Raw genomic sequence first — 264,160 nt, 5'->3', positions numbered from 1 at the left:
GAAAGCAGATGACTGTCTATCAGTCCATTCTTGTCATTTAAACTCAAGTTAAGGGCATTTAGATAGAGGGAGGGTGATGGGTATAACAGCAAAGATGCAAGGAGCAGAAATAGTGAAAGTTTTGATTAATTGAATCTTTATTTTGAACATGTTGAAAAAGTATAAAAAAAAATAGAATTAAAAGAGACAAATGAACAAAGCAAACAAAAGGAAAACGAGCAACCACAACTCCAAATAACGTAAAGTAGATACATTTAAATACCTGAGGTCAACCATCCGAAGCAATGGGGACCAGATGGATGAGGATGGGAGTGCAGGCAGCGTGGAGTGGGTGGAAATGAGTTTTAGAGATGAAAGAGGAAACTTTCAAGAGTGAAAGAGGTTTAAAAGATGGTCGTGAGACCTGCTATGGTTTGGTTTAAGCAGAATGGAAAAGATTAATAATTATTTCAGAGGGACGACTCAGTTTGACTTTGGAGACATTGTTAGAGAGGCTGTTTCCCAGAGAAACCTACCTGAGGGATTAATTAAGATCGATCTATCTATCTATCTATCTATCTATCTATCTATCTATCTATCTATCTATCTATCTATCTATCTATCTATCTATCTATCTATCTATCTATCTATCTATCTATCTATCTATCTATCTATCTATCTATCTATCTATCTATCTATCTATCTATCTATCTATCTATCTATCTATCTATCAATCAATCAATCAATCAATCAGGAGAGAGTGGATATACTGGCCAAAGGATGTTGAATATGGAGCCTCCAGGCAGGAAAAAAATAGGAAGACCTCAGAAGATTCAGTGCAGTGAAAAGGGACATGGAGAAGGCTGTTACAGAGGAGGATGCTAAGGATAGAGTAAGATGAACACAGAGGTTAGCTAAAGCAAGGAGCTGTAAGAAATAGTCTCAGCTCCTTATTTAGAAATGTCTTTCTGTTAGCAAATGCAGAGATTTGTTTTCAATAGGAGGCCTTCTTTAAACTATTTAATGAACTGTGTGCTGTTTAACTGTTTTTTATATATTATAATACACATTACACCATGTGGGGTAAAATATTTTGTCTGTTAGTAACACAGGATGAATTTCAGAGTTGCTGTTTACCGTAAATGTTCTTTTTTTTTTTATTTGATTATGTCACAGCCTGATCTGTACTAATACTGTGTGCTGCTGACTTTGACAAGTAGAGAGGGAAAGCTGAATGATCAGATTTTAGTACTGTCTATATTCATAAATGACTTTGTGCAGTGGTATAATATTTAATAGAACAGAAGTAATATTGTGCTGTTCCTGTACATTCACATGAAAATGGCCACAAGAAACTATGTGTTGAGATTCCTTCTGCTTTGCTTGTTGTTTTGAGAATATCACGTAAATTTAGAGGAGCCGATGTTTAAGTGTAGGTTGTAAGAATCATGTTGTATTTATAAGTTGTTTACTTAAAATAAATAAAAATCAGGTCATGTGCAGGTTGCTGAGAAAAGAGGTGAAAGCAAAGTTTTAAAAAAATTGTTGCTTTAATGTAATAATTATGTTATTTATGTAATACTGTACACGGCATGATTAAAACATCTTATTAAAAACCAATAAAATGTTACATTGCTTAATCATTACAGTAGTCACTACACTAAAACCACAAACTGAAACAGTAAATGTAGTTCCATTTCTTTGGGATTAACTTTACTCCTTTAATTACACAGGAGCAGTTCTATTGGTGCTCTGCTCCTGCAAAAAAAAAACCTCCTTCATTGTTAAAAGGTGTTTATAACTGGCACAACTGAATGGTTTAAACAGGAGGATCCCAAACACCTGCAATAGATGCATTTTGTTTCAGAGACAGCTAAGTTGGCTTTTACAGCCAGCCAGTGGATTTGCAATGTTGTTGGTTTTAACCTACAAAAAATCAGTGTACAATAAGAAATTCTCTGTGTTTCTTCTTTCAGCACTTCCCACACATTTTATTTGACTTCTTTCTCGTATCACACCGCTCACATGCAAAATTGAAATGTCTCTCGAAATGCTGCTGATAATAGAGCTGTGTCAGTGTGATAGATTGTCTGTGGGTTACGGTATCTAATAGTGACTTTAATAAGTACCTGATCATACGTCATCTGCCATCGGCCAGGACCACACAGGCCCAGCAGTTTGTAGCAGAAGAGTTCACCCAGATGGTTCGCAGATAAGTTGCTCACACATCAGGTCTGCTGGCTTTTGGTTGCTAATTTGCGCTGCAGTCAGCAAAATAATGGTTATTATTTAAATTAGTGCATGGATCACCCGCAGAACGCCCGTACGCACTTCTGGGTGATTGTGCCTAAGTTGCCCCATTTAATATGGCTCAAAGTTTGTTATTGTCCCCACTTTTAAACATAATTTATAGCGCACTGCTCATGCTCCAGAACATGTGAAAATCCCAAAGCTGTTATCAGACAGAAGATCAGCCAAACTAACTGAAATAAGATTCTGGGATTCAGACTAACTCAGACTAACTAGCACTGTTGACCTGTCCCATGTTGAACATCATACTTATCTGGCTCAATACATACATACATGTACTCGTTGGATCATAGCAAAAGCAGGAATATATAAACAGATTTTTCTCATTTCACTCACAAACATGCGAGTCATTACTGAGTCTGTTTCCAGTGTCTTCTTTGTGACTTCAGGAGCATTTTGTGTTGCACGGGTCTCCGGATGAAAAGTAGTCATACACACTGACCAGAGGAAACATGGTCACAGCTCCCAGCAGAGAGCCCAGCTGCACTACAGCTCCACACCACACGAGGGCGCTGTGGCCTTCATCACGGAGGATCACCCCAATAATCACCTTCACATAGGACAGGGTGAGAATAAAGAGGACCCAGGCCAACACCTGTGGAACAGAAGTAGGTGAGTGCTGCTGTGTTTCTGCTTATCACAAGGTAAAGAAGTGCAACTTGTCTCCCAACAGGAAACACTGTGAATTGTTTGAGTAACAGACGTCTACCAGTGCACTCACAATGATAACACCACCTGAGGTATCATTAACCAGCACTGGGCATGGACTCAGCACTGCCATGATCATAATATAAACTCCAACTCCAGTGCCAATCACTGTGAGGGCTCCCATGAACAGCAGGGATCTGTGAAATGAAACAAATGACATCCCGACTGCAGTTACAGATGCTCTAAGGTTGATATAATGTGGCACAAACATGTGAAGCTGTGGGGGAGGGGCCAGATGAACTATAAAGGAATTTGACATTAGTTGTGCTTAAACAGAGAAAAAGCTAAATAGCATTAGAAAAATATAAAAGTGTCTCCTGTAAGAGGGTTTAAGCAAGTTTTATTCAAACATTTCCATTATTTTTGCATTAAAAACTATGGAGAATATGAAAGAGTCCTGAAGATTTATTATTGTTTTAGCATTTACCTTGTTAAAATTGCCAATGGCACACTTACCTGATTGGTAAGAACATGGCGATGAAGCATGCCAGAGGGTTGGACAACGCAGCTAAACTGGCCGACAGGTGGTAGGCGTTGTTCCCGTACGGCATGCACGAGTAGGACTGCACCGAGGGAAGAACCGTGTTGCTCAGAGCGTTCACCCAGGCCAGAATCCCAAAGATATAAAACACCTCCATCCAGCTGTAAGAGCCGGTGCCAAAGCTGCTTCTGGGCTTCTGGTTTTCTGGTCTGTAAGGATCCATCATTGGCTTCTGCTCGACCAACTCCATGTTTTTTGTTTTTTGTTTCACTCCGTTGGTGTATATGCTGTTTGGCTGCTCCCTGGCCACAGATGGATGGTAGTTCAGGAGCAGGAAAGCCCCCAGGCACACCAGCATCATGGCACTGAGGAAGAAGAAAAACACCTCAGTCGAGAAGTTTGCAGGCTGATACTGGGCCTGGAGGTTAGAGGTCACAGAACCGTTGGGAATGTTGAGGGTGTAGTTCACAGACTGTGTGCTGTTTATGCAGTGGACGACCCCTGCACCTTGGATCAAAGCCACAAGAGACGGCAGCAGGCCACTCACACCCTCCCCGATGTAGTAGGTGGTCAGATACTGAGACTTGAGACGCATCATGAAGGGCAGGAAGGTGACGGAGGAAGTGCAGTCAACAGCAGCGAGGAAGAAAGTTAAAACAAGGAGAGGCACGCTGCGAGCCACACCTGCTACAACCACAGTCTCCTTCCAGAAGAATCCCAGCAGGAAAGTTGCTACAGTGCCCAGGCCGATGATCACATATATGACAGCTCTCTCGTTCAGGGTGCCTGGTCGGAAACGATGCATCAGAGTGACGAAGAGAGGCCCGATGTTGGCCATCTGGATGATGACTGAGAGGTAGGAGGGCAGGTACCAAGCCTCTGGGATCTGGGGGACAATCAGAGGCAGCTCCACCCACAGACCGTTGATGGAGACCCAGGAGCCCATACCGAACAAACATGCCAACAGGTGAGTGAGAAGGGACATGTTGCTAGGTGGGTTTCTAGAATGAGACAAACAAGATGTTTAAAGTAGACCTTACTTATTTTATTTATAATGAAATCTCATATTTAACAATAAAATTTGATGACTCAGAACATTAGCTGTTGTGTTTCATTCTAGCTTTTTTAACAAATAGACCTCAAATTGCTCTTAAATGTTTTCTGGGTTCAGCATCTAAAATTCTGAAATGTTGTAAGAATATCTGTGATCACTCATATTATAAATGATATAGATACCATATAATGTATATATTGATGATTTACTCTACACAAAGAACATTATTAATGAAAGAAACCCAATAAAATGAGGAAGGAACCTCTCAAAAACTGCAGTTACCGTAGTAAACACCTCAGCCTAGCTCAAAATTGTCCCCATATCCTCTAATGTTAAACTATAGCTCTTATACAGTGTCATGCAGTATTGTGCAAAGGTTTTGCTTGAAAGGATGCACTGATCATCTAATTGCTCTTTGGTACCATAATGCTATTTTGTCTCTGTTGTGTTGTTGATATTTCATAGATTCAAGTAAAGAAATGAGAACAAATGATGTGTTTGCAACAGGCTGCTAGTAACAAAGTGCCTAAAGATACAAGCTAAAATGGTTCTTTGCTAACTTGGCTGTTTTGCAAAGCCAAGTCACTGGTTCATCCTTTGATGTGTGTTTTTTCTTTAATGCATGAATGCATCAAAGGTCTAGGACTGTACTGAAAAACCAGCCAATGTCCAGAGAAACAAACTTTGAAAGACACAGTGATTTTGGCCTCTGTGCCTAATTTTCCTCATCACAACAACTATAACAGTGGCGATTTTTGAATAACCTATTTATTTGGATATTGATGAAGTCTGAAACTGGGACCTTTGCTTTCTTGAACTGGTGTATTGCACTTATTGAGCTGGACCTGTTGAATGTGTTTGTGTCTTTTAGAACATTTTTCATTAAGTTAATATAATATGGAGACAGGTCAGGCCAGGTAGCGAGGAAAAAAAACATTGAAATGTGCAACACAAAAGGATAATACAGGAATGCACAGGTATCAACACACCATAACACAATAAACACAGACAAGCAACATGGGAAAGAGTTCCAGTGTGTACATCTGATCTGGGACCGCTACAATCTTTCGACTGCGGGGTAGGATCCGGGGTAGAGAGGGTGATGCGTCAATGAGTGCTTATCAGTATCAGTATATGTATGTGTGTGCGTGTCCATAGTTCAGCTGAGACAATGTCCTTCGCCCTGCCAGGCTAAGTAAACGGTCTTCCAGCCAACCCAGGTGGCCTTGTAGGGAATGGGAAGGAACAGACTCAACACAGTCGTTATCAGGGAGTTGTTGTTCGGCTCCAGCCTTGAGCTGGCGCCGAAGGGGTAGCCGGGTTATGATGGTAATTGAGAATTTCAAGCTGTTTTTTAACACTCCGACACTGGTCTCTCAGTCTCCCGTTAATAGCTGCGAGCTTCTCCGTGATGTTATCAGCCGTCGATTCTGTGGTCTTGTCACTCTTTTTGCTCACATAGCAGATTCTGAGACCTCACGACCGCAGCCAACTGATCCGAGGTGTAATCCAGCTCCGCCCAGAGATGTTGTTCTGAGTTGATTCTTTCCTGATGTAATCCAACATACATACGCTCAAAGGTGTTATTCTGAGCATTCACTGCAGTCATAAGCGCCTCCAAGCTCTTAACCATGCTGCCTTCAGTGAGCCCTTTCTGAGAAGTCATACCTGTCGTTCCAATCCCAGCGGGCAGCCTTGGGGGGGTTTGAACAGCCAGTTCCGCTTTCTTAATTCTCCGATAAGCCAGGGCCAAGCCAGCTCCGATCAGCAAGAACCCTGTTATCATGGTTCCGAATAGGTAGATATCTTCAGCGTCCTGGCCGATCCTCTGCCACCCGTCCATCGTGTATCCGGCAGGGAAAGTCCCTCCAGGGCACTCGGGCTCTCCCGAGCCCAGAGTTCTCGTTAAAGGGTGTCAATAGCATTCAGAGACCAGTTGATCAAATCCATAATTCTCTTTTAGGTTTTAGACACAGACTGTGAGAGAGTGTTCCAGGGAAAGTAATACAAAAAAGACACGAGACTAGACAAGGACATAAGAACTAGCAGGAAAGATAAGGGAGAGGAGAAAAGTGCGTCCGCCTCCTCCGAGAGCCAAAGGCTGAAAAATGGTGTATGGTGGGGACAAAAAGTTTAACCATAAAGTATTAAGACTTTATGGTTTGAGGTTCTGATTAGGATCAAACTTGGCAAGCAGTGCTTCCAGTTAAAGTAATGCGTGACCTTTTATGTTTATTTGACTGTTCCGATAGCTCTCATGGAGAAAATACTTTATTGGCTTAGCTGTGTCATTCCATCTGCAAAGAACTGGAAATAATTAAACTGAATAAAACCTTAAGATCCCAGATCTGATAATGTGTCACCATCATGAAGCATCCCAGTAAAGGTCCAGCACTTAACTACTGGGCTAATGTTTACTCCTATTTTAAGGAGCTTATCTTTTCATTGTTTTATTCAGACAGTCACTTCTGTGAGATGGAACAAGTTACATGCAAAGTGCAGCGTATAAGAAGATGTTTAAATAGTCTGGCTTCAATCTGCGTCAGATATGAAACATACAGCAAACAAAACACGACCACCTACCGCACTGTGATCTATTACATAACCTGAGAAAACATCTGATCAGTGCATTGTTTATTTAAATAGAAACTTCATGCAGTGGAGACACTGATCAAAGAAACTGTAAAATAATAGTTTGAAACCAGTGCTACAAAAGACAGTTCTCCAAGTCCCTGAATTTGTTCCTTTACCTTATGAACACATTATTATTATTATAAAAAAAAGTCAAATAGTCTCAAAATAAACTATTCTGAATAAATGGCTATGAGCATAATGAAAAAAACAAACTTTTTTTTACAATTTTTAAATACTTTCATCGTTAAACTCAGAATATGCATCGCTGCAGATACTCACATTCAGTTTGGTGGAGTTGTTTGAAAAAATCTGCAGACACAAAGGAAAGGAGAAGCCAAAGTCCTGCTCAATAAACTGTGTGTGTGCGTGTGTGTGTGCCAAAGGATTAAATCCTGCTTGGGGCGAGTGGGTGTGCGAGCATGTAACCAACCATGACACACGTTGGGTTAACTGATCATTGTCCTAACTTTACATATCTTCACTCTCAGGGCTTTTGCATCATCACATGTTAGGATTTCAAGTCACAGCAACTGTTTCTTTTGCCTTGAAGGAATCGTTGAGTCGGCACTCAAGAATCTACAGAATCCATTAATTCTGCTTAAGGGGATCATGGGAGCAGAGGGGGAAATGGGTGTTTACGTGGCTGAGTTACAAAAACTGCATGAAAAACAAGTGCTGTAACTTGCTAATTTTATTCATCAGCTGATTTTCTTACATTAATGTAAAGCCAGGGTTCTCAAAGTGGGGCGCACGAGAAAAAGTTGGCCCATGGCAACACTTTATGTGGTCTTTGGCAAAAGCAAGGGAAGAATGCACTCTACTGTACACTCATTTCATTTATCTACAAGTCATGCATTATAAAGCACTGGAGGATGAGAAGGGAACCTTTAAACCCTGCTTTAAAGGAACGGCTTTACATTTGCACACACCAACCTCTCATCCTTCAGCTGTAAAAACCACAATCTGGCTTTTTTTAGTAGCTTCAGGTTTATTTCACATTTTGAAATGAAATCATTTCAGTGGTTAGTATTGTTACCGTTCTAATTTTTCCCAAGCAGCTGGTGGTGGCGTCAACAGGAGTAGAATTAGATAAATTATTAAAGATGGTCAGACGATAGTTAGAAGCTGCGTGTGAATTAAGTGCGTGACAGGTTCGTGAATTGGATGGATGTTGTATGTCCAGACCTGGTGGGGAAAAGGGATAATCCCTCCACACCACTGCAGCAGTTTACTGACCAAAGGAGCAAAATGCAACATTGTATAACTGGACACCTGATTTACTGAATTTGACCAACGTACTTTCTTTATTTGGCAAAGTGAATGTGGATAAAAGCTCAAAGCCATCAGCTGTGTGCCTATAAAATATGGAAATAAATTTCAAGTCACTTTAGTATTCTTACATTGTTAAAATAAATCTTTCATTGCAGTTTTCCAGTGTTCTACTTTACAGTCTGTACTGTCTGTTTTCACTACTGTTCTGCAAGTATCTGCGGACAGGATGGCGGCTTCCACAGGCGAGCGCTGCAAATCTGTAGCAGCCAAAGAGGTTACACACCTTTTTCACACACATTTTTCCCTTGGCAACTGGTGATTGTCTCAAATCCTGTGTGACTGAAGCCTAATGTTAGCTACTGTCTCTACAACTATGCCAGATGTGCAAATTATTTTAGAAATGATGTTTATATATGGCACAAAGACATTTAACATTTTAAAAGTTGACTCATTCATGACATATGAGTGTAGATGACTTATGTTTAAAAAAAAAAACTCTTTCCAGAACAAACTGCAAGCTCAAAAATACAAAACGCAAAAACCAAACTATCCTCAATACTGATATTTTAAAACAACAAAGAGCAGTTTTACCCATGAACAGTTTTATTCATAACATTGTTATACAAGACAACGTAAAAAGAAGAAAAAAACAAAATAAAACAAAATCCATGAATTACATAAATGCAAAATTCAATCCATTTGAAATTACCAAATAACATTTCATTGGTAATAAAACAAAAAGCCCAGTATTACATCGAAATCCTCAAGGCAGCTTAACAGATGTTCTTCCTGTGTAAACAGAAGAGTTTAATAAAGCTGATGCTGGGTAGCAGCATGGTTAGTAAAATTACATTAACTGCATATCAAAGACGCAAAATCATTACTTTAAGGACTTAGAAATAAAATTCCTTGTTCACTGATTAGTGACTGTCAGGCATGTATCGTTCCCTTAAGATAACATCCCAAATGTCAAGTAAACTTAAATCTAAAGAAAACTTTCCATCCATCCATTTCTTCCGCTTATCCAGGGCCAGGTTGCAGAGGCAGCAGCCTAAGCAGAGAAGCCCAGACCTCCCTCTCCCCAGCTGCCGCCTCCATCTTGCCCAGGAGAACACCAAGGTGTTCCCAGTTCAGCCGAGAGATCAAGAACTGAATGGATCTGACTGCAAAAAGTTACTTCGTTATAAATTCTACCATTTTCATGAGGAGCTTAACAGAAAATCATAAGCTGTTTTAAAAAAATCTATTCCTGGCATAAAAAGGAGGTAGCAACACATCTGAATATAAAATAAAACATTAATGCTGCCTTTCTACATTGAAAGAATGTAGTTAGTGAATCATTCGGTTCAGCATCAGTACATGAGGACGAACAAGTTAGCTGTTGTGTCTGAGTGCAAATAACCTTTCACGTGATAGCTGAGATGGGAAAAGTCCATCAGCAGCTCCTCTGCTGCGATAAACAACCTGACCTACAAAGGTTCATTATAAAAAGCACAAAGCACTTTAAAGGTTTTACAGCATCATATGCATTTTACATCCCCCATGGCCAATCCTGCAACACAATGCTCCCATTATTTGGGAATGTTTTTACTTCCACAGACTTGAGACCTCTGAATCAGGAGAGGCTGCCTCATGTGAGACATGATCCTCAAGAAGAAGTAGCTGCAAGAAATACACAATACATCTCTCAGGAACCACAAAAACAGAATTCATTTGGCCATTTCCCATGGGGCAGGAACGAGAGGCGTGTGTGCTTACAGAAAAACTGCACTCATCTCACTCCTGCTAACTGCATTCTTGGACACATTCTTGGCCTCTGGTAAACACGTTGTAGATGTTGACCAGAGGAAACATGACGAGAGCTCCGATAAGAGAGCCGGCTTGGATGGAGATGCCGCACCACAGCAGGGCGGCGTGACCCGCCTCGTGAAGCAACGTACCAATCACCACCTTCAGATAGGAAAAGGCACCAGTGAAAAAAATCCAGGAGATGACCTGTAGGGGGCACAAATGGGCAGGTGAAATCAGTGAAGGATATTATTTAAAAACAGAAGAAAATGTGATGAGACTGAAGGAGTGTGGGCCTCTAAAGATCTGTTGTAACTCATGTGGACTCCTGTCTACAATTCTCACTGCTTATGAAGGCATTTGGATTCATTTTCAGAGGTAAAGTTATACCAATGTACTGTTTTGCTTCATAAAGTACACTGACTGAGGAACTGGGTGCGCGTGAGTGTAATTTACACTCCTATAATCACCGATCGGCATATCGCAACCTGCTCCAGGTATCGTTACTGAGCAAGCAACAAGATTTCACTGATTGTGAGGTTTTATGACACTAACACAGCTAGCAGGCTATATTTAAAGCTCACTATAAAGATGGGCTATTATTCTCAGGAAGCTGTCATTAGTAGACTTCTTAATCATGATTATTAAAGGTCAGAAAAGTATTCAGTACAAGTTCAGGGGTAAAATTTAAAACAATTTTTATACAAGATGCATCACAGCAAAAAATGTGATGACTATATATAGGAAAAATGTTTAAATAAATAAAAACATGCAGAAATGTTAAATATGAAGTGAAAAAAAATCTCTTGGGATTTTTGATTCTTAAACACAAAGACAACTGATCATCCAGTACTAAATAATGCAGGTCTGCAACCAAAAAACTGCATAGGATATGTTGACTGTTTCTTATAGATTTTCACTGAAACCGTGAAAAATCTCTTTAAAATTCCATCACGTCAGTTTTTTAGTTTAATTACCGGTACGTGTACAATTTCCCTTTTCAAACTGAAATCTGGTGTCTTATACTTGAGTCAGAAAAACATATCCAATAATGATTTCTTACAGTAATTTAATATTTCTAAGCGTGAGACTCGAGAGAAATACAAATAGAAAATGTGAGGAATTGAGGGGGAGGGTAGGGTGGGTTTGGCGGTGTGAGGAGCTCAGATGATCACATCCCAACAGGTTTATTTTGTTCATAGTGAAAGGTAAGAAATCTCAGAAAAAGTATGCATGGTTCATTTTAATAAAATATTGATTTTTTTTTCATCGCTGTTGTGCTTTTTTTTAATGTAAACTCCTCATGTTTTGCAAAACTGTACATGATAGAGGGAAGTGGAAATCATTTTTGGATTCAGCAGCATAACAAACATAAAATTTAACAAAAATATCCCATGAAGCTGAATTTTTTTTTTTGCAGACCTGCATAATCAAAGGCTCTATGAAGGCACTCTTTAACCTTAAAATTTCTAGTTCCTAGTTTGCTCTGATTTGGCGCATTGTACATTCACCTAAAAGCGAAAAGATCCTCAGGGAGGAGACACAAATCCCTTTGAGGGTCGAACCAGGAAGGGCTTAATGAGATTCCCTAAAATTACTAGTTTAAATTTGGGAATTCGTTTTCTTTCTTTATATAAAATCAGCTTTATTTTTATTTATCATGCCCATTTAGAAATGTATCCATTGTTGTTATACTATAGATGTTAACTAATTTTATTTAAACATTAAGCTTAAAAATAGTAATTTTGATTCATTTATTTGTTTAAATAAATAAATCAAATTGCTCATGTTTACAGCTCCTAACTGAGAACCACAGGCTACGTAAGGAGCTAAGATGGCCACCACTTCCAGAGGATCATTCCCTTCCCCATCACCCATCCAACATTTGTTGCCTCTATAAACAGCTTTGTTTGCTTGTTATTTCTGGCCTTGGCTTACAGACCAGATTATTTCTGCTGAAATAATAAACACAACATCTACTCTTTGTTCAAAGTTGTTTTTGTGGCTGCGTACGACATTTTCAGGATGTGTCTCAGCCTCCTTGACGGGATGTAACACCCCAGCCCAGAAATATATGAACCCACTCACCACTAAAGCCACACCAGCATGGCTTCCTAGGAGCGGCGGGCAGGGGCTGAGGGCCGCTAACGCCATGAGATAAGCAGCAAATACACCACCCACCAAAGCCAAAAATCCCAGAGGTGTAGAGGATCTGGAAAAGACAAGTTTTCATGAGAAGAAGTCCAAATATAACAATGAAATCTCACAAATAAGTCTTTATTTCTATGTTCTCACCTGAGGACAACGAACATGGCCAGAAAACACGCTACGGGATTCGCTATGTTTCCAAGGACCACAGAGAGGTGGAAGGTCATGGTGCCATAGGGCAGGCAGGAGAAGCTCTGCACAGATGGGAGGACTCCATTGGTGAGGGCGTTGGAGATGGCGAGCAGCACAAGCAGGAAGATGTTTCGTGGTGTCCAAAATGTCTGAGCCGGTGGCTGCTCCTCCACCCGCACCTGCACCTGCTCCTCAGACACTGGCGTCCCTCCGTTGTACAGCCGGTGCGTCTCTTCTTCATCCTTTGCTGCTGCACCACTGTCAGACTCCTGCGGTGGCGGTGGCTGTGAACCCTGCGTTGACTCTGACGGTCTTCGCGTCAAAGCCAGGAAACTCAGAGCAGAGATTGAGAGCATCACAAACAAGAACCAGAAGAAATTCTGGGCGGGAAAGTTCTCTTTCAAATACTCTGGTTGCACTGTGCCGTTCACAGTTTTACACTCCAGCTTGCCAACACCTTGTCCCAACGCCACAATACAAGGGAACAAGGCGCTGAAACCCTGACCAATGAAGAAAGTACGGATATACTGAGGTGGGTACCGGAACATGAAAGGCAGAAAGGTCACGTTGGACGTACAGCAAACAATCGATAACACGAAAGTCAAGACCAGGAACGGTACGGATCTCTGCTCTCCTGCCACCATGACAGTGTGGCACCAGAAGACGGCCAGAAAAGCGGACGCCACCACTGCCAGTATCTGGATGCAGTGGATGGCGAGGCGTTCGTTTAAGCGCCCAGGCGCACAGTGGTGTGTGATGGTCACTGCTATTGGTCCCAGGTTCCCAAATGCTATAAGCACTGAGAGGTAAGCAGGCAGGTTCCAGCCTAAAAGAGAAGCAAAACAAACAAGTTAAAGTAATAAGATCTCAATAAGAACACATTTTTACAATTTTGTTTAATAAATGTGTTTTGATTCTTTCGAATTCATATTTGTGTTCTTTTTAAAAAAAATAAGGATACCACATTATTCTGCTGATCTTAAGGTGCTTTTCCAAAACAATTTTGTGCATGTATGTTTCTATTAAACGATGCTAATCTGTTTTTATTGCATCAAGAGTTATTTTGTTATAGAGTGATGCTGCGACCTACTCCCTGAGTTCACAGTAAGTTCAATATTGTGAGTTTGCTGCCCTCATCAGGCAGTAAACTCTTATCCTTTGGATAACCACAAAGACATTAAATGGATATAAGCAAGAAACCTCTGACCAGTGAAAGTGTAAGTAAGCTGGATATGAGCCAGTCTGACAGAATATTAGCCATTTTCAAACATAAACTGCAACACAGGAAATTTTTAGTTTGTGTTTTTTTGTGTGTTTTCTCAGATTGGCCCTAATATGTGTCAAACAGAGGAATGCATTTAGTGAAAATTTTAGTTGTAGATTTGAGTTTTAGATCAAGATGACACTTAGCCTGTAATAAAGTTTAGTTATATCTAACATGCAGCTGTGTAACATTTATTGAAAACCACGGTTATGTTCATACCTCAGTTTTGACTTTGAGTGGATGAATAATTTAAAAAAATAGCTTAAAAACTAAAACAAACATACACCTGGTCTCTTGATCATGACTGGGTCATAACACCCCTACAAATATGTGATGAACCCACTGAAGTTTTCTCATAAATATCATCCCATGATGAAGCACTTAATTCTGACAGTATATCGTTGGGCTATTATACTGATATTATACATTCACCAATCACTTCAATTGGTACACCATGCAAGTACTGGGTTGGATCCCTTACCGCCCTTAGAATTCATGCATGCTGGAAACATTTCTCAGAGTTTTGGTCCATATTGACATGATAGGATCACACAGATAATGCAGATTTGTCAGCTGCACATCCACGATGAGAATCTCCACCACATCCCAGATGAACTCTATTGCACTGGGATCTGGTGACTGGAGGCCATTAGTGTACAGTGAACTCACTGTCATGTTCAAGTAACCAGTTTGAGATTATTTGAGCACTGTGACATGACACATGACTCATCAGAAGATGGGTAGACTGTGGTCCTAAAGTGATGGACACGGTGAGCAGCAGTACTCAGACTGTGGCATTTAAATGATTCTCAGTTGGTACTAAGAGACCCAAACTTTGCCAAGTAAATATCCCTAACCTTATTACACCAGCAGCCTCATTGATGCAAGGCAGAATGGATCCATGCTTTCATGTTTTTACGCCTAATTGAGACCCTGTCATCTAAATTTTGCAGCAGAAATTGAGACTCATCAGATGAAGAAACATTTTCCAATCTTCTGCTGTCCAGTTTTGGGGTTTTTTTTTAGCCTGTGTGAACTGTAGACTAAGTTTCCTGTTCTTAGACAACAGGACTGTGATCCAATGTTGTTTTGGCTGCTAAGGTTTCAAGTTTGTGCAGCTGCTGAGCTACACAGTGGACAGCTTTTCACTTTTAAATAATTTTCTGGAAACTCCAGAGATGTTCATGGGGAAACTTCCAGTAGATAAGCAGTTTCAATTCAGTGACACCAACAAAGGCACTTAAATCATCTTTTTTCCTTCCATTGTGATTCTCAGTTTGAACTTCAACATCATTTTTGCCATGTTTACATACCTGAATCCAATGAGTTGTTGCTACGTGACTGACAGCTGAACAGGTGTACCTAACAAAGTAACCACTGAGTGTACATAGGTAAATGAGTAAATCTATAGGAAGCATTTGGTTTGCACCAGGCAATGTGGAAAAATAGTAAAGTATGCAAAATTGAAGTAATAAGTAAACAAACATCTAAATATGTACAGCGTGGCTATAGAAAAACAATGGAATAATAAAGGTTACCTTTCAGTCTATCATTATTTTATCATTTACGACAAAGGTATAAAGAAGCAATTTGCTTAAAACATAGTTAAAATGTAAACTGGTATCATCTGTTATAGTTAATTTTCAATTTTGGTGGTGAAAAGTTCCAAAACAAATGAAATTATAGAGACCATGGAGTAAATGTTGGGCTTCAGAAATAATATTGTAAATATATAACACTGAAGCATTTCAGTGTTAATGCAGGAGTTATAACTACATAACATCGGATATAACAGCCTATAAACTATACTGCAGATAATGATGACAGGTTTAGCAGTTTAGTATGTAAAGTCTAAACCTGCACATTAACAACAGCTCAGGAACTAAGTAAGAGCGCCATCTCTTAAAAAACTCGAAAACACAACTACATTTGAACGCTACACCTAACCAATTTTGAATGCATAGACTGATAATGTAACAATAAGGTGGAGCTAGCTGTTATTGTCCACCACCGCCTCCAGAGCCTATATAATAAAACCAATGAACTCAAATAATGTGGAAACACTGTGATACACGCTATGGATTAGTAGGGGAAAGGTCAAAGCGGGGAAGCGTGGGGTTGTTGGAGCTTCCTACAACCTACCTTCGGGCAGCACGCCGACAATCACCGGGAGCTCGACCCACAGACTGTTGACAGAAATCCAGGAACCCATGGCGAACAGAGCCATGAGCCCGTGGCTCACCGCGGCACTGCTCCACCACCCACCGGACATGGTCGCGCTTAGTCCGGCTAATTCAACAGAGAAACGCTAATAAAACGCTTGCCTCAGCTTGTGTCCAGCGTGTTCCTCCATACCTCCCTATCAGGGACTCGAAACAGAGGACGCTTACGCTTACGCTTCGGCTGCCTTCGAAACTGTTCGGAACTTTAATAATCGGTTTCAATTTTTTTATTTCGGCTTTTATGTGCTTCAATTTTGCATTTTTTCTACTTAAGCAAAGCACACATTCCACACTAGGTTCGCTGCAAAGTTGTATCGTGAATTGTAAAGGTGGTTTATGACCTCCAAGTCATTTTTAATTACCGCTCTCTGGTATGCTGCCATTTCCTACAGCACCGCGGGTTTTCCCTATTCTTACAGTGGTTCTCTGACACATACAAGCTCCAAATTTTTTAAAGCAGCGTATAATATAACACGTTTGGACATTAACTCTGTTGGAGCGTTTTCATACTCGATAAGGAATTCTAGACATTCCGACAACCGTGAAGGCACCATCTGCCTTGGAGTTCTCTCGTTTGCGATCCAGCGGGCAACTCACAGACGGCTCATTGTAAACAACTGTTACCTTTAAAATAATTAAAGGGGGGGGGGGGGGGGGGTTGCTTGTTTTTTTGTTTTTGTGGGAAGTTAACACTGATTGTTGCTTAAATTGCGACACTATCGCCCTCTACTTTAACAGCTAATTAGATTCATTTCAGCCAAACAATGGGCTTTGCTGCTCTTCTCTAGCATTTTAATAATTAAAAAAAAAAAGAGAGAAGATCCCAATACTATGACTTTCGATACAGCAATCCCACTGCCACCCTATTTTTGTTTTTTACCTTTGTGTGGTGTTTATTTAGCTTTAAATAATTTAGATTTATTTAACCCTTTATGTTGTTTTGTGTTCTGAGTTTAAGGTTAAAACAATAAACACAATGATTTTCTTTATAGTGAATTCAGAAAATGGATCCAGCAGACCCAAACAATACACAAGGGTTAAAGGACAAGGCGGCGCAAGAGTTTATGATCATGAACTCGTTGACATGATTAACTCAGCTCAACTTGACACGACTAACTGTCGCTGATTAACTCACTCACACTGAGGCTTGTGATACAAACACAAATGCCCTTCAGATCTGACAAACACGAGGTCACCAACAACAACATCCAGACATTTTGTCGTTTGGTTGATAAATTAAGTAAAATAATTTGACAGTGGTCAATTTCACATCTTTTATGTAAGGATTAGTTACAAACTCATCGACATTATCGCAAAAAAAAAAAAAAAACTTATAAAAATATCCAGTCTTTCCAACTAATGGCATGTACAAAATAATACATTATGTGATAAGTGTGTTTTTGCTTAGTCCGAAGCCATGCAGTCACATGAGGAAGTCACATGATAAGATTTCATCCTCTTGACCTCTTCTCTAGATATCATACAGTTAAAGCACTCATGTGCCGCTGCTGCTTTGACTCGGACCGGTCGCAGCTTCCGTCGTGTCCTGGAGCACCGGCTTCTTTTTGGTCCTTCTAGGCGCCAAAACGATAGAGTAGCCAGGCTTTACGCGCGGAAGTGCAAGCTTCAGCTTCAGTGCCATTTGTGTGCTGTTGTGGAAAACCATATCCAGGTGAGAGTTTGTGTTGTTCAGAATCATTTTCTGATACACGATCTCGCAGCGCAGCCCCTCCCGTTTCTCAGCTCGGGATTTTCCATCGAAACGCAGCATCATTTTATCGACATCCTGCTGAGTTTTGCATGGCCCTCCGTTTCTATTCACTTGAGCTATTATGTAATCCCTGTCCATGTTCTCCTCTATCTCCTCGTACACCTTTATTGCCTTTTCTATTTTGCTGGCATAACCTTTTCTCATCTGTGGACTGCGGGTTTCTTTTGAGGTCCTCCTTCTAACTTCCAAAATGGAAAAGTCAGAGTCGTCAGAGCTCTCATCAGATGAAGCAGATTGGTATTTGTCTTCTTGGGAGCTGCCTGATGACAAGTTCTCATCTACAGAGTACTTTGTTGACTTCTCAGGCCTTTTCCTCTTGTAGGGGTATGTGTGGCCAAAGGGGTACTCCGCCATCAAAACAGAGAATGTGCAACTGACCAACTGCAAGCTCAAATTGGTGGAAGGAATTTGGGAAAATTTTCCTCCTGGCAGAAAATCCTTGAGGTGTTCTTCAGTGACTGAAGCAATCACCTTTATCGTCCTCTTCAAGCAAGCTCTGATCAGATCTCGATTCGTGTGCCACTGCCCACAGTAGTGAAACACTCCGTCAAAGGTTTTCTCTTGCAGTGGGTACTGCAGAAAGACATCCGTAGCCTCCTCTGGTTCCAGCAGAGTTGAAGGATCTTTGGACCAATCGAGAAATTTTTGGTAGAGATAGAGTAAGTACTGGCTGTAGAGAGCGTACTCTCCTCCACTCTTCAGAAGCTGCCAGTAAGGACCGAGGATTTTGCAGTACACAATTGCCAGAACACATACGAGGCTCTGAATCACAGTGTCGTTCGCATCTGCGGCAACACTCTCCAGAATAATGTTCGGGCATTTATCATTGTTCAGCGACAGCAAATCTGAGAAGAAGAGAGCGATCTCTTTGTGGTGGTGGATAAGACCCGCAGCAGCTTCAAAGTAGGTGTTGAATCTGTTTGAGTGATTTACCGCCAGTCTGGAGGGATTATTCTTTTCCTCACAGAAAGCCACCCAGTACTTCCTGTAGTTTTTCTTCTCGGGGGTGCGAGGGCTCAGGATATCACAAGCCATGTGAATATACCGTGAGGTGGCGCTTTCTGGAAAATTGACAAAGTTCTTGAATTTAGGGAGCTTATCACGGCCTAGTTTCTCTCCCGCTGACTCAATGATCTCCTTTTCAAAGTCAAATATGTGCTGTTCCACTACATCGTGAACATCAACGAGGAAATTGGCATTGTAGTTTAGAAACATGACAGGAGAGACAAGGGAAATGTGTTCATGCATTGCCTCGAGCTTCTTCTCAAACACTGCCATAGCTGGATTGTCTTTGAATGTCAGAGCGTACTGATTTTTAAGGAGATCCAGGGAAACCTGCTTGCACACTTCTGTTTTCCCACTGTACACACTGGACAGTTTATGGACAGTCAGCATTGCGATGTCAAGAACAGTCATAGACTCTGCTGTGTTACCCGAGGTTTCGTCTCCACTGTTGGAAACATCCATATCCTCATAATTTCTATGTACAGCAGCATGATCGTTTTGTCCTCGTATTTCATCTCTGTCCATCTCAGGCTCCTCACTTTCCATGATTTCAAAAATCTCGTCTTCCTCTTTGATTATAACTTTTTCATAATATATGCTCTCATCTCTTCTCATGCGTTTCTTTACAATAAGCTTTGGCTCTTTTATCTGAACCAGTTCAAACGGACTTTGAAGCATATTTTCAACCAATGCATTCCTCCTGTTACTTCTTGTTTCTGAATTGCAGCAAAACGCCTTTAACTTTTTTATTTTGGCTTTGAGGACTTGATATGCCCTTTGAACATTGCCATTCTTACAGTACTGTGAGTTGAAGTTTCTAAGCCAACTTACTAGAACAATTGGGGAAATTTTCTCCCTGCTCACAAAGTTGCTTAGTTCAAGAATCAAGCCGTTTGTGACTTCGATCGACTTTGCCCGATCTGAAAAATCTCTCATTTCCAAAAGATCTTGCCGCTCGACTCCAATGCTATCACATATTGGTCCAACAAAATTAAAATTGACATCTGATTCCAGGAAGACCAGCCTTGCATCATATCCAAGACTCAGTGTTGTGGCAATGCCTCTTCCAATCAAACGGCGAAAATCTGCTGACTGATGTGCGGGGAAGATCCTCTTGAGCCAATCCACAATGGCGATCCACGGAAAATTATTGTCCTCTCTCAAAAGTCCTACTTGGATCATAAATCTGTTCTTGCAGGGGCCCTTTTCAAGCTCTAATTCTTCTCCTGATTGAGGACCAATGAAGTCCGCAACGAGCTTCCAGTAGTATTCATCTCCTGAAAAATAGAAATCAAAGTAATCAGAAATGTAAACCTTTACGAAGAGGTAAGGCTTTTTAAATGAACTGGTATTAGGTAGGGCTGCACGATTTTGCATAAAATGAGAATCACGATTTTTTGGCTTAGAATTGAGATCACGATTCTCTCACGATTTTCTTTTCCAGTATAAATATTTATTGCACTTATTAACTGCACATCAACTTCGTAACAGTTGAGACTGAACATAAAAACAATAAATAAACATAAAAACAACAAATGTCTCACGTTTTGTTGTTGCTGCAAAATGTTGTACTGCTTGAAATTCCGTCTCCACCGTTGCTCGACGCTGCGTGTATAGAGCAGGTAGTGCAACAATAGAAAAATAGTTGCGGGACAGCACTGTGTAGCGTTTGTCTAGGGTGTTGATCATTTTCCTAAATCCCTCGTTTTGCACAGTGTTGATGGGAGCCATATCTTTGGTCAGGTGATAAGTGATAGCCTCTGTAATTTCTTTGTGCCTGCGGGAGTTCGACGGGTATAGGGAAGCGCTGTATAAGGTTCCCGTTATTGATGTTTGGGTGGTTGACCGGGACGGATTTTCTCCTGTCACTTTCTCGTCATCCCTGACGTGCTCGCCGTTGTTTTTTTCCCTGCTAATTTTAGCATCACACGGCACAGCTTCTGTATCACGTGGTATAAGGCTCCGCCCTTGTCATTTGTTGAGCAGGAAGAGTGAGCGCTTGTTTTCATACAGATTACGTCCCGGATCAAAATGAGGTACAATCGTCGTCGTCATCTTTTTTTTTTTTTTTTAATCGTTGTCATTTGGAAATGAGATCGCACATAAGTATGAATCGAGATCGCGATTTTCTAACGATTAATCGTGCAGCCCTAGTATTAGGCACAGTCACTATGTGAAGGTTTATCAGCAAAAGTGACTTAAATACAAGCTTTACTAAGTAGCTGTTTACTTGCAATGCATTCAGACTTACTTAGATTGGCTTCAGTCACAGCTGCTTTCCCACAAAGAGAAAAATCTTGACCATCCTCCATTGTATGCTGTTTTAAAAGAGACAGAGATGAAATTCTTCAGTCCTCAGTCTACAGAAGACGATGCTTTCAAGACAAAAACTGGATGGATAATGCATGACAAATCAGCATGATTAAGATCTGACAGACCAAACAAAATAACAGTGGACGAGAACGTTTCCCTGCTTTTACAATGACAAATTTGTCCTAAATTTGTATGAAGATGAATGACTGAAACTAAACAGTTAAAACTGTAGCTGATATTTCAAAATGTTATGATCTTAATAATAATTATTTACGTTTTTCTTGCACATTTTTTATCTTCCCCTACTAAAACCCATAAAGAGTAATAGTTCTAATACATCACAGTGAGAAAAAGTGCATCATGGCACAAACAACAAGTAACAACCATTTCCTTATCGCATCATGTCGTTTTATTTTATGTTTTGTATTTTCATAAAATGTCTTGGATCCAGGCCATGTCAAATTTCTCTGAAAAAAATCACATTAGTGTTAAAAATTTCAGGTCCCTACTGTCATTAGTTTTCATCTTTTCAGAGGGAATTTGAAATTTCACTATCTGGAAAACTACTTGAGCACGGCCCTTCGAATATTTAGGGTACTATGGCTCAACACCACTACCATCATCCATTAAAATGCTTTTTTCAGAAAACTATTATTTCAGAATGGACCTGAAATTTGACATAACTCTAATAAAGATGAAAATATTTGGCCTGAGTTTTTTCAGACAAATGTGAGACTTTGCTTTAAGCATCTGCAAAGAAACAACACTGACACTCTGTATTCCCTAAAAAAGAAAACAAGTTGTTTATATCTTATTCTCATTATAATAAAATTTTATGTTACTAAATTGAATCTTTTCAGTTAATCAATCAGACTTATTACTAACAATCTGACTTTCAAACAAAACACATTAAATTCTTTGTTTTTACAAAATTACATTTTCACACAGAGAAACAGTTTACTTTTCACTTGTAAGAATTGCATATATCAGCAACTACATTTCTAATATGTCTGTATTTTATCAAGCATATGCCCAGTTCATTTGTTCATCTGTGATTCAACCCCCCCCCCCAATCTCTTTGTGTGTTGTCTCAACCAGACTTTCCTGTAATTTTTAAAGTGGTTTTCAACACTACCAGGCTTTCTGAAGCTCTTTCAAAGTGTTTCTTTGGACACTGGGAGCATTTTCATCCATTTCTGTACCACCTTCAGAGTATTTTTGTTTTCAAGCCATTTAGCTTAATTATTGAATTATTTGAGTATAAAAACAAACCTAAGTGAAGCGATGACAGCATGTTTATGCATATCAGACTACTTATTAGCAGCCTGTCACAAAACCTTATGTGTTGTCATTTAGTTTTAGTTTGTTTGAGCTTATGAAAAATGACAATGATAGCACAGTCTGACAGACATATAATAGTATTTTTGGATGAACAAGGTGATTCCAAAAGAGCTGTTGTCCAAACATATATGCTGAGATATAGTACATCTCAGCATGGTGTGCGTTGTGTCTTTAATAAATCTGAGGAAGCTGGATCTTGTCAAAACTGATAGAATGCACACAGATTTTTACCACAATGCGATACAATTTGGAAAGCATCTGATTGGCTACAACTTCATTTTTCAGCATGACAATGATCCCTGTCAATGTAGTAAAAGCACACCTGGATAGAAAAGCACACAACTGAACACTATCAGTCACAGGCTGACCTCAACATTACTGAAGCAGTGTGGGATGATATTGGCAGAGAACGGAACAAAGAGCAAGCAACTTCCAAAGAAAACCTTTGAATGCCCTTCAAGAAGCCTGGAGAAGATTTCTTAAAGAAATGACAATAAAGCATGTCTAAAACAATCAAGGCTGCATTGAAGAATATAGATGGTCCTATCAAACATTGACTTTCAAACTTGTTAGAATTGTAGAAACTCAGTTTTTACCTTGTATATTACATTTCCACATATGTTTACATATGTTACAGTGATTTGTTGTACCCATTACCCATTTTTCTAAATATAGCTGGTACTAGTAAAAAATGTAATGTTACAAAACTGTGTGACATATATTCTAACTAGTTAAAATTCCAAAACGACATATTCATAGTTTAATTTTTACTTCTCAAATAACATTTAATGATCTACAGTAAACACTGTTTTCAGGAGCAACTTAAGTGATCATCATAATTATTTTTAACTGATTAAAACTGAATTAAAGAGAACTACAACTAGTCTAAAGTAGGTAACAAACATGTAAATTATAAAATAAAAATATAAAATATAAATGCCTGCAATGGTGTTTGAATACATGTCAGTTATAAGTTTTTGACTAGCTATTAAAGTTATGCAAAGACAAAGTTATTAATAACATGTTGAAAAATAAAAAAGATCTCTGGGTATCTAATTATAGATGTTACTTATCAAAGTGAATTTCTAAAAAGTTGGTCTGTAATTATAACTAGTCAAAATATAGATGAATAAATAAAATTACCATATCTATGGCTGTTAAATACTACAGGGGTGCATGTCATAGCAGATCAAAAGTACAAAACAACAACTAAACATTCTGCAGAAATAATATATTTAAGTGCACTTGTATGACGAACATGTATATCACATACTAATTTATCTTGTGAGAGGGGCTAAGCTATGTAAAGAATCCTTATTGGATACTATGTGTGTTTTATTATCAGTAAACATGCATAATTAATCCCTAACATGTATAAATACATCGAAATATGTGACTATTCCTGTGATTTAATGGCGTTATAAGCAGGTTTTTCGGAAAAAAAGGATTGTAGCTACATCTCTAAGTGAATGCTAATGCTGGACTAAATCTACATGCTAATGCTAGCCTTCTGAGCAACATGCTACTATTAGCACCTACTTTACTAGCACAAAACTAAGCATGCAAAAGTGCAATAATCCGTGATTAATACCTGAGCAGAAAGATGTGCTGGGTTCTGTAGCGTTCCCAAATAATTTGAACTGTATGCGCTGTAAATCTATGATTTAGTAGTACAAGTTCTTACCCAGAAACAAAAATACCAGGCGCCTGGGACACGCTCCCTCTCAGAATACACCATGAAGGGGTGGAGACCGTGCGCTGCAACGATTGGCTGGTTTTACAGAAGGCGGGCATTTGTCGAGGTCTCAACGAATCATTGCTGCGAAACGGCCGTGAAGCCCCACAGAAGAAGAAACTGGGAACGACAGATTTTCAACTTTAACTGTGTTGTTGGTTAACGTGTTATCCTATAGGATGTTAGTTTTCATTGAAAAGACTGCACTTTTATATATTTATTGTTAAATTGCGTGTTTCTATGCAAATAATGATTTTAAATTTTTATTTATTTTTTCATAATGAGTAGGTGGATTTTTTTAAATGCTCTCAGTTTTGTGGGAAATGCAACTCTAAAAGTAAATAAATGATTTAAAGTTTTTTTTTTAAATATATATTTATATTTAGTCTGCGTGGAATTGCAGCTGAATGTGTTATAACGACGGTAATATTTTGTTACTTGAAGACATTTAATAAAGTTTTTTGTTTAAAAAAAAATACCAACAATGCGAAGTGCATTATGGGTCCACTTATTGCAGTTGTCTTCGTGATCTAGCGGCAGGTAATGTAAAACAGCAATTTATGAATGTATTGTTTAAAAAGCATTTCTGTTAATAACATTTGTTTAATTATCGACAGGCTCTGATAATGCTTACTGCCGCCGTCGCAATGATTTCCATGCCGTATTTTGTCATATTGTGCTCCAGGGCGATTTGTGGGAACTAGCTCAGTTAACTGGTGTCAGGTAGCGTTAGCTAACTCTCTAAACGATGGCTAGGTAGGTAAGAGCTTAGTAATAATAAAATGTTAATATATTGTGTTTGATCGGCATTTCTCGTGCTTCACATAAAGTCGTCGGTAGAGCCGTTTTCTGTTTGCAAACAATGAACATGCGCGCGCAGTTTTGAAGTGGAAAACGGCTTGTTAGCAAACGTGAGCAACAAATTTCTGTTAATATGGCTCATATCGTTACATAAAACAACAACAAAACTACAAATGCATTCAGTGAAATCCACCTTAGCCTCTTTCAGGATGCAGTTACTGTACCCCACATTGAAACTCCAAACAATAGAAAACAGGGACAAATTAAATAAATTACAGTTCTGCAGCGCAATATTGGATCCTTGGCTTCATGTGGCTGTAACAACTCGGCATTGTTATAGATGTGGTCATCATTGTGATATTTGCAGAGGACAATGTGAGATGTAGTGAAGGTAGGTAGAAGGTGTAAGTGAGTTTGGAGAGGTGGAGCTATGCTCTTAAGAGAAATGAAAGTCAGCAGAAGCTAGACATATCCACGTTTGTGAATGAGATGGAGACTGGTGTGATAGAGAAGTTGCAAGGTATAGAGTTAGTGAAGTTAGTGTTAGTTTAAATACCTGGGGTCAATCATCCTAAGGACAGTGCACAAGAGAGATGAAGAAGATGGAGTGGGTGGAGATGGGGTGATTTGTGACAGAAGCATAGCAGCAAGACTTAAATGGAAGGTTTACAAGATGGTAGTGAGACCTGCTAGGATTTATGGTTTGAAGATGTTGGAGCTGAAGGTGTTAGAGTTGGAAGATTTTCTTTGGAAGGGACTAGGATGGATATCAGAGGGACAGTCATTTGGAGAACACGTTTGATAGGCAAAGCTAAAAATGGTTTGGGCATGTGCAGCGGAGGGATAGTGAATATATTTTACAAGGGATGCTGAATATGGAAATGCCAGACAGGAGGAAGACTGCAGAGGAGATCCATGGATGCATTGAAGGAGGACATACAGAAGGGTGGGTGTGACAGATGATGGTAGGGAGAGGGTGAGATGGAGGCAGATGGAAGCAGGTAAAGAAGGTGACTAACATAAATAGCAACTTTCTAGATGTTTGGTCATACCACAGTAGATTTTTGTATTTATATGTTATCCCAGCTTTAACTATCATATATTGGCTTTGAATATTTCAGCTTGTGTAGAATTAATTAAAAAATCAGAAAAAAAGCCTCTTAATGTTCACTGTTCACAATACCACGTTTTGACTTACGGGCCTGTATAACAAACTTTCACTGGCCTCTACAATATTTTTAATGACCCAAAGAAGCCAATTTAATTGTTTTCAATACTGGAAGCTCTATCTTTAATAATGTAGTATAAAATAATAGTAGACTTATATTTTATAAAGTTACATCTCCCAAGTAAATGGTAGCTAAAGCTGTAAAATAATTGTCATGTATAACATTATCTACCCCTCTTTCCCTGCAGGAATCACAGCTGTTAGCCTTCGGCTATAAAATCTGCCTTTTTTTAACGATCATTTCAAACTGAATAAACAGACTGCATACAGACAGCTCTGCTTTATTTAGTCGCACTTTTCAAATACTACCTGCATGAAAAAAATACTAATTTGTCGGTTCATTTTTGGCCAGTGAATTGATACATGGAAACTGGCCCCAGTGGGCCACTAGTTATTTTGAACCCTGCAGCTGTAATTTGCTTACCCTTTGTTATCAAAATACATCAGATGTCTTAGTTTAAAAACAGATGTCTGTAGTCTAAGTAAAGTTTACAGATGGAGCAGTATGTCACAAAAATGTATCCTCTGCAGAGGAAAACAACACATTTTCACACCAAATCTCTTCCCCCATCTATTGACACACCCAAGCTCGTCAAGAAAGACTTTTATCAACAAACCTGTTCAACTCTGAGCATGCCAACTGTGTAGTTATTCGAACTTTTACTTTAGTGAGATTACCTATTGTGAATAGTTACAAGTGTTCTGTGTATAAAAACTCCTCATTACGTATTTGCAGAAACAGACCTGGTGCAGGGTGTTTTGCATCTGTACAGCTGAGTGGGAATTTTGTGTCTAAATATTGGGAGTTCTGAACAATCAATTCTTAAGCAATCTGATATTTTATGTGCAGTCTACAATATGCAAATAGGGAGGTCAATTTAAAGTCATGTTGATACATCCTCGTTCACTTTATCTAACCATAATTTAGACGTGACTTTTACAGTTTTGTTTTTGTTGCCACTTTTCTCACTTCACTATGTGTGTTTTGTTTTACCCCCAGTGGAGATCAGATTACTCTCACAGACTTATCTTGATCTGCTTCTCATTCCAGACATTACCACCTATGAGACTATCATGCTGATAACTGGTTTTCCTGGATTTAATCTCACTGTAAACTCAAGATAGCAGCAACTATGGATGCATCTGAAGCAGAAGCCTCAACACAGAATCAGGGAAAAGAGGAAGGTGCATCATCAGCTCAAGGAGATGCTGGAGCAAGACCAAAAAAGGCATCTTTGAAAAGAGCTGCAGATGCCAAAGCAAAAAAGAAGCACAAAAAGGCTCGAGTGTCCAGACCTGCCCGGCCTGGTTATACTGTCCATCAAGGGGAAGATATGCTTCTCGTTATATCGAGTTCCACCTCCCAGTATGACGGGTCAGTGTGGACTCTTAAGAAAAAGAAGGGGAGCAAAAAGAAGAAGTTGGCAAAAGGAAAAGGGAAAGCCAGTCAGGTCAAGAAAAAGAAGCCAGTCAATGCCAAGCCCAAACTGGAAAGTAAACCAGTTATAGAAAAAGAAGAAAAAGTCGCAAATTTCTTTATAACTCAGGAAGAAGACGACCACAGATGGGGCCACAGCCTGCCTGAGGAGATGCTAATTAATATTTTTCAGATTGTGGTCATTCAAGAGGGAGCAGTGCCCTTTTTATGCAGGTATTGTGTCGTACATGTGATTTATTTGTAATTAAACCTATGAGATTAAGACTGAAATGTTGCATACACTATTTTAATCAAAATCATTTCATGCAAGTTAATTATCTTTCACTTACTTCAATACCTTGGATATCAATCTCATAACTTAAAGTCTGAATCTCTCTACATAACCTTTATTATTATTATTACTATTATTATTATTAAGACTGTAAGTTATTTAACTTTATGGATAAACATTAAGAAAACTGATAAAACGCCCTTCAAGGAAATTTCTTTACATGTTTGTTTTGTGCGATTGAACAGTTTAACGCATTCACATTACTATGATAGAACAAGGAGATACTCACATTTAAAAAGCTGTGTTGGATATGCATTTTTCAGCTCTACTTTGGGAAGTAAAAGTCAATGAATCCATCTTCTTCCATTTAATTCAATTCACAAATGATGACTTGTGATGAGGCTGGAGGCTATCCCAGCTGTCATTCATAGGGTCAGAGGCAGGGCACACTCTGGAAGTGTCGATAGTGTGTCACTGGGCTAACATATAGAGACACTCAGTGTGAGGAAGCCAGCATACCGACCCAGAGAACCTTCTTGAGGTCAAGTGACAGTCCTAAGCACCGCACCGTTTAATTCTTCCTGGTGTTTTCGGTGCAGGGTGGGGAGAGTTTGTCGTCTGTGGAACGCCGCTGCCTCCAGTCCGATCCTGTGGCACAGAGTGACTGTCGGTCACTGCTGGATTGCACCAGGGAGGAGCCAACTACCAAAAACTCAGAAGAAGATTAAGGACACTTTGGACTGGCTGGCACACAGCAGGTTTGTACTTTATTTAGCTTTTTGCTTAAGTCTTAATCATGTAAATGAATTCTAAACTGTGTTGTTTTCTAGATTCTCTCAGCTGCGAGACTTTTCTCTGTGTCACTGGACAAAGAACGTTGATTATGCATTAGAGGTAAGTCATCGAGAATTAAACATTATTTGAAAGATCTTCTCATCTGAAATGATTAGTACATTCATACACATACAAATCCACAAACAAGCTCTCCTCACACAAGTTCAAAGAAAAGAACATAAAAATCATTTCTTAATGTATTTTTAAAAATACAGTAATAGTCAAGACTTACGTTTTCTTGGCAACTGTTTTGATAATCATTGATTATTTTTCTTTCTTGGTAATAAGTTGGTTTCAGCTTCTCAAGCTTAGAGAGTGTAAAGTTAAAGAATATTTCTGGTGTTTGTTGGAGGCAATTTGAAGTAACTCCCTTTTATATTTTACAGTGAACATATTGATGACAACCTGTAGTGAAAAATGAACTAAGATGTCCATCATTAAATATAATCTGATCCCATAAGCCCCATATCCCAATAGGATATTGTTTTTGTCCAGAGAGTATTTTTGATTTTCCAGCATATTGATTACATTACATTAAAAAAACCACACTGGTTGCAAATATTTTCTTCCTAGCCTGACAAGACCAGGCAAAATTTAACAAGCCTGAATACAAAATAAGTCTTAAACTGAGAAACTCCCCTTCACACACTGGTGTTTGTTCATTTTGGATCCTGTTCATACATAAATTACAGTTCACTTAAAAACAATATATAAAGGAATAAATGTTTTATTAAAATTTTGGTTTATCTGTATTATTTAATACTTAGTATGTGGCTTTTTTTGAAATCATCATCAGGTTGTGTCGCAGTACTGCCCTGATCTTTGCTCCCTCAAGCTTTCTTACTGCACAGGAGTGACAGCGGCGGCCTTCCGCAGCCTCGGTCTGCACAGCCGCTTCCTGCACAGCTTAAATCTCCAGTATTCAGAGGTACGTGGACCTGTGTAGAGATTTTCTAATAGAAGCCATGCAAAGATCTTTCACTGTGTAATGAAGTTACACAGTGCAATGAATGTGCAGTGTTTTACAGTACAGGGAAAGTTTCTCTATGCTTGCTCTAAATTTAAAGTGTAACTTTAAGGGTTTGTCAAGAATTTAATGTTAAGCACTTTAAACAAGATAAGCAGATATTTATGATGAAAAATATCTCAACTGTTTTTACTTGTCTTATATTAACTATATGAGCTTTAAGGGTATTTTCCCAATGCAGATTATCATTTTTTTTATTCATAAGAAACTTCATCCACTTAATATAGGTGATATATCATAAGGAGAGCTTTTTTCATCCAGGCATGATTGCATGTAGAGAATTTGCAGGATAACTTGCTTTTGCTGTAGTTCCAGGTTGAAGGACTCCTTGAGTATCTTGAAAACCATGGGAGCCAGATCAGGCAAATATTGTTCAGTCATGGACTAAAGAATGACAGACTTCTGGCTGCAATCACTGTAAGACTTTTCTCTCTTTGTTTGTGAAACACGTGCTACACAAAGTCAGTGCTACTGGACAAATGAGCTTAATAAATGCATAGCATTGCTTTTTGTTTTTCCAGCGGGGATGCTGTCCCGATTTGGAGATGCTGGAGGTCAACACCAAGCTTGACAGTAAAGACTGCCAACTTCCTGTTTGCATCCAGGCACTACAGATGGCATGCCCTAAGCTCAAGGTAAAACAAAGGTCTTCTCTGTTTTAGTGTGACTACATTAGCTTTTTTACATTAAAGTTTAAACTCTTAATTAAGAAGATGAAGAAAAGCAGGCGTTTTATTAATTGTTGATTGATTGTTTATTGTTAATATTTAAATTCCAGCTTTTCAAAGACTTTTTGGATCTCTTGGTTCTTGACTGCTGGTTGAAAAAACAAGGTGCATTTGAAATTATCGTTATGAACCCTGGTTTTATATAATTTGATTTTTTTTAATTTTTTTTTGAAATGCTACAGAACAGTTATTTAAGTGAGCATGTTCTTCACAATTCCTGCTCCACCTTTTATTCTTGGACTCTAGTAGAATGACTTTATTTCATTGACAGTCTAAAGTAGTTCTTATTCCTCTTATACTTGGCTACTGTGCAGCATGTATGTGACAGAAAATAAGGAAACGCCCAAGTAGCACTAAAGCCAGTAGCTGTAATTTCTTATCTACTGGCAGAGTTTGCACTTTGCTAAAGGTTACTTGTTCTCCCGTGACGCTTACGTACTGCTTCCCATCAGACCTTCCGAATGATGAACGTCCAACCTCTTCATAAGGGAATGCGTTTTGGTATCGACCCAACATCAGGCTTCCCATTACTGGAGGAGCTTTGTATCGCAACCACATCGTTTTCCTATTTGACCGACAGAGATTTGAGGGACATTCTCTTCGATTCCCCCAAACTGCGAGTGCTGGACCTGCGAGGCTGTTCTCGAATCACAGCGTCTGGTCTTGCAGATTTACCCTGTCTAGGTATGTTTGTCAGGAAATTAATGCTTTTTGCTTTATGTCACCAATACCGAGCAGCTCAGTTTGGCTTTTTCAGAATGAATCTATGATGACCTGGAAGTCGGAGTCAGGACAGTTTAGTACAGTTTGTACACAAAATGTGTCTGAATTATTTGAAGGCTTCACATTTTAAAACCATTTCAAACATTTATCTGCTTTATTTTACTGTCTTGTATTTGGCAGAGCTTGAATGTTTGTTCTGGGGACAATATTTCAGCAGCCATGTTGGGCTGTCATCGCTTAAGAAAGGACTTCACACGTTGACCCAAAAATGGAGTCGAACTTTGCAACAGCTGGACATTGCACATCAGCTCTTCACTGAGGAAGACTTGGAGTTAGCAATGAGTTACCTTTGTCAAGCTGAGGCAGACACACTGCGCTCACTGAACTTGAGTGGGACCAGAATTACACCACGTGCACTCAGGTAGTTGTTTTGTACTTACCTCAGTAGCGCCGCAAATCCAAAATAACCTCTTTATTAGACAAAGTGCATCCAAAAAGAACTGAGAATTAATCAGTCGTTCCCATTCACGTCTGTGCTTTGTTTTGCAGGCCAGTCATTGGACAAATGACTGCTCTAGACTACCTCAACCTTTCATCCTGCCGCTATCTCCCAAGAGGTGTAAAGAGGATTTATCGTGGCCAAGAAGACATCCGGCAGCTGCTGGACAAATTGGAATAGCTCTCACATTCATGTGGTTCCAGAAATGAGAAACCAAGTTTACAAGGCAGACTTGAATATCTTAATGCAGGCCTCGCTGTGGGTTATATTGTCTAATCGATGTGAATATTTTGCCCTCAGGACTTTTTTGATAGACATTTTTTCTGTCTGTTGTTGGTACGGAATTGACATTTCTGTGTTTGAATGCAAGAAGCAGTAGTTTGCAAACCTGTTACTACCGCATTAATGTCAGGTGGGGGGTTTTGTTTTTTGTTTTGACAATAACCAACACACAATGCGTGACACCTAGTACTGTATATAGATCATTTTATTTGTAAAACTAAATATTCATTTGCGTGTATCTTTTTTTTTTAAATGTGATTTCTGATTTATTTTTTTTTTTGATCAAAAATAAATGTTTAACATGTCACAAGAGAATCAGGGTTGTATTGGTCTTTATTTCCACTAGAGAGTGCTGTCCTGTCAGTATAAATGTACATTTGTCATCTTAAGGGACTGGTCATACTGGATTCATACCTTGCTTGTAGCAACATGTTTAAGAATAGCAAATACATGTAAACACATGAATGGATCTAAGTGCCTATATGATTTTTCCAATAATGTAAACATGGTCAAAGGAGAGTGTTTGATAATAAAAGACACAATATAGTATTCACTTGTTTATTGGGCCAAATAACAGACTAAACAAAAACAAGGGCAAAAAAAGTATTTTAAATGTACCCACATTCAATTTTTGCCCAAATTTGAAACAGCACTACCCATTTAGGTTAATTAAACTTGGGTCTGTCTTGACTCAACTACTTCCATGAGTGTAAAAGAAACAGAGTCATATGTCCCACAACAACATGAAAAATGGTAAACCATAAAAACAGCATTAAAAATTCAACATTTTAAAAAGCAAAGACATAAAGAGACTTAAGACCTCTTTACTATGTATATTGATTTATATAAAGCCGGGATTTTCAGCTTTACTAGGTGCAAATTAAATGTAAATGCTGAATTTTGGTTACAATAGTGGTTGTAAGCACAGTCTTTGGTTTATGTCTCTCAATTAAAAATGTATTAATTCCATTGTGTATGTCAGTTCTGTGACCACTTTCTACAATAAAAACAATTGTTCCATTTTCTTTGGTAATTATAAATGGGTTTTTTTCTTTAAAAAAAAAACATATATGCATTTATTACACTTCCAAAATTGTACAATAAAAGCAAATAGGCAAAGGTCTTTTGTAATCAATCTCCTGGTTCATATTTTAGTAATGATAATATTGCAGTATATTGTCATCACATGTTAAGTACAACTTCTAAAGTATCTTTTTTTTAGTTCAGAAAGAAGCTTTTTTCTATGCTATATTCAGTTATTAAAGAAGCGAATTGCTGTTCACTTCTGTAGTGGGAATAAACTGAGGCCTGTAATGGGATCTGTAATACACTTCTCAACCAGATGGAGGTATGTGAGGTTCTCCTTAGTGTTGGGGTCAAAGAAGCCCTTGGTGTCATCATCAGGATCCGATAAAATCTGGTTCATTTCTTCATCAAAGTAACCTCTTTCATATGCCACTTGTACAGGCACTCTGTGACTGTGCACTGGGTCAATTATTCCTCCAGTTGCAATTTGAGCTTCAAGGAGACGAATTCCATGATCTTTCACAATGAGATCTTTTTTCAAGGCCTGGAACAAAGAAATTGTTTTTCCAGTGTACGGATCTTTGTATCCTGTCACTGCCTTTTCTGCTGAGATCAGTTTGTTTTTCCACTCTTTCCCAACCACTCTTTGAGCCACAGCTTCCTCTACAGAAAGCTTTTTGTTGTTGACTGGGTCAATGATAAAGCCTGTGGCAGCTTGGGCTTCCAGCAGAACCAGAGATGTACCAGGAGTCAGCAGACCTTTGCTTTTAGCTTCATAGATACTCATTGTCTTTTTGGTGGACTGAACATAAACTCCTGCAATGCTGTTGGTCCCCTCAAGGTATTTGCGCACTGAATCCATTTCACTTACTTCTGTTACTGTAACTTTTCCAGCGCTAAGATCTTTGTAGAGTTTCTCATCAATGATTTTGGATTTGAGCAGCTCAGTAGCAGAGACATCTTTTCTGATTCCATGGAACTTTTCAACTTCACTAGTTTCTGTAATTGTAGTGGTGATGGTAGTTTTTGTTGTGCTACTGTCTACTTTAGTTTCTGGTGGCTGGGACATGACAATTGAAGAAGATGATGAGGTTGTGTCTTGTGTATGCTGCTCAATGATTGTCAGGATGATTTCTAAAAAGCGCTCTATTGTGATTGATCCAGCCTTGTACTGTTGCACAAGGTCTCTCCGCTTCTCTTCAATTATATATTTGGAGTAGAGTAGATCCCAGAGAGTCACAGTTTTTCCTCTGTATTTTCCTCCAGCTCGGGTTGTTGTTGTAGACTTCAGAATACGTTTAGTTGCCTCGTCCACAAAGAAGTAAAACTCTCCTTTCTTGACAATGACAAGTAAACTGAGGCCTGTAATGGGATCTGTAATACACCTCTCAACCAGCTGGAGGTATGTGAGGTTCTCCTGAGTGTTGGGGTCAAAGAAGCCCTTGGTGTCATCATCAGGATCCGATAAAATCTGGTTCATTTCTTCATCAAAGTAACCTCTTTCATATGCCACTTGTACAGGCACTCTGTGACTGTGCACTGGGTCAATTATTCCTCCAGTTGCAATTTGAGCTTCAAGGAGACGAATTCCATGATCTTTCACAATGAGATCTTTTTTCAAGGCCTGGAACAAAGAAATTGTTTTTCCAGTGTACGGATCTTTGTATCCTGTCACTGCCTTTTCTGCTGAGATCAGTTTTTTTTCCCAGTCTTTCCCAACCACTCCTTGAGCCACAGCTTCCTCTACAGAAAGCTTTTTGTTGTTGACTGGGTCAATGATAAAGCCTGTGGCAGCTTGGGCTTCCAGCAGAACCAGAGATGTACCTGGAGTCAGCAGACCTTTGCTTTTAGCTTCATAGATACTGAGGGTTTCGTGGGTGGACTGAAGATAAACTCCTGCAATGCTGTTGGTCCCCTCAAGGTATTTGCGCACTGAATCCATTTCACTTACTTCTGTTACTGTAACTTTTCCAGCGCTAAGATCTTTGTAGAGCTTCTCATCGATGATTTTGGATTTGAGCAGCTCAGTAGCAGAGACATCTTTTCTGATTCCATGGAACTTTTCAACTTCACTAGTTTCTGTAATTGTAGTGGTGATGGTAGTTTTTGTTGTGCTACTGTCTACTTTAGTTTCTGGTGGCTGGGACATGACAATTGAAGAAGATGATGAGGTTGTGTCTTGTGTATGCTGCTCAATGATTGTCAGGATGATTTCTAAAAAGCGCTCTATTGTGATTGATCCAGCCTTGTACTGTTGCACAAGGTCTCTCCGCTTCTCCTCAGTGATGTATTTGGAGTAGAGTAGATCCCAGAGAGTCACAGTTTTTCCTCTGTATTTTCCTCCAGCTCGGGTTGTTGTTGTAGACTTCAGAATACGTTTAGTTGCCTCATCCACAAAGAAGTAAAACTCTCCTTTCTTGACAATGACAAGTAAACTGAGGCCTGTAATGGGATCTGTAATACACCTCTCAACCAGCTGGAGGTATGTGAGGTTCTCCTTAGTGTTGGGGTCAAAGAAGCCCTTGGTGTCATCATCAGGATCCGATAAAATCTGGTTCATTTCTTCATCAAAGTAACCTCTTTCATATGCCACTTGTACAGGCACTCTGTGACTGTGCACTGGGTCAATTATTCCTCCAGTTGCAATTTGAGCTTCAAGGAGACGAATTCCATGATCTTTCACAATGAGATCTTTTTTCAAGGCCTGGAACAAAGAAATTGTTTTTCCAGTGTACGGATCTTTGTATCCTGTCACTGCCCTTTCTGCTGAGATCAGTTTTTTTTCCCAGTCTTTCCCAACCACTCCTTGAGCCACAGCTTCCTCTACAGAAAGCTTTTTGTTGTTGACTGGGTCAATGATAAAGCCTGTGGCAGCTTGGGCTTCCAGCAGAACCAGAGATGTACCTGGAGTCAGCAGACCTTTGCTTTTAGCTTCATAGATACTCATTGTCTTTTTGGTGGACTGAACATAAACTCCTGCAATGCTGTTGGTCCCCTCAAGGTATTTGCGCACTGAATCCATTTCACTTACTTCTGTTACTGTAACTTTTCCAGCGCTAAGATCTTTGTAGAGTTTCTCATCAATGATTTTGGATTTGAGCAGCTCAGTAGCAGAGACATCTTTTCTGATTCCATGGAACTTTTCAACTTCACTAGTTTCTGTAATTGTAGTGGTGATGGTAGTTTTTGTTGTGCTACTGTCTACTTTAGTTTCTGGTGGTTGGGACATGACAATTGAAGAAGATGATGAGGTTGTGTCTTGTGTATGCTGCTCAATGATTGTCAGGATGATTTCTAAAAAGCGCTCTATTGTGATTGATCCAGCCTTGTACTGTTGCACAAGGTCTCTCCGCTTCTCCTCAGTGATGTATTTGGAGTATAGTAGATCCCAGAGAGACACTGTTTGACCTCTGTATTTTCCTCCAGCTCGGGTTGTTGTTGTAGACTTCAGAATACGTTTAGTTGCCTCATCCACAAAGAAGTAAAACTCTCCTTTCTTGACAATGACAAGTAAACTGAGGCCTGTAATGGGATCTGTAATACACCTCTCAACTAGATGGAGGTATGTGAGGTTCTCCTTAGTGTTGGGGTCAAAGAAGCCCTTGGTGTCATCATCAGGATCCGATAAAATCTGGTTCATTTCTTCATCAAAGTAACCTCTTTCATATGCCACTTGTACAGGCACTCTGTGACTGTGCACTGGGTCAATTATTCCTCCAGTTGCAATTTGAGCTTCAAGGAGACGAATTCCATGATCTTTCACAATGAGATCTTTTTTCAAGGCCTGGAACAAAGAAATTGTTTTTCCAGTGTACGGATCTTTGTATCCTGTCACTGCCCTTTCTGCTGAGATCAGTTTGTTTTTCCACTCCTTCCCAACCACTCCTTGAGCCACAGCTTCCTCTACAGAAAGCTTTTTGTTGTTGACTGGGTCAATGATAAAGCCTGTGGCAGCTTGGGCTTCCAGCAGAACCAGAGATGTACCTGGAGTCAGCAGACCTTTGCTTTTAGCTTCATAGATACTCATTATCTTTTTGGTGGACTGAAGATAAACTCCTGCAATGCTGTTGGTCCCCTCAAGGTATTTGCGCACTGAATCCATTTCACTTACTTCTGTTACTGTAACTTTTCCAGCGCTAAGATCTTTGTAGAGTTTCTCATCAATGATTTTGGATTTGAGCAGCTCAGTAGCAGAGACATCCTTTCTGATTCCATGGAACTTTTCAACTTCACTAGTTTCTGTAATTGTAGTGGTGATGGTAGTTTTTGTTGTGCTACTGTCTACTTTAGTTTCTGGTGGTTGGGACATGACAATTGAAGAAGATGATGAGGTTGTGTCTTGTGTATGCTGCTCAATGATTGTCAGGATGATTTCTAAAAAGCGCTCTATTGTGATTGATCCACCCTTGTACTGTTGCACAAGGTCTCTCCGCTTCTCTTCAATTATATATTTGGAGTAGAGTAGATCCCAGAGAGACACTGTTTTTCCTCTGTATTTTCCTCCAGCTCGGGTTGTTGTTGTAGACTTCAGAATACGTTTAGTTGCCTCGTCCACAAAGAAGTAAAACTCTCCTTTCTTGACAATGACAAGTAAACTGAGGCCTGTAATGGGATCTGTAATACACCTCTCAACCAGCTGGAGGTATGTGAGGTTCTCCTGAGTGTTGGGGTCAAAGAAGCCCTTGGTGTCATCATCAGGATCCGATAAAATCTGGTTCATTTCTTCATCAAAGTAACCTCTTTCATATGCCACTTGTACAGGCACTCTGTGACTGTGCACTGGGTCAATTATTCCTCCAGTTGCAATTTGAGCTTCAAGGAGACGAATTCCATGATCTTTCACAATGAGATCTTTTTTCAAGGCCTGGAACAAAGAAATTGTTTTTCCAGTGTACGGATCTTTGTATCCTGTCACTGCCTTTTCTGCTGAGATCAGTTTTTTTTCCCAGTCTTTCCCAACCACTCCTTGAGCCACAGCTTCCTCTACAGAAAGCTTTTTGTTGTTGACTGGGTCAATGATAAAGCCTGTGGCAGCTTGGGCTTCCAGCAGAACCAGAGATGTACCTGGAGTCAGCAGACCTTTGCTTTTAGCTTCATAGATACTGAGGGTTTCGTGGGTGGACTGAAGATAAACTCCTGCAATGCTGTTGGTCCCCTCAAGGTATTTGCGCACTGAATCCATTTCACTTACTTCTGTTACTGTAACTTTTCCAGCGCTAATGTCTTTGTAGAGTTTCTCATCAATGATTTTGGATTTGAGCAGCTCAGTAGCAGAGACATCTTTTCTGATTCCATGGAACTTTTCAACTTCACTAGTTTCTGTAATTGTTGTGGTTACAGTAGTTTTTGTTGTGCTACCATCTACTTTAGTTTCTGGTGGTTGGGACATGACAATTGAAGAAGATGATGAGGTTGTGTCTTGTGTATGCTGCTCAATGATTGTCAGGATGATTTCTAAAAAGCGCTCTATTGTGATTGATCCAGCCTTGTACTGTTGCACAAGGTCTCTCCGCTTCTCCTCAGTGATGTATTTGGAGTATAGTAGATCCCAGAGAGACACTGTTTGACCTCTGTATTTTCCTCCAGCTCGGGTTGTTGTTGTAGACTTCAGAATACGTTTAGTTGCCTCATCCACAAAGAAGTAAAACTCTCCTTTCTTGACAATGACAAGTAAACTGAGGCCTGTAATGGGATCTGTAATACACCTCTCAACTAGATGGAGGTATGTGAGGTTCTCCTTAGTGTTGGGGTCAAAGAAGCCCTTGGTGTCATCATCAGGATCTGATAAAATCTGGTTCATTTCTTCATCAAAGTAACCTCTTTCATATGCCACTTGTACAGGCACTCTGTGACTGTGCACTGGGTCAATTATTCCTCCAGTTGCAATTTGAGCTTCAAGGAGACGAATTCCATGATCTTTCACAATGAGATCTTTTTTCAAGGCCTGGAACAAAGAAATTGTTTTTCCAGTGTACGGATCTTTGTATCCTGTCACTGCCCTTTCTGCTGAGATCAGTTTGTTTTTCCACTCTTTCCCAACCACTCCTTGAGCCACAGCTTCCTCTACAGAAAGCTTTTTGTTGTTGACTGGGTCAATGATAAAGCCTGTGGCAGCTTGGGCTTCCAGCAGAACCAGAGATGTACCTGGAGTCAGCAGACCTTTGCTTTTAGCTTCATAGATACTCATTATCTTTTTGGTGGACTGAAGATAAACTCCTGCAATGCTGTTGGTCCCCTCAAGGTATTTGCGCACTGAATCCATTTCACTTACTTCTGTTACTGTAACTTTTCCAGCGCTAAGATCTTTGTAGAGTTTCTCATCAATGATTTTGGATTTGAGCAGCTCAGTAGCAGAGACATCCTTTCTGATTCCATGGAACTTTTCAACTTCACTAGTTTCTGTAATTGTAGTGGTGATGGTAGTTTTTGTTGTGCTACTGTCTACTTTAGTTTCTGGTGGTTGGGACATGACAATTGAAGAAGATGATGAGGTTGTGTCTTGTGTATGCTGCTCAATGATTGTCAGGATGATTTCTAAAAAGCGCTCTATTGTGATTGATCCAGCCTTGTACTGTTGCACAAGGTCTCTCCGCTTCTCTTCAATTATATATTTGGAGTAGAGTAGATCCCAGAGAGACACTGTTTTTCCTCTGTATTTTCCTCCAGCTCGGGTTGTTGTTGTAGACTTCAGAATACGTTTAGTTGCCTCATCCACAAAGAAGTAAAACTCTCCTTTCTTGACAATGACAAGTAAACTGAGGCCTGTAATGGGATCTGTAATACACCTCTCAACCAGCTGGAGGTATGTGAGGTTCTCCTTAGTGTTGGGGTCAAAGAAGCCCTTGGTGTCATCATCAGGATCCGATAAAATCTGGTTCATTTCTTCATCAAAGTAACCTCTTTCATATGCCACTTGTACAGGCACTCTGTGACTGTGCACTGGGTCAATTATTCCTCCAGTTGCAATTTGAGCTTCAAGGAGACGAATTCCATGATCTTTCACAATGAGATCTTTTTTCAAGGCCTGGAACAAAGAAATTGTTTTTCCAGTGTACGGATCTTTGTATCCTGTCACTGCCTTTTCTGCTGAGATCAGTTTTTTTTCCCAGTCTTTCCCAACCACTCCTTGAGCCACAGCTTCCTCTACAGAAAGCTTTTTGTTGTTGACTGGGTCAATGATAAAGCCTGTGGCAGCTTGGGCTTCCAGCAGAACCAGAGATGTACCTGGAGTCAGCAGACCTTTGCTTTTAGCTTCATAGATACTGAGGGTTTCGTGGGTGGACTGAAGATAAACTCCTGCAATGCTGTTGGTCCCCTCAAGGTATTTGCGCACTGAATCCATTTCACTTACTTCTGTTACTGTAACTTTTCCAGCGCTAATGTCTTTGTAGAGTTTCTCATCAATGATTTTGGATTTGAGCAGCTCAGTAGCAGAGACATCTTTTCTGATTCCATGGAACTTTTCAACTTCACTAGTTTCTGTAATTGTTGTGGTTACAGTAGTTTTTGTTGTGCTACCATCTACTTTAGTTTCTGGTGGTTGGGACATGACAATTGAAGAAGATGATGAGGTTGTGTCTTGTGTATGCTGCTCAATGATTGTCAGGATGATTTCTAAAAAGCGCTCTATTGTGATTGATCCAGCCTTGTACTGTTGCACAAGGTCTCTCCGCTTCTCCTCAGTGATGTATTTGGAGTATAGTAGATCCCAGAGAGACACTGTTTGACCTCTGTATTTTCCTCCAGCTCGGGTTGTTGTTGTAGACTTCAGAATACGTTTAGTTGCCTCATCCACAAAGAAGTAAAACTCTCCTTTCTTGACAATGACAAGTAAACTGAGGCCTGTAATGGGATCTGTAATACACCTCTCAACTAGATGGAGGTATGTGAGGTTCTCCTTAGTGTTGGGGTCAAAGAAGCCCTTGGTGTCATCATCAGGATCCGATAAAATCTGGTTCATTTCTTCATCAAAGTAACCTCTTTCATATGCCACTTGTACAGGCACTCTGTGACTGTGCACTGGGTCAATTATTCCTCCAGTTGCAATTTGAGCTTCAAGGAGACGAATTCCATGATCTTTCACAATGAGATCTTTTTTCAAGGCCTGGAACAAAGAAATTGTTTTTCCAGTGTACGGATCTTTGTATCCTGTCACTGCCCTTTCTGCTGAGATCAGTTTGTTTTTCCACTCTTTCCCAACCACTCCTTGAGCCACAGCTTCCTCTACAGAAAGCTTTTTGTTGTTGACTGGGTCAATGATAAAGCCTGTGGCAGCTTGGGCTTCCAGCAGAACCAGAGATGTACCTGGAGTCAGCAGACCTTTGCTTTTAGCTTCATAGATACTCATTATCTTTTTGGTGGACTGAAGATAAACTCCTGCAATGCTGTTGGTCCCCTCAAGGTATTTGCGCACTGAATCCATTTCACTTACTTCTGTTACTGTAACTTTTCCAGCGCTAAGATCTTTGTAGAGTTTCTCATCAATGATTTTGGATTTGAGCAGCTCAGTAGCAGAGACATCCTTTCTGATTCCATGGAACTTTTCAACTTCACTAGTTTCTGTAATTGTAGTGGTGATGGTAGTTTTTGTTGTGCTACTGTCTACTTTAGTTTCTGGTGGTTGGGACATGACAATTGAAGAAGATGATGAGGTTGTGTCTTGTGTATGCTGCTCAATGATTGTCAGGATGATTTCTAAAAAGCGCTCTATTGTGATTGATCCAGCCTTGTACTGTTGCACAAGGTCTCTCCGCTTCTCTTCAATTATATATTTGGAGTAGAGTAGATCCCAGAGAGACACTGTTTTTCCTCTGTATTTTCCTCCAGCTCGGGTTGTTGTTGTAGACTTCAGAATACGTTTAGTTGCCTCATCCACAAAGAAGTAAAACTCTCCTTTCTTGACAATGACAAGTAAACTGAGGCCTGTAATGGGATCTGTAATACACCTCTCAACCAGCTGGAGGTATGTGAGGTTCTCCTTAGTGTTGGGGTCAAAGAAGCCCTTGGTGTCATCATCAGGATCCGATAAAATCTGGTTCATTTCTTCATCAAAGTAACCTCTTTCATATGCCACTTGTACAGGCACTCTGTGACTGTGCACTGGGTCAATTATTCCTCCAGTTGCAATTTGAGCTTCAAGGAGACGAATTCCATGATCTTTCACAATGAGATCTTTTTTCAAGGCCTGGAACAAAGAAATTGTTTTTCCAGTGTACGGATCTTTGTATCCTGTCACTGCCTTTTCTGCTGAGATCAGTTTTTTTTCCCAGTCTTTCCCAACCACTCCTTGAGCCACAGCTTCCTCTACAGAAAGCTTTTTGTTGTTGACTGGGTCAATGATAAAGCCTGTGGCAGCTTGGGCTTCCAGCAGAACCAGAGATGTACCTGGAGTCAGCAGACCTTTGCTTTTAGCTTCATAGATACTGAGGGTTTCGTGGGTGGACTGAAGATAAACTCCTGCAATGCTGTTGGTCCCCTCAAGGTATTTGCGCACTGAATCCATTTCACTTACTTCTGTTACTGTAACTTTTCCAGCGCTAATGTCTTTGTAGAGTTTCTCATCAATGATTTTGGATTTGAGCAGCTCAGTAGCAGAGACATCTTTTCTGATTCCATGGAACTTTTCAACTTCACTAGTTTCTGTAATTGTTGTGGTTACAGTAGTTTTTGTTGTGCTACCATCTACTTTAGTTTCTGGTGGTTGGGACATGACAATTGAAGAAGATGATGAGGTTGTGTCTTGTGTATGCTGCTCAATGATTGTCAGGATGATTTCTAAAAAGCGCTCTATTGTGATTGATCCAGCCTTGTACTGTTGCACAAGGTCTCTCCGCTTCTCCTCAGTGATGTATTTGGAATAGAGCAGATCCCAGAGAGACACTGTTTGACCTCTGTATTTTCCTTCAGCTCGGGTTGTTGTTGTAGACTTCAGAATACATTTAGTTGCCTCATCCACAAAGAAGTAAAACTCTCCTTTCTTCACAATAGACAGTAAGTTAAGCTCTGTATTTGGGTCGCTGACGCACCTCTCAATCAGCTGGAGATATGTGAGGTTCTCCTGAGTGTTGGGGTCAAAGAAGCCCTTGGTGTCATCATCAGCATCAGATAAAATCTGGTTCATTTCTTCATCAAAGTAACCTCTCTGATATGCCACCTGTATGGGGACTCGATGGCTATGGACTGGATCGATTATGCCTCCAGTTGCAATTTGAGCTTCAAGGAGACGAATTCCATGATCTTTCACAATGAGATCCTTTTTCAAGGCCTGGAACAAAGAAATTGTTTGTCCAGTGTACGGATCTTTGTATCCTGTCACTGCCCTTTCTGCTGAGATCAGTTTTTTTTCCCACTCCTTCCCAACCACTCCTTGAGCCACAGCTTCTTCTACAGAAAGTTTCTTGTTGTTGATTGGGTCAATGATGAAGCCTGTGGCAGCTTGGGCTTCCAGCAGAACCAGAGAGGTACCTGGAGTCAGCAGACCTTTGCTTTTAGCTTCATAGATGCTCATCATCTTTTTTGTTGATTCAACTCTCACACCTGCTATACAGTTTGTTGCTCCAAGATACTTCTGAATATTTTCCATTTTGACAACAGTTTCTTCTGTTACTTCACCTTTTATAATTTGGGTGAAAAGGTCCTTTGAGATGATCTTTGACTCAAATAATTCACTGGCTGAGACTTGTTTTCGTAGTCCTTTGAACTTTCTTTCCTTGGATGATACCTCTGTGACTATAACTGTGAGTATTTCAATCATCTCCTCAATTTTGGTCACTCCTGTCCGGTATTGCTGTATAAGCTGCTCCCTTTTTTGTTCTGATATGTATTCAGATAGCAGCACTTCCCACAGTGTGACCTCCTTGTTTTTAAATTTTCCCACATTCAAGGTCATCATTTTGTTTTTCAAAGCATGCTCGATTTGCTCATCTGTGTGAAATACACGGGCTTTTTCTTCATGCAGCGGTAGGAGAAGTAGCCCAGTTTTATCATCTTTCTCACATCTATTCATGAGCGGACTGTATGACAGTTTTTCTTTGGTATTTGGGTCAAAGAATCCTTTTTCATCATCTGTGGGGTTCAACATAATTTTTTGAGTTTCTTCATCCAGACATCCTTTTTTGATAGCAATATGAATTGGCAGTCTGTGACTTTGATTTGGGTCAATAATTCCTCCTGTTGCTATCTGCACATCAAGTATCCGAAGGCCATAGCTTCTTTCTCTCAGCTTTTTTTGCATGGCTTCAAACAGTGATATTGTCACATCTGTATATGGATCTTTATACCCAGTGACAGCTCGTTCAGCTGAGAGAAGTTGCTCACGTACATCTGGCCCAATCAGTCTTCCTTTTACAGCCTCTTCCACAGCATGGAACTCATTTTTGAGGGGATCAATGATCCATCCTGTTGCAGCTTGAGCTTCAAGTAGTAGAAGTGCAATGCCAGGTGTCAACAGGTCTTCATTTCTTGCTTCATATATGCTCATCACTTTCTGGGATGGATAAACCTTCACTCCAGCAATGCTTCCAGATCCTTTTAGGTATCCTCTCACAGGTTCACTCTGCGCTATTGTTTCTAAATTGAGTTTTCCTTCTTTCACCTGTTTAAATGTTTCTGCATCAATGATTTCAGAATCCAGTAGTTGTTTTGCAGTGACATGCTTTCTCAGACCCATTATCATTTTGGGAGTTTCAGTCTTCTCCAGTTTTTCTATTGTGGTAATCACTAATGTGATTATGGTCTGGGTACTAATCTGCCTTGTTCTGTACTTTTCAATCAGTTCAAGTCGCTGATCCTCAGTAAAGTAGCCAGAATGAATCAAGTCCCATAGAGTAACCGATTTTCCAGAATAGTGTCCTACAGATATGCTGACACTTGTCTTTTCAAACTCTTCCTTAATCTCTGTGTCAGAATATATCTTTTTCTTTGTAGCTGTAGCTTTTGGTGTGTCATTCAGTGGCAGGAGAAACAGTCCAGTTTCCTTGTCTTTCACACATCTCCCCAACATCTCCATGTATGTCAGATTTTCTTTTGTGTTTGGGTCAAAAAAGCCCTTTGTGTCATCAGTTGGGTCTGTTAGGATTTGATTAAGTTCTTCATCAAAATATCCCTTCTTGTATGCAACTTCAAGGGGTAAGTGGAGACACTTTAAGGGATCGATGATACCACCTGTAGCAATCTGGGCCTCAAGTAAACGAATGCCATGCTGGTTGACAATAAGATCTTTTTTCAACGCTTGGAAGAGCGAGATCTTCTGACCTGTGTATGGATCTTTGTAACCAGTGACTGCTCTTTCCGCAGACAAAAGTTTTTCATACATCTGTGGACTAATCAACTTTTCTTTGAGAGCTTGTTCAACTGTAAGTTTTTTGTTATTCAGAGGATCAACAACAAATCCTGTAGCTGCTTGTGCTTCAAGGAGGCAAAGGGCAGTCCCAGGTGCAAGAATGCCAATTCTCTGTGCCTCGTGAATGCTTAGTTTTTTATTTGAAGGTTGCAGTATCAACCCAGCTACACAGCTTTTTCCTTGTAGGTAGGCTCTCACACTGTCCATTTTCATCACATCACTGCTTGTCATGTTTCCAGTGATCAAACTGTTGTAGGTGTTTTTATCCACAATTTTAAGATCCAAAAGATCCACAGCAGAGACTTCTCCTCTGAGACCTTCAAACTTCAGTCCTTCTTGCTGTCGTATCTCCTTACTCTCAATGATCTCTACAATGGTCTCAGTTAGTTGCTGAATTGTGATTTTCTTTGACCTGAAGAGCTTGAAAAACTCCTGTCGTTTGTCTTCAGACAGATATTCTGAGTTGATAAGATCCCACAATGTTGTGCGTTTGCCCTTGAACCTACCGTACTTTACAGTAACTATTGTTGTTTTAAACAATTCCCTAATGTTGTCATCTATCTTTATTTTGTTGCTCTTGCCTTTGAGAGGTAAGAGGCACAGGCCTGTACTAGGATCTGTTACACATCTGGCCATGAGCTGCAAGTATGTCAGGTTCTCGTGGGTGTTGGGGTCAAAGAATCCCTTGGTGTCATCACTTGGATCATCCAGGATCTGATTCATTTCTTCATTAAAGTACCCCTTCTTATAGGCCACATGGACAGGTATGCGATGGCTGTTCACTGGGTCGATGATCCCACCAGTGGCAATTTGGGCCTCCAGGAGCCTAATGCCATGGTCTTTTAGGATCAGGTCTTTTTGCATTGCTTGGAACAAAGAAATTATTTCTCCAGTGTATGGATCTTTGTATCCAGTAACCGCTTTCTCTGCCGATTGCAGCTTTTGACACACATCAGGCCCCACAATCTTTGCTTTGACAGCATCATCAACTGAAAACTTTCTATTTCCAATAGGGTCAATAATGAACCCTGTTGCTGCCTGTGCCTCCAGTAGAATCAGAGCAGTTCCTGGCATCAGCTTTCCTTTCTGTTTGGCCTGGTAGATGGTCATGATTTGAGAATCAGGAAGCATAATACCTGCGATGCTGTCTTTACCTTTTAAGTACACATTTACATTTTCATCTTCAATGACTTCCTTCACTGACTTCTTTCCCTTCTTCAGGTCCTCTAGGACCTCCTGACTAATGATATCTGCTTCCACAAGCTGCTTGGCTGTAACAGTGTCTCTGATACCTTCAAAGACGACTTGAGTTGTTTTCACTGACTTTTCTATCACTTCCAGAACTGTTGAAATGATCATCTTGATAGTTATCTTCCCCTCTCTGTATTTTCGAAAGATGTCTTGCCTCTGGTTTTCATCAAAATATTCTGACATCAGAAGTTCCCACAGAGATACTGTCATTCCTGTATATTTGCCATATGTCACTTTCACTTTCTCCATCTTGAAGGCTGTTTTAGTTTGGTAGTCAATGAAATCAAAATTTAGCCCATCTGATTTATCACGCAAAGGAAGGAGGCAGAGTCCAGTAGCAGGATCAGTGACACACCTTTCCATCAACTGAAGATAGGTTAGATTTTCTTCTGTGTTTGGATCAAAAAAGCCTTTTGTGTCATCCCCTGAATCCTCCAATATGGCATTCATTTGTTCATCAAAATAACCTCTCTTAAAGGCCACTTCTGTAGGAAGTCTGTGACTGTTGATTGGATCAATTATTCCACCTGTAGCAATTTGTGCTTCAAGTAGGCGGATTCCATGTTGTTTGACGATGAGGTCTTTTGAGAGTGCTTGAAACAGGGATATAGTTTCACTGGTGTATGGGTCTTTGTATCCGGTCACTGCCCGCTCAGCAGAGAGCAGCTTTGCATGATATTCTGGGCCAATAAGTTTGCTTTTGACAGCTTCATCCACAGTGTACTTTTTATTTTCTACAGGATCAATCATGTATCCAGTAGCAGCTTGTGCCTCCAAGAGAACAAGTGATGTCCCAGGCATCAGTATGCCTTGCTTCATGGCTTTATAAATGCTCATTCTCTGATTGGTTGAGAGTATAGCAATGCCTGCAATGCTGCCTTTGCCTTCCAGGTATTCTTTCACTGTTTCAATCAACATCACGTCCTGTGTTGTGGTCTTCCCCTTTTGCAGGTTATCATATGTTTCTTTGTCGATGATCTTTGATTCAAGGAGCTCGGTGGAGGAAATGCCTTTGCGCAGACCTTTGAAGGTGATGCAGACAGGAAGAAGCAACAGGCCTGTATCGGGCTCCACGATGCATTGCTTTTGGAGGCCTCTGTAGTTAAGATTTTGTTGCAAAGTTGGATGATAAAACACTCTGAGCTCTGACATTTGGTCCTTCAGCAAATCTTTTTCATAGTAGCCCTTCTGAATTGCAGAGTCAACTGAAATATTTGTCTTATCGACAGGATCAAACAGGCCTTTTGTGGCTATCTGTGCTTCCAGCAGCCTCAATCCATAATCTTTTGGAACTAAATCTTTTTGCATAGCTTGGAATACAGATATCATTTGGTTGGTGTAGGGGTCTACATACCCAGTGATGGCTTTTTCTGCTTTAAGGAGTTTGTCTTTCATCTCTGATCCAACTATTCCCTTTTTAACAGCATCCTCTACAGGAAGCTTTTGGTTGCTTACTGGATCTACAATACCTACTGTGGCAGCTTGTGCTTCAAGCAGAGCCAGTGCTGTTCCTGGCTTAAGCATACGCTTCTTCATGGCTTCATATATGGTTATCTTTGTCTTTGTCTTTTCCAGAAATATACCAGCCACAGGTTCATGGACTTTTGTGCAGGCATTTTGCTTCACACCGCCGTCCTTAAGGTTGGTGTCCATCTTGACCTAAAGGGCTGTGTTAACACATAAACAGTTACAGAGCTTGTTTTGTATATGGTATTTTATGCATTGTAAGTAATTGTAAAGCACAGCTCTAAGATACATTTGGGCACACTGCAGTTAAACTGCTTATAAAATACACATGTATTGATTTGTATGTTAAAAAAAAAAAACTTGTCAGGTTTTTATACAGTTATTTTTTTATACACAAATTATTCAGACGTTCACCAAATTAGATGCAGTAAGACATTTTGTCGAAAAATTTCTTTTACTACTGCTGTTTTGCGCCATAATGCAATTTCTAACGTTACATGTTTGACAGTGACATTGTTATGTACTAACTGTAAAGCTATTTTCAGCTTTTCCCTTGCCACAAGGGGTCGCCACAGCAGCGAGCACCACAAGATTAATTGGGCAGAGTTTTATGCTGGATGCAACAGTGACCTTTCACTAGTAATAGAGACTAATGTGATAGAGAATATACTCCAGCAAGGTAGAGAAGGTTGTAGAATAGTTTGCAATGACAAATAGTACTGAAGTCTGGTAAAATTAACACATTAGTATCCAGCATAACTCTGAATCGCTTAAATAACTTAATAACTAGTCTGGAGCAATTGAAATTGAAATAGATGGTAATTAGTTTTATTTCTATTAATTGTAGTGTAAGTTTTGGAATATATTATCTTCCAACTGTAATATCAAACCTTTCAATTTCCTTAGGAGTACGTGGACAGCCTTGGATGCTCTCTGTTGTTCCAAAATACAAGATCCAACGCCAGTGGCTTCCTGGTTTTTACGATCTCAGGGCTTTGAAACTCCGTCCCTGGAAAGATAAGGCGGTTGTAATAAGTTTGATCTTAAACTTTGTGTTAATGATTTGATATTGAAATTAGTTTATGACATTTCTCATGAACTTTCTAAATCACATATGGGTAAAATACTCACCATTTCATCACTGACCTATGCAGACTGCATATGAGACAATCCACAGGATGTAGGTAAAATGTTTTTTTTTCCTACTATGTTAGTAATACTTTAATTATAAGTTGTTACCATGACAATTATTCAAGTCTGTATGGCTTGCTTGCAAACAACTACTGTCCATGACTGACCCACCCACCCCATAAAAATAAAGCCTAACTGTACAGTCTGTGTGTATGTGTCTTATAAACCCATGTGGGCAGGTTTCTAATGCATCAATACTCTCTTTTGTTTTTTGTTTTCTAATAGTTTTTCTTATCATTTCATCATGTCCCTGCACAGATTCAACAACAAAAGAAGCTATTAATTACATAATGTGTGAGAACGTCCCCCATTTGCGTTTGGCAATAATAATGGTGTGTCAAAACTGGAACAGCCAGATGCCCTGTTTTGCAACAACATGCAAAGGAAAACCAATAACTGCAAGTACAAGAGTTCATATCTCTTGCAATCCTGTGCACCAAAGTCTAAATCTGCAGAACTTTGTTTTGGGTTCCAGTAGAGATTAAAAGTTTTATAAACTTGTGGCTGAGTTTTGTTTGCTTGTTAGACCCTCATTTTTTATGTCAGCCAGAAAAGTCACAAAAGAGCTAAAGTCACCATGGCATAAAAATATCAGCTTCAAGGTAAAATAATATATAAATGTTTTAAAAAACTGAATCGATTTGCATTCCGGTCCAGTATTATTTAGATTAGAGATTAGATTAGATAAAACTTTATTAATCCCTTTTAAATTTAAAGAATCCCCATTTAAAGAACTTATAAAGAGCTTGTTTACAAATTCTACAACATAACCCAAATTTATACACATCCACTTGTACTTAGGGTACTAAACTGAAAAACAGGGAATAATAAAAGCAAATGTATAACCTTTAAGCATATTCTTATGTGGTACATGAGATGTTACTGTACTGAAAAAGCTTTACAAAGAGATTTTCAAAAAAATCTCAGTTAATTATTCTCATAGCTAGTAATTACTATTGCATACAAAAATGTAGTGATTTCTATGTATGTGTGGATGTGCAGATGTATGTACAGGTGCATGTTAGCTTCCCATGACCTCATACTGTTTCTGTTTTTTCTTTTTCTTTTTTTATTTTATCTTGTTGCATAAAAATGTTCCTAAACAAATAAAAAGTGTCAAAAAAAAAATGTAGTGATTTCACAATTTTCTGAGAACCAGTCTTTCAGCCTTGTGGGGGTTGGTAACTGTCACAAATGATGTCATAACACCTGTGGGAGTCAACACAATAAGGCTCAGAAAAAAAGGGTGTGAACTGAAACTCAGCCAATCTACTCAGAAACATGTTAACTGTTAAGTCACAGATAAAGCTCCACTGTGTATGTGATTATTTTCACTTGTTTACTGTGGTAAAATGTTTGGTTTAGGCTGTGTGAGCTGCTCTACCTGAGAAGTGTATTTAACAGCTGTTATTGATAAAGTGGCAAAAAGATGCTCCAAGTAACCAAGATAAGCAGAGTAACACAAACAGCTGTGGATCTGAGGTCTGCTGAACTCTTTATTTGTACAAGAGCAGCAGGTCTGTGGCAGTTCGGTATCTCTACCTGCAAGTGCTCAATTTACATCTTGAGTTCGTCACCCACTTTGTAAATATTTGAATGTTTTTGAAGCTGTCAAGCATTTACTGTACATTTATGGCACCATCTGAATTTGCTTGTCATATCATAAAGGCAAATACATTTCCTGCACAAAGTTAACAAGTTACCTAACTCTGCAAACACAGCTTCACTGTTTACTGGTCTCTCCACTAAATGCCTTTTCCTCAGTGAAGGAAGGCACTGTCCGTTCAATGCAAGAGCAGATATAAAATAAATGACTTTTTAAAAGATTTCGCTTTCTTTTTTGTCTTTATAAGACCTCTAAGCACAACTGAGTGTATTTTCAGAGGCCTCTTTATTAGGTATGATCTGCCACGTGTGTATTTCATCATAAAGTTCCATTTTTAGTGACACTGTTGCAAATGTGGAAATAGAATTATCTAGTACTCTTAGTTACAGTTGATCTTAGTCAGACTTGGTTTGCAGAGGTGTTTCTGGGCTTTATTGTTGGCACCAGCATACATGACACACCCCTGAACATACCAGAGTCCAGCAAACAACTCTGGAACCTCAGCGCTAAAAAACATAATTGACTTCACAGCTGTGTGATGGTGTTAAGGAGAACTAATTAGAGGCCTCACTAATGTAGAACTAAAGTTAAAAGAGCATTTAGTTACATTAGACTATACAGTAGTACCATAACAAAGAATCACTTTTGTGAGCTCTGACTTCTGTATTTTCTTGTAAAGTTAAATTATTTACTTTGATTTTAGATGAGGAAAGTCTTAAGAACCACAAGTAACAACTGATATAAAATAGTACCAGTTCAGTAAGAAAGTGGACTATATACTTCCTAAGGAATATATAATCATGTGACATGAACAAGTTATGATAATTCTAACTGTAAATCTTTAGGTTGAGCCAAGGATCTGTCTGGATGACAAGATGTTGGCATTGATAAACAGCTAACCTAGCATGCTTTTGTGGAGAATCAATAGAGCAGTTTTAAGATTGACACTGAACTACAAATTGCTCACAACTTTCTCTCACTTGTAGCAACAAGCCTAATTACATCCTATGTGCACTTCAGCCATTGTGGTGCATTTTTAATGCCACCCCAGCAATAAAATACAACTTACTGGCTAGGAATGAATGAGGCAATATAGTACCACTGATTCAGGCGTTGCACAACAGTTTTTGTAGCTGTAACTGCGGAAAGTCTTGGAGTCATTGTGTAAATAGATCCCAGGGTGATGTCAGCACAGTGTTTAGACTTGTTGAAAGCCTCATTAGTGACATACGGGTACATTTATTTTACCAGCGGCAGTCAAAGGTGATCAGTGAGGAATGTGCGCATTCCCTTTTATCTGAGGGTGTTGGCTAACAGGACAGGATAGACATACGTTCTGCTTCCTCTCGTTTTACTTTGCCAATGCAGTCTCCACTTTCTCACTCTGAAGAAAATAATTTTCTAAATGTGGTTCCAGTTTTATGTAAACGCAACTCAAGGAAAAAGTTTGTTTTCTTTAGAAAAACCAAAACAAAGACACTGCTGATTTTTACACAACCAAACTAAAAAAAGATTTTAAATAAACTTGCTCTTACCCAAACGTGCTTGGATGATATCCCAGCTCTGCACCGGCGAGCGTTCAGCTTCAGCTGGTATGAAAGATACCACAACCCTGAAGTGCTCCCAGCATCTCAGAGGTATTCACTCCTCAGTGGTCAGATATAAGGCAGGGCCAGCTAAGCCCCTCCCCTGTTGAGGTTCAGCCTCCTCGCCTGGGGGTGTGAGAGTGAGACAGCCGGAGATCCTTTGCACTGAGCTCAGGATGCCAGGAATTCCTGCAGACTTCCACGGAGCATGTCTATTGTGCTCTAAAACAATAAGGGTGAGCAAATTGATTCTTTCTAAGTGTACAAAAGGTAAGGAGATTTATTAAAGTTATGCATAAGATAAAGTAAGCTTTGTTGACTGTACAGATTCTTAAGAGTCGTGAAGGTTCTTCACAAGGGTTTCATTCACTTTCCTAGTCAATATTTTTTACTTTTTGCAATGTGTAAACTGGACTTGGTGCGAAGCTTCCTTATCAAGCTGGCCAGGTTGTGACATGCAGAGCCGGATGCCCTCTGATTACACTGAGCTTTGTCCTTGTATTACAGCTTCCCTCAGGTTTGGCAGGTTTTCAAGTGTGGAAAGAAGAAACCCGACAGGCGTGATTGGCTTTTCTATCTTACTAACAAGAAAAAGTGTGTCACAAAACAGACTGTACGGAAAACACCTGTTGTTTGTTGTAAACCAGATGCAAAGACATTAGTCACATAAAAATGATAACGTCAATGTCTTATGACTGACATGTTTGTGGAAACTGTCTGAAAACCTTGTGATAAATCAAATTCCACAGATGTATGTGAGAACATGTTATGGGTAAGTAATTAATGGGTTTGTTTGACAATTTTTACATGCACGCTCCAAAGTTATTTGACAAATTGGCTTGTTTATATTTTAACTATATCTATAATCTAAAATAAAACCCAAATACAAACAGCTTAGCTTCTACAAGAGAACATATTGCATATCCTTTAAACGGACGGAACATTGTGTGCAAAGTTTCGCATGTAATTACCAAGTAATGTCAAATGAGTATATAAGGAAACTGCCATTTGTTTCCATCACCTACGTGTGGATTTTCACACCAAGAACAAACAGACAATGAAGATTAAAGTTAAGTTTTGAGTATTCTTACATTTTTCACTGTTGTTGTCGAGTGGCAAAAGTCAGGTGTGGTGGTCTCAAGTTTCTTAAGAACACAATGTGTCAAAAACATGCAAGTGGCCTTCAAAGATTACAGATGAGAGCACTCCCTCTGCGTGACTTGAAATCTCAGAGATTGACATTATAATTGAGCAAACTAGAATTTCTGCTGTAGGCTAAGAGAGAAATCACTGCATAATAATAGCTTTGCTTTGCTAACATTTGAATTGGCAAAGAATCACAGATATATCAACACAAATATGCAGGAAACTAAGTTGGTGAGCCAAGGACACCCAATTATTAAAAATGTCACTCATAATTAATCAGAACAAGTAACTGAAATTACAAAACAGATTAATTTTACTTTGTTCATGCAACATAATATACGTAAAGGATTCAAAGCAAGTACAAAGTAGTGAATAAAATATCTGAAAAAGCGCAGTGAATTTAACCAAAACTCTACAAATGTTTCTTATGATGTGCCTTTTCAATAGTTTCTGTCACAGACCAAAATATATACTCAATGGCCATTTCATTAGTAACACCTTGCAGTAGCATATGATGTGAATGTGATGTGACTGGTACATGTGTGGTACTTATATGGCTCATCCACCACAGCCCAAAGGTGCTCTACTGGATTGAGATCTGGTGACTGTGGAAACCATTTGAACTCACCATCATGTTCAAGAAACCAGTCTAAGAGCTGAATACTGAATATATTTGTGAGGTTTGCACAATGCTCAGTAGGTACTAAGAGGCTGAAACGGTGCCAAAATATAAGAAAATTTAAAAAATATATGTGAAAGTTTTAGTCAGCTGTTGGTCACTCTTAATCTTTTTATTTTGTTAATTTTATTCATTGTATATCTTATTGTCTAAGTTACTCATGTTTTAATATTTAATATATATACTGATTTATTTTTATCTTCTTTTTCACTTATGTATTTATTTTATTGTTATTTAAATTTATTTCTTTGTCTGCTTAATGTATGGTTTTAACTGCTATCTCTGTTTTATTATTGGAAAGCACTTTGGTCAACTTTGTTGTTTTTAAAGTGTTATATAAAAAAGTTGGATTGGTTTGGAAAAAGAAAGCAAAACCTGAAAACTACAAAATGAGAACATAAAAAATGCACAGACAGAGAATTCCAGATAAACAAGGATTTAAAGACCCAAACCAAAAAAGTCCGGATCCGACACGTGCGAAGGACAATGAGAGGTAAATAAAGTTAAATAATGTGGGAGAGACAGATCTAGTTTAGTTCCAGTGTTGATTTGTGTCAGGTGAATGTGTGAGTAGGCAACTATTTGAAAAAACATGAAAAATATGTCTGTGTTATTTTTAACAGCTTATTAATAAATGCATAATAAATGGACTGACATTTATATAGCACTTTTCTACTCTGAGCACTCGATGTACTGCTCCAACACTCTTTAACCCCTTTTTTTTTCTCAAATCTCTTTATTTGGTTTTCCAGTGTTCTTTATCATAAAGGCAACTAAGATTCAAATATAAATGATTACATATATACAATAGAAATTAAACAAAGTAAAAAAAAAGAAAAAAAAAAAAAAAAAAGGGCAACAACAAACAACGTTGGACAGAGGATGCTATTTATCGAACTACCAATGAGGCTCAGTGACCATTTATATCTGTACAGTATTGAAGAAATCTATAAAAGGTTGCCAGGTTGAATGGAATTCCTCCAACCTCCCCTTTAGTAGGAGTTTAATTCTTTCCAGCTGCAAGTGTCTCAATACATCTTGTATTAACGCTGATGTGGTAGGAGGCACCTTTTGTTTCCAATTTAGTAGAATCAAATGGCGTGCCAGCAGCGTCACAAAACGTATCACATTATTTTGGGTGGCTGATAGGTCTACAACAACCGGCTTCACTCCAAATAAAGCACAGATTAGGTCTGGCTTAAGTGTTTTTTTTAGAATTTTAGACAAGATATGAAAGACATTATTCCAATATGTTGTTATACTGGGACAATTCCAAAACATATGCGCCAGTGAAGCAGGTTGCTGTTTACATCTTTCGCAGGATGAGTTTACATTGGGGAACATTTTTGACAGTTTCAACTTTGATAAATGGAGTCTATGTAGCACTTTAAACTGTAAGAGTCCATGACGAATGCAAACAGAGGAAGAGTGTACATTTTCCTGGGCTTTTGCCCATTGATTGTCTGTAATTCTCGTACCAAGGTCACACTGCCAGGCCTCTTTCAGATAGTCAAGTGTGACAGTTCCATCCAGTTGTGACAAAGCGTTGTGAATTTTTGTTATTAGTTCTTTCTTGAGTGGATCAAACTGAAATAAGTTATCTAAGTCAGAGTCTGGGGGCCGACCTGGAAAAGATGGAAAAAGCTTCCTTACAAAGCTTCTGATCTCTAAGTATTTGAAAAAGTCATTACTGTGCAAGTCAAATTTTTCTTGCAGTTGCCAGAATGTGGGAAAAACCTTGTTGATGAATAAATCCTTTATTGAGTGCAGCCCCTTGTGGTTCCATTGGAGAAATGAAATGTTTGAAAGTGATGGTGTGAATGATGCGTTATTCATGAGTGGAGTTAGTATGGAAGCTTCTTTCCACCCGAAATGTTTCCTTATCTGTGTCCAGATTTTAATTGTATGAGAGACTACAGGATTTTTAAAGTCATGTTTAGGGATAGGGAGAGCTGAATAGATCATAGCTTCTAATGAGGAGGGGTAGCAGCTTTCATTCTCCATCGCTGTCCAGTCGGCCCCCTTAGTCCGCAACCAAAACGACATGGAACGAACATTACATGACCAATAATACAGACGGAAGCATGGTAACCCCATCCCTCCCTGACATGTCGGTCTCTGCAGGTAGCTTTTCTTGATTCTTGGATTCTTTCTGTTCCATATGAAATAGGATATTAAGGAGTCTAATTTATTAAAAAAGGCTTTATTAATCACAATAGGGATACACTGAAATAAAAATAAGAATTTGGGAAGAATATTCATTCTAACAATGTTTATCCTCCCTGCTAGTGAAATTGGTAGATTAATCCATTTGTCTATGTTATTTTTGGTTTCATCATATAGTTTAGAGAGATTGTTCTTTAACCCTTTTTAACCCATTTGTACTAGCTTGCTTCTCACAGTATACCTGAGCATCTTGTCTAATGGTCACACTCACACTCCGATGGAAACATTGAGGGGTTCAGTATCTTAACCAAAAATATATTGATATGAAGACTGGAGGAGTTGGGAAGCAAACTGCCAAACTTCCAATTGGCCCATTTATTCTAACTTCCAAACCACAGCGGCCCTAGGCCCCTGGGTTTTCATAAAGATTTTTTTTTCACAGCTCTGCAGACGTGATGAATTTCGCTTTTATTGTTTACCTGCCAAAATCCTGCAAGCTTCCACTTAAATCCAAAGCATGGGTCTAAGCATGTTGCCAAAAAAGCAGCCAGGTCTTTCTAAGGAAAATTCTTGAGTGTACTTAGTGTACGGTTGTGCATTTAATCTGTTACAGTTATTTGTGTAATATTATTTAAAGTGTTAATGGGAAATTTCTTATCCATAAGCTCTGAGTTAAGAATAAATAAATGTTCCTATTCCATTATCACAAAAAGGAAAAAAGGGCTTCAGCACTGTATTTACTGTGTTTATGAATACTTAATCTACAAGTGCAATACTATCTACAGGTGTAAACATATTGACATATGTTTCCAACACTAACTGCTCTAAAGATGTGCATAATTTTCAGCATTTCAGGAGTGAGGAAAAATCCAACATGCAGAGTGGAGGAGCAAAATTTCTGATTGGCAAATGATCCACTCCACCTCATCAACCAAATCCAACCATAGGCAAAAAGTTTTCATGAGCATAGATTTTTTGTTTTAATTGGATGACAGAGAAATTTCACGTTTATTGATTCCCTGGTAAAATCCTGCAACCTTCCACTTAACAGAGTTTTGGTAGAAATGCCGACAGATCAAAAGTACCTTCCATCTCCAACCAAATCAGCTGCGAGGGGGCAACTTCAGAATATTTAATGAAGATGCAACTCTCGCTCTCTTTTTTTAGGACAATTTTTTCAATCACAAATTTCAAGCAACAATATAATGATCTACTTACAATATCGAAACTTCAACAGTTTAGTGCAGGAGTGTCAAACGTGTGGCTCACGGGCCGGATATTATTGTATAAGAGATCATTTCATGTATGTCAGTTAATAATGGCTTGTTGGTATGTGGGAGCTTAATCTTCAGCCCTGTTGAAAATCCATGCAGGCAGGGGTGGGACTTTATTTTGATGGGCACACCATCAAAAGGAAAGAAGGGGGCAGATGTTCCAAAGACAGCAGGTGTGCAGGCCAGGTGCACAGAGATAAATGCAAGTGTGTCAGGAAAAAGTGAAAAACGCGCAAAAGCATAAAACGAGTAGCATCTGGCTGCATTTCAATGATATTGGAGACTGGAAAGCTGAGTGAAGAAATTATAAAATTGGGACCTGGCTATAGTGATACCTTTTTATTTTCAGCAATCTAAAAAGGTTTTCATTTTGTCCAGGCCTTAAACCTCATGTGTGTTCTCCCTAGTAATAGCAATTGCATAAATATGAGGCTGAATCTAAGCACTTGACGTAACTTAACTCTGACCATGAAACCACAGCCACTGTGCACCACTCACACACTGTTCTTTACTTTCAATCCATCACAGTACAGCGAACTAACCTGTTTATCCTGGGGATTTATATGGGAACGTCACACACATGTTTTTAATTTTTAATACAAGACTTTTTTTCTACCTGGTGCATTTCCAGTTACAGGGTTTAGTAACGATTAATTAAGTGTAATCAAGATTATGCAATCAAGGAATATATGACGCAGACCCAAGGATGATATATTGTGCTGAAGTATGTGTAAGTAAATGACTCTTCATCATTAAATATAATTACGACATGCTTTGTTCCATTTTAGTTCGTTTAAAACACCAGTCTGAGCTAAAAAATTGGAGCTATCATTTAAGACTCTATTTTGCCAAAGCTAGAGTTCCTTCTCGGGACCCTCTCCATGTTTTACATCGAAGCTAATCACATAATCCAAAGACCAGCCCGGCCCATGATTTTGTGGCAGCTAAAGCGACTTGCTCTCCTGTGCCAAATTTGCATTTTTTTACACTTATCAACCATCATCATCATGTTCAGTGTTGCGTGGCAAAACCTGGGTGTGGTGATCACACACCTCTGAAGAAAGGATGTGTGAAAATCATCATGGAGAAGGAACTTTGGTTTAAATACGGGAACACAGCTTTGTATGAATATAAATTAGGCTGATTCATTCTTAAGAGGTCACACTGACAGGCTTTGACTGTGGACTTGAACAGGAGTTAGCATTTCATCTGACACACTGGGACACATGTGGGCAAGCTGAGACTAAGCTGGCATAACGAGTCAATGAAGGAACAGTTGAGATAGAAATGACAACTATGTTTTGTTTGAATTAGTCACTAAAGTTATAAAATAGCCTCACCTAACTTTAACTGCAACCTTATGCAAGATGTGCATGAAATGCATAGTTAGGTTTGGTATCTTAAAAAGTAAAAAGAAGAGGGCAACATTTATTTTTATTTTTTTGTCAATATGTAAAATGAGTAGAGTGATAGTGGATCAGAGGAGGCAGGTGGCTGAAGGAGAGAATTTGGACAAACTGCGTGGTGAGGGTGGGCAGGAGCAGAGTTGCAGACAAATGGCCAGAAAAGGGAGAATGATGGAACAGACTGAATTTAGAAAACACAAACAAACACAAATAAGAGATTTTGGATGAAAATGGTAACGGTAGGAGTGCTGAAGATAAAGCAGTAGCAACACCAAGAGCAACGAAAAAAAACAAAAAACATAAGAGAACAAATTCCTTGTTAAACTCGTGCAAAAATGTCATTAAAAACTTCCAGAAAAGCTTTTAAAAAAAAAATACTGAATACTAAGAATTATAGTTTGATGTACATTTTCCTGGATACAGGCTAACAGAAAATGAAAATGGTTCTCTTTAAGTATTGCAGTGTTTCAATACTTTGACTTTCAATGAATTAAAACCACATACACACAATGTAATGCTATAACACACATACCACTATACCGACCATAGTGGGCCACCTAGACCAAAAATGCCTGTGGCGCAAATCTCTACATGTCAGGTTTTCTCAAATAATTAGATTTTGACACATTAAATTTATTAGATGAAAAAAATAATCTTACACATTTTCATAACTCCATAAAAGTTGTATGTTTCACATGTGCTGTATAATGAGTAACTGTTTTATAGAAACCAGTAAAGAATAAAGCTTTCAAGTTTGCCATGTGACATATCATTTCATGTTAATCGCTTTTTGTTACACCGGTACAGCTTTGTTTCTTAATTGCAAATGTCAGTACCTTGCGAAACACCAAGACACACTTCTACTGAATTGTAAAACACAGATCTGGGCATGTTGGATGGTCCTGAGCCAAAATGAATACACCTGAAGTCCTGTCATGAACATACTACTGTATAGACACTAACAAAGCAAATCTTTTACAGACGTAGACCAATGTCGCTGTTGTTCAACTAAAAGTCATTCTCTCTATTGTGAACAGAGTTCTACATATACGTCACTACTAAATATATTTGTTACTTTGTTCTGTCTGTGTGGAAAAATCCCAGTACATCAGCAGTGTCTGGAATAATCACACCAGCCCCTCTGACATCAACAAACCTGTCGCATTCAGTCATCTTTCTTCCTGATTCTGATCCGTTTGAACACCCTCCCCCCCTCCCCCATGATGGTGCTGCCATGTAAAGGAGCAGATGTTGGGTCTGACCATTACCTGCTCCTCGCAAAGTACCATCTTCGTTTGAAGCGTAGTCAAATACAGCAACAGCGACCACGTCCATTTGTGGTGGAAAGGTGGTGAGCAGTTTAAGATCGAACTCCGTAATCGTCTTGAGGCGCTGGTGGAGGTAGAAGATGCTGAGGAGAAGTGGAACGGACCTGGGTTCTAACTGATGAACGGAAGCATGCCCAACAATGAAAACACTGAAATGGCTTACATGGAATTAGATCGCAGAGTGAAGCGGAGCTGTAGACAGGACAAGCGAGACTGGATAGACCAGAAGTGACATGAAGCGCAAGAAGCAGTTAAGAAAAATGACACGAAGACCCTCTATTGCATCGTCTGTGCACTGGTGTGAAGAGTGGGCAGGCAGTACCTGTCAAAGACAAAAATGGCAAGCCGCTGCTGGCCAAATTGGAACGAGACGCCAGTTGAGTGGACACTTCAAAGAGACCTTGAATCAGTACCCCTCGATAATTCATTTGTCTTCAACACGCCCAACCAAGCCAACGACTTAGACGTGAGGACAGGCGCCATAATCACTGAGGAAACAGCAGCTGCTATCAAATTCCTCAAAAATGGCAAAGTGCCAGGTTTGGACATGGTTTCTGCAGAAATGCTTAAGCACGGCAGACAATGCCTCGTCAATGAAATAACGGACCTTTTCAATTCATGCTAGTCATCGATGCGAGTGCCAGACTGCAGCAACTGGCAAGGAATCACACTCCTTTCTGTTCTGGGCAAAGTGTTGAGCTTTGTCCTCCTCCAAAGACTCCATAAGGCGGTGGATCAGAAACTCCGGGAAGAACAAGCTGGATTTCGCAGTGGCTGGTCATGCATAGAACAGATCTTCATCTTGTGCATCATCATCATCGAACAGAGTTTGGAATACCAACAGTGTCTCTCGATTACTTTCGTCGATTTCACAAAGGGATTTGATGGTGTCCATCGAGATTCCCTCTGGAGCATTGCCCCGTCATATGGCATCCCTGAAAAGTTAGTCAAAATATTTCAAACTCTCTACCTTCAATCCAGTTGCTGCGTCCTTACAGAGGATGGCTACACAGATTTCTTCAACACTAAGACTGGTGTGAGGCAAGGGTGTATCCTCTCTCCCTTCCTCTTCCTTCTTGCCATCGACTTTGTTATGTGGAGTGCCATGGACCAAGACGGCTTTGGGATACCTTGCCATCCACCAAAATACCTGAAGGACCTCAACTTCGCCAAACAACATCGCTTTGTTGGGTGACGATCGGAAAAACATGACTAATATGACATCATGCTTGGAGCAAGAGGCAGCCAAAGTGGGCTTACGGATCAGTGGAAACAAGACAAAGGTCATGAGGACAGGTTAGGTGACGATACAGGACCCCATTACGGCAGGACTGCAACTGCTGGAGCTGCTGGGCAGCATCCTGGCAAGTGATGGAGATGCTGAGCATGACGTTGTGTGTCGAATTGTAAAAGCAGGTACGGTCTTTCAGCGGCTCCGGCGGATCTGGTCAACCCTAAAGATCGAACTTACAAAACAGTTTACTATTGTAAATATTGATAGCCTTAAAATTATGACAGCATCATTCAGAAAACTGAGCGTCTGATGCAAGTGTACAGATGCATGACGAGAGCTCTTAGACTGCCTGTCTTTTAAAAAGCCCACAGTATTTAATTGTTATTTATAGTATTTACAGAATCAAAATCTCATTTCAAACGTCACTTCTGTCTTTCTTTGCTCCCTTATCTGACAAGGAACTCCTTTTTTTGCTCCCCTTTGTTAACAGTCCTGCAGGATATTGCTCAACTTTTTCCTTATGCTTGAAACTAAAGGACAAGGCCAGGAATGTTTCTTCAACAGTGTTTTCATTGTTTGTTCATGTCAGCGCCACACCCAGCTCGTTCTGCTCCAGCAGCCCCCAAATGCTTCTCGTCATTAATACCTGTCCACTTTTGTGCAGAAGGATTCAAAAATAACCCCGACTGTGCTTTTCTTTTGATTATTTCCATTCCGAGAGTTTCCCTTTGCTGATCATGCTTGTATTCAAAAAATATCTCTTATCCAAAACTCACAGTTCTTCACTGGAAAACACTCCTCTGAGCTTAGACCAGAAGATCCCGTTTCAGAAATATTCCACCCCAAAAATCCAAACACACAAGCAGTTATTGAACCATTCCTGAAATCGCACATTTTCTGAGGTCATACCTGATTATAAGAGTGCAGTGGTGTTATCTCTGACTGGAGTTGATGATTGAAATAGTTGAGCATGATTGTTGCAAAAGTTTGGTGGCACCATTCTTTTTGCTGTAGTGAGCTGAGGATGAGAAGTGACAGTGTTCAACACTTTAATTTTTAACTGATGAGCTTTTGCACTCAAAATAAATGCAGGAGAAGCGTTAAGTCTCCAAAAATGTGCAAGTGCTTTCAAAAAGAAAGACTTCTGCCCACACAGACCATCCGTCATATTTATTCTGCAGATTTCTGTGCTGCACATCCATGTGCCTCGTCATGTTCAAGAAACCAGTTTCGATAATTCTCAGCTGGTATAGGTGATCCAACATCACTAACCTAACTGTTAATACAAGGCAAGATCCACTCTTTCATGGAGCGGCCAGCGAGTACTGAGCATGACAGCTGAACTTTGTCACAGAGCTACATTATTAGCCAACGTGTTCTCACACCATGGTGTCACATAACTGGAGCATTGCACATCTGCCTAGTTTGTTGCTAAAGGTAAATTTTACCTTCAACGGCAGGATTTTCTATGAGAGATTCCTAGATAAACTTTAAAGTGTGGCATGTTCTGCAACCTACAACGACACTTGAAGGGTTTTATTAGCTCTCGTCTTATCTCAGGAACACCCAGCTCCTCTTCACATACATCAGCTGGCAACAAAACTCCCAACAGCTAGTTGGGCAAATGCTGGGACGTTATGGATATGAAGTGGAAACATATATCATACAAAAATCCTTTACTTTACAGATAATTTTTTCAACATTTTGGGGCAGCAGGATGATAGGAATGTACTGCAGACAGAAAAAGAAATAGTCTGGCACATTAGCCTCTGCATAAGTGTGATTGTTTATTTAAAAAGTAAGACCAAGCAGCAAAAGGTTGGAACAGCTAAGAGGAACATAATCTCTCATATGTCCACAGTTCAGGTTATGTTAAAGGTCTTGGGACACAATATGCTTTTCTTTTTACTTCTTAGTGTTTCTCTTGCAGATCTGACAACTACAATAATGTAGTGTCATGGGTGGTGCCAACAGTCTTATTGTGCAGAGCAAGAAGAGTATCTGTTGACAAACTGCAATCAAGTAAAACTTGAAGTGAATACAGGTAATTACATTTCATGCTTCTTTATACTTAATTTCCAGTGCAAGAGGTATTTTTCAGCCACTGAGCGATGCACAGATCTGCTACTGGCTCACAAATTAAAGATGCTTGCGTAAAATAAATTGTTGTTCTATCTTGAATCATGCTTTAAAAGTTCATCACCTCATTGAAACGCTGCAGGAAACGTAAGTAACGTGTGTCGGAATGATTATGCATAAACTGACTACTCTTTTTAAGTTACTGAAACTCACTTTGAACTTTAGGATTTATTAACACAACTGAATCCTCTCTCACATCTGTACAGAGAAGCGCTCAGATTAATGTGTGCAAAACTTTTAACAATCATCTACGCAGAAGGTCTCCCGACATGAGGCACCCTGTGTCTGGGAAAAAGTGATAATTACTACAACTAATTAATTTTTATCCATCCAGTAAATGTTTGTAGTCATCCTGATCAGGCCACATTCCATTAATAGAAGCACTTAGTGTCAAAGGTCACATACAGCCCAGAGGGTTACTGTCTTCATGGCTGAGCAACCCATGTCAATTTTGAAAGACATTAAATAAAAACTCTGTACAAAATACTTAAACTCTTAGATGTGATTTCTTATTATCGTATCCTAAATTACCCACCCGGTGTGGTTTCTTTCCCACGGTTATAATTTGAATTTTACAGGACACCAGTTCTTGTGAAAGTCTTTTGTCAGCAGTGATGAGATGGTATCTGTTATCTCTGAATTTGACACAATCTTTCAAAGCAGCTTAAAAAGTCCCTCCTGGTGGAACACAGCCAAGTGTTAAAGCTGTTATCTCTACATCTGCTTTCACTACAGCAACACATTCTTATTCAGGGTGGAGATTCTGAGGAATAATAAGTCTTTCACTCTTACTGGCAGTGATTCTTGTGTTCACATGCTGTTTGTAGGTTTCTTTTCCAAGTCATTTTTGAGTTGCAGAGGATGCTTTCTGTGATGATGGACGAGATTGTGTTATAAAACATAAACATTTGATTTGGTGTGCAAAAGCTAAAGTCAGTTGTCTGACTAAACAAAGAGCAGAGCGTCTCAGAATAACCGCACAGGTCAGCCTGGACACGGAGAAGGACTGTGCTGTAATATAGTGGCACTCAAAATAGAAATGATTGTGACCTATATCCGAGATAATATTTCTCCCACACTGTGCCATTGCACTACATCTTAGGGTTGTCCTTTCAGCCTTGATTGTAGCCACTGTTTGTGATCTTCGATGTGTTTTTTCCCCTCACTACATCCACCAGAACTCTGCGATTGCTCCTTTTCCGTTTTGTGTTTTTGACCAGTCAGCATTCAGTCTGCTCACAATTCCTTCCACTGTGTATCCAAAGGGCTTGCAAAAAAGCAACAAAAACACTGAAGTGGGGACATAAATCCTCTGTGTATTGCACGAGTTAAAAGAGGTACAAACTCTGCATTAGAACACCGGACTTAAAACCCTTATTTCATGTCATGTTGTTGATGCATTATGTCAGTGTTTTCTTTTTGCTTGCAGTTTGGGGCGGCAAGACAATAAATAAATGGTTTGAGTTAGGAAAACATTATGATTTGTTCTCTTAACAATGTCTGAACAACGCTCAATTTTGGAGATCACAAAGCTGCCAAGTTTGGTTAAAACTGAAAACACCACTACACAATTACATGCACTCGCTAAAAGCGCTGCTGAAGATCATTATCTTTAGAACCTATTGTCAGTCACAAGTTCCACAGGCAGAATTTCTAATTGTTTTTGTTTGGGCGGGTTGAACAGTCATGCAAGAAAATGCACTGTTAGGCATCAGTGCAGACTGTGAAACAGACAGTGTGATGATGTCTGAAAACACAACTGGGGACCTTTAACATACAGCAATCACTTTTACCAGTTAAATAATGCAAGACTAAAACAATGCATGATGCATTGGGTGAATAATGAGTACTTTTGCATTTCTTTAAGTGCATTTTTGCAAACAGAACTAAAGAAAAATATAGACCGAGTGATTTTCCATTGCTGATTTTTGGTTTCAAAAGCTTCACCTCTGCAGTGTGCAGCATAACACTAGCTTAAGCTTTCAATAAAACAAGTTCATCTAAGCTGCTTATGTGTTCACTGTAACTGACGCCAACCTTACATACCTGGATAACTCAGGAGAGTCTGTGAAGTTATGAATTTTCCTCGGGGCTGTGTGTAGGCGGCAACTGGAAAATTTTTACCAACCATTATAAAGTGAATCCTGGAAGCATACTGCGTGATATAAATATCAACCCAGCCTTGGTTTAGCTGTTTTTCTTTTTCAATTTTTAGACTAAAACCTACAAAACATCAGACGTCTCTGATCTTTTTCTATCAAACGTACTGAGTTTTTCACCAGGAATCTGAACATGTTTGAGTTGGCATAATTCAACACAAGATCAAAAGATTCACAGTTGGTGCTTTTTCAGTTACCTGGAGACCCCGCATTGTTGAAAGTAAATACACTTGCTTGTTCTTTGTTGCTGACATTCACTGTCATGTTTAATAATGATAATAATGCATACTTTATTGATCCCCGTGGGGAAATTCCTCTCTGCATTTAACCCATTCACTCGGTGAAGCAGTGGGCAGCCACCGGGCGCCTGGGGAGCAGTGTGTAGGGATCGCACCTCGCTCAGGGGTACCTCAGGGTAGTCGTTCAGTGGATTCGAACCCCCAATCTTCCGATCATGGGGCTAAAGGCATGTGAGGCAAGTTTTATGCTGAAGAAGAATTGCGTGTTGGTAATGTTGACCTAAAGAACCTGTTCTGCAGATCTGCATTCATGCAAGTAATGCTGTTAACTCACTTTATTTAATCTGCAATGACTGATTTCAGTTTGTTTCTTTGTCCTGATGAATTTTTCTTTAAAACCTTTGATCCTTATAATCTCTGACACTTTGTGAACAGTGGAGCAAATCTGAAGTCCAGATGTAAACTCAGATTTTATATTTCAGAACCCTCCCTTAGTTACGCTTCCTGGCTGCTGGGAGCTTCTCGTGTTTATATGGGTTTATACACCACTCTGCATTTAATAATTAGTTACTGTTAACTTTTCCACAGTGTGTCTTTTGTCCCGTCTCCCTCCCCTTACCTCCATCCACTCGTAGCAGCTGCCTGCACCTCCCTCAGCCTGGTTCTGTCTGACATTTCTTCCTGTTAAAAGGGAGTTTTTCTTTCCCACTTTTCTCTCTATTACTGTAGAGTCTTTACCGCAACATAAAACCCTTGGGGTGACTGTCATTGTGATTGGGCACTAAGTAAATAAAATTGAATTTTATTGAGAAGAGAAAAGCAGCACTACCCAAAACTGTTAAAAGCCATGCTTTCAGCCAGGTGATAGGCCTTCTCCCTCCTTAAGAAAGACTACCTTAAAAGAACTCACTGGGCACCTGGATCAGCTTTTACTGGCTATAACGAGCAGCATTAGGTTGGCTTTCATTTGCTATTGTTGGCGTATTTGAAGCACCCCTGTGTGCTTTCCTTATATTTATACATGCAAACAATATCACAGGCGCTCATTGCTCTTATGATGAGTTGCCCTTATAATCCTATTCTCTTAAATACTTGGAGCAGAATCTGTTTTCACCCCCACATGTTTTACACTTCATGCATCTTTATTATTTTATTTAAAATTAAGGCATTCATTAAAAACAAACAATTTATAGAAATTATAATATCCTCCTGAGAACAAGCCTATTCATGTATGTCCTTTGTAATGGACATTTGTTTTTGGTCTGTATCTTTTGACTTATTTGAGCTATCTTACTAAGTCCTGATGTAATAAATAGAGGACACCCAGGGCTTTCCCCACTGACATCCCCCGTGTGTTTGGGTGGCCTCTAATACCGCCAAAGAGGAAGGAAATCACAAAAAAGTTAAGTGGGAAGATTTGCTCCTTTCCTCGGTTCTCAGGAGGTTAGAATAAAAGGGCCGTAAATGAATCCAGTTCTGACTGAAGACCTTCCTGTAAGTCCAAAGGGACAAAACAGGAAAAAAAAAAAAAAAGGAAGAGGAAAAAACAGCAGGGATGCAAAGAGAAAGAGGAGAAAAGACGAATAAAGAAGAATGTCATCTATTATTTATCTGTATTCTCAGGAATTCAGGCAATCCCCGGCCTCCTGAGTGCTGCACTTAGGGATTTGGCTTGAAGTTGCTCATGCACACATGGATCGTTCTGATGAAAATCTCACCAGTATGGCGAAAGCACAGCACCAAGATGCTAAATAGATCAGCGTGAATGAGTGAAAGGGTCAGTGAATGCCCAGGGACAGCCAAGAGAGCACAAAGTGCTTAATATGTTACTCATTTTAGTACCAGACATGATTTAATGCTGGACCACTGATGTATCTGCCTATTTACAGTGTGCTGTAGCTATGTCAAGACATTTCTCCAGCATTGTTACTTATTCCTATTAAGTGTAATAAACAACACTAATACTTTTGGCTCTTCTTTCAATGTAACACAAAAAATGAGGAAAATGTGGGAGCATTCTTGTTTTTTTGCTGAGTGAAGAGACTCAAACTGTACAGCAGGGCCCTCTACTGGGCCGCAGAGCCACTGCAGGTAGAGTGGTGCATGTTTGGGTAAGTTTGACTTCAAAAACACAGAAAAAAAACTTCCCTTCTTTCTTCACAGTCACTGGATAAAAGCCAGACTTTAGAAAAGTCCGATATCACCCGATGGTTTGGTGAGAACTGCAGTGAATATCTTCAGTTTTCTAATAAACTGCACTGCTGTTCCTGTATTACTACACATCTGCAAAAATGACCCCATGGTCAAAGTATTTTTGACCTTTACAAATCAAATGAATTATATACACTAAAAATAATGTTATTTAATTTGAATAACTCACATATAACTGTTTAATTTGAACAACTGAGCTATAACTTGACTGTGTGGAGTCACTGAAGTCAGTTTGAAACCCCTGGATTAGACTGAAAGTGTTTCTGCTCCCCCTTGTGGACAACTTGCAGAATTCAGGGGCTAATTCAAAGTGCTCGGAAACAACAACAAAACAAACAAACAAAAGAAAACAACAACTACCAAACAATATGGCTCAGTTACAAAACAAACTATAATAAAATAAAAATATATATAAAGGAAACGCTACATAGATATGTTGACATATACTTTAATGGAAATTTGAACAACAGTAAATATTTTAAAAAATAAAATAAAATCCTAATAAAACATTTAACAACTGATTTTGAAAATCCAGAAAATAAAACAGATGTGTAACCTATAAATTTTAAACAATTCAACAACAATTCAAGAACCTAAACATGAACTGGAACAAGGGAACAAGAAACACAATAACGTAATAACAGGGAAAACATACATACATATTTTTTTTATGATTCATTCCCCTCATCAACTTGCTGAGCAGCTTCCTGCTCAGTGGCTCTGGGTGCAGGAGGTGGTGGGTGCTGCCGTGACATCAGCTCTTCCTTAAAAGTCTCAGGCAGTGACTGATGGGTAAAGAAGGCTCCCCTGCAAGCCTGACAGAGATACAAGCATATTTATTGCATTACACATCTCTGTCTAAACAATATTAACGAAACATTTCGAAGATCATTGCAGCCATTTTTTTCAGCACATCTTTCATGTAGTGTAGTAGAAACAGTGGCTTACAGCTGGAGGACCAGGCTGTAGTGGGGGAGGGTAAAGGTACCCAACATGTACAGGGGGCAGCCACATTTTGGGCAGGAATTGATGAGATGGAGAGGGATAGCTGCTGGCGTGATAGCCTGGCATGCTAACTGGAAAGTGAACAAGAGGCAGACGTGCCATCTGCCTGAATTCACTGAAAAAAGGTGAATCTGGAAGGAAAGATAAAGCATTATAAGCTACTGTACATTTAAAGACACAACTCTTACTCACACTCAACACTGAAGACATTTTTAGGTTACTTCTGAGTAAGTCTAAATTTTGAGTTATTAAGTCTATTTATTTTTTTAGGGGTTAACCCAAAACTATGGATCAAGATGAAAATACACTAAAACACACAGAATTTAAAAGATCAGATGAAATGAGAAAAATAAGATATTATTTATTTACCCAGGAAATTCCTAAAAAATAGTGAGAATAGCCCAATAAATACAATAAATATTATAAATAAATAAAATAAATACAAGACAAGACAAAGTAGGTCAGTAATATTTAAAAAAAATCACACAAAATTAGATGCACAGTGGAAAAGAAAAAAGAGATTCGTTTGCATGGATGTACACCCACATCAATGATTATGCAAATATTAACAAATACAGTTTATGAATGTAGTTTAAACTATTTAATTATATAGTTTATTGTTATATATAATGAAACAATAACACTGAATATTTCATCAAGTGGGTGCACCTCCGGCACAAGTTGTTAAACTTTGTGACAAGAATAATCAGCAAAGACCATAAACAAAATTATCATTAGTATTACTTTTATACTTTAAATAAGTCACAGTAAAATGTCTCACTTTGTATGAATTAGAATATCAGTGCTCCATGAGGTTTAAACCTGCTAACTTCAGCCCCTCTCTGTCCCTCTTAATGTCCTAAAGATATTACATTTGTGAAAAGACAAGTCAAACTATTCTCTCACACTTTTTTCTCTTTTTTTGTGCAGGTGTTTAATTCAGAATCATGCATATGTTTTTAATGCATATGTAGATGCATTAAAAACAAATAATAATAATAATTTAAAAAAAAACCCCAAAACAATCTATCTTTTTTTTCTTTCTTTCTTTATTCAGTAAGTGTTGACATAAAGTTGGAGCGGTCCATTTTAAAAAGGAAATGCTACACAACAACAGTCTAACCCTTTCAGTAATATACTTATCTGCATGACACATTCATTTAGCATTTTCAGAATTCACTAATGTTAGGACCTATTGTCCAGAAGTTCAGCAGAGGCTCTCATCGTTTTAGCATTGTTTTTGCCAGACTGAAGGGTTTTATTACAAAATAGCTTTTACATGATTTGAAAATGTGATTTGATCTGATTAATTGCCTCAAACTTAATTCATTTAAGTCTAATACTTCAGTCTGGCAGCCTGTCATCCTTCATCCATGAACTGAAAAGTTGACAAAAACAAAACTATATTGGGGTTTTTTTTGTTTTTGTTTTTTCCAAAACAATCTATCAACTGAAATCCTATGAAGGACATAAGAATGTCAGATTATTATTTCAAAATTTCAATTTACTAATTCAAATTTCTGTGAAAATAACTACAAATTGAGATAATAACCTTAAAAATTTGAGCTATTAAGCAATTAAGAAATTTTAATAGCGATATAGTAACCGGACAGTTGGCTTAATTCTGCCAGTCAAAAGTTCGTATTTATTGGCGGAAACAAGCTCCCATACATGCTAATACAGGAGAGAGAGAAAGATGTCAGTTGAGTTTTAAATTTTTTGCTAATTTTGCTAATTCGTTTAATTCACTAATTCGTTGCTTATATTAACGACTTTCCCACTTCACGTTAATCCAGTCCGTTGAGCTCAACGTTTCATATTTCATAATTAACAGTATTAGCTTAGTGAGAGGTGTAAATTTACCACCAGCCGACGGCAGCACATCCCTGCTGTCGCGACAGCCAGACTCGGGCTGTCCTCCCGCCTCAGGCCTACTCCAAGGGTAGGCGGGTGGCGGGCACATCGGTTCAGATGTGGATGGAGCACCCCCATCTGGGTTCGAGGTCCCAAAAGCCTTGTCCCCCTGCGCGTTAACCCTTCTGGCTCCAGGCCGGGTCTCTTTCACGGCTCTTTTCAGTTCCCTCTGTAGGGCGGCGATCTTCGTCCTCTCCGTTATCAGGTAGCATTTCCAGCACTGGCACTTCAAGAAAGGGCAGATTTTTGTGTGGCCCTTCTTCGGGACGATAATCCCGTGGTGTCGGCACCGGGCGCATTTTGGCTTCCCTGCGTAGTCGTTTGTCCCTGCTGAGTCTTTAGGTAAAGACATGGACATTTCATTAACCGTGGTGTCCGCACTAAATCAACCAAATGGGCCCACTCGTGTGACCCAACGTGAACTATGTTTAAAAAAAAAAGAGCGAGAGAGAGATACAGAGGAAAAAGTATCAATTTCAAGTCTGGGAAATCTGTCACTCTCATTGTCCCACGGGCAGTGAGCCAATCAAGTGCTGAGTTTCTCAATTTGCCTGACCAATCAAATTTGGCAAGTTGATTGGTCAGAGCAGGCTGCTAATGTCAGGTCACTTTGGGGCAAAAATGTTTCTCATTACATCTTAGAACGAAATGTACATTTTAGATAATTTTTTATAAGTAAAGATAAACCTACAGCAAAATGTCATTTGTACAGTATGTCATTCGTATAATTTCGTTAGTTTGAGAGTAAGTTTTGCAAAACCTCACCAAAACCTTGGACTTTTTTTTAATCCACCCAGTGCAGGTGTCAGCTGCAAAGTTTTTTTTTCCACTGTGCTGTACAGCTATAACACTTGCTTCAGTAACTGGGTCTCTTCTGCTGGTTGCAGTGAAACCCTGCGCAATCTTGTATCAGCCTCCATAACAGCGCTATATAAATAAAACTGACAGCAGGTTTTTCCGACTTTCTTTTAAACAATGCATATGATGAAAGCGACATGAGGTAGTTTTGAGAGGCAAAAGATGTGGTGCTGGTTTGCATAAAGCATTTCAAGAACTTGGTGCTTTGAAATTTTTTAAGGATAATTTGGGGAACGAACCAAAGAAACCAAGAAAAAGTGAATAGGCTACGTGCACTTTTATTTAAGGTTTTTGTTTTTTGTTTGTTTTGTTTTTTGCAGTTTTTTCAAGGAGGAGCAAATGAACAGATCCTTGTTATCTTCTAGATAGAAATATGATATATAGCCTACTTATGCAAATTAAATCCTATTTAAGAAATTACTGATTTATAATTGCATTTGGAGCCTCTGAAGGCAGCACAAATGTTTGAGGAGAAACTATAAGATGTTGAAATCAAATAGTTGAACACCTCTTATCTCTTACTGCCCATCAAAAACAAACAAACAAAAAAACATTTAAGCAAATTTTTACACACAATAAATATTTTCAAACACAGCCTGAGGGTTAACATTTAAGACAGAGACAAAAAAATGTAGATCTTTTTTTTTTGAAGAGATACTGTTTGTATGAATTATTTCATTTTCATGTTAATTTCCTGGCTCAGAATTGGTCTTTTTTTCTTTTACTACATTATAATAAAAATGTCCCATAAATTTGAGTACATGAAAAAAAATCTGTTTTTTAAAAAAAGATTACCATGAACAGACCCAAGGGCGTAGATTTGGTTTTGGCATTGGTGGGGACGGATGATTCAACCACCGAACCCTGCCCTGTTTCTTTTTTTCCCCCCTTTTTTGTCTTTGCTTCTTGATAAAAAAAAAAAAAGGAGAAATATACTTGCCTACATGTGCTATTCTACATGCTTTTAAACCATTTAAAATTACAATTCATAGTTTTATATGTGAAATATATAATGTTAAATTGCTTAAGTATTTTAGACTTTAGTTTACTTCAGCCATATTCCATATAAATCAGGTATCATACAAAAATAAAAATAGAGTCATGACAATAAAAGAATATGACTTTAAGAAATTAACAACATTAGTTCAGTTACAGTACACCAACATCTCTGATACATTAGCACTAAGGGAACACTGAATGACCTGCTGGTTTTTGTCCATAAAACTACTCATCTAAGATTACCACAAAGTAAAAGATCTCTCAGCAAAATTATGCAACATTTTAGGCACCATTGCCCCTATCAACTCAGTGAGCTGGGATTTTTTATTCTAAACATGAACTACTGTTACAGCAACAGACACGGACTGTTGGTGTCCCACACAAAAACTCAATGTCCGCTATGTGAAGGAGCCAAACACATGCCTGCTCCTCTCGTTAACTGAGATAAACTGCTGGCATATTTGTTTTACATCTATACTGTCCAGCTCTCCTGGTGGACATGGCATACAGCAGCATTGTTTAATCTCATTTGAGTCACTGTTGACCTTAGCCATGTTTTTAGTCTTCTGAGAGCACTGAAGCTTCTTCCAGCCTCAGTATATGCGTTTTATCCTCAGATTAAAATTATTACTATGTGCTTGATGTGCCTCACCTTTGGCCCTGGCTCTTCCCCTCTGACTGCACTAGGACATATTGCCACATGATAAAATAACACATTGATTCGTGCCATATAAAAAGTGAGACGTGTCAATTCAGATTCTTTGTCAAATAAACACTAATGAATCAATTTACACCAGCAGCCTAACAATTGTTAATAATTATTTAGTATTAATTAGTATTTAATAAATACTAGTTAATCTACAGCACCAAATCATCAGTCAGTCACCTGTGACCTTGCCTCTTCACCTCTGTCCGAGCTACAACATGGCAGAGCTGCCTGTCACCTGATGAATAACAGTGAGACATTCCAAATACATGCAGCCACACATGTGCTTCAAATACAGTCATGAACCACCAAGTCATCATCCAACTTCACCTGTGATCTTGTGTCACCATTGCTCTCTGAGCTTTGTGTTGGTTCTTCTGTCACCTGACAAATAGGACATACATGACAATAAGAATAAAATGTGGAGCTGCTTCAGTGTTTCTGTCAATTTGTGCAGATCTTGACTCATCAGTAATGTTTGTAGGGTGAGTGCATTTTAAAAACAATTTGTGCAAACTGCACTAAAAGGTGGAATATTTGCAAAATCATAACTACCTCATGATATTTTGTCTCAAAAATTAACCCTATGAATATGTCAGTACCACTAGGATGAAATTATTGTGTCACCAACATTTTAACGTTAGACATATAATTTTAACAGCCTCTGTAAACTAATACCCTGACTTGCTCGAGGCTGCCGTTTTCTCTGACAGTTTCAATCAAAATTAGAAATGCTACTGTGGGAGACTGAGATAACTAATAGTGCTGCATGTTGTGCAGTTAGTTTCCAAAACACGTTATTCATGGTTGCATACAGTTTTAGACTGATGTGGGCCAAAGCCTAGCATAGCCTGTAACGTTATTGTGACGGACACATTTTATGAGTGAACTTGACTTTAAGCGACTTACAGGTTTCTTTGAAAAATACTTTCTTATATCCAGGATCTTCCGTTTTCCTGCCGTCCTCCTCACAGCGCAGGTTTGCCGCTGCTAAAACTAAACAGAGCTCCCTGAAAGGCACAGCCAATCACATTGGCCAGATTTGTCACATGACGTAGGACTCCAGTAGAGAACGTAATTTGACTCTTTCTGCACCGCTGGATGGATGAGACGTTGACAGATCGTTTTTTCTTTCTATCGGGTTTGTTTTTCTTTATTCGCAGAGATCAAATTATTGGTGGGGACAATTCAATAATCGCTGGATATTGGTGGGGACACGTCCCTTCCGTCCATGCCAAATCTACACCCTTGAACAGACCCAAAGTCCTGAAATCCCTCAACCTTACCATGATCTGGCAAATCTACCCCCAGCTCAAGAAATGGGAACGCGACAGATCTATATTTTTTTTTAGATCTGAATAGCTCTTTTCCTGCTACTTATTAACAACTGCCTCATTTATTTTTGTTGTAACTAAAGTTTTTTGTTTTATTTACATCACAGAAAAATTAAGCTGTAGCCGAAGGACATCAAACGTGCCTCTGACAAAACAATCCACACATGAGGAAAATTAAATCAAACATACCTTTAACCTTAGATTTAAATCACGGCAGAAGAAGAAAAATTAAATATAGTAAACCTCTCATGTTAGCCCAGCTCCAGATGAGCTCTTATCATCATCAAGTAACTTGACACTGAAACGTTATCACACTACTGGATAATAATGCAATTTTTGTACAAAAGTGTAATTTTGGTATGTTTAATTTTTTTCCGGACAATTCCAAAGATTAACCCTCCCTCCCTCTGTAACTGATACACATTTCAATCCAGTTGCAGACTGAGCATATGAATAAAATGTAAATGAATTTGGTTTAAATTATGTATTTCTTTTCTCATAACTTTTTTTAAATTTTATTTCAATCTATAGCTAAGGGGATGAAGTTTTGGCCATCGATGCATTACATCCATGCTGTGGCTGTAGCTCAGGTCGCAGAGCAGGTCAGCCACAAATCAGAAGGTCGTGGTTCAATCCCAGGCTGCCTCCTGGCTGCTTATGCCAAATATCCTTGGGCAAGATACTAAAAAGCTTCTTGGATGAGAGGTGAAACGTCTTCAAGCAACTTAAAAAAGTCCAGATGCTTTTCTTTGCAAGCTCCTTTGACTACGATGACCTGGATGACTGAGAACCAGCAGTGGTCAGAGGGCCCGGTGGCGCCAGTGTCCGGCAGCCTGTCAGTGCACTTGGTAGCTGTGGCTACTTTCTCCACTGTCATATAAAGACTACGAATAAAAATAAAGTTTAATTATAGGATTAAACCCCCAGTAAACTAGTCTATATTGATGTACTTAAAAAAAAAAAATAGACCATGCACCGACATTTTTAATCAGTGAATGTGTTGCTCATAGTTGACTGAAAACTGCTAAATATTCTTCATTGCAATGAATACACTTGAGAAAACATTTCATTTTCCTGTTTATTTACACAGGGTGGGTGTTACATTAAAATTCCTCATCACCATTTTTATTATAAATACACCATTTTAAACAAGGCTTGACGACCCTCAGTAAAATACATCCTTCAAACCTTTCAAAATATAACAAAACAAAACGCTTTAATGGATACAGATGGATTTCATTTTTGCACCTTTTAAATGTTAGTTATTCATGCATGTTTAGAGTATGAAAATAAAATGATACAGATCCATTGTGTTTACAAAGGAGATTTAACTGAAAACAGCTATACGTAGTGTAAAATACAAATACTGGGTCTGGTGCAAAGCTTAAAGGTCTTTCTCAAAGAAATGCTAACTCATGGCTTATAGCAACTGCGCTCTGTATAATCGTCAGTATACTGTAAAGACATTATTTGCCTTTGAAGGGGGAAAAATACTTGAAGTATTTGTGACATACTGAAACAGACTGTAAAAAGGCTTACCTGATAACACACTATTTATTAAATTATGGATAGCACTGCTTTTTCAGTCAGTTTACAGCATGAAACGTCTCCTAATACTCATCAACCCAGTAAAGTGTTAAACAGTATTTTGCAGGCACTTACAAAGCATGGTTTAGGCCTTTATTTAAATGAGTTCAAGGTTGGATGCAAGTTTCAAAATGGTCCACTGTTAAAACAAACTGATAAAATATTATATGCGCAAATGTGTTTCAGTGCTGTTGCATAAAATTCTTGATTACAGTGAAGGTCAAAGTCCAAATTACACCATGGGTCTCTGGAAGACATCTGAGCAAGGTGAACTGTGAATCAGAAGAATTCAACACAAACATTAGACTTCCCTGAATTACACAATCACAAAATGTAAGTAATCAAATCATAAATGTCTACCTACCTTTTAAAGTGTCCAGAAAGGCTGGAATTTAATTGTGTTGGTCTTGAAGTTTGATGTGTAAAGTCCAGAAGTGTCTGACGGTGTTAATGGTCATATTAAGCTACATTATCGTTTCATTTGTGGGAGCTTGCTCTTGGAAGTCCAGGTTTTAAGACAGACAAATGGGAATGGAGAAGACTTCAGATACGGGTAGAGTCTGTACGGCAGTGTTGCCCAGGAGACAAAAGATCTTGAAGCTTGGCATATCCTTAAAGCGGTTTTATTAATCCTCAGGAGACTCAATATTCTGCTCTGCAGAGTTGCTTTTTATCTTTCTTTAGATAAAATTTTCAGAAATATACACATGTACAGGAATTTGAGTTTTTACATCCAATTTGGTTCTAACAGTTTAAGCTAAGGGTCATGAACACTTTTGGTTACAGTGTAACACGGTATTTCATTTAAGTGTTTTTGGAACAGTAAATGCTTATGATGTTAAACTTAAAAAATATCATGTATACTTGAAACATCTGTGATAGATACTGAAAATAATGAGCGGTTGCTAGCTGCTTACAGTACATAATCAGAAAGTCTGATGAGAAAGCATGAACACTAAATGTAAATGTGACATATACAATAAACAAAATAATTCAATTTGAAAGTTATGTAACAGCCCCATGCAGAGCAGAATAAAGGTAGTCTTTATTCCACTGAGAGTTAGGCATCTGGTGAGCATTGTGGCTTTATAGCACATCCTTCCCTTACAGATCAGTATCTGCGGCCATAGCTTGGGGAACTGTAGGAAGAAGAAGAGAAGGTTGTTGTGAAGCTTGATCCTGTAGCATCCATGCTGCCTCTTCTGGAGCCTGACCTGGAACCAGTTCTAGAGCCAGACCGTGAACCAGAAGCAGAGCCAGACCCACTGATGCTATAGGGACTGTAAAGGCCTTTGCTTGACTGAGATGAGGCTTCAAGTAGTCGCAGACCAGTTCCCTCCTCTGTCATGCTCCTTTCAATTGCATCCTTGTAGGAGATCTTCAGCTTGGTTTTAGGGCACGTGAGGTATTTTGAATATGCACTAACGTCTCGTAACTTCTGTGCAGTGCGTGCATCTAAGGTGCCCTTCCTCACGGCCTCATCTATGGAGACTCTGCCTGTAGCATCCGGTTCAATCAATCCACCGGTGAGATACTGGACCTCTAGGAACCGTTGTCCGGCCTCATAGTACAGCCAGCCTTTCTTTAGAGCTTGGGCTGCTGACATTTTGGTTTTAGTCCTTGGATCTTCAAATCCATTGTACGCCTTCTGAGCTAAACTGATACGGTCCACCATAATTTTATCCACAAGCCCTTTATTCATTGCATCTGCAACTGAGAATTTCTCTCCAGTGTTTGGGTCAAGGATGCCTCCTGTGCAGGCCTGAGCTTCCAGCAGCCTTTGACCTGTTATATTATCAACAAGGTTTCTGTGGATGGCCTCTGTGACAGACACCTTCTCTAATGTCTCTGTGTCTAAAATACCAGCTATAGGGCCAGTTTCCTCTGTTGGGTCAGTCCATGTGGTTGCTGGTGTTTTTATGGAAGGTATTGGGCTCATGGGGTAGGAAGAAGAGGAGCCAAAGGAGGATGAGCGTGATCTGCTTCCGCTCATATTTCCAGATAGCATGTCTGCAAATTCTGTGATGGACAGCATTCCTGATCGATACTGATCCAGGGCCGACTTATCAATCAAGCCCCTTGAGATTGCATCATCGATATCATACTGTCGACCAGACCTCCTATCAATGATCATGGATTTCACAACTCCGTCAGATGAAGTGATAGTAATTTCCTCCCATTCACACTCCTGCTCTGCAAGTTCTAGATAGGTCTGGTGGTCAATAAGTCCTTTCTGATACGCTTCATACACAGACATCTCTTTGCCAGACTCTGGATCGACGATGACAACCCTTCGTTTGCGAACAGAAGATTTGGACGATGTCTTTCTCTCACGCTTCTTTTCTTTCAGTAGCAGAAGAGCAAGGCCAGTCTCTGGGTCTATCATACATCTCTCCATCAGCTGCAGGTAGGTGAGGTTTTCCTCAGTGTTGGGGTCAAAGAAGCCCTTGGTGTCATCAGAAGGGTCAGTGAGGATACCATTCATTTCTTCATCAAAGAGGCCACGTTCATAGGCTGTTTCTACTGGCAATCGGAGACTCTCTTGTGGATCAATTATTCCACCAGTAGCGATCTGAGCCTCCAGCAGACGAATGCCATGGTCTTTCAGAATGAGTCCCTTTTTCATTGCCTGGAAAAGAGAGATAACCTTGCCAGAATAAGGGTCTTTGTAGCCTGTCACAGCTCGCTCAGCTGAGAGGAGTTTGTCTTTAAACTCTGGACCAACAACACCCATTTTAACAGCTTCATTGACATTTAGTTTTAGGTTCTTAATTGGATCAATTACATAACCTGTGGCAGCTTGAGCCTCAAGAAGCTCAAAGGCAGTCCCTGGTCTGATCATGTTTTTCTTCATCGCTTGGTAAATTGATAGACGGTCTTTGCTTGATTCTACAAACACACCAGCAATACAGCTGGTCCCCTCAAGGTACTTCTTCACATCCCTGCTGACCTCCTCCACTGTGATGATCCCCTCAGTGAGATCACTGTATGTCTTTTGGTTGATAATCTGCGAGCGGAGCAGCTCATCCACAGTGATTTGTTTTCTTAGACCCTTAAAGAGAAGCCTTCTGTCTGCCAGTGAAAGAAGCCGCAAACCACTTTCTTTATCCACTCTGCATCTTTTCAGCAGCTGAGCATAGGACTGTTTCTCATCTGTTGTTGGATCAGTATAACCTCGCACATCCGCAGTAGGCTCAGTTATTCTCTCTAGTGTCTCCTTGTTGATGTATCCACGCTGCATGGCAACATCTATGGGGAGATGGAAGTAGTATTCAGGATCCATCAGTCCTCCAGTGGCATTCTGGGCCTCCAAAAGCCTTAAGGCATAATCCTCAGATATGAGGTCTTTTTTCATTGCCTGAAAGAGAGAAATCACTTTTCCAGTGTATGGATCCTTGTAACCTGTAACTGCTCTCTCAGCAGAGAGAAGTTTATCATGGAGTTCAGGACCTACAAGCCCCTTACGTACAGCTTCATCAACTGTTAGAAGTTCGTCTTTAACTGGATCAATCATGAATCCAGTCGCAGCTTGGGCCTCAAGGAGATTCAAAGCAACTTCGGGCTTAATCTTTCCATTCTTCATAGCCTGGTAAATGCTGATCTTGGGAGGACTGTCTGACATAATTCCAGCAATACAACCAGTGCCAAAGAGGTACTGCTTTACTGTTGGCATTTCCATTACTTCCCGAATATTCATCTTTTCTTGTTTCAGAAGGTTGTATGTGTGCAAGTCAATAATTCGGGCATTGTACAGCTCATCAATCGTAACCCTTCTTCTGATTACATCACATGACATACTCTGCTCAGACTTTAGTGTCTCCCTTTGTTCAATTATTTCAATGATGACAATTAGCATTCTTTCTCTTGTGATTTGCCCCAAGCGATACTGCTCCATGAGGCGGCGCCTCTCTTCTGCTGGAAGAAAATTTGAGTTCATGACTTCCCAAATGGTCATACTCTTTCCTGCAAAACTCTTGAGTGGGATGTCAATTTGAGTATTAGCTAGATCTGTTTGGGCTTGCTCCTCTGAGTACTGGTAAGACTTCTCAACAGGAGCAGGAGATTCAACCTCTGACAGGGGGAGGTAGCACAGACCAGTGTTGGGCTCTCTTTTGCATTTCTCCAGCAGCTCCTTGTAGGTCACTCTTCCATTGGTGTTGGGATTAGTGAAGCCCTTAACATCACCTGTGGGTTCACTGAAAGATTTAGCCATTTGTTTGCTGAAGTAGCCACGCTGAATGGCCACATCATTGGGAACACGATGGCTGCTAACTGGATCAATTATCCCTCCAGTGGCAAACTGGGCTTCAAGAAGAGGAATAGCATGCTCCCTCAGTACAAGCTCTTTCTTCATGGCTTGCAACAGAGAAATTTTATTGCCTGTATATGGATCTTTGTATCCTGTCACTGCTTTTTCTGCTGAGAGGAGTTTCTCATGAAGCTCTGGACCAACGACTCCAGCTTTCACAGCATCATCTACAGAGTATTTCAGGTTTTTGACCGGATCTGTTATGAAACCAGTTCCTGCTTGGGCCTCAAGTAATGTGAGCCCAGTGCTCTGTTGCAAAATACCTTTTTTTATTGCTTGATAGATGCTTAACTTTTCATCTGAATCTCCCATTGTGATACCATCAATGCGGTCTGTGCCCCGCAGGTACTTCCGGACTTTATCAGTTTCACTGACTTCTTTGGGTGTCTTTTTACCATTTTGGAGTTGCTCAAATGTAGCCTTATCAATGATGTTGGAATCAAGTAATGAACTGGCAGTGACTGGAGCCCTTAAGCCTTCAAAGCAGGCCTCTTCTTTTGTTTTGTCTTCTTTTTCATCAACCATTGTTATCACAATCTTTATCAGCTTTTCAATTGTCACATAACCCATTCTGTACTGGCGAATAAGTTCTATCCTTTGTTCCTCAGTGATGTATTCAGAGTGTATGATTTCCCAGATTGTGACTTTCCTCCCTTTGAAAGGTCCATACTCCAGTTCCATGGTGGCTTGGTTCAAAGCTTCCTTTGTTTTAGCTTCTGTAATCTGTTTGTCTTCCTTTGGCTTTGGAGCCTTCTTTGAGAGAGAGAGCAATGGAAGTCCAGTTTCTTTGTCTATGACACATTTATTCAAGAGCTGAGCATAAGTTGCATCCTCTTGTGAGTTGGGATCACAGAAGACCTTTGTCTCGTCTGTGTTTGTGTTCAAGGTCTTGCCGATTTCTTCGTCAAAATACCCACGCTTGCAGGCGATTTCATGTGGGATGCGATAGCTTTTAATGGGGTCAATAATTCCACCTGTTGAAAGTTGTGCTTCTAGCAGACGGATGCCATGTTCTCTCTTGATAAGGCCTTTTTTCATGGCTTCAAATAGAGATACATTTTTTCCTGTGTATGGATCTCTGTAGCCACTGATAGCTCTCTCTGCTGACAGAAGACGCTCATGCAGCTCTGGGCCAACAAGACTCGACTTAACAGCTTCATCAACGGGGACTCTTTCATTTTTTACAGGATCAATTATAAACCCTGTTGCTGCTTGAGCTTCAAGAAGATTCAAGGCCGTTTCTGGAGAAAGTAATTCTTTTTTCATAGCTTGATAGAAAGGCATTTTCTCCTTGGTTGGTTCATAGAACAGTCCAGCAATGCTGGGCGTCCCATTCAGTGCCTTCTTCACAGGATCCATCTCAGAGATCTCTTTGACTGTTATCTTTCCATTACTCAACTTGTTGAACACATCTTTGTTTATAACCTTGGACTCTAGCAGTTCATTGGCAGAGACTGGAGCCCTCAAGCCATTGAACACATTTTCCTTGTTCTTCTCCTTGTCTTCCACAACAGTGATGACAATTTTGATGATCTTTTCCACTGTGATCTTGCCAGTCTTGTACTGACGGATCAGCTCTCTTCTTTGTTCTTCTGTGAAGTATTCTGAATTTATGACTTCCCAAATGGTGACAGTTTTTCCTTTGAACTTTCCAAAAGGAACATCAACGTTTGATTTACTGAATATGTCTTTAGTCTCCACATCTGTGTATGTTCTCTCTGTTTGAGCTGCTTTCTCTGTCACTGTTAATATCAGCAGGCCAGTCTCTGCATCCTTGTTGCATTTTTCCAGTAACTGTTTATAAGTGAGTTGCTCCTGTGTGCTTGGGTCAATGAATAACTTGCAGTCATCGCTGGGATCGCTGAGTTTTTTGTTGATATCTGCATCAAACTGACCCTGCTTGTAGGCTGTTTGAAGGGGAACTCTGTGGCTGTTGATGGGGTCAATAATGCCACCAGTTGCAAGCTGTACATCTAGGAATTTGGTGGCCTGATCCTTCTCAATAAGTCCCTTCTTCATGGCCTCAAAAAGAGAGATTTTGGCTCCAGTAAAAGGATCTTTAAAACCAGTGGCTGCCCGCTCTGCAGACAGCATCTTGTCATGAAGTTCAGGGCCAATTAACTCCTCCTTAACAGCCTCATCTACAGACAGAAGCTTGTTTTTCACTGGATCAACAATGAAGCCTGATGCTGCTTGAGCTTCCAGGAGCATTGTAGCAGTGTTTGGAGTAATCTTCTTCTCTGTCATGGCCTGATAGAGACTCATTTTTTCTTTGGAAGGAGTCAGGACGCCTCCAACACAGCTCTCTCCCTTAAGATATGCTTTTAGCTTCTCTGTTTTTCCGAGTTCTTGTACAGAAACTTTGCCCTTTTTCAATTTATCAAATTCCTTCTTGGTCAAGACACCAACTTCATGAAGCCTTTCAGCAGGAACCTTCTCTCTTATTCCGTCAAATGCCAACATTGATTCTCCATCTTTCTTCAGCCCATCCTCAACAGAGCCATTGAAAACTTTCTTTGTTGTTCCTACCATTGTCATAGCAACTAGCTGTTCCTCCGGGACCTCATCGGTCTGAACTTCGATTTCTTTTGTTGTTGATGAACCCTGCTTTGAAGCAACCTCAAGATTCTGAAGTCTCTCTCTGAGCTTTTTGTTCTCCTCTTCCAAAAGTTTTTCTTGTTCAATCCTTTTCTTTTCTAGCACATCCAATTCTCTCTCTCTGTTTTTCATCTCTGCTTCAGCCTCCTTTTGTTTCTTTACAGCTTCATCCATAATGGCCTGAAGTTTCTTCCTTTCCTCGTCCATTAGCTTACGCTGACGTTCTTGTTCATCTTTAAGAGCCTTGGCCTTGTTTACTTCATCCTCAAACTGCTTTTCAAGCTTCTTTTTCTCATCTTCAACAGCCTTTTCTCTCTTCAACAGCACATCCTTCTCAGTGATGAAAGACTGCTGAAGTATAGCTTTCTGCTGCTCAATTTGTGCTTGTTGGGCATTTTCCATCTGTTAAGAAAAATATATTTTTTTAAAACGGCAGTAAACTGTTAGTGAAATATCACTCATCAATAAATGCATCTTAGATATTTGAAGAAATAACTCAGTATATCTATATATTTAAAATATCAATAACACTTTCATGTCTCTATGAAGCTACGGTTAGCAGTTAGTTAATTTAGCTAGACTGGGTACTGCTAATCTAGCTTTGCCCAATAAAAACAAAATTCAGCCCCTTAAAAAAAAAACACACACACACATATTGTACTGCTACTATATCCTTCTGTAATGTATTTAAGCATGCTAACACAAACACTCTACTGTCACTTACATGTTTAACAGGACAATATTAACTATAAGCGTCTTTAAACTGAATAGCAGTGTTAATACAGGCCACAATACCTCTTTAGATTTCTTCTGAAGCTCCTCTGCATCCTTTTTCAGTTTCTCTTTCTCCTTTTCAAGGTCTGCTAGGGCTTTCTTCAGGTCATCAGCTTCTCTCGTGCTCTGTAGCCTCTGTGTCTCCAACTTCTGCACAACGATTTCTGTCGTTTGTTTTTCAGTCTGTTGGAGACGAGTTTTTGCTTCGTCGGCTTGCTTCTTGAATTTCTTTGCCTCCGTTTCAGCTTTAGCTTGAGCATCGCTGAGCTCTTTCACCTTCACTTTCAGTTTCTCTGCTTCAGCTGCAACTTCAAACTGCCTCTTTCGCTCGGCTTCCAGGGATTTCTGGAAATCCTCTGTCTCCTTATCAAGGCGCTGTTGGATCTGTTGTTTGTCCTCCAAAAGTTTTTTAGCTTTTTCCTGTGCCTGGTCCTTCTGTTTCTGGAGTTCCTCTGCTTCAGCTTTTAGTTTTGTAGCCTCTTGGATGGCCTGCATTTTCTCTTTTAGCATTTTCTCTGCAAGTGCCCTCTGTTCAGCCAAGTCAGATTCAGCAATCTGCCTTTGTCTGGCAGCTTCTTCAGCTTCCACGCTGAGTCTAGCAGCTTCCTCTGCAAGGCTCTTCATTTTCTCTGCTTCCTCTGCAAGTAATTTCTGTGTACTGTCTTTGTCCTTCTTCATCAGGCGCCGGTTTTCTTCCTCAATTTTGAGCTTAAGCTTCAGGAGTTCTTCCATCTGGATCTTGACTTTCGACAACTCATCCTCCACCTGTGCTTTTTGCTTGACAGCGTCATTTACTTCACCTTTAACTCGCTGAAGCTCTTCATCCAACACCTTCTTCTGCTTATCAGTTTCATCCAGCTGAAGTTTAACCAGTGTCAGTTCCTTCTCCACCTGCGACTTCTGTGTAAGTGCTTGTTCTGCCTCTTTTTTGTGCTTGGCCATCTCTGCATCAGCCTGCTGCTTCTGCTTTAGTGCTGCTTGCTCAGCTGCAGCTCGCTTAGAGGCCTCTTCCTCTGCTTCTTTTCTCAGTTTCTCTGCATCCTTCTGAGCTTTGGCCTGTTTAGCGGCTTCTTCTTCTGCAGCTTTCTTCAGCTTTTCAGCTTCTTCTGCTTTTTGGCGGAGCAAGGCAGCCTCTTTCTCAGCTTTCTCTTTGGCTTTCTGAGCAGCTTCTGCAAGTTTCTTAGCATTTTTGAATTCGTCTTTAAGCTTCTCCTGAGCAAGGCTATCTTCTTTATTCTTACTGAGAACATCTTGAGTTTTCTGCTCTGCGGCACTGCATTTTTGTGCTGCCTCTTTGGCTACAATGACCTGCTTTTCTGCCTCTTTCTCAGCTTGCTCTTTCTGCTTATTCGCTTCTTCTGCGTTCTTTTTGAGGCGTTCGACTTCCTCCTGAGCAGCTTTGCATTGACGAGCTGCCTCCTCTTCGGCTGCAGTTATCCTCTTCACCTTCTCCTCAGCCTCTTTCCTCTTCTTCTCTTCCTCTGCAGCAAGCTTTTTTAGTTTGTCTGCCTCTTTTTCAGCCTTAAGTTTGCTCTTCTCAGTCTCATCTGCAAGATACTTCAGTTTCTTTAATTCACCCTCTAGATCTGACTTCTCTTTTGAGGCTTTCTCAAAGTTGATTCTGATGATATGAATCTCCTCTTCGACCACCTTCTTTTGCCTCAAAGTTTCTTCCACAATAGTTTTTTGTCTCACCAGCTCAGAGTCAGATGAGCTCTTAAGGTGTGTGATTTTCTCCTCAATCTCTAGCTTATGCTGAGCAGCTTGGTCCTCCAGCAGCTTTCTTTGATAAGCTTCCTCCTCAGCTTTTCTCTTTAGTCTTTCATTCTCTGCTTCTTTAGCTTTGAGGGCGATTTCCGCTTCAGTCTTTAGCCGAGTTGCCTCATTGATAGCAGACAGTTTTTCCTTAAGGATTTTTTCCGCCTCAGCTCTTTGCTGGGCTGCCTCATCTTCTGCAGTCTGCCTCTGCTTCTTCGCCTCTTCGGCGACTGATCTCAGTCTAGCAGCTTCCTCAGCCAGTTGTTTCATTTTCTGCGCTTCAGACTCAAGAAGCTGTTTGCTCTTTTCTGTGTTTGACAGTGTCACCTTCTCAGCTTCAGTCTTCATCTGTAGCAGAGCGTCCATTTCACTTCTGACTTTAGCCAGTTCGTCTTCGAGCTGTTTTCTCTGTTTTTCTGCAGCATTCACCTCGTTCTTCAAACGCTGGAGCTCACTATCCAACAGACCCCTCTGCTGCTCAGCATGTTCAAAGTCAGCCTTTAAGCGTATGCATTCTTGCTCTGCAGAAAGTTTTTGTTGGGCTATCTGTTCAGCAAATTTCCTCTGTTTTTCCAGCTCCGTTTCTGCATTCTCCTTCTGTTTAAGTGCAGCATCTTCAGCTTTAGCCCTTTTCTTGGCATCTCGCTCTGCTTCAACCTTCTGCCTCTCTGCTTCCTCTTGAGCCTGACTCTTCTTTTGAGCTTCCTCCTCAGCTTGTAGCCTCAAGCGGAGGGCTTCATTGGCTTTCTGTCTCCATGTTTCCAGCTCTTTCTCTGCTTGCTCCCTGGCTTTGTTAGCTTCTTCTTGTTGTTTCCTGAGTTTTTCGGCTTCCTCCTGTAGCTGAAGAACAGTTCCCTGCTCTTTCTTGAGGGATTCTTCCAGTTTTGTTGCCTGTTCATTGAATGACATAGCTTTGGTTTGCAACTGTGTGGCAGCAGACTTCTGTGCCACCTCTTCTACAACTTTAATCTGCCTCAGTTTTTCCTCCTCAGCCTGTTTCATGCGCCTCTCTGCCTCTTCGGCTTGTAGTTTAAATTTCTGCAGGTCATCCAGTGCTTTCTGCTTTTGTTTGGCTGCCTCTTTTTCGGCTTCAGATTTACGCTTTAGCTCATCTTCAGCATTTTTCTTTTTCTGAGTCTCCTCAGTCACCTGTTTGCGAAGCCTTTCCGCCTCGTCTTGAGCAGCCTTCCTGAGCTTCTCAGCTTCAGCAGCTTTGTCTCTGAGCTGCTGTAACTCAGTCTCAGCTGTGCCCTTCTGTTTCATTGTTGCCTCCAACTGAATCCTAATTATGTGGATTTCTTCCTCGATCTTGGTACGACTGATGAGCGCCTCTTCCAGCTGCTGACTCTTGGACTTGATCTCCTGCTCTGACAGACTCTTCAGCTGATGCAGCTCCTGCTGAATGTTTTGCTTCTGTTTTTCAGCATCCACTGCAACGTCTTGTCTCTTATTGGCCTCTTCCTTCATCTTTAACTTCAGCTCCTCGGCCTCTTTCTCTGCTTTGGCCACAGACTTAGCGTGAGCTTCAGCCAACTGTTTCTGCTTATCTAATTCCGCCTGCATCTCTGCCATCCGTTTCCTCTCCGCTTCTTTAACTTTTTCAGAAGCTTTCTGCATTAATAAAAGAGTGAAGGGAGCTGCATGTTAGAGGTTTTAGATTATAAAATACAACTATAGGCATAGTTATGGCTAAATATACACAACACAGATTTTTAACTGGAGAGATAATTCTGCATTGGGAAATGCTTTTCACGTTCATTTAACGTATGGCACACAATGTATGACACTTTACTTCACAACACCGGACAACACTACAAGTTGCTTTCATGCATAATCTGTGTAAAAAGTCTGGTAATATTATACGGTCATTATTATTGTGGAGTTGGTAAAAACAACTGCAAATTCTGTTTACAAGTGAACTCATCACAGTGTTAATATTTTGAAGGTGTGGAGGTTTTGTTGCTGGTGATGTATTTTAGTGAAAAACTTGGATATGTAATCGCTAGAATTTAATTCAGTCACAATTTTATACATTTCTCTCCACCACTCATTGATTTTCTTAACATAAATAGGTTTATTGAAAAGTGTAAAATAATAGGAAAGAAAATAGGCAAATGATAAATAATTAGCAGCATGCAAAAAGTGCCGAGTGCAGATTAAATAATCAAACATATATATTTTTGCAGCAATCGGGATGAAAAGAACATCGAGCGTAGTGATGCAGCAAACACAGCATGACTTCATGTAACATTTAACACAGCAAGCTTGGATTTAAATGCACGTGACACGACACAAATCCAAGATCCCTCAAGTCTGAGATGAGTTCTGTTAGATAAGAAGGTGTTGTTGTGGTGACTGATACCTACAAGGAAGGTTCAACACTTTAGAAACCTGTCACATTGACCTTTAAACTGACGTCTGGTTTGAGAGAGGAGCTGATTTCTTTTGTAATAGAACATAGTTTCCACATTTTATTTGCTAGAGGAAATCATTAGAAGCAATCACTCAACTGTCATTTATCAAGCTCCCTTGTTCATAAGGGGCTGCCACAGCAGCTAGCTCTGCGTGTTTGATTTGGCAGATTTATCGGGCACAACAAGTAGTAAAATAAACAACAAAAAAAAAAAAATTGACTGGCTTTACTGCTTGTCTTTCTCTTTAAAACTAATCTTTGAGTTTTGGACGTGTGAAAACACCGCTCCCATTCAGGGATTTTAAAAATCTAAAGGCTAATCAGAATGTGAAATCTTAATTTGCTGTGGTGCTAAACAGTACCGTCAACAATCAGCTACATTATAATTTGATTTATTAAGGCAAGAGAAACAATTATAATAGCTTGCAAATCTCATTAGATGACAATATCTAGACTTCAAAAACCAACATCTTACAGTAAGCTGATGCTCAGCCAGAGAAATTAAAGTTCCTAAGTTATTACTGAACCAAGAACACCGTCAATAATGAAAGATTTCCAAATACGCGTGAACCTTCCCTTCACTACAGACACGAATCTGACGTGAAGACGAATGAAATGGGCTGAGAGGATTGTTTTTAAATACCTGGTGCTTTGGGGTTAATTCATCTCTTAAGCACGTGATTAATACTCATCATGACAAAGCACTGGCGAGCAGGTCAAAGGGATCAAACAAAACAGAAAGTTAGAAAGGAAGAAAAAAGGGCGGGGAGGGGAAGCAAAGGTAAATTTTAAAATAATGCATCTGAGAAGGTAGGAAGCCTGAAGCCTTTAAAATACGAGTGTGGGGGGTTTCAGGAAGAAATGAAGAAGTGATTATCAAATTTAAATTGTTGGAAAAGCAGTTGAGCAGTTTGAAAATGTGACTGAATTCAGGGCCAAATCACAGTCATGTTTACAGATCGTGTGAAATGATTTGGCTAAATACACATAGTGTCGGGGAATGAGAGACATATAGCGTAGTGGGGATGTGATGTGCGGTAACAGTAGGATGAAATTGTTTGCTTCAGCACTGTATGCCTAAAATTATGTCTGCACTCTTGGTAACAGACACACAATTTTGATGCTGTTTGATGGAAAACGATTTGCCATACATTACATTAGTGAGGACTTAACTGCACGGTTGTGTCTACTGAGTGTGCACACTTACCTCTTCTTCCTCCAGGCGGCGCTGTGTGTCTGTGATGAATTTGATGTACTGACTGGTGAGAGTCAACAGCTCACTGTAGCGTGTTCTCAGCGTAACATACTGAAAAAAACAAAGTAAAATTCACTTCACTAAATCGAATGAATGATTATTCTTTTTTTAGTCATATATCCTCATATGCGATGCTCTCCTCTTGACTTTTAATGTGAGGAGAAAGCAGAATGTATTCCCAAAATGCCAAAATGGGCAGAGGTGACAATTTCGGTATAATCATTGAGTTAGTTTCATGTTTAAAGAACAAATATGCCTGATTAACAGTCTTCTTCAACATAATTAAATACAAGCAGCTTATAGATCTTTATTGAAGCTGCATTTAGTTTCCCTTCTGTTAGTTTCCATCATGTTCTGCTGAGATTTGCACAGATTTTTCCTGTTGGCAGCTAAACACAGTGACAGGTTAACCATCATGAAAGCTTCCCCTACTTCCTTCACAGCCAGACTGTTCAAAAACTGTTGGTCCTGCTGTGTCTGACTGTTGAAAGCTAGAGTCAATCAAAACATGTCCCGATATGTTGGACGAGGAATAAGAAATAAACACGCTGTTCAGTCCACATGAAGTGGAACACCTGGTCCACCTACTGCTGGCAGCTCAACAGCTGTGTTTGTAAGGCCTACCTCCTGAATGATGTTATCGGATGCACACTCCATTTTGGGCTTTTTCAGAGGAGATGCTATGGGATCCTGGAGGGCTTTGTAGGTCAAAATCTGGAACTCGTAGTCCTGAAAACAAGAAGGGGGAAAAATTAATGTTAAGTTAAGCAGCAAACTTTTATTTTTTTAAAAGTTGAAAATTTTCAGTATTTACTTTGACAGAGTCGATATAAGCCTTTGCATTTTTCTGGCAATTTTCAACCTCCTCCTTGTTTTTCTCAATTTCTCCCAGGAGTTTCTGTAAATATGATTTAAAACAGAGAATATATCATGATTAGAAACTATTTCAGTGCATACTTCACAAACCAAGCATGATTCACACCAGGGGAGTCAAAAATATAAGTGGAGTGAATTTTTTTATTTTTTTGTGACACCCCAGTGAACACCAGAGGGCATGATGACTCTTCTACGCTTTGCCCCACACAACTTATTCTTTCCCTTTACAATACCTTCTCCTGTGCCAGCTGCTCCCTGAGAGCCTTGCTGTCCCCGATTGGCACAGCCTGAATTTTCTCCTGCCTCTGCTTCGCTTCTTCGAGCCAGCGGATGAGCCACTCGTAACTTTCGCGGTAGGAGTTCATGTTGCGCCCCAGGAGGCCGAGCTCCCGCTGCCTCAGGTCCATCTGTGCAAACACAGCTTGCCACCGCTCCAGGAGGCTTCCGACCAGTTGACGGTAATGCTCCAGATCAGCATCGCGCTCGCTGTGAATCCTCGTCATTTTGTCATTCATAGCCGTCGCCCTCCTAAGCTCGTCCTGCAGGCGGTCGAATATCACCTGGTTGGCCTCTGCTTCGGCACGCATGGACTGCACACAGAAAACAGCAAAATTACCACAAAAATGAAGCAGTCTGACACAGAAACAAACCTGGAAAATGCAGAAACATCTTGATACCTTCAGCTGACTGCGCTGATCCTCCACTTCCTTCTCATCACCAGGAACTTTACTGACGTCGCGCAGACGAGTCTCGTAACTCTTCAGCGTGTCTTCTGCATCTTTAGTGTTTCTGATCACGACATCGATCGTCTTCAGCCTGAAAACAAGATGTTCGCACTTTAGGAACAGCAAAAAAACGCAAACACATAGCTGTGGCTTAAAATCCATCAGCAAGTTCTTGGGAGAATTGCTAAGCCTCACTTGTCCAGGTAGACCGAGGAGAGGCCGTAAACATGATCCATCTTCTTCAGAGTCATGTCCAGTTCAGAGCGCAGCATCGGGGCGGAGCTGGACTGCTGAGGAGAAGCCAGAACCTCCTCGGTCTTTTCAGCAATGGAGCTCAAGTCGTTCTTCAAGCCCTCCAGCTCAGACTGCACTTTCTGTTACAAACAAACAGGAAGATAACTTGCTAGACGACCACTTATTGTTTACTCATATTTATTTCTGCATTCATCTTTGTGTTTTGCACCATTTGCTCTGCCGTCTTCAGGGCGCAGGCTTTCAGTGGTTCCTTGTCGACAGGCTGGCGGAGACGCGTCACCGTTCGATTCTCGCAGCCTTCCAGCCTCAGCCGAAGGTCCTTGATCTTCGTCAGGTAGGTTTTGCACACAGTCTCGTCTTGCTCTCCTAGTTGGAACAACACATATTGGATTTTATATGTATTTAAAAGACGACTAAATCTCTTTATATAAGCCATTTTTAGCAATTTAAGAATTTGAACTAACTGTAAGAGGTGCAGTATTAGTTTCAGGATCCTAAAAGTTAAAGCAGTTATTTCACAGAATTGCCTGTGTTTCTCTGGATGGTTAAATTTTTGTTAACCAATTTAATCTCCTAAGAATAAAAAAAAAATTCTGATTTCTCAAAAAATCATAAATCTCATTAAGCTAGATTAGAATTTTCCATGATCTGCAAACTGAATGTACTTCTTCATGCATTAATTGTTCCATGTTGGCTATATTTCATATGTGTTAATTTGATCAATTAAGTGCTTTTTCCATTCGTTGATTAATAGTGGGGATCAGCTGCCATTAAAATCCATGCACAGAGACAGGAATGCATTGATAAGTGATGTTAGGAGGGATTCCCAGAATCTATGAGGATGATTAAGTTGATTGAGGTGAAGCATGAAATGAAACATGACAGAACAACAGCTCTCAGCCAGTCAAAAGCTCCTAGCGCACATCGGCCACTTTATTGGAAACACCTTACCTGCTCTGGGTGGCACATAGTCTGAAATGTGAATGCAACAGTCAACTTACACACAAATGACTGAAACACAACTCGTGCAAATGAGAAATGATTTTTAAAAAATATGTAAACAGAACACAGACATGAAAATGTTTCAGGAAATGCTGAGGTGATAAAAGAAACTGATGTTTCAGAAAGAAACTGTGCAAACCTTGCTCTGCAGAGCTGACCATTGTGTTGTAGTGCTGGTTGGCTAGGTTGTAGTTGGACTCCACCTGCATACGATCCTCAGCCCCAAACATCTGGGAGTCCTGGCTGTCTCTCAGGAAGTCCTGATAGTGCTGCTCCAGGTTCCTCAGTGCTAGTCGGTACTCCTCCACCCTCAGCGTCTTAAACTACAGTGGTAACAAGGATGGTGGCTGATATCAAACATTATGAAAACAGCAGTTCAATAGAAAGCTGTGTCTGTATGTACAGTACCGAGGAGAGTGCAATTATCAACTATAAACCAAGTAAAAATAATGTTTCATAATGTTTTTGAAGAAAAATCAATTGATCGTAACAACAAACCTGCACATGCATAATCGTTACCTATCAATATTTTGGGGGGAAGTTTTTATGAACTGTTTTGACAGCAAATTGATATACTAGAGAATAACTAATGTGTACTGTTCTGTTCAGCAGATCTACTGACAGGATCTTGAGTTAATCTTAATCTGTCTTACCCAGATATCCTTCCACGTATCCTCAGATACCATCTAGACATAGTTCGCACTTCCATTTCTGCATAACATGTGCAGCTGAGTAATCTTTGAAGTTTTGCTGTCTATTATTAGCCCCATTAGAGTTTTTCTGCCTCACAGGCATAAATCTAATGTTATTGCAACATGAGGTAAAATGCACCCCAACAGCAGTCATTTCAGCCCTGCTTTCATTGATACCACCAAAAACTATTTTCCGAAAGGTTTCACATTGTGCTGTTACCATGCTGATGTTCCAGCTTTTAATGATGTGGATGTCTCTCATCAGGTACTGCCAGGACAGCAGGCTCTTCATGTCCACAAACAGCGTCTGCCACATGTTCTGCAGCCTCTGGAGGTTTCCGTCCAGCCTGAAGAACGTGAGGTGGAGGTTAGTCTCCAGCGTGTGCACACACAAACGTGCGCATGCGTTACAAATTTAGCCGGGTGTTCTTTGACTCACCCGGCAACACTGTTCACAGCGTCCCTGTTGGTGGGTGGAATCAGGAAGCAGATAGATGGGACAGACGCCTCGTTGCCTTTATCATTCAGCACCTTCCACTTGTAGGGCTGCGAGTTATTCAGCAGAGCGCATTCATCGCCTCTGTGGACTGTGATCTGGAAGAAGATGAAAACAGCAGCTCATAACTGGCTAGATTTTACTGTATATTTTTTTTAATGTTATGTCCTTTCAGCGTAATAGAAGTGAACCAAAGCAGGACACAAGTTGAAACTCAATTAAGAATTTCACACTCACCATAAACAACTTAGGAAGTCTATGGCTTACCTCCATCTGCTTGAAGTCACAAACAGCCTGGACGGGCAGCTTTCCCTTTATCGGAGTAGCAGGGTTACGTGGTTTCAGCTGGACGATGGTCTTGGCTCTCCGCTTCAGGCCTTCCAGGTGAGTTTTGAACTCATTCAGTTGCTCTTTCTCATCCTGGGAAGAGCACATAAAATTCTCAAACTCTAATTCAATAATTCAAAGACATGCAGCCTAAAACGAAGCTCCCACAAACAGAAGAGTAAATATTTCATGCTGCTTTAACGGTGTGGATTTGTTTGCCAGTTCACAGTTTCTGGATGAGCTTAAAGGAGCAAAATACTGGTGAATAAACCCACAGCTGCATCCTGAAGCAGATCTTCCAGCCGTGTGACCGTGATGGTGCGGTCGCAGGTGTACTTCCTCTTCATAGTGTCTTGGATCTTTTTAATCTTCTCCTCTGCCTCCTTCACGTCAGAGAAGAACTGGATCGAGAGAAAAGTAGACCAATTAAGCTGCAGTGGTTTAAAACACATTAAAAACCTGCAGAAAGGGACAGATTTAGTGACGGCCAGCTAACTCGCCAGACATGCGGAGAGCAGTCTTTAAGTGTGGATACCTTGTCATGCTGATAATCATACCTGATAGTAGGCAGTGTTTTCTTTCAGGTGAGTTTCAATGCAGCAGCACAGCTGGAGGATCCAACTCCACTGAGTCTGCAGGGCTCCAGTGAAGGCCTGAGGAAGAGGAAGGATGGAAGGGGAGAGAAGAAAAAGCACATATGAGAAGAAAATAATAATTTATATTTAAAGTTCAACAACATGTGCTCAGCGTCCCACCTCGATGGTCTTCTTGGCTGGGTGTCCGTCCCTCAGCAGTTTGTCTCCTGTGGTCTGGACACCGTTCACTTTCTTCTCCCGGAGCTCCAACTCTCTCATCAAACCCTGCTCCACAGAAACGACAACCAATCATATCAGTACCATCGTCATAACAAGAAATGAGAAACCCACAAGAACATCTCAGTATTACTGTACCGAGTAGTTTTCTTTCTTGGCTGCCATGTTGGTGTTTCGCTCGCTCCAGTCGTAGTTCACCTCCTCTTCCTCTTTCTCATTCAGCCACATCAGCTCTTTGGTTGCTGAAGTGACAAAGGCATGAAGCTGGTCCATGTAGCGCAGGCGAGCCTTTGAGGAGTTCTACAGTAATGGTGACACGTTAGGAAACATTTTTGCAGGGTTAGGAAGAAAACTGGATGGTATTTAAAACATCAAGGAAAATTTTCAGGGTGTTTCTGAACTTCAATGAAAACAGCTGTCGAGTTTGACCTCTCTACAAGACAACAGTGTTTTTTGATTTTAGCGACTCGTTCGTATTTACCAGGAGCTTGCCGTATTGTAGCTCCAGTTTTCCCAGATAGTCACGGTAAGCAGCTTTGCTGGCAGGTGAAATCTGACTCTGGAACAGATGAGAGACGCCGTAGAAAGAGATCATTAAGAAGAACTACTGATGAGAGTTCAGTCTGTTCAACAATTTCCACAGAAAGTCCACATTTCAGTTCATAACTACCCAACACGTTTTTTGCTTGTCATTGCTGGTGTCTCATTTATGAAACATAAGGCTTCCAGGTTAAATCCACCTCTTTGCAAAATCTCATTCTTTTACACAAATTGCCGGAAAAATCCAGGATGTGTGCAGCGATTCAGAGGTGGACACTAAGCTAACGCTCTACTGCCAAATACCAATTTTCCTCCTGAGATTAAATCTCTCTCTGCCTCATCTACAACACTGTCGCGGATACTTGGTGCCAACATACCTCATCAGCCTTGGCTCTGTCTATCTTGGAGCGGAACTCCTCCACACACTGATGGAGGCCTCGTTGGCTGCCCAGCTGGGACTCCACGCTGGGAAGGTCCGAGCCCCACTGCCCTTCGTCCACCCGTCGCTGGTTTTCCTCCACCCAGCTCAGCAGATCCTGGATGTAGCGCAGCGTGACTTCATCCAGCTCGGGCCGCACCCTCACGGGGGCCTGCTGCAGGACCTGGGCGCTGTGGACCTGGGTCGTGTGGACTTGGGTCATGGGGATCTGCGTCATGGGGATTTGTGTGATGGTCACACCTGACTTGAGGCGCAGATTGTACTCGCTACGGAGATTTACAAGCCGCTCATGGAGGCGATAAACTCTAAAGACAGAAACATGTGATGAAAAAAAACGTTCATCAATTTAAAATGTAAAGTTCTAAGATTCACTAGTTTGACATCTAAAGTAATTAGAAAGGAAAAAAATTACTAATTAAATTGATTAAATCCCATGATGTCTGTAGAGCTTGATTTCTTTTGTACCTGCGATACATTTGTTCAGCTTGAAGGTGGCGTCCATCTTTTAGCAGCTGAACGTCATTGAAGAGGAGGCGGATCATCCCTTCTGCTTTTTCCAGATCTGCCTCCATCTCTGCTGTGTGCTTTGCAGGTTTCCCTGAGCTCATCAGCCTCACATCCTTCAACAGACAAGTTTTCACATCTCTTTATTTTACTGCAAATAATTTGCACAAAGATGCTTTTATTGGCTGTCCTTAAGAGTTTGTGTCTCACCGTCTGCAGCAGAGTCTCCACCTGGTTGAGCTGCTCCTCGCACACCCCTGACTCCATCTGGACCTTGCTGACAACCCTCTGAAGTCGCTCCAGCCTGCAGGGAAGATGAAAGGTCAGAGGTCAGAAAAGAATTCAAACAGTGCAAACTGACAAGCAGGGATTTCCCTACAGGATACTTTCTCTTCTTTCTCAAAAGTAAAAATGTTAATAATAATTTAAAAAAGAAAAACTTTGAAAGGATATATTAAAGCACTCACTCCGTCTTCTGGCGGAATAAATACTTTAACGCATATCCCTGATGCATGAAAGCCATGTTGTTGCTCTTTTTTGAGCTGTGTGTGCCCAGCAATGCAGAGATGATCTGAAACAACTAAACTAGAAGCTGTGCCCTCCCTTCCTTGTGATTAGACAACTTTATGAGAGACTATTTAGTCTAAGGCTATTGCCATGGAGACGACACAGCCATCATGTGTTTGCCCTAATATGATCTGTACTTACTAATCCACAAAGCCGACTCAGTTTAATTTTATTGCCAAAGTGGACGTTATCATTAGGAGATGAGTCATGCTCGTGGTCAAACTGGAGCAGTTTCCTCATGCTTTGTGGTTTTGCTGCCGTTTTGTGCTTTGGCAACACAGCGCATGTGATGAGGTTTGGATAACAGCCTGGTTACCTCTCAAATTCAGTCCTGAGGAGACGCTCCCTCTCCAGGATGGCGACATGCAGACGACCCCATTCCTTCTCCACATCTAAAGGGTGATAACCTGGCGGCACTTTGACCTGACCAGCCTGAACCGCACCCTGCGAAAGATAACAAACAACATACAAAAAAACATAAGATAATATCTGTGATCATTTAAGGCCTCAAATTCTGCTCAGTCTCAGATTATTTATCTTAAGCGATAATTCTGTGCTCCAGGGAAAAAATAAACATTTATAAAACTGGGTCTAATTTATTGATGGTGGGAAGATTTTCCTTAAAAGATTTTCAGACTGAAGGGGTACGCTCAGTGGGCCGTGGACATAGCAGTATTTGGAAAGATGTCCTTTAATTTATGTATTTTTTTAGTGACTTTTGTAAGCGTGGAAAAACAGGTGGGATTTTAGTTTATTACTGCAAATAAATGGACACTATTTTCTATCCCCTCGGGATGAATAAAGTATTCTGATTCTGATTCTGATTTGTTTTGCACTTTGCTTTTGCAAATCTATCTTCTTTTTATCTGTCGTTTACAAATACAGAAATGTATTTGGAACCAAGACTATTTGTTATGTGCTGCGGTTTGGTGGGATAACTATTTAAAATATTAGCCTTTCATCCCTTCATATTTTTTGTGACTGCTGATTTTTGTTCTGCTGGGAAATCTCACCTCAAAAGACTTGAAGATGTGTTTGGAGCGGTTCTTGTCTGCCTCTTTGGCAGGAAGCTCCGTTTCCTTGAACTTCAGAAACTGACGCCAAAGAACCTGCAGATGATAAACGTAAATAACAAAAGAACAAAAAACACGTTGATCGTCAGCTACTTGATCTGTGTCACACTGATTCTTTCAGATTGTAGGACGCGATCTAGTCACCTCAATCTCTTCGTAGCTGGTGGGGAACTTCCTCTCCTCAAAAACGAGGATGTGGTGTCTGATCCACTGCAGCAGCATGGTGACCAGCTCATAGTACTCCTGCCAACGCAGCTCCAGCTCCTGAAGCAAAGATGTTCAAAATAATTACATGCTGATGTTTTCCAGATTGTCCACATGTGATTTCTTTTGTGCTAAATTTCTCAGGCTGCAACTTCAAAATTAACAGGATGATCATTTCTATGTATTTTACATATAATAATAATAATAATAAGTAAATGCAAGCTTATAATGACTATAATGCAAGCTCAGGGCATTTAAATAAGAATAACTCTTAATATTGCATTTATATTTTGCATTTTACTGCTGCAGATAAAAGGCGGCACCCGAGATGTTGCCTCTGCTGCTGAATAATTAATCAGTGATGACAAAAAGGTGGGCTCACATTGGCTTTGACACCATCCTGGACGTCTGGTACCCTGGGCATGGCATCATACAGAGAGGACACATATGTGATGATGGATTTCTCATCTGGATGGGGCACATCGACATCTGTACAGAGCAACAAAGACGGAAAAAAACTGTCATGTTTCAGGGAAATGAAAAAGATGGATGAGTGGTGACTTGAAGTTCCTTAGCTACCAACTTGAATACCAAGTCTATTTGTGGGACCTCTGAAATATTAAAACACAAACACACTCACTCATGTATTCGTTCCCGTTTTGCAGCATATAAATATCAAACTATTAACAGCTAATACGTAGATTTCCACTCGTACAGCAGTGCAGGCAGGAGAATTAAAGGAAAGGGAAAACGCTTTGCCTACAATTAAAAGTGACTAAACTCATGCTTAAGTGTTCCCTAAACTAAATGTTTGAGGGTGACTGTGCTCACCTTCGGGGTCCAGCAGTCTGGTGACACCCAGCTCTCTCTCTGCCACGCTGAAGGCCTGCTCCAGGTTCTGCTGGTTGGACTGTCGGTACACTTGACTCATATCGATCAGAGAGGGTCTGCAGGCAGTAATCAGCCAGGAAGAACAGTGAGCGGAATCAGAGCAATACACTTTATTACTGCTGATCCAGATTTGATTTAAATGATAGATGACGGCAAGAAAACATGAGGTTAATTAACAAGGTTGGGCTTAATCTGAGTGTTAAATTATAAAAAATGCCCTAAAATGTGCAAAAAATATCAGTTTTCAGTATAAATATCAGCAAAAATGCTTCTGAAAACTATTTAATAATCCCATTTTTTTCATGAAAACACTAATTGATAAATAATCTCTGAAGCTCTATTGACAGGTTAAAATGATACAAGTTACATATTTCATGAGTCAAGTTGCTGGAGGCTAGCTGGCCACGTCTAGTATCTCTATTACAATATGAAGGGCAGGCAAAGACAAGACTTGCTACCACAATGAAGATTAAAATTAAACAACACAGACAGTTTTTTTTCTCTGTGCACTTTGCCAGGAAGTTTACCGCAATGTAATAACATGCGGGAACAAGCTCAGAGCATCTTAAGGGATCAAAATCCAATAAACTTCAGAGAGAAAGGTTGCATAAGGACACAGAATATCCAGTAAATTCTCCATACACTTCCACAACTCTCTGTATGTAGTACTCCTTTTGGGGTTCTCTGTCACCATAGCGCGCCTGTCTGTAGGAGTGTCTTTCTCTGCTCAGGTGCATGACGTGACGCTCTGATCCTAGCTCCTGCTCCTCGCTCTGGGAGCCTCGACTGGGGCGGGCACATAAGCTGTGCGAGCTTTGACCCGAGTCAAATGAGCTCTCGGTGGGAACATCCTCACAGAACATGATCACCCGCTCATCCAGGTCACTGAGGGAGCCCAACGTGCTGCTGGAGGCGCTGTTCAGACGCCTCTTCGAGCGGAACTTTCTCTTCAGGCTGTGCATCGTAGTAAGAGCCAAGTTTCCAAGCTTTGATTTTGCAAAAGCAGAAGCTAATTAAAAAAAAACCCAAAACGTGACGCAATGGAAACCAGTTAGAAATTCCAGTCTTGCCGCTTCCTGCTGGGATCCAAATAGTTATTGTCCGTTTTCTTATTTTGTTTTTTTAGAGTCCTCACTGCAGTCCTCAGCACATCCTTCTCTTCCTCTACCAAGAAAGAAACTGTGGCAGAGGAGTTCGAGTGCTAGCGTTTTGCTGTAACCTGCCAAGCCTCCACCTCCAGGGCAGCCCTTTTTTCCTCAATTTAATATGATACACCCGTTCTGTCTCTTATTTCACAGAATAATGCCAGCTCAAGTCGACTTTCTAATAGTGTGCTGTTTTGTCTGCCATGTGCTGCAGGAGCTGGAGGTTTGTGCAAACAGAATCAAAGTGGCACTCCACCCAAAGTACATGTTTCGAGCGTATAGTCACCTCCTTCGGGTTTGATGGGTGGCTGTTAAACACCAGTTTCCTTACTGACAAGGACAACGGCAGCTGTAGTACACTTAAAGTCACGACACTTCTTATAGTGACAGTTTTGAACAGCAGCAAATGGTTTATTTTGTTCTATTTTTTACTCATACATACAACAAAATAAAGCATTTCCATCCGAATTACTTTCTATTTAACCTTATTTTGATGAACCAGAGATTGTTTGGGACATGTTGAACAGCAGAAAATCTGATTAAGCTTCTTTGGAAGTTATGTTACATCCAATAAAAACTCCTGCAAGCCACATGGTCAATTATATCCTTTTATATACGTCTTTTCTACTCTTATAGAAACTTAAATAGCTTTGCACAAACTGACCACAGATGGTTTTTAAAGCATCCTTTTATGCCGTACAGTACAGCGTCTGACACATTTTAGCCTAAACTACCTTATTTAAAAGCTGTTTATTGTGCCTGAAAGTAAAATTTAGTGCTTTTAAAAGCATTTACTGTGCAAGTGTTAATTACTGTATTTAATCACCAACTGTTAAGGTATCTGTCAACACAAATTCTTCAGTTGTGACTCAAGCACAAGCAGCATGTGCAAAACGATGCACAAAAAAAGGAAAAAGAAAAGTAAAGATATCATAACAGAATATCTGAAGAGACAGTTTATTACTGCTTCAGTTATTGTACCTCCTTCACAGCAAGGCACGCACAGGTGGACTTAATAAGAGCTCACAAGTTAAATTAAGTGTCCCAGTAAATCATAGCATTAAAGACGCAAACAAAAATACATAATTTAACTAATGAAATTATACTAATAAAGTTACAGTTTGCTGAAAATCATGCATTTAGATGTAACTCATAAATGTTAAATACTGGAGTTTAAGGAAATGTTTTTAGTTACAAAATATCTGAATTCAGAATGAATGAATGAAGTCTCCCTTGACTTTTCTCTTAATGTTTGATTTATAGTAAGTGTTCCATATTTGTGTCCTGACAAGTCCAACACTGCACGAATGCCAAATTCAAATATGAATTTAGGATTGCTGCCTGGATCTATGCCGATAAATAAAGGAAGAAACAACAACGTGAAATATGCAAAAGGTTAAACGTGTAAAATTCCTGCCTGCGGTGTTACAAGATCCCCAAGTCCAGGCAAGTCTTTCCAACTAGAAAATGTGTCTGTGACGCTTGAAAAACACCTCTGTGCTACAAATGGCCATGATTTCTATTCACGCAAGGCCGAGTTAAAATCAAAACACCTCACTGAGGATGCTGCTCACCTGTGTTTGTGTATGATGGCGTTGAACAGCTTGCCATCCCTCCAGCTGCCGGTGAAGTTGTCGCAGCGCAGGCCCTGGTATCCCTCCACCATCCTCTGAGACCACAGCAGCAGCTTCTCTTTGGCCGTCATGTCGTCCGACTGACCGTTCACCTGAATATCTGAGATCTGTAGGGCAAGACGGGCAAACAGTCAGTCATACGAACTACAGAGATCTCCTTTCATATCAGTTAGACTTGTGTTACTGTGCTCACAGCTCGTCTGTGGCTTTTCTAGACAACTTTCTCCCATTCAGTTCTTGCACAAAGGTGGTATTAGCTAGTACACTACCATTTTTTTCCTGTTCTTGTTTCCTTTAAAGAAAGCGGCAGAGATGCAACACTATATAATAGGAATTTTAAAAGGTGATATTTATTAAGAGGTCTTCTTTTCCTGGAAGACCTGGAGGTGGTGGCTGATGACATTTACTCTAATGTCTCTGCTTAGACTTCTTTGCTTACAACCCGAACACGGAGAAAGCGGCAGAAAATGGATGGATGGGATGATTATTATTTTTCAACTTGTCTTGAGTTTCACATTTAAAGATTAACTGAGACTGAAATGCTAATTGGAGGGCAGAGTAAAACTTTCCCTGCTCATTTCTTCCAGATTTGAGATGAGTCACATTTTAAACCTCAAATGTTACACGGCACTTTTGCTCGGAGAGCTCCTGACATCCATTAAGCTCGCTTTTTGGAGGATGCTTTTTAATTACACGAGCAGAAAACAGTAATTTTAGAGCGAAATTGTTTATGAGCAACTGAGTTGATGATCTTCTAAAGTTACAGTGTTGTTGTGCCAAACAAAACTTTACAATAAATGTCTCAGTAGCTGTAAACGAAAGTTGGACCGTGCAGCAGAAACACCACAGGAAACGTCTTTTTTTAAGAGCTGCGAGGCTAAGCTATGAGTCACACGAGCATGCTACCAACGTTTCCCACAGCAAAATGGTTGATCTTCATAAAAGAAGAGAAAGGACAGAATAGACCACTTTTTAGAGTTTCAGCTTTTGAATTCCTGGACATGAATTTTACTGCTCACATTTTAAAGCTGTTTGACGGAGTGTGACCATTAGCATGAATCCATCACCCAGAAGTTTCCCAGTGTGGTACAAATGGTGCTTTTGAATGTTTTTGGTATTTGTTTGCCTGGTTCACGTACCAGATGGGCGGAGGTCTCACCTAAACTACGCACATGCTGTAACAATTAAAGGAAATCTTTTGGAAAACTCTTTTTGCCTCTTTTCTCAATGCAGAAAAAACAACCTGCTGCACGATTTAACAAAACATCAGCAAGTTTTTGTTGTCTCTGTATTAGAACCTTCTGACTTTTAACAACAATAAGACCCAGAAAACATTCAAGAGTATGATGAGTCTACTATATTTTAGTTGCTGGTGATGCATTAAGCTTTAAGTGATCAGGTGGAATCATATGTGCAATTCTGATATTTTCAATAGTAAACATGTACATGCCATGGATTTGTCAATCTAATGTTAGTTTTATGGATTCATTTGTCATCATGGAGATGTAGGCTTTTTTAAACGATTTTATTGTAATTGTTGGTAATTATTCTACAACTAGGAATCTTGTTCTGACTATTTTTCAGATGTTTCTGTATTTTTAAATATTTTGACTTATTCTGTACATATTATTTAAAATATTTATGACAATTTGATCAACATCAAATTAAAGTAAAAGTATTACGGAGTCGCCAGTTCATTCATATTCATACATAAAAATGCTTGAAAATCATAATGCCGTTACAACAATTTCAGGATATCATAAAGTAAGCGTTCCTGCAGGACCTCGCTTGGTCGTTTTAGTCGCTAGAATCATTTGGTTGTTTTAGGGTTAAGTGACTTCCATCGCTCTAAAATTTCATGGTGTGTAAGTGGAACGAGCGCAGCTTCGCCACCACAATCCGTTTCCAGTGTTTTGGGGAAGGCTGATGAGTCACAGCAGAAGTAATAATTTTACTTACATTTTTTTGACAGGAAAGGGTGGAGAATGGAAAAAGAAGGCATTTCTTCCTTATGTTATTTTTCCTTGACGAGGGAAGCCCCTGTGCTACAACGTGGGCACAATATGACTCAGACAGCGGGTGGAAACCGGACCTCCACCCTCGCTGCCTCTCGTTTTAAAACGTTCCTCTTTCTCTGTCACGAAGCCGGACCATTATTTTTTTTATTAATAGACAAATCACCTGTGTGCATTAGTCAGCTGTGAGCTGCACCTGGGGAGCTCAGAGGAAATTCACCATTGTTTTTAATAACAGCATGTGCTGAAAACAATTCTGGATTTGTTTTGATGAAATAATGTCTGCTAGATGACTTTTTTGCTTTACTGCTTTACAGCAAAGAGAATATTCAACCTTTTATGCACTGATTAGCAGTGAGTGACCATTTCTGTTTTCCCCACTGCAAAGCTTCTGAGGAAGGCCTGAGCTTCCACGTCTCCTGCCAGCTTTCCCATGGGAATCACTGAGTCATACTGAGGGACACAGAGACTGATCCCACATGCACATCTCAACATCACAGTCATTACAGCATCAAAGAAAGTACTCCCACTCTTTTCTCCCAGATGAGGAAGACATCTGCCTGCCGACTGATTCTTCCAATGTGGCGTGTGTTGCTATAGGCAGTATAAGCAATTTTATACTGTTTATGTTATGAAATAGGAAGTTAAACCTTTATATTTAGTTTGGTGGAAACCTATATAGCTATAAAAATGCATCTGAAATTCACAGGCATGTGACAATCCATCTTCTGCCAAACGTCTAATAACCTCCATTTGGAAACGATTGGCCGGTGGACTTCACTTTACTGTAACTGCTGTGTCAACATCAGCCTTCACTGATTCCCAAAAAGGGAACAGCACTTTAAATTTCCTTACCACAAAAACAGAAGCAAAATAATTACAATGAAGTATAAAACGCATGTTACTCATCCAGTGGAATAATCAGATCTATTAAGTGTGCAGTTTAAAAGTAAAACACATCATAGCTGAGGAGATACGACTCAGCTGTCCCATCAGGCATCAGTCAGTTCATGCTGAATACATGCTGAGAACTCGGAGTTTGAGCAGAGCCAGGGCACTTACAAAATCCTGACTGTAAAGCTACAGAACAGTGAAACACCATCAATACAAACAATCAGCTTCTTTATAACAGCTAAGCCAGGAAACTCGACCCAACTGTATTTATGCACAAATGCAAGAGTACAGATAAGGTTTGTCTGCTGCTTTGCTTTGCTGCTCGTGCTAAAAAAATCGAGAAAGTTTTGAACTAAAGTGTTCGAGTGCTGTTACAGAGACAAGCCATATTAAAATAGCCTTAGATAACAGGAAGGCTTCTTTGTGCAGTTCATCACTGAAATAGGAGAAGCTAATAGTAAGTGTGGTCTCTAATCCCATTGTTGGTTATTAGCCAAATTAATTATAGGTAGCTAGCATAGACATGCTAACAGCTAATCAGTTGCTGGTCGCTGTCGACAGTCGTGCTGACAATGATAAATCATTAATACCTTTCCAAAGAACAGTTAAGTGCAATTATTCATGAATTTGAGTGAAAACATCATTGCTAATAATTATCATTAAGTCCTTTAACCACTGCATTTATGGTATCATGGCAACCTCAGCATGAAGTAGCATGTTTGTTCAGACCTGCTGTGGAATGAGTCAGAGCTGTGGTTTGTAAATAAAGTTTTAATAAGGAACAAAAAAAAACTTAATTTTGGGATAATAATTACCTTTACCCATTTATCTAATTTATGTTTTTTAATTAGATTTGGCCTGTGATTCTATAGGTGTCTCTTGTGTTCCATATACAGTAAAAACTGCAGTTCTCTCTACATTCATTGAGTAAAGGTTGCTTTGTTAACGTGAGATTGCCCAGAAGCATTATCATAGTGACTGCCAATTGCTTCTAGATTAGCTTTACTGCCATACAGTAATTTACAGCAAAATGACTTATGAGTGTCCTACATTACCTGGAAGTGAAGGATGATGGTCCATATCAAGCCAAGGGTCAGCTTGGGGTTTCCATCTGCAATGTCATCATTCCTGATGTTGACCAGTTTGACCTGAAAGGGTGTGGATACAAATATTTTTACTGTGCTGAATACTAAGTAAAATAAAACATAATATGAAACTGTTATTTTTCTTAACTACCTGTCTGTGTTTGAGAAAGTCCAGGGCGATCTGGACATTCTGCAGCTTGTGGAAGCGCATACGGCCTTTCTCCCGAGGCTGTAAGAGACCAGATGAGACCAAACATGAAGTGAAGGGAGCACTTTAGGTCAGCAAACAGCAAAGCCCCATGACTGAGGAACAGGTGTTTCAGGCTCCAGTAACACAAAGATCCATTCTCTACTGTACATATTTTCACAGTCATGGACTCGAAAACTTAAATTTAAAAGAAAGCAAATTTGAAGTGTGATTCAAATTCTGCGTGTTTGTGATCAAAGCGTTCAGAGCTGACCCTACAAGACCCTGAAGTGCATCAGAGATCCAGCCAAGATGTCTGCAGGTGAAAGCATGATAATGAATGATAAACATTCTCAGTGATTCTCCCAATCATCAGTCACAACTCTTCTTTTTTTTCCAAGACCTTTCAAACACTGCTCCCTGGATAATGGATTATTACACTTTGCCCCGAGTCAACTGATGACTGATAAATGTTGCTTTTCTGTTTTTAGCTGCAGTGCAATCCAATCAAGCAGATTCCATAAGGTTCAAGAACTCTTAAGCCTTAGAAATTATAGGAGTGGCGATCCTGACATGCACTCGTGCTCCAAGTTCTAAGCTGCAGAATTAGGTTGTAGTGACTTTGATTTCACTACAGTGTAAGAAACCACCATTTGAAACTGATAATAATAAACAGTTATTAAAAGGACAAGGACAATCAACTACAAATAAGTATTATAACAGAAGATAGAAATTCATACTCTCTATCCTGGAAATCTCCCAAGTCAATCAACCTTTATATAACAGGAATGTCTAGCAATGTTTTCAAAATCAATCCTCATTGCACAAGCACATGCTATGACTGCTGCTGGTATATTCAGCCATTTTCCATTGATATAATTGTGCTGTAAAATCCAACCCAGACCACAAACCATTTTTGTCAAATACTTTCATTCTCTAAATGAAAACTTTGGTTTTGTACACTTCTGTAATCTGTGATGTACAGCTTTCTCAGATCTACAAGGCACAATCATAAAGTTGCGAAACTCCAACCATAAAACACAACAACTTAACATATTTTTTTATTACATAGGAACAAATCCTGCCCTTTACTAATTATGTTAACAGTTATTTTTTAAGAGTTATAGCAGACTCCAATAAGTCTGAACACAGATCAGTTCAATCACAGTTCAGGTTATTTGGACATCTTTGGATTTTAAGGTCAAACGTCTGACAGCAGAAGAACTTGTGGTGCAGAGCCCAGTGGAAAACTTAAAAGAAAAGCTGAGCTTCTTTCATAATCCACAATGTTCATACTTGGAAATCGTGCATTATTTTCCTGAAAACTTGCTTTGTGTCTTTGGATCTGAGACCAGACATGACATGAAAAGTCTAAACATACTGACACACTGAGGTCTTTGGGGAAACTGCTGATGCACAAATACGAGCAGTCATAATGTGGTTTCCATGGTGAAGTGATCTAAAAGTGGCATCCATCCTGGAAGTGATCCAGAGGTGCACCAGGAGAAGATCTTGAAGGTGAGACTTGACAAATTAAATCAGGCATGTTTCTTAATTTTTATGGGTGGAGTCTTTGCACTTTTTATGATACAGCCCTTTAACGAGGTAAGGACATAAAGCTACATTAAGAACAAAAACAGTATATTTTTCTAGTTTATTCTTTTCTATTCTTAAAGAAAGCTAACTTTAATGTTTACTTACGAAAAAGCTAAAATAATTACTACAAATATTCTGAATAAAGCCACCAATTTAACCACATGTTTCCTATCATGGCTCCTGAACCTGCCAACTCACTGACAAAATGAAAGAGGACAATGTTGACACAGAAAGGGACAATACACAGGGAGTGTGACCATCATCATGCACGACCCAGCAGCCACCTGGGGTGGTGACACATGCTACGCCCGCGGAGGCGGCCAGCCACAGTCCAGGCGCCACTCACCAACCGCACGTTCCTCACAACGTCACGTTCCCTCGGCTACCACAGCAAGAGCATCGCAAGAGAGGAAGGCAGAGGCAAAGGGGGAAAGGTCAGGGCAAAGGTCAGCAAACAGGAATTAGACAAAGGAAAAACCAGGGATCAAACAAGTCAGTGCAGAGAGGTTAAACGATGGAAGCAAAGAATGAAATTAGTGTTTTAAGGTTACATCACCAGAAGGTGTGTTCCCAAAAAGACTAGTGCTAAGCTAAGTAAAGTAAAAGAGTGTGCACAGCCTCAGCATGTACTGAAATGTCCAAAAATCTCTAAAGAATTAAAGTCAACACATGCAGAAGTGGAAAGAAGAAATCCAGAGTAATATCTGCCTTATAAACATTTAAAGCGGTTGAATTAACAATGAGTAGACTGGACAGTAGAACAAAGATTACAGCAAATAGGGCAGTAGAGCTGGGATGATAAGAAATGCCTAGACAAGACAAGGGGGTTACAGAAGAAGCACAAATTCTAATATCGGAAGTGAAATACCACCAAAAGCTTACCAGAGTCTCTCCAGAGAGCACCTCCAACAGGGAGATGAGGTTGTGTCCATCTCTGAGGTCCTCGTACAGGTCAGTGATGTGTCGCTGGGCCTGGAAAGAAAGGAAAGAAACCAGTTTTATCAGTATTGATGCATACAGGGACATTATTTTTTCATTCAGACTCCCATGATGTCAGCACCAGTGCTGAATCACTGCACACGACACAAACAGTTGCTGAGAGTTCCTCACAGTTGACAACGGAAAACAAAATGTAACTTTATAACTCACAAATCTCATCTACAAACAAATTAAGATAAAAAGAAAAACGTGAACACACAACAGTGGGGGGACTGCTTTTACCCTCTGCCTTCTGCAGAAGCAATTTGCTCTGGCTTTTTAAGGATTTCACCCCTTTTATTACCTGCCACAGTAATAAAAGGGGTGCTCCTTACTATTATTTGTAGTTACACTTTTGAGCTGTTGTAGCCAAAGAACATGCAGACACATGCTGCACTGCAGAAAATGCTCCAAAAGTAGACAGAAAAGAGCTAAAGTCAGCGAGGGGAAGGATCAGAGGTTAGCAGTAAAAGAGGGTGGATGAAAGGGAGAGAGGGCAAGGGAGGGTAAAAATGTCAACACAAACATGCAGGGAGGAACAAATGTGTGTGTGTCCACGCAGCTCTCTGCTCACAGACAGCACCTACCTCTGCCTTCCAGTGCTGGTGGGAAAGAACAGGAGGACAGGGTGAAGGATGGAAAGAAGAAACAGTTTGATGTGAGAAGATGTAAAACATAAAAGGACAGTGGGAACAGCGAGACAGATGGTGTGATTTGATGGATAAACAAGGACAGTCAGCTGCTTTCCGTTTCAAATTCTTTAATTTGATTCCTTCTATCCCTCAAACTAAAGAAACATGTGCATGTCGCTGTATTAATTTTATTATATGTACTTTAGTTCTCTATAGGGCTGCCACAAACGATTATTTTGATAGTCGACTAGTCACCGATTATTTATGCGATTAGTCGACTAATCAGATCATCGTCCACTGGACGTAAAACTACAGCTTATTGCACCAGCAGCATCTGCTCTTATATAACTATCATTAGCTTACAGCTTTAAGCTTTTAAGGTGCTAACTAAAAATAAAGACAAGATGATAGTTTATTCAATTTTAATGAAATTTGCAGATTGTTTCGGTAAAGTTTAATAAACTCCTTGCTATCTAAAATATAACAGGACACCGGAGTATATTCTCCAGCATCTCACACTTCTGATAATCAGCTGTCTGCTTGACGTTTATTCAGCTGTGTAAAAACTATAACTTTAATCTCAGCCAAACCGATTTACTCAGGAACAAATAAAATACTAAAAAAAAAAGCCAAACAATAACATTTTTAATTTATCTAAGTGACTCATATATATTTAACCTGAGTCGCGAAAGACGGCGGTGGGTTTGAAAACAATTTGCCGGGAGTCCGGTGTTCTCATGGCGCTAGTGACCTAGCCCCGGCTAGCTATCGAGCTAGTGGGTAACAGACGTCTCCGAAAACGTCGGAGCGCTTTTGAAAATATGTGGTGTCCTGATAAACTGAGCAGATATTTGAGGTTTACACAGCTACATTCTCACCTGAAAATATGTTAAACGTTTATTTTGTGACCCAGAAAGAATAATAAGAGTAATATTAAAACTAACTAGCTACCGCCATTGTTGGAAACTAAGCTGGGCCGCGCTATGAATTCTGGGACACAGCTGCTTCTTCTTCTTCGGGGTTTAACGGCAGCTGGCATCCTTGTACATGCTGTGCTGCCATCTTCTGTTTCAGTCCGTTATTACACTCTTAAATCCTGCTATTATTCCTGCGTCTTTTGCGATCTTACAAAGCTTCAAACGACACGTCGACTATTAAATCAGTCGTCGACGATTTTGATAGTCGACGTAATCGTGACTAGTCGACAAATCGTGGCAGCCCTAGTTCTCTATGATCTGCACTGGTTTCAGTGGGATTGACCCAGCTAAAAAGGATTTATAAAACACAGAACAGCATCTGTTTTTCATTCCTCACAATCTGAAGTGAAGTGTAAAACAAGCTACAGTAGATAGCATTTATCAGACAGCTGACCGTGAGACTTACAGGCCTCATAGTTTAATCTCATGACTCTGTTGTGACCATGAGTCCAAAGTGACTTGAGGGCCAGACTGCCTGAAGTCTTTTGGACCCAAATCAGAAGGATTACCCGAGAAATAAACAGTGACTATGGACAAAGCCTGGGAGTCATCTCGGACGGAGCCCGGTATCACAGGATACACATGGACGACAGCAGACATTCTTTAACACGTTTCACTTCCCGTGTTAAAACAAGGATTCATCAACATGAAAGTGTTGTAGAGACGCAACAAGGTCCAGCTGACACCGCCCAGATAGGACTGTTTTTTTTTTCTTTCCCTAATTGATGGTTCAATTTTAAATTAAATATTAAAAATAACTTGTTTAATATAACCTGATCAAAAGCAACTTTCTTCTGTTAGGCTGCTCTTTGCAAACAGTAGGTGTGATCCTCAGGTGGGCGGGGCCTCAGGCACACGGATGATCATATAAGGATAGGAGCTCTTATTAACATCAAAAGGAGCCAAGAGCAGAAAAATGCTTAAAGCTGAGTGTTTACAGCAGTCTTAGGTCTGAGCTTTTGACTCACGCTGACTTCATTATTTAAATCTTTGGCCACGTTTATACTTCAGCTATTTAAAAAATAATTATGAGACAGAACCAATCTGCTTATAGAAATATAACACCTGCTAATACTAGAAACCTGAGATTCCAACATACAAAGTTAGCGTTTTATTTCTTTATTAGTTTCCTGTTGTCATAGCAACATGACATATGACAAGTTTTTTGTTTTTTTAAAGGATTCTTTTAAGAAATCCCTGCCTTCTCCACTTATGAGTAACACAGTGACTCATAAAATGACTCAAATGTAAACATTTCCTGTCTTATGTCATAGATGTGAAAATTCGATTTGGACTTTCCTTAGGTTTTGGACGGTCGCTCGGAATAAACTAACGAACTAAAAGGCACCCATGAAATCATTTCATTACAAGTAATCATTACGTTTTAAGGCAGCAAAAATACATTTTAAATTATTCTTATTTCTAATTACTACATAAAAATTACGAACCAGTAGCTCATTAGTTCAAAATGTTCTTACATTTTACTGAGACAGACTCCCTCCACATTTTAAAAAAACTTTCATTTTGGAGTTTGTGGTTAAGGATGGATCAGGTGACCCTGAGCCATCCCTTATTGATGCTGCTCTAGGCTTAGGCTGCAAGTGGACTTCCCATGATGCACTGAGCATTTCTGTCAAGGTTTTTATCTACCACTGCTGCCTCGCATTAGACTGTGTCTTCTCTCACTTTCAGTGTGTGTTTTTTCGTATCTTTCTAAGCTCTCCTTTTTCTTTTCCGTCACAGCAGATGGCTGCTCCTCCCAGAACCTGGCTCTGCACTGTTCTTTCCTTCCCACATCACTTAGTGCTGCTCATAGGGGCCTTCTCTAGGTTTTCTCCATTACTTTCCAGCATAACACGCCTAGAGACGTTGTTGTGATTTGGCTAAATCTAAATTGAAGTGAACTGAAACTCAGGGCTCCTATATCTTGCTAATCACTTGATTATCCTCTGAATTACACAGAGAACCACAAGTTCCCAGAACTGAAAATATCTATTAGATATTAAATCACTCATTTTGTCAGACCATCGGTGCAAAACTAAGATATGTTAAATTTATGTTGACTGTAAAATTTATGGGCAGCAAATCAGATTTAAGAAGCTGAAACCAGTTATTATCTTGGTGTTATGCTTAATAAATCAGTTTAATTATTGCTATTATGAAAGCTGTTTTAGTCGGGATAATCTGCTAAGTGATAGCTACCAAAAATATTTCTTACTGTAACAGGACTTTGCTCCTCACCTAGTTAGAAGCATTTCCTTTTAAGGGTAAGGGTCAGAACATTTGTTGAGTGTTGTTTCAGACGTATTTAACACTGATCGCCTCACACTGAATCAAATACTAATTCAACGTGGAGTCCTGGAGTTTCCTGTCCCCCTGCACAGTCCTGATGAGCCGCCCCGACCATCTGGATTCCAGATGCGTAACCTGACCGAGCCCAGGCAACGATACCGCTCTTCCCGAGCGCCAAGCTAAAGTGAGGCCAGGTGCGTGTGACTCACCCCCTCACATGCATACAGTTAACGGAAAGAGCGCGGTTGCTATTGTATCTGTTGTTCACCTTTTCCAAAGCTTTTAAAAGGAGGTGTGGAGAATCTAAATCTGATTTAGTTTCAGATTCTCTTCCAGTTTTATCTTCAGGTAATGTTTCCCAGCAGTGAGATCAGATAGCGCCGCATCTCCTAAGAAAACGTTTTTGTGTAATTTAAGTTATTAAAACCAGATGGGATATGAAAGAAAGTCCAGCTTTTTGGTGTTATTTGAGGACAGCAGGAGACCTTTTTACCTACCATGGAGAATTACAGTTGAGTTATAAACTCCACATGACGTAAACTTAACATTTTAATAGGTTTTTGGAGATTTTTAATCTATCTGCAGTGAAATGTATGTATTTTCATGGGTGAGGGTTGTTTGAAGCAGAACTTACCTTCACAAGGTGCTTGTTGACCCATTTTGTGAAGGTCTTTTTCTGAACTCTGTCCCGTTCATCTGTGGAAACACAGCAAATATACACTCTGTTTAATTTATGGTGCTAATTTAAGGGATTTTGCATTTTTAACAACTATCACTAATCATGTATTACAAACTCAGTGGTCCAGACTTACGGAAACAAACCATAAGCACAATTATTAAAAACCCCCAAAAAGAAATCTTGTATTTGGCTTTTCCAAAACAAACTACTTTACGACTGTCTAACCTGCCAGCAGACAGGAGGAGTCATTCTTTTTTGCATGCTAGCTTAATGGCAGATAATCACTTTAAATATCATACTCATCAAAGGCTAGTTTCCTTGAATAACTCACAGACACGGGAACTACATCCATATCAAGCTTGAGAAGTCTGAAACAATGATTCCCAAACTTTTTGGGCTGTGACTTTTGCACAGAAGTACATGCATTGCCCACCATCTACATACAGCCATCTAACCCAGCGGTCCCCAACCCCCGGGCCACGGACCGGTACCGGTCAGTGAGTCGTTTGGTACCGGGCCGCGAGTCTTGAGGCTCAGGGGTGAAATTCATGGTTTTCAGAGGTTTTATTGTTAACTCGGTAGATGTGCGTCTTATTTTGAAAGAAATATTTACGCATTACCATAGTGACCAGAGAGCATGTTACTCTCAATGTTGTTGCCACTTTTCAGGAGGACGTTGCTAATAAAGTTACACAATTACACAGTGAATTCGCGTTTATTATTATGTTTACAAAACACCACAGTTTTTGTCTTGGTCGTATGATTTTATTTTGTTGTATTTATCCGCAACACCTTAAAGGCCAGTCTGTGGCACAAAAAAGGTTGGGGACCGCTGATCTAACCCATAGGCCTGGATACATGATGGCCGAAACTAAATATAATTTGTGTTTATTGAGCCTAAACCGCCTTTATGGCCCTGCTTCAGATTAAAACCTCCAGCAAAACTCTTTCAAATCTTTTTTATCTGTTTTTTTCATCCCAGAGTCACAAACAGTGTGAGACATATTTGTTTTGCCCAGGGACAGAACAAAAAGTCACATGTGACTTTGACTCAGACACGGACATCTGATGCCCAATAGGGACAGCACATTACAGAAGACTTACTGCAGCAAAACAAAGAATTCCCTGCTTATCAGGGGAACACTGAATAGATTATCTCTGTCATCATCTGGAGCAGCACCTCAGCTGGAACATGTTTCAGCCTGCAATGCTGTAGTCGTTTCATAATCAGATTATTCCCAACAAGCCTATCATATACTAGTAGGTATCAAACATATAATATGCAATGCTTTTCCTAAATTTTGCCATCTAAGCAGCCACTTGAAGAGATAACCATCAAACGTACACTTCACCTCTTCGGTGCAGTGCTTCAGTTGGCGATGAGGGTGCTTGTCAAATACAGAGCAGTTCACCAAAACAAATGTTTAATGTTCAAATGTTTTTTTCCTCATCAGTGACATGCTGTAAAGAAGTTGATAGTATTATCTGCTCTGTGATCAAAGCTAACAGAAGTGATCAGATGAAGAGGGAACCAAAGAAGAGGACATCCCGTGGCACCAACGCCCAAATCACGGTGGCTTTATGTCCATGACTCACAGGCACACTCACGCACGAGGCGGTCTCAACAGAGAAGTGAAATAAACCTCAAAAGCAGACAGATGAGTTCTGCTTTTTCACTGGTTTTGATTTCGGGCTTTTCATATATGGCTTTGCAAACACGTTGGACACGTGTTACGAAACATAAAAGATGCGTTTCTGCACAAATGAAATGTAGCAGCTCGGGATACTTCTGTTTCTCAGGTCGGCTGAAAGGAGCACTAAAAATTCCTAAAATAACCAGGCTGAATACATCACACTGAAACACAAGATCTACTGATCTCTCTGACTAATAATGCGTTTTCTTGGCTGAGTTTTGTAGCCTGAGGCTGCAGATTTAGCCCAGATTTATATGTTCACCTTGTGACAAAAAAAGGTGCAAGATATTAGATCACCTGAAAAACAGTGTGCATGGATGAGTCACATTGCCAAATCCTGCAACTGGGATGTTGAATGTTATTACACGGACTTGTTGCAATGCTCAAAATAGGGTGCTCTCTTTCTTCTAAAGAATTTCAGTGGCTCTGTCACTTCAAACGTCTTTTTAACAGGCTACATTTTATCTGTGCTGCAAAACCTCAAATTAGGATTTCACATTAAAGCAAAACAGATTTCTTCTGTCTGACAGGAACGTTCACCAGTAAAAATAAAAAAGGAAAAGATGTGACACAAAAAGGGGTGTGGCCCATCTGTTAAAAGAGAGGCTCCGGACTTGACTCTTTGCAAATTCAGACATCCAGACACAACTTTTGGACTTTTACGTAATACACGAAACAACAAAGCCAAGCCAAGAGCTAATATACAGACTGAACCATTTTCAAACCAAAGAATGCAACTGCAGAAAAACACAAAGCTCAAAAATGCAGCACTGCTGGAATAAACTCTACCTTTTCTGTGGTCCATGGCCCTGAGCACCCCCTGGTAGTAGGACTCCTCTACGAACACCCCATCACTACCCATACTATCAGAGGAGTAGGCTCTGAATCTCTGCTCCATCGCAATGCTGCCAGCTATCAAAACCACACGGAAGCCTTTGCAGGTTCAGAGGCGATGATGTTGTGTACTTCTACTTTTTCTTATTGCCTGAAACACTGCTTCTCACTGAGGGCTCCTGGAGTTAAGTGGGAGTGTTCAAGCCACCGATTCAGTTCCTGAACTTGCTCCCTTTCTTCTCCCTATCTCCATTTGCTGTCTCTGACATTCAACGCCACATTTTTTTTTTCACCACCTCTTGCAAAATGCCTGCCTGCAGGCAGCAATGTCAGAGACATTCACCACAGAGAGGTCTGCAGGGAAGATTCTCCTCCTGGTTCAGCCCTGTTATCTACACCCAGACCCCACCCATGAAAAAACCCTCACACAGCACCCACCCAAACCAGAGCTCAGACCTCAATTTACATTATTCTTTGCACTTTTAATTTTATTTTCTGTTTAATTTGAGGATTAAAAAAAAAAAAACAGTTTAGAATCCCACTCATCTTGTAGCTACAGCTAACTATTGCACTAAGATTCATTTTCAAAGATTCATTTTCACAAAGACCCCACAGATCACTAATCCAGAACAGGAGACATTCCCTCATTTAGACTAAGCTGTACAGAAACGGACCACTGAAGCTTGTTAACCCCAACTGAACTCCACTGCTCAAGCTAGCGGTGCCTCTGACCAACCAGCGTGTGGTCAGAGGCAGAGTGGCGGGACATACCACAACGCCACAAAGCATCAATGGAAAAACTTGTCCCGAGCACACAGCCGAAGCCAGGAGGCATCAGAAAGAACGTCCTCAGCTATTTCCCCAAACAGTACAATCACAAGAAAACCTCGAGCATGAAAGCTCTTCCACCATCAGGAGATAATTAAGGAATAAAAGGCACCGAGGGAGCCGTCTTCGGGATACAATTCAGCACCAGAAAGAATAATGAGAACAAACTGCAGGACTTCAGTTTTATTTGAAGCATTTGATTTAGACTATTTTCCCTTGGATGGACCTCCAATACCCTGTCGTGCCAGTTCAATACCACAAACCAAAAAAAAAAAAAAAAAAAGAGGGTGTGGGATGGACAAGCATCAGACAGTAGAAAATTATCCGAGACACAAAGCAGCTATTGTGGCTCCGCATGGATAGACTGAACAGTGTGTGCACATGACAACAATCATTTGCATCTTCTTCATGCAAATAACTTCTGTCAAACATCCCTGAAAAACTGGGTGCAGAATTTGTTTTTCCATTTGGTTCCAGGTGATCACAAATAGCACCTCCACACTAAAATACCTTCAACACCTTTCACCCTGCAAAACACCATTTTTACGTGCAGTTACCGACATAACACTGTAAAGAAAAGGAATTTTTTTGGATGCCTATAAAGGGAGGTGACTTGTTGGGACCTGAGGCATGAAAGCTTCCTTGACTGCACCTTCAGACTTTAAACAGACCCTGAACGCCAACGGGCTACAAACAAAAGCAAAGACTCTAGGCAGAAACGCTAAAATTAGCTAAACATAATTTGTGCAAAATGGCTTTTGATCGACACACTAAAATCTAAAATCTGTGGATTATAGTTTTCAATTTCAAATGCAAAGAGTATTTGTCTGCAGGCTTAAGAACTGAAAACCGCAAGTAATCACTTCCAGTTTCCAAACTTGCTAAACTGTATTTGTTTTAAGACATGAAAGCACTGGAAGCTAAATTTGTGCTTCTTTGAACAAATCCTGGTGTAATCAAACTCGGCATTGAATTAACTAGATTTATTCATTTAAAGCTCAGTTTGCTAAAATGCTTTAAAGGTGGCAAAGAGATATAAGCGCTTTTTTGGACCTCAATTCTAAGACTGCAAAACAGTTGTCTTATCCAGTATCTAAATGACGCTCTGGTGCACACAGTGCAGCATTGTGTGGATATTCCTCCTTTCCCTGTCCTTGATAACACACAGCGATAATCCTGAGCAGTGAGAGCTGATAGGAGTTTTAAGGTGACAGCTCAGCGTGTTAAGTCTGTAAATTCCTGCTGAGGGCGAGCCGACCCTCCTCACAGACAGGGGGAGGCGCCTCTCTCCTAAAAGAATTTTAAAAATAAAATAAAAAACACACCCCTATTTGTGTTTTTTGCAAGAGACAGCACGCAATGTCAGTCCCACTGAGGACAGGAATGTTAATCAACACCTTGTATCATCTGGTTCGCAGGTCCTGTTAGGGTTCATGATGGTACGAATGCTGGATGACTTGCGAAGAAACTCTGCCAAAGCCCCAGGGCATGGTGGGGCAGATCCAACCCGGAGCTGACAATGACAAGTGCACGAAAACATGCACATGTCAGAGAAGACGACCGGGTAGTGTCTGCTATTATACCTGAACGGTATAATGAATTCCTTTTAAAAAGCAAACACAGCTGGAAAAATAACTTAATAACCCCAAAGGCGACACAGGAATATGTCCTGACCACCACTGCAATTTAGAGCTGCATTTAAACTTGCTCGTATTATGTTTCAGCATCACTTTTGCAATATCAGCATCACTTGCAAGCACTTTGTGCACAAAAACATGCGTAATCAGCCACACATGGTGTTTACAATCTTGTGGTTACGAACAGATGAGAACTGGATAATTGTTGGATTTATGATCTTCATATGTGAAAACTGCTGCTCAGCACAGTTTGTCTCCCCCTTCTGGTCGAAAGGCTACAGCACAAAACATGGGAAGCTGAATATTTAAAGCCATAATCCATTTTAATGTCACAACAACTAGTAGCTCCAATCATCCCTGTGTGCTCCTAAAGAGACCTGAGACTACTGGTAAGAAAGCTCAAGGTCACTTGGGGCCCTGCAGTGTTTACATATGTCAGTGGGCAAATGATTTTTGTGTGTGGGAAAAGTGTGTTGTGTACATGGTTGCCGTGACAACATAGTAAAAACACACAGAAGCTGAGAGTCCATCAGAACACCATTTTGGCCCAGAACATCTGGGGAAACACCCGAGTGCAGGGGGAAAGTGGATTTCTGCTTAGAACTGAAAATGCCAAAGTCCACAAAACACATGACAGATTCACAGGGCGTTATCAGAGGGTAAACACAAACACCAAGTACAGTTTCCATTCCTGTAGAATATTCAGGGTGAGCCGGAGAGTGACAAATTAACTGTGTACTGAGTCACTCAGTCGCTTTTATATTCAAACGTCAAGACAAATGATCGAGTCAAGAAGCTGCATACAAGGACATGAAGTAACCTCGTTATCGTAAAATCAACTTTTCTCAGATAACAGACCTCTGCCCAGTGCAGACATTTGAAAAGAGCCAAACGTGAGACATTTAAAGGGCTTAAAAATTAAAGATTTAAGAAGCTGGAAGCTGACAGGGTTTTTAGTTATTTTTACCTAAAAATGCTTAAATAAACGATTTAGTATCCAAAATTAACTTTCTGTTGACGAACTGATTTACAGTTTATCATCTGCTCAGTGGGAAAGTAATTAATTATCAGACTTTCATCACTGATGTTACTAATAAACAACATTCTCCAAGTTTTGAATTCTATATATGTCTAAAACACCATTGATATATTTACTGAATTTGAATAGGGACGCAGATATAAGCAGTGTTGCCTGTACACAGCAGCAAACAGGATGGTATTGACCATGGCACAAGCCAGTGTTTATCTGTTGTGTCACATCGATTTTGTGGTGCCTGAATGAAGACTTTAAAGCTGATTATCTCAGGCTGAGGTTTGTTTTCTAAATGCGGGAAATAAATCACAATAAAAACGAAATAATTAAAAATAGTTTTAAGCATCTCTAATTTTAATCATCTAGTTCTGGACGTCCACTGTTTTGGCCCTCAGGGCTTGCTGTATCATGGGTGGAGGAACGGAAAAGGTTAACATTACCACCATCAGCACCCCAGCAGCCCCTCCCAAGCAGAGCCTCCTCCTATTACAGTCACTGAGCGATGGATAGAGCGGCGCAGTGATCGGACCTACCTGCGCAACACATTCGGCTGTACAGATGAGACCCCACTTCGCTGCAGTTCATTTCATGGATGTAATTAGTCCGTCGATAAAGAAATCCCCGCTCCAGCCCGCCGTACCAGGACGGCCGGGCAGCCTGCGCCGTATCGTCCACTTCGGCCATCCCGGTTTGTTTGTGCCGCGCGTAAACGCGGAGCGCGCTGGACTTTCTCGAAAACCCCCCCCCTCACTCGTGGGTTTCTCGCGTGTGTAGTACCAGCCCTCCAAACTTCGCTCTGTACTCCACATGGAGGAGAAAAAACAGGGTCGAGTCAGATTGCAGACTCTTTGTCACAAGCCCAACCCACTCGTTTTGTTTAGCGAGAAGAAGTGGCGAGCTGCCGGCTGCTCCATCCTCCTCCGATCCGTCGGACGACTTGTGCCATTGAGACGCGCCGCGGAGAGACACTGCACACCGCGTCCTTATTTTAACACGCGTGATAACTGTACCTTTCACAAGATTGCATAACATACACCCCCGACAGCCCCATAAATGCAAAGCAGAAACAGGAATGACTTCTGGGAAGGCGCGAAACTTGCAGGCGGTGACAGACTGTTCTGTGCATTGTCTCGCAGTGACTGTTCACAGGAGGGCAGAGCGCACATTACCCCCGGTAATAAATCATCACATTCCCTTCACATCCATAAGAGCTGTGCCTCGTAAATATCCCCGACACAGGAGGCTCATTTTCTCTCCGTTTTTGCGCAACTTTAAGAAATACTTCACATAACTGAAAAGGTGCTGGCTCCTCGTTAATCCGCATGTGACAGAATCCAACTGCCATGACCATGAATTAATTTATGAAGAAGTTATATTTCTTTTAATTGGGGGCGGGTTAAGGTACAATCTGGTAACAAAACTTCTGATTAAGCAATAAAATAATACCAGTAGTAACTCACGGGATTAACTAGTGATGTGTCTAAAACAAAGTTTTAAACTGTTTCTTTAGGCACTTTGTTACTAGCAGCCTGAGTGAGTTCCCATTTCTTTACAGTAATCTATGGAAAATACCAAAGACAACACGTTGACAGGTGTGAAATAGATGCATCTGGACTTCAATTGATGCAACTATTGTTCAGTGAAGCTCATCAGAAATGTTCTCAGTGAATGGTGGCTGTCAGGAAGCCATTCTTAAGGAAGGTGGGGAAAGGCTGAGATATGTCAAATTATTATTTCTAAATTATTTTTATTATGATTAAATTACTCAAGAACCAGACTGAAAATCAGTGGCAACAGGTCTTGAAGACGTCAGGAGAGCAGTGCAACAGTGTCTGTTGTAAAACTGTAAAACATGGCGGAGGCTCTGACATGGTTAGGTGGTGTTGTGTGGTGTTGTGGATCTTTTCGAAAGTGACAGAATTATGAATGCAGAAAAAGAATGAATGCAGTACAATCCGGAAAGCATCTGATTGGCTGTGGCTTCGTTTTTCATTAATAACGATGATGCCAATACGGCAACAGCCTAGATAGAAAAAACAGTCGAGGACAGAGATGAGGATAAGAACCAAGGCCCTCCCTCAGCGCAGACACACGCTGTACTGTATGCTGTGTATGACAGTCAATGAACCCAGCTACTATTGAGGTTTACCACTAATGTGTTTTATGTTAGGCTGGGTATTGTGAAGGGCATGTAGGGACACGCTGGGTGTGCATTGTTTATTGTTTTTGTGTCCTTTAGTAACAGAATGTTTTCTCGTTTTTCAGTTATTGCCCAGCGGGGCGTCCTCCCTCCTCAGTCTGTTATTACCACCACAGTGAAAGGAGACAGGAAAGTGAGTCACGGCTGAACACCACGAGACCAAATCTGAAACCGATCCTACGCTGTGCTGTCTGTGGCGCGCGGTTTAGCAGACACGGCTGCCAGTCTGAGTCTGCCATTAATACTGTTGCAGATTTGGGTGTGGTTTCCTAAATGGATTAGACAATATTGTTAAGGACTTTTATTGTGATGGGAATGCAGTATCCTAATCTTGAGAGTCTTAAAAAGACCTTTGCACAAAACAATTAGAGGAAATCTCAAAGTTAAAAAAAAAAACGCAGTCAAAAATAACAGGGAAGGGCATTAAATGATCATAAAGAACAGATCAAAATGAGCAGGAGCCTCTAATGAAGCAGGACTTAGATTCTTCTAACGTCCCGAGGATCTAAATGATCGTTTGTTATGACTGTATCCAGGATACGCAGGCCACCATCCTCAGTGTCGAGTTTACTACCATTAGTCAGTCACCATCTGTGGCACGGAGCTTTTTTTAAACCTGGCTCTGGGTAAAGTCCCTTTTACCTACTTCCACCTTCCCCCTGTGTCAAAGGCACCTTGGTGTTCCAGCAAACTACAGTTCAACTTACACAAGTGGACTCGGGTTGTGTCCTTAAATCGAAATGTTTGACTTGAATGACTGAATCTGTAATGTAAACAATGAACAGACAGCCTGATATTGATCTTGCCGCCGCCAGAAATATGCTATAAAGAGGGAATACGATCACACCTGATGTGCAGCTCTTACTGTCTGCACTGCGGCAAGAACAGAGATGAAAGCAGATTTCCCCAAATGCAAAGCACCTTGATATCGACAGGAGCTAGTGATGATACATGGCCTAGTTTTGCAATGCAGTGTTGGCACACAATTTACCAGTCAAACGGCACTTCCTGGCAACCTTTGATCGCGGCTTCAGTTGCGTGCAGTTTACAGACGACACGCATTCGAGTCACGCAGACAGAGGGAGAGGAGGATACATGTGTTGTTAATTTCTCCTGTTTTGCTTATGTTCTGATCATATTTTGGATATTAAGTCTCTGGACAGGGACTTTTCCTTTTTGGGGAAAGACTTTTCAGAATTCTTTGAAAATCATTCATCTGCTCACAACAATGTGAGGAATGTTGTGAAAACTGCTCTTATCTACTCAAGGCGTGTCTTGCTCCACCCAACTACAACCTGATTGTGTAGTTTACAGCTGAGAGCACTGGTCAGATAATAGTACAGTAGTGCTCTAATTTAGCTTTAACAGCCAACTATTTCAAAATGTTAGTTTTGTTTTTTAAAACGTATTTAGGTGAGAGAGATTTCATGTAAAGGCTATTTTATGTGCAAATAGATTATCCAGTAAATGTGCACGGTTGTTTTAAAGTGCCAAACAGGTTTCCCATTTGAAAGACAAAACAAAATAAAAAAACAAAACAACAATTGTTCTCTCTTTTACCTGCAGACTGTCAGTCAAAAATTCTTTAAAGCACCTCAGGGTGTGTCACCTGCAGGGGTGTGTCTGACAACCACCACAGTGTTAAGCTGTGTCAACAATAACGTGGGCCTTCCTGAGGAGTGTGTCATGACATTAAAGAGTATGCAACCAACCTTCAGGCTGCATAGTTTAGTTGAACATCGTGTAACTCTTCTATGCTTGCTGGTTAACAAAAGGATATGGTTAACCTAACAACGCCAGTGTGCCAAGATGAAACAGGTTGAACCAGCATTTTAACAATACAGCAGCCTCCACAACTGGGGTAGGTCTGTAAAGTGGAGAGATTAAAGTTATATCCAGTCACTTTAAGAGAGCTGCACACATAGATCTTTAGCCAGATCTTAACAAAGATGGAAAAAAAAAATGATGGAATAGTTTTCAGAAGGGAAAAACTGCAACTTAGGAGCAAAGCTGAAGCTGAGGAGTGCCCGTCAGAGCTCTGACTAAGCCGAAACCCCATTCTCCACAAGAATACTCCAGCTCTTCGGACGTCATCACCCTCCAGCCAGCATTTACAGGGTTAATCGCAACATCTCCATAGCACAGGAAACCGAGATGTGTGAGGGGAAAAAAAGGAGGGGGGGCAGTGAGGAAGAGAGAGAGAGGAGCGTGTGCTGCAAAAACACAGAGGACGAGAGAGAGTAGAGACGACAGAACAGGACTGCCGGCAACAAACTGTTTGCAAAGGAAAATCTTTGATCTGCCGATCTCGCCGTCAGCTCTCCCTGCGCAAGCCTTGAAGCGATGAGTTTTTCAAGCTTTTCTTACCTTGCTTCTTGCGTACTCTCCACTGCCAGAAAACGATCAAGGTAACGATGTGGCCCACAGCCACAAGGGCTGGGAACACATTTCCAGGGGGGCTTGCCGGCATCGGGCCTGGTACAAAGTGGAGAGTCCCAGGCTCTGAAAGGTGGGAGGGTTGGGGAGGGTAGCGGCGGGGGGGGAGTTGGAAGGTAAGGTGGAGGGGGGGAGTAAAGGGGAGGAGTAGGGGAGCGTCTAGGGGTGTGGTGTCACCCCGGACTTTAAAACGAGCGCTGCAGCTAAGTTGTCCGCGACTTTTACAAGACACGAGTGAAAGAGCACACCTCGCTCTGCTCTGTGACTCAGTCCTCTGGCAGAAGTGGCTGCTCTCTCTCACTCCGGCACTCTTTCCCTCCCCCTTTTTCCTCTGCACTTTTACAATTCCTCTCTCTGTTTCTCATATATTCACGTTTAAGTTGCACTTCTTTTAAAAGTAAAAGCTGTAACTCTGGCAGCACGAGGAGCTCTGACGCTGTTAAAAATAAGTTTTGTCCTCTTTGTCCACAGATCAAGTAACTCCACTGGTTTTGCCCTACAGAAACTTGCTCTCTGCTTTCCTTGCCAGCTGCAGACTATCTGCAGGAGTTAATAATATATGAGGCTGTTTTGTGTGACGAGCACACACACAGAGCACGCTCAGTCGGGTCAGCCTTGATAAGAGGCAAACTAAGGGACATCCACTGTGAGCTGGAGTCAAAGTTTCCAACTGATTCACTCCATAAGTTTTCTTTTACCGACTGAAGCCCATTTTCCATCGCGGTTTACGAGTCACAGACAGTCGCAGGCCAACCCCTTCCGCCTTTTCCAAATATTTATACTGAAGCCATGCCTCCCAATTTTATTTTCCCTCATCACATAATCATCCGCTCCCTATCAATTCATTCTCCTTATGTAACTTCACAATTTTCCTGTAATTCTAATAGTTTCCTTATGCTTGGACAGCCCAACCAGTGTGTATAAGCTTCCTAGAACCTGATTAAACTGGATCCTGTTTTACAACCAACCGTTTCAGCATCCTCTGTGGGAGCTTCTCCTCACCAGCCTAACTCGAAACACAGAGTTGTGAAACACTAACTGCACCTGCAGAAATATGCACACATCACCTGTTTGCATCACTGTTTAAAAAAATAAAATATTGCTTGAGGCAAAACAGCATCGCTGCCAAGGTCTCTGTTGTCAGAACAAATGAAAAGAACATCAGCTGTGGTGCAGAAACCCAACACCAAGACGAGTGTCACCCTCGCACATTTACAGCGACGCCACACACCAACAGCCACCATAGAGAAAGCAAAAATAGTCGAGACGGCCTCGACCTCGTGCTGTCTTTAGCGTGAGCACTGTGTCATGCTATATAAAGAAGGGAATACAGAATAGTCTTACACAATATAGTTTGCACTAAATTTAAAACAAAAAAAAAAGAAGCTATGTTTAGGCACAAAGACCAGAAGCAAAAGTGTAGAAGAAAAAGTGGGCGTTGTTAGTCTAAAGTGCTGGCAGTTGATTTGGGGAGAGACCTTATATGATCCTTGTTTGAAAATGTCAACCAAATCCCCAAAGCCTTAGAAACTGGCACTGCAATTTGGCAATTAGTTACAGTGAGGATTGAGCAAAGGGAATAAATCCAGGGGAGCAGTAGAGACGTCTGGAATAAATTCATTTCACCACTCCCTCATGGGAGGAGCCAGCCCACTCCCCCTCTTCTCACATGGTATGCACTCGCTCAATGATTCCCATATTGTGATACACATTCTACATACTCCCGCGAAAGCAACATAGCCAAAATCCACAAAGTTACACATTTAATTAATTCAGAAGTTCTTAGAATTTCACTTAAAAAGCCTCCGATATTAATGCCCAACTTTCACATAACAGCGTAGGTAAGACTAGCGAAGCAATGTGAGGAATGTGAGAGATGTTTTTAATCTAAAGTACTGATACTGGGAGTGGCAGTGTCCTCAGATGGCAAGCATAATTCAAGAAATTAACCTCAGCATAGTTTATTCTTGATCTGGTATCTTTAAGTTCACTGATAAAGAGTCTAAAAAAAGATTCCGGTAAAAATAAAACCTACCGTTGGGAGGTCCTGGGCAGAAGCAACAGCACAACTCCATCTTCTCTCAGCGTCTTCACAACTTTTAGAGAAAATGCAAAACTGCCAAGGAGTCAGAGCTGACCTCATGACATTATGTTCTGATAAAAACGAGGGGGGGCGTGCAGAAAAAACACCCAAAAAAAAGGAAAGAGTGAGAGCGAGAGAGAAAAGCGGAGGCACAGCTGGGAAGTACAAACTACACAGCGTTGCGAGTTTGATTTAATTTGTGAGGCTTTCCTCAGTGGAAACAGCATCTCATGCGTGGTGGTTTCTGCGAGCGCCGCTGGATGGAATCCATGTGCAAGGCTTCAGAGAGACTCCCAGGGACACATTCACATTTTTTCTTACAGGATTTAGACAAAGAACGGAAAACGTGACTTTTGCCAGCTATAACAAAGGCGGCTCTGTGAAAGCCGTTAAAAAAAAGATTTATTGGAAACAGTGCAATTATGCAGCCGTATCCACAGGATGTGCATCACTCTACGCTACTATAGCTCGGCTTTGTTTTAAAGTCACAGATGGAACATTTTAATCTGATCACACAAAAACTACACAGGTCGGACATATTAGCTCAGTTCTTGGACAATATTTTCACACTTATCATGTAGTTGTGTAGAATTGCGATATAAGATGTTGTTCGTATACTATTTAAAGTTCTGCCCAACTGACAAAGTCAATGAAATAAATGTTCATGATACATCAGATATAAATAACACAAAAAGTTTGAAGTGTCACAACCAAAATTTTAAAAAAAAATCCCCAGCTCTCATTTTTCTCTTTTTGTGGCTTAAATATAATTAAAAGTTGACTATCTTTAATTCTAAGCTGCTTTTAAAACAACATTTTCACTTTTTCTGAACTTTTTTTGGTTGATTAATGTGGCCTAAAACTAATCAATAAAGATATGGATCATTAGTTAGAGCCCAACAGACAAAGAATGTAAAAGTGCATCTTAAGATATGTTATCTATTCAGTTGCCCATTACTCCCGAGCCCTGCCTGGTCTGCCTCTTTTTCACTGTGACCATTTTGTGCAGAGGAGAGAGGTGAAGCAGCCAGTCAGGGGCCATCCTGCAGCCCACACCCCTCTGGATTTTACACCAGGAAACTTGATCCCGGACGCAGCCAGCAGGCAGCGTGGGAGGTGTCTAACTTAAGGTCTTCAATGTTAAAGTTATGAACTATAATAAATTTTACTCCTAATCTTTAAAAAAAAACCACATTAGTTCTTTTAGGATCAAAATAAACTAGACGGTAGACATGCAATTGTTTTTTTAAGAAAACAATATTAAAAACGTCTTAAACACTGTGTTTAAGATTGTGTACTTAATCCCAGACACAATGGCCAGTATTCAGCTGTTATCTGATCTGCGGCAGCGAGACACACCCTAACCTGCTTCATCCTCTTTGGTCCGCTAGATAACCTGAGACTGGCCATAAAGTATTTCTGTGCTGACACCTTTTGGTAAGAAGACAGAACTGTTCCAACAAGAAAGACTTCCTACCTTGGCCGTGTTGAATCAGAGCCTCCATAAAGTCTCTAGAAAAATTCATTTCCATCGTAGCCAAAACAGGTTTCTTGATGATTTTTCTTTCTTACTGTATTATATGAAAAATGCAGCACACACTAGATTAGGAGTCAGCAGGTTACACACTCTGTGTTCTGCTGCAGCTAACCCACTCAAATACAGTATGGTCTTTTTAAATGTTGGAGTTCATGTTCATTGCAGGCTGGGCTAAGTGGAGGTTAGATGAAAGGTGGCAAATGCCACACACTCTGTGTTTTGGACTGCTTTGCTGCTTCGCCCTTTTTTGTGGAGGCACAGACAGGAAAAGCTGAGTGTGGTTTAATGGCACTCACATTTTTCCAGTCTCTGCTGAGTCATATATCAGCCCGACAATGGAAGGTTCTCAGGCAGATGTCATATTGAAAAGGTAGAGCCAGGGAATTCAGCACGTGGATTTGCAGAAGCATTTATCTTTTATAAAGTCTTTATGCGCTGTATTAATATCTAGTTTGGGGGCCGTGTGAAATGCAGCATGTTCTGTGAGATGAAGAGAGATGGACACGCGAGTGCATGCAGCTGCAGAACAGCAGATGCCAGAATTAATGAATCAGCCACATTGATGTAGCGCACGCAGCAGCACAAATGTTTGCATGGATTTAATACTGAATACTGTGTTTAGACACCTGTAGATACCCTACAACGCCACAACATGTTTGCCAGAGTTTAAGTTAAAAAAGAAGATTTGACCATATAACACCCACACAGAGGTAACTACAGTATCTGCCTCCACTTAGACTTAGTTTATCTGAATATTTTAATGTCTGTTGACACGATGCAGACATCTCTCTGGTCTGGAATCTCAATATCTCTCAGACGTGTCAGTAAACTATGAACCAGCTTCAACAGGCTGACAGGTTCTTCCACCAATACCAGAGAAGCCTCTTTGATCTTTAAGGCTTCAAAAATACAAAAATAAATAAGTAAAAGAAATTAAAAGATTCTTGTTTGGTTGTGTTTGTCAGTCATGTAGTTGCTGGTCTTAATTATAATTTTAACTGAGTTCTGGTTGTTTTACTTAATTTAATTTGTTGGTTTTCTCAAGTTTACTATTTACTTTATTTTTACATGTTTTTTTAAAAACATTTTTAATTTAATAATTATCTTTTTAAATTTCTATTTCTTTAATGAATTAAAATGATCAACTTTACCCCTTTTCATTAATTCAGGAGCTTTTGTGAGTCTTTCAGTTTAGTTTTGATCTCTCTATTGTTGTGCTGCAGTTTGTACCTGCTGTGCTACATAAATATAATTTTGCTACCTTAAAAATAACAAGACGTTAATTAAATATTCATTGAATTAATGGGTAGTTGATGCTGTTCTCCTTGGGGAACTGAACACACTGTTTTTCGTTTGAGTATAGATCACAACCACTGCAGAACAAAACTGCCTGTTCTGCTGAATATACGACAGTAATAATCTGCTTGACAGATGCAGTTTGAACATGTAGAAGCTTCATATGTTATCTTTGCTTTTTGCTTGTTTTTAACCCTCGAAACATCTCAAAGAAAGAGTTATATGTGTTTCCAGTTAAGAAGACTAGCAGAGGTAAAGCATCACAGGCCACATAAAACGAATGATCTACAAGGTGTCTCAATAATCAGTGTTGGATAAAAGTCACATTATTTTCTTATTTGTTATAAATTCTTAATGTTTCTACAGTTCGAGTTTTAGTTACTGTGAGTCCCGTAAGCAGATGTGTGACAGTAAACAAAATGAGGACTAATGCATTTTAAAAATATAACTGTACCCTCACTAACATACAGTATGCAAACATGTGCATGATTCACATTTAGACAAAGCTTGTCTGTGTAAGTGGGCCACTGGTTGCCACAATCCGCATCTGTAAAATGACACCTAATTGACAGTCTGTTGTTATTTAGCTATATGAAAAATGACAGGACCATTATTTGTATCAATAAGAGACGAGATTAAATTATCTCTGCTTCATCCACATAAACAGAGCCAGCAGCCATAGCAACACCAAGATAGCCTTTACTGCAAATGAAAGAGGAAGAAACGGGAGGAGGAGTTAGAAGAAGCTCAAACCTTCAGGGAAGTCAGGCCCGGTCTTCTGAGCATCTTTACCTTTTTCAGGTTCTTCTGTAAGAGTGGTGCAGTCTACCTGAAGCAGAGGGATCTTCAGAGCTGGGTAAACTGGTGGGACTATAGGGACGGGACGGTCTGCTTTAGTGGCTGCAGTGGAGGAGGCTCCAGATGCATCATGAGAAATCATGACTTCTGCAGAAACTATTGTCTCACTGTCTTTTTCATTCTCTGTATCTGTAATGTCAGATTCCATTGTTTTTTCCTCGGGAATATTTTGCACAGATTTGTAAGTGTCACACTTGGATGTTTCACTTTTATCTGCAGGGCTGTAAACTTCAACCATCACATGTTTCATCTCCTCAACATCACCTGGCAACTTCTTGTGGTATTCTTCTGTCACAACGTCAGCAGAAGATCCAAACGGAGCTGAGTTGACAACCTCATGGAGAAGGTCTTCATCTTTCTCTTCATCATCAATAAGCTCTTCCATCAAAGGGACTGCCTGGGGGTCTGCTACCATTTGTATACCGCATTCACTCGCAGGTACCTCTTCTTCAAGAACCCCCAAGAACAGATATTTGGTCTCTCTTCTCATCTCATTTAAGATCAGTTCTTTTACAGGTTCCTCAGTTGTAGTCTTCTGCACCTTCATGGTGGCCATAGCAACACGTCCAGACTCCTTATAACCTGTTTGTGGTTCAGCACATGTGTTCTTAAACGATTCCTGCAGGACCTCTGTTACTGGAACACCAGGAACCTTCTGAACTGTCTGGATTTCTTTTGGAAACTTTATCACAACTGAAGGAGAATGAAAACCTTGCTTGGCCTCCTCGACTGAGTAATGACCTCTGGTGGCTTTGTCTTCATAGTGGAGAACAGAAGCATTGAAAACTTTACTGTGACTTTCCTCTTCTATGCAGAGGTCTTTGTCCACCTTGAACAAGGTAGTGTTTTGATCTCTAGGCTGACCAATGGACATCTGGTAGGAGCCTCTGAAGGTTTTTGGAAGTCTGTCAGGTTGTTCTTCTTCAACTCTCTTGTGACGGTAAACGTGCCTGTCCGTAACACCCTCTTGGGTTCTTCCTTGGGCCTTCAGTTCTGAAATGGAAGATCTCGGGCCTTTCACGCTTTGAACTCGAGCAGAAAATCCAGGGCGAAAAATGCGATGAAGGGTTCTAGGCATGATTTCTGGAGGCAGGTGCAGGTAATCTCGCAGGTACCCGATACCTTCATTGGTGAGATAATAATAGGCATGTTTCCAGGCAAAAGTCTCCCTGACGTAGCCTTTAGTTTTGAGAGAGCCCACGGCACGGATCACCTTTAGGTTATTCACCCCATTGAGATCAGGATGCATGGACTGTGGCCGCCTGTCCTTCTTAACCACAATGACGCCATCTTTGAAGAGAAGCTCGTAGATTGCTTTCAGATTGGCTAATGGCATTACCATTCCAGCCACCATTATGTCTTCCCTTGTGTTCTTTGAGATCCTCAAGGAATTCCTTCTTCAGATACTATAAGCACTTCAATGCGCAGTATTTGCATAGAGAAATATATCACAAAGAAGACCTGTTAAAAATTCTTAATTCTACATAATTTTGGATTCACTTTGATGAAGCATTTATCTACCCAGTTGTCATCATGAGTCAGCATGGAGAAACAGCGATGCTCAGAACCCCTCCTACCTTCTCAGTCCCCAGTCGAAACAGAAACAGTGTGGATGAGAGGCGAGAGGGAAGAGAGGAGGAGAATCTAAAGGGGTGTGCGCACACAGGATGCAAACAGAAACCAAAAGGATCCAAACAGAGACGAGAAAAGGAGGTTTGGACCTTGTGTGGGTAATGGGCAGTGCCGCTGCTACAAAACCCCTGCTACCTTAGCCAGCTTTCAACACAAAGTGCAAAAACAGTGTGGGTTTTATATATATAAAAACGCAAACAATGAATTCTTTCTTTGCTAAATAATCCGTCAAAATCTATGCACAAATCAGACAGTGTATGACAATATATAATCATGAAATAAATATTTAAAATGCAAGATATTATTCATGTCTAGTTACTTAACGTGAACCAGTTTTAGTACTATTAGTTATTTCATATATGAGCTGATGGTGTAGAAAACTGTGCATCACACACAAATTCACCATCACTAGGTTGTCATCTTAATCCTTCCTCACCAGCCTCAGATGAGAACAACAACAAGAGTTTACCAACAGCACTGGAGACAAAAACAATAAAAATAGTTTTTGTAAAGTCACTGCAGGACTTACTGAAGGTCTTAATAACGCAGGATTGGAGTAACTGTAATGAGCTAGTGGTATGTTGACTACAGTCCAAACGGAGCCTGGCAATAACTAAAGAATTAAAACCAAAAAAGCCAGACATTACATTCTGCCTTTTAGCATACCTCAGAGTCATTTGGACAAATAACTGCACAGAAGATTTTCAGTAAAAGGATGGTGATTTAAAATGTGCAGCACTCTAACACAGCATCAGACATTAGAAGTAATACACCTGTAATAACACAGGGATACAACAATTAGCGGTGATGGGTGGTAATCCAATCATCTGTAAGACAGACACACTGCAGAATAGTACATATACCGTGTTACATGCATGAATGAAATGAGACTTTAACATTCAAACAGATGTGTAGGTAACAGATAACAGGGAAAAAACAAGCTGAAAGCTAAAACATCTGATATGGGGCAGGGATGACACAACCAACACCGAACAGGCCTGAGGGGATAACAACCATGCATACAATGCTGTGCAAAACAGGGACAGCTGTGGCGAATCATCGGCATGTGTTTTTAAAGGCAAGAGGTTTTGAAAATGTCACTTTGACGAAATACAAGGTTCCAGAATGAAAGGCTCTCTTTGTATTCTAAACTACTGAATTTGCCCAATATAATATACAGTCATGGTCACTAATGTTTTCCAAAGGTTCTTCAGTGCTATTCAAAGACACCAAACCTAAATGTCAAACATTAAGTACAAACAGTGTATAATCTTTGGTCTCCATGCTTTCCTTTCCTCACTCATAGCCCACATCTCCGGCCAGCCAATTCTGCAAACCTAAATGGAAAAGCCATCAAGTCGTGGATTTCCCCATAAGAAAAGACAATTGTGCCTGTGTTTAGGTCCATGTTACTCAACCTCCTCTGAGACCAAATGAGACTGAACAGCAGTTATAAGAGTCCAGGGTAACAACAGCTGCCAGTGGAGCTAAAAATACAAACAGGAGGTTTGGAAAAAGTCTGCAGGAGATGGTGATTTTCCCTAATTCTTCCTAATTTTCCCTCTTCTCTCTGACAGCTGCAACATTTAACAGTCATTTAATAATAATAATGAATATAGGAGCACATCTCTGCTGATCACATTAAAATCTCTGAACAGAAAACCTATTAGGGTGAAGTGTTGAAATAAATACAGAGGTTCAAGCTTTTTAATTATTTTTCCAAACAATCAATTTTATAATCTGCTTAATGAAAATCAGCTTTTGCCTGTTTGTGTCAAACCCATTTGTCAAGAAACTTGATTGCTCTACTGGGCGCAATGTTTTATAAGAAATCGCTTGGAGTAAGAGCATGCAGGAGAGGGAAGATGACTCCCTCTAGCAGGTCTGGGGCAAACAGTATTAAGCTATTTCAACATTATGCAGTCACATAAACACTGCCACCGATAAATCAGAATTCTGGAGATGGATATAACCCCGCCCTTTTGGGGCATGGCAACAATCAGCGCAAATAACTTTTGCGCCAGATGAGGCTCCACTGCAGATCATACCCGGCAAATGATCTCCTGCCAGTTCCATCGTATTTCGATAGGCTGTCATAGAACTCGAAATGATATACTGAAGCGTTAAGTGAAGATGTCTGGAAGAATGAATCACAATCTTTTTGCTAGCACAGATAAATTCTTGCTGCATGGCACAGCTGGTAAGAACTCTTCTGGTAAAAGAAAACAGGCCTCTCACAGCGCAAGAATTTAGTGGTCTTGGGATTCATCAAAAAAACTTGAGGACTGTGTTGGCTCACTGGATGCAGAGACTTAATCACCATGTGTTCTCCATTACCTGTCCGTGGCTCTATATCAAACACACTGGCGGCAACAATAGAGTTTTTGTTTGGTTTTCAAACACAGAATCATAGATGGAGTGAAGTGAAGCTGTCTGCACCTGCGTCACACCTCTAACAGCTTCAGTTATAGCCTTTCTTAAATGCAATCTAGAGATTGACGATCTCCAGTCAATCTTATTTAAAAAAGCCTGATGGGAAAAATAAAAAATATACGCATCCTCAACCTTTGTCTGGATATAAATAATGTAGATGTTTATTGTTGCTCTCTCCAAGTCATGATGAAAGCTCATTGCCATGGTGGCGATGGTCGAGGTCGAGGGAATGAAGACAACTCAAAGTGACACTGGGTGCTTTAAAATAAACCTATTTAACTCTACTGGCAGATAAATGCTCTCCACATTCCAGTGCGTACTTTATAGCGAGTCGTTTAAGCTGTATGGTTGTCTTCCAAGTCGTTAAATTCAAGGCTGCATTTTGACATTTGGAAATGGAGCAGTGGGAAAATGCTGGGAGGACTATTGCTGAAACAGTTCACACACACGTGTGGTGATAAATTCTGCAACTATTGCACTTAAAACATGTTCCTGACACGATGTTCAGTTAAGTCCTGAGGACATTCTGCAAACTGAACTGTCTGCAGTGCAATGGAGGCCAAATTCCTCTGGATAATGTATGCATTAAAGGCGTCATCCGTCTTATTCTCTGATCCATCTGTGCTTCTGGAGTTAGTACTTACATCTGTCCACCTCATGTAAAACGAGTGCAAAAATCTTTTAGTGATTTAAAAGGCACATTTTTTCCCAAGGCAGATGGATACGGTGTCAACTTTTAGCAGAATGGCTCATGGATTTAAAATTTGCTGGAAACTCCATATAATGGAACCTTTATATGGACATCTCTACCCTTACACATCAGCCCACTCACAAATATGAGTGAAAAACAGAGAACACACACAAGAAAGTAAGTGTACCTAACATTAAACTAAACAGAGTGATAAGATTCACCAACAAAGCTTGTAGCAGTTTCATACTAATTTTAGAGATGGAATCTCTACAATGCAGTTTAGTTTAGTATGGTTTAGTTTAAATGTATTTGAAAAAGGAAACTTAAATCTCATCAGAAAAAGATGAATCACACCTGATTAAACTGCAAATGTTGAAATATTATACAAATACAAATCCAGTTGGCTATTTAATATATTGCTTTTTGATTATGCATTTAATTAAAACATCCCATATAAACCAAAAATACAGCTAGAGGTTTTTTGGGAACTGATAGATGGTTAATGTTGACAAATCTGATTTTAACATCATGGACGTATATGCTTGTTACCCGGATAGCATCATTAAAAAATGCACATAGGAGAAAGCAGAATTTCTCATAAGCATTTTTATCAGTGCTCAGCGAGGAGTTAATCAATTTCATATGGAGCCATGTCTCTGCTGCAGTAACGAGTCCTTGTTAAGCTGAATAAACACTGTGTGATTTGGGCCTGTCCCAGAAGAAAAACAACCAAAGTGAAAGAATGAAGCTATAAATGGAGCTCCAAACACTGGCCAGGTCAAAGCTGCCCACTGCAATGAAATTGTTTTAATCAAAGGAGAAAGAGAGAGCTGCTTGTGGCAGCAGGAGTTTGTTTGTATGAAGTGTCTTTATGCTGTTATCATGACAGCACCAAGAAGGATGTAGCCTGTAAACAAACAGCAGAGGAAACGCAGCCTTGTGTCACAGCCTGTGAGTCATTGCACCATCTAAATATACTGAACTTCTCAATGTTTATTAGATACGTGTATTAGATACATGTTGCAGAGCGTGGGTTTGAAGTAAATTTAGACATGATCGGGCTGTTGCTCACCACTGTCCACTTTTCTGTTCTCTTAGCTAATAACAGAAAGAAAGCTACTTTTTCACAGCTTTTAGACACCCTTAAATGTGTATGACTACTTGATTTACGCCTACCTGGGACTGACACTAATTATATATCTCTGTATATGAGCAGACAGCTAAGTTGAGGGCAGCCAACAAGGCTATTCAAGCTTTCCTGACTTCACACCTCGATGTCAAACTGTCCTTGAGTGAGATGCTGCAGCATCCTACTGCAGAAGAGGGACAAACAAGAGGAAGATCGCTGACACTCAAACAGGTCTGCAGGCTGATGAGTGGTATCAGGGTATTTCAAGCATTTAATGGTTACTGGAAACTACTGACTGTGCAGAGCTGTGGCAGACTTGTGACATGTTAGCTTTACTTGGCAAGGCCTTATTTTTTTCCTGAGCTATTTTTGATGGCTGTAGCTTTATGTTTCTCATGTTTGATCAGTAGCATCTAATCTCTAATCTGAACACAATCTCTAATGTGACCAAAGCCTGAGAGCAGAACATTATTGTGTTGTTGCTGGTGTTTGTTTTAGCAAAAATCTTGTCAGTGCTGATAGTAGCATGCTTTATCCTACCATGCACAGGTAAATGTGGACAAATATGTAATTAAGACAAGAAATGGTTACATAAACCATGTGAGTTTTAGAAAAATGTAGCAACTATTCAAATATTTGAAAAGCATATTTATCACTGATTAACACAAAATGGATAACAGCATCAATGCATTGTTTTGGCTTTAAAGGATCACAATGTCAAGCCGAACTTATTAGACTACAGGTTTTTGTTGGTAATGCACAAACCACTATAAATACTGTTCACAGCATAAAAGCTTTGGATCAAAAACCATCTGAAAAAAAAAATGGCTGATGCTGTTAGAAACTAATGGACCTCTGAGCCAGTCTGAGGCAACACGGGAAGGAATGAAGCAGCTCAGTGCAAAGGTGGTTTGAAAAATCCTGAACCTAAAATGGACGACTTGGAAAGTAGAAAATGGATGAACGCCAGACTTCGCCAAATCAGATAGGAGCATCATATGATTAAGAGGAACCACAGCGTAGCAACGGAAATGTGAAAGTGTGTGTGTGAGTGACCACTGCAATGAGTCATCAAAACCCATGGCAGGGCGTGGCTGGCCAGGAATGCCTGCAGCCACAGTAACATGACGCACCAAAGAAATATGAGTGCATAGAGTACAAGGCCAGAACAGTGGTCAGAGGCAATAGCATCGCTACTGGCAACAATAAGAAACAGACACACTCGTCCAGATGTTGAGAGCTTCTCCTGCTCACCACACAACCTGATCCAAAAGTTTCAGGTGATAAAAACATCAAAAGAAACTCTGGTTTTGACATTATTTTGGAGTTGCTCCGTTACCATTCACGCACACACCAACCAAGAAACTCAACTCGAGCATTTCAAAGGAATACTCCCCTAAAATATAACCTGTTGCTGAGCCCACAGTCTCCGTTTGCCTTCAACATGGATCGACGGACCTCCTCATAACCCTGGATCACCACTAAATATCATTTTAATTGATTTACTGTCGAGGAAGGAACTGTTCAAAACATACTGAACATACCGATCGAGATTACTGTGTAAAAGCTGTGAGACAAGTTTAATTCTCTGGTATTCTTTTCTTTTGCCTTGATACTGGCTCACCACTGGAATGCACTTAAACTGCTGAGAATCCCAGCTGATTATACACAGATCACCCACAAGTTCTTAGGAAAGGGGAGTAAACAAACACTCCTCACCAGTTATAATTAGGGGACAGTGTATTGATCGAACCCTTCAGGCACATCTCAAACAATTAATTATGTTAGTTTTTTAAGTAATGTATTAGCTGTATATTTTCACCTGCATAGATTTATCTGATCTGCATTGGGACTACAGGTCTAAATTATCACTTTCAATTAAATGTGGTATGTTTGCATTTTATATTTATGTCTATAACTTTGACCGTCCTTGTTAAAGAAACAATAAATACTGTGCAGGACCCCCTTGTGCAATCAAAGAGCTGGACACAGATCTGATGTGGTGCAGAGTGGGGTCTCTGAGTATCTAGTTTACTCTCGGATGAAAATCTTGGAGGGTGTGGAGGCAGCATCAACACTGTGCTCTTTGTTGTGTTCCTCAAGCTCTCCCTGAGCTGTTTTTCGGGCGTGGTCGGGAGCATCGTTCTGTCGGGGAGCCGTTTTTAGGAGTCTGCACCAGTTTTCAGCAGGATGACCTGCAAGGTGCTTTATCGTGACAAAAATTATAATTAGAAAAAAAGAGGTAAAATGTGTCTTTTAATTACATAAATTTTCATGAACATGAACTAAATAAGCGTGAACTCAGTGCGACACCCTGATGGGAAGTGAATTTGAACTTTTAGAGAATAATAGGCCAAGCACGAAAAGATAACTTATTTTAATAATATCTTATTTTAACAGTCCGTGAAAGCTAAAATTATAACTGAACCTAAAATTTAATTAACACCATCCCTGGTATTATATGTCATAATTCAAGGGATAACACTGCATTTCTTTGGCTCTTTTGAATCTGTCAGTGTTGTGGTTGACTGATGTAGATGCTTTTCTTTGCAATGAAAGGGCTTTGTAATTTTAAAAGAGCTAAATTATGCCAACAAAACCACAAATATTAAATTAATCAAGTGGCAAACAGTTAAAATGTGGCTGACCTGCATTTATTCTCTTTTTATGATAAAAATCATTCCAGATTATTTTAATCCTTAATTTACACAGCCTTCCATAAAAACATGGAGATTAAACGTGTGGTGAGAGGAACGTTTAATCTCATTTAAAGTGTGTTTTAAAAGTTAAATTAAATACGGAGAATATAATAAGACCATCGAGTATATTTATGTCTTCATCAAGAAGAGTGGAGACATTGGACATTATGTTGAAGGAGACAACACGACGAGACGAGGAGCTGAAACACTAAAAATCCTTGAATCGTGCTCACATAACTGGATGTGGAAAAACCCTTTCCTCAAGTCCCAGGTCTCCGAAGCAAAATCAGTGTTAGACTCTGAGGTGTCTTCAGCCATGTTTGTAAGTACTGTTGTTGCTTCTGGTTTTCGCGGAAGGGTACTGAGCAATAATGGGACGGCTGATAATAAAATGCAAACAGTTTTTGAAAATCATCAAGTTGAGGGCTGAGTTAAGGGTTTGAGGGATTAAATCAGCGAGAAAACCAAAGTATATTTCACATGTGCTTGATATTGTGTGTGAAAAGCACAGTTTGTGACAGTGTGTCATATTAAAAGCTATGTTAATTATGTATATTTTGCTCACTAAGCAAAGACGTAGATGATTTTCTTTGGTGCGTTGAGTAAATTCACCAAAACATTTTTCAGTGTGCATATCAACACCAAAGGAAGTCATTGGACCATGTCCAGTATAAAGCCAGGTGTGCCGATTTCCACTGGCCTCTATGTTGACAGCAGCACACAGTCACGCTTCACTGACTTTCTCTCCATGGAGGCTGCAGGGCTTCAATCAGACAGCTCCTGTGTTTCTTATTGTTAGATATTCAGTCATGGCTTATTAAAAGACCCTTATTCTCAAACTTCTCAGGCAGGTCCAACTAACTACCAGCTGAAGAAGTCCAAAAATGTAGTCACTGTGGGGATGTTACCCACCAAGGTGATTTAAAGTAATGGGTGATAGATCCACCATGGTCCCACAATGGGGTTTTGTTTACTACCAAGCGAGCAAGAACAAAACTTAAAAGCACTTTGACAAGACATCGCTCTCAGGAAACCCCCGAAGCAACATGTCAGCATGATGTGTGTTCAGTGCCATTAGAAGAGTCCTATAAATCAGCTCGGCCTCCTCGTAAACTCAGCCCTGACACAATGTGACTGGGGCTTCACCTCCACTCTGTCCAGATCCCGTCCACATTCCCACCTCCTCAGGCCTTTTCTAGATCACTCCCAGACTGTCACTCCCACGAGAGAAAAAAATAAGCATGATAGTAACTGTTATCTGCTTCATAGAAAGTGGCAGTGAAGGGGTCTCACAGGGCTTTTCATACAGCAGGGCGCCTTGCTGGCTGTTGCTGGCTGTTTTGCCTGCGGTGAGGGTTGGCGGACAAACAGCCTCAGTTGCTTTTATAACGTCGTCTCATGCCAGGCAACTTCTGGAAACGGCACCAAGCTCGAGGGCTTTAAAACTTACAATTACTGACAAAGTTAAATGTCAGTGGGAGGGATATGATTTCACCCTGATCCTTGAATACAGCCCACTCTTACACTTGCAAAATATAGTGTGTGCATGTATATAAAGAAAGAAATTCAAGGAGTAGTAATTTATGCTCTTGTAACTTGAATATATTTACATTTGGGAATTGCTTGTTGACCAAAACCAAGAAAATGACCCAAAAAATATCGGAATATTGAAATAATTGCGAGATGCAAATTGAGATTGAGACACGATACAAGACAGAGATATAAAAGTGCAAAAGGAAAGCGAGACATGGCCTCAAGCTGCAGATCCAGTTTACTCACTTGGCTTGGCATCAGAAGAAAGAGTACAGAAGACATGATGGCAAACAGCCTGCAGCTCTTTGTGCCACAAACAATGACAGCACTGTTGTACCAGTGACTATTATACCAAATAAAAAGCAGCATTCACTTGAAGACTGTCACACAAAGGAGTGAGGAATGAACAGTTGCATACTGTAACAAAATACAAAACTCGCTTGTCTAATTATGCCCCTGCATTAACAGAAATGAAAAGATACTTTAGAGTAAAAAGCAAGGACAGAAAGATCTGATGCACAAGCAGGAGGCGCTCACCCGTCCTGTGACACCGGACAGCCTCCTATTGTCACCTGGAACCCCACAAAGTTACAAAAGGCAGGAGCAGCAACTTACCTAGAAAGAGAGAAAACAAAAGGCAAAAAAGAGAAATTCAACTTTCCTCCAAAGCAGACTCTCTCCCATTTCTAAAACCCAATCCTTTATATTTTTTATTATAATTGAAATCTTAAGAATCAACAAACAAACAGCAATAATTATGTTAACAACAGACGTCTCAATAGCCTCATTAAGGCCGCAGCAGCTGCACTAATAGTGCCCCCTCCTGGCCACTTTAGGGAAAGAAACTTAGCCGTGTGAACCCTCCGTCTTACTAGTGGCACAGAGGTCACCTTGTTTCAGTTTCCCTGCTGAATCCCCTTTCCCTAACAAAACAAAGCATAAAGAATGTAATTACGCTCCACTGAGAATGGGATTAGAGGAAGGATTGGATGATTAGACAGGATGTGTCAAATTATGGAGGCAGTTGCTCTTCTGAATTACAGGAAACCCAAGGTTAATGGGATTAAGCAATCTCATCGGCCAACTCAGGGGGGCACTCGCGGGGACCGTTTCCAGAGTTATCAAACAGCATGACTGACAGCCTCGCTGACAGCTCCAGCACTCTTCAGTACACAGGACCCCATTAGGGGGCTACACTGCCTCTGTTTAATTGTACTAATATAGGTCAGCTAATGTTTCTAACTGGAACTACTTGTTATTTAAGAAAAGCTGAAATTTGGGTGATTACATTTTATAATAGCTGAACAATTTTGAGATTTGTGTTCATTTTGCGATTGAACTTTTTTTATTAGACAGTTCTGTCATGTGTGTTGATGTCTAAAGATCATTCAGATAAAACGTGAATTGGAAATAATAGTTTTTGTTTGTGTTCCAGTCATTAATCCAGTCATCAGCTCTGTTTGTTTTTGACCTCTATAGAAAAGCCAGAAACCTGTAAATCAAAACCAAAGCACAAAAAACGGAGGTATACCTGGATCGTGGTTCCACAGACCTGTGATACAAAATCACCTGTAACTAAGTATTGTTGTGTTCATTAGTTTAGCACAAGGCCTCTCTACAAACATGACATGTTTGTAGAGAGGCCCCACTTGGACCCACAACATAAGGCTGGATGAACCCAACAGTGGACTTAAAAAGGGATAAGCTGATGCCACAGAGTTCCAAGAACAAACTTGTTAGCAAACAGTTGATGACCTGTTGAATGTAATGCCGATATTTACTTTCTTTTAGCTCAGTATTAGCCGTCAACCCCTTTAGTGCTACGATCTGAAACTGGGAAAGAATTGTATGATGCATTTATCAGAGCTTTTTCACTAAAAAAAAAAGAGATGCAACTTCTGCTGAAATCTCTGTCAATGAACCAAAACAGTAAACTTGCAGGTTGCCAATCCAAAACAATGAGCTGAAGGACACCGTTCTGCCATTCTGGGAACAGCTAGTGTAGTTAGTATCCAGTGTATTTGATATACAAGACAAGACATCCTTTCTTTACAGTCCAAATACATCTAAAAAAGAAAGCAGAAAACCTTAAGTACAAATTCTGAATACTGACATATGTTTAGCTAATCTCAAAGATTTCATGTTTTATATATGTCTGTGCACAGAGTGTAGGGGGAATGCTTTGTGCAACAAGCCTAGTCTTCACATCTGCAGTGAATCTTAACTCTGGCTGCAGAGAGAGAAACCTTGAATATAGTTATCGACTAATTCCTGCAGCTCAGATATCAGCTGAAGCATTTTGGAGCTACTGAGACTAAGACAGCTATATATGAGCCCTCTATCCATAAAATATAGACAGGATGTGTGCAGAAACACAAATACACTGTGAATAAATGAAGCTGTATAGAAACCTGGATGTAAACTTATGAGTAACTAATATTTCAAACAGCGTTCCTTCTCTTCTCTGTCCCAACGATGACAGCCCCTCATTTATACCCTTCACAGAAAGTGCAGTAGCAAGAGGAAATTTGTGATCTTTTGCAGATATGAAACAGAGCATGACCAGAGATACACATGCATGGGAAACTAGGAAAATGAGTAAGCAAATCAAAGGGGAATACTTCTTCATCCCTAAATTACAGATTCCTATCTATATCATATAGGTCTTTAATAACAACTCGATGATGACGTTATTTTACTTGTCAAATTTGACCAAAGAAAGCCCACGTACTGTTTAATTACTGAACTGGATATGGTAGTCAGGTCTGACAATCAAGACGAGGGTGTTTTAACCTCACGAAATCAGATCTGTTCACCGAAGCACAGTCCACTTTTTAATCTAATCAAACTATCCAACACAAATCTATTTATTCCAGCTGTTAAATGTGTCCCTATTGTATGTTCTACTGTCTTACTGAAGCTACGGTCGCTTAAATTGTCAAAACAATGTCACCAAGCATCTTATCTGACCATACATAGCACCTCCTGTATGTCTCTGTTCTCGTTAGTCACAAAGATCTACACTCAGGCCTTTAATCTGCTGATTAGATCAGCCGCAGGTCTAACTGGCAAACAGGCTTTCAGCTGCTGGTCTTTCAGCCCTTTGTACACAAAGTAAATAACTCTTTATAGAGTAAAAACAATGGCTGACGCTGACTGCCTGCTACTGTTATTGTAAATGGAAAAAAGGGGATTTAACTACAAGAATCCAGCAAAGACCATGTGCATCATGTGGCCCACAACACTGGTGCCAGCCTGATGTAACAACTAGTCAGTGGCACCATTTCCTGATTCATGGTGCAACAATTTCAGTGCATTTACGCGCTGGACAATTAGTCTTTACAGAGAAAGCTGTGGGAAATTATCATGTTTGTTTCTGTGTTAAAAACCAGACAAATAGTCAATGAAATGGAGAAGTAGGCAGCAGATTAATCATAAATGCTGCAGCTGTGCATGAAATGAACATGCACTTGAACAGCCCTGCATTTGAGGATTATTTCTGCCATAATCAGGAATTAAGGGTTCACCATGTTTAGAGATCTCTGAAGGATTGCTGTGCTGTCGGCACTGGTGGGTGTTGTGTTATGTGTTTCGCATGGCTACAGCAATAACTTTGCGGTGGACGGAACAGGAATAAATCTAACAGGGTCAAGAAAAGAAGCGGTTGCCTTCCTGCTTTTAGCTTACAAATAGTGCTACCCTGGTCTCATTGCAATGAAGGGACATTTCTGCAGCCCGGCCTGTAGCTGCTGGGATATAGTCACACTACATGGATATATGCTGGCGTTATTATGGGGCATCAACAAACTGTCCATGCTCTGTTAGTATGTCAAATTGTTTTTTTCAAATACTTATTTTAAAGGAGTTAATGAATATCACCTGTTGGTCATCATGGTGCATTGATATGTGTGTGAACATCAGTTTCTTTCTGTTGCTACAGACCATTAGAAGTAAAATTCATTCATTGTGAGCGCTGACACTGCATTAGACAGCTTTAAAGTTTTTAAGGAGTCAGTGCACATCACAGTGCAGCTCAGCACACCTGCTTTTTTGCCAAGTACACTGCAAATTATATATTTATTAGACGACCACTCGATGTAGTTGTAGTTTATACTGTTATTTCATCGGCACCTGTAACCCCGAAGCCATGTTTTATGTTTCTGTTACGGTAAATCCACCACTATGCGCAAGACATTTAATTAAAATGATGTTTTTAATGCTAAAATATAATTATTGTTGTCATCCAGGAATTTTCAAGTTGACTGTTTTACCAAAAAACAAGAAAAAAAAAACTGTAAAGCAGATTTTTTTTTTTTTGAATTATCATGCCAAATCTCATGTTTTTTGTTTTTATGACAGTTTGTCTTATACACCGTTTAAGCACTGGATCTCCAAATGTTTTCTTGTATTCTTGTGTGGTGTTTGCAGCTCTTTTCCTTGGTGGATTAATAACGATCACCTGATTCATTACAAACAGGAAAGCACATGTTCTGTTTAAATTCATTTAGAAAGGAAACATCTCCATAGACATCATAAGATCTTGATGCTATCTTCAACATCAAGAGGAACAAAAAGCAACGTTTCTGGTGAATGTTTTCGCCAACCTCCAGTGTGCTTGTATGCACGGTGGTCAAACCACATATTCAACTGTTGTTTTTCTTGATTATTTCATTTCTGATAAGTATTTCTGATGGCATTATTTAAAAAAACATCCTCACTTTGTCATGATTTCCCCAATACCCCAAAATGCATTTTAACACTAATCTATATAAAACACATTTATTTATTTTATGTAAAAATATAACAGTCCATTTCATTAAATAAACCTGCTTAAAATATGGAAATACCTCTAATAAAAGGTAGGGACTTGTCAAATGACCTGCTTCACCTTTTTTTTTTGTCTGCAACACAATACCACAAGAGGTCAAGTACTTTGACTCCTGCACCGAACTCCTTTTAACTGGATATCCTGTGGACCTGTGCTGCTGAAAAGCACAGCCATCTTTCTTTCACCAGCACGTATCCTTCAGAAAGCATCATTCATAACAGAAAACCTGCTGACAAGAGTTTGAGAAACCCTGGGGTAGAAAAAGTGCTGAAAGTAAAGGAGAATGTCTTCACTCTGGTTATTTTCTATTTTGAATAAAACAAAAAGTAACACTTTATTTAGTGTGGTAAGCCAGGAAACTGTTTTATAAGAGAGCAAAACGATACAAAAAAGAATACTTAAGAAAAAAAAAAACAGGTAGTGAAAAAGCAGAGATTTCAGTGAGTCAGTGAATGCACCACAATGTAACTTTTTTTTAGAACTTTTCTTCAACTGAGAGCAACATAAGCCTGAAATGAGGCTAAAATAATTGGGTCAAGACTGAGAATCGGCTTGTAGAAAGCAGTAAAGCAGACAGGAAAAAAATATGCTAATTTCTATAATAGCTGCTATGCACCTCTAAAGACATACAGCAGATCACCAGCAGGCTCCTGACTCTGTACCAAGTGTCTGAGAATAGGTGACACAAAGAGACAATGGGAGTGATGGTCCTGCAGTGACGACATGCTTACAAATGAACTCAGTCTGACTGAGTAAGCAGCGGTGTTCGACATATTAAGTAACTCCATTGGGAGCGCTCAGTGAAGCGAAGAGCCTTTGTCTCCACAGCCCTGGGGAACACATTCTCAGCCTATCCAAATGGGCAGGACTCCTTCAGATCCCTCTCCAGGATCATTTAAATGCCTCCGCTGCCTGGAAAACTTTTCCAAAGCGTTACCACATTTTGCCAGAATACTGCAGACAAACCACAGCTCCACACAGACACCAGCATTAGAAAAAGCTGCAACAGTCTGGTTGTTCTCTCCTCAAATTAGGGGCTTTCTGTCTCTCTAAATATAAATATATTTGTCTCTTACATGAAGTAGGCAACAATATCCATGACCTGAACAAATGTACATTCATTTAAATGCATAAATTATGAAACCGCAGCTAGAATTCCTAAACTTAACAAGGTCTTTCTTTTTCTAATTTTCTAAACTATTGATTTGAATGAGACCTACATTTAAATATCAGTGCTAAAGCTACAACTCTTTCCTTTTCCCTTGTAACACAGGATCAGCAGGTAGCATCATATGTTTCATTTTATAGATGAAATCTGAGAGAAATATTCACTTGTTATTATTTTTTCAAGTGTTAAAGCCATTTGAGTTCTGTAACATTTTCACAAGAAATCTGCCAGCCTTCTAAAATGAGTATATTTATTAGATAAATCAGGAACTACTCATCAAAAAAATATAACTAGGAACCTTTTAAAGGTTGATTTTGATACCCTTCATTTATAGGATAAGACATATTTCATTTTAATCTCAAAAGCTGTAAAATTCCCATGTTACAGAAGCCAAAACTAATAATCATAATCTGTAACAGAACTGCTTAAAAAGTAGGAATATCTAGATGCATTATATTCTATATGACAAAATATTAAACATAAGGTTAAAACTGAACAAAAGAAAAGTAATAGAGCTGATGAAAATGTGAATTTGCTTTTATATTTATTTAAAAAAATCAAAATCTTCAAAATGGGGATAATAAGTGTTAAAATGACACTTTGCAGTACTGTATTTATGACGTCTGTGACACTGAAGTACAGCTGAGTGAGACACTTGAAAAGAGAAGGTGGGTGGAGCAAACTCTGATGATGTAAGCACTAATTATAAGCAAACACCGAAGCTCGCTGCAGCCAAACAAGCAGCACACAGAACACAGACTACGGCTGTAGAGCTGTGTGTGATCAGCTCCGTCTCTGCACCATCGCCGGTCCCATCTCAGGACTCACGCTTAACCATAATTCCTGCGGTTACCACGGCGATGCAGCAACCGCTCTGCACCAGGCGTTGAGTTCTGCATCTCCCGGCGCAGACGCATTCAATGTGCCGCATGCAGCAGCACCAGCCTCCCTCAGCATCTCACACACACACACCCACCCACCCAGCCAGGCTCATAAAAGACACCGCCTCACAGTGACCCCTGCTCCAACCCCTGTGGTCACGCCTGGACATCAAAGGGGAAGAAAAGCTTTTCACCTCTGTTATCCGCAGAAACGAGGCGGGAGAACAGGGGACTATAATTCCCCCATTTAACTCCCAGAAACGCTCACGACTGAACTTTTTCTTTAGCCTGCATCTATACAAATGAGGAAGTCCTGACCAGAGAAGGATTGTGGGAAAACAAGGCGGTCCTGAAAGCATATGATGGTGATGACAAGTCAGGAAGTTAAAAAAAAAGAAATTATGGAATAAAGTCAGGCGTGGTACCTTTGAGAGAGCTGATCTCATGCTGGATAGACCTTCCAGGATCCATTCTCACGGCTGCTGAGTCTCCAAACAGCAGTTTGAGCCCTGCAATGTCAGCTCAGCCCTGAAGCACCACGCTGGAGGATGTAAACGTCCCTCAGCTAACGGCAGTCTGTTTCTACCACTCTCTGCCTCCCTCCCTCTCCCTCTCTGCTCCCACAGGACTTGGCAGCTCAGTGTTTTTGTTCTCTCTCTCTCTCTCTCTCTGCCCACTTGCACACAAACCCTGTCAGCAAAGAAATTGTGAAAGAGGGAAGCACACCTCCCTCTTTTCCAGCTCCTACCCCTCCCTCTTGCTGTTCCTTCTCATCCTTGTGGTGTTTCACAGGGAGGTGCCTCAACCAGTCATCCTCCACCATCACATCACTAGCACGCAAGCAGCTGGTGTCGAGCAGGCAGTGCAGAGCATTTTTGACTCGAGTCGTGAGTGATAGGAGGGAAGAAAAAACCTTTAAATGAAGGTCAAATCCCCTGCAAACATATCTAGACTCTAAAATTAAGATAAACTTGACAAAGAGTCACTGTGTTGTTCATTTTTGCACTGAAACATTAACTATGATTCAGCATCTCCCAATAAAGTATTCCACTACTCGACTGGAAGAGTCCCTCTAATTTTCATTAAATGTACTGCAGAGGGGACCTCAGGGTGCTTTGGATGACAGAGCAGTTTTAGGAAACTGAATTTTGGAGCCTTAATAAAATGCACTCGTGCATCTTTTTAAGCACTACCATGATTCAACTCTGCAGAGGTCACAGTAATGAAGTCATTAATCAAAGCCACAAAACAAACTAAGATCACATCATTTCATCTCATGGATTAACAGCCATTCTCAGCATTCAATCTTATCATCAGATAAAGCATAAGAAAGTTCCTGTCAATGAACCAACAATCAAAGGGCTTACATTATCAGAGCCTTGACAGAAATATTTTAGAAGATGACAGCAAGGTTATGCTGACTTTGACTCAGCAGTCTCCTCAAGCCTCCAGTGACCGGCTGACATCGCTGCATTGTGCCTGAAGTCAGCAACAGCAAAAATGCTTTTTGCTTAAGCACGAATAAACCGACAGAGGATTGACGAGTGATCAGCATAACACACGGCTGTATGAAGAATCTGTGAACTTTTATAAAAGCACAGGAAACTTTCTTGCTTCAAATTCCAGTAGATGCATGCAACTAAATAAAGAACAATTCTAGTTGTTCAAAGAGATTTTATTTGTACTCAAAAACACATAGCAGGTGATAGGACATGCATCACACCAGAGTAACTGCACTATAATCAAGTGAGACTATTCAAGCAAAGCACAAAAAGTTTATTTTTTGATTTGTAATTGCCAGACATCGATAACAGATCTACTAAATGCAACTCTGGGAGCCTAAACATGACTGCGTGGCTTTTTCTTTGAGCCTGCCCCATCTAGTGGCTGGAGTGGACGGGGGTAAGTGGAGGTGATGATACCTGCAGGGTTTGTTTGAACGTCTGGAAACTGTATTTCAAAAATATTTGAAATAAATTGTGCTCAGATGTGAGGAGTCAGACATTTGCTGAGCTGCAATAAACAGTTCTCAGAAAAACATGAAAAAGGGAACATTATGGCAAGACATTAAAAAAAAAAGATGATGAGAAAAATCTCATTTTCTGGTTCATGAGTGGAAACAGTGCTGCTCTCTACTGCTGACGTGTCAAAGCATTATGACAGTTGACAGGTAACGATTACGAGGAGAGCCGGCTTAGCTACACGTGAAACTCATGAGTCACTGAAACACAATGTGTACAAGAACCTCGTCTAAACCTGAGAGTCTCCCTTAAAGGAGAAATCTGCTTTACAATGCAATGAGTCAGCACAGACAACGTTGTGGTAATAGGCTTATAAGACCTAAGTTAGACTAATCCTTTGTAACCAGTCAGATTATGTTTACTCATAATTAAATAAGGAAGAGTAGGTTACGTCTATCAAACTCACGGGAAAGGTTCAGTCTCAGAGTCGGCTGTGTTTCCCTGCTAAGAGTTTTTTTCCCTTCCTAATTAATCGTTCAGTGGCCAGACTACTTAAAAGCACCTGTTACAAGCCAAAGGACGAGCTTTTAAGGTTCTCAGTGTTGCAGGTCTAAAAAGTTCCCCTGATCCATGACGCACAGATCTGACAGCTGCTTTCAATTAAAAAACATAAACAGCAGAAATGTTCCAAACAGCCTGCAAACCGAGCACTGACAATAAATCATCTTTAAAGAATTTTGACATCTAACAAAACAAGGTTGTTTTATGAGGTATATGAAAAACACGAGACGTGCATCAATCACTGGGGACAAATGTCTTCAAACCCTGCAGAAACAAACATCTCTGAGCTCACATGTAGACAGACGGGAATAAAAATAGCTGAATATTCCCTGGAAAAAAGAAGCTGCTGCTGCTGCTGCCGTGGATGTTTTCTCACTGAGACACAAAAGGTGTATTTTCTCTCCTAACAGAGAGCTGCTGAATTCAACAGCTGGTGTCTGACCTTAAACTGTTTCACACTGATGCTTCAGTTGTTCTAGTGTGAGAAAAAAAAATGCCAAAGACACTACACCACTGTAGAGCACCTACATGACAAATAGTATCGTGATGTTGGCACATTTTAGCAAAGCACAGGTGTTACACCCCGGCCTAGGCAACCGGGGTGCAACGCAGGAAAATAAAGATAAGGAAAATAAAACCACGAAGGCTCTCCACCAAAATCCCAAAACGAAAGTGTCTCAAAACGAAAGTATTGACAAAACCCATTTACAGCTATTTACAACAGACTATTTATTCACAACAAAACACCAAACTATTTACAACACGGGGGAGATCGCGACCATGACCAACTGACACACAGGGCTTAAATACATAGAGGGAGCAATCAGGAAAATGGACAACAGGAGGGAAACACAGCTGGGGCAAATTAGAACTGACGAGACAGGGAAACGTAAACTGAAAACACTAAGATAACACAGACTTTCAAAGTAAAACAGGAAACACATAACAGTCACGCCAAAAACAACACACCGACAACACCGAAACGTAACAGTTCCCCCCACCCAAAAATCAAACATGTAACCCCAAGTGAAATGTTTGATCAAAAGCGGATGAAGGCTGGTGGAGGCTGGAGCGGTCCCACGGACCCTCCAGCAGACGACGAAGGCTGGAGCGGTCCCCCGGACCCTCCAGCGAAGACGGATCAAGTCTGGAGCGGTCCCACGGACCCTCCAGCGAAGGCAGACGAAGGCTGGAGCGGTGCCTCGGACCCTCCAGCGAAGACAAACGAAGACTGAAGCGGTGCCTCGGACCCTCCAGCGAAGGCAGACGAAGGCTGGAGCGGTGCCTCGGACCCTCCAGCGAAGACGGACGAAGGCTGATGAAGGCTGGAGCGGTCCCACTGACCCTCCAGCAGACGACGAAGGCTGGAGCGGTCCCTCGGACCCTCCAGCGAAGGCGGATGAAGGCTGGAGTGGTCCCTCGGACCCTCCAGCGACGGCGGACGGCCGAAGCGGTTTTCGGACCCCTCAGCGACTGGACGAGCCCCCATATGTTACACCCCGGCCTAGGCAACCGGGGTGCAACACGAAAAAAGTAAAAATAAAGGAAAATAAAACCACGAAGGCTCTCCACCAAAATCCCAAAACGAAAGTGTCTCAAAACGAAAGTATTGACAAAACCCATTTACAGCTATTTACAACAGACTATTTATTCACAACAAAACACCAAACTATTTACAACACGGGGGAGATCGCGACCATGACCAACTGACACACAGGGCTTAAATACATAGAGGGAGCAATCAGGAAAATGGACAACAGGAGGGAAACACAGCTGGGGCAAATTAGAACTGACGAGACAGGGAAACGTAAACTGAAAACACTAAGATAACACAGACTTTCAAAGTAAAACAGGAAACACATAACAGTCACGCCAAAAACAACACACCGACAACACCGAAACGTAACAACAGGCCACAATCATGGAGGAGGTTATGTAGGCAGGATGTAATGACCACTTCTACAATCAATACAAAAATCAATGGCTCATCACAGATCCAGTTACAACAGCAGCAAAGAGATAAGCAGGGACCCAAGAAGCAAGGGCTAATTGGGAGAACCTGGAAGAGATTAAGTCTTTAAATGATGACAGCAGATCCTACAATAATGCAGTTTGTGATAGATTAACAAACAAGACCAAACGCTCATTTTTAGATTTGTGTAATCCACAAATCAGCCCTGTTTATTACTCCCTCTAGAGTACAAGAAAACTATCACAAAAAACAAAATTCTCAACCAAATTACATTTATTTATAGTTCCATATTTTATTTTATTTTTTTTACAATAAAAAGTCCCCAAAACAACACAAAAGTCACATGTAGCAACTCGGCTCAAAGCGCTTTACTGGTAGTGTCTTAATGTCCTTGGGGACCCAACCCCAACCAGTCGCAGCAGATGGCCCCGCCCCTCCCTGAGCCTGGTTCAGCTGGAGGTTTCTTCCTGTTAAAAGGGAGTTTTTCCTTCCCACTGTCTCCAAAGTGTTTGCTCATAGGGGGTGATATGACTGCTGGGTTTTTCTCTGTATGTATTATTCAAGTGTCTCCCTTACAAGATAAAGTACCTTGAGACGACTGTTGCTGTGATTTGGCGCAGTATAAAGACAGTGCACATCACACTAAAACATACCATTTCAGTGAGGCAGGACAAACGACTGGAGCTGGTCTTGTGTTAGAAACTGCAGTTCTTCTAGTGGCCACTTGAGGCTGGCCCAGAGAGCGAGTCAAACTCGATCACTTCCCATGCTGAAATCTTTAACTTTACATCAGTAGTATTTGACTGAAGAAAAAATAAATAAAAGAAAGACTCCTTGAATTCTACAAAGATTCCAACGTGCTGAGATGCATTTAAGTTTTTCTTAAAATCAAGACATCAAGTTTGACAGATGGATAAACAGAGGAATGAAAAAACAACCAAGTAATTTGACTAATAAACAGGCCAACTCACTCACACTGATGTTGGTCCAAACCACTCATTATTTTAATCCAGTGATGCAAACCCTGACTGCTCTTTGCTCCTCAAACAGACACGTATATGAACTTTCAGAAGTTAGACTATTAAATCACATGATGCATGCATGTGACTCTAGAACAAGCAAACCTGTTTAATCTAATGACTCAGTCACTAAAACTGCGGCATTCCCCCTCGTCTTAGTGCTTTGTGAAAGTATGTTAAGAAACACGGCTTAACAACCGCGAGCTGCCTCAGATCTGCAGAACAGAGTAGAGCAAAGGACTTCACTAAGCTAGGAGGAAATTAAACCAGTGGTTACGACAAACAGCAAACACCACACGTGTGTCAAAATAAACACCCATCCCCAATTTTGGGCCTCTTTAAATGCTCATGCAACATATATACCACTTAAAGTTAAAAATAAGGCCCACCCAGTCGTAGCGTTGGTCTGTAAAGTGTTGTGAGCGCCAAACTAAACAGATGCACCTCCACACGCATATTTCCGTACAGGAATAAAAAAAAAAAAAAAGCAAATCTGTTGCTAAAGGCTAGGGCTGTTCGATATAACGATATATATCGGATGACGATATAAAAACGTCTATCGTTTCATTTTACGCTATCGTTTGTTTCGTGGTGTCGCAAAATAAACTGTTTACGGCAATATTTTTTCATCGTTTTGATGGTCACTGTAGTGGTTATATTCATTTCTTAAAGTTCTCTCTTTCTCTTATATTTTATATAACCACACTACGGACGGACAAGCGCCTGTTTTTATGTGTTGTCGGTAAAACCATTGCGTGTCCGCTTGTTTATGTTCCACATAAACCTTTCACAATAAAGCTCAAGATCCTGTTGAGACTTAAACTGGATTACGTGAAAGAGCAGATTATTTACGGATGAAAAGTAAAAAAGAGCCGCCAGGTGCTAAAAAATAAACCTTAGACTCAAACGTTAGAACAAGCTTTTCCCCACAGCACGCCGTGTGATAAATACAACTTATGTCTAAAAATGTATAGTTTCATGCATCGGTTAAAACATTCGACTCCAGCTACATGACGCCCAGCTGGAAACACTTCACGCAAGTCGAGCTGCCCGAGATTCACAGAATTTACAGAAAATGTTACATTTTTGTGATTTATATCGTTATCGGACGATAGATGTCTTATATCGGGATATGAGATTTTGGTCATATCGCACAGACCTACTAAAGGCTGATTTGAACAGATGTGAGACTGAGTAACATACATCATTGCAAAGACTCAAAAAGCAAGGTTTTGTTCATGTCAGCAAAAATGGCCTCTGTGTTATCCATTTTTTTTACTTTAATGCATCATACCTACATTTTGGGGGATTTGCAGTAAGTTCCACTACCACATCAGACACTTCCACACAATCCAGCAGACGCTCCTGCTATCCCTGTTTCTTATCCACTGAACTTTTGAAGTGGGCAAAGCTTTTCCCTGAAGGAATGTTTGGTTTCCAGGTGCCTCTTAAGCTCACTTGGCATCATGCTGGCATTAGTTAACTGTCCCCAGCAAATGCAGTCGGGCTGAAGGATGATGACTTCCCGCAGCGATTTCTAAAGATTGCTTTTTCGGTGGTTTTGTGGAAGTTCAAAGATATTTTCTTGTTGTTTATTTTTTTAATGCAAGCTTCTACTTTCAGCTAGGTGAGAGTTGTAGACAGATGTGCAAGAACAAAAATGTAAGACTTTGCATTTACATCTGGATACGTCTGGTTTTACGAAACAGTCCATAGTACCAGTATCGGTCATAATCAGGCCTGTGTTATGGTGTGTTGTTAGTTGGCTGCAGGGTAACCATCTTGTTGAACCGTAAAGAGAACATTATAAACGTTAATAAAGTTTAGCGGTTGACTGGTTAAGGGCTTTATGGGCCTGGCTTTGACATGATTCTCATTTCTCACTACAGACTCATGCATCCTTCTTATCACTGAATCCTGGCTACATCAATCCATTCCAGACTCTGCTATTGAGCTAGCAGGCTATACCACACAGCGACATGACCGAACAGTGGACTCCGGTAAGCGCAAAGGAGGGGGGCTCTGTATGTATGTGAACAACAGCTGGTGTACCAACACAGTGATAATAGACCGTCACTGTTCACCGGACATTGAATATCTGACTGTTAAATGCAGGCCCATCTACCTACCTAGGGAGTTCACCATTGTCATAATAACAGCTGTTTACATACCACCAGATGCTAATGCTAACTCTGCGATCGCACTCCTGCATACAAACATCAATAATAAACAGAGCACTTACCCTGACGCTGTACATATCGTAGCAGGGGACTTCAATCACGCAGACTTAAAAAGAGCAATCCCCAAATTCCACCAGCACGTCAAGTGTGCCACTAGGGGTGACAAGATTCTGGACAAAGTTTATTCCAACATCAAAATGGGCTACAGGGCCAGACCTTTGCCACATCTGGGTCAGTCTGACCACTTGTCACTGTTTCTAATCCCTGCATACGCCCCCCTCAAGAAAACTGCTCTTACCATCACAAAGAATATTACCATATGGCCAGAGGGTGCCTCTCAGCAGCTGCAGGACTGTTTTGACAGGACTAACTGGGATATCTTTGAACATCAGGACTTGGAAATGTTCACAGACGGTGTCCTCTGCTATATAAAACACTGCATAGACACTGTTACAGCAGTCAAACGGATCCGGGCTTATCCCAACCAAAAGCCCTGGATGACCCGGGAGGTCAGGCAGCTGCTGAAGGAGAGGAACATTGCGTTCAGGTCTGGCAACAGGGATTACTACACCACAGCCCGATCCAACCTGAAGAGAGGCATCAGAGAGGCAAAGGGGGACTATAGGAGGAGGATCGAGGACCATTTGAAGAGTAATACCAGCCGGCAGGTGTGGCAAGGCATCCAGCACCTAACCAACTATAAGATCAATCTCGGAGCTGCGGACGGTGACCTGGAGCTGGCAGAGGAGCTGAATATCTTCTTTGCCCGCTTTGAGACCAGGGTACCGGAGGTATTGGAGCCACAGCAGCAACACGCCACCCATAGCAGCACCACCCTCACCCTGGAAGAGCACGAGGTGAGGCGCATGCTGCAGGCTGTTAACCCGAGGAAGGCGGCGGGTCCTGATGGTGTGCCAGGTCGAATATTGAGGGATTGTGCAGGACAGCTGGCTGGGATCTTCACCAGGATTTTCAACAAATCCCTCACACAGGCGACTGTCCCACTCTGCCTGAAGTCCTCCACCATAGTCCCCTTGCCTAAGAAGCCCCACATCACCGGCCTGAATGACTACAGACCGGTGGCACTCACCCCAGTGGTAATGAAATGCTTTGAGAAGCTGGTCCGCAGACACATCACAGCAGCCCTGCCCCGCAGCCTGGATCCACACCAGTTTGCCTACAGAGCAAACCGATCCACGGAAGACGCTGTAGCCACAGCACTCCATGCTGCATTAACTCACCTGGAAGAGCATGGTAGCTATGTGCGGATGCTCTTCGTGGATTACTGCTCAGCTTTTAACACCATCCTTCCACACAAACTGGTGGCCAAGCTACAAGACCTGGGGCTTCCATACAGCACCTGCATGTGGATCAATAGCTTCCTCTCGGGCCGTAGACAGAGAGTCAGAGTTGGCCATCACACATCCTCAGCCCTGAGTCTCAGCACTGGCTCACCCCAGGGCTGTGTGCTCAGTCCACTGCTCTACTCTCTCTACACACACGACTGCACTCCTCGCCACCACAGCAACATCTTTGTGAAATTTGCAGATGACACCACAGTGGTGGGGCTCATTTCCAAGGGAGACGAGTCTACGTACAGAGACGAGGTGGAGCAGCTGACGTCATGGTGTAAGGCCAATAACCTCCTCCTCAACACTTCAAAAACCAAAGAACTCATAATAGACTTCAGAAGGAAAAAGGCAGAGATCCAACCACTATTCATAAATGGGGACTGTGTAGAAAGGGTGGCAAGCTTCCGCTTCCTGGGAGTCAATATAGAGGAGAACCTTTCCTGGAGTGTGAACACCTCCGAGCTGCTGAAAAAGGCCCAACAGAGACTGTACTTCCTGAGAATTCTCAGGAGGAATAACATCACACAGAGACTGCTGGTGTCCTTCTACAGAGCCACCATTGAGAGTGTTCTAACTTACTGCATATGCATCTGGTACACTAGCTGCACAGGGGCTCAGAGGAAAGCACTCCAAGGGATCATTAACACCGCCCAAAAGATCACTGGCTGCCCTCTCCCCACACTGGAAGTTCTACACAATGCCCACTGTTTTAAAAAGGCCCAAAACATCATAAAAGACACCTCACATCCTGGCCACTCCCTGTTCGAACTGTTGCCCTCAGGCAGACGGTACAGGGCAATCAGAGCAAGGACTAATAGACTCAAACACAGCTGTTATCCAACTGCAATAACACATCTGAATACTACAAAAAAATGTCCATCACGCCACTCTTGTGTTAATCTATGCACGGTCTGAAGCATGTGTGTGGGAATGTATGTGAATGTTTTACTGTTATATCTTATTAGTATTTTAAGTATTCTATCTATTTTATTTATTGAATTTTATTGTTTTATTTATATTTTGATATTGCTAGGGATGATGCAATGATCGGGGACCATTCTTAATTTCGTTGTTCTCATGACAATGACAATAAAGTTTCTGATTCTGATTCTGAGCCCGTCAAGGAATTCAGTTTACCGTACTCTGCATTACACATGAAACCTGAAAAACCAGCTTCATAAAAACTCTAACAAAAGAAGTAAAATGAAAGGAACAGGTTTATTTCTCTACATGATATGTATGTACCTTACACAGGGTGCATTAATAAAAACATCTGGTATTAAAGTGGACAATCTAGTCTCAGAAATAATTCATTTTAATTTGATTTAGTAAAGAGCTTTGGCCATGTTAAGGTTAGATATTCCCTCTTACGTAAATATTAATGTGCATGAACCTTTAATCACATAGGAACCTCACCTTGATGAGGAGCACTGGCAATAATAAGCATTTTCTGAACACCTACACACTAATGTTTTGAGATGGAAAAGGGTTAGTGTTCAAAACCAAAACTTGCACACCACCTTAGGAATTTCCTAGCTTGTGCTGGAGCCAATAACAAAGAAACATAACTCAGTGATTTGTTTTTTGATTAACTGTCAACTTTCTCCTTTTCAACTGTGACTATTTTGGGGGATTTCATTCCTGGAGTTTACTCTTAAAAACAGCACAGTCCTACACAGTAAAAACTATTGTTTCTGTGCATATTTGAGGAGTCAGAGAAAATTCAATTTCCCAGCTAAACGTCATTGTGAGGTATATTAAGCCCCCTGGCTCCACACCAGTTTGAATGATATTTCTGTTTCCAAGCAGCGGTGCCAAAGCCTCCAGTGCCTTTTAATCCCAGGTGGAAGACCCGATACACCCGCTCCACCCCTCTGTGGGATGTGGCTCCTCCCACTATGGAAGTTCAGCCATTAGAAGCTGGAGTGTCACCAACATACTCTGGGCTTCAGGGTGGGGCGTGTGGAGGAGTAGGTGGTGATACCCCCACATCAGTTCCTGTCTAGGTCCATCGGTGATATTAAACTCCCTGTGCAGTTGTTGGAGTTCATCTGAACTCAAACAAACAAGCCGAGAATTCAGCAGCTAAAAATAATCTCTTCACTACTGCCACTCCCTGATTATCTCACACATAAAAAGAGCCCATTTTAACATCAACAGCTGGTGGATGTCATCCTGTTTATATCATGGCCACTTGGTGACAAATTTCCCGATATTAACGGAATTTTAAAAAAAAACATCAACATCGACTGGTTTGTGGACTCCTGTTGAGTTTGCTGTCAACATGAACTCAGCGATGGGTGAAAATGACTGAAAGTCGAGGACACGGCAAAAGCATGTAGTGAAACCCGACTGAAAGTAAAGTCATCAAAAAAATGTTTACGATTATTTTCTTTGACTTGATCAGAGGAGTCGCCCCCTACTGGTCATAAGAAAGAATGCAAGTTTAAGATTTAAAAAGTAAATACAGAAATCCTTTAAAGTTACATTAATCTTTTACATAGAGTGTGTGTGTATTTACATAAAATCTATGCAAAACTTCACTATGTTAACATTTAAATTCTAAAGCGAGACTCATGTTGCCGGTTTTATGCCACAACCATATACCAAACCTTCAAATATTGGGCAAGTACTATTTTCAATGCATTTAACTGCATGTTACACTTCCAGTCATTTATGCAACTATTTCGTTTTGAAACTTTTTGGTCTTCGCAGCAATAGAATTATTACATTATATCGAATTTTGGTTACACAATTTATGCGTAACAGAAGCTCCCAGGAAAGGAAAGGAAAAGAAAGCAACCACAGAGGAATCTGTGTGTGTGTGTGTGTTCTATGAGGCTTTGTCTAAAGTCCTTTCAGAGAGGAGAAAAGGAGCACTTTTCAGGAGGACCACAACACCAGAGGAATTCACAGAATGTGTCATGATGACATATGTTTTAAGGCTTGTTGTCTTTCAGATCTGCACTCTGAAAAAGACACATTGAGGATGTCTGTTTTCCTTTTGGGTGTCTCTGATTCACCAGAGTCAGGACACCCAGAAGTAGTTTATTTACGCTGAACAACGTATCCATTGTGTGTGAATAAGATCAAGATCACTAACACGTTTTCAAACACTCATCGAGCTTTTAACTTCTGCAGTATCTTTCTCCGGGAAATTAATATGCTACTTTTTGCAGGCACTCTGTTTTAAATTCTTTCAATGTTGCAAAGCACTAGAAAATAAATAACTTGAGTAGTAACTTCTGAGATGAGCTCATTCTGTTTCACCTCTAAAAATGAGACGAGGTGAGACAGAAATCAATATAAACGTTATTGTTGAATCACCGCTCCAGACAAACTGCTCATAGCCTCGTTAGTATTAAAAAATAAAAGAAGATAGAAGTTGCAGACTTCAAGGGTCGTGGTGTGTGAAAAAAGCAGCAGCAGGGATTTTCAAACCCTGCAGAAAAACTGTGAGAATGCCAGTCAGCTCCCTACTGGCATTCCTGGCATTAGTCGGGATTACTGCAGCATGCCATAAACGGGATGTTAGCACCATTGTTCAGCGACCCAGGACAAACATCAGGCTGGGATCTCTGTGCTTCCTGATTCAAAGGTTAGACTAAGAGATGAGCAGAAGTATTCAGGTAAGGTGGGATGTGCTGCACAAATACAATGTCCTTATCAGGGAGATGAAAGAAGTAATTGTAATATTATGAATGAAGACGTACTCATACTGAGCAAGCTAGTTATATTAAAAACCTAAGAGTACATCCTGTCTCACGATCCTGGCTTTCAGTGCTGACGAGTTTTTGTTGTTCCTTCTTGTGTTTCTATTTTATCCATCTCTGCCTCTCCCTGTCTCGCCTATGCAGTAGTGCCTTTTGTCTTCCTTAGTTCTAGTTCTGGTTTTGGAAGTACATCTTATTTTATCTTCATGCTGAGAGCTTCTACATGGCGTTTTATATTAAACAGCTTGACATGAGAACTGTATCCTGTTTTTCATCTAACTATAAGCAGCAGAAAAACCAAAGTGATCTTTATTCCAAAATACAGACCTTTTCCTTTAATCAGTCAATGAAATGGATTTGTGGATACAGAACTTTGTGCTGTAGTATGCTGCAACTACAAATCATATCACGTGGTGTGGAACTATATTTTAATCTATTTTTGTAAGCACTTACAATCTTTTATAGCTTGACTGTGCAGAGCGCTCAAGACGGATAAAATAACAGTTTGTATATGACTGTATCCTGGAGACTGAAATCTCCCTGCGACCAGAATGATTTTTCCTCCAGTGACATCATCCTCTCAGACAGATTAGAAAGACATCTTTCTGTGTGTCACTGCTATCACTCAATAACCCACCGGACACACTGTACGAAACCTGTGCTTTAGAGCACTGTGGGGAAGTAAAGAGTGACATCATCCTATTCAGTGACCTGAGGTTGATGATTATTGATCGATTCTTTTCCTTTCTCTCGCTCTCTCTGGCCTTAAAACGGACAGTAAACAGTTAAAGCAGCTGTGCGGTTAGAGTGGCAAGCGAAGGGAATAACAGCTGTCCAACCTTCAGCTGTGTTGTTTGTGTTTTATCAACTAATATGTTAATTTGATCAAACATTCAGTCAGCTGCAGCAACGTCTGTAAGTGAAAAGTTTAGACAATATAGAGGTACCAAAAACTGCAGTTCCTCTATTGACCACTTGGTACTCCAAAAGCAAGTCAGTCCCCATGTTTAAAGACTAATAAACAAAACATATAAATTAAAAATAAAATTGAAAACAAAAACAAAACTAAACTAACTGCTTGGCCTCTTCATAACAACTCCACAGAAAGCTGGAAAACCAGTTGATTTTAGCAGAAAGCTAAACCAGTGCCACAAAAACATTTTGTGATGTTTATTGTTTGGAGCATTTTTAACACATTTCTCTAACAAAATTGAAAAAAACAAAACAAAACTGTTCAAGATCCCTGTTCTCTAGTTTTGGTGTGTCAGACTCATGTATGTTAACAGGTACCTGTATTTGTGCCATGCATCAATAAAACCTATACACACACCTGGTAACCATGCTTGCTACTCATCACTCCGCCTGCTGGTCCAAATATATTCAGTTATTTTTAAACTTTTTTTAAAAAAAATATAAGTCTATGCATAAAGATTTATTCTTTTTTGTGCAAAAAATAAATAAATACAAAAATCAAGACAATTACATGTGGCTGAGAGCTCAACAGACATCTGGTGTAATCTAACTGAATACACAGTATTACAAATATACTGGTGACTGCCAGTGCTACCCCTCAGCCTCCTAGCAGATGAACGTATGGTATAAATTTAAATCCCGGTGACTTCCTTTTTGCATTATTGCATCCACAGATGTTTAATAGATGCATCAACAAATTCAATTTAAAAATCCTACTTCACATCGTTCTCGTGGTATTGCATTCACAAACTGGGGTGTCCATGCTGCTTGTCTGTCCACCTGGTAGGGTGACAACAATAATCCAAACTGCAATGCTTTAAAACTAATTTCCTAACCTCCTGACCCTCTGTACTGTGCAAAAGTCTTGCTTAAGTAATAGTTCTTCAGGCTTTCTGAAGGTCTTTCAAAGTTTTTCTCTGGACTTTGGCTGCTTTTTCAATAATTTTCAGTCCGAGTCTTATAGCTGACTATTTTCAGAGCAACGTTTTTTTCTTTGTTTATTTGTTGCCCACTTAACACTGCGACTGTGACAATAAAAATATAATATTTCTGATCTAGTTAAAGACTAAAAGAAAGTTCATACATTGAACATTTTGCAGTGTGGTTACATAACAAACGTCAGCTGTTATTGACTCCATGGATTTGGGAGGGCACTAATCCTCTGCTCCAATACAAATCCCATCTCAATTACAGCGGCTCTCACCAGCAAACTTTGCCAGGCTGAGTTCACTTCACGGCGGTTCACAGTCAGGATTTCCATTCCTCCGCAGACTTAAAGCAGTTCCACAAAAGAAACCAGAGACACAAACCAATTACATCTATATGCCATTTATCATCAGAAAGGATTTGGACTACGTGAAAGAATGTGAGGGCATCTATTAGATAAAGAGGCATGACCAGCACAGAATCAGCCAGATGACTAGTCTTACTGCAGGAACTGAAAGGTTTCTGAAAATCACAGCAGACTGGCTGATATCCTCTAAGATTTCAAAGCGCTGTACCTAATCCAGGAATAAGACGTTTCTGAGGTTGTTGTTGGCTTTAGAATATGTTTAACAAGTTGAACGGCCTTATGAACATCAGAAAGAAGAACTTGGTGTAGCTAAGGTCAGATTTCAGATAATTTTACATATAATAACTCAGATAATTACACAGCTTGTGCCTGGTCTACCACTTTTTTTTTTTTTTTTTTTTTTAAATGCAGCAACATAAAAAGTTAAAAGCCTAAATCTACACTAGTTGAAGATCGACCACACACAAAATACATGCTGTAACTGAAATGATTCACTGAATATAATTCTTAAAATTAGTATTTTGACAACTTAGGTTTGGGTCCTTTTACATAAAGATACTTATAATCGCAAAGAATTGTAACTCATGAGTGAGGAATTCCTCCGGATTCTTGATTGGTCTGAGAGTCAACCCCTGGTGGGTTTTTGTCATTGGGCTTGAGGCAGTACTGAGCAGTTTTTGCAGAGTGGTGATGTGCGTCGGTCTTGGGCTGCAGCCATTTTTAAATAGATAATACATATCAAACCCACATTCATATCACTTCCATGAGAAGATTGCATTGTAACGAGATGATATTCACCTTGCTCGTGTGGGATTTTGTTGTTGCTGCTGATTTACATGCTTAACGTGCAGCAGTCTGCACGGAATATGTTTAAAGGTGAATAGAGGTGATAGAGGTTAAAGGTGAGCTTTGAGTCCTCTGCAAGGGTATAAAAGTGCTATATAAGAATGAGTCCATTTACCATGTTTAAGCAGAACATACAGACTAAAAGGTCACCTTATAAACTCAAGAGAATTAGCAGACAGACAGGTGAGAATGGCCTACTGCAGCTTCTGAGTCCTCACTCATCTACCAGATACTGAGCCATGCTGTTGGCACAGTGGGATGGAGTGTAGGTGTGAACATATGTGGGAATAATGTAGGAGTATGTCCTCTGTCAGAGGACAGCAGCTCTCAGGCAATACATGTGCCCCTTTATTTCTCCTGTAACTTTTCATGTCTGCAAAAAAGATTTATAAATTTGTGTGTTTTTAAGAGGAGTGTTATCTGATGACTTGACAGTTTTCTCCGTGATTATTTTCAGGCTTTCAGCTGACGGTGTCGATAGTCTTGACAGGCAGAAACTCAAAGAAGAAGGCTTCTGATTATGCATTCAGACCAAATTCAATTCCATGACTTCAACTTGTGCTATGCTGCAGAGCAGAGTAACTATCAGTGCATGAAAATGCTAGGGGGCACAACTAAACTTCCATCAAGCGATCTAAAAACAGCACTTGAAACTATCCAAACATGCACAAGGAGACGGTCTTGAGCATGAGACCCGCCACATTTAAATAGGACATTGGTTTTGAACTTTTTGAAAAGACGTCATTCATCCAACAGCATTTGTCTGTTTGGCCTTGAACTGTGGATTATTAATCAGGAATGTGTTGTTGCTTGCCGTGTAATTACCAGTTAGAGACCAGTCAGAATATCTGCAGATGTTCAAAAGTGCTCAACAGATCAGGATGAGGAGTTTTTACACTTTGGAGGCTCAGATCAATAAATTAGCTGGACATGCATGGACATGAAAATCAAAACAAATGTATGTCTGTGAAGGTTCTCAGTCATCCAGGTCATCGTAGTCCAAGGAGCTTGGAAAGAAAAAGCGTCTGGACTTCTTTGAGTTGCTTGAAGACGTTTCACCTCTCATCCAAGAATTGGATTGGGAAACTCCCACTGGGTTTAAATCTGGGACTCTCCACCATTTGACCCTTAGAACTGAAGAAGCTTCTCGGATGAGAGGTGAAACGTCTTCAAGCAACTCAAAGAAGTCCAGACGCTTTTTCTTTCCAAGCTCCTTAGACAAAACAAATGTAAAAAAATGTAATGTAAATGTAATGATAATGTGAAATATATATATAAAAAAAATATACAAATAAAGTGTGTTTTTTTTGTAGAACTTCATAGATGTTAATGGATTATTCAGGGGGAAAAAAGAAAGAGGCGTTGTCCACTTGGCACATATTAAATGACAGAAGAGGAATATTTTTCCTATTTTACAACTTGGACACATCTGTGTGTATGTGTGATCACGCGTCCATAACTTAAGCACTATTACTATTTTTGAAAGTGAGGTCAAGTTGCATGAAACCTTATCTGAGGCAAGTACTGGAACTGAGCGGAGGCTTCCTCTGCGGGTGCTCAAGCTCGACAGTGATTCACAAGACAAATTTATCGCAGCCCTTTTATAAGTAAACTCTGTTAGTATTTACACACAGAAGCTCGCAATGTTGACTCTTTTAAGTGTGTTTAAGAATGGGGAGTGGGACAAAATCCACCTCGCAGGCAGGATTACATCCCAGACCAACTCTTTACAGAACAAACACAAAGATCACATCAGCACAAACAGCTACTGCCATGTGACGCCTGTCACAGTTCACCTGTAAGCTAAAAGGAGCAAAACAAAGTATTATTCCAGTTCTCTTGTTAACATATATTCAGTGTTTCCCACACATAATACCACCTACCAATTATATTTGATGACTACATTTCATCTGAAAGAATTCCACCACTATTAGTTTACTAGTGGAAAACACTCTTGAAAATTCTGAAAATGTAGCTGTTGCTAACTCGCTTTCCTGTCTCATGTTTTTCCTACAGCTGGCTATTATAGTACTTACTGACATTATTTAGCTACTTCCCCCAGAGAGGATTGTGTCCCGTGGTCAGACTTATTATAACTCCATCACCTTGGACTATAGCTAATATAGATCTCACTCCTCCTAACCAGAACCTGCAGAAGGTAGATGAACTGATCCTGTGGCAAGGCAGCAGAGCATAACTTAGACTACTAATACTGGCTACAGTCAATTATGGTGAAGTTGGAGTTCATCCTTAGGATGAGAAGTAGCTGTAGAAGATTATATTGCTCAGTTCTTTAATGGTCACTTGGAAGCTTAAACTCTTTAAGCTTTACTAGAATGGTGTTTTAGAAACATTGTTCCTTCTGCAACTTGGTTGAAAAGATGAATATTTAGCAAAAGTTAGAGCGAATCCTTTCTCTGACATTTGGCTACAAAACTATCAGCCAACCTCTTAAGAATGAGTATTTGAGGTGAAGATAACCCAACAAGGTCAGGGTCACTGGAGTCATTAGTAAGTGCAGGTAATTGTGCTGTATCTGGGGGACTCATTAGGCTTCTCCAACCTTCGATGTTACAGCGTCAGCATTTTAGATTATCCAAGAAATTCCAACACTGCAGCCAACCATCGATAATGGAATAATCTCAGGAGTTTTGTCCAACACACGTAAAATGTGACTGGAATAAGTTACCGCGACCTTAATAACAAACTCCTCATTGAGTTAAATGCCAGAAGTTATTTAGCTTGTCTTTCAACCAGAATAATGCCAAGACTGACAGAGTAAACTCCAGGGATACATTTGCAGCGCGTATTTAAAGCAGGGCTGCATGTTTTACACTAATAGATGTGATCTGTTGCTATTCTGACACACAGCTTCACCCAGCCTTCATCACTCCCATAGGAAGCTGCATTTCACCTGTTGCAATAACTTATACAAATGTATAAGCCTGCTCACGCAGGAGTAATAACTTTTAGAATATGAAATTAATCCCTAACCATGTGATACTGTGTGCACGAATGCTGCCAAGAGTAACAGTCCATCCTCCCCCTGCTACATGCAATCTGTGCATGATGGACACTTTATCAGGATCAGATCTCTCTCACCTGTGTTGTGAATTTTGAACCGGTGTCAACACAGACTAAAAATAGAGTGGTGTACCAATCCCAGTCAAGTATAAATTCATGGTTGTTTCAATAATTTCACCTGATTATAGGACTAATTGAGTAGCTTCATCTTAAGGTGATTAATGACCAGCTTAAATTCTCTAATCCAGCTCCATATCAAAGTTTTTCTTCCAACACTCAACTTTTCTTCTGCTTCTTATAAAATGACAGGAACACTGCTTTATCTAGGCCATATTTGAATTATTCAGCTCACACACAGAGCTGCACACACATGCAACAGCTCAACACACAGCTTTACAGAAGGGGCTGACATCTCACGACAAACCCCGGCACCCTACTTTTCGCTCAAAGCTCAGATCATCTGAAACCACAGGTAAGGGCTGATAAAAACAGCATTTATATTTGTTATCGCCCATCTCCTCGTCTTTAAGGAGATGCGTTCTATTTATTCTAAGTGTACAATTATCTAAAACAAACAGCATCCGGTTAAAAACCAACAATAAGAAAGAGTAACAGGAAGTCTGATCTTGGCAGAGAGACTGGAGGTTATGAAAGGGGCGTGGAGCACCAGACTGGTGCCAGAGAGGCACAGCAGGAACACTGCCCACAGTGACATGCACAGTAGGCAACCACATGGGAAGAAAATTACTAGACTGATGTGACTGGATGGAACTGCTCGGTTCCCAGCATACCAAGGCCCAGAGAAGACTTGCACTGACAGTTTCCTGTAACTGGAATTTCAGGCCCACACTTATGGGTTCTGTTTTTACCTCCAACACATGTTAATCATTCATTCTGCTAATTATTCATCGTGCCTCTCAACAATTATGCTTTTATAACAGTGGAGTTGTGCACAGTGTGGGACTCATACAAACTAATTTGAGGCTCTAGAAAAAGAGATGTTTCCTCACTGATGTGTGACATGTTTGACAAGTGTAACATGACGGCACAGCTGCTCCTGCCAGCCTGTGTTCTGAGCTAGATTACCTGCAGATGTCAATGTAATTCACCTGCCTTACAAAGACATAATAATGTCTTTGTGATGATCTACATAGATCTGAATCAATCCATAAATCGCATCCATACAATAAGAAAACAAGACAAGATAATCTGGATTAATTAATCCATCTTAATCTATCAAACTTGGAGCAAAAATCAATGCATTTGCAAACCATCAGCTTGACACACATTAAAAACAACACGTAGACCCAATCTCAGATTCATGCACAAGCACAGGAATAAATATATATAAATATGAGATGTCCCATTTATATAATGATCTGATTCAACGTCTGCTCCATGATAACTGATGCAGATATGTTCAAAATGTTGTCATTAGAAAGATGGCTTGTATCGGTCACACTGTCTCCATCACTTATTGGCTAATAAGATGAAGTTTTCCAGTGGCATCAGCCAATATTTTTCTACAGTTTCACATCACATATTTTGTGCTGTTAAAACTTTCCAAGGCAGTGAGCTTCCACAATCAGTGCATCCTTTAATGTCATTATAGGCCTCAAGGATACACTTAATGCTGTTAGATGAAACTGCGCTAAATTTAAACAACTTTGTTTTGACATAATTTTGAAGGTTAACCAATCAAGAGCACCAGTGTCAAATTTCACAACTATCATAATATGATAGTTGTGAAATTTGACACATATTATGTATGCAAACTGGGAGAACATGGCATGGAAGCTGGTTTCAAGTGCATTGAGGTGATTGTCTTCCAGGTCAAATTCAGAATCATGAACCGAGTAAACAAATGAGGTGCAGGTGCATCTTCAAGTCGTCTGGACTTCCTGTTTCTATCAACCCTGCAATTCTTTCTGAAACAAAATAAAAACACTCACAAGTAGGCTTTTACCCACATGCTGCATAACTGGAAACATGTTGTTCTCATACGCTACCATGTTGGCTGGCAGCTCTTATCATTCTCGTTGCATTGTTGGACCTGTGCCATTCAACCAAAGGCCAAATGTCTCACCTCTCTGTGCCCACGCTGCCCACAGATTCCCCTGTATGCAAAGCCAGCAGCCTAGCCTGAGAAGGACACAAAGCATGCAGAACAGGAGTCCTCTTTGTTTTATCAATGCAGCTGTTCTGTTAGTGCACCTGTAGAAGTGCACCACTTAACCATGTTCTCCGTGTTGATCTGTCTGCAATACAGGGGGTTAACTACAACAACAAAGACATCACTGGCAGAGCTGACAAAAGTACCAATCCACATGCCCATGCCATTGCTATTTTAGAAACACAGCTTACAGAAAGACTCCATGAAACATCAATGAAAATCAAAATGGAATCAATTAAAAGTAATACGCTGGCCAAGGCTTAACAAGTATACTCACTGAGGCATGCACTCACTCTACACACCCACCTCCCATTCAAACATGCTTTCAACATGTTATCATTTGAGTTGAAACTCCAAAAAGAAAACAGGAGGTGTTGTTACCTTTATATTTCTCCCTGACGTTTTCATAGGCTTGAACATAGTCTTGCTCCTCTGGCAGTCGCTGACCTGGGTCAAACATGGGCATGGACATGGTTTGGCTGATACTGAGTCAGGGTTAGGGCACCTTTCTCTCTTCAAACTTTCCTTTTAACTTTCCCCTGGCAGTGTAAACCCCTCTTTGAATCTGTGTGTCCTCAGTGCTGATAAAAGCCCTCCTGGCTATCTGTCCACACCTTCTTCCTCACCCACACTCAGCCACAGTATTCCCACTCTGAACTGTACATATCATTCCAGACCACCACCACTCCCCTCCTCAGCTTGAGAAATACCCACACACACTTATATCAGACCCTCCTCTTAAAGGCACAGAGACAAACACAAGCCACAAAGATAGGTACCAGCTGAGACACAGCTACACACACACACAGGCACACCGTGCATGCCAACTCCACCCCTTGTAGACACGGCTACCTCGATGAAAAAACAAATGACGGAGCTGCGTGGGGTTATTTGAGTTCCTGCTGTTGGAGAAACTGGGGCAAGGCGCAGCAAGTGGGTTCTGTAATATTTACAGCTTTAAAAAGAACTCCCATCACACTTACACGGTTCTTCTCAAAGTCACGTCATATTCCCAAAACTGAATGACGGCATAAGTGTTAGGGGACCACACCTCTTCAGCACAGAACACTGGATCAGAGCAAACAACAGCTATAACTTTAAACAAAGACTTTCTAATAATCTTCAGGTACAGTATACACAACTCCTACTGAAGAACAAGAAAAGTGAAATGATACAAAATGCTGGCACAACCATCACTCTATCAAACATCACTGTATTTGATTTTATTTCAGAAACACACATGATTAACAACGCACGTCCACATTATTTGATAAACATGTAAAACTTTATTCCACTAACCCTAAATCACTTTTTTCCTATATTAACATACAGTATTTTTCGGACCATAAGGCACACCGGGTTATAAGGCGCATTAAGAGAAACAAAACAGTCTGTTGAATTCTCTCGCAGCTGCTCTATTCGCGTGTTGTTGCAGTATATTAATGACTAACCTCATATTGTGGATGGATTATCTCAGTTGTTCTCCTGACTGAAGTTTGGTCCGTTTACAGCCTCCTGCCATGCGATTGCATTTGTCCCTAACCATCGCAAAACCTCACGTTAATTTTTATCGAGTGGAAAAAAGTTAGCGTTCATCCTCGAGCTTCACCGTTTATATTATGGTAACATAGCTGTGTCGCTTACTTAAGTTAAGACGTGGTATTATTTTTCATCAATCTTAAATTCCCTTCATTCATTCAGTTATGAAGAAGTAAAAGTAAAACTGATATATTCAAATGAGGGCAAAACACAGCACTAGCAAGTATCCCTCTTCTTAGGCCGTAAAGTTTATTGCAGCATGAAGACAATAGTAAAGAGACCTACTGTTTTATTCAAATTAGTTACAGACTCTCATGGATGAAGCAGTGACAATAGTAAGAAATGATGCCAAGAAAAACCCTGACTGCAGTTGGACCTTCCTACAAGGAAGTGGTGCTTGGAAGAAGCACTGAGACTTTGTCTCTGAAACAAAAACTGGAAAAGTTTAGAGGAAATTTACTTTGGATCCGTCAGAGTGTTTCTTTCTAAAAAGCTGCATTTCCCCAGTGAAAACAACCCAGTGTTGAAAAGGGAAGAGTTTCAGTGGTGTTTCTTTTTTTTGAGATGTTTAAAGTTATCAAATTATCCTCAGTAACATGCAGCAAGTTGGTCACACATATGTCTGCTGATAGTTAAAAACACACTGATATTTATGTTTCCTTTGTCACTGCCATATTTAAATTAAATATACCCATAATTAAAAACAGGGCAGATCGAATTAAATATATGCACAATATAATATCCTGGCTGCAAATAACTTGAGGTCTATTGTGAAATATACACACTAGCCACTTTGTTAGGTACACCTGTTGAACTAGTTGTTCATGTAAATATCTAATCAGCCAATTTTATGGTAGCAACTCACTGCATTTACTCATGTAGACGTGGTTTAAGCCAACCAAGAGTCATTAAAGGGAAATAAAGGTGCATAAAGTGATTTTTTAAAATAAATTAAATGTGAACAGCATGAAAGAATGGATCCATCCTGCCATTAAACCAGTAGTTTATATATATATATTAGTAGTAGTGCCGTAATGGAGTGGGGGATATTTTCTTTTCACACTATGGGCCTGTTAGAGTGTTTTCAAGATCCACACCTGAGTGCAATTACTGTGTTCATACATGCACAAATGAATCGCCTCAATTTGGAAAACAAACCCGAATTCGATTTAAACAGACTAAACACTGCACGTTGATACTAACACACTTAGTCTCAACTAAGTATCATTGAAAAGCCACAGCCTGTCTGACTGCATGGGTACACTGACATCCAACAGGATAACGCGCTGTCACAGAAGTCAAATCATCTTAAACTGGCTTCTTGAATATGACAATGAGGTCATTGTAATAGCTCCACTGCACTTAAATTGCCTCAAAGTCACCAGATTGCAATCCAATAGAGCATCTTTGTGATGTGAGGGAACGTGAAACTTGGACAGGCAGCCAACAAATCTGCAGCAATGGTATTGTTCCAATATGTACCACAATCTGAGTATTACTTCCAGCATTTTGTTGAATCTATGCCACACAAATGTCCATCAGTACATCTAGGAAAAAGTTGCCATAATATTAGGATAAAGTTCTGTAAATAACTGCTGTGAAGTTACAGCCCTCTGTGCTAAATATTTGTAATTTCACAGTAAAATGTAAGCACAATTGGAAATTTACCATGTCGAAAACGAAAGAAAAGAAAGAAAATACTATATAAACACAGTAAAAGAGGTGGTGCCACTGTCACTGTTTAGATGTAAGGTAATAAGGCAGATATCCTGGCAGCCTGAGCACATACAGCTGGGAGTTTGTGTTTACTCAGCTATCGGGAAAATTTGCAGAGTTTCATCAACAAGAGACTGCAAATTGCAAAATCCGTCTTGATAAATCCTTCATATTAGGAATGTGGAAAAATATTTCAGCACTCTGACTCACTGGAATCATCAGTTACCGCGTGGCACCAACCACCAGCGGTGCGTCTCGACCTGTGAGTTATGAACTGAAAGTGAGTAACAAGAACGCTAATGAGTTCCAGCAGCAACATCATTATGAACTGAGGTTTTCTTTTAAAAAAAAATATATCAACAGAGCAGCGACTGTTTGCAGTCCAACATCTGTGTTTAGTCAGACAGTTAACACTTCAGATCCAACAGAGCAGGCAATGTGATCTGAAAGCTATATTATAGTGCTGACATGACATTTAAAGACTTGTTTAAAAATAATTAAATAACTATGGTTCAGATCTAGTAAAGGTAAAGGTGGAGTAACTCAAAACACATCAGTAGAAAGTCAAAGAAGTCACTGTCACTGAAGAGCAAAGACTATCTGACAGTCTCTGAGTTCAACTCCAACGACAGCATCCATCACAGCATAGCCTGAAGATATCTCTAACAACAAACTGAGGACGTACAGTTTGCTTGCCTCCTTTATTTCCTCCATTCAGCAGAACGATGTGGTGTTTTAATACTGACGGCTTGTGGGATTTTTCAATTGTGCACTCAATCCCCATGTGTATAAAAAACCATCCCACTGTTTTCTCATCACTGGCCACCGGATGGTGTCTCTCAGAGATAATTTTTTTTTTCACTTTTGTCTCTCTGTCTGCTTCTCTGGCTCGAGTGTCAGGACTGTAGTGCAAGCCAGCGCTCCCACACATCACCAAACTAAAGCCTCTCTGCCCCAGTGGTGGCACTAATTTATGTTCTCTGCAAAAATAAAAGAAAACGCATCTAAGGAGGGATACAACGCCACCGCTCACTATTCATTGACTGTTTTTGTGTGTATTTACTGATTTGTGTTTGTGAGACTTTGCCTGGTTACTTACTTACCAGTTGGTAGCATGAATGTTAATTAGAGGTTGAAAATGTAGTGGCCCCTGGGATAATGAGCTCCCTGGTAACACATTACTATTAAAATGTCGCTGTGACAAACAGCGAGCCTCTTTAGCATCTCTTTGGGCTCCACAGCCGCAAAATCCATGACAAAATTACCTTTCAGCTTATGCTGCCCTTATGACAAGACAGATTTTAGTAAGCACCCGAACAGTAAATAATGTGAGCTGGGATCAGCTCCAGCCCTCAAGTGACCCTCTAAAAGCATTAGCAGGGGTACTGCTAATGGAGAGATAGATGGAAAAGAAGCAGTGGGGGAAAAGAATTGACAGTGAAGGTAGAGCACAATAAGAGTCCCAAACTCTGAAAGTGGAGAAAGTAAAGCAAAGTAAGGCTTGCATCAATCAAATAAAGTGAAAAAAAGATCACTAGTCAAAAAAACTCAAAGTCGGTCTCTTTAGTTATGAATAAATTTAATAAATATTAACACAAACAGCATTACTTTACTTGTTTAGTCATTTATCCCTTGTTATTTCCTTGTTTGCCAAGGCTTAGTAGGCTTGGTATTGGCTTTATCTGTCAGTTTAATAAATTACTGCTGAGCACACACGCTGAAAAGAATGACCAGGAAGTAGTCAAATGTCAGATTTGAGAGCAGCAATACAATCTAAGGAGGATGAGAAAGATGCAGGCATGATGCACTGCATTTTATCTTTGGATACTGTCCTCTAGTGACCACCATAGTACACTGCACACACCACCATTCTGGTTTATTATGATGAGTCTGATATCTGACATCAGCATTGTATACCTGTAGCTGGATACACTGGAAACACTCTTTCTTATTTTGAAAAGACAGATGCATGAAAGATGAAACCTTGGTCAGGGTCCCAGAAAAATCTTTAGAAACAGTAACGCTGCTGAAAGTGAAGACAGAAAAGGATCTGCAGTTCAATATCCTGACAGACACTGGAAAAAAATAACTCACTGAAAGAACTGCTAAATAATTTATCTCCTGCATAGCAGACTCTAAACTCAATGTTTCATAAAAATCAAGAAGAAACTATTGTGTGACATTTCAAGACTTATGTGATACACTTCTCGGGGCTAACTGAATATCAGATGTCTGTGCAACAGATAACATCCTTTTCTTTACTTGCACCTTAACGTCAATATTAAGTTAACAGGATTTTAAGTTTGTCACGGACAGACCAAGAACAAAGCTACCCATGTTTTTGTCGGTTCTCACAGCTGTGGTCAAAGTAACACTCCAACAAATGCACATTAAAGAGTCTAAGTTTTTTTTTTAAGGTAACTAAAAATTATTAATATACCATCTTTCAAGATAAAAAAAACAAAGTGCCTCACACCCAACGTGATAGACAAACATTTACCCTAAGGCAAGTTTAAAGGGAAGGCTTTTAGGCGTTGATACACGTGGCTTACATCAGTGGGACCTTAGGGACCCACTGATGTAAGCCACGTCGTATCCATGCAGTCCTCTAAACGTTACAACCAGACTCTTAAAGTGGACCCTCGAGTTAAAGTGGAGTCAGTGCAACAGAATTACATTTTCAACCATGAAAAAATTCAAGAACCATTCGTCTTGTACTTACTGGTACCAATCATGTGTTAGTATAATTAATAGAGAAAATGTCTAAATAATGTTTAAATATACATTTAAAAGATACTTATTTAAGATCCTAAACATCACAGTTCAAAAAGGAATTCAGGAAAAAATTCACAAAATGGGCACAAAAACATTATTTCCCACATTGGAACCAACATGGGAAAAAACTGCAAATGAGAATCCCAGAATTCCAAAACTTTCAAGTTATAAAAAGGATTTTAAATCAACTAGAGCTTCTACAGCTACTAATTACATCTACTTTTGTGTGTTTGTTTCATCATTCATCACCATAGCAGCCACTAGTCCCAAAGCCAAAACTTACATAATTTAAATGTCTTTTTTTAGACAAAAGTCAAAAAAACCAAAGATTTGAGGTTACTTATCATTAACCATAAATGCTCACAAAAATAAAAAGTTCAACAACTTATTGACTGTTTTTTCCAGTGTAAATGCCAACTTTTACCACTGATATTACTCGATGGTTAATGAGTAGCTAGCAGTCGTTATCGCTTAATGTTTGGAGGATGGTACTGAGACCTGCTATGAAGTATGGTTTAAAGGCAGTGGCACAACCAACAAGACAGAAGGCAGAGCTGAAGATGCTAAGATTCATTGGGAGTGATCAGGACTGACACGATTACAAATGAGTACATCAGAGGTGCAGAAGAAGCAGCAGCTATGATTTAACACTTGGTGACCCTTCTGTGTTTTGTGGGCCTGGCTGCATTGATATTCTAGTAATCTGTGATAACAAATTTTGAAGCCATTGATAATAATAACTGAAATATCACTGTCTGTTGTGAGCCATTATATGATAACATACAACATCCTGAACCAGAGTCATAAAAGAAAGTCTGGTGAACTTAGTTTGCTTTATTTTCAACAGAGCTTAATTATGTGTCTCATCACCATCACTCTAAGTGATGTCATTAAACTAAAGTGTTATCCGATTAGGTATATCAGTAAGCTACAAAATGTTGATACAGTCTTACTGACACCATATTCAGCATTATCCGACACAGTCTGCCCCTCAGACTGTCTGCAGCTTGATAGCAAATGGTCATGCCTCCATTCACTGTGAGATAAAGCAATCATCTCACAAGGCTAATGACTCGGACTGAGTCAGGGCCATTATGGCAGCGATCCAGTGGGACAATACTCATACAGTCACACTTATCTAATGCACTTCATCTGATTCTGGTATCTGCCTCACAATGACAAACATTTTAGTCAATTTTCTGTTTAGAAATAAATTTACTTGATTGTCCTTAAACTGCAGCACACCAACAAGCTCTGCAGAAGTGCGTGGACATACAAATGTACTGCTGTTGTTATGTGTGCAGAGACAATAACACCCAGTCACACTGCAGTACCCCACCCCATCAAATCAATATTAGAGACAACTAGGGAGGGGGGAAGATGAGGTTGGGTTTCTGTCCGTGGTCCAAAGAGACTATCTGAACTAAACACCGACCACTGAACATGCTGAGGCAGCAAGTTGCTTCATCAGATCCCTGCCTCAGTGCACAGGTGAGAGTTAACAGAGGTGGAGAACCTGGAGAATCTCTAGAGGATAAAGAATCCCCGGGATATATGAATGAGCATAGTGAGAGATGCTGCTACTTTCCTTTTATTGTACAGTGAACCTCTGTCAAATGTAAAACCTCTGACAGAGTGTACAGTATGTATGAATGTTGGGAGAGTCCATAAGGATTTTTGTTTCTACTTTGTTTCTTTAAGTACTTAAAAAAGAAAAAAGATGCAGCAAGATTTGTAAGACAATCCACCTTTCTAAAGCTACGTGTTTGTAGCTACACCAGTCGGTACAGCTCAACAAAGGAGCCAAAAAAGATGGCAGCTACTGGCATTTTACAGGTGCGATGGTAGATCATCCAATCAACTGCCAAGTAAGAGCAAGGTCGGTACGAGTAATCACTGCCTGCTTGCTTTTTTAAGCTCCTCAGACTGATTCATGTTTTTGACAAAAACAAGTTCAGTGACTGGTGGACACAGGTTCAGTGATCTGATTGGTTGAACCCCAACCCCAAACAGTCTTGAACTGCAATTTGTAACAGTGGTCCTTTTTGCAGAACGCCACATGTATGAACCCATTCCCTAGGTACTTCAGGTTCTGGTTAGAGTGGCTCTCAAGGTTTCACAGCTACTGCTATGAGGGGACAAGACACTTTTATGGAATAACACCTACCTGGAAAGTAAACCATCTGAACAGGACGGGCCAGGATTGGCTGATTAGAAGCAAGTGGACTTTTACAATAAAATTGAGGAGGCATTCACTGACGATGAATGCTATAACTTTCTAGCGGTTATGGCACAATATGTGCAGCAGATGATAATTACTGAGTGAATCTAAGTAGTGAGCTTTACTGTAATCCAAGGACTATGAAAACTAAACAAAGTACATGGAGAACATATTATTTTTGTGGGACAGAAGCCATAAATCACAGGCTTTCAGTTAGCAGTTCTTACAAGGAAAATCATTCAAATTGACTGTGCACAAGTCCTAACCCAGACACACATCCAGGTAATACCTGAAAAACATATAAATCATACTTTTAACCATGGTCTAATCAACAGCATTAAAAATGTTTAGGCATAAACCAACAAAAGAAACTTGAACTTCTGGGATGTAGATTTCCTTATGCAATGCTATACCCTGGCGTTAGAAACTCTACAGCAGCAGTTAGAAAAATAGTGTAGAGAACTTTACCAGCTCGTCTACAGATATAAACCACTGAGGGTCTTCTACCTGCCCATGAACATCTTACCTGCAATGCGGATGACGGCCCTCTCTGCTGGGTCCAGAACATCTCCAGAGGCTGACTTGGAGCGCTTGATCCGCTGGTGTTTGGGCAGGTTCCAGGGCAGGGTGTCTCCGGGAGACGGCGAACAGCTGACTAAACTCAGATCGCTGGAGCTCTCCTCCGATGCAGCCCTGACCAGAGGCCTCCTCTTGGGCTTCTCCTCCATAGTCTGAAAGGACACGGTGACCAGAAAAATATAAAAACGGAAACTCAAAACAAAAACTAAGACAGTTCCGTTTCTTATTATATATACTTTTTTGTTTGTTCTCGTATTTTAGTAGTCACAGATGACAGGCTACCTTCACTGAAAGTCTGAATTACTCCTAGCTAAAGCCCAACCGTGCTAATTAATACTGTCAGGCTGCTTTTGTGGGCCTGCCATCTACTAGCATGATTTTTTGTGACACCATATCTCCTGGTGGCCGGATAAATAACACCTTAAAGTCCAGTCGTGGTAAATATCTTTTGGTGAATTTCTTCCAAGCGAGAAAGACTGAACACCTGGCCAGTTATTTCTTGAAACGCTAATATTTCACTGGGCCCCAAGTAGCTAAAATCTGCCTTAAAGGGACAGGCTCGTTTCAACATGGTTAAAATCCAAAACCTATAAATGTCTGTTTTCCCCCTAATTATCTATATATCAAAATCTCATATTTACGCATAGACTTAATGTCCAAGGTGGCGGCAATCAACTTTCAATAAAAAAACAAATGAATAAATAAATACATGAAATCACAGTACAATTGTGGTATTGAATTAATGCCCTACTTTGGAGTCTATTTTTAGATCATGCGTGTAGTAGCCCAGTGCTCAGACTGCTGTGTGAAAGAGGAGGAGTTTTTACAGGGCAGGTGCTGCTGATGCACTATGCAATGTTACCGTGCTACCAGCTTCATTTCAGCTGAGTCACCATCCAGGATGCAGGAGGCTCTCCACAGGGGCGCTGGCTACACCACCACCGCTTTCTGATTGGATGAGAGCAGACAGGACCAAACCCCCAGGAGTAACATCTCCAGGGCTTCAGACACAGGTCATATTCAGGGTATAATTTACCTAAAGGCTATTTCTGGCTACTTACTGTTTCCTGATATAATTGCAGTTCTGTAACACTATAGCACTGATTATTTTATTTTTTGTGCAATTAAACCGTTACATAATTAAAGCGGTTTGTTTCAGAGCATATTTACAGCACACTGCCAGGTTTCTCAAAACACAGCCTACAGACCAACAGCAGCTCCAGGCTTATTTTTTCTGTGTCCTGCAGACACAACGGGAAAAGACAGCATTCCTGAACATTTATTTCAACCACTTCATGTTATATTATGATATAACAACTCAAAATGAGACAAAGGGGGAGTTTCTCTTTAATTCAACTCTTCTGTTCCACACATTAGAAAAATAAACATGCAAATCAACGCCAAAAAAGGGGTGGCAGTGCTAGGTGGGAAACCTGCAGAACACAAAAGAAAAAAATTAATTACTCACGCACTGTGGGGCAGTTTGTCTGCTTTTTGCACCACAAATAATGTGGTTAAAACTTGTTATTTTTCAGGAAATAGTGCAAGCATAACCTGTTCTAGACAACCTACCACACTAAACATTGTTATCATGTTAAGAAGGTTTAAAAATCTATTAAACTACTATAAATAATATAATTACCAAGATAAACACTACTCATAAATCACACACGACAAACACTGAAAATATTAATGAGCGCATTTTTCATGTGCAATCCTCAATCATGTCTTGGCTTCTTAAACTGGCACATTTTAAGATAAACAAAAACCTACTTCAGGATCAAATGAAGTGAAACTGAACATCTGCACGTGGCAGCTGTTACTATATGGAGGCACATCAGTACTCAACCACTTGTGTGGTTTCTTATTTAGGAAAACTTTTAACAGATTAAGATTATTTTATCATGCCATACCTCAATGTGCCTCTGAAAGTAGAGCAGTAATGCATTATGCTTCCCTGTGGCATTTCATTGACTGGTCTAAATGGAACATTGGAACATTGATCGCTCTAAATGGAAATTTTGCCAATATTTGACCAGTACCAGTCAACTAATAATGGTCTTTGGGTTCAGCTTGGGATCTAGGAACTAGGGTCTTTCATGGACAACAATGGGCATTATATAACTACATCAAGAAGACTGCAGACTGGGCTGTTTCAAAGGTTACAGGAAGTCACGTTAAAAATTCATAGCTTCTAAAACAGTGCCCACGCATAGCAAAGAGGGAGACCTCAGCACTGGCAAGAGGCATCAAAAGATAGCTTTCTGAAGAGTCCTTTCGTCAGCCAGGCACCAAAGTTTAAGCCTCTTTATGTCATCTGTGATCATCTCTCTGAATTAATTATTACTCTACTACAAATGATCTATGAGTGCAGATCAGATGTAGAGCATATAACCATCATCTACAGCTCTTATCACTTCTGTACTTATGTCTCCAACCTATTCCTATTCACAGTGCATATGCTTTCTTGTATGGCCTTGCTCCAAGCAGCTGAAAGCATCATGGTGATCCGTAGTTACCAGGCAACTCTGCAGAGCATTAGAGAGCATGCTCCATCCAGGTCTTGGAAATCAAAGAAAATGAAGTAGTGTGTACACAGGAATGCCCAGACTCTGACAGTAGCTCAGTCGAGCTGACAAACTCCCCTCTTCGCTCTTTCCCAAACTGTAAACAACCGATGGACTTCAGCGGGACTGGATCTGTTGATAATCACTTTTCAGACAAAGCTGTCAAGTCTGGATCCTTCCCAGAAAACTTGAACACAACAAGGATCGTAGATGTTCAAGCTCGTTCTGCTCTGCACCGCCACACCTGTAATGAGGCTGAGCCGCAGAGAGGACACGGAGGGGTGGGTGCACCTGCCGTTTAACAGGTTAGAGTGAAGGTTATGACGTGAACAGCCTCGCTTATACTACCATGATAGGTCGGGTTTTATTTTATGACCTCTAGGCTTTGAAATGCACTAAATCGTGTGATCATCGGTGTCGACGATGCGGCAAAACATGAAAAATGAATAATCTGTATTCCTCGTTTACTCACGCACAAAATATCCAGGATGGCTGTTGGTTTGGTCCCAGGTACACAACCGCAAAACACGGCTCTGCAGTCGTTACGTCGGCGGATACGTTCAGATTAACCTGCTCAAACTTCGAAAGCCATCATCATCCTCATCCGCAGCGAGAGTCGCGCCTGCGTCCTGCAGTTTCCTGGTTGTGGGATGCTCAGACGCTCAGACCTGGACTGATCAGGGCTGCAGGACGAGCCGAGAGGAGGAACCAGCTCCCTCAGCCTGCAGGCAGCATGCCTCGAGCTCTGCTCGCGCGACGACACCGGCGAAGTTGTCACTGAACAACTGCACGTTTGAGATAAGGAGGCAGATCTGATTGCGCATGTGAAAACTGAGCTCAGGTTTATAGCGGGGAGGCTGTCGGTTCGCTACGCGTTACACCCTCCACGCTGACTTTTAGTTGTGGTAATGCGGGCAAGCTCATGTGGAGCCTATGAAGGAAATATGTGACTCAAACTGTGGTTCTGAGCGGGTCCGGGTTGGGTGAAGCAATATGAGTAAAAAAAAAAATGATGTGTGTCTCCGTTTCAGTCTGAGAGTTCTGCACTTTCCCCCAAACTTCACAGGAAATCCTTTATAATGGTGTTATTACTCAGGACGCAACGCCAGTGCTGAGCTCAGCACTTGTATGTCACGTGGAAACAGCTGTAGTGTGCTTTCATTTTAAACACCAGAGTGTGTAGCTTACCAAACTACTGTTAAGACAAAGTTTTAAAAACTGAAAGAGATTTTAATAATATTTTACAGTTAAATCAGGTTAAATGTCCGCTTGCTCCTTCGTGCACTTGCAGGTTTTCTCCAGGTATTCCTGATGCCCCACCTGGCGCCCTATCATAGCTGGGATAGGCTCCAGCCTCCCCGCTACAATGTTGGATAAGATGTTAAGAAAGTGGATGAATTAGTAAGGGTATTCCAGCTGGCATCTGACAAGAGCCCTCGTCAGTGAGGCAACAAAATGTCTCCATGACACCGGAGGACTCCCGAAACAGGCCATGAAATGTTGTAGAAGTTCCTGGAAAGACGGTGTAATTGGACCCAGTGTTTAGTCTACATGTCTAAAAACTAAAAGGCCAAACAAGAACACTCTCACAATGAATGATTTTTAATTGTTGGTAATTGATTTAGCACTTAGTAACAGTCCAAGATATTTAAAATTGTTTTATTTAATGACCTCTGCCTGCACTTTGCACTTTGATTAAAATCCCATTAATGTGTAAAATTGCTTAATTTCATTTCCCTTTGCTTTGTTTACTCTGTCATGTTTTTCAGGTTTCTTTTTTGCTCCAAATGAGACCAACTTGTACTGACTCACATTAAAAACTGCCCTGCTGAGCTATTACATAATCACAACAGTGACTGATGAATGGCAGATTGCTTGTTTGTGTGGCACTACTACATTATTAGTCTCCCACTAGTAGAATGAATTACCGAGGACTCAGACCGGAGGGGTGGGAGTGACGTGCTGGCTCCGTCCCACACAGAGCCCCTTCTTGTATTCACAAATCATGCATGTCACCAGTCCGGAATACCAGCGTCTGAGCCAACTTTGTACCCATTGTGCTGAAGATTTAATCTGATCAACTGAGTGCTTCACAGAGCCGGAGAGCTCTGAGTGAGAGATGCTCCAGGTCATGTTGGAATTACTTTGGTGAATCATTTTTTGCACGTACAGCATGTCAGAACCCAATCAGTGGGAAACAAGAGCATCGAGGAATTCTGGGAAATAAGTCATAGAACTCCTGCAGTTATTGCAGGTTTTGGAAAACCAGGTAAACACAGAAGTAATCTAAAAGAGAGCAAACCTCGAATTTTAAGCCCTTAAAACATAAAATAAATTTTATAACACTTGATAAAAAGTAAAAGTCTTGCATTCAGGACCATTTTGTGCAAAACTAGTACCATCGAAACATCCTTTAGTACCTAAAGTAAAAGTACTTATTATGTATGATTTTATAGGAATAGATTTGATTTGATTTAATTTTACAACTGTTTAACTACTCTGGGCATCTTAATCCTCAAGAATCATAATTTATTAGTATATTAACAAAAAAAATTATGGATACAGTTTGTATCTAAAGCTTTAAAAAGTAATGGACACTATGTCTCCAGTCAGCCACATGTCCCATAAGCACCGAGATGAGTTCACAGCAAATCCAGATGAAAAATTTTCAGAGAAAAATTAGCCTTAACTAAGACAGAAAAGTGGAGCATTTTCATTCTTTTTAGGATCCTGAAGTGTGCCATTAAACCAAAGAAAGTAGAGAAAGTGGTTCTGAAAAGGCAGGAAACCCGTCCTATGACTCCTCACCTTCTGCATTGCCACTGTAGTCACAGTTTCCACCCCAGATTTAGGAGTTCGCTTCTTCCTCTTCCTCACTGCAGGGCATGGTGGCTCCTGTCCAATGGCTACAGACTCCTTTGCCACAACATCCTCTGGCTGGACAGAAGCAGATTTCTCTGCCTTTTCTTTTGCCTTTTTCTTCTTCTAAAATGAGACATGTAAAATAAGATCATGTTTAATTGTTTATCATTGTTTAGCTGAGATAAAAAAGTATTTAATCAAGTATTAACACAACATCTAACATATTCAAGATAGAGTTTGTGTGCTGCTTCAGATATATCCATCATCCAACATGGAACAAAGTTCAGGTTTTACTTTCAATCAAAGGACTCATTTTTAAAGTTCACTCTCCAATTACAGATGGAAAACAGATGGTCTCGATATCTGGCACGCACTGATGACTGGGCCAGACAAAGGCTTTATTTTAGACACTCATTAAGATTAGCGCTGTCAGGTAAACAAACAAGGTTTTCTTTTTCCTGCTGCTGGAATTCCCTGGCGTGAAATAAAGCCACAACATCATAATTTGTTTAACCTGAGTGGAAGAACATCCATTAGTGAATAGACATACTTTTGGAGTTGACAGGATTAATCCTGAATATCCTTCATCATGTCGCTGTATCGTCTTCTTTAGAGATGAATCTTATCTCATCTTACAGCACTCAAAGGTTTTGCAATATTTTAGGAAGGGAAATTGTGCAGATTTAACCGCAGAAATTATGTTTAACATTTGCATCGTCTAAAACAAACAAGACTTTGTTTACTATTAGAAGATCATCTGTAACCATAATGAAACTATTTAAATGTTGGAAATTTAAATGTAAAGCCACTCAGCTCTGCTGTAACCTCTGCACCACCAGCAGATGCAGGTCATGAGTGGGAGTTTTAATGGCCCTCATTCTCATGGCCTCCTAATGTGTTTTGAAGAATGCAACTGTATTGCATAAATCTTGGTTGGATCCCTCTCCACACGTGTCCACTAGTGTATCTGGTTATTATGCTTTCGCAAACAGAGACCAGCAGATAACTGACAGTAACTCCACCACAGTGCCGGGATGTGTGCAGCTCTGCTTTACATAGAGAGACCTCACATGTCTCTTTGTCCATCCACTTGCTACTGCAGAAGAATATGGACCGTTGGTGGCTTGTCAGTGCCATTCAGACAAAGGACTTCACTCATGGAGCCATTTCAGAGAGGCCCTCCAGATTATCACTCACAATGACTACACAGTGCTTCTCTACTGTGTGACAACACTCATTCTGTCTGTGCCAAAACACACTGACGGAGGCCAGCAGATCTCTCAGCAGATCACAAGGCCACTTGCAGTCTACTTAGTAATGGCATCGCAGTGTGACAAGCTTCAGCTGCCAAGAGGTTAGAGTACAAAACATAGAGAGGAAGAACTGCAGAATACATTTATTGGATTTATAACATGTGAACAGCACCAATGTTGCATATTAGCTGCAGCTTCAGTGGCGTATGCAACGCTTTTAAGTAATCACTGAGTTAGGACAGTGACTTTTTTGTGTTGTAGAAAGTGCCAGCTCTGCTTGTAATTAAAGACATTCTCTTACTCACACTGCAAACATTAAGTGTATCAATTGCCCTTATTACTCAGACAGAACACCAAATGCTAAAAACGTATTCACTTGTTGGATGAATCACTGATGAATCATATGTTTTTGACATTAAGCTACAAAAGCTTTTTAACCCTAAATGCAGTGAGGCTCTGAGTTGGTCCACCACATTGGCTGAGGTTGAAATCACACAGCTATGACATGCAGCAGAACTGAGGTCCAGGTCATGTTTCCCAGAGGATGCACGTGTGGTTTTGAGTAGAACAATTCAACAACTGATCATTAATTTTTTTCCACTCAAGATGAAGTTCGAGACCATTCAGCTTCAAATGTAACCTGCATTTAGAGTTAATTAGTACAAGTAACATTCTAAATGAAGTTAGTAAACATGTAAAAGCTTGATGCACTGCTGTGATTACAGCATACACAATCTCACAATGGCTACATGTCTTTACGAGTATTTCGTCAGATTTAAAGGACACATATTAGAACCATAATCTTCAGGGAGTTGACTCACTTAAGTGCTACTTTTAACATCAGCAGATTTGCCAGTGTATTTCAGAACAAACAGAGGTGTAATTAAAAAGCATTAAAATGCATCCGTTTTATTTAAGTGAGTGTTTTGCACACTTGTTCTCTGGAGCAGAAATATAGTTAATTTGACCAATTACACCTGTTTATCCTGCTACTATGTGTCAAAAGGGCTGCTGTGAAAAAAAAATAAGTATCAAAGCTTTTTAATTATTCATTCTGTAAATAAGACTACTGAAAATGAGTGATGGAGCTGAGTTATATTGACATTAACCATCCCAGAAGTCAGACACATCGGGCCCCAATCTGAGCTATTTTTGGCATTTACAGCTTAGTCACTGCCCATGGAAATGTTATGTGGGACAGACATGATCCAAATGCACCTAACATTTGGCCCATATAAGGTGGACGTGTGGCAGAGTTACAGCAGTCAGACCCAACCTGAATTAATGCTGCGAGTCAAGGCCAAATGCGATCCATGGAAACTGTAGATGTGGGCCTCGTTTGGGTCTTATTGGGCGTTGTTATCTTTAGGTTTAATTGACCGTGTGAAATATTTTGACGACATCTTTATGTTAAAAAAATACATGAGAAAATCTTATGGCAGATTTATGGCACATTAGACATAAAACACTAAAGCTGGAAGTTTTCCCAGACAATTTCCATAATGCTGCAAATTATATTTGACGTATACCTGTCATGGATCGGTACACTGATGAACTTGTCAAGCTTGCTGGTCTTGTCAGTTTTTCTCATCAGCAAGGGAGTTTTGATAAAGTACAAGTGAACGAGGACCCCTGAAGTCTAAGGGAGGCATTACAGGCGGACATATTTGTGAATAGATAACTGCTGTGATTGAAGAGCCCTGGAGCTACTGAGAAAAATAAAGAACAACGCACAGTCACTCTTACGAGAGCTTTTCTCACCTGAGTCGGAGCTTTAGATTTGGAGGGCTTTGCCATTGCTGTTTGGAGAAAGAATACACATCTGTCACATGCACAGCTGATAAGCAAAGTTTACTATGATGTTTCAGTTCAGATGGAGCTAGTTTAAAGAATCTGAATATGAGACGATAAAAATAACCTGTGACTTCTCATGGTGGTCACAAGGTGCTTGCAGTGACATGCATGTTACCATGACTCCGCAAATCACCTCAGCTGCGTGTTGACCCTTGTCATCACATATTGTCAAATTTATAACATATCATTAAGCTCACATTACGGACTGTACAACATTAAAATGTAGTTTTACGTGCTCGGTAAAATGGAAAATTACATCTGTGGTGGATAAATTCCTCTCTTTTAAAAAAAAAAATTGTACTTTTGACTATGAAAGACCCATTGTATCCCTCACATGGGTAACAGCACATAAAAGTGGTAAGAAGAACTGCTCCAACCACAAAAAAAGAGACAGAGCCAACACGAGCTGGCAGTTTCTGGAAAATGTGGATCCTCCCGTCTTGGAAAGGAAACACTGACAATTTACAATTACCAGACTTTGAGGGGGAAAAATGCGTTTCCACTGAGAGAGTAGTAAAAGCGAGCCTGACTTGAACTTGAAGAGTCACAGTAAGCAGCCATGTCAGTTGTAAACCTATCACAGGCCTCCACACACCCACAGAGGGTGAAGGGGTGGGGATCAAGGGCCCACCTACCTGCCAGGTACCTCTCCAGAGAGGGCGATGAGCTATGGTTCCAGCTGTAGCAGCAGAAGGACAAGAACCAGACGAGGAGGGTAGCCAGTACCAGACCTAGGACCCAGAGGAGCCGGGCCACAGCTGGGTTACTGGCAGCCCAGGTTGTCGAGATATCCATGCTGAAGGCTGCTGATCACACTGATTGCCACCAGAAGAGCCTAACTATCTATGCAGTCTAAATCCAGCAGTGTGACAGCAGCAGAGCTCATGGGTGTGCTGCAATTGGCCAGTTTGTGTCCTCTCGGGGCAGCCACTGTGCCTACAGCAGCAGCAGCAAACACAGATGGATACCAGCTGTTCCACAAGGAGCCGGCTCAGACCTCAGCCCACGTCAGCTCTGTGTGTGTGTTAGCTTGTGTCTGTTGTGTTTTACTGAGTCCTGGAAAAGTGTGAGAGTGTGTGTGGGTAAGAAAAACAGTTTGGAGGAGTGGCTAAGAGCTGCCGCAGCAGCTAGCTTCACTGTGAGCCACTCCCTTAGAAGGGATCCTCACACAAAGTGACTGAGACACCGAGGGTCAACTGAGAAATGCACTCGAGGTGGTTTCACATTTTTCCTTGAATACCTGCCAGCTGAAACTTGTGTAATTACAGGGTAGAGTCACATTCTGACACTAGACGGTGTTATAAAGGTGATCTTGTGCTGCAGCCGCACTTCCATTTCTTCACACAACATCTAACCTGCACAGTAAGATCCAGATTATCTCTCACCGATAGTAACAAAGCAAAAAGACACAACACACGTTAATTAAATAGAACCAGTCACCCAACCAGTAGGAACCCACGTCCTTACATAGAAGTTTCTAAAGTAAAGTACTGAAGACTGGTTTTACAGGGCATTTACGCACCGCAAATATTTACTGAGGATGTGCTATCTTGAAGTAGTCATTACTGTGTCATTCAATCTTTAGAAAAAGGTGCGGTTCAACAATAACTGCACGAGCAGAAACAAAAACGCCGCATGTTAGGATTAATGGAAACACACGAACTGAAAATGATCCAAGGCTGCACCTGACGCTTAACCTTATGAGAGATTTTCCTCTAACAGCGAGTGTTTGCAAAAGTTACAAGTTTCATTCATTTGTCAGCAAATCATAGAAACTCAAAATTAAAGTCATTGCAGTCTTACAGATGTGCAACTTTTGAAATGTTACCACTGTCTGCAGATCTGCAAGCATCAAACGAAAAGTAAACCAACTGTGCCATCTAGTGGCTGAAAGACGACATAGGACATCAATAAAGGGGGGCAGAAATCTTTAATGTAAACTGTCATGTAGGTTTTTAGATGATTACTTTCAGAGTGCAAGGAAATAAGCTTCATCTTAAAAAACAAATAAAAATAAATCTACTCATAGCAGATTATAAATAGGTTATCATGTAACATCTTGAGTGTCAATAAGCTGCCTCGCTTCATTGCTTTTATTGTTCAATGACAGGCAGTTAAATAAAAACGGTGGATAAACTGACAAATCTGTCAATAAAAAGCTTCAATAACATCCCGAGAGGCTTCCGAATCTTCCTGATGCTCGTTTCAGCTCGTGCTCAGTAGAAGCCGGAGTCCTGAGCAGCCCAGTTCGGTGTCTGAGGAAATGACACACAAAAAAAAAAAAAAACAACACATCAAAAAGAGAACAAACACAAAGGTAACAAGAAATTTGTTCCAAATTAGGAACCATCATAATAAAAAATACCTGCCAGCTATTCTGTCAAACTGACTGACAGCTGGGAAAAAACAGTTCACATTAAAATAATAAAATCTTACAAAAACTACTGAAGTACTGCAAAATTAAAAAAGGAAAAGAAAACCAGGAGCCATAATTATAACGAACTGAGACAAATACAACGAAATATATGCTCCTGTTTTTCCACATTTATCCATCAGAGGGCAGTAGCACGAAGGAAAAGCGTCTGACACATGATTATGCAGGTGAGACACATTTGTATATTTAAATACAAACACAAACGTTTGTATTTTAAATTGTGTTTTAATTCACTTGTCCCACAGACGAGTGATCATGCTTACTGTTATCCTGCACAGATAAAAATCCTGCAGTATTCACTCAGGCTTGAATAAAATACTGAATAGAAATGATGGTTTGCTGCCAGCGTTACAATCAAATGCTGTCATGATGTTTGCAAGAAAATTTAGTTTTCTTAACTTTGTTGGACCAAACAGAAATGCTTCACTGTGCTGTTCATTTTGTCTTCCAGCAACAACAAACACGACCAATGGGTGACATCTTTTAATCCCTGTGCAAAGTCCTCAGATTACCTCGTTCCTGCTGCTGTGTGCCAGCTTTTTCTCAATGTTCATCGCCAACATCTGACTGCGGAAGGACAAGCTCTTGGTCTTCTCGATCACCTGTTGGTACGGCGACACTGCGTTGTTGCCCATCACGACGTGACCCTGAGAAACACTCGCAGGAATTAATATTTCCCCCCTCAAGGACTGATTTTAAAGTACTTCAAAAATAGCGCTCTGACAAGCAAAGAAATACACAGTGTTACTACTCAAATCAGCAGTCATGGCTGTTTACGCTCAGTGATTTGAAGCTCATCTGGATCAGCGAATGCAGAGCCTCACCAGTTTTGAGTCGATCTTGGCATCAAGTCTGGCGTTACGGATGAGGTTGACGATCCACCTCTCCGCCTCCTCAGGCGTCATGTTGAGTTTGTCTGCCAGCATGCTGGGAGGAGAGAGTGAAAGAGGACGAGGCGTTTCATTTCAGTAAATATCCTCTGGTTAAATGCAAAAGTCTGCTTTTGAATATACTTTAAAAAGAACAAGGACACGAGGTTAAAAAAAACAAAGTAAATAAATATGGGAGCACAGAGGTCAAACAAGTTCAGAATATGAATCAACTGGGCACAAAAAGTTTACAGATCTTGTAGGTTTAAAAAAATAAAACTTTTCCTCTAAAAGCAATTATAACTTCAGAAATAAAGACACTGCATAAAAAACCCTGACATACTTGATGCTGATGCACTGATGAATGCGGCAAAAGGTTTCAAAGATGAAGAGTCGGGCATTCTCGATGAAGTCCTCCAGACAAGCGACCAGAAAGAAGTCGTTCACAAGAACCTGACAGGGACAAAAACACCAGAGTGGTGAGCATCCATCAGGGTTTATACATACCAGGAACAAACAGAAGACCGAATGTTCTACAAATGAGCAATTTTTAGTTCCCCTCTGCCAAATACAGGGTTTGCTTTTCAGCAAGGAAATAACTACATTTCTGCCCCGAAAGATTACAACCCTCACCCTGCAGTGCTGAAAAGGTGCGTATATTCAGAGCATAATAATACCACCACATGGCAGCCACACATTATGTGCAGGCAAATATTTTCTGTGATTTAGATCTTCAGCTACTGGTTATTCAAACCTGCATATTAAAATATCTCAGTGAAAACCATCCAAGTAACGATGCAGCACACATTTCTACAGAGGCTTTTTTTGTATAATCACACAGGGCTGTCAGAACTCGCAGCTGAAGTAAGTAATGCTTTTATATTTACAGCAGACAGCAGTGGATGGCACAGCCCTTGGTTTTCCTCACGTTTGTGGGAGTGAGCCTCAAACCAAAATCAGGACCTTGGTAGTGGGCGATACCCACCATCTGTTAAAAATAAATCAAAATACTGGTGCTAGAAGAAAATACGCACCATAGAAAAAAATCCATCCAGCAAAATGCCTTTATGAAACAGTGTCTTACATGTATGTAAATTATGCATTAATGTGCTTAATCAGTTCGTGTGTGTGTTGCTTCTGAAGTGGTTTTTCTTACATATTATATATAAAGTGCTACAAGATGTTAATGCGTGTTTATCATCAGCCTCAGTACCAATAATATACTACTTTCCATGTTTTGGTAAATTTAGTTTTAAAAGGCTACTTCTAACACATCTCAGCTTCATCACTAAGCAGGTATGTGCAGGGCTGTGGTAATCTCTCTACAGTTAAAAACATCCATGCTTTTTAAAGCCCACAGTGTTTTGACAGATCAGTGGAAAACAGCTTTTTTTAAATGACCCCACACACACACCTTTGACATCAAATATTTTGCCAAAGGACAAAAAAGACAATGAGAGGCATCACACCGGTGTTTGTTGTTGAGACTATTTTTATATTGTATATGTTATTATATTAGGTGCATTTGTCACATGTTGAGTTTGAATAGTTTTAGTTGTAAAAGAGATCTTTCTATTAAAAACGAAATAAAAGGGAAATAAAAACACAAAAGGAGCATTACAAAAGTAATTAGCTCAGGTTGTACGTAGCGCACTGAATCAACTCCACACTTTCACAGTAAACTCTGCAGACGCCACATTTACACATTTAAGTCCTGCTTTCTTTCATTTAGTGCCTCAGAGCTGTTTGATCTGCTGGTCTGTCTGCTATCGACTGATGAAGCTGTGGATGGTGCTTGTCCAAGCAATATTTAAGACCGTTTAAAGAACCGCTTAATACAGAAGTTGTGTCCTGTGTTGATCACTACAGACTTATTTGGGAAATTCTGTCAAGCATTTCTTTGACTTGAGGTTATGACAGCAATGCATCAGAGCTGGTAAAGCAGAGTCTTTACTAAAAACTAACCACTCACAACAACACTGGTTAAGATTTATAGAATCTCATTCTTGCAGCTACGTACGGTACACAGTATTTAACTCCATCGTCATGACTAAATTTAACCCACATGGACATTCGGCCCTTTTAACCATCACTGGAGAGCACAAAACAGTTTTTTAAAACCTACCAACATCATTCAAATCCCTAATGATTAGAAATCTGTCACTAAACAGAGTACTACTAGGCTGCGACTGCATTTCTACAAAAATAAAAGCGGCAGCGCAGAGGAAGGATGTTTGAGCGATCTCAAACTTCCAAGAGTTTAGATTTATGAACACACCGATGACAGACAGATGATATTGTGGTTTCATTTCGCAAACAGCTGTTGTGTAATAAATTAAGTCACTCACCACTTCAGCCACACTGAAGCAGCTTGCTAGCTCACTGATTGTTTTCATATTTCATAGAGGACACGAAGCAGGGTCGTGCAGACATCAACTACTTCCTGTCAATCAAGTTCTCAACAAGACTTTAATCCTCAAACTGCACACCGCAAAACAAAAGCAATCATGTTTATACAGTAATTAAGACAAGTTTTTGATCTCCAGAGAAAGAAAAATTAAAAATGTAAATTTATATCCTCTTGAGTGTTACAAACCAACAGAATCCATGACAACAGACTTTCTTAATGAACTATCTTCATTCTTCCATCATTGCGCTCACTCTGCGTATCTGACAGGATAGTTGAAGGCTTTGCCAGCGCTGCATAATTTATACAAGAGGGGTTAAAAGCGAATTGATGAGAGTGCTTCGAGAATGTGCAAAGTGGTCCCCGAGCACAACTGCAAAATAGAAGTCAAGGGTTTTTAAAGAGAAGGCAACCGAGTCCGAAATCTGACAGCTGTTCCGCTTTGAAAATCAAACTGAATAAAAGTAAGAGCCAGCAAATCAGGCCAGACATGGATTTGCTTGGGTTGAATAGCTGCAAAGTTAAATGCCTGGGACTCAGGAGATCACAGCACCAAGGCTGAGGGGGGCTTCATATCACCCCTCAGTCCCAGCTGACAGCCAACTTTTGTGGGGCGATTTAGGCCTGTGCACGATGACAAAAGCACACCGTCAAAGACGAAAAACTGAACGAGGACGCTCAGGATGCTTTTCTTACCGACTCGCACTCCCTCAGCTTCTTCTGTGCGCTGTCGAAGTCGAAGTTCACGTAGAGACACTCCACAAACTCCGTGATTGGGTCCTTGTATGTGTAGGACTCCTTCAGGCGTGAGAGAGAAGCCATCATGTTGATTAAGTCCTCAAGGCACATTTGAAATAATTACTATAATCAACAGTTTCTCGGTCTTACCTGTTGAATGACTTTCACCAAGTCCTTGAGAACTTGCCTGCGCTTTCGTACATCTTTGTTGGTGATGACTGCGGTTGTGAGATATCGCAGGATATGCGGGCACATTGTCTGGATGGCATTCAGGTATCTGAAAAGCACAAAGGCAGCACGGAGCCAGACAAAAGTTATTCTTCACAATTAAATTGGTAGTATCAGCAGTCATTATATTTCAAAAAAGAACCAAGAAAATGCATTCATATAAAGAGAAACTGATAATACAAAAGTAAGGTGGCAGTCAAACTAGTAATATCTTCAATAATGTTCAAAGGTTTAAAAAATGATGTCCAAATGTCCTTGAGGATGGAACATCCAACATAAGCAGATGACCGCATCAGTGGCCTGAGCACAAGCCTGGCATTATATTAGAAAGATGACTGTTCTGTGATATAACTGATTATACAGTGACTCACTGAGGCTGGTAGAGGAAGAGCTCGATTATGTTGTCCCTGCCTTTGGGATGGTTGAAGAACACAAAGAGGGACCAGTGAATGAGCCAGGTCCTCTGCTGGAGTGACTGGAGTGGAGAGCTCACAGACTGAAAGGAAACACAACAAAAAACATGAGAAAATGTGACATCAGGCCGGGGTTTCCCGCAGCATACGGCAAACACAACCACACGCCAGGCATCAGCACAGCTTGGTCTGTATACCAGGGATTATTTTTGCCACTATAAACCTAAAACCAACAACTACACAGGAGTTTAAAAAGAAGAACATGAAAAAACATCCTAGAAGATGCACATATGGTATACATGTGAAAATCCCTGGGGACTTCCTTCTGGAGTTATCACTTTCACAAGATTTTCAGAAAGGTTGACCTTCGACCCCAAACTTGAGATCGGGTCACTGAAATTCGACTCTTCCAAGATTAGTAGATGCACCTACGGTATCAATTTTAAAATCCCACACGGCCTTATTGTCAAGTTATTGCATTCACAAACTTCTCCCATCTGCGTTTTACGGCTGAGAGAGAAAAAGCTGAAAACAGGCAAATGCTCTGACTTCACACGGTTTTATCTGTCCGCCAATACCCATCAAGTAGTGTGCGCTAATGAATGTGGGGAAAAAGCATTCATTGCTGCCTGCAAGCAGCATTAAATGTGACTCAGTAAGTTAGTTTCTATTCATGATGAAAGTGAGAAATCAGGTGTACCGTCCTCCCTTCTAAAGCTGGGCTACAGTAGCTGAAGGCCTGGATTTTACTCTGTTGTGGACACGAAAAGCTGGAGACCTGACGTCTGAGTAGTCATTCCTCTTATACTTCTTTAAAGTTTACTGTCTGTTCCCATGCATGGTTGGTGTACTGTAATATGAACAAGTCACAAAAAACAGGCAGACACGCAGACGTCTGTGTGGACCCTCACGCTCACTGTCAGATGCTGAAATTTATGTCACAGGGACCCAAGCAAACCCAAGGGTAAAACACACTTTAATCATGCTTAACCAGGATTTGGTGCTTTCTTATTTTATATTCACATAAACGTGGAAAACAAACCACCAGGAAACTCTTTCTATGGCCTCTCATGAACAGCATGGTTGGCCAGAGCTTTTAAGCTTTGCTGCCAGTGTGACTCAAGATTCACAAAACTGAGGCCTCGGTCACACTACAGCCCCTTTTCCATTAGTACCTACTTGGATCGACGCACCGCGGTTCATCATAGTTTTCAGGGTTTTAGGTCACAGTACCTGCTACCAAAACCTGCTCAGCTGGGGCTCCAAGTGATCCGAGCAGATACTAAAAATGTAACATTGATGTGCCACTGATTGGCTGGTCAGTTAGTCAATGAATCGTGGGAGCATTGCATTCACAAAAATCGAAACCGCCATTTTTGAAACCCAGCAACGAGTGAAATGCTACAAAAAACAATGGCGTGGTCCCAAGTCTTACGAAAAGCCACAGACCGAGCAGCAGGTATATCGTCGCCTTGACATCCACCTTTGTTGTAGCGTTTTCTATATCGACCACAGGTTGGCAACCTGTCTGTGTGACTGGGGGCTTTAATTCATCACCAGCGTTTGACACAAATGTTTGCCGATCAGAAAAGCATCTTAATGCACTTTAAAAAACAAAACAAAAAAACAAACAAAGTTATGCAACTTTATTTAGCACACCAGAGAAGTGGATGTGCACCTCAAACAATCTCTTTAATTATTTTCTTACATTGTTGTCGATAGTTTCCCTTAGACGAGTGAGATCCTCCATGGCTGCTTCCCAGTTCTGCATCAGGATCTCAGAAGCCAATTTTCCCCACAGGGAGCTCAGTGCGTTCCTGTCTGTTGAGGGGACCTGAGCAGATAGCAACAAGTTATCAAACCACACCAAGTGCTGTTTAAGAAAAATTAAAGGCATCCAACTTCATATTTACTACACAGTGTATAAGTTCACATCTTACCAAGACGCGGAAGAAGTAGAGGTATTCTGCAGCCCCAGAGTAGTTACCGCATTCATACTGGAACTTGGCGTACTTGTAAAGAGTATCCAGATATTCTTGACGAAACTAGGAAGTAAAATATAGGCGATTAAAATGGAAGCTACATTTCACTGAGTTCTTCCATCAGTACCTGTACGATAATAAAACTGTCTTGAAGCATAATCAGTGAACTTGGTAATAAAATCTCCCAAAGTTGATTCTGTTAACCTGCGTTTTCACTCAATTCAAACTAACGTCTTCAGTCTCAGATGATTTCCCACAGCCTTATAAACAATGCTGCTGAATAACGACAGAAACCAGCACCACTGCTCGTTAGCTGAGACCAAAGAAGCCTCTTGGATGAGCGATGAAATCTAAATGAACAAAATCAACTTTTGGGATAAAACTGTCATTTTTAAAAAGGTATAACATCAAGTGAGGATGTGTGTAAGTAGTCAATTAAATGCTTAAATGCTGAGTAATGGTTGAAATTGCCTTTACATACAGGCACAATATTCATAATGTTTAACATTGTCTCATTTATTCTGTTTTCAGACTACTAGAGTTATCATCTGATCTTGTTTTTCTCCTGTTTAACTAGTCGATTATACATCCTCTTGATTCAGGCTAAAATGAAAATTATATTAAGTCTACAGCTGTGCAGTACAGTGAAATCAATGCTGCATGTTTAAAAAAGTGCTACCATCAATTTCCTCTCTAAGAAATCTGACAGGGAGAGGCTGGAAAGCTGACAGCAAGTGGCTGATTAGTGAATGTGGCAGCATCTTTCATCTTTTTTAGTAAAACAAAGCCCTCCCCTCCCTGACAACAAGCCCCCTTTTCTAATGCACACGATGTGGACAATGCTGGCATGCACTGACTAGTCGGTAATAAGAACTGTAATTTATCTGTACATTAGATTAAAAGACTAAAATTAAGGAAAGAAATTAATTAGAAATCAACAAGTATTTACTCTGATTTTTGAATTAGTAATGAGCACACTGGTGCATCATGTTTGATGTTTAAGGATTCACAGATTTGGATAACAGTCCTGCTGGCTCACCGTGACAGCTGGTTGTTATGGAAACTAAAGCACACATCTAGCTCCCAACTTCCAAGATTAAAATGCAGTGCACCTTTTACCAAATATGAAACACATTGTGCATACACAGCTAACATTTAAATACTCACATTGTGCTTTTCTGACAGATAGTCAAACAGCATCCTCCCATCCCTGGTGAAGATTAAAACAAACAGATGAGATGATGTCAAACAGCTAGACGACTTTCACAGATCACATAAATAAAAATCACAAGAGTAATCTGATCAGAGCTGCAGTGAAGAATGAACAAGGCTTCTGAGAGAGATGAATTTTTCTGACCTCGTGGACTGCATCTGTCGAGTGGTCTCCGGGTCTTCAAACATCTTGACGATTGGCTCCGTCTCTGACTGGAGCTGCTTCAGCTGGGCCACTACAGTACTTCTCTTCTCCCTTAAAGCTGAAGCAGAACAATAAAACACATCAAAAACAAATCAGCAGCAGGTAGACAGATTTACTTTGGCTGAAAACAAATAAATGAATGCAGGACACTACAAAACCAAAGCAAAACGTTCCCTTTAAATGTAACTTAAAAATAACTTTAACCACCTAAGTTCATATTATGTTACTAATATTTCATGATCTCTTAACTCTAAACTGTCCAAGTGTGATTCATCAGTAGTTGGACAGTAATTAAAGTTACACTACAAAGGTCTGGCTTCTATGCTAAACTTTGCTTAAACTTAAAGATTAAGGAAACAATACATAAGATAAGATGGTTTTCTCCTAGATCAAAAGGGGCCTTTGGGGTTGACCAAACACATAACAACGGTTGGTTCCCGTATAGTTAAAGTAAAGAGTTTGTGTTACCATAAAGCACATTACTGTAACCCATTTAAATAACTAAAATGCATTTAAGCTTTACTAAATTAAACCTGGCTCAATTATTTAAGTGGAAAATCAAGATCGCTTTGTTTTATTCACAAGAAAACTCTGTATAACTACGGAAAAACCATTGCTAGCTTAAAGAGTCTGTAACCCATCTGTGGTGAGAGGCATTGTGAACAAATCAAATGCGTCTGTGGTACAACATTTCTTACTGTGTTGTAACAAAGCAAAGTGTTGAGTTGTTTTCTTACAGTGTGGGATTTCCTTGTCCGGATACAGATTTTTGTACACATCCATGGCGAAATCCACCATGTTTGTGTCGCTGAGTAGGTCCAGCTTTCCCTGGAGGAGTTCCTTCTCATTGTAGATCTGTTACAACAACACACATATTCACAGGATTGGTTCCCTTTGAAACGCGAATTCAAATAATGAAACACCGGCATAAACGCTCTTTAATAGCGCCAGGATTATCACAGCAGACACGTGAATGGGGTTCCTCCCATTCAATCAGCTGTTATGCTATGTCGCTAAGCTATAAGCTAACACGCGGGGTAACAATCATAAGCCAGTTACCTACTGCATGCCTGTTTTATACATTTTCTAACCACTTATGGTGTCGCCAACTAGCATTAAAACAATAATCTGGTTATAAAGGACTAAAGTGTATACCCAGTTGCAAACTAGCTGTTAGCTGCTAGATGACCGGCTATCTAACGTGACTGTTAGCCAGTTAGCTCGCTAGGTCGCATCGCTGCCGGCCACAATCATATTTCACCCTATAAACCCCGCCAATAAACAACTGCATTTTACTTTTACACATATCACGCAAAAACCTCCATACCTCTTTCACAGACAAGAACTCCAGCAAAGGGAAAACCAAATGCCGGTCCAGAAAATGTGCAATCTTGGTGGTGAGATCGTACTCTGCCATCTTGACTGGCTTCAAAAGCAAACTTTATTAACAAAAGAGCGACAACAAGGCTCTGCTAGAGAAACTCAGAGCCCCGCCCCGACCTTGAGACCGCTAAAGCGACGTCATCACATTTCCGGTGAGCGCTTCATTCATTTTGGCTCCTTAGTCCAGCTATCTATCTATTCATCTATCCTTGCCTGTCTTCATTTGGTTAACCATTAATTAAATAGCCATTAATTAAATTATATAAAAATAATTTAATGTTGACTTTTAAGCCCGCTCTGTGCTCGCAACAAAATATAGTTGAGATTTTCTGCCACTGTGCGCCCCCGGTTGTGACCTGAGGTCCTCGACCAAGGCTCTGGTGGCCATCCCACAGTCTGGGCTGAGAACCAAGCAGGCTTTTCCTGTCAGGACACCCACTCTCTGCAACAACATCCCTGAGGAGATCAACAAGCTCACTATCAACTTTTAAATCCATCTTAAAGACATATTTTTATAACCAGACTTACTATTCTGCTAGTGAGTTTTTAAAATGTCTTAATTTTTATTTGTTTTAAATTTTTGTCTTTGATTTCCACTTTTCTTTCCCTCTGTTTCAGCATTCCCAGCCCTAATGTTGTTTCACTTTTATCTCTTCTTAAATATTTTATGTGTTGTTTGTTGAAGCACTTTGTAACTTTGTTTAGATATTTTTATTTTAATTGGTAAGAAAAAGTCATTAGCAAAGTTGTAAGTGCACATACTGTAAAAATTTGGTAAATGAGAGAAAAAAGGTTAAAAATTAAAAGAAGAAAAAAAACCTCTTTATCCACAGACAAATGGCAACAGGTAAAAAACAAACAACAACAATGAATGGGCTCATTAAAAACAAACAAACAAATGACTAAAATTGGTCTGCTCTTCTTTTTCATTATCTAACTAAGATCAAATTATTCTCATATTTGCCTAATGAATACTCCAAATCAGCCTAAGCAAACCATTGGCAGGTCAAAAGATAATTCCTGTCAGTGATAATTAGATGTTCTGCTTAAGATCATTGGGCACTTGCATTCTTAAATCTGAAACATATTACCTACCTAAATATTGCTGTACACCAAATGCTCCCTAGTGAGATGTAATATGCAGTCAAATATTTAATCAGTAGTCTTCCCAGCGGGTCACAGTTTATTACAAGATAGATATCTGGAGTCCCTGCTGATCCTATCTACTCAGCTCAGTTTTTAGTTTGTATTCTGAGGTTGCATAATGTTTTCTGGAGCAAGAAATATCAAAGAATCCACCTCATATAGCTCTGATAATGTCACCGTGTCTCTGTAAGTAATCCAACCACATGAATGCACGATTGGTTTCCGAGCTCAAGCTGTGTGCTGGTCTGTGTTATTACAGATTCAGATGGTTATCCCCTGTAGCTGTTAGGCAAACTCCAGACAACCTGAAACATGATGCACTAAATGTTTCTGACTTGGCACGAGGTAAAGACACCTTTCAAATAAGTAAAACTACAAGAAAAAAAACATCTTTTTTATTGTTGAATTGTGAGTGACTGTGTTTTTCACATTTTTAGAGAAGCACTGGGCTTAATCTGAAAGGGTGTTCATTTAATGTATTCTGAAACATTTTGGAGTCTTTGTGCTCCGTGTACATGCAGGCAACCAGAATGAGTCTCTGCTGTTTTACTGACCCCCCCGAGGTCAGAAAAGGGGCCGGTTAGGCAGGTAGCAGCTGTCACCACAGCCGGGACTGTGATATCAGAAATGTGGGTCATTGAGTTCATCAGCATCAGTTAATGAGCAGGAAAAAAAAGCACTCCTCAGCCCACCGGGGTTGTTACCAGCTCGAACCAGCTCTCATCAAGTCAATACTCATGGAGGAAGATCCGTTCTCTTCAGGGAGGAAGTATTGGTTGTATCCTGAGTCAGATGTTTTGTAGGAGCAGAGGAGGGTTGATTGCACACCTCTGAGCCTCTGAGGCTGCCAGAAAACCAATGATGAGGGAAAGATGGCTCAGCCCGAAGCCAACGTGAGTTCATTTATCTCAATACAAGAGATCAAGGAGCATAAAAAAGGTCTTAGTAATCAAAAATGTTCAAATCTCACTATTACTACGTCATGATCCCTGGCAACCTATAGAGGATGCATATAAATGGTCGAAAAACTATAGCTGATGACCCAAAATGCACAAATTGAACAAAATAAAACTCAAATCAAATCAGAAATAATGTGAAATTTGGAGGAAAGAGTGTGCTTTTCGGTCTGTCTTTGTTAGCATGTGATGGACTGGCGGCCGGTTGCTGCTTATAAGATAACACGTCTGACACACTGACCAAACAAGAGCAAATTTACTTTAAGTCTTGTTGCCCTCCAGAGCACCGTTTCAAGGAAATGTGTCCTTCGACCCATAAAATAGAGACAAAATGTTGTGCATTATCAGGTTTTCAGGTTTAAACTTCCTCCCACCTGGGCTTGACTACTCACACACTCACAATAACAGTAAAAGCATCTTCACGTTTATGTGCTTAATCATCGCTGTTTAATATTTGGTAGTAAATCAAACAGTAGGCTGGACATGTTTTACTTTCTGGTGCAATAGAAGAAAAATCAGATAATCATAATCGAGTCTTATGTCATCCACCGTAAAGCAGGGACGTCCTTAACAATTTTTATGAAAATTCATAGAGCATTTATTCCAGTATGGCGTCTAAGCCTCAGTGGAGGAGGGTTCTGGGCTTAAACCCAGGCAGGGCTCGCCTGTGTGTCCATGTTTGCTACTGAAACGTATGCTTTACTAATGTTGCCTTGGTCCAGGATTCCTGTGAAAAACAGAGATTAAAATCTTAATTTTAAGAGATTCGCTTCCTGGTAACAAATTTATTGAGGCATTTTATCCTCGACTGAAGTAATGGCAATGGCCTGTATTTGTATAGCGCTTTACTAGTCCATAAGGACCCCAAAGCGCTTTACACAACCAGTCATCCACCCATTCACACACACAGTCACACACTGGTGATGGCAAGCTACATTGTAGCCACAGCCACCCTGGGGCGCACTGAAGTGGTGAAATGATCAACAGACTAAAACGAGCAAACATATTTTTTTATGGTGGAGGCAAACATTCGCAATTTGGCTTTTGGAGCTTCTTGGAGAGACTCACTTTTTTCTGTTATATGCTATCTAAAGCTCATTTTGCTATTCGAGGTAGTGAAACTCTTTCCTTGGTGTGTCTGCACAGATACAGTTAAGAGTTAAATGGAGACAGAAAAAGCTGCATATGTAAAACTTTCAAAAAGTGCTCTCTCATCACTTTGCAGCTCTCTCTATTTTCTCAGAGGCCACAGGTCAGCAAAGACATTTTCATTGGCTTTTCACTACCAAGGCAATGAATTCCCACATGAGATCTGCATGGAAGAGGCTGTGCATGCCTTACTGTCGTACATAAAAAGCCGAGACTGAAGGAAACCACTTTCTTGATGGCAAGCATCCCCCCCCCTTTCTCTCTGTCCATCTTAGAGGCCAAGACATATCCCAGATTTGATCTCAGTGGCTGGCAGCCTTCCATTTCCACTTCTTTTTATGAGAACAAGAGCCAGCTGGCTGTGGTGCACTTCGCAGAAGAAGCCAAGGATTTAATAAAGACATAAGAGACACAAATTAAACTGATTAATGAGAGACAAAAGTAGCTTTCTATAAAAGATGTAATATTGCATGTCATATCCGCCCTTGGATGGCAATTCAAATTCAGTGATGCCCTCCTATGAGATTTACTATGTCCTCTACCAGGTGGCATACTGCACCACTGCTCTAAGGAGCCCATCAGGACCACAAGCATTACAGTCAAAGAATTTCCATGGTCTGATATTAAAGTAGTGGAAATAAAATAGCAAGATGAACAGTCTGTCACGGGGATGCTCGCCTCCCCCTGAACATCAACTTCCAATTCAGTTTCCACACAGTTTCACTGCTAACACAGTCTGCTGGGTGATGTTTACTCGTGCATTGGTAAGAAACAAGCCCAGTGATGGCTTGTGGCTTGTTAGGTGCACTTGCTGTGCTGCAATCACCAGGCAACAGTGGTGAGACACTTCCTCACACTGCCCAGCCCTGTAAATACAAGATTTAAGTGACACTAAAGACAAAATAGAAAGAGCTGCTTGATTATTATTATTTACAATCACACTACTCCCTCATTTTAAGCAATTCTACCAAGAAAAACAAGCTAATATGTGGTTAGGGTCCCTCAGTTTTTCCCCCTGTGCGTTTGTGGCTGGAAGTCGACTATAATAGAAGAAAATGAGCAGTTACCTCTGAAAAGTGGCCTGAATAAACTCCCCCCCAACAACCCGATGCACCACAATCTGTGCAATAAATATGAATATGCCATTCTAAACGAGCAAAAATTCAAGGGGCACATAAGAGCCATCTTAGAACCTCGTGAATCATCTATCGGCTGATGAATCTTATAATTTCGAGTGAGGCAATCTATAGCTACAGCTTTAAATGACGCATTGATTAGCAAAACAGACAGGGTTGGTAACTCTCTACTTACAAAAAAAAAGCAATTTAAATGTAAAAGCTCACTTTAATGCTGGTACAATGTTCCAGACCACCAGCTGGAACATGTGCCTCTCTGGTTACAGGAGTGCACACGCAGGAAAAAGTCCCGCAGACTTCTAACACACTAAAAATAATTTACTATTAGCTTCTCCCCTCTGGAAGGAGTCATAGAGCCCAGCTCAGTGTGCCAAAATGTTCCATATGAACATGTTCCAAACTTATGAAGATTTTAATCAGCCAAGAGACGGTGGGAAGCAATTTTAGTAAAATAACACTGCAACAATTATTGATGTCTGGTGTACTGGAGGTGGATAAAAGTCACTTTTATTGTTCCTTATAAAATAATAACAATGATTACGATACATTTTGAAACGCTTGTATGTTGTGTTACATTTTGAAACGATTAGGCTCGGCTTGGTACGCTTGGCTTCTTATAATCTCTTGGCACAGCAAAACACGTCTCCATTCTTCATACAGAGTGCAGCTGGTAGTTGTTGATATCACACTACATCTGTTGGTCGGAAAATGTTAAGCTGATTTCAAATTCGGAGGTTTGGACAAATATCAATCCACCCCAATTCAAAATACTAAAGTTAAGAAGAAAAATCAGGTCGAATGTGACTCATATTAAATCATATATTTAGTTTTGAAACATAGTGTAAGTGCTGTACATAAAGTCCTTCCAGTGTGGTCTAAGAACTGGTAGGCAATCAACTCATATTAGATGAGAATCTTTTAATTTCTTTCCAAGAAAGGTGCTCTAGTCTCCAAAACAGAAGGTTAGGGTTAAAGTAGCTAGGGTTATACCTCAAAATCTTTTTAAATACAGGCACATAAAAGCAGCTCTGTATATATTGAAGACACTCTCATACAATATTAATTCCAGTATTCTTGGCAGTGTCATGGATACAGCCTGTGCTTTGCTCTCTGTGTGTCTGAGTTCACTTCCAGCTATGTATCTCTATTCATCCTGTCAGTCTGTCCTCTTCAGTGTTTGTTTATAGAAAGCTTTTAAGATCTAGAGTCAAATATCTCATGTCAGCATCTATAGGTGATGCAGTTTATTGTCCTATATGTGTTATATGGATTACATTAAATCCGCATGTTATCGAGTTAAATCTAACATGGATATAAGGCACACAAGGTAAACTCATTCCACAAAAGTAAGACCCATTTTTGCTTTTTTCACCTGTCATGAAGATGCTTTTGTTAGTTGTTGTCAACGCTTGTCATCCCAAACAAAGAGCTGTTGTTTTCTCCTTTTCTTTATTTTTTTCACTGAAGAAGAAAAACATGGTGAAAGTGAATCCTCCTCCAAGAACCTCACAAACTCTGAAAGCTTTGCCTCCAATTGTTTTGGGAAAAAATGTTTAATCTGTTTTAGTTCTTGCAAAATGTCACTCAGACAAAGTAGACAAAGCAGACCAGAGGCCTTGAAAGGGTGCCAGTGATGGGCTGTTCGTTAATTACTTTGATATGTAACTAGAGATGGCACGATACCACTTTTTTATGTCCGATACCGATATCATAAATTTGGATATCTGCCGATACCGATATGAATCCGATATAGTGTTTTTTAATCAACAAAACTGTTTTTTAAATATCTTGCTGCATTTTGTATAAGTTCATACTCAAGTTTAAAACAACAACTACACTAAAGCTATTCTGTTATATCTGTATGCAAAAAAAAATATTTCATAGTTCAGCAATACTGATCAATCTAATAAACTTAAACCTACACCATCCTCCCTATTCTGGTATTTTAAAGAGTACTTAGCATAAATATTAAGCAACCTAACTAATAGGGTTCCAACTCCCAGCAACAACAAAAATAAATAAATAAAAAATAGGGAACCACCCCTCACGCTCCACCTCATGATGCTTAATCGACGTAATCAACCTTAATTTGATGCAGTGTGAAAAAAATGCACAGAAATCAATTATTTTTCAAGAAATATTAAATAGATTCAACATCTTTCTTCAACAAAATTGCAGACTGCACAGATGGTACCTTCCCAAAGGAAAAAGTACTATAGCTTACTAGGGTATATATATTAGACTTAATAGTTACTATATACAGTAATTGACTTCTATTCATTTTACATCAAATTAAAACTTTGGGTGTCAGATAATTATTTATTAAAAGCTAGACATTTTAAATGAGAATAAGAAAGAAAAGTATGTCTTTGTGCCCCCTTTTCCCTGTTAATGCCCTATCGGCCCCCCTGGCTAAACTTTGCTAGATGCGCCCCTGCACAGTTACCAGCCGTCAGCTACGTAGAAAAAGATCCTGGTGTAGAAAGTAATATTAAATACATTCTAACAACAGCTGATCAAGCTTAAACGTGCTGCTGTTGTTCAGCCGCTGGTTTCCTCTTTCTGGTGCAAAGTGGGCCAAAAGCAAACTAGAGACACGGACTCGCCACAGAAAAGCCGATCAGCTGATCGTTAAGCAGTTTCATGATTGAAGTAGCAGCAAGAAGAGGCAATCGCTTGTTAAGCTTAACGCAGGAATGCTTTACAAACATTCAGAGATGGACTTACACACTTGCTTTACTTCTCTCGGGATAACTTTGTCGGAGATGAAATGCCGGGTTCAGCTCCAAATGCTATCCAGACCACCGACAGGTCCCGCATGCCACAGCCGCTCTATCACGTGATGCATACTGCTCCGACGTGCTAACGTTCTGAGGTGAGTTACGGCGTGTTGCAAGTTTTGTGAGGTGCTTTCGTGATATTTAATGGATCGGATTACATTTTTTATTTTTCTCCGATATCCGATCCAGTAATTTAGGTCAGTATCGGACCGATACGTAATATCGGATCGGTCCATCTCTATATGTAACCTCAGTATAGTAATGCTAATTTACTGCATGAAGACATTCGCTGCAGGTCCTGCAGGAATTCTTTCATTACCATTCAGGTTACATGAATATTGTATGTTTAAAAACGTGGGATCAAGGACATTAAACCGTAGATGGCTGGTGCACTCAGCCATAGTGATACATTCTCACCAGCAGAGCAAAAAAGACAGAACGAGCACAACGGGGATCAGAAAGTGGCAAATGTGTGGCAAGAACACACACACACAAAGACAAAGTAAGGCAAACAAAATCTAAAACCATTACTCTGTCTGACTGTGCCCGAATGGGGTGCAGTTATGAATTTATGAAGTTATGAAATGGCAAGATTAGTCTGGAAAGTTTGCCTTTAAGAACAAACACAAATAGGTCACAATTATACAAAGTGTATATTGCATATTTATTTCACATAAGCAGCTCAGTAATGTGTTTACAGTTATGCAGTAAGCTAAATCTTTCACATTAAAATGCTAACATGCACAATTTTTACATGTTAGCAGTGTTGGGGAGTAACAGAATACATGTACCAGTGTTACGTATTTAAAATAAAAAAAATATGAGTAACTGTATTCCGTTACAGTTACAGTTTTAAAAGGTGATAATTAGAATACAGTTACTTTGTTGAAATAATGGATTACATGGTGGTCTTTTCCTGTTTCATATGTTAGGCTATCCCCTCTCTATCCCCTCTTTAATTTTGGTAATTAAAGGCATTGCCGGAAACCCAAACAAACACGAAAGAGGCTCCAATGTAAGCGCCCTGTTAATGTTGGTGGTGTCAGTTACACAATGGACCCGAATCCTGCACAACAGAGCAAGCAGTGCACAGGCAGGAATGCATTTCTTAGTTGGAAATTCCGACACCACTTCAAATTCAAAGAAGAATTGTGCAATGCAAACTCTGTTTGTTGTTGTTTGTTAAAAAAACAACAACAACAAAAAAAAACAACTACATTTTGCGGCTTGTATTCTGTAATCTATAGTGGAATACATTTTAAAAGTAACTTTCTTAACACTGCATGTTAGTTTCAATAGTTTTCCATGTATTTCTCAGGCACTGAAAAATTAACCCAAGTAAATATTAAAAACTGCAGTTTCTTGAGCGGCCACTTGAGACTGACTGCAATGATTTTAAAATTTTTCAAATTTTAATAATATGTATGCATTAAGTGAATGGTAACTACATAAATTGCAAAAAAGTGCAATGAACTACAAAAAAATGAAAATCATTTTTGTTTTGTTTGTTTTTTTACATTATTTCTAGTTAGTGAAATTTAAGAGGTTTATCCCTCAAAACTGTAAATACAAAAAAGTTGCACAAAATAGTTAATACAACAGGAAATGGGTTGCATTGTTGTATTTTGTCATGTTTCTCAGGTCTTTGTCTGAATTTCTACGAACATTATTGCTAAGGATTGTCTTATTGCATTGGAGTCACACTGGGTTAAATATGTACACTTGGGTTTTAAGGGGTATTTATTATTTTCTTCTTTTTTTTGGGGTTGTATGGAAGCCCCAAACGCAATTTCATTGTTCTTGACAATGACAATAAATAAATAAATACCAAATACCAAATGTATTTGGAGTGTCTTCATAGTTTTAGTTTTGAGATACACAAATTGTTATTTACTGCAGGAAAAACAAAAATAAATATTATAATATTATATATTAATGCAAATTTGTAAAAAAAAAAAAAAAAAAGCAGTGCAATTTGAGTTCTAAGCATCCCAGAAACTATAGAGAAGAGCATAAAGTCAAACATGACTTTTAAAAACACCAGTATAGGCTTATAAGGCCCTGAAGGTAAAAAACTACATTTTCCGGGAAAATGACGCCACTTCCGGTTTGGGGCAGGTAATGGCGGACATGCGATAGTTCGCACTGATGTCTGTTCCAACATAGGAAGTTTTACGAACAGCTCATCGGATCAGTAAAGCGTGTTTATGGATTATTATGTTTTTGTTGCTGCAAGTGCTTTTATGCAATTTTTGCAAAGCTATATGTGGAAGGAAACCGTGACCTAGGACAAACTGATGGCATAACATGTAAGTACAACTCCTCTGGTTTCATATGCAAAAAAATTTATTGTGATAGCTTATGTGGTTCCAGTTCTACAGGGATTTAAAAATGGTTACGCAAAACGGAGCGTGCCCGCTCCGACCGGTCTTAAAGGGTTAACTGGACCTCTTGCACTCTTTCTATAACGCTTCACAAACCAATGGGTGGCATGGTTACCATGTCCATCTTTTATTTACAGTTTATTCCTATGCATTGGACTAAACCAAAACAACAAAAGTATTCATTTAAAAAAAGGGGGGCAAAAACAATGGGTGACGTTATGGTGGCTGCTTCCATCTTTTATATACAATCTATGATTCATCATAAAGGTACATTAATGGAATTTAATTTATCCTGAGAGAAGTCTTTGAAGAATTTCATAGCATCACTTAAAAAATGTGAAGCTATTTCAGGCTGAATGAGAGGGCCACGGCTTCAGTGGACTAAGATCAGAACAGTGGTTTTGTCTGTGTTGCTGTGTTAAGTGCAGGATTCATGTTGCATGCATTGCTTTTTCAGGTTTTATAAAGAAAACTGTCCAGAATCAGCAAACAGCTGCTCAGGAAAAAGCAAAGAAGATGACATGTTTTTATTTGCCTCCAACTGAGACATTTCACCCTCACATATTCTAAGCTGAATAAAATGAACTGAGCTCCTTGAGCTGTCTGCACAGCACACGCTCACAGTGTGAAGTGAGACCGGAGGTCAGACATTTTGTCGTCTTCTTAGTAATTTATATGTAATATTGAGAGTTTCTGGCGAGGGAAAGTAAGCGCTCAGTGCTTTGATCCTACCAGCCTGATGACTTTGCCCTCCCACTGTCAGAACACATACATACACAACTGTAGACTACCATGTGTGCTGTCTGATCAAAAAAAAAGCAAGCTGTAAGGTAAGGCTGTGTTTAAGTAGAATAAAAAGAAAAAGAACAAAGCAAATTCAGTGAGAATGGAAAAATGCATTGATCTTGTCTGTGAATGAACTGCACTCACTAAAAGTAGCAGCTTTGCAATATACTGCAGTGTAGAAACAGCGCACCAGCTATAAAAAGATTTGCTTGATAGTAATTACGTTCTTGCAAATACAGTTTAGAAAAGCATTCCCCATTTTTATTCATCGGCCTATTGTGCTGTCAATCGCGCCACAATTTTCTGCAGGATGTGAACATGGCAGGTGTATTGTGGTAGCTTGAGGGCCATTTTGTGTTAGACCCAAGAATGAGAATGGAATTGTTTCTGCTTTATGTCTTTGATAGTAAACACACAGCTCAACTCAGCAGGAAGAATAACAGTGGTACTTTTATTTAGACCACAGCTACATGCTCAGACTACTATTTGGCTTTGATGGCTTTAAAGCAGCATTAATTGATTATTTTCTGCAGATAAAGCTGTGAATACCTTGGCAGAAGCCTGTTCACAAATATACTTACTCTGAGAACATAGCAGCATTAGCATTCATTTATACTCAGTCAGCAGTGTAACTATGTGTCGGTTTGTGCAATGTGCTTATAAAAGCCACGGGTGCAGCTTGCTAACCAAACTTACTGCTGTTAGCTGATAACTTAGCACCCAAAACAATATGTCTAGATGCAGTCGGTTATCTAGAATGCTAACTTTAAGGACACCATTATACCTGCCATACAGTGCAGGTGAACAGCATTGTAGAACAAAGTTGATGTCACCCACTCCCGCAAGTCACCAAGCACCTCGTGATTTTTGTAACCTGGCGCTGCAGCTGGGATGAAGACATGAGTGTATTATCATGTCAGTTTTTACTGCCATGCCAGTATTATATCAGAAGCTCAGAGAATCACAGATTATACAGAGGGAGATGATGCAACAGTTTGTAAAGATAAGATATGTTAAAAAAAAACCTTGACAATTTCTTTGCTTTTAATTTTTTCACTTACAAAGCCTCTAAATTTTTTGGGTGTATTCATTTTAAAGGAGAGAGACAGCATATCAACCAAAAACCCAGAAAGAAAATTCCAAACAGATTACGCAAAGGTTATAGATTGATGAGTGAATAAGTAGTTAAACAATAAATACATTTTATATAATGTAGTTTTTAGCTGGATTTTTCTTTTTAACAGTTTGTCTTTCTTCATTAAAATGAAACTACCGTAAAGTTATCGTTCTTCAAATCAAAACAACAAAACACTGTAATTTGTTATGTAACACATTTTTAATAAATAAACATTAGAGCGCTTGCATTTTTGGACACATTTGTTTGCAAAGATTTCTGATCCAAGTTATTATTTAAAGTCTGGAGAGAACAGATGTGTCTGGATCCAAGCATTTAATGAAGCTTTAGATGAAGGTATCAGTAAATGTGTTCTTCAATGCCTTTGAGCATAAATGCTTACATATCAAATTCCACACCTGCAGTGTGATGCCCAAATCTCAAAGATCTGGGGTCTTCAAAATCATCACTCAAAAACCTTTGTATGAATCCATCAAACCACACAGGGCTTTACACTCATTATTGATATGACGTCAGTATACAGACATAAATTTAAAGCCCCCATGAGTTGTTTTTTCGGCCTGCAATTTTACAAAAGCAAAGATGGTTTTCTGACTCACTTGCAGCATTTACTGGAAAATTGGCCATCCTATTGTCAGTGAAGAGAAAAAAATAACAACCTAAAATTAATCTTTCACTGAGATTTTCTATTTCTCCTTTTGAGCATGACCAGGAGGCTGTAAGACTCAAAATACAGCTTAGCATCCCTAAAATAAAATAGCTACTCTAATCAGCTAATAGCTAATTATGCAGATAAACTTGAAAGAAATCATCATGGAGAGTGTTTAATGAATCCAGAAACTGCTAAAATAAAATATCAAATCTTGGGCCAACATAGTTAACACTTTAGGTAAAACGAGGTGGTTTTCAACAGGAACCCCATCGCTTACTTTATATAAAGAAAGAAAATCCAAACCAGTAGCACACCACGAAGGCACGGTGCTGTATATATTGCAGTTATGCTGCCAGAGGATAAAAATCAGACTGAAGAGGAGCTCAGTGTTGTTATCTGCATTACAAGAGATTTGAAGGAGGGAACCTGGGATTGGATGAAGTCTGTGAAGTTTCCCGCTCGGTATCCAGGCTCATTATTTTCCTGCGTAAGGAACCAGAAACAAAGCGCTTGTAAGTACATGTATTTTTTTTGCATCAGTTGCCTCATGTTTGTTCATGATGCAGATGTGAATCACCTCAGTTTGATCTGGTTTGAATGACAGACGGCATAATTCACCCTGGAGAACAGATGGGGTCTGGTGTTCAAGCCGACCGAGAACAAAGAGACGTTGTTTTTGTTTTTCAAGATTTGAAACCTGAAATGTTTCATCAGGACTTCTTTTCAAACACACAAGTCGACATTAAAGAGCACTGCCACCTCTTCCTGCATATAACCACAGTAAAGCAAAAAATATATTTTCGAAGACGAGCAGTATTTTAGGTATTGCATTACATTGTGTAATTAATCTTTTTTTATTCGCTTCAGGTTATTACCTTTGCAGCACCAGAGAGATTACTGTGTGTGTTTTCTGTGCAATGAAACCATTTACATTTCACATGCGTTATTTTGGCTCCGGCACGGTGATGGATATGTTGTCACGACGAGTCACTCACATGCTCGTGAGTCAGCTGGCACATCTTGAACTCCACAGATCTGCACTGTTCAGCCAACATCTGCCAGACTGTGAAGGAATATTTTGGGAGTACTGCTCGTTAGGTTCACCTGAATAGCAACCAAAAAACGAGAGAGAGGAAGAGAGAGTATGCATATTTTTCTCCAACTTCTGCAGATTCCGTTTCAGTTTTACAAGGAGGTTGAAAGGAATTTCATTTGCATTAATCACAGCCCTGAAAAATCATGTTTGAAAAACTCAACCGCTTCTTTCAGCATGAAAGTTTTACCTGTACGAAAACTGTTCACACTGAGGTCTGCAGCTGGGAAAAAACAGGATGCTCGTGGCAAAACACCATTATTATTTATTTATTTATCTATTTATTTGTGTCACTTGGATTATGCAGTAAGAATGTGATCTGAAACATGCCTGTAAGTCCATCTCTAAAGGGCTGAAACCCCCCAAGAAAACAAAATAAAGATTTTGGAGTGGCCTGAACTGAGATGCTCTGCATGACCTTAAACGTTTGTGCCGTTTATGCTCGAAAACCCTCCAATGTGGCTGAATTAAAAGGCAAGACGAGTGGGCAAAAATTCGTCCACCGTAATGTGAAAGACTTATCATAATTACTTGTTTGTGGTTCTTGCTGCCAACAGTGGCACAACCAGTTATTAGTTTTAGGGGTCACTTAAGAGATACGAGATGCTCGGGTTATCTTTGTCTAGTATTAACATTTGTTTGATGAAACATATACATGTGACAAATATGAAAAAACACTAACAAATAAGGAAGGTGTCAGATACTTTTTCTGGGCTGTAGTCACTATAGGGGAAATATTTTTATCCGAAATATGAGAATCACTCATCCAACATCGAATTCAACACTGCACTTACTTGGGTTCCCAGAAATACACCTAACAAATATGAAGCCAGTCAAATAAGCAGTTGTACTGAGGTTTCTCTTCAATGAGATGTAGTGCATGTGAATTTGTGCTCTGGGTGATTTTCCAGTACTGGAAACAATTGAAGTAAGAATGGTAGTATTAGCTTAATGTCCTCCTAAGCCCAACCACACTCTTTCTCATGGGGTGAAGCCCCAATATGTCCCCTGTGCCAGGGAATATTCAGGGAATAACATCCTTGGAACACATCTTCAGCTGTCGCCCAAAGGCCCTGGGAGACATATTGGTGGCATCACAACCAGGTGCTGGGGATTATCGCAGAGGCCATCTGTGCAGCGATCTCTTTCATCAGACGGCAAAACAAACAGCAAAGTGCTTTATTTCTTTTGTCAAAGCTGGAGAGAAGCAGCAACAGCTCACTGGCAGCTGAAGGTCAACCTGCAGTGATGGCTCAAATTCCCAGACACCATAGCCGTGACTACACTCAGACCTGACATGGTTCCAGTGTCAGAATCGTTGAGGCAAGTGGTCCTGCTGGACTGACTGTGCCTCGAGAAGACCAGCTGGAAGAGGCATTCAAGAGGAAGAGAGCCAAGTACAAGGAGCTCATAGAAATTTGCCAAAACAGGGTACTGAGGGCCCACTGCTTGGCCAAGTGCCAAGGTTTAGCTAGACATTCACTCCATGGGGCCACCGAGCTGCTCAAGAGAGCCATCAGGAACATGCTGCTGCTGCTGAAAAGCACTGAAAGTGCTAAAATTGCTGTGGAGCAAAAGGAACAACCTGTTGGACAGCACAAGTTCCCAAGACACAACCTGAGGACTGATCACCCAGGTGAGGGTTCATGATGTTGAAAATCCTGAAACACTGATCAAATCACTGATGTTCCACAGTAAGGTGTGTTAAAACCATAAAAGCCATCCTTGAGGTCTAGTAGGTATCTTCATCATGCCCAAACTTACAGTCTGCTCACAGCCACCTAGATTTATGTGTGTTCAGCTAATGCAAACCATAGTTTGTCTTTTCAACCAAGCCTAACATGTTCTCTGGCACAATTAACAGTACGTGCTGGCATTCATAAAAAGTATACTTTTTCCAGGATAAATGAGTTGCTGTAAATGAGAGTTGGTGGCTGGTTGTTTTCCCCTGAGGAATATTAATGAAAGCTGAAGTGTAAATGAAATGCTCTTTAATTCATTGTTGATTTTTTCTATTATGGAGACTCACGTCTGAGTATTCAAGGTATAGACCTACAGCCCTGCAGCTGCTCATGCTATGTAGACTTCAATTTCAGATGTGACATTTCTTTGTCGTTATAGTGTATTTACTTTATGTCTTCTTTTTTCTTTGAATTCCAGTCAACCAGTGATTGTTTTCCACTCGGGTTTTAGCTTTTTATAATTATAATGTTTCTGTCCTGTGGTGCTGTAGATACTGAAACATTAACACATTAACGGTTTTCCCTCGGGGCTTATTGGCAGGGTCAATTTGGGCAGTCTGGTTTGTGGCAGCACCTGGCTGCTGTGCAGGAGTGCGATTGCTAATTGTGACTGCAAAATCTATTATATTGTCTCACACTGCAAACTTTGACTGTCTCCTCATTTCTTACCCTGTTCTTTTGTGTTATAACCAGTGAGTTATTTTTATTGCAGTAATTTAGCAGCATAGATTTACAGTTATTTAAATATAACTTCACTTGTACTGGACGTCTTTACTGCTGTGTTTAATTAAATGAAATATCGCGTTTTTCTTGAGTTGTAGCATTTGTAGCACATAATACTATACCAGTAGGTGCCATGCAGAACTTTGTAGACTTACACCTAAATAAGTTGAGTTTTGTCGCTTAGAGGGAGTGTGAACAAAAGGTGGAGCGTTTGTGCTGCTGTTGTCCTTTAGCTTAGCCCGTGTCATGGAGATTACAGTCAGACAAAGATTATTTGTAGTGAAGTGATGAAAAACAATGAATAGTCTCCACTGCTGCTATTGTCTGTTTCATATGTAAGCTTTCTGATTTTTTATCCTTCCTTTATTAAGTGTACTCAGCTGTTACTCCCTTTCATATTCAAGCCAAGTGTTCAAACAATCAGCATTCTTTTGGAAGACTCCACACAAGTGTGTCTCAGTAGCCTCTGCGGAGGATGGATTCCCCATTATCCCACTCTGTGTGTGGCCAGCGAGTGCAGTGCAGGACCATAAAACCCACATTAGGCTGCATTAAACTAAGATGACCAACTGCTCGCTCTAGCTTTAGCTTACCATAGAAGGGGGCATGCACCTTCTCTCCTTGAGAAAGCAAATAAGCGTCGTTTATGAAATGCCAAGGTCTTCCTAAAAGTGGATCCATAATACTTTTCCTTACTTTCTCTTATGCATATATTGTTACAGGGGTATGTGAAAGTAATCCCTGAGACAGTTTTTCTAGTCATGAATCTGCATGCTGTCACAGAGAGGATTTCCCTAACATGGTCATCTCTCGCACACAACAAGGAACACAGGGGAAGCACCGAGACAGAAATCAAGAGACTAGAAACTAGATAACAATGAAATCAAAGACTATCAAAGATTATTATTATGTCCAAAAACAAAAACATGAAGTTGCATTTCAATATTGCCTTTCAGCATCATGATTACAGTTTCTTTTCACTCCCACTGGTGTTTGGAGGCGGTAAAAACTCAGAGATGGATATTAAATTCTGGACAAATAAAACCAAAACAATACCAACAACACGTGGGTGAAGTGACATTTCAAATTTCGGTGCGCATCTTGTTACAATATATTTCTGCAACAAAATAATCTCTACCAGGCACGAACTGTCAAATAACAAAAACATTCCAGTGGATTATTTATTTTAGCTATGTAGCTTCCTGACACTTAAAAGTAAATAAAAGAACTCCAATGAAATAGTTTTCTTTCACACTTCCCGGATATTCTACATAGTTGCGGTGGATGACAAGAAAAGCCACAGCTCCGAGAATGTAGCCTTCCTCAGTCGCAAATATAAAATATTGATTTGGATAGAGCAGCACAAAAAGAATAGACATAATCAATGTTACAAAAAACCCACTCTTGCAGTGTTTGATACTGTAAGATTGCACTCAATTGATTTCTCCAAATAAAGCCCTCTAAGGCTTTTGTCTGTGGTTCTTTCTCAGCAAACCTCCACTGAGTCAGTAAACATCTGGGATAAGGACGTCAGATGCACTTAAAGATTTAGATTCACCCTAAATAGCAACTTAAAAGGAATTAGTATTCTGTAGAAATCCTTTATGTTCTTGCTCAGGTAGGCTCTGTGTGTTCGGATTTGAAAACCTGGCAAGTGGGATAAATTGCAACATAAATCAAAGACAAGGTAAGCAAAACTGTCCTGCTGTGAGTTTAATTTACCCTCCTCCTTTCACTCCACCACCACCCAAAGTGTTGAAATATCTGTTCAGTGAATTGCAGACAGAGAGTTTACATAATTTATTTCTTAGACAGAGATGCTTCCAAATGCTCCCGTGTTGATTCATATGGATTTGATAGATCCGATTTTTTTAAGACCAAAACATCCAGCATAAACTGTGCCGGCAGACCTCAGAAACATGTGAATTATACTTGTCGCTGCACAAACATTCACAACTGAAGCTTTCAGTCATTTTGATAACTTATTTTACTACTGCAATCAACCATTTTATACTTTTTTATAGCACATTTATTTCACAGTCATGAATAGTCCATCAGCCGCACCCCTGAGGATCTATAGACATTTTTGAGGTTTTTTTTATGTGGCGCCTTTAAGAAAAAACGCACACTCTGGCTAATAGATGTAATTTTAAGACTATAAAAAGCCATCACCTAGGAAATTTGTCACGGGTTTCATGAATGCTGTAGCACTGTACTGTGTATATAATTCAGGGGTGGCTGTGCCTTTTATCTCTATGATGTATGATGTTTTAAATCACTTTTAAATGTAAAACTAAGATAACAAACTTCTTACATTATAAATATGTCGTTTCTCAAGTCTGTGAAAACGCTACAGAGATAGGATGTAGTGTCTTTTTAAGTGCTTATACATATATTATGACCACACCTACGAACCAGTGAGAATAAAGGAAGAAAAGAAAACAGGTTGCTACTTTATTTTTTTTTTACTACTTTTAAAGCTAATCTATCTCCCAGCCTTGACCAGGAAAAAGGTTGGGCGTTGCAAGAGACATACAGCAATACAGGTGTGTATATTTCTATAATGCAGAGTATAATGTGTAGCGTATCCCTAATAGAAATACTACAACAGCACCTTTCATACTCTGACTGCTTTCAGATCTGCCAGAATACTAAATTAAAACAGCTAACAGACATGAGGTTCAGTGTGAGGTCTGATGTTACAGTGTTATATCTAATGAAAAAAGAAGTTAACCATGGGATAAGATTTTGTCTGCTATACACAAACTCTAAATCCATTCACAGATAAAACCCCACAATGATAAATGCAATTTACAATTATTATAAATATAATTGTTTGTATTATTTGAACATAACGATTTCATCTCTCTACACACATGTATTTGTGTGTGACTGTCAGAGATGAACAGTAACGTGTTACAAGTTACAAGTAATGTGTTACGGTAATCCGATTACTTTTATCAAGTAACAAGTAAAGTAAGGAATTACTAGTGCAAAAAAAGTAATGAGATCACTGTTACTTTCGCGTAAGCTCGCTGCATTACTGCATTACTAAACCGTGATTTTATTTGTGAGAATGTCTCATGACAATGACGTCCAAGCGTACGACGTCCGTGGTAAAAGATGCGTGCAGATCAACAGTTATATGGAGTGCGGGAGAGAGTACGACCACGAAGCGTTTAAAGCTCGGAAGTACTGACCTTACTTTGAGTTTGATTCTGTGAAAAGTGACAAAAACATTAGTGTCCACTGTTCACTCTGTGTGGGAAGAAAACGTCTTTCCACAGCGAAAAATTAAAGTTCAAATCTGAGCAAGCACTTAGCATGCTGCCAACGGAATGTGAAATTCACAAAGGATCCCCACTGACATGACCGCTCCGGCACCGGGCAAACCTCTGACTGCTGCACTCCTGCTAAACAGGTGAAAATAGATTTAAGAGCGACAGGACTCAGTGCTGCTATACCTTTGATTTTATTTATTTTTTGCTCTGTTTTACTTGCATCTATTTGAAAGAGTGAGTGTAAACACACACAAAAATTATTTGATATGCCGGAATGAGCAGAAAATAGGTTTAAATGTTAAACAAATTTCTTCCAGTCAGAGAATGTTGCATGTAGTTTCATTTTTGCTTGATTGATTGTGCAGAAAATTGAAATATTAAAACTAATAAAACAATTTTTAAAAAGAGACTTTGTCATTTGATTCTATTTGATATGATGGATTATGCAGAAAAAATAGAATTGGGTGAAAGGTCTATTGCTTTATTACCTATTCAGGTTGTTTATCATGTTTTTAAAAACTGACTAAGTAACTAATTCCTTTTGAAAATAAGTAATCAGTAAAGTAATGAGATTACTTTTTGGAGAGGTAATCAGTAATTAGTAACTAATTATTATTATTTTCAAATAACTTGACCAAAACTGATGGCTGCTATTTCTGTCTAATTTGTTTTTGTCTAATTCTTTAATAAATACTTCCACAGTTAAGTTCCATTTTAAAAGCCCTGCTGTTGGCCTCATGAGATAAGATGAGATGTATTTATACCCATATGTAAAAAACGTAACACAAGGACCGGCAGTAATTCTTTTGCACAGCCTAGAAATTTGGTTCAGATGAGACCGACACAACTGAGCAACTTAACTTAGCTCCCAGTGAGCACAGAAAAAAACTGAGCTTGATTAGTCTTGATCAAAGGTGTGTTATATGTGTGATCAGATATCTTTAAGTAAGGTACCCTACTTCAATAAGAACCAGCTGTAACCCCAGCTCTATGTTTGATCTGTTCAGGTTTGCAGACAGAGGAAGTATTTTTGGTCTTTTTCTTGCATTCGTGCAGAGGTGGATGTTCAACAGGAGACGTATGATGACAGCACCTGACACGTCTCCTCAAATGAAGTTTGCAGTTCAAAAAGTGTCTTTATAGCAGGCATAATAGAGGAAATGTGCCAGTTTTCACACATGCCACAGCTGCCATTAGAAGTGGAAAATCAAGAGAAGAGCATCTTTAGCTCTCTTACACTGAGCCATCGTGGCACACAGGCATTTCTCCGTAGCAACAGGCTGACCTCGTTTCTATGGTTATGGTGTCCCTTCTGCATTTCTTCCAGGACAACGATAAGCAAAAGAAAAAAAAGGGACACGAGTATGTGGGTGCTGCTCAACCTACAGCAGGCGGTTCACTTAATCACCACAAACAAAGGAAAGGAAGATGCAGGCAGTTTATAAGTGTAAGTTTGGAGTGAGATCAGTAGATGTCTTTCATAGCTGTCAGACTACTTAAAATGCAATAGTTATCTTTTAAAAAAATAACCAAACATAAATATGAGCACTCATTAGTGATGCAACTGATGTATTTTCATTCATATCTAATAATGTTACTGCATTTTCATTAAATGATTTAAGCTCTTTTAGGCATTTATTTCTCTCCATCACCTCTGACCTAACTTCATAAAATGTGCTTTTTGCAAGTCAGGAAGTGCAAGAAACTTTTCTTTTTCACATAACAAATGAATTATTTTACACGGAAAGGTATTTATCAATCCCCATGTCTTTTAAAGTACAACTTTAATTATATATTTAGTGAACCATATCTATTTTTGGTGGCACAGCTGTGCACTGTTTGAAAGAAAAATAGTATGTTTCTTAGTTTAAACCTGTTGAGTCATTCTGTGCATAGTTTGCATGTTCTCACTGCGCATGTTGTCCAATTTCCTGACAGAATGCAAAAAAATTCAGTGCAATCACCGGGAAACCACTGATTTTTTTTTTTCCTTGTAGCAAGCAAGTTGCTGCCTTATTGCCACCTAACTTGCCAGTGTAGTCTACCTAAAAACGCTAGTTGTAGCAACAGCTATGCTTACTTAAGTTGTTTCTTCTCATTTTTTTTAGCAATAACCTAAAGAAAAACCTGGTATGAATTTAAAGTTATGTAATACTTTATAGAATATTTTAATCCCATTTGGGGTTGCATGGGGAAGGGCACCCAGCAAAAATGTCTTGCAAATCCTCTTGCGGTGACCCCTTGTGGCTGGGAAGCAGCAGAAAGTAGCACACACAATGCTTCAGAATATTTAATTGGTTCAAAATTTTGGTTGAGATGAAACACGAGTAAAAGAGTTGCAGCAAGTTGAAAGAAAGCTGATTCAGCCTTTAAAGTGAAACTGATCAGTAAATATGTGCAGATAGCTGACGCTTCCCTGCGTCCCCGCAGAATTCAAGTTAAGATGCAGCCTACAGGTATATATCCGCCTCGATGGCTTTCAGCTCTGAAAACCTCCTGAAAGACAGCTTGAAAGAGGAGGCTGTCAGTTTGTGCAGGATTTGGTTTTTAAAGCCTCTGAGTTGACTGAATAAAGCATATAAATGACGTGGACGCTGATTTTATTTCAAACTTGTTATTTTTACTCCTTTTTTTTAAAGAATTTCCTCCTTTGTCCCTTCTTCACTCTCTGAGCTGCGACTGAGGCTGCCTGCCGTTGCTATGCAACAATGGGAGTAACGAGAATCATTATTGAATAAGTCATTAAGTTAAGGCAATAGTTCAAGAGAAGCATTTCAGACCAGGAGACATGATCTTACTCGTAATTTATCACATCAGCAGAACAAAGTAGGTGAGACTGTGTGATGTCCAGCGAGATTTCCTGCCAGTGCAGTCGGTGCTCTGTCACTCAGTGAGATGAGTGGTTGTGACAGCTGATGATAAGTGACTGCCAGACGCTGATGTAAAGCACAGCCACAAAGGCTTTCCTTCCTCCTGATCCCCAGTGTCCAACAGCCACGCCCAAGCTCTTGACCCCGAGTGACCTCCTCAGCAATCCAATTCCATTTCCTGCTGCCAGCTGCCCTGAATGATTACTCTGACTAACTCCATTCATGAAAAATAGGGGGACGAGGACCAGGGGCTATGAATGTACGTGCATGAATGTGCATGCACTGCATGAGAGTGTTTGTCCGTCCATCTGCTGGGAAGTCCTTAGGGGTGTACGTTTTACACACAAGCCCAGCTACTGGTGGTGTTTGTGGGATCCTTTCCAGTGTGTGTGTGAATATGTGTGATTTTTTTGTTTGCTTTTTTTATTGCAGGTTTGATTTTGTGTCTGGAGAGTCCCCTGGCAAAAAAAAAAAGAGAGCGAGAGAAATAAATAAATAAACAAACAAACACAGACACCAATTAAAGCTGTTGCAATGTCCCAGCTCCTTTACATCAGTAGTAATGTGCCTGTGGAAGAAACAAGGCGCTTTAACCCTTCTCGTGCACACCTTCAACATGAGCAGGCTGTAATTTCTTATGAGCCTGAGTTAAAACCAGAGCGGTTATTTCACACGAGAGACGTCTGTATTTGTGTTTCTCTCAGCCTTTCTTGATGGCTTGAAATGAGCTGGAAAAATAAAAACGCCAATACGAATTCACAAGTGCAGCTCGCATCATAGTTAACAAATATTTAGAGATTTATCTGTTGATTAAAATGATTCATTATCCAACGTAAGAGTAATTTGCTATAAATGCCGTGTAAAATAAGCTGGCTGACCCAACACCCACATCAAACCGATCAGCTCCCATCACCTCAGGTTAGACTTGTCTGCTTGAAAGTTTTGACAGTTAAAAGAAAGTTTCACTTCCCCTATTCCCCCCCAAGAAAGAACGAAATAGATCAAAGTCAGTTGGGGGTTGCTGCATTAAAAAAAATCCTCTCTTATTGCCAGCCTTCCAAAACAAAGCCATGCACATTTTCCACAGAGACTGTAAATAAAGATGTCTGCATCCATCAAAAAATATTCTTTGCCTTCACCAGAACAAAGTACGTGACACTTGCACCCAAGCCCCTGCGGCCCTTCAACATAAGGTTCACCAACTCAAGCAGCGCCAAATTGAGACATTTTAATATGGGAGTCTATTCTGATTGACTGAATTGAGCCAGCTTCAAGTGGCCGTTAGAGGAACTGCAGTTTTTGGCATTTATTTGGATGTTATTTGGCTGTAAGTTTGCCTGGACTGCTCACAACAGCTCAAACATGAAACAAAGCTTTCATTTGGGACAGTTACGTAAACACGTGAACTTATGCAAGTTCACATGGATGCATATGGAGGTCAATAAGTGGCTGCAAGAACAAAACAAATTAGCATAATGCTCTGTGGTGAACGCCTAATACAACAGACGATCAGAAATGCAGGATAGCATTATCGTCTGCACACAGTTTAAAGGGTATTTGAGTTGTAGTTAATGCAATTTTTTAATGATTCTCACTCAGCTTTCTGCTTTAGTGGTGGTGCGCTGTGTGTCACTTAAGTCATTTGGGTTGAACTAAACTTTATTAAATCGCATGTTACCAGTTGAAATAATATAATTAAGTTGTTTCAGCAGTTATGAAGAAATGTAACTTTTATATGACTGTAAAATATGATAAAAATGGGGAGGAGGACTTGGAGAAAAGTAAGTAAAATAAAAGGTCTTCTGGATCATTTCTGAACATATGTTGCTGTAACTTTATTCCAGCTCCCGGTTGTACTCCCATTAGTTGTTGGGGGTAAACTCTGGGTTGTGAAATAATTGTCTTTGCTTGACTGAACATATCATAACCTTATAAACACCTCTACAATGTCATGAAATCCTTAAAAATCACTAGATTGTTATCTAGAAAACGCCAATGGCAGTCACACCCTGATCAAACCACGTCCGCACAGCTGTACAGAAGTGTTCACCAAGTGTTGAACATTTGCATGTCATCATTGCATTACACAAATGAGTTCTTTCATGGAAGCAGTTAATTGTGAAGGTGGGTGTGGATGACCAGGAGTGGAATTTAGCTGAACGACTATAATTATGTCTTTCTCCGGAAATGCAGACATGCTGGAAATGACACAACCTTTCATGGATTTATGAATAGTTTGTGGGTTTCCATTAACAATGAATTTGACTGTTTTTGTTGCACTTGGAGTCACAAATATTACTCAGTGTATTAAAGACTTTTTAAAGGTAAGCACGAGTCTTTATTCTTGGCCTTGGAGGCAGTGGAATTAAATAAACTATGACTAATGTGGACCTTCTATTACCAGGTTTTCAAATACTTTAAAGGGGAAAAAAAAATAACTCAAAGCTACTTAAAGCTGGAAAAAAACATAACTTTATTACTGGTGGGACATTTTATTGTCTCTAATTCCCATATACATAGATAATTTGATGTTAAAATTAGACATTTTCTGCATGCTCGTAGACAAATCTCAAAATAAGTATACCAACTGGGAGAATTTCTAATGAACAAGGGCTGGAAAGACTAATATCTCTGCAGACGCCAGCCCCAATAGGGCTGAGTGCTTTGCAGGTTGCGTTGATTTAGGAGTCTGACTTTCATGTTTCCACTACTGTGAATACTGACTCTCTTACTATGCAATACCACTCTCTCCCACACATTTAATGCAACAAGCTCACAGCTGTTATATGAAAGCTATGGAAAAAGGCAATCCGCGGAAAACGTGAGAAATAGTCCGCTGCTGCAGATAAGAGAAGCTTGGGAAAAGTAAGAGATTCTCAACACTTCATCCCAAAATAAAAGCATCTAAGAAAAGCATTTCTCTCCCTTCTAAATTCAAGAAAGCGTCACCCAACGGGTACCCAACTACTCCTCGGGATGCTACATTAAATAAGGACAGATTAGCATCAGAAATCGACTTAATATTTCATACACAGGTCAGCGGATTGCACCTATTTAATTACATTAACGAGGTGAGAGAAAGAAGGTCATGTGGAGGATAATGTAATCCTGCCAGCCATAAGCACTTCCAATTATTGCACAGCACACATGTCTGCACACCCCAAGCAGGGGATAAAACTGTTTGTTCGCAGCTTCTTTTGTGAGAGCGGGCGATTCTTCGCTTCCTCCCCTTTCAATGCAATGTGACATTTCACTCTAATATTGCAGCTGGAATGGTTTGGTTCTTTTGATAAGCGGCTTGATTGAGATAGCTGTTGAAATGCTCTGGGGTTGTTTTATTTTTCACTGATTCACATGCCTCCCATGAGCAATTAAGTAACTCCAATTACCAGGAGAGCTTTTCCCCCAGGGGTTTGTTGATTCTCTTTCTGTCTTTTTCTGTCAGCGTTTGAACATCTGCAGTCAAAACCCCCAAGTGTATCCGGCGTACACTGAGCTTCCCCGACATCGGTGCTCAACCACAAAATCTAATTACACCTCCTGTGGTATTACTATTTGCGTCTCAACAAATCTGAGCAAATACAAGCATCGCTTCACCAAGCCACATTTATGTCAAACAGAATTTCCAACATGGACTCATGCTATTGTTATTTTTCTAAGCCTGCTCTGCACAGCTTTGTTAGTTGTAATTCAGCAGGGTTCTGTTGCTGACAAGGTGGAAACTGAAGGCTACAGATCTTTAGAGCACGACACCACTCCTGGTTCAGGTTTGCAGCTACAGCATACAGGCTTTTCAACACACAAGTATGTGCTGGCATTTAAAGTGTTTCCTGAAGTTGCAGCATCATTAGCAGCAGCGGATGCAGTGGTAAACAGCAAGTTAGGTCAGAGATCCTCACAAGGAAAACCACCTACGGTACCTCCAATGTAAACAAAATATTTATTTCAGGAAAGAATACATCGTGGTTTTAGCCTCAGAAGTCTCGGTGTTTATATGGCACATCACCGTCTATACATACCCAAAGAATAGATTGACATTTGCTCAAGTCTATCTTAACACAACACTAGCATGCACACATACTGGGTGCACGAAAACATGTCTTTGTTTGCTGTAACTGTTCCTAATCTGAGTGATGGTGGACTAAAACCACAATCCCTTTTCACACATGAGTAATGGAAGCTGACATCAGGCTTCAGCAGTCTAAACTGACCATAACAAAAATCAAGTTTCCCTCATTGTGTTTTCGCTTCAGCGGATGGATAAAAACACAAAGAGTGATGCTTGTTTTGACTGGGGTAACATATTAGTGCTCACAGAGGCGTTCAAGAAAACTGAGGAGGCCCATTTCATTAAATCGAATGCTCACTTGTGATGTGACCACTTATTTCTTTTTTGGTATTTCCTGCACAACTGAAAACACAAATGAGAAAATGATAGCCACCATTATAGCTTTCCAGCTTTCAGTGTTTTAGAAACCTGCTGTGCAGTGTTTTGGTTTTGGCACATTCAGTGCATCTGTTGCACAGCCTGGGCTTCCTGACTGTATTTCATGCTTCACCGTACCTAAAGCAACTTACTGCTATCAAATAGCCCTGTGAGTTCTTCAATAGCTCTGTTCTTTTGGGCTGTATTCAACCAAATCAAACTACTATATTTAGCCTTATTTTTATATATATATATATATATATATATATATATATATATATATATATATTTCTGCATCTACCCAGAAAGAGGATTGTGGATTGTGGCCCCTATCATCTGTACTGAGATTGGATGAGCTGAAGGGACAATAACAGCAACCAATAACTCCCATATGCGGAGGACTGTATTACAACAGACGTGAAAAAATGCAAGCCTATCCTTTCAAAAGAAGTCTATCTATTAACCAAAATACTAGCATTAGCTGTTAGAAATGAAAAAGGCATTAAACCTGCCGATTATAGGACAGCTCTGACAGGATTTTCTAAGCACTTTCTGAGTCTTTTCCGCTTGTCCTGTCCATAATTTCAGCTGAGCACTTCTAAATCCTCGTCAGCCACTGACAAATGTGAGCAGGATTCCCGAGTGGGGCTGGAGCCAGCTCTCAAACTGATGGATCCGTACAACTTTGCTGCGTGTTTGGAATAGGCGAAGGCTTTCCTCCTCATCATCTCCCCTTTCCACATGGAGATCATGAGCAGCGTGGACAGCAGCACGCCCCCGAGGGTGAGCAGACACAGTCCCGCTATGACACACCGGTCCAGATGGGCTCCCACTCTGGCTTTCTCCCTCTCTAGACGCTCCATCTCCCGGGCGGTCACAGTGTCCGGGTCCACCCGGACGTCCCTGGGGACCGTGTAAGCTATGGCGACCAGAGAGATGCCAGTTACCAGACAAGTCACGGCGATGATGAAGCCGTAATCCACAGACTTCCCCGAGTCCTCAGAGGAGAGGTCGTCGTCGGACAGCAAGTAAAGTTCCGGGATGTCCTCCTCCGCTTCCTCCATTACCTCCTCCTCCTCGTACAGTTCACTCGAGGATCTGCAGGTTTCTGGACTCGCACCTATCAGCTGGACATCATCAGCATCTTCATCATGTTGGTGTTTGCAAGTAAAAGATGTTTCCGTTTCCTCCTCCGGACGCGGAGCTCCCCTGATCTCTGTCCATGGTGCTGAACACTCTCCTCCGCCGGGATGAAGTGACTTTTCACCGCTGTCACCGATACTTTCTTCATCTAAAACCAGGGAGACGTCTCTGGGATCCGGCTGATCAAAGTAAAACAGTTCCAGATCAGCCATTTGGGCATGGGCTGGGTTTCCCGTTTTATCGAGCCCATGCGTCCGTCTGTGGAAGTGAAACACACACGCACACGCAAAAGAAAACAGTAAGATGTTTAAACTCGCTGAACTTTCATTATTTACAAGGAAAATCTATAGGCTGCGCTTCTCTCACCCGTGGGCATGCACGCATTTTAAAGTGTAGCGAAGGAAGTCTAAAGAATAATTCAGCGTCAGACAGTAAAATTACAGGCAATAAAATAGCTACACTGCTTACCAACACTTAAGCTTTTGCTTTTTTCTGGCTTTCAAATCGCTTTCCCAAAACACTTAGTAACCATGCGACGCCTAATAAATCTAATTCCAGGTAATGTGTTCCAATTATACGCTATTAAGCACCAACATGCGGTCTGCTGAGTACCTCTCTCTCCGTCTGTGGCCGCTCGCTTCCCCCGACTGATTCTGCTCCCTGGTCAATTAGAGGGAAAGGTTTGGCAGACCCCTCCCACAGCCAGACTGGGCTCCGGCAGACCGCCTTATAATGCTTATTACCGAGCCAACTTCAGTGTTCCCCGACACATACAGACCACTAATCAGATGAGAGGCAGGAGGCGGCTGAATGCGCGCTGTGGGCAAGTAAAGAGCTGAAACACTTCAAATTAAGGTACGCTTTCTCCAGGCGCTTGTCAAAGTTGCTAAAATTTTTCATCCACGAATGTCAGAAGCAGATTTCAATGCAATCCGGTCAACAGCTGAGAGACATTTTAATCCAAAACACACAGGGCGGCGCTGGAGGAAAAGAGAGAGAATCACCAGCCGGAGATCATGAATGTTTACGCTTCATTACAATTCATCCAGCAGTTGAGATGTGACCAACAACTCCGTGATACTTGGCCTTTACTGCGACCCACGGGGTCTGCAGTAAATGCAATACATTGATAGTGGTTGAGATGCCCTGCAACCCTTTATTGGAGGTCAGAGGTCAAAAAGCCTTGTTCTGCTGGAAGGTTTCTACAGTCATATAAAAAAAAACACTAAAAATGAATAACGAAGATTGTTACATGCCGTAAGCTGTCTATCAAGGCTGCCTTGTTTGTGTGGATCTTTTACTTTTTGCAAAGCAGAAATCTTGGGTGAGTGATAGATGCTATATTGACTGCTGAAGAGAAAGTGGTTTTCCAGGTTTGGCCCCTTTTTAGGTAGTTGGAGTTCATGTGGAGGGCAGAGATCCTGCAGCTGATGGAACAAGCCCTCTAAACAAAACTAGTCTTGGACAATCAGGGCTGAGGTTGAGCTTTCAGAAATAATAAAGTCATGGGTCCAAGTTCCTCCTCTTTTATATATAAAACTCAGTTTATTTCAGATTTTTTTTTAAATCCTATTTAATAATCTAAGGGTAGCTGCAGCTTCAAAGCCCTGCCAAGGAGTCTGGAGTAAACTCTTGAATTTTTTTCTTCTGAGTTTTCTTTCTTTTGAAGGTTAAAAAAAAGCTAATCACAAACCTTGGAAACAGGCAGAGCCTGGCTGTGTCACAAAAATTCACAAATCAGGACCCTTAAAACTTTTAAACGAATAAAGTCTTAATTTATTCAAACAAAATGGACAGAAAGCTGGAGATGGAAACTCAGCTGTGAAGGTGAGAGCCAAAAGCTGCAGTACCTCTAATGACCACTTGAGGCTGGCTCAAAAAAAACGAGTCAGTGACGACTGACGTTAAAATGTCCAACTGCACATCTTCAACAGCAGCTACAGTCTTGTCCTCCATAAAAGTCTCGAACGTGTCTGATTTATTGCTCCAGCATCCAACATATATAACATCATAATCTGTATTAGGAGTTCCCACAATATATAACTGTGACAAAGGCACATATAAAAATATCAATGAGTGATTAAAAAAAAAAAAGATTCAGATAGTTACCAATAATTTGAATGACTGTTCCTTTTTTTGAGAAGACACGAGATGACTTTGATTTTCAGTGTAAACTGTGACAAATGTCTTATAGTCAATGCTGGGTGATGACCTCCAAACTGGCAGCTTTTCAGGAGCTAATAAGCTTCCCTATCACATCATGTGTTTAAAAGTTAGCATGCCATTCCCAATATATTTAAATGACAGCTGGATTAAGGATACTCCCTTAGGGAAACTTGTCCAAATAAACAGAACAGTCTTTTCTGCACTGAAGCATATATAGGTTATACTGAAGGCATCCAGAGGTCCTGATTAGAAAATGCTCCATTGCTCTGCTATTGAAGTTCATTTGCTAGGATCCACCATGTTGATGCTTCTGGATACTCATTGTATGCTGTATCACTATACATACAGAAGTTACAGTCTTTTACAGGGAGAGGGAGCAAAAGTAACACCCAAGGGTGGGTTTAACATTCATATTTAAAAGAGGAACTGTGTTTAAAGCAAAAATATTTCACAGTTTTGCAACAGAGAATACAGAGTAGACGTGTAGTCTGCAGGCACGCTGGAAATGTTCAACCTCTGCACTACAACCTCCTGTGGAACTGTAGCCCCTTTAATCATTGAATCCCTTTGTGATATGTGCTTTAAACCAAATTAGCTCTTCATTGCAGAGAATTAAACTGACTCCCGTGGTTGCAATAAAAGGATATTTGGCTACCTCAAAGCCTCACTCAAAACAACATTAATAAACTAATAGGAGATTATGAAAAGTCATCTCACAAGGGACAAAAACAGAAGAAAATGATTAGGAATGAAGTGCAACATTTGTATTTACACATATATCGAATGTAGTCTGTGCCAAAATGATAAATTACACTCAAGAGACCAAACTACAGTAAAAACTAAATATGTAAGTGATCAAATAAAAAGAGAAAAGAGGAATAATAATCAATAAGAGAATAGTAATGGAGTGACTTAGATCAGTGGGTGTGACCAAAGTGAGACACATATGCACTTGTTAGTTTCTCTAAAAGCAAATGCTGCACCCTACAGTAAAATGTGAAACAGCAGCTGTGGTGTAAGACTCAACAACTCATGGCTTCAGCACAGAAAACCTCAAACTGCTTTTGTTTACATCTGTCCACATGTAACATTTTTAAGACAGCTATCCTGCTGCTGAGCCCAGCTCGGGGGACGCTCTCTGTTCTCTACTCGCTTTGGCTTTTCTCAGTCAGTTTTCAATGTGTGAAGCTGCTTGGAAAAATGTCTCCAGCCATTCACACAACTGAAATAGGGAGACAATCATTAGCCAGGCACAACAGATGTGCAGGTTAGCACTGTTGCCTCACAGCAAGAGGGTCCTGTGTTTGAATCCACCATCTAGAGTGTGGCGTTTACATGTTCTCCCCATGTTTGCGTCTCTCTGGCTTCTCCGGCTTCCTCCCAAAGTCCAAATTCATGCAGTTAGTGGGGTTCGGTTACTTGGTGACTCTAAATTGCCTGTAGGTTTGAACGTGAGTGCCAGTGGTTGTCGATCTCTATGTGTTATCCATAGGTGTAATCTTCAGGATGTCAGTTACAGTGCTTAACTTATTATTTATTAGACCAGGTGTCACACAAACAAGAAAACACAAATATTTAAAAATCTTCCAAGACCTTGTTTAAAACTAAAAATTATGTCTTTATTTTACAAGCAAATTACAAACTGATGTCACATTTTTATATCCAATTTTTGGGGAAAAGTAATCAAGTATAACATTTAACTAAAAAACGTTTTTTTCTGTTTGGAGATATAAGTAAATAACTGTAATTTGGCGTCTTTATCAAGAAATAATTATGTCATTTATTATTTTTCTTGTTTTTTTGAAAACTAATTGAAATGAATGGATAACAACACTATTTCAGCATTAAAAACACAATTTGGAATAAAGCGCTTGCATGTGCTGGTGAATTAACCACTGTAGAAACATAAAAATGATTTTGACAATTACCAATGCTATTGATTTGGGGCAGCATAAACCTGAGCTCATAAATTCATTAAGCACTGCACTTTTGAGCCGTGGTAGAAAATATCTGAACATATTCATTTATAAATTTAAGCACGTAAGTAAGGTTTGGGATACTTATTATTTTATACTTACACAGTACAGTTCGATGTCTTACTCTCCCGTGTTTAGTATTAAAGTTTTATTTAAACAGTGTGAGTATATTATTATGAATATTATGTTTTATAGTGAATCTCAAGCATTTTGCATTATTTGATGAGAGTATTGTGAGAGTATTCTTCATTTTCATTCACCATGTATTTGATATTTATTTTTAATTTGTCAATTTACATCTACAGCATTCATTTAATCTTCTTTAACTGAATTATTTAATTAATTATTGCTAAATTATTTTCTGTATCATTTTTATTTAGTAATTAAACAGAGTTTTATTTATTTATTTACTTGTTTATTGATCTATTTATTGTTACTTGCCCACAGTAAGGAAATATTTTCATTTTAAACTTTTGAGGCATTTAGACAACACTCTGACACTCAGTAAGAAAGATCACTTTAGTATTTCAGCAACAAGCAATGACTTTATGAAATCACCTATCGCAGGTTCACACAGCTTGTGACCCTTCAGATTCATCTTGTTGCACTTTCAGGGTCAGAATTTACAGTTCTTTATCTCCGGCTCCACTTACCCAAGGACAGATGGTTTCAGCACAATGATGGAAAGTGTACGACCATCTTCATGCACTCTTGTCTCTTCCTCTGGCAATTAAGTAGAGGTGGCCGAGCTGATGTGGGCGATAACCAAGGTTAGATATGTTACTTTAGGCAATATTTGATTGATGCAAAGTTTCTCTCTTTCTTTGCTTTACTGTACACGCTGCCCACAGTCTGTTAGTTTTGTGTTTGTGCACTTTTGTCCTACAGCTCTGTTTTCTACAGTATGTGGAGCAAAGTACACAACTTGGGGAAAAAAACTGTGTTTTAGAACTTTCAGCAGTAAACATCAATATTTTAGCAGTTTTCTGCATACTGGAAAGCGTGGTGTACAACACTAAACCCTCTGAAGACATTACTGTAAACGCATAAATACGATATATAGATGTATATCGATTGTGGCTGAAGAGTTGGGAGTTTGCCTTGTAATCGTAAGGTTGCCGGTTCGAGCCCTGGCTTGGACAGTATCGGTCGTTGTGTCCTTGGGCATGACACTTCACCCATTGCCTACTGGTGGTGGTCAGAGGGTCCGGTGGCGCAAGTGTCCGGCAGCCTCGCCTCTGTCAGTGTGCTCCAGGGTGGCTGTGGCTACAATGTAGCTTGCCATTACCAGTGTTTGAATGTGTGTTTGAATGGGTGGATGACTGAATGTATAAAGCACTTAGGGACTAGTAAAGCGCTATTCAAATACACACCATTTACCATATATATATATATATATATATATATATATACTTTAACAGTACTGGGTAGGAGCCTCTTTTGCTCTCAGAACTGCCTTACTTGGTGGCATAGATCGAACAAGGTGCTGGAAACATTCCTCAGGTCAATGTTGACATGAAAGCATCACACACTTGCTGCAGATTTGTCGGCTGCACATACGACTGTCATGTTCAGTGAACCAGTTTGAGAAGATTTGAGCTTTGTCCCATGGTGGGTACACTGTGGTCATGATCAGCAACAATACCTAGGTAGACTTTAGCATTTAAATGATGCTCAGTTGGTACTAAAAGGCCCAAAGTGTGCCAAGAAAATATCTCCCATTCCATTACACCAGCAGCAGCAGCCGGCACTGTTGATCCGAGGCGGGGTGGATCTCCACCTCCATGCCATATATGTCAAATTCTGATCCAAAAGTTGCAGCAGAAATTGAGGCTCATCAAACGAACTAAGATTTTGTATTTAATCTTGAGTTGTCTAATTATGGCGAGCCTTTGCCAATTGCAGCCTTACTTTCATTTTCTCACCTGACAGGAGCGGCACCCAGTGTGGTCTACTGCTGCTCTGCTTCAAGGTTTGACATATTGTGCATTCAGAGATGTTCTTCTGCCTGCCTTAGTTGTAACAAGTGGCTATTTGAGTTTCTGTTGCCATCTTATCAGTGCAAAACAGTGTGGCTTACAAGAAACTTTCTTTTGTTTTTTGGACCATTCTCTGTAAATCATAGAAACAATTGTTTTGGAAAATCCCAGTAGATCAGCAGTTTCTGAAAACCTCAGACAAGCCTCTGTAGTACCAACAGCTATGATGCATTCAAAGCCACTTAAACCACCTTTCTTACCTGAGGGGGCAGCTGGCATCAGTCCAGTGTGGAACGTGCCACATGGCATGGTTCAAATACCAACATGCAACAGGAGGATGCTGATGAATTTTGCGTAACCAAAAAATGTCATAAAATTTAAATATTGAGCTGTGTGAAAAGACATATCTTTGAATATTTTTCAAAAATATTATAGTTATCTTTTTAAAAAAGACAAACAGGAAATGAAGACGTAGCTCTTCAGCACCACCTCCCCCCTCAGTTCCTTTGAGCAAAGCATCAAACGGTTATTCAGCTGCAGCCTCTCGGTGTCTGACAGCACGGTGCTTTAGTAGTGATGTGTTCTCCTGGGGTTTTAGTGTGTCTAACCTAATCTCCCCCTGCAACCACATCCCCTCGGCAGTAAACAGAAAAAGGGAAAATTCATCTGTCTAAATACGACTTTAAGTTCAGAGCTGCAGCAAAAGGAAAGCCAACTGCTGAGAGATGTATTGAGAGGACAGCCTGCTAATATTTTGCTCCATCACAGCCAGACAGAAAACCACCAGACTACTCCCCATGAGATGTTTTTCTAGTAACACTGCTGCTCTGTTGTTTATGATCTAAAGTGATTTGTCATTTCCTCCAGAGATGCTCCCAACCAGCAGGCCCATTTTATTTACACCATCCGGTGAAGTGTGGCATTTTACACTGACGGATCTGCTGTGAAGCCAGAGCACAAGTGAAGCTAAGAATAGCTGATAGGAAGCCAGCAGCAGCAGAGGCAAAGACACTGGTCCAAGGTTAGGCTAGGACACAAAAGAAGTCAGATGGCCTTGCAGCAGGGCTGGGAGGAGGGCTGACTGGACAGAGCAGTGACGGTGGATGCACAGAGACTCACACTGTATGTCTCCAGACTGGTTTGTGTGCTGTGGTCACCACTCAGAGGCAGGGTGCATACAGTAAGAGCTGAGCAAAGCTGCAATTTAAAGCTGAGCTGTCTTTGCTCTCACTCAGCACTACTTAAAGGATGTTTTCATTGAAGTTCATATAGGGAAATGATAAAAAGAAAAAAAATCCCACAGATATCAAAGCACATTTGCCCCGAGATCAGGAGTGCAGCAGAACTGCCAGCAGCAGTGCATAAGCTGGGAGTTTGAGCCCTTTTCTATTCCATCTGTGTTTCCGCACCCACAAACAAACATGTGAGTTCACACATGAGTTATTGGACGTGATCCTGACTGAACGTCTGGTTTTTGAGGCTGATGTAGATGAACTTTCAGCTGAACCCGCTTCTCCAAAATCTGTCTCGGGAGGACCGTTTTCTGTTGTTGTTTTGCAGCAGATTGTCTGAACAGTTGCTGCGTCATATTTCCGAGACTGACTTTTCCCCCCTTATTGTAGATTTCACGCAAACCCAGAACAGTGTGAAAATAAACTGCAGGTACAGATTAACGATCATGACTAAAGAACACACAAAAACATGAAAAATGTGCAAAATTGCTGGGAGAATACACTTTTAGTATTTACAAGTGAGTTTTATGTTAGCAAAAACACCTTTTAAACTGCACACAACATCAGCTTTGGGCCATCTGTTTATTTCCAGACAGAAAATATTCAGGCCTGATTCCAGGATAACACAACAGAAGAATCTGAAATGAGTCCAAATACATAAAATGTGTCAGCAGATGCTTTAATCATTATCAAAGTGCTTTATCTTTATGCTAACTGCATAAATATGTTTCTGGGAAACTAACACTTCATGTACCTGAATTCTCAAAAACAAAGTCAGGTTTATGGTGCAATGAACGAGGAATTTAATGTATGTTTCCTATGTACATTTAGGGAACTTGTATTTTGTTATACATAACATAATATACACGTGGGTTTATTATTTGTATTTATTTACTTTCTTTAAACAATACAGGAATGAAACATATTCAGGATAATGACACAGACTTACAAGAACCACAAGATGAGCAATCACTGGGAGAGTAGGGACATAATAATGTTTGTAGTGCATATGAGTAGGTTTCACTATATTCTGTCATTGATCAAATAAAACGGGACAAAATGATAATAATAATAAAATGATAATGATAATAAGAACAATAATAACCGTAATATTAATGCTACAAAGTAATAATAATGACAAAGTAAAAAAGTAAAAGAGAAGATATAGACATATACTGATGTAATAGAATTGATAACAAGTAGAAGTACACAGGTAAAAAAGGCGGGCGTTGTTGGAGTGAGACAATCCAGAGCATGGCCATCACCAAAAATAACAAAAAAAACTAAACAGGGTAAAGCCTATTAATTAAATGGCCATCGGTCAATTATTTTTCAGTGTTTTATAAAACAAAGATAAAGTCAGTTGTCTGTCGACCTGCCCATGGTGCCTAATCCTGCCTCTCCACATATTCTAATCTAATCTGAATATGGTCCTCTTCTAGGTTAACGAGTTACATTTAACATACATGTGAAATTAAATAAAACTGGCAGTGTTGGAACTTGCACCTGAGTATATAATACAAACATTAGCAATGATTTAGAACAGGAGCTGAAGTTGTGGACATCCATGGCACTCAAATGATGTAAAATGATGAACCAGAAACTGTTGCTTTGTCTGTCTTTGTTTATGATACGCTTAGCTGCACTTAATGCTAGTTAGCAAATGATAGCATGCTGAACTCAGACAGAAAACAATTTGTATACCTGCTGAAAATGAGCATGATGTCACTGTTATTGTGAGCTTGTTAGCATATGTAAAGTTGGGATTATCAAAGGATGTAGACTCACCTTATTCAGTTCAGGTTTAATTATACAGTCAGATTACAACAATGGCCATCTTACAGTGTTAAAGAGAAAACACCAACAATCCACATACTCAGTGTGGAGGACAAAAATAGTCTGCAAGGCACATTAGCTTGCAAACTGCAAATATGATGAAATGCAGGAGGACATCCAGGGATTTTTGGCATAATGCATTTGGTACTGAGAGATATTATACCTTTTTCTGACATACTAAATGGAGCAATAAGCACTGGATCATTCCTTTGCTCTCTTGCTGCACTAGAGATAGTGGAGCAATCATTTCTACAAGACACTGTCAATCAAACAGGTAAATTAAATGTCAGCACAGTCTATTATTATGTGTTCTTCTCTGAAAATGACAACCAGGACAGATTTCAGAATCAGAATCAGAATCAGAATACTTCTGATTCTGATTCTGAAATCTGTCCTGGTTTAATCTGATAATCTGGTTTAATCTGATAACTCCAACTCCAACTCCAACGTGTCCAGAACTCTGCTGCCCGTATTATTACTAGGACTTCTTCTACCCACCACATCTCCCCAATCCTGAAGCAACTTCACTGGCTCCCGGTCAAATTTCGCATCCATTTTAAAATAATTCTGTATACATTCAAGGCTATTCACTCTCTCTCTCCACCGTACCTCTCTGACTTATTACAGATGAAGCTCCCATCCCGCTGCCTCAGATCTTCATCTTCTCTTTCTCTCTCTGTTCCCTCTGCTCGTCTGATCACAATGGGAGGGAGGGCCTTTAGTTGCTCTGCCCCTCGACTTTGGAATTCCCTACCCCCGGACCTCAGAAATATTAGCTCATTCTCTCTTTTTAAGTCCACCCTTAAAACTCATTTGTTTAAAATTGCCTATTCTTAAATTTCTGTATGTTTTAACTTTTATCTTCTATTCTTATCATTGTGTATATTTCCAGTTTTTATCTGTTGTACAGTGTCCTTGGGTGCTTTGAAAGGCGCTATTTAAATAAAATGTATTATTATTATTATTATTATTAACTTGACCCACTTTTGTCACCAGCAGAGTGCAGAGAGTGTCTCAGACATCTCAGACATCAGACATAGAAATCCAGAATGTATGTTTTGCTGTTTTTGACCATCCCAGAGGAATAAAAGAACCACAGTAAAATGGATTTCAGCTGAACTGTCCTTTCAGTAGACTATTCCGATTTTTAAAAATTCACCTGTTCGGAACAACTGACTGCAAAGGAAAAGTCTTTCTTTTCACAGGAGATATGTAGTGAAGAAGAAGACGACCAGATTTTGTTGTGAATAATGTTTTTTAAACTGAGAAATGTACCTGGCAATAGAATATACTCAAATATCAGACCTGTTCACCCAAATGCAGACCTATACACTCAAATCAAAAGGTCAGCTTTATTTAAAAGCTGTTTCATTATTTGTGGAGTGCAGGATCCAAGAAGCATACCGATGTTAACAAAAGGCAAGCCAGTTATTAGACTAATGCAGTAGTCCAAAAGTGCAAATCTAAAGATTCACAGGAGTACATGGAGGGAAAGACAAAGAGACATCATGACAGAGAGTGATGGGAAGAAAGGACTAGTTATAGACAAATGGTGATTATGGAAGAAGGAAACAGAAAAGAACAAGAAACAGGTGCTCAGGATCAAGCTGATCAACAAGTCGAACTAAAGACAAGATAAGAGTTACTGACAAAGTAACACAAAAAGATAACTAAGCACAAATTCACTCTGAACAAGACACAAAAAGAAACACCAGGGAGGCCGAAAAATAAGAAAACAAAGTGAATAAAAACACAAAACACAAAGATCTGAACTATTATTACTGGGAAAAATAGGAAAAGTCGAAACAGAAAGCTAAACTCCAGATAGAAAACAAGGAATGACTTAATGGATCCAGCTGATAGCCAAAGCTCAAATAAACAGCAAAAGGATGAAGAAAACAGGACTGTGTATACACTGAGGACTAACTGCTGATTAGAAACTGAAACACAGGTTAAATTAAGCAAGTCACACAGTCAGGAATAAAACAAACACTCAATCTTACTATAATGCTCATAATATAGGCATATATGTCTGCTGCCTAACTCCTCCTACGCATTAATCAATTAACTGTTACACTACAAGTACTTAGGCTATTGGGACTATATCTATATAGCTTTTGGGAACTACTTTTACAACACTCATATCCTCACAGTTTATATATATCATGTACAGTAGCTGATCTTGAAGCAAACGGCAACATTAGAGCTACACTACAAGCGTGTGCATTGTTGACATTATGTATGCGCTGCAAAACAATTTTTAGTGCAGTGGCACTGTGAGGTCACTGGGTGTCATGCATATCTATATTAGTGATGCTAATAGTGTATGCACTTAATTATTTGGTCTGTACTGTGAATATGTAACCTGAAAAGAAGAAGAACAATAAATATGAGTGAACTGAACAAGCACAGCAGGGCCTGGTTTTTGCTAGTAATGTTAAACAAGAAATGCCAGGAAGCCCTGGGATCATGACACCACATGCTGTTCAAGTGTTTCTTCTTTCATTTTTAATTCCAAATTAAAGATGTTTAAATCAAGCCTCCCACGTCCTTAGGCATATCATTTTCTCTCAGTTCTATCCCTGTGCCGACAAACACGTGTACAAAAACCCAGGAGTATCGTTGGGAATTAGCTGGCTAATTTGACGCTTGAGGTATGCGATGAAAGCTGCTCGTTTGACTTTTTTGTCAGCAAAATCACACAAAAACTACAAAAATTAATTTCATGAAAGTTTATGGAAAGTAGGCAAAGAAAAAAACTTGTGTGAATACAACGTGTCTTTAATATAGAGCCGTGAAACACAGCCCTGGCTTTGGTGGTGGAGCCACTCTCGAAACGTCCATGAAGCTCATTATTTTTACTTATGTAATATCTTGAGCTATAAAACATAAACATAAAAAAATCTGTATTTTAAGTGTCTTTATTACTATACTACATATTACTATATCTAGCAAATAAAATGTTTAATCTTTCTGAAAAGCACCATTAAGACGTGATCGTGAGCTTGATTTCTGTTCTGTAACAGTGCTCTGAGAGTGTGATGGGAAAAAAGAATTTACAGTTTAACGCTGTGTTTGGAGACCTTGGGTTACATCGCAATGAGCACATTCATAACTTAATGAATTATGAATGTGATTTTTTTCACACCCACATACCTCCACACTGTCACACCTGAATGCTGCCCAGAGCAAATGCAGCATTCTGCTGTTGTGATGAACACAATCAGGCTCCCTCTGCATTTATCGTGCAGCTGTGTGTGTGTGTGTCGTACTGAGGAAGTGACTACCAGGGCGGTGAAGAAAACAAGAGAGCTGCCTTATGAGTAGGAGTGAAGCTTTCTGTCGGTGGATGTTATATACTGGACCCCACAGTGTACTTACCATTAATTGAAGGAGGTCAGGGTCAGAGCGGCGGGTAGCTTGTTTATGACTAGACGTGAGTCATGACTCTTTAGTGTGTGTGTGCGTGCAAAGCTGACAGCCATATGGGTCTCGGCTGGCTTGGACTAAGTTCCTTTAAAATGACCTGCCAGCGTCTCGGTAAATCAGAGTGGTCAAAGGTCATTTTACATTTTAAAATGCTCTTATGCACTGAGGGATTTATGGCATATACAGTGTATGTGTGATGAAATACAAAAGCAAGCCTGACACCCCACCAGCCCCGCCCCCAAACACACACACAGCTGACAAATGCATTTTTTTTTTATTTACTGTGCACTATATGAGTGGGCCTGTGTTGGATTGCTGCGCACATTGTGAAGCTGTAATATAACTCAAACAGAACGGCCACTTTTATGTTTATAGCGCTTTGAGAAGAGACACGGACGCACTGATAAATACATATGTTACAGGCTTACAATACATCCATATTCATCAGACACCTGCAGAGCATCCAATCTTTCTCTCGCTGGCATCTTTTATAGCATTTTGTCAAACCTGAGCAACACTTGTGTTTGTAATTAGTGATCCACTTACTGTGGGAAATACGGTAGCTAAATGTTTTCGAGCTCAGACACCATCAAGCCCTCCTGCTCAGCTTAATCTGTTGAATTTCTGCAGATTTGTCTCCTTTGCTTCTTTTTCCTTTCTATACACCTTTCTAAATATAAATGGGACAAAAATAACATTTTGCGGCTCCTGTTACTTCCTGGGTGACGTACAGAAGTTCAGCAGGTTTTACTCTATGCTTTTTCTTTCAAGGAACACTTCAGTGGTTTCACACAGGAGATCTCGCTGTCTCATCTTGGAGGCTGCGGCTGGCCCATGAAAACAGTTTTACGTCCTCTGAGGGTTTTTAGGAGCTTTGTGAAGCGAGAGAAATTAACCACATTGGGATTTTTTGTTTTGACACGAGTTTCTACTTCTGTTTAATCTTTAAATTGTTCACACTGTTTCATCCTTCAGCTTTACTTCCAGCCTGGAAGTATCCATCCATCTTTTAACACATATCAAGCTTACAGTCATGCATGTTATATTATAACATATATTTCACTAGCAAGGAATGAAAAACATTTATTGATAATGAAGCAAAACGCTAAGCCACAGGCTGCAATTTTGAGGAAGGCATCAGAGGATCGCTGGCAGCTCCGGGCTTCACAGATCCTCCTGATAACTTTGAGAGAGGCTGACAACCAGAAATGAAACCAAATGGGTGTGTGGCGTAAGCAGGCATTTACAGATGTATGCCAGAGAGAGGAGGTTTTTCAGGAGTGGCCTAGCTCTTGATCAAATCGTCTGTACTTCCAGACAGTATTTGAACTTTTGGAAGTTTTCTCATGTTTCCCACTAATTCCTGTTTAACCTCTTTGATCTTATTCTTTTTCTTCGTTTTTGTTTTCTAGTGTACTCGTTGGTCACTTCATTGTCTACCTTCACATATTTAATTCTGGCTTTGAAGATTTGAAGATTTAGAGATTGGATCTTACGCTGCCTCTGGTGTTATGCGTCTCTTCCTGTAAACGTGGGAAGCGCTGTTGTGTCATCATCAAATCATCGTCAAATTTAACACTGAAAATCTGGAATTTGACATTTTTATCTCACAAAAATGCTCCTGGTTTAAGCCTCCTCTCCGGCTGGGGCCTTTCTGTGTAGAGTTTTCATGTTCTCTCTTTGCCAGTTTGGGTATTCTCCGCCTCCTCTCCCTTTCTCCCACAGTCCAAAGACATGCATGTTAGGTGATTAACTGGTGATTCACAAGTGACATAGATGTAAATATGTCAACCAGTCCAGGGTGCACCTGAAATCTCTCCCCATGACAGCAGGAATAGAGTAATCCCACCTGGACAAGCAGTTAGGAAAACGGTTGGGAATGCTGTGATTGATCTCTGCTGTATCAGTTGTGGCCGGTCTTTTATAAGCAGTGACCTGCGCTTCCCTCAGCAGTACAATAACTTATTGGAATGTTTTTAAAATCATTGTTTAATAGCTTTGCAGCAGTAGACAGCAGGGAGCAGCAGAACTTTTATCTGCAAAGCACATTATACAATAAAAACTGACCAAAGTGCTCCACAGAGTTGACCTAATGGTTGGATAAGAATACAGAAGTTGTGAAAAAGTCATGAGCAAAACAGCACTGCACCGAGAACAAGTAACCACAAAGCAAAGAGGGTGAGCAATGACTATTAAAATGGTAGTGAAAGAGTAAAGCTCATAAATACATTAACTAAAGAGAAATATCTGATTATTCATTCTAGAATTTTCTACTTAATTACAGAGTCACTGGATTCACTGGATTTTGCATCAGAAGTTCCCAAAATATCTGTAAAGAAACATTGTTAATGGCGTTAATTCTGTTGGGGTGGACTGCAGAGAGCACTGAAATGCAAGTTGTGCAAACAAAGTAACAAAAAATGAATCTTTGATTAGAACAATTCAAAAGTACAAAGCAAGTACAAATTCCAGGAGATCAGAGACAAACAGAGATCATAAGAAGGGGAAAGACTACATGTATGCAGAGGAGAAATAGCCAGGAAAAAGATACGTGTGAATGCAATCAAACACAAGTGAGACTAATAAACGCAAAGCAGATAATCACACTGAAGGAGAAAAGGAAGTAAAACTGCAACAGGACACAACCATCAAAACAAAACAGGCCAAGAGACAAATAACAGTGAGACATGAAGATTAACTTGAGCACGACAAATTCAGAATAACGTATGACAAAGCTTTTGTTACTTTGAGGCTGTAATTCAGGCTTCTCTGAATAGACAGACCTTAAAGATCTCATCATATGATTCCAGCAGAGCTTCCAAAAGTAGAATGAGAGGCAGAGGCTGTCAGGACCCTCTCCTCCACTGTCAATGGATTCAGGAGACAGAAACCTTCTCAGCTTTTAGACTTATGATAATCTGAGTGAACTATCCTTAAGTTAGTCAAACAAATTTATTTACAAGGACATTTAAACACGTGAGGTGTGGAACAAAGTACTATACAACTAAAATAATAAAAGAAAACTTTTGAAAACATGAAATAAATCATAAAATAAATGGGAAAAAACAATTAAACAGTAACAAGAAAAAAGCCATTAGAATTGAGTCTGAAAATGGGTTTTCAGATCATTTACAGTAGCCACTCCTACTGCGAGATCTCCTCTGTGTTTTAAACCGAAGCATCTGTTAAGCAAACTTCTAGTGGGAGTAAGTTCAAGTTCAGAGCAGTAAGACGATGCTAATCTGTGCATTAATTTGAAAGTAAGGTGGGCTGCTTCAGATTCAGGCTGCCTCTTTGTAATACCAATGTGCTTGTATGCCAGTATTGCAGGTTTGTAGTTTATGTTTTGTCCTGTTTGTTTGTGCTTTTGTGTTTTTCTCTTCTCTTTCCTCTCACACCCCAAACCGAGCAGCTGCCCCATCCTGAGCCTGATTCTCCTGGAAGTCTCTCTTCATTAGAAAGTCTTCCTGTGTGTGTGCACATGGGTTCTTTCTCTACTATTGTTTGGTCTTTGTGTCACAATATAACATCCCTTGATAATTGTGTAGGGATCTATATGCTCCTTGAGCTAAATTCAGTACTACAGCTAAAATAAATGGTGCAACTTTAAATGTACAAACGGAAGGAATGATCTTGTGTCAGTTGTGATGAACTGTTTGCTCTTGTCACACATTTGGTACTGCCCAGCTATGTCCTTTAGGGGGCAGTAAAACTCTTTCCTTTCATTTCTACATATTACTTTTCTCTGTGGCACGAGCTCCTGTGATTTGAATAATGTAATCAAGTGAAGATGTTTAAACAGGAACTGAATACAAAGCAATGATATCTCTCAGACAATCAAGTTAATTTATGTCTGAATATATAAAGTAATTTGGAGACAGGAGAGGTTGCTGCAATGATAAGGCGGAGGTTTTTCTTGTAACTGATTAAAGGCTCAAAAATTCTCATTTTAGTATTTATTAATTAGCAGATAAATCATTTTAAATCTATTTTAATATCCTTTCAACGTAGACTTATAGCTTCCACTCTAAAGTAAAGACAGTTAACTCTTAATTTAGGAAAAAAGATAAAGAAACTAATTTACAGTCTTGGAAACTGAGTCACTGACAGCAGGTTAGTTTCTACTAATATCATCCAAAACCAAGAAGGAGAAGGATGAAAAAAAGCTGAGCTAAAGATGACGGGAATCATGGGAGAAAAGGGGGCGTCATCATTATGTAATTTCCACCTGTTGCTCGGGATGGACGGCTGGCAGCTTCAGGCCTCGAAGCACAATCGTGTGAAAAGTGTGAGTGTTGGCGTGATCGTCACCATTTTCCGCTCAGTTCCTGGAGAATATGCACAGTTGGTGTGGAGGAGAGTTTGCCACCTCCACAGTATTGTGCTGAGAACAGGCAGCCACAGATTGTTGGACAGCATGGCAGTTAATACAGGTCACTGCTGATCTGTCTTTTTGTGCTTTTCACATCTTCTTCCAACTGTAATCGTTTTCTATAATGAAATTTACCGCATCAGCACGAAGTGAGCTGATTAAATCTGCAGGGTGGAACGTGGTGCTGATAAATCACTGCACTACATGATACGTTCATTGACCAAAAATATTAGTATTAAACTCTTAAACTATGATGTATGGGCTCAGATTTCAGTAGCAGATGTTTAATCCACTGTGGGAATATGCAGAAAGATATATATGTTTTAGAATAACTAGACGTAGCTTTTGGTATAGTAGCAAAAAGTATTTGGACACAAGCTGATTATCTATCTTTATAGGATGGAGTATATATATGCATGGATTTCAAGCACTGACTCTAAATTACCATTAAAAGGCTTCTTCAAAAGCAACTAGAATTATAAAGATGAGTGCAGGGAAGATTGAGCTCCTCTTTAATTGGGTTTGTAGTTTTAAAATAACAGTGACAAAAAATACAAGATTTGTCACTGAGTGCAAGCAGAACCAGAAACATTTGATGCATATTAGACTGTAAAATATGACTAAAATAAAGAAAATCAGACAAGAGTGATCAACTTGAATTGCCTACGAGATCCATGAACGTTTCTATAATACAGCACAGTTCATAAGTCATCTGACGTACAATCAGCTCAAGAGGGAGAGCTATATGGTGGAAAGCACTTATAAGAATAAGACAGCAAGGACTATATCTGAGAAAGAACAAGCGCAGAAGGAGTGAAGCTTCACAAGAATTTTTTCTGAATGAGAAAATTAAAGGTTTAATTAAACGAATTAAACCTTTGTGAATCTGATAGCAAAAGGTTTGAGCTGCACTGAAGCTACAATAAAGCACAGAGGTAGGAACGGTAAAGTGATGTATTCATGCTGGAATACATGCAGAAGACACAGAGTAGGATAATCCAAAGCAAAGAGGCTGTCGAATGAAAATAAAAAGGGGAAAATAAAAGTTGTAGTGTGACCCTCCCAGAGCAAAATCCACTGGAGCACCAGTGTGTGTGGGGGAGGTTAAAAGAAACATGTCTGCAGAAGGGTACAAAAAAAGCAGGGTGTACTTTAACAGAAGTGTCCGTCTCTTAAATCTTTAATCTCTTAAATCTTTCCATTAAAATTCATTCATTGATCCATCCATTCATCTTCAACTACTTCACTTCAGAGCTCCTCTGGAGCCTATCCGATAGGACGAAAAGCAAGCTACACCCTGAACAGGTCACCAATCTGTTGTAGGGCTGAGAGACAGAAAACCATTCACGCCTACAGCTGATTTAGAGTCACCAATTAACCCAGCATGGATGCCTTTGGACTGAGGGAGGAAGAGATCCCTAAGAGAACCCATGCTCAAACAGGGAGAATATGCAAACTTCACATGGAGAGGCCCAGGGATTCAATACCAGGACAACTGTGCTGACCACTGCACAAACATATGTCCATTATAAACAGACAACAAAACAATATAATTTATATATTTTTCTTCTCAGCTGACTTGACATTTATTTTTCAGTAGCTGTACACCTGGTCACACCCATATTTATATATCACAAAGACTTCACGCACAGTGTTTTCAGGCTGCAGCTGTGATATTGCTGATAAAACAACTGAAGTTTTTTTTAAGGATTAAAATTAATTAAAAGACAAGATAAAAATAGAGCTGACCAGTGATTTGTAGTCAAACCAAAACATTTTTAGATGGAAGTTAAAGTGGCTTTCATGGGGACTCAAACGCAGGACTCATTTTCAGTAATCCCTGAGCTCATTTCTATGAGTGATTTTAGAGCATTTGGTATACAGCAGTCTTTAAGTAATAAAGAAATCGAGGATTGAGGCTCAAAAATTTGTTCATATTGACGCCTTCTTTTTGCACATGCATCACAGGAAATGTTTTCTGAATATGTTCGGCCATACTTCAAAACAGCATGCACTTTTCCAACCTCCGCCTTCATGTTCACCTGGAAGAGTGTACATGCTGATTAGCGCTATCGTAAAAAAAAAAAAGAAAAAGAAAAAGAAAAGAAAAAAGAGCGCCGTTCATGAAGTTTAAGTGACAGGCTGTTGCGCAAGACAGCAAATCAACGAACTGTGACAAATTTGTAAATGTTTTATTCATCATTATGAGCGGCAGCACTAACACTGATTCATGCAGTGGTAATAATCAAATATCAGATAAACAGGAAAACATTCTAACATTTTGCCGCTTGGCCAGCTGGTTTTGTTGATGGGGGAGGTCTGGTTTGGAAAATGTAATCATGGGCTAATCCCCTCGCATGCGTATGACTGCTCGTGCCAAAAGGAAGGCTCAAAAAGCAAACCTCCATCTGTCCGCCAGGCACAGTTGTTCCGACGAGAATAAGGTAGCGCGTCGCCTTTTACGCACAGCACTGCGACGGAATTAAAGCAGAGTCCGAGCAGCTCTTTGTCACTTCGTCGTTTTTCAACGTGCACCGCAAGCTTTCGTCTGTCCTTTACTTTGTGTGTGTGCGTTTCATATTGACTTTCCAGACCTGTAAAGTTTTTGGACTTCTAACTTCTATCGCGCGTAAAACCGGGCTGGTGCGCGAGAACACTGCAAAGCCTCTTTTTAAAAAACAAACAAACAAACAAATTCCTCATTTATTTGAACCTTTTAAACGAGATGGAAAACTTCACATCAGCTCCATTGGAGAACAATACTTTACCGACATGGGTGGACCACAGCATTCAGTACAAAGTGATTAGCAGTTGTCTGCTCTTCATGATTTGTGCTCTAGGAATTGTTGGCAATGTTATGGTGATCCTGGTGGTGCTCACTACTAAACATATGAGGACTCCCACCAACTGCTACCTGGTGAGTTTGGCTGTGGCTGACCTGATGGTGCTCACAACGGCTGGTTTGCCAGCTATTCCGGAAAGTATCTTCGTATCTTGGGTGTTTGGCCGCTATGGGTGCCTCTGCATCACCTACTTTCAGTACCTCGGGATCAACGCCTCCTCTTGCTCCATAACAGCTTTCACTATCGAGAGATACATCGCCATCTGCCACCCGATTAAAGCCCAGTTTCTGTGCACGCTGTCCAGAGCAAAAAAGATCATTTTGTTCGTCTGGGCTTTCACTTCCATTTACTGCTTGATGTGGTTTTATCTGTCAAACATCCAGGAAACGGTGTACAAAAACATCACCATCGTCACCTGCGCCTACAGAGTTGCCAGGAAGTTTTATTTACCCATTTACTTTTTTGATTTCGGCGTCTTTTTCGTGCTGCCGCTGCTGCTCTCCGCGGTTCTGTACGGCCTCATCGCCAGGATCCTCTTCCTCAACCCGCTGCCCTCCGACCCTAAAGACAAGAAGAAGAACGGACACAACAACCACGCCATCAACAAGAGCACCAGTTGTAAAAACTCTCGACACTCCAGCTCCACCGCGACCTCCCGCAGACAGGTGGGTGGTGTGTGAGCGTGGGGAGGATGAGAACCAGGATGTTTTTACTCTGCTCATTCAGCAAGATGTTGCAATTTTTTTGCACGGGTTCGTAAAATTATTCAAATATAAATGAATGAATAAACCTAGTCACATTCTACAGACATTTTAATACCAGTTATTAAAAGACAAAGTGAATATTTTAAAGTAATTAGGAGTGGAAATAGTTGTCATTTTCAGTATACAAAGGAGTTTTTAACATTTCTTCATTAAAAATAAGTATAATTATAGTGATTGTTTTGTTAGTTAATTTGGTATAAGCTCTACAACATGTGAAAACTGAAGGTTTCTTCTGAGTGCAATCAAAAACCCAAAGATGGACTTCTTATTCTACGATTGCAAAGAAATGAAATGAAACAAATTAACATATGAAAAATAGCAAAAGATAAAAACAATGACCTCATCACAATTACAAATTTTGAATGTTTTCCACACCATAAAGATAGCCCCTCCATGTGTTAGAAGTACCTCTGCAATATCATTTAGTATGCACAGGAAATGAATATGCAAATTGAACCACACCTCCCACCTTAGCCTCTTGTCTCTGCTGCTGCAAGACTCACTCAGACGTGCTCTGGAGAGAATAGAAAAGCACCTCATAGAAGTGTGTGTTAAGTGTGAGAGGAAAACCCAGCCCTTCATTTAAAAATCAGTAGGTTAGGAACACAGAGTGGGTGCTTGTTCCACAAGTCACAAGAATAAAAACAACGGAATAAATAAAATCCACAAAGAATGGAGGAAAGCATTTAAACTAATTAACACTTGCGACAAAGCTTTTATTTCACTTACAGTGACTCACTGAGTTCTCACCAAGTGATGTTACCTTCAATTCACCCGTGTCGTCGCTCGTCTTCTCCCTGTTTGACAGTTTCACTGACACACACACACACACACACACACACACACACACACACACACACGCACGCACGCACGCACACACACACAAATTATGAAACAATGGGCAGCAAAACAGCAGTAGAGACTCCCACAGTGAGCTGAAATGAACCAAGTGCACATGCACAACATGAACCTTTGGCTTGTTACATAAATCTTATCCTGTACTGCCAGCTTTCATAAGCCAGCTCCACCCCACAATCTAAAGGGACTGGTTGGTTGTCTGAATCTGTTATATTGAAGCTGTTATTCATATACTGTAATTCCAGTGTGATTTAAAACTTGTTTTTTATATTTATTATAATGTGTATATTAAAGAGGTATTGAACGCTGGGGTCAGTCTACACAATTTTAGCCTAATTCTGGACAACATGTCTGTAATGGGGTTACCACGAAGGAAGAGATTGGCAATGATTCAACAACCAGAAACCCTGCAAAGTCAATTAAAATCAGCAAATGTATTGACAACAGAGGGAACAGCCAATAGCAACAAATACTGGTCATATTGGTCAACTTAGAAGCAAGCGATTGAAGTGACAACCTACTGAACTGAAGGATACTGTTGACTGACATATGGCAGGGTTTACCTGTGTAACTTCAGCCTGGAATGACTTAGGACTAAGAGCCAGCTAGAAAGTGATGCATTTTAGATCATGTTATATATGAACAGGGTGATTATCATCATTTTTTCTTGTGTTGGGTGTCATAACGGATGAAAACTGATGCTCCATCGCATCGCCCTAGCTGAGAAAGGCTAGCTCGTTTTTGATGATGGGGCAGGGAAATGAAAAAGCCAATAATATATAGTCTGCTTCGGAATTTTGTGTTCATTTTCTTTTCTGGAAATCATGAAGGGAGCCATTCCACTTCCCACAAATTCCTTTCTACAGAATCTGACTACAGTTCAGCCAGAGGTGCAGCAGAGGGCGCTTATTCAATAAAAAGGAATGGAGAGGAGTTGAGATCAAAAAAGCCTAAATATTATTTTAGTTGTTGCAAAATAAAATAATACAATTACAGTGAACAAGTCATACTCATAATCATTGTGCTAATGCAGTTCTGGTCCACTGATGATTTAGGAAAGGAGACGCTCCCTTGGCGTTGCTCACTTACAAGTATTTCTCAGCACATGTTAGAAATGTAGTTAAACCGTGCGTGTATATGAATGTTGTGTTGTGGTGGTTGAAGGTTATGTTACCAGGAGGCTGCTGCTAGAAATATTCTACTCCTGCTGCTGGCTTCATGCCTGAAATCAACAAAGCGTAGGCTGAAAGTAGCTCCCAGAGTGTGACAGCCAAAAGGCTCGTGGAAAGATTTTTAATTAAAATCAAAGCTACATTTATTATCGCAACCTCTTCTATCTGAAGCAGAAGTTTGGAGTGGGAGTTCTTGAGTGCTTAGAAGTTTTCTTTCCTTTTACATCATCCTCGATGTTAAAGACAACGAGCAAGACGGGTTGGTTACCAATGAGTAGTCCGTCATATCCCTCGGTCGAGGGGACACTGACCATCATAAAACACAAGAAATACTGTGTGGTCACAAGCCTGCATTAATAAATAAAACCAGCTTCCCCATATGGAGGAGCAGTTCTCATATTTCTCCTTCCTTCCCACTGCAGGTGACCAAGATGCTGGCAGTGGTGGTAATCCTCTTCGCCCTGCTCTGGATGCCGTACCGCACTCTGGTGGTGGTCAACTCCTTCCTGGACAAGGCCTATTTGGACAGCTGGTTCGTGCTTTTCTGCAAAATCTGCATCTACCTCAACAGCGCCATCAACCCAGTCATCTACAATGCCATGTCTCAGAAGTTTCGTGCCGCTTTCCGCAAGATCTGCCGCTGTGGGAGGAAAGGCTCGGATAAACCCGCCACCTACAGCGTGGCCCTCACCTACAGCGCTGTCAAGGATACATCAATGGTGGAAAGCACTGATCACTTCACGACCGAGCTGGAGGAGCTCACTGTCACTGACGAACTGCTGTCTGATCAGAAAATGATGTTCCCAGACCCCAGTGTCTACGGAAAGGTGAACTTCAGTGACAATTGAGGTTTTCTTTGAGGCCAGAGAGATTTTCTTTTTTTTTTGGGGGGGGGGGGGGGGGGGGGGGGGGATAATTGAAAATTAAAGACTTTGAAAATGTTGCTTAATGGAGTCTGTCAAGTGGAAGTATTGTTTTCTCAGTGCTTGCTTACCTTTCAAAGCGAGGCTGCTGAAGCTAGAGATGTAAACACAGATTGCAGCCAGTGATGCGTAACAGCAGGCTTTGGAGCGCAAAGCCAAACACACTCTTTATGAGGCGTGATCCCGGACATTGTAAAGCCACCAACGCTGACAGATAAGCACTCTCATCACTCAGCTGTTATCTTATCTTTTCCATATAATATCAGGTATATGAGCCAACAACCCATGAATGCGAACGACAACACTGTTCCCACTTCAAATACACGGTGTTGCGTTATAACTCCGATTAGCACCGACTCAATTCTGATCTTTAAGCCTGAATGACGCAACAAGGCACGTCAAGAGGATATAAACTGAACTTGAATGCTCAGACATCCTTTGAAGAGGTGCTGTCAATAAACTGGCCTTGACGCATTTATTTTCACCCACAAAGCCGGCGATCGGTACATTGTACCAAAGAATACCGAAGGCAGATCAGAACTCTTCGAGTGGAATTTAGTCTTTATCATTAGATTCCCCCCACTTTTTTTTTTTTTAACTCATTATGCTACTGAAAATAAAATTTAGGATGAGTTATTATTATCAGCTTCACTCACACTTTCAGAGTTCTTCTCAGAAATAAGGTGAATTATCATACTTGCAAACACACCCCAAAAATCCTCACCCTATACAGCTTTAATAACTGCATGCCTGCCTCCCTGACGTTTTCAAGGCAGGTGGTCCATTAAAGGGTGAGTCACACATGAACCTTCACTGGCAAAATAGGCCCTATTTTTGCTGTGAAGGACACGTACAGTGTGCAGCCTTGAGCACAATGTAAAACCAAGACAGATTTGGCTGTGAGTGCTCTGCAGGAAGGGAATTTGCTGTGAGTTTTATTTTCTCCAAGCATTCACCGACAGACAGGGGCTGCAGAACTATAAAAAGCACTTTGTAACTTGAATTCAAAAAGTGCCATGATGCCATTTATGTGTTATCCTGTTTCTAAAAAGGCATACATCATAAAGAGTTTATAAGTTCTAACTGAAGACTTTACTTAGAGGCGAGACGTTTTTATAGAGCGTATTTTAAGAACTTTTTGGCTACCTTATCTATAGCTCTAAAGTCTTAAGATTTTTTTTAATTAAACCCCATGTTTGATTCTACTGATGGTCAGCATTTGTGTTTGCTTTCTGTTTTTATTGTTCTTTGATATATTTTTGCTTTTTGATGGTAGTCTGGCATTGCTGTGCAAGATTTCAGATGGGTGTGGGAAAGAAAGCATTGCAGGTAACTTTACAGTTCTGATTGTAATTACATTATATGGACAAAAGAAATGGGGTACACACCTCTTGATCTTTGAATTCAGGTGTTTTCAGTCTCATTGCCACAAGTGTCGAGATCAAGCTCCTAGCCATGCAGTGTGCCTTTACAAACACGTGTGAAATAAGGTTGTTCTACAGCGTGCCACCATTGCAGCATGTCAATATGTAACAGAAAGCACAGAAGCCTGGCCGTGAAGTGTCAGACCAGTTACAGAGCAGGCTTTCTGAGTGCCAAGGTTCATAGTTTATAAATGGGATCATGAGATTGGTTTCCATGGCCTAGCTGTTGGTGTAGGTGTAATGTGTAAGTGGTCCAGTACTTTTGTTCATATAATGTATATCTGCAAGCCTAAAAAACTAACCAGGCAAAATCAAAGCACGTCTACGAATGGAGAGTATTTTGATCAGTGAGTCAAGCTTACCTGGGACAAAGTTGTGAACCACCGACAGGCTGAATATTTGATATTACAAAAGCCAGCAAACATATAACTGCAAAACATTGGTGACAGTTATAATGGTGATAAATATACTGAAAATAAAAGTGGACCCACGATACAGCCTTGAGGAACACCACAATTAAAATGTAGAAATGTTCATTTTCTATGGCCAAACAGGAGGTTCTGTCGAAGAGATGGAAACTTCAAAGATAGATTCCCTTAAAATGTAACACACTCTTGACATACCCTTTTTATATGCCTTACGGTCCTTTCCTAAATGATTATTTTATTTTACTTTTTCCATGCATTAAAAACTGCTTTGAATTTTTCTTCGAGCAGCAGCAGTGGTGGTTGTAAACCTCAGTGTCAGATACTGTATATGTACAGTGCCACAGAGATTTGGTGTAACATATACGATGTGGTGATATAGTTTAGCTGCAGCATGGTGATTTGAGGCTGAAGCAAAGTGAATTCAGTGTTTTGTTCTGTGTTATGTATCCTGTGAACTGTGGATTTAACAAACCGTCGCTTTGCTCATCCCGCTTCTAGTTGTGAGAGCGGTCAGTGAGCTGGTGAACACTGCTGGATGGACGTAAGATGAATACTGAAGATGTGCTGATGTTGTGTGGCATTTTCTGCCAGATCAGTGACTGTCTACTGTTTTCAGTCTGAGCACTGTCTGCCACACAGGGAAATATAATTGGGTAGACACAGCAGAGGAAGAGTGGGTTTCATCACTGCTGAATGTGGAAGATAGTTTTAATACTGCATATGCATCATGTTACAGTGGATTAATGCATTTGTGTGTGTTTATGTCCCATGTGTTTTTAAAGTGCTTGTTATTTATGGCAACTCGTTTGTATATCTTTATGATACTCTTGCGTTCACTATTGCACATTCAAAGTTTATTAATATTACTTTGTGATGTACTATTTGGAAGCTGCTGCTTTGATCTTGCTTCTAAAATTATTGTGGTCCTGTGAATATGTTTGATGGCTCTCTAGAAATAGTTCATTTGTAATTTTTATTTCCTTGTGTCAAAATAAAGTTATTTCTGGAAATAAAGTAGTGTATTTTCCATGTGTCGAAGAGGCATTCTAGCTTTATTTTCCCCAAATCTTTGCAGGTTTCTGAGAAAATCCCAAACAGAAGGTGAACAGAGAAAGATTTAATTTTGGGGGGGTCACACAATGGGTTGTATGTTTCTGTATCATATATAGCAATATATAATATATATAATGTACATTTAGATAATTCTATAAAAGCAGAACAAAAAAAATTCTAATTTCAAATGAAATTATGAGAAATTAATTCAAACATCTACATTAGTGTAGCTGGTTACTGGAAATTTTACTGGTTATTGCATATACTGGTTAATTTTAGTTAAAGACTTCTCTTTAGCTCTGAGTAAGTTTGTTTGCTTTGTGACTGATCAGCATTTGTACATTTATTTCACAGGCACTGGCCATTAATGACCAAAAAATACATCAGTGTCCAGTGATTCTGTTAAAAAAAAAAGTAAATTATTAATAAATATTCAGATGTTACCAGCAAGCTAGTAAATGTCCACTGTGAAGGTAGCAGAAAATAATCCCCTTACCTTTCAGACTAATTTAGCTCCTATTTTTCACCCCACAATTTTACTGTTTTGGTCTCTAATAGCATCAGCCTCATTTCTAGCTAATGAACAGAGTGGTTTATGTAGCAGCTAATGATCTGAAATTAGGGTCAATATTGAGCTTACATTTAGAAAGTGCCCCCAAAAAACAACTTTTAATCAGTGCTATTATCTGCTAGATGTGTACCCGTGATACCGTGACCCATGAATATATTAAGAAAAAACTGATACCAAAAATCACAGTCATTTCAGTGAAAGCTGCTAAGCTGCACATACACCACTTACAAGAGGTACACAGACGTTCCACATGCTTTCCAGTTTTGTGCCCATTCAGCATGCTTGTATTCTTCCAAGTCAAACCTGTAGAAAGCAAGCAAAAGATTCCTACCTGACAATGTCCTGTTGCCTCCCTGCACACATGAATGAACTTCAATAAAGCAACAGTGCAACCTTAGACTTTTTTCCACTTTAAAGCTTTAAACGTAACATGTTAATCACCTCTATGTTGGGTTTTTGGAGCCAAAAGTTATTTCTTCTTGTCCATATTTGACAAGAAGCTGGAGTGCTATGTTAACAGCTAAAGCTAGCATTTTTTGTTAGCAAGATGAATTCATTCATTGTGCGTCTGCAGCACAAAGACACACCTGGTGTGGTGTCTCTTTAAGACAATGTAAGGTAAGGGTTAGTGATGTCAGTATGCGCCACTGCCCTCTTTGGAGTAAGAGAGCAACGAGCTTCCATGTGAGTATATAGACAAAGACAGACCTTATATCTTTTACCTTTCTAACAATTTGCAATGTTACGGGTTGTAGGAACACTGTGCTTCATGTATGATAAAATCCAGCCGCTCTACTGGGCCTTGTAAGGTTGATGAAGAGAGTGTGCATTAAAGGACAAGCATTGTGGGATTCCCAGTACCAGCGTAGTCATTCGTTTTTCTGAGTGTTTCTACCCCTCCTCTCAACCACTGAGCACAACCCACATTACAACCTGCTAACCAGTGACAAGTTCAAACTCAAGTTTTACTCACCAAAATGAAGCAAATAGTTCCTGGACTGTCCGTATGGTACATTACTCCACATTATAATTTTTCAAAGTACCGACATCACAAACACAGTCAAGAGATCTCAGTCAGCAACTCAAACTACTGGTTGTGAAAGGTTGTCAAACTTAATATTGAAATTACTGACGTTACTCTAGTCTAATATTTTTTTGTCCTGGCTTCTGTCTACCAATCGGTTTTCATCACTGACCTTTTTTTTCTGATGAAAACAAGACAATAGCTAAATAAAAACTAAAAAACACTAAAGTACAAAGACAAAAACTATGATGAAACTATGATGACATGTACTGATGCTTTCATCAACACATACAAATCAGATAAAATATTCTGGATAGATGAGATCCAATCAGAACTAATTAGGCTGTGCAAAAAGGCGGGACAAGTTTAGAGGTGGTCAGTACAGAAGTAAACTCCTACAGTGAGGTTTTGTTTTTTTTTCTCTCGAAATGTTATAACTTGCTCCCATGTTCCCAGTTTCCCATGAAAACATGACAAAATATCAGCACCCTGGGAGAGAAGAGTAGATATATGGGCACATTTCTCATTTTATGTCAAGGAAAACAAGATGCTGTGTAAACTCTCACCGGTAAAAATACGATAAACTTTAACACTTTATATTTCAGAGAAATTTGATACCTAAATTGTGGCTAAAACTAAATGATGTTTCAGTCAAAAGACTATGACTGCAACCTGTCAGCCTCTCTTCTGTGTCCTTTAAATCTCAGTGCTCTTCTGTCCGCTTTCCTATTCTCTACATCACTATCGCTTTGCCACGCTATCTGTCTCAATACTGTCATCATTATTCTAGTCCAATCATTTTCTTGCCCGACTTCTTTGGGCCAATCAGCTTGCTCTTTGTGTATTTTAAATACGTGTTCCCCATCATTTTGCCTTTCAGACTCTCATTCACGCAACCCATCTCCTCCCTGTCTTCACCTCTCAGGCACCTCGGTTAGAGCTCCATCCAAGCCTCAGTCTTTATCTTCACCACCAGCATCTAGACTCCCGAGGATCCTGTCCTAAATCCAATCCCAACTGGGATTCCGCTCTGCCATGATGAGTCATCGGAGCCTAATCGCCAAATACATTAATTTCTTTATCCTAATAAATCATGTTAAATTGTTCCAAGTGATCTCCCCTTATTGAACTACCTTTCAGACTTTCCTTCCTGTAGCCTGCTTCGCTCTGGTCATTCAGAGCTCCATCACTAACATCTTGACTCAGACGGTCATGCCTTAATTCCAATCACTGCTGGGACTCTTTTATTGGAGCCGAATCGCCAAATAACATCAATCAAATTCTGTATCTCAATAAATCACATTCATTTCTTCTAAATGGTCTCTCCTTATTTAAATATAGAGCAGACTGCACATTTTTTATTTCTACTGTAAGTTCATTTAACATGGTAGTCCATGGGCACTGACTGCAGTTTTCAGTACTTTGCATTTACATCATTTTTCAGGCTCTACAGTTTAAATTGTCAAGGCTTTCCAGAAGTTATTGAACTAGATGAATCAAGTTCTGATCAATCCATCTCATTTGGTGAGTTTTAATGCACAGAAAAAATGTACAGACAGTTATTTTCCAGTGATTGCAAATGTAGAATATCTAGTTTTTGGCCAGTGGGCTGTAATAACACTGTTTCGTAAATATACTGATACATATACAGTTTCTGGATGTGATTTCTTCCATGTTATCTACAACAACTTCTGAAAGTCAGTGTTGAGATGACAGCTTTTTGTGATGTGCCCAAGTGTATTCATAAAAAGACACTACATATATTCCTGCTGCATTAACGGTGCTTGTGAATAGTGTACATGATTTATTTCACATAGTGTTCTGACCTTCACACACAGCTCAAGCAATAGTAGAAATAAATGAGCTGCTCAGTATATTAATGTGTCAACCACAGCTCTTACCCAACTCATCATACAACAGACATCATTGCGACACTAAATTACATTCTCTTTGGCAGCATTTGGACATGAGACATACCTCGAGAGCATACACGAGAAGATAAACACAGCACTTCTCTCCAGTAAATTTAGGGTCTGTCATCATGTCAAGCATCTCCGCAGTCTGGGAGACATTTCACGTACGTGCTAATTTAACGCCATTGCCAGGAATAAGCTGCATGAGGTGAATTTCAAAAAGGCTCCATACAGTTTCATTGGAGTGTAAATAATGTTTTGCTGTGAGCCTAGCCTCCTGTGATCAGATGATCCAGATCTGCCATCAGCTCCAGACTCGAAGGTGAGAATGGCTATAAAACACCTCAGAAAGAAGACATTAACCTTTGGCCAGTTCTCTGATGAAGGCCCGTCTACAACCATGAAGGTACAATGGCTGTTTCTGCTAGCTGGCCCCGTGTGTGCTTCTGTTCACTTAGTGTCCTTTAAGTGGCTTACATCAAAGAAATACTGTGCTTTTCCCCAGGATGACTCATTTTAAGGATTAGTTCACCAAACTCACAAAAAATGAACCTCAGTATTTACCACTAATAGGTCTATGTACTTTTATACTTTAGACAGCCTTAGCTCTCATATGTTTTACTAGATATACAATAGAAGCTGTCATCACCCCATCACAATGGAGGTACACCAATCAGGCTCTGGGGAGTTTGGATGACAGGTCGACACCTTTGGCTTTTTGTCATATTTCTTGAGATGTTGCTGAGCAGGAAAGGACAGAAGATTAACCATTAAGTCTCATTATCCCACTATCTCATACTTTAAAAAAAGAAAAGTTCATGGGGGAAACATTGAACATTACTGGTTCCCAAAAGAAATGTGGTTAGAAGCAAGACTGCAAAAAATCTTAGAATTTGGATTTTCTGACCTTTTAAGGAATCAGACCAGGACATAAATAAGCTCTTGTGTACATACATCCACTGGATTCAGAAATCTGAGCCGACTGTAAGGACTGACCTGCACGAAACAGGTTTTCTGTTTTTTCCTGTAACCTGGCTCAAAGTAAAAGCCACAATCTGTGCATCTGCAATCAATATCAGTGTGTTTACCAAGTAGCTTTTACATCACCTGTAATGATCTGACATGTTTTGTGCGACTGTGGAATTGATCGGTATACTGCGTAGGGTTAGAAGAAAAGCCATTTAGCAATTTACTTTAAGTAGAAAAGAAAAAACGAGCAGTTTTTACCCTTTACATTAAAACAAAAGAGACAGAAGCCAATGTTTCCTCCAGTGTGAGTATTCTTACAATAAACATTTTTCACGTTATCCTGTGCATTCAGCTAGTAACTGTGTGCAGTCATTTTTGAGATGTAAACTTTATCTCAAGAAGTGGGAGTAAATTTATTTGAAACTTCATCCTGTAATCAGTCAAAAAGACATTAGTTTGCCACCAACTGACAGGTGATTTCTGAGAACCGCAGAGGCAAATCTCCACAGCAATTACCCATTAGCAACAAGGACACAATCAAAAACTGTAGATTACCACTTAAAATCACGCTCCTTGTGTGACAGGATATAATTATCAGGCAGGCAGCGGGATGCAGGCTGGGAATTAGATGAATCACATTAGTGTCCCTCTGGAAGCTAAATAGCAGTGTATAGGCTGGATTTAGCTTAATCAAGAGTCAAAACAGACAAGAGTAAAGTTATTAGATAGAATGATACAAAAAAAATGCACTGAAATACATGATACAGTTAGAGAAAATGAAAATAAGGAAAAATGGGCAGTGAAGGGAACATATGCAGGTAAATGCAGTGATAAGAAACTTTATGGCTCATTAACTCTGAAATGAATGTGTTTCAGCCCAATAAAACGAGGTTGTTCTGTGATAATGGGACTGTAAGGTACATTATAACACCCCGGACTGAGACAGCAACAAAGACGAGGGGTGGTGTAATTGCAGCTCTCTTGCTGCAAGCGTGCAGCCTTCAGCTTTTATGAATAAATACATGTAGAAGAAAACGAACTTCACAGAACACCTGTTCAAAGAGAAATCGCTTGTTTTCTGAAAGGACAAAAATATTTTGTATTAAACAGCTTCGGTGTTGAAACCATGTGTTGTAAAACCTAGACAGTGAAAGGACCGAAACCTTTAATGAATTTGCCACCAAGTATTGCTTACTGGTCAACCATCCAAAGCAACAGACAGTAAATAAGGGAGGTGAGGAAGAAAGTGTGGGCAGGGTGGAGACAGGTGAGAGATGATGTTGAATATGGAGCTGCAAGGCGGAAGAAAAAGAGGAAAATCACAGAGGAGCTTCATGGATTTTTATTCAATAATGTGAAATAAGACCTGCAGAGGGTTGGTGTGAAAACAGATGATAGCAACAGTTGATCCAATGTGAAAATCCCTAAAGGGAGCAACTACGAGAAGAAGAATACTAATATACTGTGTACACATCAGCGAGTCACAAAAAAGACATATTTCTTTATTACAATAAGTGTGAGCTTCCAGTCATGGAAACAAACACCATCTGGAAGCCTGAAAAACATAAAGACATGTATTTAAATGATGGATGTAGCCATCACAACATCACCCACTGGTTTCGGGAATCTGCATTTTGATGCCTCAGTGTCAGTTTTTTGGCTGCCACCATGTTGTTATTGTTTTATTGTTTTGATTATTTTTTTGTTTCTTGCTTTTTTTTTTGGCTTAGTTTGAACTAGAAGATACTACATTTGAACACGAATGTTATGCAGGCTCAGAAATACACATACCTGCTAATTAGTAACAGATTAATAAAATACCAAAATTCTACTCACAAAAACTGAAGCACAAACCTCGTGCATGATCTATAGCACACAGCAAGCCATAGCATATGTCTGACAATTACACGAAAACAGCACAAACACAGTTCAGGTACTTAAATTAGTGCAGATGCAGACAGCAATCAGCTAGACGTACTATTTTAGCACACTTGCCATGTCTAAGGATTTTGGGACTGAAGAGTAAAGAAGACATAAAGCTGTCCTTGCATCTTTTTTTCTGTTATTTTTGATATGTTGTCTTTAAAGATGCTTTAGTCAGCACTGTGGAACAATCAAATTACTAAACATGCGTCTGCATATGAGTACGCAACTCTGCAAGCAAGATCTTAGCTATCAGAAGCTTTCTGTTTTCTGTTTGTAGTCTGTGTAACATTGCTCAATCGCATTTGAGCAGGCTTTGTATTGTAGATTTAAAAAATTCCCTTGAAAAGCAAAAGGAGGAGAGTATTTGAAGAAATTCAATCTCAAAGCCTTCAGTTCTCGTCTGATGACAATTTCCCTTTTTATTTCCTGTTTGTAAATTTATCTACGTTCGCAAACACTGACGGGAACAGAAAACAGGAAGTCTTAGCCTGGATATCTACCGGCTTCACCGACAGATTATCAAGATGGTATTTGGTGAATTTCCAGATTGATTATTTTGTGCAGTGTCAACGAGGCAGAAAATCATCACCTTTATCCCTTTATCCTCATATAGGTTTTTCTCCATCTTATATTTCTACTTTGTTGAGCAGTGTTGGCTTTATTGTGTTATTCTGTAAAATAAACCAATTGTCTCCATATATGCAAACACACTGTTAAAAAAAGAAGTGCGTAACAACTACATAATGAAGTAAAATCTTCCTGTTCAAAGTTGAAGCAGAGTTTTTGCATGTAGCAGGTCCAGCTAATCTCACACAGCTTGGAGAGATTGAAACTGCGCCCCAAACATGAGGTCAGGTCACAGGAGAGTGAAGCTTTACAGAGCTCCAAACAATCAGTCAGCTGTCATTCATTTACAGCTTGCTCATAAACACATCAATTGCTGGTGGAGAGTGAATACTGAAATGTCCTTAGATGGCCAGAGAGATAGATAGAAATGACTGTTAATGCTGCTCTGTAAATACTGGACTTGTAAATAAGTAACATTTGATCCTGATAAGTTGGTATGTTATTGCTGTCACGGTTCTGGGTCGGTTCGACCCAGCATTTTGAGTTTATTATGTTTGGGTTTATTTTTTGAATGATCGTTTTTGTTCCTCTTGTGCTTTGTCGATTATTATTAGAATTCTATCTTTCTGTTTATTCGTGGTCAGGATTTGTTGTCTCATGTATTGTTTGAGTTTCATGTATTATTTTCTGTCTGCCCCTCTGTGTTGAGTCCGTGTCTTTGAGTAGTGATTCATGTTTCCTGTTTTATTGTGAAAGTCTCTGTCTTATGTTAGTGTGTGTGCAGCTTTGCTCCCCCTGTCTCGTTAGCCCTGTTCTCTCCCAGCTGTGTCTCCCTCCTGTTGCCCATTCCCTCATTACCACCCTGTGTATATAAGCCCTGTGTTTTCCCGTGCTCGGTGTCGCGTCGTACCTACTTGGTTTCTGTTTCATGCCAACAATAAAAGCTGTGGTTTTCAGTTACATTTCGTCTCGGAGTCCTGCATTTGGATCCACATTTCCACCTGCCCGCACACAGAGCCCTGACAATTGCTGTCTTTACAGTCTATTTCAACCAGCAGTGGAAATAGCTCCAGGTACAAAATTCTACTGTGAACACGCATTTCAACTCAAAATGCACTCAGAAATGATTTGCAATGACAAACTAAAAATACTCAGTTTTTCCTGTCCATTCCAGTATACGTGTGAGAAACTGGCTAAAGGTAAAAAAAATAAAGCCTTTTTTTCCTCAACACAAAACACAAGTTCATTCAGCGTACATGATTATTACATTTCTATCTAGGATCCTCTAAAACTCTGACTGTTGACCACAGAGGCTATGCTGTTACAAGAAGCCTTGTGGCTCCCTAAATATATTTGTAAAATATAAAATACTAAAAACAGAGAGCTAACGGTGTTAGCTTGGCTTAAAAAACACAACAAAAGTTTTAAGGCGTTGCTTCCAGTTATGCTAAATTAAGCTTGCTGACCTCTGCATTTCAGTGCTATTGACCTTCTCATTCACTTTTTTTGAAGACTGCATTGTTGTGTGTAATGAGCATCCATGCTCTCCTGGTCATCGGGGCAGAAGTCCAAGTAGAGATGCCCAGACTGTCGTCTCCTTGGCCGCCTCCTGCAGCTTTTCTCTGGGGACAGCAAGATGTTCACAAGCCACCTCAAGACACTGAACAAACCACTGAACTACTTCTTAAATGTTAGTCTGCAAAATGATTACAATGAAACTGATCGGGTCTTTGACAGAGTCTACAGCCTATAATTTTCTGTGATTAAATCAATAATTTCACTTAGAAAAACTGGTTTGTAAAAAATCTTTCAATGAAATTTGAGATCCATTAATTAAAAACTGAGTAATCTGCCTCATTTCAAGTTGATGGCACTTTCTGTGGTGATGTAGCATCCACCGTCCGTGGACAAACGATCATGCAGGTATGACATCAGCGACTCCCTAATTATTTTCATCCGTGGATTGATGCCATCCGGGTGGAGCTCCATTCATTACCAAAGAATGTGCAATCAACTCAGGACTAATTTACCTACACAAATCTCCTGCTGGGAAAGTTTGTGGGTTTGTTTGTTTTAATTGTTTAATCATTTAAAAAGGTGCCAATTACACCTGCAGAGAAGTGCGTTTCCATCACGAGGAGCTGAGCTTTAATCACAAACCAATTGTTTTTGTTTTTTCAAAACCTCTCAGATCTCCTCACAGTAAAACTGACAAATTAATGCTGTTACCATATACACCAGCGCTCTATTTGACAGAGATAAGCCTGTATTTAACTGAAACTTGATCTTTTTAACTTACTTTAATCTACAGGGATTAGAGTAAATCTCTAACACGCTTTATTATCACTAAATGTATTTTATGTATTGCATGTTGTGTATCCCCCCAGCGCTGCAAATCACTACCTTACCATGGTGGAATAGTTTGTGTATCCCAGGGATCCCAGGGGGCTTTTGCCCCCCAGTAGGGACTCCCATGGCAAACTGGTCCTATGGGAGGGCCCAGACAAAGAGTTATTAAGGAGTCCCCTATAAGTATACAAACAAGGGAACAGTTCAGCCTGCCCGGGAAATGTTTTGCCTTTGTTCTGCAAGAAGCTGATCATCATACAAGGGCACAAAACCCTAAAAAGGATAAGGGGCTAAGCTGCTGGGTGATTACCAGTCTGTACAATAAAGATGGATGTAGCTTCTTGGAATGGAGAGTATAAAACATGGACGTGACCACCATTTTCATTTCTTGGAGCCAGAACATACCTTATATGGGTGAAGAGCTGGTACATCAAATTGCCAGCTAAAGCTAGCAGGGTTGGTTTGCAAGGGACATTCATAAACTGTACTGTCACACATATTGGTCAACTAGTACTAACATGTGCTCTAAAAGCCATCAAAAGGAAGAACACATCAAAGTCCCTGATTTTAACATGGGAGCCTCAGTTTGAGGCGTCATGACCAGTGGGTTATGTCCATCTTTTATATACAGTTTCGTGACGACAGACCATAACGCATGGACACAGCCACTGTGATGCCGTTGGCCAAAGCCGTCTTGGTTTTCTGGAGTCTAATGTCATGTTTGAATGAGTTTTTCATCATATTTAGACGAGAGAGGGAGCACTAAGACTAAGACACAGGTATTGGCTAATTAAACACACAGCACACCATATTATTTGGCTGATCACTGCATTAATACGTTTTCTGTCACGCCAATGTGATGCTGTGTATTGTTTAGTACCTCTGTTCCTGCATTTTTGCTAGGATGTGCTATACTGTACATCTTGGTCATCCACAATAAAAAAAAATACAGCTCTTATGCTGCAGTCTGTTAATGTGCCGACATATTTCTGCACTGCAGAGTGTACTGCAAAGCACAGATTCATCTAATCCTCACAATGACCCTGTATCTACTTCTTGTGCTTTTCTTCTGCAGTGAGTTACATTTTAATCAGTTGACCTTGAAGAGCAATTTCATAAAGCAAATTATTTTAACCGAGCGTTATAAAAAGTTATTTAAACTGAAACTGTAGCCTGAACCACTGCACCACCCTTATTGTCTTTCCTATTTCATTATGATTGTATCCGTCTCTATATATGAATGAGTGTGCTCTGGTGGCGAAATATGAGTCAGATGCATGTCGCCGTCTCAGGAAACTTGATTTTAATTTAGAGCCAGACTGACCCTGCAGCGAGTGAAACTCATTCAGAGGAACTGATTAGATTTTTACCAAATTTATTGCTGTTAGTCACAGAAATGCTCTTTTAATAAAACTCCCTCAAATCTCAGTTTATAAACTCAGTTGGTGTTTACCTGAAGACGGCAATATTAAGGTTTGGGAAATGCAGACTTTGAGCAGTTACAGTTTCTCATTCTCTAATTCTCTGCGGCTCGATGGCTTGACAACATGTTTTTTTTCTTTCTTTGTGTCTGAGTAAACACACAGCCCATCCTCAGAGACATTAGCAGCTTTGACAGGCTGCCTTCAAGTAATCTCGGGATGCTGGTACAGCTAATAAAAACAAGCGGTGCGTCCTAATGCAATTGCACACAAATAATTAAATAAAAACAGAGTGAAACTGGATTTTCCAGAGCAAAACAATTATATAGAAACTAGAAAAAGTTGATTACCCACAGCCTATTGTGAGTCTTTGTAGAGTCAAGGCAAATGGCTCAAAAAGCGTCAGAACTCAAGGGAACCGAGGGCACAAATTGTGGATAGTCTTTACAAAACTGCCCATTGTGAGAAACAAGCTAAATTGCTCAGGCAAACTGCTTTGATTCTGTAGTTTCATTAAGACATGCGGCGTCCATCAGTCGTTCCACTTCATGCAACATTGGCAATCTCAAGGCATCAATATAGGTAATACTGTGATTGGTTAGAGCTATTCTTCTATACTTTGTGAATATTGGCAGGCTGATTCTGGCTGATTATTGTTACCTTCAGTTGAATATGAAGAGACACTGATATAGATCCATTTCTCACAGAGGCTAAAGGTAATGTTGTGTTTAAGCTTTTTGCTTTTTCAGAGCCAGTCCCTCATTCTACTGCTTGTGCAGCTTTTTCTCTCTCTCTCTCTGCTTTTTCTTGTGTTACAATCACAAAAACAGCAAGCAGACCATCCCATTCTTTTTACAGAAAAGTCCATTAGTGTTTCTCTTCAACCTCTGCTTATTTCTTGGTCGATTGTATGAGTGGCCTTCTTCAAGGTTTCTTAAAGAGGAGGAAGGAAAGGTTGCTGCTGAACAAGCAGCAAGGCAAGACTCTAGCTTTGCCATAAAGATGTGAAAAATTTACAGCTAATGCAAACGGCAGCTTTTCTTGTGTTTGATGCTGGAGAAAACACACAAAAGTTTAAAGTGTGAACTCCATTATCCAGCTCAGATTTCTACAGTTTAATACATCAGAGGAAAAATATGTCAGACACAAAATATAGTCGCAGCTTGTATGACAAGAACAGCATTTCCATTTAAATGTTGCCCACCTTAAAAACGATGAGAAAAAAAAAGTCCCTTTCGAATACGACATGATTGCATTTTTTAGGCCTCTTGAGATTTTAGGTTTCAAGAATAACCACTCTGTTCAAGATTGAGGCTGATGCAACAGAAGCCAGTGTGATGTGTGAAACATGTTTATGGAAATTTATGGAAATGAATAACAGCCTCTTTCATTTTTCTGATTGCAAACGTGCCAAAGAGAGGGATTTCCTCACCGTTCACATCCTCACTGACCATCTGACAATACTACAACCAAGCAGCCTCCAATGAACCACTTATTCATTATGAGAAATTTACACCATCCTGTTAAAAGAATGTATTTCATCGATTAAAAAAAGTCAGTAGAAATGCAGAAATATATGTTTAAATCTACAGAAGTCATTCAATTAAAGTCTTCAAATATATGACCTGATTTTTTGAGGGTAGATGCAACTGGTAAAGCTCAGGATAACTAATGGCTCAATCACACTAGAGTAAAAGTAGGATAGCACCCTCTTGAGGTTTTTTGCTGTCAGGCTCTATTACAAATAGTTATAGCATACAAAGGTGGAGGGTGTTCAATCATCAACCTCTTGGAAACCAATTTTGATTGCAAACCAGTTGCACAGGTTGCCTAGTGGGAGGCAACTTGTCTCCAAAAAAATTGCGGTCTGACTCGGACTGACTGCAATAAGTCTCAGACAGACTGGTGAAGACTTACAAATAGTTGCAAGGTCTGCCTGCACCAATGGGAACAACTCATCTGTGAAGGCGATATTCCTACATAAAGGTCTCCATGTCATTTTGCAATCTTAGCCTTGATCTGCAGCAAATACACATCTATTTGTGGAGGAATTTGTGTTTCAAACCTATGAGTCTGATTGTAAGTATTTAATATGAATTTCTGTGCATGCAGATTTGCAATTTTTTCCAAGTTATCACAGTTAACAGTGCTCGCTGCATTATCACAGATGTAATTGCCAGCATAACCCCATTCAACAGACAGCAGAACGACTCCATCTTACTCCCGTATTTAGTGCAACTGACCTAGCCAAGGCCTTCGAAGCAACGATTTCAAAGGCAGCAAAATCACAAGTCCATTGCAAACGG

General features: G+C 40.1%; 10 protein-coding genes across 17 annotated transcripts; 2 read left to right on the top strand and 8 right to left on the bottom strand.

Moving 5' to 3' along the window:
* Positions 1-700: 700 nt before the first annotated feature.
* On the bottom strand, positions 701-7,509 carry slc52a3-2a (solute carrier family 52 member 3-2a). The gene is made up of 4 exons (XM_086279812.1): positions 7,446-7,509; positions 3,454-4,479; positions 3,011-3,134; positions 701-2,884 (listed from the first exon to the last, which is right to left on the bottom strand). The coding sequence occupies exons 2-4, from the start codon at positions 4,461-4,463 to the stop codon at positions 2,675-2,677; spliced, it is 1,344 nt and encodes a 447-aa protein (XP_086135938.1). The 5' UTR covers positions 4,464-4,479; positions 7,446-7,509; the 3' UTR covers positions 701-2,674.
* Positions 7,510-9,023: 1,514 nt separating this feature from the next.
* Positions 9,024-16,216, bottom strand: LOC147303506 (solute carrier family 52, riboflavin transporter, member 2-like). 2 transcript variants are annotated; one of them, XM_086280667.1, is made up of 5 exons: positions 15,973-16,216; positions 12,522-13,392; positions 12,315-12,438; positions 10,197-10,433; positions 9,024-10,100 (listed from the first exon to the last, which is right to left on the bottom strand). In XM_086280667.1, exons 1-4 carry the CDS (start codon positions 16,100-16,102, stop codon positions 10,224-10,226), a joined length of 1,335 nt encoding a protein of 444 aa, XP_086136793.1. In that variant the 5' UTR covers positions 16,103-16,216; the 3' UTR covers positions 9,024-10,100; positions 10,197-10,223. The 2 variants fall into 2 exon arrangements, with proteins under 2 accessions (XP_086136793.1, XP_086136792.1); XM_086280666.1 differs by having other exon boundaries at positions 9,024-10,433.
* Positions 16,217-16,761: 545 nt separating this feature from the next.
* On the bottom strand, positions 16,762-24,220 carry LOC147303505 (uncharacterized). 2 transcript variants are annotated; one of them, XM_086281029.1, is made up of 3 exons: positions 24,167-24,220; positions 21,080-21,146; positions 16,762-20,105 (listed from the first exon to the last, which is right to left on the bottom strand). In XM_086281029.1, the coding sequence occupies exons 1-3, from the start codon at positions 24,218-24,220 to the stop codon at positions 17,548-17,550; spliced, it is 2,679 nt and encodes an 892-aa protein (XP_086137155.1). In that variant the 3' UTR covers positions 16,762-17,547. The 2 variants fall into 2 exon arrangements, with proteins under 2 accessions (XP_086137155.1, XP_086137156.1); XM_086281030.1 differs by having other exon boundaries at positions 24,074-24,201.
* A 475-nt stretch (positions 24,221-24,695) lies between these two features.
* On the top strand, positions 24,696-32,363 carry fbxl6 (F-box and leucine-rich repeat protein 6). Of its 5 annotated transcripts, none has more exons than XM_086280954.1 (10): positions 24,696-24,757; positions 27,298-27,897; positions 28,555-28,713; positions 28,786-28,849; positions 29,586-29,717; positions 30,126-30,233; positions 30,338-30,451; positions 30,997-31,228; positions 31,448-31,688; positions 31,817-32,363. In XM_086280954.1, the coding sequence occupies exons 2-10, from the start codon at positions 27,380-27,382 to the stop codon at positions 31,944-31,946; spliced, it is 1,698 nt and encodes a 565-aa protein (XP_086137080.1). In that variant the 5' UTR covers positions 24,696-24,757; positions 27,298-27,379; the 3' UTR covers positions 31,947-32,363. The 5 variants fall into 5 exon arrangements, with proteins under 5 accessions (XP_086137080.1, XP_086137083.1, XP_086137084.1 ...); XM_086280957.1 differs by lacking the exon at positions 24,696-24,757 and adding an exon at positions 24,833-24,973; XM_086280958.1 differs by lacking the exon at positions 24,696-24,757 and adding an exon at positions 25,636-25,964.
* Positions 32,364-32,592: 229 nt separating this feature from the next.
* eppk1 (epiplakin 1) lies at positions 32,593-47,316 on the bottom strand. Its single transcript, XM_086280951.1, has one exon. The coding sequence runs from the start codon at positions 47,113-47,115 to the stop codon at positions 33,328-33,330; it is 13,788 nt and encodes a 4,595-aa protein (XP_086137077.1). The 5' UTR covers positions 47,116-47,316; the 3' UTR covers positions 32,593-33,327.
* A 21,612-nt stretch (positions 47,317-68,928) lies between these two features.
* Positions 68,929-71,933, bottom strand: LOC147303502 (uncharacterized). The gene is made up of 3 exons (XM_086280959.1): positions 71,365-71,933; positions 69,445-69,632; positions 68,929-69,311 (listed from the first exon to the last, which is right to left on the bottom strand). The coding sequence occupies exons 1-3, from the start codon at positions 71,771-71,773 to the stop codon at positions 69,165-69,167; spliced, it is 744 nt and encodes a 247-aa protein (XP_086137085.1). The 5' UTR covers positions 71,774-71,933; the 3' UTR covers positions 68,929-69,164.
* A 4,439-nt stretch (positions 71,934-76,372) lies between these two features.
* pleca (plectin a) lies at positions 76,373-186,196 on the bottom strand. Its single transcript, XM_086280953.1, has 38 exons — positions 186,022-186,196; positions 185,294-185,331; positions 182,226-182,402; positions 176,798-177,002; positions 113,479-113,540; positions 108,848-108,937; positions 108,312-108,347; positions 106,334-106,411; positions 106,153-106,245; positions 102,129-102,295; positions 99,350-99,465; positions 98,901-99,007; positions 98,459-98,578; positions 98,255-98,350; positions 97,558-97,685; positions 96,885-96,978; positions 96,636-96,790; positions 96,109-96,475; positions 95,673-95,750; positions 95,330-95,491; positions 95,135-95,239; positions 94,937-95,032; positions 94,655-94,780; positions 94,320-94,472; positions 93,996-94,150; positions 93,777-93,903; positions 93,004-93,187; positions 92,814-92,834; positions 92,071-92,228; positions 91,803-91,981; positions 91,560-91,698; positions 91,116-91,472; positions 90,821-90,904; positions 90,631-90,735; positions 89,959-90,057; positions 84,602-87,949; positions 77,264-84,208; positions 76,373-77,171 (listed from the first exon to the last, which is right to left on the bottom strand). The coding sequence occupies exons 1-37, from the start codon at positions 186,179-186,181 to the stop codon at positions 78,011-78,013; spliced, it is 14,163 nt and encodes a 4,720-aa protein (XP_086137079.1). The 5' UTR covers positions 186,182-186,196; the 3' UTR covers positions 76,373-77,171; positions 77,264-78,010.
* A 1,101-nt stretch (positions 186,197-187,297) lies between these two features.
* On the bottom strand, positions 187,298-197,356 carry eif3eb (eukaryotic translation initiation factor 3, subunit E, b). Its single transcript, XM_086280520.1, has 13 exons — positions 197,202-197,356; positions 196,612-196,729; positions 195,815-195,932; positions 195,625-195,667; positions 194,416-194,520; positions 194,184-194,309; positions 192,434-192,558; positions 191,985-192,111; positions 191,793-191,894; positions 189,033-189,142; positions 188,645-188,747; positions 188,333-188,467; positions 187,298-187,641 (listed from the first exon to the last, which is right to left on the bottom strand). The coding sequence occupies exons 1-13, from the start codon at positions 197,289-197,291 to the stop codon at positions 187,603-187,605; spliced, it is 1,341 nt and encodes a 446-aa protein (XP_086136646.1). The 5' UTR covers positions 197,292-197,356; the 3' UTR covers positions 187,298-187,602.
* Positions 197,357-223,788: 26,432 nt separating this feature from the next.
* Positions 223,789-225,356, bottom strand: LOC147303499 (transmembrane protein 74). Of its 2 annotated transcripts, none has more exons than XM_086280229.1 (2): positions 225,272-225,356; positions 223,789-224,917 (listed from the first exon to the last, which is right to left on the bottom strand). In XM_086280229.1, the coding sequence occupies exon 2, from the start codon at positions 224,869-224,871 to the stop codon at positions 224,101-224,103; it is 771 nt and encodes a 256-aa protein (XP_086136355.1). In that variant the 5' UTR covers positions 224,872-224,917; positions 225,272-225,356; the 3' UTR covers positions 223,789-224,100. The 2 variants fall into 2 exon arrangements, with proteins under 2 accessions (XP_086136355.1, XP_086136356.1); XM_086280230.1 differs by having other exon boundaries at positions 225,128-225,293.
* Positions 225,357-243,774: 18,418 nt separating this feature from the next.
* Positions 243,775-248,150, top strand: trhrb (thyrotropin-releasing hormone receptor b). Its single transcript, XM_086279679.1, has 2 exons — positions 243,775-245,157; positions 247,709-248,150. The coding sequence occupies exons 1-2, from the start codon at positions 244,375-244,377 to the stop codon at positions 248,132-248,134; spliced, it is 1,209 nt and encodes a 402-aa protein (XP_086135805.1). The 5' UTR covers positions 243,775-244,374; the 3' UTR covers positions 248,135-248,150.
* The last annotated feature ends 16,010 nt before the right edge of the window (positions 248,151-264,160 follow it).

This window comes from Aulonocara sp. 'chitande type north' Nkhata Bay, linkage group LG22 (assembly GCF_057382095.1).
Source record: "Aulonocara sp. 'chitande type north' Nkhata Bay isolate Kocher_YH1m ecotype deep benthic linkage group LG22, A_spYH_male_GT1.1, whole genome shotgun sequence".
Lineage (NCBI taxonomy): Eukaryota > Metazoa > Chordata > Actinopteri > Cichliformes > Cichlidae > Aulonocara > Aulonocara sp. 'chitande type north' Nkhata Bay.
Note: the sequence above shows the minus strand (reverse complement) of the source record. Positions and strands in the feature narration are given on the sequence as shown.

What these genes read in the sequence shown, in the direction of transcription:
- slc52a3-2a (XM_086279812.1), bottom strand. Translation starts at nt 4,463, where the DNA reads ATGTCCCTTCTCACTCACCTGTTGGCATGTTTGTTCGGTATGGGCTCC. An exon ending in GCCATGTTCTTACCAATCAG is followed by an intron (nt 3,135 to 3,453) that starts GTAAGTGTGCCA and finishes TTCATTTCACAG; the next exon opens with ATCCCTGCTGTTCATGGGAG. An exon ending in CCTCAGGTGGTGTTATCATT is followed by an intron (nt 2,885 to 3,010) that starts GTGAGTGCACTG and finishes TCTGTTCCACAG; the next exon opens with GTGTTGGCCTGGGTCCTCTT.
- LOC147303506 (XM_086280666.1), bottom strand. Translation starts at nt 16,102, where the DNA reads ATGTCCGGTGGGTGGTGGAGCAGTGCCGCGGTGAGCCACGGGCTCATG. An exon ending in TGTCGGCGTGCTGCCCGAAG is followed by an intron (nt 13,393 to 15,972) that starts GTAGGTTGTAGG and finishes CTTCTCTTTTAG; the next exon opens with GCTGGAACCTGCCTGCTTAC. An exon ending in ATGCTGGTGTGGCTTTAGTG is followed by an intron (nt 10,434 to 12,314) that starts GTGAGTGGGTTC and finishes TGCCCCCTACAG; the next exon opens with GTCATCTCCTGGATTTTTTT.
- LOC147303505 (XM_086281029.1), bottom strand. Translation starts at nt 24,220, where the DNA reads ATGGTGTATTCTGAGAGGGAGCGTGTCCCAGGCGCCTGGTATTTTTGT. An exon ending in CCTGGTATTTTTGTTTCTGG is followed by an intron (nt 21,147 to 24,166) that starts GTAAGAACTTGT and finishes CTTTTAAAACAG; the next exon opens with CATACAATGGAGGATGGTCA. An exon ending in TGTGACTGAAGCCAATCTAA is followed by an intron (nt 20,106 to 21,079) that starts GTAAGTCTGAAT and finishes TCTATTTTTCAG; the next exon opens with GAGATGAATACTACTGGAAG.
- fbxl6 (XM_086280954.1), top strand. Translation starts at nt 27,380, where the DNA reads ATGGATGCATCTGAAGCAGAAGCCTCAACACAGAATCAGGGAAAAGAG. An exon ending in GCAGTGCCCTTTTTATGCAG is followed by an intron (nt 27,898 to 28,554) that starts GTATTGTGTCGT and finishes TTTTCGGTGCAG; the next exon opens with GGTGGGGAGAGTTTGTCGTC. An exon ending in ACGTTGATTATGCATTAGAG is followed by an intron (nt 28,850 to 29,585) that starts GTAAGTCATCGA and finishes AATCATCATCAG; the next exon opens with GTTGTGTCGCAGTACTGCCC.
- eppk1 (XM_086280951.1), bottom strand. Translation starts at nt 47,115, where the DNA reads ATGAATGCCATATTGGAGGATTCAGGGGATGACACAAAAGGCTTTTTT.
- LOC147303502 (XM_086280959.1), bottom strand. Translation starts at nt 71,773, where the DNA reads ATGTCCATGTCTTTACCTAAAGACTCAGCAGGGACAAACGACTACGCA. An exon ending in TGTGCTGCCGTCGGCTGGTG is followed by an intron (nt 69,633 to 71,364) that starts GTAAATTTACAC and finishes CTTTCCTTCCAG; the next exon opens with ATTCACCTTTTTTCAGTGAA. An exon ending in TACAGCCTGGTCCTCCAGCT is followed by an intron (nt 69,312 to 69,444) that starts GTAAGCCACTGT and finishes TATCTCTGTCAG; the next exon opens with GCTTGCAGGGGAGCCTTCTT.
- pleca (XM_086280953.1), bottom strand. Translation starts at nt 186,181, where the DNA reads ATGGATATCTCGACAACCTGGGCTGCCAGTAACCCAGCTGTGGCCCGG. An exon ending in CAGACTGCTGGACCCCGAAG is followed by an intron (nt 99,008 to 99,349) that starts GTGAGCACAGTC and finishes TGCTCTGTACAG; the next exon opens with ATGTCGATGTGCCCCATCCA. An exon ending in GCTGTGAACAGTGTTGCCGG is followed by an intron (nt 93,904 to 93,995) that starts GTGAGTCAAAGA and finishes CACGTTCTTCAG; the next exon opens with GCTGGACGGAAACCTCCAGA.
- eif3eb (XM_086280520.1), bottom strand. Translation starts at nt 197,291, where the DNA reads ATGGCAGAGTACGATCTCACCACCAAGATTGCACATTTTCTGGACCGG. An exon ending in AGTTCTTGTCTGTGAAAGAG is followed by an intron (nt 196,730 to 197,201) that starts GTATGGAGGTTT and finishes TTGTTGTAACAG; the next exon opens with ATCTACAATGAGAAGGAACT. An exon ending in CCAAGATCGACTCAAAACTG is followed by an intron (nt 188,468 to 188,644) that starts GTGAGGCTCTGC and finishes AGTGTTTCTCAG; the next exon opens with GGTCACGTCGTGATGGGCAA.
- LOC147303499 (XM_086280229.1), bottom strand. Translation starts at nt 224,871, where the DNA reads ATGGCTGATCTGGAACTGTTTTACTTTGATCAGCCGGATCCCAGAGAC.
- trhrb (XM_086279679.1), top strand. Translation starts at nt 244,375, where the DNA reads ATGGAAAACTTCACATCAGCTCCATTGGAGAACAATACTTTACCGACA. An exon ending in CCGCGACCTCCCGCAGACAG is followed by an intron (nt 245,158 to 247,708) that starts GTGGGTGGTGTG and finishes TTCCCACTGCAG; the next exon opens with GTGACCAAGATGCTGGCAGT.